Source organism: Bactrocera dorsalis, chromosome 1, assembly GCF_023373825.1.
Source record: "Bactrocera dorsalis isolate Fly_Bdor chromosome 1, ASM2337382v1, whole genome shotgun sequence".
NCBI lineage: Eukaryota > Metazoa > Arthropoda > Insecta > Diptera > Tephritidae > Bactrocera > Bactrocera dorsalis.
This window is the reverse complement of record NC_064303.1, coordinates 67,833,506-68,108,383: the sequence shown is the minus strand read 5'-3', so window position 1 is coordinate 68,108,383 and position 274,878 is coordinate 67,833,506. Positions and strand designations below refer to the sequence as shown.

At 37.6% G+C, this 274,878-nt stretch overlaps 4 protein-coding genes and 1 pseudogene across 8 annotated transcripts; 3 read left to right on the top strand and 2 right to left on the bottom strand.

The window, feature by feature from the left end:
* The first annotated feature begins 73,312 nt into the window (after positions 1–73,312).
* LOC125777855 (LIM and SH3 domain protein Lasp-like) lies at positions 73,313–80,539 on the top strand. Its single transcript, XM_049453830.1, has 2 exons — positions 73,313–74,138; positions 80,400–80,539. The coding sequence occupies exons 1-2, from the start codon at positions 73,313–73,315 to the stop codon at positions 80,537–80,539; spliced, it is 966 nt and encodes a 321-aa protein (XP_049309787.1).
* Positions 80,540–116,653: 36,114 nt separating this feature from the next.
* LOC125775561 (putative nuclease HARBI1) lies at positions 116,654–119,145 on the top strand (annotated as a pseudogene).
* On the bottom strand, positions 119,005–122,336 carry LOC125775471 (uncharacterized). The gene is made up of 3 exons (XM_049446117.1): positions 120,196–122,336; positions 119,943–120,132; positions 119,005–119,889 (listed from the first exon to the last, which is right to left on the bottom strand). The coding sequence occupies exons 1-3, from the start codon at positions 120,204–120,206 to the stop codon at positions 119,272–119,274; spliced, it is 819 nt and encodes a 272-aa protein (XP_049302074.1). The 5' UTR covers positions 120,207–122,336; the 3' UTR covers positions 119,005–119,271.
* A 6,572-nt stretch (positions 122,337–128,908) lies between these two features.
* On the top strand, positions 128,909–147,861 carry LOC125777854 (uncharacterized). Its single transcript, XM_049453819.1, has 3 exons — positions 128,909–131,020; positions 140,777–140,957; positions 147,855–147,861. The coding sequence occupies exons 1-3, from the start codon at positions 130,084–130,086 to the stop codon at positions 147,859–147,861; spliced, it is 1,125 nt and encodes a 374-aa protein (XP_049309776.1). The 5' UTR covers positions 128,909–130,083.
* A 22,788-nt stretch (positions 147,862–170,649) lies between these two features.
* On the bottom strand, positions 170,650–252,965 carry LOC105224904 (LINE-1 retrotransposable element ORF2 protein). Of its 5 annotated transcripts, none has more exons than XM_049462615.1 (5): positions 252,783–252,962; positions 235,631–235,708; positions 220,190–220,724; positions 188,219–188,457; positions 170,650–171,120 (listed from the first exon to the last, which is right to left on the bottom strand). In XM_049462615.1, the coding sequence occupies exons 1-5, from the start codon at positions 252,816–252,818 to the stop codon at positions 171,064–171,066; spliced, it is 945 nt and encodes a 314-aa protein (XP_049318572.1). In that variant the 5' UTR covers positions 252,819–252,962; the 3' UTR covers positions 170,650–171,063. The 5 variants fall into 5 exon arrangements, with proteins under 5 accessions (XP_049318572.1, XP_049318573.1, XP_049318575.1 ...); XM_049462616.1 differs by having other exon boundaries at positions 188,219–188,430; positions 252,783–252,960; XM_049462617.1 differs by lacking the exon at positions 170,650–171,120 and adding an exon at positions 175,875–188,147 and having other exon boundaries at positions 252,783–252,965.
* Between the last annotated feature and the right edge of the window lie 21,913 nt (positions 252,966–274,878).

Genomic DNA, 274,878 nt, shown 5'->3' with positions numbered 1-274,878 from the left:
GCGACTCCCTATCGTGAGACTTTTTCAATCTGCTGCTGGAGAAAATAGTTCGAGCTGCAGAACTCAACAGAGAAGGTACCATCTTCTATAAGAGTGTACAACCGCTAGCGTATGCCGATGATATTGATATCATCGGTCTCAACACCCGCGCCGTTAGGTCTGCTTTCTCCAGACTGGACAAGGAAGCAAAAGAAATGGGTGTGGCAGTGAACAAGGACAAGACGAAATATCTCCTGCCATCAAACAAACAGTCGTCGCACTCGCGACTTGGCTCTCACGTCACTGTTGACAGTCATAACTTTGAAGTTGTAGATAATTTCGTCTATCTTGGAACCAGCGTAAACACCACCAACAATGTCAGCTTAGAAATCCAACGCAGGATAACTCTTGCCAACAGGTGCTACTTCGGACTGAGTAGGCAATTGAAAAGTAAAGTCCTCTCTCGACGAACAAAAACCAAACTCTATAAGTCGCTCATAATTCCCGTCCTGCTATGTGGTGCAGAGGCTTGGACGATGACAACAACCGATGAGTCGACGTTACGAGTTTTCGAGAGAAAAGTCCTGCGAAAGATTTATGGTCCTTTGCGCGTTGGCCACGGCGAATCTCGCATTCGATGGAACGATGAGCTGTACGAGATATACGACGACATTGACATAGTTCAGCGAATTAAAAGACAGCGGCTGCGCTGGCTAGGTCATGTTGTCCGGATGGATGAAAACACTCCAGCTCTGAAAGTATTCGACGCAGTACCCGCCGCGGGAAGCAGAGGAAGAGGAAGACCTCCACTCAGGTGGAAGGACCAAGTGGAGAAGGACCTGGCCTCTCTTGGAATATCCAATTGGCGCCACGTAGCGAAGAGAAGAAACGACTGGCGCGCTGTTGTTGGCTCGGCTATAATCGCGTAAGCGGTGTCCACGCCAGTAAAGAAGAAGAAGGTTGTGGAATACTTCTGAGTCAATAATAATTGTTTCATTAAATTAGATTAAATTCAATCTATTTAAATCGTTGGTTTTAGCCACCACTTACCTCGGCACTAGGTATTTCCGCACAAATTATTTAGTAATAAAATATAGTAAAAACACAGCCTGTTCACCCGCAACTAATTAAGAGCAAAACGCAGTATGTTTGGGGTTTTTTCCTTTTATTTTCTTTTATGCACTGCCACTGCACTTTTGTAGACACTTCGATGTATAATAGAACAAAATTGATCGATGTATAATAAAAGAACAATTGACGCTGCGTGATACGTTCGTTCGGTGCGAGATCGACGAAAAGAAGGAAAGTTCGTCCTCTGGAGTGGTCGCTTGTGATGGTTGGGTAGTGTAAAGTTGTGGTGTGATGTCCGCATGTGTGGTATATTCGTGTGTAGTAGTGTGTGGTGTCTTCATGTGGAATGTCTGCATGTGTGGTGTCTTCATTTGTGGATCGCGTTAGTGTGGTGTGTTCTCGTTCAGTGTCGGGTGTATAGAGGGGAGAGCTAACTCATCTAGCCATCCCGGCCCCCCTAGGCGAATATTAGCCTAGCAGTCGCTGTAATTGCTGCAGCGTGGCAACAACGCTGCTAAGACCAGTGGAGCGACGGTTTGATGTACGATGCTGCCGGCGACGCGGAGATGCTTCATTTCGCCTCTTTCTGGACGATGGAGGAGTAACTAGCCTTCGGTGCCGACTGGGCTGCTGTGACCGGTTCGTGGCAAGCTGTCGCGCTACAGGCCGTTTTAGGGTGCGATGCAGCATGGTGTGGTGCGGCCTAATGCACAGTTGGCATAGGGTCACTGATGTGCACTCCTGTGTGGTGTGTACCGTTGCCAAGCAGTTCAGGCAATGCCCGTGAGCTTGAGCAACCTTCTGCCGTTGCATGGGCTGCATGCTGCGGAAAATGCTACAATGTTGTAGCCGGTGTGGGCGCCGACATAAGCTGCGCTGAGGTTCTGCTACGAGTGCTGAGGACGGTGGTAGTGGTCGCGTGCCACTACGAGGAGCGGTAGCAGTGGCGGTTGCTCTTTGCAAAATATGGTCGGATGAAAGCATGCCCAACGATTGGAATTTAAGTGTGCTATCCCCAATCCATATAAAAGGAGACCCCACAATCTGCGCCAACTACAACAGTGGCGGTTGCCGCTGGAGTAATATGGTTATAAATGGGTGTCATTAAAATGTTTATGGCGATTGTGCCACGTTATGTGGCATGAAAGGGTCGTCACGTAGATCGACCATTGCATTAGGTTCGAATTAGTTTAAACGAGTTTTTTACTTGCGGGTTTATTATTTCCTGAACTAGTGGATTTTGACGAATTAAACACAACTCTTACCTTTGTGATTTTTTTGTCCAGCTTTACTACTGCATGATGTGGCAAATAAAACGAGTAGTATTTACTTTGTATGACTTTTTCGCCAACGCTGACTTCCTCCATATGGTCTAAAAGGAGGTATTCTTCTACGACCATATTATATTCAGGTTTCAGCTGTCCTTTTTAAGTAGGTTTTTTTCCATACTTAAAAGCTGTTGGATAGCAGCGGTGCGGGAGTGACCTAAGGCGAGTGTGTGGGGAAATTCTGGCTTTAGTGGTAGTCGTACGACGTACCGGCCATCTTCTGATCGAGTAATTGTGGTTTTATAAAAATCCTCACAATACCGATCTTCAGGGGTTGTGATTGATACGGGGGGGAGTTCTTCTAACTCCCAAAATTTTCTCAATTGCGTATTGAGGTATTCGTTGGAGATTTCCTCAACTTGAGTTGTCATCGTGGCAACTGGTTCCGCAACTAGTCCACTTAGGACCCATCCGAAAATGGTATTTTGCGCCAGAAGTGTTTTTGTAATTTTCTCAATACCTTCGAGTATTAGATCTCATACCATCGCTGCCTAATAGAAGATCTATTTGAGCGGGGGTGTTGCAGTTGGAGTCTGCTAACTTAAGGTGTGAAACCATTGGCAAAGGCTTGCTATTTATATGATAGCTTGGAAGCATGTTTGTTAATTGCGGTTAGACAATAGCTTCTGCATGAATGCGCTTATCCGCTTGGGGGGAAATTAGGGTAATGGGACAGATTTTATTGGAGTTTTGAACTACTCTTCCGCCCATTCCCGTAATTTCAAAATTGCCTAACTTTGTAGGCGGTTGTGGCCTGTTTTGTGCCCTAGACGTAATAAGTGATCGTTGTGATCCTTGATCTATTAAAGCCCTGAGTTTAAACAGCTCTCCTCGGTGTTCGATGGAGACGACTGCTGTAGGAAGTAGTATTCTACTGTTTCGCTATGTATCGTTTGGGTTTTTAACGCCTTTGAGCGGCATGGTGCTTCTTAGCAGTTTTCTGAATTTGTTGTTGCAACTAAACCTGTTGCTATTTTTATGTTTGCGTTGTTTGGGGGTGAGCTGGAAAAATTGGTAATGTGTAACATCGAATGATGTCGTTTATGGCAATTAAATTTGCTTTCACAATCTTTAAGCATGTGTGCATGTGATAAGCAGTTTGTGCAAAGTCTTTTTGACTTTACAAAATTGTTTCCCCCCCCTGCGCATAGTTCGCATGGCGTTTGTTTGTACTGTTCAGATGTGAACGTTTGATTTTTGAAGAAGCTTCTATTTGAATTGTTGTTGGTACTGGCTTGGGATCTTTGGAAGCTTCTATTAAGGTCATGGGAAATACCTTTTGGTTTATTTATGTTTTTATCAACTCTCTCTGCGATTTCATACAGGAAATCTTTTATTTGCTGCCACGTGGGGCATTTTTTTCTTGATGAAAGAGATTGTTCCCATAGCAATAGCGATTTTTCTGATAATGCGGCGGTGCATATACTCGTATTTACCAGAATTTGGTCCCAATTGTCTGTGGGAACGTTTTGTGTGGCTAAAACCGACAAACAGTTGGAAACAGTGGATTGAAGTTTCATATATTCTTCACTTGTTCCCTTTTGAATTTTGGGCAAGTTCATCAATATCGTTATTTGCTTATCTACCAGTATTCGCTCGTTTTCGTACCTTGATCTGAAAGCTTCCCAAGCCATATGGAAATTGTCGTCATTTAATGTGAACTGTTTTACGATGACGCCTGCTTGACCTTTTGTTTTGTATCTGAGGTGATACAACTTTTGAGCATTTGATAATTTCGGATGGTTTATGTAAACAGCTGTGAACATGTCCCGGAAGGACGGTCATTGTTCATAACCACCATGGAAAATTTCAGTGTCGCATGCGGGCACTTTAAGTTGTTATTAACCGCAAAGACAAATATTTTTTTTTTGTTGTATATATTTTGTATCATATTTTCTCATACCGAGCCCGCTAGGATCGATCAAAGGAGAGATCAATAAACAATTTCAACAAATTGCTAACAACAGGTGGAAAAACAGTACAAAATGCGTCATAACTAAAGAATTATGGCTAACATACGACAGGAAAAGAACCAACGACCTATTAAATAGGCCAAGAAAAAGTATTTACAGAATAACAGCTACCACAACAGGGCACTGGCCATTTGGGGAACATGCGTCCAAAATGGGTATGCCCTACAACGACATCTGCCGAAGCTGCGGAGTAGCAGGGAACAAGGAAACAATCTTCCACTTTCTCTGCGAATGCCCAGCTCTGGCACAGATCCGACACAAAACACTCGGAATCCACCAAGCACCAAACCTTGAATGGATTTCCACCAAAAGCATATCGGACATAAGTAGTTTCATCGAAACCTCAAAATGGTTTGAGAGAGAGGGTGGAACGTAACAGCAGATACAGGAGGTTCTACGAATAGTGTATCAAAATGGCACATCAGTGCTAATTGAGCCCGATAGGGCTGCACTCCTACCTACCTACCTACCTATATATTTGTATATGTACGTATATATATGTATTTATGGTTATTTTATTTTATTATGTGCAAATGAGAGCTCGTTTTAGAGATCACTACACTTTGTACATATGTATGCATGTTTGTATGTACATATGTATTACGCTTTATTATGTTTTACACAATCCTGCTTGTTTTTGTTGATCAAAAACCAAGGGGTATTGCGGGATATATGCCAATGTGGACTTTGAAGTAATATGCGTATTTACACAAGTGACGATACAAGATTGTACAAAATTTTAAGTATATTGTTATTAAAAATTTTCAGCGCTTAAAACGTACTGATGATGTGATGAACCCCAGTAAATGGAGTATATATTTTACCAGAAAAATTTCCGCGTATATTTATGTATGTAATTGAAATGCGCCCGCATGTACTTGTACATAAGTACGCGTGTACATATGTATGTATATAAGTTCCCAGTACGGATAAACCGCGAAAAGAAAATTATCAGACAACTTATTTTCGATATATGTGCATTAGGTGGGCCAAAAATAGTTTTTATTTTTATTTTTATTTTTATTTTTCTTAGTTACCATGAAAATCTCTTCCAACATGACTAAAAACAAATTCTAGTAGACCTGAGCTCTTAATATTAATATTAAGAGGTGCCCTATCGACATTTTTGATTTCCCATATAAATAACACAGGAAATTTTGTTTATTTTGTTTGGATTTTTAATGTACACAAACAAATAATTGATAAGCGAGAATCCACACTTATTCTTATAGGAAATTTACCGATCTACAAAAAAGGTCTAGAACATTTTTTGGCTGAGTCAACTCATTCAAAATTATTCGTTGTTAAAGTCCAACAAAAAACTATAAAAAATGATTTCCACAATTTTTCATCTTATATTACAAATTGATGGCTAATAAATTTTTTTTTTTCAATCTGTTCACTCGGTATAAAAAAATATGCACTTAAGTGTCACTGTGGTCGCTTTTGATGGTTGGGTAGTGTAGAGTTGTGGTGTGATGTCCGCATGTGTGGTATATTCGTGTGTAGTAGTGTGTGGTGCCTTCATGTAGAATGTCTGCATGTGTGGTGTCTTCATTTGTGGATCGCGTTAGTGTGGTGTGTTCTCGTTCAGTGTCGGGTGTATAGAGGGGAGAGCTAACTAATCTAGCCAAAATCCTTCAATTGATTTTTCGTTTAACCCTGGTCGAGACCAACGGTCTGATACACTTAGTCGAGACCAATGGTGCTTGGCTAGGCCCCTATGTGTTTACATACATTTGTATGGAAATACGTGTTGTATTTACGCTACACATATGTACAATATAGATACATTTTTGAAATTTTATACCTCTCGATTTGATTGAAATCAAATTGACTGTCTTGTTCACGCTTGGCGTGGCAATAGCGTTCACAAAAAATGTAACATTTTGAGAAAAAAATACATTTTTTCTTAACCTTTTAAAACGCTCTAGCGGCTAAAGTATTTGACGTAGGTAGGTCAAATAAATTGCACCGGTTAGGTAATTTAAAGAGCTTTCCGTAAATGTATACGGCTTTCAGGAAAGCCCTCAACCTCCTTTCTATCCCTACCAGGGGCGTGGCAATAGCGTTCACAAAAAATGTAACATTTTGAGAAAAATTACATTTTTCTTAACCTTTAAAATGCTCTAGCGGCTAAAGTATTTGACCTAGATAAACATATAAACCAACTTGGATATGTAACGAACATGAAAACAGATAAATCAACCGTGCGAAGTGTTAGAAACATACCAAAGTTCATATATTTTCATACAAAATATATGGGGTCTAGACAAGCACCATTGGTCTCTACTAAGGTGTAATATTATAATGTCCTTTTTTCGCCCTTTCCGATACGATATCCTTGACTTTTTTTCTCAATTCTATAGACAATAAAATTCTAGGAAGCTACCTGGAAGCGCAAGTCGTTTGCTACACTCTAAACATATTTAAATAACATTTAAAAACAAAATATGCCTGGCCAGACCCGTTGGTCTCGACGAGGGTTAAAATATGTTTTCCTTGTAATACAACATTACCATGTCTCACATCTATAATAGGTGCGTTATTTTCTTGGATAACATTACAATGGGTGTTGTACAATTGTCATTAGGTTCTTTTTTACAAATATATTTACTTAAATTATTTTTACATTTAGATGTTAATATTACTTTATCTTCACAATTACTTACGATTTTATTCATATCCAAAATGCCTTGACGTTACGATAATGGAGTAACTTTGTATGTTGTACATTTCTTTTCAATGACTGAATATTTATAAATTACAATGAAAGTGTCGTCTAATATACCTACATGCGTGTCTGCATATTAGAGTTTGTCAATAACCTTTATACTAGTTTGTTCCTTTTCTAATATCCTTTCAATCTCGTCCGTATTTATTGCTGCTGAATAAAAATTTCCGTTCTTCACGAAATTAATTGTCGTAGTTAAATCAAATAACTCCTTGTATAATTCTTGCAATATAACTTTTTGTTTAATCGTCTCAATATTAAATGTTTTCATCATTATTTCAAAGTTGGAATTAATTTGTCTTTGTTTGTTATTTTGCTTAAGTTAGTCATATGGAAAGGTACTCATGTTCTTGATACAAAAATGATGGGTCAGTCTCGGCTAACACGTATGTACACTAGCGATCTTGTAAGTCGGTTATTTCCTGAGCTAAGGATGTTGCTAGGATTAATGCTAGCGTTGTCTTCATCACTGTTTCTGAGGTTGTCCTTGTGTACGATCTTCCCCTCCGTTGTTAAAATTGTGTCCTCACAATTCTCTTGTACTGTTTTCTTCAAATAGCGTGGATTTGTTTTATTTCGTCGGTTTTGTTTCACATAAACTGTTTACACTGTTTTATATTCCTTTTGTGTTCGTTTTTTATTGTAGTATGATAGCATATACTCCTGCTTATTTTCGATCAGTTCTTTTATTTCTTCAGTCTTGCTCCTTTCAAAAAATAATTCTATAGGTTTCCTTTTTGTGACGGAATGTATTGTCCTATTGTATTCCTTGATTGCGTTGAATAGTTCTTCAGTTGCGGTTGATCATTTTGTTTAATTCGAATTCTAGTAATTTCCAGAATTTTTGAATACAGCCATTCAACTTGAGCGTTCGATGTTGAATGGTTTGCTGTATATAGCCGTTGGAATAAAGCATTTGCTGCTATTAAATATATGTAGTCTCGTTATCTGTCATTAGTTTATTACAAAATGGGAATATTTGTATGAGTACTTCCTCTTATATTTTGTCGAATTCTCTTTTGTCGTTTAATCTTCTCATATATGCGTATTTTGAGTATCTATCTATGCATGAGAGATACATTGTTCCACCGGTTTCAAATATGTCCATTTGTATTTGTGTGCCTATACCTTCGGGTATGGGTGTTTTTGCAAAAACTAGTTTTGTCGGGTGGCGTTCGTATTTGTTCTCTTTACAAATGCTACAATTTCTAGTTAGTCGGATTACATCATTTTTTATATTTGGCCAATATCAAATTTCTAGTATCTCTAATGCAGTGTTGTCCAACGTGACTGTGTGCACGTTATGCTTGTGTTGGTTATTCTAGCGTCAACTGATCGCAAAATTTTGCTTTGCTTGCCTACGAAGTTGAATACAGTAGCACAATCGTGCTTTCACAGACACTTGTCGCGACATGTTGGTGTGAGGTGTCTGGCACTGTCCGAGCGCTATTGTGCGCATAGGCCGTGGACAACGCTGCTCTAATGTATTATTTTTTGCGTTTCTATGTGCTCTTTCATGCGTATGTTTAATTATATTTTCTCTATTCTCTTCACTCGTAATGTCTTTTAATAGATTTTGACAAAAGACCTTTTTCTCTATATTAAATGAAGAGTTTATAATATCATTAATTTCATACCAGGTTTCTAGTGTAGTGTGAAATGCGGTCGTGATATTAGGTTTGATAATTTTCGTTAGTGTATCTATCAAGTCTTGTGGTGTGACGTAATTAACATAAAATCTCTCGTGGTTTGCAAAAATTGTTGCTCTTTCTAATGCATTTTGTTCAGATTTTTGTATAACAATTTGTGTTTTAAATTGGTTCAGTGGAGCGCTGACATCTTTAATTCTGATTGACGAGGATGATTCCTGCGAGTGTATTGAGTCGTTCATAGTTACTTTTACTTGACAGCTGAGTGCGTCGGCTACTACATTTAAATCTCCTTTAAGGTATTTAATTTTTGCTCCGTATTCTTCTATAAAATTTTTCCATCGTTTTAATTCTGAATTTGGTTTGTCCTATGATATAGAAAAAATTAGGGATTGATGATCGGTGTAAATAGTAGTATTACTAGTGAGACCTTACAGATAATTCCTAAGTTTCTTGAGTGCCCAAACTATTGCTAACATTTCTTTCCCGTTTGTTGAGTAATTTTGTTCAGTTCGCGTTAATGTACGTGAAATGAATGCTATAGGCTTCTTGCCTTGTGACAATACAGCTCCAATCGCGTGATTGCTTGCGTCTGTAGTCAAATCAAATCCTTTTCCCAAATCTGGTTGGAATAATTCTATTTGTTCTTTTAGTTTATTTTTTAGTGTTTCAACTGCTTTAAGTGCTTCGTCATCTAATTTGACATGTATTGAGCTACTTTTATTCTTTGAAATATTACCATTCTCTCCTTGTAGGTAGAGTGTTAATGGTTTCGTTATGGATGCAAATCCTTTTATAAATTTTCTATAATATGAGGTCATTCCCAAGAAAGATCTTAAGTCTTTCAAATTTGTAGGGGTTTTGTACCTATCTATATGTAAGTAGCTTCTATTTTTCCTGGATCTACTGTAATTCTACCGTTTTTAATTATATGTCCTAAAAATTGTGTCTGTCTTTGAAAAATTTTTGACTTTTCATCCGAGATTTTCATGTTGGCTGCCTGTAAAGTGTGTATTATAGTATTATATTGGTGATATCTTTCATATGTTTTTCAGGGTTAGTTGAATATATTAGGACATCATCTATATACATACACGTATGCGCATTCTCCTATGAATGGTCTGAGGATGTCGTCAACGCATCTTTGAAAGATCGTCGGTGCGTTTTTCAGTCCGAATAGTAGTCGTAGAAATTCATATTTGGCATTATTTATTGAAAATGCTGTTTTTTACTTGTCTTCTTTTTTATTTTAATTTGATGAAATCCTGATTCCAAATCTAACGTCGTGAAGTACTGTGCTTCTCCTAAGTTTTGGAGCATCATGGTGATGTCCGGAATAGGATATCTATCAGCCATTGTTTGCGCATTTAACTTCTGGAAGTCAATAACCATGCGTCTTTTGGTTTTGCCTTGCCAGTCATTCCCTTTTTTAGAAACTGTTCATATGGGAGAATTGTATGGGCTTTTGCTTGGCTGTATTATTTCATTATCTAATAATTTTTTTATTTCAGTTTCTACAAATGCTCTATCCGCTTGGGGGTATGGATACTGTCTGACCCAAATAGGATTATTTGTTTCTGTTCTGATTTCTGCCTCTACTGTAGTTACATACGTAGGGTAATGTTTTACTCTGCTCATTTCTTTTCATTAATTCATTTATTTATTTTTTATACATTTCTTCTCCTATCATATAATTTATTCTTGTTAATTATTCTTTTTCACAATTAATACATTTCTTTCTGTATCTATCATTGCTTTCATTTGCTTTAAACCTTTAATTCCTATCAAGAAATCGAAATCTAAAAATTCCATACTGAATCCTATTATATTCACTTTCTTTTTATATTTAACTAGCTTTTACCCGCGACTTCGTCCGTATAAGTTTTTTCGTTTTCTCCCGGCTGAGGTCCCCCTGCAACAATGTCCCACTATCGTGTTCCAGTCCTCAACTTCTCATCAAAATTTCTTCAATAGCAACCTAAGCACATATTGGATAGCTCCGAATGTTACCTTAGTAAATATAAAAAGTAAATAATGTAAATCGGTTTAAAATACTACTAACTACCTACCTGTCAACCCCCGATGTTAGACAGTGTGACATCCGCAACATCGTCTACATAGGAAGTACTAACTTAATGTAAGTACAGTAGAACTCCAATTATCCGAATTAATGGGGACCGGGACCCATTCGGATAATCAAATATTCGGATAATCGGATTTTTTTTTTTAAATTGCCATTGGAGAGAATAAGAGCTACGTTTTGATATTGCACTATTTTTTTATTGAATGAAATGAAAGAAACATGTTATCACATGTTTTAAATATAAATAAAATGTACTTATGAACAAGTTTAGAAATAAAAATCATTGTTTTTTAAACATCTCCGTCAATGTAAGCTGTTTTGCGGTATTCAACCGTTTTCGGGCAGCCAGGTCACGCATTCGCTTGACGGTGAGCAGTTGTAAGTGGTCACACTCGGGCTGACGCTCCATCCACTTCAAAGCAGTCTCGAGGCCGGCAAATGCTTCACTAGCTGATGGTGCAGTGTCTACATCAACATCAGCAGAAAGTTCTTCTTCCACTTCCACTTCAACATCTTCTCTCACACTTACAACAATTTCATCGTCATTGAGAATTTGAAAACCAGGGTCAGACGTGTCACAAGCCATCCACTCTCCTACATCTTCAGCACTTACTTCTGTACAACCAGGAATTTTTACAATCATTTTTCTTATTTCCTCTAGTGACAACGCATCTTCATCATCATCATCCTCTCCATATTCTTGTTTCTCATTTTCTTCAGATTCTTTTTTTTTTGTTCTTCTCAGACGGTAGGCCTTTCAGTTTATTCCACGCACGTCTTAGCGTCACTGGCGTAACCAAACTCCAAGCTTCCGCTACCATGTAACAGCAGTCCTTTAAATTTATTTTGCTATGATTTGCCAAAACCAATTCTTCATCTTCAGCATTCAGAATAATAGCGCACTTAGACTTTTTTTGGACAATTTTTTGTGATTCGGCTAATCGGCAATTCGGATAGTCGGAGTTCGGATAATTGGGGTTCTACTGTAGTATAATAATGTAGGAAGCTAAAATTAAGAGGCCTTATTACTGTAGTACATTTTTGTAAACTATATTCTTTGTTTTTCCCTCTCTGGCCAACACATGGAGATTCTGTGAAGTTGAAACACGTGAGCAAGCCACGTATAATTGTCCGTGAGAAAAACAACTCTTTTCTAAATTAATGCCGGCTACTTTTAATGTTTGCCCCTGGGATTTATTTATCGTCATAGCGAAGGCGATTTTCGGCGGAAATTGTAATCTCTTGAACTGGAATGGCAAATCTGTCGGAATTATGGGTACACGGGGGATTAAAACATTCTCTCCTTTTGCCATTCCAGTCATAATGATTGCTTTTACAATATTGCGACCGAGATCTGTTACTTGCAACCGTGTGCCATTACACAGTCTTGGTGCATCTAAATTCCGCATCAAAAGGACAGGAACGCCTACTTTCAGCCTCAATTTGTGTGAAAGTACTCCCGACAGTTTTAAAGAATTAAGAAATTCTACTGTGTATGATGTTACTTGTTCAGTATCCATTACAGTGTCTACAGAGAAAAACTCAACACTATCACCTCCCACGCGTGACATAATTTGCTAGTTTATCTGTCACACCATTTAATTCGTCGGCACTAAAATTGTTCATATTAGTTAACAGTTCGCGATAGACGAAGTTATTTAGATCATCTGGATTATGCACGAAATTGCAGAATTCACGATCCAATGTAATCATGCCATTACCATCCTTTTCCATACGATCTTCTCCAATTAACGTTGACGCTTTTAAACACGCAATTATTTCATCTGCAGGGGTGGCTTTAGTGTCAACTGGAAAAGTTTGGGCTAAAAGGAAGTTTAAAAGAAAGGTTTTCCCCGTGCCTCTAGGAGCATCCAAAAATAACAAACCACCTTCGCCATCTTCGATTTTTTTGACAACATTGTCAAATACTAACCTTTGTTCTGGGTTCAAACGTGGAACAGACTCTGTTAATTCTTGTTGTAAGGAAGCAGTATCGCAATTTAGTTCCCGTATTAAATTGCTACTGATTTCCTCGGTTCTCTGTGGTCTGTTCATTCCATAATCTGACAAATCCTTTCAAGAAATTGTTTTAAACTGGTCTTCAATTTTTGTCAGACCCTCATTGTAAATTAAATCACTGTACGTGACATTGGGATTTTGCTCTCGTAATCTGTGGAATATATCGTCCGTTACATCATGTTTGTATTTATCCCACAACTATTGAGGATTTGAAAGACCACATATCGCTACTAATACAGCAAACAGCTCTCTCATCTGCTGATCTACATTGAGCAGCTTTTTCCAGTGTCACATCCCAATGGTTATCATTCTCCAGTAATCCTCTTGCCTCACATGCCTTTCGAAATGTAGAATAATCTTGTGTGTTGTATTTTTTTAGATCATTGAAAGAGGTAGGTGCACATGGTGTAAAAACATGCGTAGACAAAAACATTCCATGTTACTAACATGAACTGTATAAACTCGTCCTAAAGCATCTCCAGATTTGACGCCAGGCCAATCCTGAACAGAGGTACCTTGAATGCGGCGTTTCCAAGTTTTCCTACTTGCATCCCAAGTATAATACCTTGGCACCTCGACATAAAGAAGAGTTTTTGCAAACTCATCTCTGATACAAAGATCAAAAAAAGCACTGAGAGTGGTTTTTGGCGGAGTAGTTATTCGTTCGTGGAAATTGTGTTCATTAAAATAAACGCTTTCACCATTTTCTAAATGCACGCTGATATTTGTCACGGTGGGATGCCTTTCGCGCAACGGAAATCCTAACAGACACCACACGGCTTTGTTGCTGCTGACATACCGACCTGACTGATAAGTTTGCACCTCATCTACGGGATTCGCAAGATCAGTATTTCTAAAATTGAAAATAGCTTGATCAGTACTCTTGTTTATATATTTGCAGATATATTTGATGGCGCGTACTGAACAGCATACCTCAACATTTATGTGGGCGTTAAACATTTTTGATAAAATTGGTGAATAGGGGACTACCCAACTATTATCAACCATAACGTGGCTACCATTTCGGAGATTCACGGTTGCTGTTCGACCTCCGTCTGCTGGCGCTCTTCTATGATACTGCGGGTATCCGTGGTCGTTGTGAAATGTCTCTTTCACTAACTTGCGAGGAAATTTTTTTGTGCATTTTCCGTCATTCATGCAGGGGCACTGTGGATTTTCGGGTCCGCATGGACCGTGAATCATATTTTTTACAATAATGTCATGGATAGTTTTGTCAATGTTAGGATCCAGTATTGCAGTGCTGATGATGTTATGTATTTGATCGGGTCGTAACTTATCTTTTAACCACAATAATATTTGGACTTGTGGCAGTCCACGTTTCTGCCATTCGACAGAATATATAAAGCAGTGCGCTTCTCCGAACTCTCGGCCTTTATTAATCACATCCATTAGTTTTTTAACTTTTAGTCTAAAAACTCTTGCGACTACATTATGTCTATCTATTGCGCTTTGTCCCGGCATCAACTCATTGACTATTTCGGACCAGGCTGGGCTGCAAGTAAAGGTGACGAATAAGTCAGGGCGACCATGTGTACGCACATTGTTTCAATTAGTTAAGCATCCACCCCCTCTACCCGGTAAAACTGGCGCATCCTAATAGAACAGCGTAATTCACCACAGGATGCTACTGCAACGCAACACCAATAACTCACTACACCTATACCAACCCAACCAACAAAAAAATGGACAACGGGAAAGCTCAGGCATTCGTTCAAAGCAATTCGCCGCGTCGACCTACGAATCCGCCAAGTCTGAACACAATTTGATCGCAGAGTTCTCCCGCGCTACAAATACATAAACTTCGTTTTTCCAACAAGTTCCTGCCAGCATCAATAAAACAACCAACTGGGTTTAATCGGCACAACCTTCCGAATTTATTTAGATATAACGGGTGATTTTTTTGAGGTTAGGATTTTCATGCATTAGTATTTGACAGATCACGTGGGATTTCAGACATGGTGTCAAAGAGAAAGATGCTCAGTATGCTTTGACATTTCATCATGAATAGACTTACTAACGAGCAACGCTTGCAAATCATTGAATTTTATTACCAAAATCAGTGTTCGGTTCGAAATGTGTTTCGCGACAAATTTTGTTCAGCGATGAGGCTCATTTCTGGTTGAATGGCTACGTAAATAAGCAAAATTGCCGCATTTGGGGTGAAGAGCAACCAGAAGCCGTTCAAGAACTGCCCATGCATCCCGAAAAATGCACTGTTTGGTGTGGTTTGTACGCTGGTGGAATCATTGGACCGTATTTTTTCAAAGATGCTGTTGGACGCAACGTTACGGTGAATGGCGATCGCTATCGTTCGATGCTAACAAACTTTTTGTTGCCAAAAATGGAAGAACTGAACTTGGTTGACATGTGGTTTCAACAAGATGGCGCTACATGCCACACAGCTCGCGATTCTATGGCCATTTTGAGGGAAAACTTCGGACAACAATTCATCTCAAGAAATGGACCCGTAAGTTGGCCACCAAGATCATGCGATTTAACGCCTTTAGACTATTTTTTGTGGGGCTACGTCAAGTCTAAAGTCTACAGAAATAAGCCAGCAACTATTCCAGCTTTGGAAGACAACATTTCCGAAGAAATTCGGGCTATTCCGGCCGAAATGCTCGAAAAAGTTGCCCAAAATTGGACTTTCCGAATGGACCACCTAAGACGCAGCCGCGGTCAACATTTAAATGAAATTATCTTCAAAAAGTAAATGTCATGAACCAATCTAACGTTTCAAATAAAGAACCGATGAGATTTTGCAAATTTTATGCGTTTTTTTTTTTTAAAAAAGTTATCAAGCTCTTAAAAAATCACCCTTTATTTAAAAATTTTGTTGTATTTTAAATATATCAAACATTAAAACAAATTGTTTACGAAATCTTCCAGGCAGTTTCATTTTCCATTTTTGATCGTGGGTGTAAAAGAGTTGGAATACCCTAACAAATTGATGGGTTTACTCATGGTTCTTCGAGCCTCAACGACAGGCACTATAAACTTATAGCCACAAGACAAACCACAAAACAAAAGAAAAACAAACCAGTGCAGTGAATCGTGGTAATATACATACATATGTGTATACTGAAATAATAGAGTCAAATAAATGTCCCGTCGAAAGACTAAGGACAACGCTAAGATCCGTTTTTTAATAAATTAAATACAAATGTTTAAAATGTTTTATTATTTATTATTTATTAAAATTGCACGCGACGAAAGAAAGGTTTCGTGTGTGTCAATTGGATTTCAGCTTAAAACTAATTTACAAAGAGAATGAAAATCTTGGTTTTGGCTATCTGCTATTGTTTACATTAAAATGAGTGTGCAGTTGGTCGCTTGATTCATTGGATGAGAGCTTATAGATTATTTGGTTTGTATAAGCGAAGACGCTTAAGACGCGATCGCCACTGAATATCGGTCATTTGTTTACATTAAATTCTCTGCACAGCAAAAATGATGCGCAGCTCTTGTTATTTGTTTACTTGACTTTAATGGATGGGTGTGAGAATGAATGTGTCACCAAAATATTGATGCTGCAGTAATTGGATATTAGTAGATGGATGTGAGAGTGAATATGTCACTCCTCCCCCCTTAAAAAGGCAGCCTATACTTGGGCTGGCATTGATGGGTACAGTGTGGGTAATGGGTTTTCTCCAAGTTCGTTTTCTTGAAGTTGTGGCTGATTTCTTTCAGTTAGTTTTCTTAATTTTGTATACAAAAATATAAATGGATTAAAGTTTATGTACTTAAGAATAAAAATCATTGCGACCAAAGCCAGAATAGCCAGAATAATAATTGTATAAAGTGTGATATTGTTTTGTGAAATCATTTTTATAATGTCATTGTGTTTTAAGATTTTGATTTTAGTTATGTTGAGCGGTGGATACAAAGGTGTTAGGTCAATTTGTGGGTTTAAATAATTTTCGCTTAAAATAATATTTTCGATTTTTACTTTACATTGTGTTATTCTTATAATTTTATTTCCCTTTATTTGTATGTTGCTGTTTGAATTTTGACAGTTTTGTGTAAGAGTTGTTTGGGTCAGATTCCATGTTATTATTACATTTGGTTCAATATACTTAATTATTTCTTTTGTAAGGACTGGTACAAAATTACATGTTGGGTTTCTTTGTTTTATTATGTTTGCAATACATTCACTATTTACTTCTTTGTTGTCTTGATTGTAAATTTTATTATCGTTTTCAAAGTAAGAATCACTGCCTGAGTACTCCAATTGGTACCCATTTCTATCGGGATAAGGGATTATTTTTATGTTGTTTATTAGTTCATGATTAATAGGAATATGTGAGATTATTAGTATTTCATTATTCTTATAGTTAATCCAAGTGGATGTTTTTGTTAATAATATGTTTTCGCTGTTAACGTTTTGGAGCTTGTCGTAATTGAGCAGTTTTGGGTTGAACAGTCCCAGTCGTGAGAGCTGCATTCCCATTTCAAGGTCCTCAATGTACTCAATGAACTGTATTAGTTCATAAACCAAGGTGTCAATGCTATTTCTATTGTTTTCATACTGTTTGATTCTCTGCAATCCGTCATTAACGAACTGCATTACTTCGTTAAATTCGTGCATTTTTATTGAATTTTTCGCCTCCGAATTCAGTTTCTCTTCGAATTGTATTCTGTCATTGTCGTCGAGTGTGCCGAAAAGGAATTTAAAAGCTGAGCCTACGAAATTGAAAAGACCGCGTTTTTGTCTACGTTCTTTGTGTAGAGTGATCCCGTTTAGTTCTTTAATCAGTTTGTTATACAAAAATTTGATCCGGGGTGTGTCTGTACTGTTTTGTATTTTGTTTCCAAAATATGTGGTTATAGTGTTTATTTCTGTGAGGTTGACTGTTAGGCAATGATGTTCGAATGCTGATGGTCTTTGAATTGGTTTACTTGAGAAAAGAAGATATCCATGGTTTGTATCGATGCCGCCTATCTGAATTTGTTGGGCATGGCTCATGGTAAGCAACAGGGACAGTATCATCACTGTGCGCCAGATACCTGTGGAATGGGGACCTCATTAATTTTCTTTCGTCTTTTAAACTGCGTTTTATAATAGTTAGTAGCTCTGTTCCGATTAGTGATTTTGTAATGGTCCGGGTCGGTTTGTTCGACATTTTTGTTTTCTTTAAATGGGTTTTCTAATTTTCCCTTCTGAAGAGGACCCTTTCTGTATTTGGTGTCTATGTCGTATTCCTGACGATCATCATTTAATTTGTTTATTTTTTGTTCTTTAATTTTTTGTGCGTCCAGGGTTGGTTGTCCGGCGTAAAGAAATATGTGTGCGGGTGTCTGTCCAGTGGTGTCATTCCTGGTTTTGTGATTGTAAATATAAAGAATATTTTCCATTTTGCCTAGCTTGATTTCATCGTTTTTGGAGGAATTGATTATGCGAATTTTTTCATTTATTGTTTTATGTAATCTCTCAACATCCGCCACGCCCGTTTTAGCTGTGTTTAATTGTAATTCAACACCCTCACTCTCGAGCCATTGCTTAAGAGCTAGGCTGGAAAATGCACCGTCCCTGTCTGCCTTTAACAGTGTAGGTTTTCCGAGTTGGTTAAAGATACGCATCAGGGCGTTTTTGCATTGTATCCAATCTTTTGTTTTTATTTGTTCTAGAGTGGCGAACTTTGAGTAAATGTCAATGCAACTAAGGTAATGCTTACCCTCGGATGAATAGATGTCTATTACAAATTTATCGCGGCAATGCCCAGGGCTAGGTGTGACTTTAAAAGGCATTTTTGTGTTTCTGTGTTCTGTCTTGGCTAGGTTACACACACGGCACTCATTTATTATGTTTTGAATCAGTAGTTGGCTATTTGGGAAATAATGATTTTCTTTGAATAATTTAGTCGTGTTGGGGATACCTGGATGCAACAGTTTTTCATGGGCTTGAAGTATGATTTCTTTAAACTCAGCATATGAGCTCACGTTGTTCAATAGAATGAGGCTACGAGTCACTTTAGTATAAGAGGGGTTAATAATTTCCCTATAGGCTGTCTGGATGATTTCGAAATCGGCATCGCTCACGATGTACATGGCAATGCTTTTGGAAATGAAGTGGTCAAGTAAGAATTGCTTGGCGTTCTCAACAGTCATGTTGTTATAGTGAATTGTGGTTATTGAATTTCCGAAAACGGTTGTCTGCTTTACACTATTCTGATCTAATTTAATGAATATTATCTGTTTTTTGAATACATTTATTGGTTTTTCTGTTAACTGGATAAGATCATTACTATCTTCTACTGCACTATGTTGGGTGGCTTCACTTAAATGATTCTCCTCAACCTTGATTCTGGACAGTGCGTCAGCAATTGAATTCTGTTTCCCTTTTATGTACTCAATATCAAAGTCAAACTTGATTTCGGCTTGGTCTTGATTGAGTGGTGCCTGACACCACTGGGTCTGGGTGCATGCATGTATGGGTTTAAGCTGGGTTGTAATGGTTGAGGATATTGGGGGTATCTCGGTTGGTATTGGGATTGATTGATTGGGTAATTTTTAAATGCTTTCGGATTTTGGTAAAAATTTGGAGTTTTATTTTTAATTTCAATGTTTTTATTTGTTTCAAAATTGATATGTTCTTGATATGTTAATTAGACTTCTCAAGTCTGGAATGTCGTGATGGGCCAAAATTGTAAACAATTGAATTGGTAATTTTCGAATTAGTGTTTTTATGGAATCTCTGACCGCTTGCAAATAAATAATAAGGTTTGATTGATTACCTTCGAGATGTAATTTGGAGATGAGTATTTGGCGTCGTCGCTCGGCCTCCTCGCAGAATGCACGCAGATTTCCCCTGTAGGGCGTCTCGCAGAAGTTCTCCAGCAGCTTGTAGTTCGGCGCCTGTGGTTTATACTCGCTGATCATTCTGGACCTCAAGGTCGGCCGGTCTTCTATTGTTGGCAGACCCAATGTTCTAGTCACATGACCCTCTATGTTCCGCTCAATGGCTCCAAGCAGGATGCGTTGTTGTCGCACATCGTTGGTAAGGTAGAGGGACAGTATGTAGTCCACTCTGCTGATGAAGGTAAAAAGTGTTTCTGGCTCTCCCCTAAATGGAGGGACATCCTTAAGTTGTCCACGGGCCTCAGCAAAGTTGCTCTCGTTTAATGTATTCTCTGGTTGTGCTGGTTGTGCCATTTTTTTGTTTGATTATCACTTAATTCGATGTTTCTATCTTGCCTTTGGACTTACAGGTTTTTGTGTTTTTGAATTTTTGTTTTGCTTCCACTTGTTTGGGATAACCGAATTTGAATTACTTTCCCAGTTGAAGCGCGTATTTTTGCGAATTGCGGATTATAAAATTTAACTTATTTTCCACTCGCGGTTCTTTTTTTCGGATACTTGTAGTATCCTACCGACTGCGCCACTAAAATAATCGAGTCAAATAAATGTCCCGTCGAAAGACTAAGGACAACGCTAAGATCCGTTTTTTAATAAATTAAATACAAATGTTTAAAATGTTTTATTATTTATTAAAATTGCACGCGACGAAAGAAAAGTTTCGTGTGTGTCAATTGGATTTCAGCTTAAAACTAATTTACAAAGAGAATGAAAATCTTGGTTTTGGCTATTGGCTATTGTTTACATTAAAATGAGTGTGCAGTTGGTCGCTTGATTCATTGGATGAGAGCTTATAGATTATTTGGTTTGTATAAGCGAAGACGCTTAAGGCGCGATCGCCACTGAATATCGGTCATTTGTTTACATTAAATTCTCTGCACAGCAAAAATGATGCGCAGCTCTTGTTATTTGTTTACTTGACTTTTGTTTACATTAAATTCTCTGCACAGCAAAAATGATGCGCAGCTCTTGTTATTTGTTTACTTGACTTTAATGGTTGGGTGTGAGAATGAATGTGTCACCAAAATATTGATGCTGCAGTAATTGGATATTAGTAGATGGATGTGAGAGTGAATATGTCACTATATGCATAATAGTGTGGTGACCAACTAAAAAACAAAAAAAAAAAACAAAAAAACCCAAACAACAAAGTGCAGTGACCCAAACAGAACAAAAAAAAAAAAACAATTTACAAAGTGCATAAGAAAAATTAAGCTACCAAACATTTTAAGCAAACAAAAAGCATTTCAGTAAAACAAAAAGAGAAAATATTTAAAGTTGCCGAAAATAATAAAATAAAAACGTTTTACCTAGCTAAACCTCAAACCGGACGCGAAACCCTAAACATAAAATAAAAATAAAGGCAAAATAAACGGGGGCGATCATTAAAACAAAGAGTTAAACACATGAACATACGAACAAAAAAAACAGAATAAGGAGGTAGGCAGATGGATTCCGAAGAGAATAGACAATGGGACTAAATGGCACAGGCACATATAACCAAACATCTTTCTAAAAAGCCCCCCTGAGGAAAATAAAGTGAGCGTATTCATACTTTTTGGTCTTAATTTAATAAATGCATATATGTACGTTCATATAAAAAAAAATCAATATATACAATATCTGTATTTCAAATACAATTTTAGCGACAAAATAAAACTATTACCAAACTATATTTAATTTACGATAAATTCGTAAACAGTTTGGTACAATATACATATAGATCGAAAAACATATTAAACTCTCACATTTGTGAGCCACTAATTTAACAACAAATGAAATGAAATGAAATAATCTCAGCAATACCTCTTATTCTAAACAAAAAACAATAAGCAGGATTGCATAAATTAAAATACGAAAAGAGAAATAAAACCAAACCAAAAATTTCGCACTTTTCAAAACATAATTATAATATATATATATATTTATATATATATGCATGCATATACAAAATATATACATACATATTTACATAAGTGCAAAAGGAGCATACCTGCACATTGCTCATTTCACTTTCGCGTGTTCTTCTCGGTGCGAACATGCATACATATATACATGTAGTTGTACATATAATCTGCCCGCAATTATACCCTTCACTGTGACTAAATACTGCATTATTAAAATTATAAATTTTAATTAGTTTTCAAGAAAAAGTAATTTTTAAATTTACTAATCACTAAAAGGTGATAAAGTAAATACAAATTCATTGAATTAAATTTATTAAACGAAAAAAATTGGTTAAACGCAATTAATTAATTTGATGCATATTTGATCATATACACTTGCGTATTGTATATTCAAAGTCGACATTGGCAATTATACGGCAATACCTGTTGTTCTTTGACAAATAAAAACAAGCAGGTTTGTACACAAAAAGCGAATTGATCTCTTTAACGAGCTCTCAATTGCTTAAGAACAAAAGCATTATCATAAATACATATATACAAACAATTTGTACATACTATATATCTCTTCAACGAGAGTAAAAAGCGCATTGATCCCTTCAACGAGCTCTCAATTGCACAAACATAAATAATTTCATACGCACATACATACATACATAAAAGTCCAAGTATTAGGGTGTCCTATATACCAACATAAGGACCTAAACAGTATACATAAAGAAAAAGTGCGTATTCAATAATTAAATTAACAAATTAAAAGCACAACAACTTTAACATATAATACAAAAATGGTAAATGACGACACAAATCAAAACACATCTGGAGCTACACGCTCAAAACAGGTTGTAAAATTTATCTCACAAAGTGACAGTTTATTTAGATACTGCACCAGATTTGCCTCTTCACTGATTCATGAAAACTCTGAATCGTTATTAGAAATCAAAAATCAAAATCTTAAGAATTTTTGGACTCGTCTCCAAGCGGCTCATGACGCCATAGTAGATTCTAACGATTCAGATACACACAATTTCAAATCCTCGGCTTACGCAATATACGAAAACTGCTTAGACCAGTACGAAGAAACAAAAGCTATGATCTCCGATCAATTAAAGCTAATTAAATATACAAATAGACAGTCAAAAGGCAAGTTCAGGCATCCATGCCCGCATGTGACACAGAAACCTTTTACGGAGGTTATAAAGAATGGCCGTCCTTCCGGGACATGTTCACGGCCGTGCACATAAACCATCCTCAATTATCACAAGCGCAAAAACTGTATCACCTCCGATACAAGACTAGGGTCAAGCAGGCGTAATAGTCAAGCAGTTCGCACTGAATGACGATAATTTCAATTTAGCTTGGGAAGCTCTAAGATCACGATATGAAACATAAGAGAATATTGGTCGACAAGCAAGTAACGACACTATTAAACTTACCAAAAATTAAAAAAGAAACACGTGTAGAATTCATCAAGTTAGAATCCACTGTTTCTAATTGTTTGTCGGTTCTATCGACACTTAATATCCCCACAGACAGCTGGGATCCTATTCTGGTATACATTTTCACCGACGCATTACCAGAAAAGTCGTTACTTCTATGGGACAATCGCTCTCATCACGAAAAAAGTGCCCAACGTGGCAACAAATGAAAGATTTTCTCACCACTCAATATGAAATTGCGGAAAAGTTAGAAGAAAAAATAATAAAAAATAGGAACATTAAACACGACCTCAATGTAAGCTTCAATAGACTCCAAGCTAGAAGCAAAAACAATTCAAACATAATTTTTAACGAAACACAATCGTTCACATCCGAACAAAGAAAACATACGTCATGCGAACTAGGGCATAAGCTTAATACTTGCGAGAAGTTTAAAAAATTAAACATTAACGAAAGGAAGAACTTTGTCAGATCAAAAAGACTCTGTACAAACTGCTTGTCCCATACACACAATGTTAAAAATTGCAAAAGCAAATTTAACTGCTCATATTGTCACAAAAGACACAATTCAATGCTTCATTACAGCATATATCCCATCTCATCTTATAAAAGCTCTTATAAATCAAGAACCACGGGTTTAATTGCAAAAGCAAATCCCGAAAATCAAAATTCTAAAAATAGCCAAGAGACACCATGTTACTCAGAAGCACAAAAAGTTCAAACGCTGCACAGCGAATCACAAGGTGGAATAGCTACAGAACCAGTTACCTCCATACCAACTCAAGTTGAGGACAAATACCTTAATTCACTATTAAGGAAATTGCAAAGATTAAGGAAATTTCCAATAACAAACAAAACTATAAAAAATCGGTATTGTGAGCACTTCTCTAAAGCCACAACTACTCGATCAAATAATGGCCGGTACGGCGTACGACAACCACTAGAGCCACAATTTTCTAATACCCCATATAAAGGTAGAAAAAACAAGGACAGATTCTCCCTCTGACAATCTCATATAAAAAAACAAATATATGATCGTAACTTTTCGGTCCCGCAGGATGGCTTTAGCCAATAATGAAAAATCGGAAAATTCTGAACAAATCCTAGAGCGGTGGCGGGCTACTAAACGCCAAATTAGAACTAAAACATCATTTTATAACCAAATTGTCTCCAAAAGTCAAAAAATCGACACATTTTATATAATATTGCCCCATAGAGGCAAAATTTTTTAAATATAAAAAATAAAAAAGGAAATTAAGGGATCACAATACTCCCAATGCTATACATTAACGCACCTATGCTTACAAAGCTAAGGTCGCTTTTATGGCAGCTATATGCTATAGTAATTCGATCTGAACAATTTCTTCGGAAATTACATTGTTGTCTTAAAAAATAATCTGTACCAAATTTCGTGAATATATCTTGTCAAATTTGAAAGTTTTCCATACAAGAACTTGATTCCGATCGTTCAGTTTGTATGACAGTTATATGCTATAGTTAACCGATCTGAACAATTTCTTCGGAGATTATATTGTTACCTTAAGTAGTAATCCATGCCAAACTTCGTGAAGATAGCACGTCAAATGCGAAAGTTTTCCATACAAGCCCTTGACTCCGATCGCTCAGTTTGTATGGTAGCTATATGCTATAGTTAACCGATCTGAACAATTTCTTTGGAGATTACATTGTTGCTCTAGAAAATAATCTGTACCAAATTTGGTGAAGATACGTTGTCAAATGTCAAAGTTTTCCATAAAAGAACTTAATTCCGATCGTTCAGTTTATATGGCAGTAATATGTTATAGTGGTCCGATATCGGCCGTTCCGACAAATGAGCAGCTTCTTGAAGAGAAAATGACGTTTGCAAAATTTCAAAAGGATATCTTAAAAACTGAGGGACTAGTTCGTATATATACCGACAGACAGACAGACGGACAGACAGACAGACGGACAGACAGACGGACATGACTAAATCGACTCAGCTCAACATACTGATCATTTATATATATACTTTATAGGGTCTCCGACGCTTCCTTCTGGGTGTTACAAACATCGTGACAAACTTAATATACCCTGCTCAGGCTATAAAAATAGCAATGCAATTACACAGGAATATGTGTGTATATACGTTTACTTTTTTATGCATATATGTATGTTTGTATTTATATTTATTTGTTTTTTCTTTCCATGTGTTTTTTGATGTTTTTGCATATCGTACCTGCAAATTGCCTCTGCTTATTTCTTTATTGCAATCCTGCTTACTGTTTAATAAAACAGAGGAATATTGCCCAAAAATGTTTGCAAGTAGTGAGTTTTTCATTATATTTACATATGTATGTGGTTATGTATAATATATATATGTACATATGTATTTTACCGAACTGTTTTAGGGATCTTTCAAAAGTTTGGTAACTGTAATAACGTATTTTCGGTAAGGTATTTTTTTTTTTACAGATATCTATATATATAAAAATGAAATGGTGTATAGTTGTAACGCTAAAACTCGGAAACGGCTGAACCAAATGAAATACTTCCTTTGGGGGATTTGTTTGTTATTACCACGCGCAGGTACCTCCCATACAAACTAAATTTTTTAAGCAGAATATCTGTGAAGGGAAGAAGGGTTCAAGGTAGGGACTTGAAAATTGGTATAGACCTATATGGTATCAAAAGCCTTCTTACACATAAAAGAAGGGATAATCGGAAAAGGGGGCGTGGCACCTCCCATACAAACTGAAGTTTTCAAGGTGAATATCTTCAAAAGTGTTTAAGGTAGGAACATGAAAATTGGTATAGAGCTATAGGAAACAAGACCATTCTCACCCATAAAGCTTGGCGTTTTCGAAAAAGGGGACGTGGCACCTCCCTTACAATCTTTAATTTAGAGGGCAATAAAAATGCGCCTTGCTTTACTGATATATTGATATATTTTGTTTTAAAAAGTGAGTTATTTAGTGAAAGTGATTTAGCGTGTTGGCGAATTTATGTACATTGGAATTTATCATTCAATTGATCTGCTTCCTTAGATTAATTCATTCATTTTTGGAGTTTTCAAAGGTAAGTTATTGGTCCGTAAAACCTTATATGAACTTTATGCAAATGAATGATCATTTCCAATTAGATATTTGTTACGATGTCGAGAATCAGTACGTATGGTAACACTTCTCGGAGTTCCCAGGCCACAAGGAGAACACGAAATAGCAGAGCACGTCAAAGGGAAAGTGTTATTGAGAGGGTATCACCACGAAATAGACTGCTGGAGAGTAGCACGCACCAGTTAAAAGATGTCAACCAAACATACAATCAGCAAGAACTATTTAGAAGAAGGGAAGTTCACAATCAGCAACAACGATCGAGAAGAAAGGAAGTTCGTGCTCGCCAAAGTGATGAAGTAAGATCACAACATGCGATTATTCGACGACAACAGAGGCAACATCTTTCTTTTGTGAACTTTGAACGGGCAGGTTTTCGATATGATCCAAACATTCAATATAGCGCATCTGTTCAAATCGGTCAGATGTCAGTAGTTTGTCAATATTGCAATGCAGTCAAATTTAAAAATGAACCGTTGCCAGAATTGCTTCCACCACCACAGCCATTGTTCCAGCTGCTTTACGGTGAATCTCCTCACTCGAGCCATTTCTTAAAGCAAATTGTAAATGAACAAAACTACAATCCAACGTTTAAGGTATTTTTGCCAAACAATATTCGACAGAAACTACAGAGCTTTCCTCCAATTATACACGTTCATGGGCAAATGTTTCATCTCGCTGGATCGCTGTTGCCGCATCCAGATCAAGAACACAAATATCTCCAAATTTACTTTCTGGGAGATTCACATGATGAAGTAAATCGGCGTTGTGCTATCTTCAATACAACGAAAAGAGAAATAATCGAACAATTGCAGCAAATGTTACACGAACACAATGGCCTCATTAAACTGTTTACGATTTCGTTGGAACGTATGCCAACAGATGATCATAGTATAATCATACAAGCGGACAAAAGACCAACAGGGTCACATGAAAGACAATATAATGCACCTACAGTTAGCGAAATATCAATTGTTGTTGTTGGAGAAAATTTGCAGTCGCGTGATATTGTTATCAAACGTAGAAATCAAAACGCACTAAAACGGATAAGTGAAACACATCGGTCTTACGACGCAATGCAATATCCGCTCATGTTCTGCCGTAGAGAAGAAGGATATCACTTAGGATATAAGATGATAAATCCGGTGAATGGTTAGTAAAAAAAAATTTTTGTTTGCTACTTCATATAGGTAATTTAAGCTTTGGACGGTTATTTCAACAGTATGCAGTTGACATGTATGTTAAAGTTGAGACAGAACGACTTAATTACATGCAATACAATCGGTCGAAGTTGCGATCTGAAGAGTATATTCACTTAAGAGATGCAATGAATGGTGATGCGGATATTACAGATATTGGTCGACTCTATATTTTGCCATCGACATACATTGGCAGTCCTAGACACATGCGTGAGTACTCCCAGGATGCGATGACTTACGTGCGCAATTATGGACGGCCGGATTTGTTTGTTACATTAACTTGCAATCCAAAATGGCCAGACATTACGAATCTATTGCATCCCGGTCAATCACCAAGCGATCGCCACGATGTTACAGCACGCGTGTTTAAACAAAAACTCAGATGTTTGATGGACTTTATTACGAAACAACGTCTATATGGCACTGTTCGATGCTGAATGTACTCATTGGAGTGGCAGAAGAGAGGTTTGCCCCACGCACACATTCTTCTTTGGATGGTGGAGAAAATTACACCTGACCAAATTGATGACATCATTTCCGCCGAAATACCTGATGTTGAAATAGATCCAGAGTTGCACGAAGTGGTGATGGCCAATATGGTTCATGGGCCATGCGGAGAACACGACCCATCTTCGGTTTGTATGTCGGACAGTAAATGCAAAAAACGCTGTCACCGTGCTTTTATTTCGGAAACTCAAACTGGAAACGACGGATACCCTCTCTAACGGCGTCGCTCACCCGCTGACAATGGCAGAACATTCATCACTCAATTGAAAAGAAAGAATTTCGTGGTTGATAACACATGGATCGTTCCATATTCGCCAATTTTGTCTAAGGCATTCAAAACACATATAAATGTTGAGTATTGCAGTTCAATAAAATCAATTAAGTATGTTTGCAAATATGTCACCAAAGGAAGCGATATGGCGGTTATTGGCGTTGAACTAGATGAAATTAGCAAATTTCAAATGGGCAGATATGTGAACTGCAATGAAGCAATCTGGAGAATATTTTCATTTGTAATTCATGAACGCCATCCTACTGTTGTGCATCTGTCAGCTCATTTGGAGAATGGCCAGCGAGTTTATTTCAACGCAGAGAACATAGTACAGCGAACGGAAATACCACCAGCAACCACTTTAACAAGTTTCTTTGCAACTTGCGCCAGTGATCCGTTCTCGAGGACATTGCTTTACTCGGAGATGCCTCGGTATTATACATGGAATGCATCGTCTTTCCCCCGACGCAACATAACCCTGGCGGTTCATTTTTAAATTTGACTGCATTGCAATATTGACAAACTACTGACATCTGACCGATTTGAACAGATGCGATATATTGAATGTTTGGATCATATCGAAAACCTGCCCGTTCAATGTTTACAAAAGAAAGATTTGTAAAAATTTTGTTAAAGTATACACAATGAAATTAGGAAAAATCGTTCATATTCTATTAAAACCAATACCGGTGTAATTTTTGAAATGAAAAAAAAAAATCTATTTTGGGCAGAACGAAGTTTGCCGGGTCAGCTAGTTATATATACATATACCCGCAATATTTACATACATACATATATGCGGTATAAATTAAGTTTATATGAACTGAATACGCTCACTTGGATTTTGTAGGGTATAACGTAGAATGTGTGTATACGCCCTTTTTCTTGGCAATTTCTCTTTTCTTCTCCCACGGTCTTCCAGCTGCCTGGCCTCTTAGGTGTATTGTTATTTGTATGTATATTTATGTTTTTAAATTCGCGCAAGTAGGTTTGTTGTTTTTATAATATTATTATTTTGGTGGTTTCGCGCCCGGTTTGTGTGTTTTATTTTTGTTTTTTTGGAACTGTTTGGTTGCTTCACTTTTTTTGTTTCTCTCCACTCTTTTCAGATTTTTGTCACTTTATCGTGCTTTACTTTTTTTTTTTAACTGCTTGGTAGCTTAGTCTAAATGCACTTTCTGTTGATTTCTGTTTTGTTTATTATGTATATGTATGTATGTATATAAGTATATGGGTATGTTGTTTATTTAATTTTCTTGTTTGTTTGCGGGGTCACTGCACGGTTTTTTTGGTTTTTCCACTGCACACTGTTTGGTTTTTTTTTGTTCACCGCACAGATATATTTATATGTATGTATTTCGTGGTTTTTGTTTCTCCACTAGTGCCTTTCAGTGAGGCTCGAAGGACCATAATTAAATGTATAGCCACTGTTTGCACCTTTTAATGATGCCGCACTAAATACATTTTATTAACAAAAAATACACATGGATGTCGATTTTAATATGCATTTAATTTAAGTAAATTGTTTGGTTTTACAATAAAATTTATAAAAGCAAATGTACTGATGCACTGTTCCTAAATCGGTGGCATGTAAATAAACAGCAATTAAAATGAAGACGTGCAAAATCATAATCCAATCCAAGTATGGATGCTGTACCGAAGGATGCTGTAGCCGGGTGGTGACGGCGTCGAAGTTTAATCAAATCTTAAAATGCAGTGCGCGGGTTAGTTGTCGATAAAACGAATGTGAAAAGCGAATGTTGGTAGCAAATTCACCTGTCGAATTGTTTAGGATGAATAACGTCAGCCTCCCCGTTGTCCATTGCTTTTGTTAGTTGGGTTGGTGCGAGTGTGGTGGATTGTATTGGTGTTGTATTGTAGTGGCATCCTGTGGTGAATTGCACTGTTGCATTAGAATGCGCCAGTTTTACCGAGTAGATGGGGTGGATACTTAACTCATTTAAACAATCGGATATTGCATCGCATCATAAAATTTATGAGTATCAGGCACCCTGGTTAATGTGTCATATCACCGGAAGCAAACTGTTCGCCTGTAACCATAACTGCGACTTCATTTATTAACGGTGCATTATACCGCCTTTCATGTTCCCCACTTGGTGTGCGATCGGGGTGCATCACCAACCTATAATCCCCTCGCGGCATTCTTTGTAGTGCTGTTTTGAAAGTATTCATGAGGCGATTATGTTCATGCAACATTCTCTGGATTTTTAAAACAGTATCTCTTTCGATTCCTTGTATATTTTGACACCTGCGATCAGTTTCGTTTTCTTCATCGCCCATGAAATAAAGTTGCAAAAACTTTGGTTGTTCATTATTTGCGGGAAGTAAGGAGCCAATCCTGTGATACACCTGTCCTTGGATGGTAAAAGTAGGTGAAAATCCAGGCATTACTACCTCCTTATCTACACCAAATGACGTCATCGAAAGCAAGAATTATACATTCTAATCCTGCTTAAAAATCGACCCGATTCGTTACTGTCGTATAAAAGTACAGATTTAAGAGGATTTTCTAGCTCGCCAAGTAATGGAATTTTAACCTTTCCACCAGAACAGCACATACCTGGAGTTTCTTCTTTCCATTTCAGTGCTTCACAATATCTGCATTTTTTATCCATTCTCTCAATGATTCTTTCTGCCTGCCGTTCAGCATTTAAATAACGTCGTCTTTGTGAATCTTTGTCAGTCTCTGCCGCAATCAACTGCGCGTGACGTTCGGCATCTAAAGCTCGACGTGTCTAAGTCTGATAAATCAAACCTCTTTACTTAAAACCTAAATATCTAAATCAATCAATAACGTATTGAACCTAAACAACTATGTACCTGACAAATCTTTTCTTACCTAAAACAAAATAATGTAAATAACAACAGCTGATTTCTATTCAAATTATATTGATAGCAATATGCGTGCAGTTAATTGCTCCTATGATGCTTTTTATTCCAAATTTTCTAAAAAATCTAAAATATATTTCAAATAAATTTACTTAAATTAGTATTTTATTAATACTTGCCCCGATTTTATAAAATTTTCTTCCTCACTTTCACAATAAGTTTTGCTACAGCCCGAACACTTCTCGAAATGGACGACTGACTCATGGGCACGTCAACTTGCCTTGTTACCTACCCATTACTGGTATGAGCCGTGTCCAAAGAAGTTCAAAGCTGCTACAACTCTTACAGTTAAAGATAGTGACGGCAAATTTCACGAGTTAATCGAAAATTTTGCGCAAAGGTATTCTCACTCAAAGAAAATGGATTGCTATCATCTTCTTCTTCTTTACTGGCGTAGACACCGCTTACGCGATTATAGCTGAGTCAACAATAGCGCGCCAGTCGTTTCTTCTCTTAGCTACGTGGCGCCAATTGGATATTCCAAGCGAAGCCAGGTCCTTCTCCACTTGGTCTTTCCAACGGAGTGGAGGTCTTCCTCTTCCTCTGCTTCCCGCGGCGGGTACTGCGTCGAATACTTTCAGAGCTGGAGTGTTTTCGTCCATCCGGGCAACATAACCTAGCCAGCGCAGCCGCTGTCTTCTAATTCGCTGAACTATGTCAATGTCGTCGTATATCTCGTACAGCTCATCGTTCCATCGAATGCGATATTCGCCGTGGCCAACGCGCAAAGGACCACAAATCTTTCGCAGTACTTTTCTCTCGAAAACTCGCAACGTCGACTCATCGGTTGTTGTCATCGTCCAAGCCTATGCACCATATAGCAGGACGGGAATTATGAGCGACTTATAGAGTTTGGCTTTTGTTCGTCGAGAGAGGACTTTACTTTTCAATTGCCTACTCAGTCCGAAGTAGCACCTGTTGGCAAGAGTAATTCTGCGTTGGATTTCCAGGCTGACATTGTTGGTGGTGTTAATACTGGTTCCTAAATAGACGAAATTATCTACAACTTCAAAGTTATGACTGTCAACAGTGACGTGGGAGCCAAGTCGTGAGTGCGACGACTGTTTGTTTGATGACAGGAGATATTTCGTCTTGCCCTCGTTCACTGCCAGACCCATTTCTTTTGCTTCCTTGTCCAGTCTGGAGAAAGCAGAACTAACGGCGCGGGTGTTGAGACCGATGATATCAATATCATCGGCATACGCTAGCGGTTGTACACTCTTATAAAAGATAGTACCTGCTCGATTCAGTTCTGCAGCTCGAACTATTTTCTCCAGCAGCAGATTGAAAAAGTCTCACGATAGGGAGTCGCCTTGTCTGAAGCCTCGTTCGGTATCGAACGGCTCGGAGAGGTCCTTCCCGATCCTGACGGAGCTTTTCGTGTTGCTCAACGTCAGTTTACACAGCCGTATTAATTTTGCGGGGATACCAAATTCAGACATCGTGGCATAAAGGCAGCTCCTTTTCGTGCTGTCGAAAGCAGCTTTGAAATCGACGAATAGGTGGTGAGTGTCGATTCTCCTTTCACGGGTCTTTTCCAAGATTTGGCGAATGGTGAATATCTGGTCGGTTGTTGATTTACCAGGTCTGAAGCCACACTGATAAGGTCCAATCAGCTTGTTGACGGTGCACAGTGGGGTATAGGACCCCCAAAACGAGATTAATTCAGGGAAGTCGTAATTTTAAAATATTATAATTTTTTATTATTGAATAAGCACAAATACATAAAAAAAACTAGCATTTAATTTAGTTTAATAACTGTCGTCGGAGTTGCAAGCCTCTAGTTCCTCAATATGTGCATCTCCAATTTCATCATCACTATCATCAGATCGAACAGCACTTACTGAAATAGTTGGCGGAATAAGCAATTCTATTTTTGCTGCTAATGATCGGATCGGAGCTCAGTAGAAACCTGTTTAAAATGTCTTCATTTGATTTCTCACGGCTACATTTACGTGAAAAGTGCTCCCTATAGCATTTAAAGTCCTTATTTCTAGCTTCTTGGGCTTCCTCTGAAAGTTGTCCGATTGGTAGAAGTGCATGCAATACAATTTCAGGGCCATGAATAAAGTATTTGTGCAAAGTGGTAGGCATTTTATACCATGGATACATTTTAACATACTGTCTGGCAGTGTTGTGACAAAAATGTTTGAGTTTTTCAGAATGTATTTCATGACTCGAAGAAACAGTTATTAGTATCAGTGCATTTTGTTGATCAGTTCTAAATCGATTTTAGTAATATCTGTAGAAACCTTAGCGTTTTCAAAGAATCTTCTGGCTGTATTACCATCGTTAGAATTTCCGAAGCCAGGCTTTGGTTCGTCGATAATCAATCCGGTTTTGACTCTAAACTCATTTTGAATGCGGGCTTTAGTAGAATCTATAATTTGTTTATCATTATCCGCTGCAGCTTTCCCCTTTTTATAGGTAATTTGTAAGACAAGTGTATGATACACTCAAAAAATCGAATCCATCCATGTAATATAGACAAACCAAATTCTAAAGTTTCTGTCTTAACAGGATTCGCTATCATTTTTTCAAAAGAGTTAAATTTTTTAGAAGTGGAATTACAAATATAACATCTTTGGGATGATGTAGTTTCTATGATTGCATTGCAAACTTTTCCGTCGATCATTACTAAGATTAGTTTATGGCTTACTTTTACGAACCTTTCTCCTACTGGCACAACAGACTTTACCAGATCGTTTGCTTCCTTGTCAACTCGTTCTTTTTCTCTTACCAATATACTCGCTGTCTCTTTGGTGAATTCAATTTTTAATGGCCTGCAGAATCGGGTAGATGACGGCCTAGGCTTTTGCCAAATGATTTTATCATTATATACTAATCTCAGTGGAACAATGGGCGTTATGAAAACAGAAGAGTCACTAGCGTCTGGGCCATGTTTATATGAGCTATGCCCAGATCTTCCATCAAACCCCATTTAGTAATTGAAGTTAAATTTGCTATTTCTTGATTATCCAAGGTGTCAATAATATTTTTTTGAAGCAGCACAAGCCGTTCAACCGCATGGTCCAGAAGGCCCTGGACGACATGCGTTTTGGACGACATGCGTTTTTTTTACAAAATTTGTTAAAAATCGAATTGGCGCAACAACGCGCAAGATGTTTTTATTTATTATATTAGTATAATTCCTAAGCTTTAAAAATATATAAATTTCAGAACACGAAGTTGTCCGGTACTATTTTAAAACTCTACATACTTCTCAATAATAGCTAAAATTTAGACCTTTTTCCATAAATGATTAAAAAAAGTTATACAGGGTAAATGTTGACTTGCAACTGCTTTTTTTGTTCGAAATTACCTGAAGTTGAAGGATCCATAATAATATTTGGCTTTTGAAAGGCAAAAATACAAAAACTTGCACTTGAAAATACAAAAAATTCACTTTTTGCAAAAACGCGAAAAAATCTAAAAAAAATTACGAACTTTGAGATAACACAAACATTTAATTAAGCAACATTTGTATGTTATCGATTGCTTTGCCTAATGATGGAGAATTTTGTCTTCAATAATCGAGTAGAAAACATTAATCGGATATCTCAATATTAATTTTTCAATTAATCTCCATTTTGGTGGTCAAATACCCCAACGTGCGGTGGGCTTTAATATTTCACACAATACGCTCGACAGAACCTTATATGCGATGTTGTGGAGGCTAATCCCACGGTAGTTGGCGCAGATTGTGGGGTCTCCTTTTTTATGGATTGGGCATAGCACACTTAAATTCCAATCGTTGGGCATACTTTCGTCCGACCATATTTTGCAAAGAAGCTGATGCATGCACCTTATCTGCTCCTCGTCGCCGTATTTGAATAGCTCGCCCGGCAATCCATCGGCCCCTGCCGCTTTGTTGTTTTTCAGTCGGGCAATTGCTATTCGAACTTCTTCATGGTCGGGCAATGGAACGCCTGCTCCATCGTCATCGATTGGGGTATCGGGTTCGCCTTCTCCTGGTGTTGTGCGTACACTGCCATGCAGCAGGCTGGAGAAGTGTTCCCTCCATAATTTAAGTATGCTCTGGGCATTCGTTGCTAGATCACCATGGGGGGTTCTACAAGAGTATGCTCCGGTCTTGAAACCTTCTGTAAGTCGCCGCATCTTTTCGTAGAATTTTCGAGCATTACCCCTGTCGGCCAGCTTATCGAGCTGTTCATACTCACGCATTTCGGCCTCTTTCTTCTTCTGTCTGCAAATGCGTCTCGCTTCCATCTTCAACTCTCGGTATCTATCCCATCCCGCACGTGTTGTGGTCGATCGTAACGTTGCGAGGTAGGCAGCCTGTTTTCTCTCCGCTGCGACACGGCACTCCTCGTCGTACCAGCTGTTCTTTTGCACTTTCCGAAAACCAATGGTTTCGGTTGCAGCTGTACGTAAGGAGTTTGAAATGCCGTTCCACAGTTCCCTTATACCGAGTTGTTGACGAGTGCTCTCAGAGAGCAGGAGTGCAATCCGAGTAGAAAATCGTTCGGCTGTCTGTTGTGATTGCAGCTTCTCGACGTCGAACCTTCTTTGTGTTTGTTGGCGTGCGTTTTTTGCTGCACAGAGGCGGGTGCGAATTTTGGCTGCAACAATATAGTGGTCCGAGTCGATGTTAGGACCTCGGAGCGCACGCACATCTAAAACACTGGAGACGTGTCTTACGTCTATCACAACATGATCCATCTGGTTGGCGGCTTTTCGATCCGGAGACAGCCAGGTAGCTTGATGTATTTTCTTGTGCTGGAATCTAGTACCACAGATAACCATATTTCGGGTCCCGGGGAAGTCGATCAGCCTCAACCCATTTGGGGATGTTTCCTCGTGGAGGCTGAATTTACCGACCGTAGTGCCAAAGATACCTTCTTTGCCCACCCTGGCGTTGAAGTCGCCAAGCACGTTTTTGACATCGTGGCGGGGGTATCTCTCATAAGTGCGCTCCAAGCACTCATAAAAGGCATCTTTGGTCACATCGTCCTTCACTTCCGTCGGGGCGTGGGCGCAAATCAGCGATATGTTGAAGAACCTCGCTTTGATGCGGATTGTGGCTAGACGTTCATTGTCCGCAGTGAATGATAGTACTCGGCGACGGAGTTTCTCTCCCACCACGAATCCAACACCAAACTTGCGCTCCTTTATATGGCCACTGTAGTAGATGTCACAAGGACCTACTCGTCTCTGTCCTTGTCCCGTCCATCGCATTTCTTGGACGGCGGTGATGTCAGCCTTTATTTTCACGAGGACATCAACCAGCTGGGCAGCGGCACCTTCCCAATTAAGGGACTGGACATTCCAGGTGCATGCCCTTAGATCGTAGTCCTTATTTCGTTTGCCATGGTCGTCATCAAAAGGGGGGTCTCTCATCCGAGGCTGTTTGTTGTTTTCCATTGGGGGTGTTTTTTTTTACGTGGCGGGTCCCAAACCCAGCGCACAACCCTAAGTAGGGGATATTTCGCCTTCTCACTTTAGCTCGCCTTCAAACAGATGTTCTTAGGCTACCCAGAGGATACTTGGTCAAAGACCGGAAGTCGTGAGCTGCTTGAGTCATATGTAAAAGAATCGTTTCTGGCCACTCCCAAGTGAATGGCGATCAGAGAACTTTCCTCACTTGCGTGAACTTCTACACATGACTCCATCCTCCATTGCTATCATCACGTAAACCTTTTAAATGCCACGCGCGATTCCCATTCTCACAATTTTCATTTTCGTTTAACAATAATAACATATCTTCCATTTTCACAACAAGATGCACAAACAGATAATTATTAATTATTAATTAATAACGAGCACTGTCAAGAGCATATGACTTCTTAACAACTTATAAAGAAAAGAGCTTTTTATTTCAGACACAGAATACGAAATGCTTGATAATTTTCAAATTTTGACAAATTATAAATATGTTGAATTTGTCAAGTACACAAAATCCGTTCAGCTGTTTGGGCATGATAGAGCAAAACTCCCAGCAAAAACCATAAAAAAATCACTAACTCAATTCAGTTTTCTGCCTACTTCCTACCCCTTAAGTACGATGACGTGATTATTTTGATCTTTTATCCGTTTTTAGGAAACCATCTATTACCTTACTAAATTTCATCAAAATCCGTTCAGCCGTTTAGACGTGAAAGAGCAAAAGTCCCAACAAAAACGACTAAAAATCACTAACTCAATTTAGTTATCTGCCTACTACCTACCCCCTAACAACGATGGCGTGATTATTTATAGCCTACGACCATTTCTAGGTTATCATCTATCACCATACCAAACTTCATCAAAATCCGTTCAGCCGTTTAGGCGTGAAAGAGTAACAGACAGACAGAGTTATTTTCGCATTTGTAATACTCGTATTATATTAATATGGATATGGATTAATGATTTACCGTGTAAAGTAGCGGCTTGTTTTTTACTTTCTATCTCTATCCTTTTGGTGTGAGGGAATTTTGGATTTACATAATTTTCTTCTGCACCCCTATCAATTAAAATATACACTGAGTTACCTTCTTCTGTGGTCCTTACAAGCGTTGGTAGCCCATGCCTTAAAATAAAAAATATTCTTCCTGTTCATATTCGGTATTTGATTGTTGAGCGTGTGTAATTTGGTTGATCCGTTGATTCTTCGGTTGTGTATTAGCATGACTCCTGCTCCTGCTACTTTCTTAAATGGATTTTGATAATTCTGTCGAGGCTGCGGATTCGAGGTGGTTGTTGCTGATTCTTGTTGTAACCTTGTCTCGTTGGTCTACGGAATATAGTGGATGAATCGATATCCATTGGTTCAACTGGGGGTTGTTGTTGACAAGAATAATTATTCTGATGTTGATTGCAGAAATTATGATTCTGATGATGGTTGTATCGTGGAATGTACTCGAGGTTCTGATGGCGTGTATCATGTTGCATTTTGCGGGCGATACTGTAAGCATCTGCTAATGTAGTGCAGGCTCGTGCGTAGATTGCATTCTTGATAGCTACACTTCTCAGTCCAGTGACGAATGTTCTGATTGCTTTAGCTTGGATTTCTTGTGTCAATACTTGGACTATTCGTTCTTCCTTGTGTGTCATCTTAATCTTGGATAGCACTACATTCAATGCTTGGTTCAGATTGTCATAACATACATGCAGTGGTAGTTCATTTTGTTGTATTTTCGTCATCTCTTCCTCCAGAACGTATATTGGTCGTTTGTCGGCATAGGAATCGTCTAGCCTATCTGATGTCTTGGAAGTTTCTCTTTACGTTGTGGTTGAAAATTATTTTGAAAATATTATATTTATGTGCAATTTTGAAGCTATTTTTTCTAAAAATCCTGCATATGTGAAACACATTATTTTTTTGTTTTATAGTGAGGTTTACTAAGGTTCCTATTGAAAAACTTAAGGGCGAAAAATATACGAATCGTAATATATAATGCCAGATAAGCATTACTATCGCTTTTACTACAACATTTATAAGGGCTGAAATGCTTCATTTTATCGAATAATAACTGCCCTATGCCTATCCCGTGACAAATGCAATCAAATTTCCTAACAAAAATTATTTCTATTTCTTTTAAATAATCTAAAAATTCCTGAAGCGGGTTAATTAAATTGCATCTGTCAATTTGCCTTTCTTGCGTAAAGAGGTATTCGACTGTAAACTCATCTCCTAAACAAGGTAAGGGTTGAGAGCAAGTGTATGCCCTAAATATTTTTAAATAAAAATAGCCACTAACATATGCAAATGCATTGTCTCTAAAAAAATCTACCTCAACATCATCTACCTTGAAGTTGCTGTCTAATCCTATCCTATTGAACGAATGTTCAGGTCGTGGAAGTCCCTGGAACTCTTGCCACGATAAGTCCTGCATTAAACGGTCATTACACACACTTTCTATTATTTCATTCGAAATGGTAGGAGAAAAGCTTTCGTTGGGAGTTGTCGGTTCGCAGTTTCCGTTCGTTACCAAGTTGGCGTAACGCAACCCCCATGATTTTTTAAACAAATTGCAGAACATATAAGGTGTTATCTTTACACATCTGCCACCGCCCCTTCTGATTTGTACAAAATAATTTTCTAGGTTGTCCTGACATAATCGTCTCGTCTGTACATGTTGAAAACCTGAGCGTGACAAGAATCGCCACAATCGTTTAAAACTATTTATATTAAGGATCCAACCCTTAAGGTAGTTGAAAGATGAAGTGATGTCAGCCCCGTTGTCATTGTTAACCCTAATCGTCTTTAAAAGTTTAAGAGCCTCGTCTAAAAATTGCAACTGCTCGGGTGTTGCCGAAAAAACTTTTTTGTTGGGCAAAATAGTTTCAAAATTACTGCTATTAAATATATCAAATAATTTATTAATAAATAAAATATATTCCGCCGTATTACAATAACTATTTGAGGGACAAGTCAAATGACCGGAACTATAAATCGATACCATTCCGGAAGCGACTGTGTCACTGAACACTTGACTAGCAAGTTTGACACTCATTTTTTGAAAATTATTTGGCGCAATATGAGCATCAGACAGTTTCGGTGCACAGCGAATGTGATTTTGCGAATCTTTCTTATAAAAGTGCTCTATATCGGACCAACTTATCGGACGCGATTTAAAACATACTTTATTTTTACAGTTTTCGAGACAATTTCTGGTATTTTTTAAAAGGTGGGGACAATCATTAAAAAATAACACCTCTTTGCCATTTACATTGCAGTATGGGCGCTCTTCGATAACCCCTAAGACCCTAGCTAAATTTAGAAAGTTGGAACCCTGATCACAAACACAATGGCATGGATTAAGACCTATGTTTTGTAGCTGGGTAATGGCCTCAAAAATATATTTTTTGGCTACATCACCTTTCCAGGAACCATGGACAATAAAATAAGATAGGGATGAGACCAAGGTGTTCCACCAATCCCTTGGACCATCAGAGTCATCGCACTATTACCTATTCTATAAGTGCGATTTTCATCGCCGTAATCCTCAACTCCTACGATTTTATCAAATTTAGGTAAATATTGCATATGACTCTTAAGTGCCATTTCGTCACACAAAATAGACACGAATTTTTGTTCCTGACTAAATCCCCGACTTCTCAACTCTAAACATCTAATACTACTGCTATTACGTCCTGGATCGCGGGGCCATTCCGAAACAAACTCGTCCAGAGTTCTCTCATCTGGAAACCTAAGGATTGGCTTAAGGTGTCTGTAAGCTAAAGGTGATAAGAAGTATACGCCTAAAGCCAGTGTTTTAAAATAGCTGTAGTATCTACGACCATTGGGATTTCGGTTGAAGTTCTTTATACTATTGCGCACTATGGCGCTTATCTGTGGAGGAAAATTACTATTAAAGTGACCTATTAAATCAAAACCTTCCTCTTTCTCCTTTAATTCCTTCTTTACTCTTCTATATTTCTTTGCTATATCTTCTAACTGATATTTTAAGTAATTAATTTCCCTTTCCTTTTCTTCTAATTTATTTTTCAAACATAAATTTCCCTCCACCAATTTTTGTTCCCTAAGAGCTCCTGATACTAAACTTAAATTTGTTTGACTGCCTATTTCCCTGGAATTAGCTATCCCTAAAAACCCTACTTCCTCCTGGGCTTCTTTTGACACGGATGCTAATAGCATCAAATTATTACCGTTATCAAGCAATCCTGATTCGGTATCATTGTTTAGAAAAGAAAAATCTTCCGTTCCCATTTCAATTATCGAATTGGGACTAAAAAAATTTTTATAATTAAAACTAGGTTCCGGTGCATTTGGCAAATGCGGGTCCGGAACAGCATTAAGCCTTAGCTTTTTATTTCAACTTCATTGTTAAAGAAAAGTGCCGATCACAGGCAAACAGATGTTTAATTTTGGTGTCTCCTACACCCAACCGATTCAGCCAAATTAAATATCTAGTAAAAATACAGGGTAGGCCATTTAAAGTTGACCCATCTGGCAACGCTGTAACTTTTAACAGCGCTGACAAATCGGCTAATGTCATACCGCGTTAGAAGCGTCATTCGAAGACAATTTATACCATCGAACAGTACACTCCAAAAGAACGCGCTGAAATTGTTCAGCTTTATATTCAAAATAACTTTTCAATTGTGTTAACTCAACGTGCGTTTCGCAAAAAAAATAAAGTGAAAAGTGCTCCAGTTAAGAACACAATTAAGTCTTTATACGCAAAATTTGTGAACACCGGTAATCTCAGTAATGCCAGTCATGCATCCAGACAACGCACAAGACGTTCTGATGAAAATATCGAAGCTGTACGAGCCAGTATTGAGGAGACTCCATCGACATCGAGTTATCGCCGCTCTCAGGAATTAGACATCTCTCGCACCACTCTCCGACGCATAATTCATAAAGATTTGAAGATGTTTCCATATAAAATTCAAATGGCACAAAAACTAAACCCAGCTGATTATCCGCGACGCCTTAATTTTGGCAAATGGGCCATCGAAATGGCTGATGGTGATGTTGACTGGCCACCGAGATCACCAGATTTGACGCCACCAGACTTTTATTTGTGGGGTTATTTGAAATCCAAGGTATACGCTAATAAGCCAAAGACCTTAGCTCAACTGAAAGCCAACATTCGACGTGAAACAGCCGCCATATCATCCGAAACATCGGCCAAAGTCATGGAAAATGTCGAAAAAAGAGTGCATTTAGCTGTCAAAGCTAAAGGTGCCCATTTACGCGATCTAATTTTTAAATATTAGCTGAAACAAATCCCCTTGGACCAAACTAAATTATTTTTGAAATGAACAAAAAACATTGTTTTCTTTTGTTCTTTTTTTTTTAGAAACAAATGGGTCAACTTTAAATGGCCTACCCTGTACAAACAAAGAAGCCCTACACCTTACAATCAAAATCTTATTTATATTTATTTTAATAGCAAATACTATTACAATACTAGATTAGTAAATTACATATTTTTAAGAACTACTATAGGGTGATTTTTTAAGAGCTTGATAACTTTTTAAAAAAAAAAACGCATAAAATTTGCAAAATCTCATCGGTTCTTTATTTGAAACGTTAGATTGGTTCATGACATTTACTTTTTGAAAATAATTTCATTTAAATGTTGACCGCGGCTGCGTCTTAGGTGGTCCATTCGGAAAGTCCAATTTTGGGCAACTTTTTCGAGCATTTCGGCCGGAATAGCCCGAATTTCTTCGGAAATGTTGTCTTCCAAAGCTGGAATAGTTGCTGGCTTATTTCTGTAGACTTTAGACTTGACGTAGCCCCACAAAAAATAGTCTAAAGGCGTTAAATCGCATGATCTTGGTGGCCAACTTACGGGTCCATTTCTTGAGATGAATTGTTGTCCGAAGTTTTCCCTCAAAATGGCCATAGAATCGCGAGCTGTGTGGCATGTAGCGCCATCTTGTTGAAACCACATGTCAACCAAGTTCAGTTCTTCCATTTTTGGCAACAAAAAGTTTGTTAGCATCGAACGATAGCGATCGCCATTCACCGTAACGTTGCGTCCAACAGCATCTTTGAAAAAATACGGTCCAATGATTCCACCAGCGTACAAACCACACCAAACAGTGCATTTTCGGGATGCATGGGCAGTTCTTGAACGGCTTCTGGTTGCTCTTCACCCCAAATGCGGCAATTTTGCTTATTTACGTAGCCATTCAACCAGAAATGAGCCTCATCGCTGAACAAAATTTGTCGATAAACACATTTCGAACCGAACACTGATTTTGGTAATAAAATTCAATGATTTGCAAGCGTTGCTCGTTAGTAAGTCTATTCATGATGAAATGTCAAAGCATACTGAGCATCTTTCTCTTTGACACCATGTCTGAAATCACACGTGATCTGTCAAATACTAATGCATGAAAATCCTAACCTCAAAAAAATCACCCGTTATATTAACTCTATAAAATATCAGGCACAAAGATAAATTTAAAAAATACTACATACAAATACTCGTAGTTTTTAACTTTTGGACTAACCTGTCTTTATCCTTTTCCTTAGAAGGAAAGGAACATGCTCACCGCATCCAACCACACACTTCTTCACTTTTGGCATTTTCACTAAATTATACGAAAATACTTAAGTAATAACTTTGAAAATGCATATATGTATAAATATTAAAATGCAAAATCAATCATACACATAACACTTACAAATTTTCTTTTCCAAATATGCACCCACTTCTATGAAATTTCGTTTCACACTGATTTTGTCAGTTAATACCGGTTTATTTCTGGCATCCCGCCTTTTCTGTCAACTGTCAAAAATTCCCTGATCTCCATCGCTGTCAAATAATTAGGGAACGCGTTTGACAGAAAAAGAGAGCCAATGCTAAAGTCTCGTATCATATTATACATGGCAATACTGACATTGTACACAAATGAAAGAGCCGAAGTTTACTTCATATCGGAATTGTACAGTTGTGTGAACAAAAAGAGGTAAACATGATTTGCAGGGTTTAGAGTTTCGCATTAAAATTTGTTTTTATTTACCTTTGCTTGGTGGGAAATTCTAGTCACTGTTAGGAAAAAATATATAACTTATACTTGTATCTAAAAAAAATTTTATTTAATAAGAAAACAGCACATTTTAAAACTTCACAACACCTACAGTTGTTCCTGTTTTGTTCACACCACTGTACATGTGATAGATCAGTTAATGGTGGTGATGCCAGTTGTAAAAATTCATTTTAGTTACAATTGGGCAAACTTTTCTCAAGTTGTGGGCTTTTATACGTACATATGCATATCTGCATATATAAAAAAGAAAAGATACTTGTGACCATTAATTTACATATTGTGTTTAAACATATTGTAGTTCCATTTAATGAAAAGGCTTATATAAATACATATATGATTTGTGATATTTTCAGTTTGGTTGTTTTATCAAAATCTTCAATGAATTGAGGTTTTTTTCTATAATTGTTTTGTTAAATTTTAGAAATCTAAGTTGCCTCTGGAAATGTATTAAAATAATAATATGCGCCAGGCCCGTAGCCAGCTTTTCATTTCGGGGGGGGCTGAAATAAAAACATATATCAACTTTAAATTTTCTGTTTATTAAAAAAAACAATATAAATTCATATACATATTACTTAAATGATTTGGTAGTTGTAACTTAAATAAGTAATATTTTTCTTTTCTTCTTGCTTGCCATATCATTAATTACTTCATCTGGATCTATTTTAATATCCCAGGGCACTGCAATAACAGCAAGTGCACTCAGCCGCTCATTGCCCATCACACTGCGTGGTAAAGTTTTTATTCTTTTTAAGGTTGAAGAAGTTCTTTCGAAGGAAGCGGTCGTCACTGGAAGAGTTGGTAAAATTGTAAGCAGGTAGTGAATATTTTTAAAATACGTTGCATCGCAATGTTGCAGTAATTTCAACACTTCTATGGTTGGATCTATTGTTGATAAGCTGGCACACCACAATCGATACTCTGATTTTAATGCTGTCATTGATATTTGCTCCTCGAAGTAAATAGTTAAATTTTTTAATTCTTCGGCATTATCAATTGCAGCAAAACCTGGTAGTAGAATTTGAAATGACGAGAGTATATCCTCATTCACTAATAAATGTTCTGTCATGTTTTGAATCAGAGCATCAACGCATAGAATATATATTGTAACTCTGAAGTGGCTTTCAGGGGTTGTGCAAGGTGGATTAGCACGAGTAGTTTGACGCGAAGTGTCAAAAAGATCTTTAGACATTTGTGATGCTGTTTGGAAAATATCGTTGAAAAAACCATCCGCTGTTTCTCTTATCTGGTGCAGAGTTCTTATTAATTCTTTGGCTCGGTTCATTGCTGATACAAAATCCATAGATTTTTCGTGGAGTTGCACAGACAGTGGCAGCGTTAAGCTGAACAATTGCTCACAGACGAATAGACTAAGCAAAAAATCGCTTTTCTCTACCGCTGCTAAGAAGGCTGGTGCTTTAGACGAAATGGACCATGTCTTACTCGAAATTATTTCCAAACTTAGTACAATGAATTTGAAAAGCTCCATAAAGCTTATAAAGCTTTCATGCCTTTCTATAAACCTTGTTTCACAAAGGCGAACAAGTCGTCTTTTTTTGCTTTCTGGTGCGTGCTTCTGTATAACGTCCTGGAAAGTTGTGTTTGCATTTGAATGGTTTCTAAATAAATTTTCTATTTCATTGACAATACCAATGCAGTTCCGTATTGAAGGTAATGACATAGTATTAGAAAGCGCAAGATTCAATCGGTGACTAGCGCAATGAACATATCGTGCTTTTGGATACAGTTGTCTTATCCTGGTTTGCACTCCACTTAAATGCCCTGACATGTTTGCTGCTCCGTCATATCCCTGTCCAACCAACTTCGCCATATCAAGATGGAAATCTGTACAACGCTTAAGTATGACTTTTGATAAGTTTTCAGTCACCGTCTAGTGTAGTTGCGTACGACTGTTATAGGTTTGAGCTGAGTTGTGTATAAGAGTTTCAAAAGATTCAGTCAGTGATAAATTTTTATACTCTCGCAACAAAGTTGCTAAAGAGAGTATTATAGTTTTGTTCACATAACGGTTGTTTGTAAGTCCTAAAACTAAAAGAGTCAGATATAGGGTTATACATACCAAATTGATCAGAGTGACGAGTAGAGTTGAAATCCGGATGTCTGTCTGTCCGTCCGTCCGTCCGTCCGCCCGTGCAAGCTGTAACTTGAGTAAAAATTGAGATATCATGATGAAACTTGGAACACGTATTTCTTGGCTCCATAAGAAGGTTAAGTTCGAAGATGGGCAAAATCGGCCCACTGCCACGCCCACAAAATGGCGGAAACCGAAAACCTATAAAGTGTCATAACTAAACCATAAATAAAGATATTAAAATGAAATTTGGCACAAAGGATCACATTAGGAAGGGGCATATTTGGACGTAATTTTTTTGGAAAAGTGGGCGTGGCCCCGCCCCCTAAAAAGTTTTTTGTACATATCTCGGAAACTACTATAGCTAAGTCAACCAAACTCTACAGAATCGTTTCCTTTAGGCATCTCCATATACAGTTCAAAAATGGAAGAAATCGGATAATAACCACGCCCACCTCCCATACAAAGGTTATGTTGAAAATCACTAAAAGTGCGTTAACCGACTAACAAAAAACGTCAGAAACACAAAATTTTACGGAAGAAATGGCAGAAGGAAGCTGCCCCAGACTTTTTTTAAAAATTGAAAATGGGCGTGGCCAAATCGACCGATTTCAATGAAAGTCGGTATATAATATTTCCTTAACACCCTGATGATATGTACGAAATATGGGTGAAATCGGTTCACAAACACGCCTTCTTCCAATATAACGCTATTTTGAATTCCATCTGATGCCTTCTCTTTATAATATACATATTAGGGACAAATGATGATAGCGGAATAAAACTTTACACATACATATATATAACTTTTCAAGGTCCCTTATATCGAACACGAAGAACTCAGTGCCTAACCTAAGCTAACCTAACCTAATTTTTCACCGAAAATATCGGTAAATCTCTCAGAATTTAATTCTAATTAATTTTACAGCAAAATAAAAAAAATATGTAAATGACGGATAATGAAATCTCGATTATCACTTTATCATGCGAGAGTATAAAATGTTCGGTGACACCCGAACTTAGCCCTTCCTTACTTGTTTTTATTTGCGATTTATTTAAAAAATTTCCTTATTTCGGGGGGGGGCTTCAGCCCTCTAGCCCCCCCCCTGGCTACGTGCCTGATATGCGCTATAGAAAGGGAACACATATTTTCAAAAATATAAGAAATCATGATATAAAAATATATTTGCGCGGTATGGCATTATTGATTGAGAGTGGCTAAGCACACTAATGGCAGAAACATATTCTCACTTCGCCACAAACGGCAAGCGTTTTGTTCTCGTTTTCATTCGAACAATGTTGCCATTACTCAATACGAATATGTAGTTTTGTATACATCTATGTTTTCAATTAATTTCATAATATAAAGTATCAAAACTGAAATCAAACTATTAAAACTAGTTTATATATTTGTAAATAATAGCATTCGATTCTGAATTTGAGTTATTTTAAGAAAATTTCAAATACATGGAACACAATTTTTATAATTACTACAGTATATCGAGCCTGGCAACCCTGCGGTGTGAGAGAGCAATCAGCTGAGTCGTTGGAAATTCTACGATTGGCGGGTGGTAGGAGAGTTGTTGGGTAATTATTTACATTGCGCTCTCATAAGATTAATTTGGTCATATGTGTTTGAAGAAACAGTGGTTCATAAACTGAAGTTATTATTGAAATTACTTTTTACAAGGAAGTTTAAATAAATAACCTGGTTTGAAACTTTTTGCTTCGAAAATTATATATAAAATAAGAATTAGGTTATCTGATTTAAATTTTGGTACTTGGTATAATAATGCGTGGAGCTATAGCAAATGAGACACAAACATATAATTTATTATTTCAAATAAACAAAATTAAATGCTTATATAAAGACATATTAAAAAAATGATTACTAAAATCAAATATTTATTATACTTTTTGTAATTTGTCTTACATTTTATAAATTTATAGTAGTTACAAAGAAACTTAAAATTGTTAGGCAATTTTACAGTTATTACCCACAGCCAACTTCCCATTTATGCGTGCGCTCTCATTTGTAAACATGGTGTGGGAAAATACGTTGCTCTCATTTGTAAATATGGAGTGGTAAAATACGTTGCTCTCACTTCCCTCTTCATGCTTGCCCGCGATGATCCCCTCACCTAGCCCTCAAATTGTGCACTCGTGCCCGCACGGGCAAAATGCCACTGAGGGCTAATATGCCCATCACTGACGTTGTGTGAGATGATGCACTGGTAAACTTCTTGGATGGTTTAAATTAATCCTTTTTTTTGTTTCCAGGGGCTAGGTTCTTCCCTTTCAGGCAGACTGACTAAGGATATTATTGATGATCCTTTTTTGTTGCTGCGCCAGTTAATTTATTTACTTTATTTAAAATAAATATATAATTTTAAGTCAGCCAATGAGATTGGTTCTGACTGGTCCTTTATTTATATAATATTTCACCGTATTCACATGTACTTCAATATAGAATATATTACATTTAAAATGTACAAGTGTTGCAAGTGGTAACTTGTTACTCGGCAGTCGATAATGATAAAGTGACCTCGAGGCTATTGTTCCATTTGCTTATATAGGCTATGCTTATCGCTGCTCATACTATTGAGATGCTGGTTGTTTAGTAGTAAATAACTATTTAGGCTGTTATTGTTTGTTGTACTGCTAGTGAGTTTCTATTGTTCTAAGATAAAATTGTTTTGAAGATTTTTCTTTAATGTTTACTGAAACATAAGGTTATGGTTAAAGGTTAAAGTATTAACTCGCGCAAGGCAGCGGAGCCAGCAACCGTCGCGCGGTCAGTGCAACCTTGACCGCAATGCGAGGCGACGTATGCTCAAACCGCGAAGCGGACGAGCATCCCAGCTCCAAAAGGATGAGTGGCAGCAACATAAAGGCAGCCGGAGGCCAACCATCCGTACCGGTTCCCCACCGGGTGGAGGAGAGGCGGCGCAGATATGCGGATGCTGTTAAAAGCATCCGCATGGCTGTACTGCCTCAAAACTACCGTGCCCTACCGTGCTCCAGGACCTCCTCATGGAAGAGGTATTCAGAGGGAATAAATACGCGGCGTCCTTCCTGGGGGTGGAATTTAAAGGAGGTATGCTTCAGGTGGACTGCAAGAGCGAAAAGTGCGGAAGGTCTGGCGAAGAACCAGAACTTGGGCGCCAGCATCTCGGCCTGGCGCGTTGTCAGCAGGAAGGTGGAGGAAATAGCAGGCAAGAAAGGTAGGAGACTGTACATTGTACATAGACGACGAGTCGTACAAGTACGTCCGGGCAGCGAGCTTCCGCCTATATAACAGGTTCAGCACGGTGGTCATGCGGCCTTATAAGCCCGCAGCCACTGGGAGCAGATAGGGCTGCGACTCAGCAAAGCAGAAGTACCGGCAGACAGTGACTGTAGCGGCTCTGGAGGTGGAAGCTATGCAGGTGGACGAGGTGGCAAATCAACACGGAAGCCGCCCAGGTGAACCTGCATCACGTGACGACAGCGAAACTGGGCATATTGCTGATCCAAGAGCCTTGGGTCTATAGAGGAGAGGTTAAAGGCCTCAAAACGGAGTCAAACAAGGTAATCTGGTGGCGGTGCAAGCCAGGGACTTCGAAGGCAATGAAGGCTTCGGCCTACTTCCCAGGGGCGGCATCCACGGCTCCCCTAGAGGTGGTGGAAAGGCTGGTGGAATATTGCAGAAGGCACATGCTTCCCCTAATAAGTGGCTGCGACGCAACCGCCCACCACTTGAAATGGGGCTGTACCAACTGCTACGTAAGAGGGGAGTCTCTTTTAGACTACATAGTAGGAAGTAACTTAGCGATAAAGAATGTAGGGTGTGAACCCACATTCATAACTATAAGCAGGAGGGAGGTGTTGGACATCACTTTGAGCTATGAGCCTGCAAACAGATTGGTCTCGCAATGGAGAGTCTCGACGGAGCCCTCCTTGTGAGACCACAGGATTGTAAGGTTCACGCTAAAGGTAGAGGTCAGACAACTCCCCCCCAGACGCAACCCGCGGAAGGCGAACTGGGTTGCCTTCAGGGATTTACTACTGACCCAGGTTTGGAGATTAGGCTATCTGAGCTGAACGGGTCTGTTATTAACGCTTATTATGGCAGTTGCCACCTAAAAGTGCCTACACCAGAAGTGGCTCGGCTGCATAAAGCTATTAATTAAAAGAGCTGATGGGACATTTACGACCAGCGCAGAGGACAAAGCCATGGGGCTTCTGCGGGCGCACTTCCCGGAGACAGTTCAGGAAGACCAATGTCTACCCGTGATCGAACGCAGCTGTCAACGGGACTCGATCAGGTGGGCAATGGCCTCGTTTGAGAGATTCAAGTCTCCAGGAGTGATAGAGAGTTTACTGGAGCATGGGGAGGTGATGCTTTGCGCGTTCTTGGATATCGAAGGTGCCTTTGATAACACGTCTCACAAGACTGTAGCCAGGGCACTGGAGAAAAGGAATGTGGCAACACCGGTGCGTAGATGGATAGAAGCCGTACTGCGCACCAGAGTTTCTGAGACCACAGTAGGTGATAAGACAAGAATTCGTCTCGGCACAACAAGAGGCTGCCCACAGGGGGGTGTGTTATCACCCCTGCTATGGAGTCTCGTCATAGACGACCTGTTAGCACTGCTAACGGATAATGGGATCCGCTGCCAAGGGTATGCGAACGACATTGTAATTATAGCTAAAGGCAAATATGAGGACACTCTCTGCGACCTGATACAAAAAGGTCTAAACCTGGCGAAAAGGTGGTGTAGGAGGTTGAACTAAATATAAACCCCTCCAAGACGACCGTAGTACCGTTTACGAGACGCAGGTTTCAACCCGGTCTCATGAATCTCACAATTAGTGGCAGAGAGATAGAGATGACCAACAACGTCAAATACCTCGGTCTCATCCTAGATTCCACTTTGCGGTGGAAGCAGCATGTAGACCTGACCCTGGTCAAAGCAAGAAAAGCTTTAATGGTGTGCAATCGGCTGGCGGGCAAGTCCTGGGGCTGTAAGCCAAGGATCGTTGGGTGGTTGTAGCGTCACGGAATTCGGTAAAGACCAAACTATCGAAGCTACAGAGGCTAGCCTGTGTCTGCATGACGGGCGCAATGCGCACTTGTACCACGGCGGCACTGGAGGTTCTGCTAGAACTTGCTCCGCTTTATTTGGTTATAGGTCAGGTAGCCAAGCACACTCTTCTGCAAATAACGGCAGAGGGGTGTGGCAGAGCCAAGGTAGTCTCGTCCCAGAGGATGGAAAAGATAAGTGGCAATATACCGATAGCCCTCCTTCCAAAGGACAGCACTACCAAAATAGTTAACTTCGAGAAAAAGTTTAAGGTCACCCTCGGCAGCAAGGACGAGTGGAACGACTCCAATCTCGAGCTGATGTTGGGGAATAGCACGTTGAGGTGGTACACCGATGGCTCGAAAATGTCGGAAGGAATCGGTGCAGGGATCTTGGGCCCACGCACTAAGCTCTACATACCCATGGGAGAGTTACCGAGCATCTTCCAGGCAGAAGTTTTTACCATAAGTCGGTGTATAGAAATAAGCCTCCATCGCAACTATCGCAATGAGCGAATAGCCAGTCTCAGCCATAGTCAAACGACACTAAAAGCGATCTCCTCCTACGAGATCAAATCGCTACTAGTGCAGGAGTGCAGGGAAAGGCTGAACAGCCTTGCGGAACGAAACTAGGTAACCTAATCTGGGTGCCTGGTCACAAAGGTATAGCCGGAAAGATGGTAGGACCCGAACCTTACTGGGGTAGGTCCCCGTACCATAAAGGAGCTACAGCGCAAGAAAGAAGGAGTGGGCAGGAAAGAGCATTGGCAACAAACACACGGTATGAGACATGCCAAGTTGCTAATTGGAGGATACAACTTAAGCAGGTTCAAAGTTGTAATTAACCTTCCCAGGAACAAACTTAGTTTACTGGTCGCATGGTAAACTGGCCATTACAAGCTGAATAGGCATTTATATAACTTAGACCCATCCTTTTGCGCTAACTGCCGGTTCTGCGACAGGGAGCCTGAAACTCCGGAGAACCCGCTGATCGACTGCACAGCAGTCTGTAGACGCAGGACTAAAGCCCTTGGATCCATGTTTCCGGATAGGGATCGCATCGCCTCACTAGCACCCTGTAGTCTATTGGACTTTATCAATGCGCTGGGGCTAAGTGAGTCTATGTGATTTATTGTGAGAGGGCACAATAGACCTTAGGTCGCGGTGAATTCCTCATCCATTACCACAGGCAATCGCAGCAGACTACCTAGGCCTTATAAAAGACAAAAGGAAAATTAAATACGCTATAAATAGTTTCTTACCATTTAAAGCGGTAGGTCCAGATGGAATTATGCCCATAATGCTGCAATAGCTGGAACTTTGACTGTATTGGGTAGGTTTTGACGTTTTGCAATTGGAATGACTGGAACGGCCAGATTGAAATTATACCAAAAATATATGTGAACGGAGGAATTTGTTGGCGCCGTTCAAAATCGCTATTAAAAAATGTAAAGCAATGAAAAGTAAATGCTAAATTTAAATATATTTCATAAAAAGTTTTGCAATTTAATGCATAGGAATGATTAAAAACATTTATTAATTGAGAACTAATTAATTAATTCACCTTATCAAGTATTGAAAGATCAAAAGTCAGTTGTTTTAATATACCACAAAATCATAAAAAAGGATTTAAGTAGTTTCGCCATATATTAAAACTCCAATATATAATAATTTGCAATCGTAATAAATATCGAGTGTTTTAATTTAAATACCCAAAAAATCTTATTTTGCTCGATGGCCACAATTGAAAATGTTATAAAAAACGCTTTTTGGAGGGCTCTTATACTGGAATAAGTTGGGCATCCCATTATCTCTGGGATAAAATTGCACCTACAACCACATTAGACGCATCAACAATTGAAATAAAGTTTTTCTCAAAATCGGGTTAAATTAGTTCGATTTGTTCCTGAAATGCTGGCCTTAAAGTTTCACAAGCAGCTATTCCTTCTTGATCAAGAATAATACTTGCATTCTTTTCACATGAGCTATGAGCGTTCTGCAGCATCCCACATCACATCACCACACATCACATCACGTCACGTCACAACACCTCATCACACAACAGCTCACAGCATACCCCAATACACACACACGCATCAAACACCGATCATTACTACAAAACTGCAACAAAACAACCATACGATCATCAACGAGACGACTCGTAATGTCAGCCAATATTCACCACCCAAACCATCAAAAGGGATTGACCCGACCGGGATTGCCTTCTTATCGTTTCATCCGTAAAGAAAGACAGTCGTCCGCGAAATTCAGTTTTTTCATCATTTTGTTATTTTTGTACTTGCGCTACCTACCGCAACAATCACCGCAATTGGGTTTTTAATAAACCGCCAAGTGACGTGACGCACCGAGTTCGCCAACAGTGTACCACCGTGGGTTTCACAGAAAACCCAAACAAAATATACTACATATAATTATATATATTTATATTGTGCAGCTTCAACTAATAAACCCTTTATAAAGTGTGTGGAAATCAGTGCGTTTTGTTTCCCACCTCATAAGTATACTACAACAAGTAAGTATACTAGTGGCATACGTCAACAAATGGTCCTTCGAGCCTTTCAGAAAGGCACCTAAGCAAAAAATAAAACAAAATTTTTATAACTTCCTGGTGAAAGTGCGCAAGTGCAGTGTGGGAAGCACAAAATTCATAAAATAAAATAGAACGAAACATTTAAGTGAACATAATATAACAAAGTTAAAGTGAACAAACACATATGTTACAGTGAAAAAAAAGTGAAACATCTCAGAATCACGGAAACCAGAAAGTAACGTGAAAATAGAAGTACATAAAAGAAATTTAAACATAAGAAAAATAGGAAGTGGCGTGCAAAAGAAATTGAAACATAAAGTGAAAAAAACCTACTAACATCAAAACGGGCGCGGCAATAATACAACAAAGTTTGTCAAACATAAAACCTTAAATCGGAAACGGGCGCGAAATAAACTAAAAACCCAAGCAACAAAACCAAACCCTACTAACATCAAAAACGGGCGCGGTAAAATTACATAGTTCAACAAACATACAAACATTAAAACAAAAGCAGCAAACAGGCGATAGCATATATACAAATCACAATTAGCATAAATAGAAATTGTCACGGAAACTACACCAACAAACAACAAAGTCAAAGAGAGCAAATCATCAGGGACAGCGCTGGACGTACATAAGAGGAGAAGAAAAAAATAACTGAATAGACACCAGAAAGAAACAAAGTAAAGGTTCAATGACCCAAAACCCTTGGCGGAAATAAAAGTGAGTCCGTTCCATATTTACTTTGTTATATATAAAAATATATAAATTCAATTTTTATGCACATATATATGTATGTATGTATGTTAAGGTACAGTTTTGACGGTATTTCGGGACACCGTTAACTGTTCTTAACAGTTCGATATACAGCCATGGACACACAAATAGCACACATTTGAATCCCATATTAATTTTAATTTTTTCAATCCTAAAGTAGCTGAACAATAAAAATTTGGTATGTATCTACTTGTCACTGTTATGAGGCTCATTTCCCTGCATAAAAATACTGTTTGTTTGCTATTAAATTTTGTACGCGACAATTTTATTGCGCATAGTGTTGATTTGAGGTGGACACATAAATAGCACATTTTTAAGTTCGTAGTTTTTTTTAATTTTGTATGAGGTTCTCCCATATTTTTAATTTAATTCTGCGAATATATAATTATTTCATCGACGTCCACAAGGTCAATCCCTTAAACCTAGGTATACCAAAAAAACCATTAAGTATGGCTGTCCGGGGCGTGTTTTCATGGCATGGCATCGTGCCAATTGTTCGAATAAATGGTAAAATGGACCAGTTTTAGTATTTGGATATACTAAAAAATAAAATGTATTTCAATGTATGCCCATAAACTGGACATTTATGCAAGACAATGATCCGAAACACACCGCAAAGGTAGTAAAGTATGGTCTCGGCAATAAAAAATTTAAAATTTATGAGTGGCCTGCGCAAAACCCAAACCTGAAACCAATAGAAAATTTATGAATTGATATAAAGTTCAAAATAACAAGCAAAAAATTCAAAAATTTTGATAATTTATGGGCTGGAATTGAGGAGCCTTGGTATTCAATCCCAAAGGAACGATATCAAGAACTGGTGGACAGGAAGCAGAAAAGATGTGAGCGGATGCTTAAAAATGATGGATATAGTACAAAATACTAACGAAATGAACAATCTTTTGCAATTTTTTAATAATTTTTATAAATTTTTGTACCTTTTTTTAAACCCCTTTTCAGATTGTGCTATTTATGTGTCCAAGCTGTCATATAGGATATTGATGTTTCCGTCTTTTTTTGGCGATAATAGAATATTTATTGTTTCAGTGTTATAGTTATATTAAAGTGAATAATTTTTAAAATAAAACGCATTCCTCTTTAAATCCGTAAGTGATAAACCTAAGGAATAAATACAAGTTTTCTTATTTGATGACCAAGTGTGCTATTTATGTGTCCATGGCTGTATGTATATCTACAAAAAATAATAACTGCAAAAAAGTACAGTACCCGCTTTTTGCTTAGCTTGTGTCGTTAGGCACCCGATTATAATTTCAAAAAAAAAAAATTTTCTTAAGTCAAGTATATCTTGCAATAATTCTTGCGAGACCCCTTGGGCTATAAATAAAAGCAATAAGCAGGATCGCTCAAACCCTAAGCAAAGGCGGAAGATACTAAAAGAAAACGAAATACATATATACATACATATATAAAAAAGAAAACATACATACATATATATGAGCATATTCCCCTAAAATTGAAAGTCTTCCGTTTAATATACAGATGTACATATTTACATACATATATGCATACACAATCATATGGTACATACATACATAACATAATTTAGCATAAAGCTAGAACACATAATAATACCAAATAATACCAAACTACAGTCTCCGACTATCACTCATCGTGAACAGTTGCGTTTCTAACACAGTGCGTTTGTTTTCAATTCTGTTTATCACCGCTATTCGTATTAAAACACGTGCATTAGTTGTTTACTTATCTAAGCCGCGCTTAAAAAGTCAGTGACACAAATCAACAATTTGCCAATATGCCCCCCGGGGCTTCTAACCTCGGAGATAACAGGTTCGCCCTGCTTTCTCCGAGCTCCAGACCTAAACGGAAGAAAGCAGAATCGACTCCACTGGATGTATTCCCAGAACTACCAATTACAAAAAAGACGATCCTAAATTCATCATAACAAAAGCATTGGAAGGTAACAAACCACTAACGAGCTTATCGTGTTTTGCCGTACATAAAGGTATACTAGCCATTAGCAAAGATGTCAACACTATATCCGAGCTTCGCGACGGCAGTTTACTTGTGCTTCTCAAAAATAAGAAAATTGCAGAAAAGTTTTTGTCAGCTAAATCTCTTCCGGGAGTGTGTGATATCACCGCAAAACTTCACGATAACTTGAACAGCGTAAAAGGAACCATTTTTGCTCCATTCCTGACTCATTTGCCTGAAAGCGACATTATAGAGGGTCTTAAGACGCACGGCGTAACTTCTATATATATGTTTAATAGAATAATTGATGGTGTATCTAAGCCTACTGGCTCAATTCTCTTATCATTTGATAAATATCATCTTCCCGAAAAAATTGAAGTCGCATGGAGAATCCTTTCTGTCCGTCCATACATTCCAAATGCCATGAGATGCAAGTCGTGTCAAAAACTGCAAAAATTTCCCAATGTGTAACAATTGCTACCTCCCTCCCCACTCCCCTACCGAATGTATAAGAACAATGTGCGCTAACTGCTCTGGAGAGCACCCGTCCTCCTCAAACGCTTGCCCAAAATTTCTACAAACTAAAGAAATACAACGTATTAAAACTTTAGAAAAATGCAGCATGCACGAAGCAATAAAAAAATACAAAAATACAATCCCGGCTCCCCTTAACCCCTCATCATTTGCCAATGTGTTAAAGACTCCCGAATTCAACAAAAACGAAAAACCACAAACAACTGCAGACTCAAACGAAAATAATTCCACTACCAACCCCGCAAACTCCTCACAAACCACCAATAACAACTCATTACGTACATACTCAGCCAAACCATCATCTTCCACAAAGAACATCTTGTCTCCACTTAACTCTCACACTGCTGACCTTTATCCGCAATCATTTAACAAAAACCCAACAGCAACCAACGCAACCGTTGATAAGCCACTCTCTCAAAATAATTGCAATATGTATCTATCTGACTCTCCCAACTTAACAGACATACTCTCGCGCTATTGCACGGCACTTTCCTCTCCCCTTCCTATCCCTCTTTCCTCTCAATCTCCAACTAATAAACACGATGACTCAATTACGCTTCCCCCACCTTCGCAACCAGCAGAAACTAATAATATGGACATATCTAACTCATAATATTTTTAGCTATATACCTAACAAAAACAAATACCAGTTTTCTTTTCTCTTTTGTGCGTATGTTTGTAGCTTTACAGTGGAACATAAACGGATATTACAATAATTTCATCGATCTTAAAATATTAATTAAATCACACAATCCCTCTGTAATTCTTTTAAATGAAACCCACCTCCCCTACATGGTCAACGCTCGTACCCCTTTGGCCTATGTTGGTTACTTTCATAATTTGCCACATATTTTATCTAGTAAGCAAGGAATTGGTATCTTAGTGAAGAAAAATGTTCCGCACAAATGTTATCCTCTCCAGTCCCGCATCTCTTCCTTGGTATTAGAAATTCAATCGCCCAATAAAATATCCATTGTCTGCGCCTACTCCCCTCCTGATCAAGCATTTTCAACCACTGACTTTAATAGTATTTTTCCGTCAACTGATAGTCCTTTTTTTTTGGCAGGCGATTTTAATGCCTGGAGCCCTATGTGGGGTTCCACTTCGCTTAATGCTAAGGGCCGTGTAATTGAAGATTCAATCCTTGCCTCCAACTCCTTTGTCCTTAATAACGGCTCCCCGACTCACTTCTCTACTCACAAATCCTTCACCCACCTTGACCTCACCATATGTTCGATTTCCCTTTCTACCAAATGCACTTGGCTAGTAATTGATGACCTCCATGGCAGTGATCATTTCCCCATTATTACCCGACTCCCTTCAAACCGTTTTCCTTCAACATTTCGCCCGAGGCTGAAATACCAGACTGACACTGCTGATTGGTTAAAGTTCCAAGATGCCTGTCTACATGGTTGCAGCTCCTATCCCATTTCCCTCAACATCAACGAAGAAGCGTCCCGCGTCCAAAAAATCATTAGAAGTGCGGCTAATCTATCTATCCCACAATCAGGTAACAAAACTCGTAGGCCGGCTCCATTGTGGTGGAGCGCTGAACTTTCAACTTTAAGGCAAGCCAAACAAAGTACATGGCATGAATATAAGCGTGAAAGATCTTCCTCCAATCTGCTCCAGTACAAAAAAGCTAATGCTAATTTTCGCCGCAAAGCCAAACTTGCGAAAGCTGCCTGCTTTGAAAAATTTACCAGCAACATTAACTCGTCATCCAACCCAAGAAGGATCTGGGCCGACATCAAAAGACTATCTGGGATGGCTTCTTTTTCTACAATATCTGCCTTAAGTTCCGCTCTCGGCACTCTTCTATATCCTCTAGATATAGCTCAAGAGTTCGCCAACTACTTTTCTACGGCCTCCTCCGATTCCAACTTCCCCCCTGAATTTATTTCAAATAAGTGCCAAACAACCTCATCCCGGTTTTCACCCAGCAATCTTTCGATCTCTGCCAAGTACTTAGAAAAAGACTTAACGCATTTTGAGCTGGTCTCTGCCCTTTCTTCAGTAAAAGGCAAAACACCTGGCCACGATAGAATTTCTTACCCCATTATCAAGAACCTTCCCCTTCCTATCCTTTCCCGCCTTCTTAACCTCTACAATAATATTTTTTCTTCAGGCATTTACCCCCAAGCTTGGAAAACCAGCTTGATAGTTCCCATCCTCAAACCTGGTAAATCTCCCCTTGATGTCTGCAGTTACCGCCCAATCTCCCTTCTCCCGTGTTTAGGCAAACTGCTAGAAAAAATGATTGCTACCAGACTCTCCTGGTATGCCCGCAGAAATGATTTCATTCATCATAACCAAGTTGCATTCAAAAGAGGGCAGGGTACTATCGACTCACTTGTTCATCTCGACCACTACATTTCTAATGCTTTGTCAAACAAAAATCACATCTCCCTGATGTCTCTCGATTTTCTAAAAGCCTTCGATCGAATAGGTATTCATATCGTACTAAGGCAACTAACCAAATGGAAAGTGGGTCCGCGAATCTTAAATTTTATAAAATCTTTTTTATCCCTTCGTAAAATAAGCGTCCTTATCTCAAACACCCGCTCCTCTATCCTTCCCCTAGATAATGGCACTCCTCAAGGATCACCCTTATCGGTGATTCTCTTCATTATAGCGTTTGATGAACTTAGCGAATTACTTTCTAAATTTACCACTATTGAGCACCAGCTGTACGCTGACGATGTTCTGGTGTATTCCAAAAACAATGATCAAGCAGCAGTTCTAAGAACCTTCTCCGATATCCTCTCCAAAATCTCCTCCTGGTTGCAAACTTCTGGCGCTTCAATTTCCCCTAGCAAATCTAAATTGTTGCACATTTGTAGAAAAAGAAACTGTAGCACCCATACCATAACTTTTTCCGATGTAACTATAAATTGTACAAATAGCCTTAAGTTTTTAGGTATAATACTAGACTCTAAGTACTCTTTCGCTCAACATTGTCAATATGTAAGAGATAGACTAATGTCCAAACTATTAATAGTTAAGTACCTCTCCGCAAAGCGCTCATTTTTCGGTCCGGCATTGTCTCAACTATACAATACGGTTTGGAAGTTTATGGACATCACGCAAAAAATAAGTTGAAAATGCTGACTGCCCCTTACCACGCTGCAATTCGAAGATCGCTGCGCGCGTTTCCAACGACTCCCTTAAATAATTTATTTGCAGAATCTGGGCTAAATACAATATTCGATGACGCCGAAGATTCAGTTCGCAAACTCTACGCTAAGCTGATGTTTTCACCGAACGCTCTTCTTAGAAAGGACCTACAATTAGCGATTTCGCGCAAACGGCCACCCAAAGTGCAATCATCCGTTTACTTATGTATCAAATTCGCAAAGGATAACGGCCTTCCACTCCAAAGGCCTCATATCCGCAAAAGCGTTCATCCGCCGTGGCTGTTTAAAAACGAATCTTTTATCAATGAACTTGTCCATCTGCGGAAGGCGAATACTGCCAACGATGTATACAAGGCAAATTTCCTCGAAGTGGCAGCTAAATACAAATCCACTGGATGGGATCTGATTTTTACCGACGGTTCAAAATCATCACAGACTTCATTTGCTGTCGTGAAAGAACATAGAGAAGTAATTACTTATGGTATTTTATTTAATTTCTGCTCGATTTTCACAGCAGAAGCCGTGGCAATATTCAACGCGATGCTTTATTCCGTACGAAATAAAGGAAAATTTATAATTTGCTCTGACAGTATGTCATGTTTTCAAGCTATTAAGGGATGTAACCAAACCAACCCCGTTATTGAAAAAATTCGAGACATCCTTATTTCACACCCCCAGAATATCAAAATCATGTAGGTCCCCGGTCACGCAGATATAAAGGGCAACACGATTGCCGATAAGATCGCTAAAGATATGGTTCTTACACCTACCATAACTTCCAACGTTCTTTTTAAAAGGGATATCTACTGGATTATAAATAATGAGAGACAAAAAAAATTGCTATCCGAGTGGAGCCGATATAGTCATCACTACTCCTCAATCAATCCCAGTCGTACAAAGCCCTGCTTCTCTCTGACCATGCCGAAAAATTACATTACTCCATATACCCGTCTCCGACTTGGCCACACGATCATTACATCCTCTCATTTGCTTCAAGGCGCTGCTCCTAGTTGCTGCCCGTTCTGCAACTTTTCACTTAGCATTAACCACCTCTTGGATTGCTGCCCGAAACTTGACGCCCAAAGACTACACTACTTCAATGATATTAATCCTACACAGCTGTTAAAAACCCCGACTGACAATAATATTAGCAAGATATATAACTTCCTCAGAGAGACCGACTTACTCCGACGCATTTGAAACCGCCCTAGTCAACATGCCAGCCGAAAGCCTCCGATGCTAGCGCTGCGTTATCTTTAGTTTATTTAATAATTTATTGTTATGTAAACTTTTATAAATAAAATAAATAAATACCAAACTACCTGCTTGGATGTAAACATCGCTTAGAGCATTCAAGCAAAGGTAGGTAATAAAAAAAAAAGGATAAAGAAATAATAGAGAAAAAAAGGCATTACATTTATGTACATATGTACCTATGTGCCGGTAAACATATGCAACTCCCGTGCGACATACATCAACTCATATACATAAATATAAATATATAAACATACATATATTATTTATTTCAATTTTCTTTTTCTATTTTCTAATAATAGTTCACATTCGAACTACTATTCAACACATATACATAGATCATTACATAAATATATGTATAAACATATACATATTATATATTTCTATTTTTTCCGCGCGTTTATACATTTATGTGCGATTAGCGAAATGTTATATGTTACATTTTTATAACATATATACATACATATTTAGCGAATTGATAACTACAAGGAATACGAGCAAAACTAAACAAAAGCAAACATATAAAGCATATGCATATGCAAATTAATTCCCGTAACGACGGAATTAAAAAAAAAATATATATATTTTACATCCGCGAACGCGCGGATTAAATAAAAACGCTTGTGGTTACTCTGGATTGTAAGATACAAATCAATTCTTTATTTCTAAAATACTAGTATTTATACAATTTAGTTTTGTTTACTTAAGGTTAGAGCTGAAGTGTAAGCATCAGCTTGATTGAGTCCAGAACAAAGTGTTGAATTACATTTTTAGCTGTGTCATCAAATTCCAACGGAATGTTAAGTGGTTTATTTATGATTGTTATTGTTATGCCTTCGTGTGAGGGCGAGCGATATGGATTTTTGGATACAGAACGGAAAAAGCGTATCGAATTCTTAAATAATCAGAAAAGTGAATTATGTTTCTAGTTTATGAGGCAGTGTAATTGTAGAGTGCAAAGATTCAATTTTGTTTACAGTTATGCTAAGGAGGCTATCGTTAACTCCCCCCTTTCTAAAATGAATCGTCCCCGATTCACTATTATTTTGAGTTAATTTAGATATTTGATTTAAAAGAGCATTGTAAGTGATTTCTTGAAATTGCGCATTTTCGATTGGTTTGGGAATTTCGCGAGATTTTTTTAATTTTAGTATTAAGTAAGTTATGAAAATTATTCCCAAGATTAAAATTATATACCAAAAATATGAATTTACTATTATGTTCTTGTTCCGTTCTGCTAAAATATTTATATTGTCTAATTTTAACATTTTATTGGTTGTTTCAAAATATTCTAATATTTCAAAATTATTAATGTGGTTATTTTTAAAATAATTCCAGATTTTTACGTCAATGTTTTCATAAGACTGATTATTTATTATAGTATAATTTTCAAATGTTATTAAATATGTTCCATTTAATGTTTGGTTATCTACAATGTTTTTTCCTGAAACTAATATCGCTCCTGATTTAATTTCTTCAATTTGTAAATTTTTTTCTTTTATTTTGTTACATTTTCCTTGTTTTTTATTTAAAATTTCTGACAAACATGTGTTTTTCTTATTTAATTTACAATAGGTTTTTGAAATTTCTGTCTTACAATTTTGAATATTAAAAAACTTATTTTTACAATATATTATGTTCTGGTCAATAATAAGCTTACCATCTAATTGAGCTATGGCTCTTACATCGTAGTACTTACATGTTAGTTGTATTTATTTTAGGATATTTAATATAAATTATAATCATGTCTCCTTTTTGGGCTATTTTAAATTTAGAAATTTCCATTAAATCTGTTATAGTCATAATACCGTGTTGGTAATATGTTATGTTTTTTAATTCATCATAATGTAAAATTGTTGGATTTAAAATTCCAATTTTACCAAAAGTTATTGTATTTATTAGATTTTGCAGTTCATGAATTACATATTGATTTCGTTTTCTTTTTATTTTCCTGTTGGCGGTATCGCCCTTAATATTATTTACTGTTTCAGTTAATTCTGTTATTATTTTAAAAATTTCTGAATTTGCTGTAAATTGCTTATTGTTATTTATTACCAGTTCGTCCAATTTATTATTAATTTTTACAATGTCATCATGGTCTGGTGTACCAGCTATCCATTTCCAAAGCGTTCCTAATTCATTTATACCTCTTTTTTGCCGAAAATTTGTTTGTTTTAATTGTTCTATTAAAGTTTTAATTATCAAAATTTCAGATTCAGTTTCCTGTGTAATAATTCCTAGGCTGTCGTGATTTTGTTCGTTAATACTGTAAAAATTTCTATTTTCGTCTGCTATTATATTTCCAAAATAAGATAAATTAGTAATGTGGAATAGGTCCCCGTATTCTTCATAAATGGAAACATCTCCATTTTCGATAAGTACGTAGTCTTGTCGAGTATAGTCTATAACATCAGCGGCTGCTGAGCTGATTAATGCAGTCAAGATTAAAATGATCATATTGGAAACCTATAAAATTATGATTTTATATTATCTTTATGAATAATTCTATGTCTATTATTAATTATTATTTTATTCTCTAAATTTTCCTTAACTTGCTGTTTTTTATATCTAGGTTCTAATTTATTTCTCTCTCCTATTATTTTCTCGTAAATGATTTGGCCGGGATGATATTGCTTATCTGATCTAAGCAGGGACCGTAACTCTTATGACTTTTATCGAAAAAATCAAAAAATAAGAGTTATTTTTGATTTTTATATATTTAGATCAAAAATAAAAATTATTTTTGATTTTTATTTTTTTAGATCAAAAATAAAAGTTATTTTTGATTTTTATTTTTTTAGATCAAAAAATAAGAATTATTTTTGATTTTTATATTTTTAAATCAATAATAAAAATCAATTCAAAATTTTTATTTATTTATTTTTTGCTGTTATTATAACCGTACACCTTAGTTTTACTTTAAAGCTTAACAGAAATTAAGAAACATATTATGCCACAAATTTTGAATTTATTTTTATTATTGATTTAAAAATATAAAAATCAAAAATAATTCTCATTTTTTGATCTAAAAAAATAAAAATCAAAAATAACTTTATTTTTGATCTAAAAAAATAAAAATCAAAAATAACTTTTATTTTTGATCTAAAAAAATAGAAATCAAAAATAACTTTTATTTTTGATCTAAATATATAAAAATCTAAATTTAAAAATCATACAATATTTCGCATATAGTTCACCTAAAAATCATGATGGTGTAAACAAAACTTTTCTACGATGTTCCTTTACGTATGATTTTTTTTATTAAAAATTGTAAAATAACTCTTATTTCCGGTCCCTGGATCTAAGTATGTCTATTATGAAACGTTGGCATTTTCTCCTGTGCTTGTTTTAAAGTTGTTGGCAAATTTTCATGGTTTATTTTATTATAAAGTACTTCATTCGGTTTAAAATTTGTTACTGAATGTATTGTTGAATTGTATTTTTGTGCTGCTCTAAGTATTGTTTCTAAATTACTGACAATATTGTATTCTTCTTTTATACATCTGGCTATTTCAATTATTGTTGAATGGACTCTTTCAACTTGTCCGTTAGTTATGCTGTGACGTGGATCACAAAAATAAATTTCAATATTTAACCTTTGCATTAAGGATTTAAATGTTGGTGTGGTAAAGCTTGGTTCGTTGTCTAAAGTAATTTGTTTTACATCTGTGAAGCTTTGAAGCAATTCTAAAACCTTTTCTTCAATATTTGATTTATCTTCTATATGTTTTAATACTAAAAATTTTGAATAAGCATCTATACATGTGATAAATTTGAGTTTTTGTGCGTAGAAAATGTCTAAATGAAGTTGTTCCCCTTCTTTTTCTGGGATTGGGGCTTTGCCTATTCGTATTTTCTTGGGATGACGATCATATTTATTTTTATTACATATCATACAATTTCGAACGTATTCTTTCATTATTTTCTTCATTTCTGGCCAGTAATATAATTTTTCAATTTGTTTGATATTTTCATTATAGCTTCGATGAGCTCTATTATGGGTTTGTTCGATTAATCCGGACTGATCTTCTCTATTAATAATATCCATTGGAAAAAATTTTGTGAATACAAATTTGTTCTGAAAAGTTTGTTTGAGAGTTTCCTGGACTTCATGCAAATCTTCAACGGTGCAGTGAATCCCTGTCACTAACTTTGGCTGAATATATTCTTTCAAAATATTTACTAAATTTTCTACTGTATCAAATTCTATTAAATGCCTTTTATTTCCAAAGGTTTCAATTAACTCATGGACAGTAAATCTGTTCTTACATAATATTATTTGTTGTTTAAATTGATTTATGGGTTTTTGTGTTCCTTGTATTTAAACGCTTTCACTACTCTGTGCTGAATGTTGAGATTCCTGACTGTGGGAATCATCGGAAATGTTATATAATTCAAGACGCGACAATGCGTCAGCTACAATATTGGATTTACCGGGTTGATATACAAATTTTGGAGAAAATTCTTTTATTAATGCGTGCCATCTTTTCATTTTTGGATTAGGATTACGGGGTGATAAAGCAAATGTTAATGGTTGATGATCAGTGTGTATTTCCAAATTGGTTACACCATAGAGGTAATTTCGTAGATTTTTTAATGCCCAAACAATGGCATAAAGCTCTTTTTCATTAGTTGCATAATTTCTTTCTGTTTTATTAAGAGTTTTTGAAATGAAGGTTATTGGTTTACCCCCTTGTGATAGTACCGCACCTATTGCAACGTTAGATGCATCGGTAGTTAATACAAATGTTTTTGAGTAGTCAGGCTGTATCAATTCCATTTCTGAAGCTAATGGTTTTTTTAGTTTATTAAATGCATTTATTCCTTCTTCATCTAGAGTTATTTCAAATTTTTTTTATTTATTTTTAGAAATCCTACCGTTTTCTCCTGATAGGTATTTTGTCAAAGGTTTGGCTATCGAAGCATAGTCTTTAACAAATTTACTATAATATCCTGCAAGTCCCAAGAATCCTCTTAATGCTCGCAAACTTTTGGTATTGGATAGTTTAAGAGTAGTTTTATTTTATTTGGGTCTGTTTTGATGACATTTTGAGCTACTATATAACCCAAAAACTCTATTTCTTCAGCGAAAAATTTTGATTTTTCTAATCTTTTAAGTGTTGAGTTACGTTTTTCGAAAAAATAATTATGTCATCCACATAAACGGGACAGATTTTCCTATATGTTCTCGCAATATATCATCCATTGCTCTCTGAAAAATTCTAGGGCCATTTTTTAACCCAAAAGGCATCCTTAAAAATTCATATTTCCCATTATTAACGGAAAAAGCTGTTTTCTCAATATCATTTTCTGTCATTAAATATTTTGCTTTGCCTAGATTAGACAGTATTACGTTTGTATCCGGGATCGGATAACGATCAGAAATTGTATGCTCATTTATTTTTTTGTAGTCAATTACCATTCTAAGTTTTGGTGTTCCATTGTCATTTGTACCCTTTTTTGGTACCACCCAAATTGGTAAGTTATATGGACTTTTACTAGGTCTTATTATATTATCGTTAATCATTTTATTTATTTCCTCATTTACAATCGAGTTTACAGATAGGGGATATGGATATTGTCTGCTCCATATCGGATCCTCATATTTCATTCTTATTTCCGCTTTTACATTTGTCATGAAGGGAAAGCTTGTATTAATATTTGAATGCCTTTGAGCAATTTTTTCGTTTATTTTGGCTTTAAGCTGAGTTAATCTTTCATCTTGATTTTCAATATCTAACTTTTCGGAATTCTTTTCCGAATAGTAATCATTATCATCATTAATTTCTGAGCCATTTTCACCCAGTATCGAATAATTGTCGTTTATGTTGCCGGCAAATTCATCGGCTGGCGTTATAGAACTTTTTCTTTCCACAATATTTTCTTTATATAATTTGCCGGTATTATCATCGGCTGGCTTTGTAGAACTTTTTCGTTCCACAATGTTTTTTTTATGATTATTTTTTCCATTTTGCTGGCATAAATCTTCAGCTGGCGTTTTAGGACCTTTTTATCCCAAAATAAATTTTTTTAATATAATATTGCCGGTAACATCTTCGGCTGGCGGTGTAGAACTTGCTTGTTCCACAATTTTATTTTTTTCATTTTTAATATCACCGATACTTTTCTCGGCTAGTTTTTTTGAAGCTTTTTGTTCCTTAGTTTTGTTTTCAAAATAAATATTCATGCTACTTTTTTTATTTTCTGAGTTATTTTTTACCCTATAATTAATTTTCCCATTGGACACATCGATGAGTGCCTCAATATTTTTAAGGAAATTGTATTCTAAAAGGAGATCCGATTCTAATCCTTCTATTTCATAGAAGATTTCTTCGACTCCAAATAGGGTAATTAAGTGGTAAAATTTTATTATGGAATAGCCATTCACGGTTTTTATGCGCTTATAAATGGCTAATTCGTTTTTATTATTATAAACCCCAGGCTTAATGTAGCATGAGGTTCCTCCCGTATCAATTAGAGCTTTTAAAGTTTTATTTAATTTTGAGTCATGTAATTTGAGATAGGGGAGTTCGTCCCCTCTTCGCCTAAAAAATGGCTCTCGTTCATATTGTTAATTCGCTGACTTTTTTCTTGCGGGCGAAAGCTATTATTGCTTTCTCTATGCCGCTTTACCCCATGGGCTTCCTGATTTTGTCCCCTATTGGCCTGAAAGTTTGCATTGGTTTGGAAAGGTTTTAAATTTTGATTATTATTGGTATTTCTTTGTTGTTGGTAAAAATTATTATTACTATTACTTTGTTGTCCCCTCATATTAAAATCTCGATTATAAACTCTGGATACAGATGGATCTATATCCATAGGAGTTGGTTTCGGATAATTATAATGTGTATTGGTATTGGGAGGGTTGTTCCGTTGAGGGAATCTTAGGTTATTGTTTGTGTAAGTTGGCTTCATTCTATTTCTGTCAAACATAAAGTTTTGAGCAAATCGAGCTCTTTGATTATTCGATTCAAGTTCCTGTGCTTTTGCTAAGGCGTCAGGTAAATCTTGTGCGTTTAAAGAGAAAATTATGTCTCGTAATGGTGTGTTTAGTTCTGTTATGAAGATCCTTAGGGCATGTTCCCTGTTTTTTTTTGTTTAACTCTTTGGTCAAGTCAGCGTTGTTTCCGTGCGTCATAATTGTTTTGTTAATTAATAGCGTCAACTTTTTGTTGACGAGATTGTAGTATTCTACAACCGACATTGCACCTTGCCTTAAGATGCTTAATTCTTGTTCAATTATGTGTATTGGACGTTTGTCCGCATATGCAAAGTCTAGACGAGATAGAATCGCATCGAGATTTAGTACTGTTCCGTGATTTGTTAATGCATCATTTGCATCATGCGTTATTTTATTTCTTAGTATTGTGAGTGCGGCAAACTACTTTATACTGCCCCTCACGTATAGGCTCATAGCGTTAGCCTCTCTCCAACTAACATATGAATTAATCCTACCAGTAAATTCAGGTACGGATTTAACTACATCTAATAATTCTAGGCAAGCTATATTGTCGTCTATCGTCTGTGTTAAAATATGAGTTGCACTAGTGGTATTGACTGTTACTTGTGAGCGTAATTGCTCTACTTCCTCACGTAATGCTATGTTGCTGTCAGCAATAAGGCGAGTTATTAGGTCTACGGTCAAAGCGTCTCCGTTAGCCATTTTGTCTAATTTTTAAATTTCTGGTTTTTCTTTTTAATTTTTTTTATTTTATCCCTTCTAGGAAGAGATGCTTTTTTATTCTGGAGGGTCTGGAGTTCAGAATCGCAGAATTAAGCTTTGTTATAAACCGGAGGGTCCCCCTTGCGGTGGTGAATCGCGGTTTCAATATATTTTTATTATATGGCTGATCGAGCCTTTAATTATTTAATTATTATTTAAAAAAATTTTGGTTGAATTAATTTTTTTATAATTCTCTGGAGGGTCCCTTGGGTGGTGAATGGCAGAGAATTTTAATTTGTTATAAGCTGGAGGGACCCCTTGCGGTGGTGAATCGCAGCTTTTAATTATTTAATTTATTGGTTGTACAAATCATTAGTTATAGTTTTAGTTTCTTTATTTTCTTAGTTTAGGACATTTCTTAATTTCGTGATCGCCCTTACAAAAATCGCAATATGACAATTTTTTATATTTGATACTTGGGCTATTTCCCATTTCTAATATACAAGAATATTTTAATTTTAACTTACAAATATATTTTGCTGTCTCTTTTAAAATTTCTGCTGATGATGCTGTTGGTGTTACTGCTGTTTCCTTTATGCCTGCTGCTACTACTGTTGACACGTCCGCTGATGTTGTTACCCCTGTTGCTTGGCTGTTATTCTGTTGCACTTTTAAGTCACTCTTTGACAGTTATTTTTTGAGTGGAAGTTTTTCACTTACACTTTTTTTTTGGTCACTGTTATTTTTCTAATAGATTATTTAAAAAAATTTCTTGTTGTTTTTTTTTTTTATCTTGCGATTGTCATTCCGTTAAATATTCTTACTCAAGCAGTTATTTTTTATTGAAAGTTTTTCTCTTACACTTTTTGGTCACTTATTTTTCTAATAGATTATTTAAAAAAAATGTCTTGTTTTTATTATCTTGCGATTGTCACTTCGTTAAATGTTCTTACTTAAAAAGTTTATCACTTTCTTATTTTAGTGGTCACTTTTTACTAGATTTTTAATACTTTCAATTTCACAATTTTTAATAACGTGATTTTTTATACTTTTAATCTCACAGTTTTTAAGAACTTGATTTTTTATACTTTTAATTTTACAATTTTTAATAATGCAATTTTTTTTAATTTCACAATTTTTAATAACGCGATTTTTTATACTTTTAATTTCACAGTTTTTGAGAACTTGATTTTTTATACTTTTAATTTTACAATTTTTAATAACACAATTTTTTTAATTTCACAATTTTTAATAACGCGATTTTTTATACTTTTAATTTTACAATTTTTCACAATTTTTAATAACTCGATTTGTTGACGCCGCCCCCGCCCAATTTCTTTTGCCACGTCTGTATCGGCAGAGCACTCTTTCTTTTCTTCTTTTTCGAAGTTTTTATTCGCGCGCAACTAAACAATTACTAAAAAGTTGCGCGCTCTCTCCTTTTGCGACAACCTAGCGATACAGACGTGGTAAGTGTGTTTCCAATTGTTTATATTTAAATATAAGTATTATATGAAACTTTTTGGTTTTTTATTTAATACTCCTGTGGAATCATTTGCGCCGACCGTTTCTCCACGGCCAACCACATCTTGGAACGAGCGAGCACCGTGCTCCACCACCCGAATTATCATTGGTCCTTCGAGCCGGATAACAGGTAACAAGTGAATTTTATTTAAAGTGAAAGTGCATAATTTGCCCGCTTTAGCAACTGGCAAGTTACAGCCAAACATATTTTGGATTTGTGCTCTGCAAGCTATAAGGCAATAGATTTGGTTAATTTGTGCCTCATTTATGTACAAAACCCATTGTGCTGTGTGAAGTGGAGACCAAAACTTATTTTTGGCACTCTACCCACAAAATCAAAGCACAAGATTGCAGGTAGTATTGTACTTCATTTAAGTACAACAACAAATACACCTGGCAAATGCACTTATTTCACTTTACAAAAAAACCACACTCTCTGTTATTCGAGAAAGAATTATAAATTTCTTGGACGCACAAAATCGTCTGAAGCGTCAAAAATCTCTCTCGGTTTTTTGGCTTTTCTTATAGTGAATTTGAGTCTAGTCGCTCAACTCTGCCTTCCCATATATTGCTAGAATAGCAATAAAGGCAAGCAGCAATAACGCAGCTGCAGTTTCGCGAGTGCAAACAAAAAAAAAAAATACAAATTACAAGTGCAGTGAGTGACACAAAAACTTAGCAGAAAAGTGAGCGACGGCAAGAAAGCCAAACAAAGAAGTGAGAGCAGCAAAGGAAGAGCAGCAAAGCCCAAGCAACACAGGCAAGCAGCAAAGCAGCACAGAGAAGCAGCACAGGCCAAGCAGCCAAGGCCAAGCAGCAGAAGGAGAGCAGCATAGGCAAGCAGCATAGGAAAAGCAGCAAAGGCAAGGCAGCGCAGCAGCCATCCCAAAAAGACAGTAACCCCGTGAACAAAGTGAAAGGGTTCAGCTGATCAATCATATAAGTGCTTGTGAATTCTTATTTTGTATTTATTTATTTAAGTACACATCAATTTTGTTTGTGTAGATAGTCAAAGACTAGGCGTGCAAGTGCATTGGGACGATAACCCAGCAAGCACATTCAAGTTAAATTTGGGAAAATTACTTTGCGGAAATACTTCACTTAATTTGCAAGTGCAAGTACAAGTGCATTGGGCCGATTACCCAGCAAGCACACACTAATTAAATTCGAAAAATACTTTCAGAAATAGCTCGCACTGCCTATTGTCAACTAATTTGTAGTCTGTCCGTGATTGGGTCTATAACTTTTGAACTTTTGCAACATATTTGCAAATATTTTTTAAATTTTAATTTCAAGTTTTAGATCCAATTTTGTGCAACATTTTTGCAGTTCCGGTTCAATTTTTGAAAAAAATGGAATCAATTAGAGCCTTTACCACAGCTGCAGACGCTCTACTGGAGTTTGAGGAGTCTTTTACTCCAACAGCAAACAATCAAAGTGCCTACACTCTTGAAGTTCAACAAGCTGAACTGAAATCTCTGTGGGCAGAGGTAAAGTCAGAATACAAGTTGTGTTTGACAAAAGTGGATCCTTGTGACACAAGCTCAATTGACGACCTCAAACTTAAATATACAAGCTGTTACCACGCTTATGTGTGTTGCGCGGCCTTGATGGGCGAACACATGCACAACCTCACGGCGTTCAACCAAAGCCCTACTTCCAACTCGACAGTTATTCAACCTGAACGGTTACAACAAACTGCAGAACCCGTGAGGTATTCTATCAATTTACCGCCATGTGATACCGAAATATTTCATGGCGATGTTTTACAATGGCCCTCATTTAGGGATTTATTTGCCGCCATTTATGGGAATAACCCGAGGCTCTCTCCGGTAGAAAAGTTATTCCATTTGAATCAAAAAACGCGAGGTGAGGCAAAAGATATCGTTTCGAAAGCGCCACTGACGAATGACGGATTCGCATTGGCTTGGAACAATTTGTTGTGTAGGTACGAAAACAAGCGAGTGCTTGTCAACACCCAATTGAATTTATTGTTCAAGCTCCCGCACATCTCAACAGAATCTGAGACCGAACTCAGAAATTTACAGCGGGAAATAAATAGCTGCATTTCAGCTTTACAAATACATGGCATCAATACAGATAGCTGGGATGCCATATTCACGTATTTGTGTTCGATCCGACTGCCGGACTATACACTGTCGCTTTGGGAACAATCTCTGGATTCGGATTCAGAGATCCCAAAATGGGTTGAGTTAGACAAGTTTCTAACCAATCGGGTTAAAACGCTTGAGAGAGTATCAAACCTCAAAGGCTTGTTGAGTACTCAACCCAATATTAAGTCGGCTGATGGTGAAGGTCGGATACCAACCTTGCAATCAAGGATTGGATCCAGGTCCTTCAATTCCCATCACGACAGAGCAAACAATACCAGATGTAAACTATGCTCATCTCAATCGCACATTTTGAAAACTTGTCAAAGATTCATTGAGATGCAGCCTAACGCACGGTTAAATGCTGTCAGAAAACTCCACGTCTGCCTTAACTGTTTATCGGACTCACATGAGGTCAAAAATTATAAAAGTCTGTTTAATTGTAATAAATGTAAACAGAGACATCACTCTATGATTCATCGGGATCAGAGTGAAGGAATAGCTCAGATATCTGACAGCACAGACACTACTGAGATTTCTACTAAATCTCATGTGGCCTCTATTAAGGCCAATATTTCAAATGTGCCTACCAGTCGAAGAATGCTCTTAGGTACAGCCATGGTGACCATATGTCACAACGAGAGCACTTTCACTGTCAGAGCCCTGATTGATTCGGGATCTGAAGCAACCTTTGTAAGCAATAGTCTACAAAAACGCTTACATCTGGCAACCAGTAAGGTCAGCGCGCGAGTTGCAGGATTGAATAATACCGTATCAGGACGAGTTCAATCGGTATGCTCGATCACAATTGGCTCGCCCCGTAACAAAGGTTTGAAACTAGAAGCGGAAGCTTTGGTACTGCCAAAATTGACTGGACTGCTTCCATCCAGATCAATTAACCCTTCAATTGTCAAAAGGTTGCCCAATATCCCCTTCGCGGATAATAATTTCTATACTAGTCAAAAAGTTGACTTGTTGATTGGAGCGGATCTTTACCCTAAAATCATACTAAACGGAGTAAAATCGAAAATCTTCGGATCACTCGTAGCACAACGTACAGTGTTCGGTTGGATTTTTACAGGTTCCGTTCCCTCTGAAGAAACGAAGATAAATGGCAAAGGCGACGGACAAAATTCAACAATGACTCAACAACAAACACAAAACCATTTTGGTAGTAAAATTAATACTAATTTTATATTTACACAACAGAAACAACATCAGCAGAAGCACCAGCTACAACGGGATCAAACTAACGATGATGGCGAAACAAATGATGCGCCCGGCTCATCGAATCACACCGATACGCATGGTAGCGTCGGTGTGCCGACACTGCCTGCAGCAGCGCTATCTCTGTCCGCAACATCCGTAGGCAGCACACCGCCGAGCAGCGCTGAAGCGACAAATATCAACAATTTCGCTTATTACACGGGCGCCGCTGAAACGGTGGCAGCAACGGCTGTCACAGCTGCAACGCACCGACATGCTGACGCAGCAACGCCACCACTACCACCCCCATCACAATCGTTGCCGCCATCATCAGCTGTGGCGGCCTCATCAGCAACAGAGTACTATCCACCATCACACCAGCAGATGCAGCTACAGCTACAACAACAATACGAGCAGCGTTATCAACTGCAAACAGCCTATTATCACCAGCAACAGCAGACGCCGCCATCGCAATCGCAGCAAGAAGACCAATCAGCAACGTACGTGACGTCACAACAGCCGTCTACACAATACCAACATGCGGCGGCCACAACAACAACAGTAAATCAACATGCTGCGCGCAGCAACAGACAAGCAACGCAGTCGACAGCCACACACCACACAACGAACACATCACAAGTAGCAACAACAACACAGCAGCAGCAACCTGCAGCAATGGCGCACGCGTTGACACAAACCACACAGCAACAACAACAACCGTGTCAACGGACGTCAGCAGTCACTCAAAGCACTGACCAACGTCTCTCCCGCATACCACATGCCCAAGATCGAGCCAGACTCGAGTCGTCTCGCCGACTTCGGCATGCTGGTAACTTCCTTTCGGATTGGCGGCATGGCAACGATCGACTGAGACTCGATTCGTCTCAGCGACATTGCCCGGACCGAACCAGACTCGATTCGTCTCGTCGGCCACCCCATCCAAAGCGAAGGCGTGGACGAGACGCTCGACGTCAAGCAGATGCACGCCGTATCATCAAGGATAGGCAAGCAGCACTACGGACGTTTACTCCCGGCTCATGTTGCCCGGGTTACAACCAGCGGCAATGGGCCAACTCATCGCCCAAAATACGTCGCTGGGATATATCATATGCGGCGTCGTATAACATCGGCACAATAAAGTGCACTGGCTGTCAACGCCTCTCACATTCACCACCTACCCAGGATCGAGTTAGACTCGAGTCGTCTCGCCGACCTCGGAAGGTGGTGACTTCTATGCAAATTGGCGGCATGGCAATGACCGACTGGGATTCGATTCATCTCAGCGGCATTTCCCGGACCGAACTAGACTCGATTCGTCTCGTCGGCCACCCCATCTCCAAAGAAGACGTGAAAGAGGAAGTGCAGGAGCCATTTAGTTAAGTTAGTTTTAAGTAATTGATTGTAAACTGCATTTGCAGTAATACTGCAAGGCGGGGAGAATGTTGACGCCGCCCTCGCCCAATTTCTTTTGCCACGTCTGTATCGGCAGAGCACTCTTTCTTTTCTTCTTTTTCGAAGTTTTAATTCGCGCGCAACTAAACAATTACTAAAAAGTTGCGCGCTCTCTCCTTTTGCGACAACCTAGCGATACAGACGTAGTAAGTGTGTTTCCAATTGTTTATATTTAAATATAAGTATTATATGAAACTTTTTGGTTTTTTATTTAATACTCCTGTGGAATCATTTGCGCCGACCGTTTCTCCACGGCCAACCACATCTTGGAACGAGCGAGCACCGTGCTCCACCACCCGAATTATCATGATTTTTTATATTTTTAATAAATTTAAACTTTATTAGGCACTTTTTGATTCGTGCCCCACGTTGGACGCCAATTAATTCCCGTAACGAGGGAATTTAAAAAAAATATATATTTTATATCCGCGAACGCGCGGATTAAATAAAAACGCTTGTGGTTACTCTGGATTGTAAGATACAAATCAATTCTTTATTTCTAAAATACTAGTATTTATACAATTTAGTTTTGTTTACTTAAGGTTAGAGCTGAAGTGTAAGCATCAGCTTGATTGAGTCCAAAACAAAGTGTTGAATAACATTTTTAGCTGTGACATCAAATTCCAACGGAATGTTAAGTGGTTTATTTATGATTGTTATTGTTATGCCTTCGTGTGAGGGCGAGCGATATGGATTTTTGGATACAGAACGGAAAAAGCGTATCGAATTCTTAAATAATCAGAAAAGTGAATTATGTTTCTAGTTTATGAGGCAGTGTAATTGCAGAGTGCAAAGATTCAATTTTGTTTACAGTTATGCTAAGGTTTCTATGCGGAGGCTATCGTTAACTTGCATATGCAAACATATGATAATAAATGGACATAACTACAAACAATTTTGCGTATTGTATTTTTTCTTTCGCGTTCTTAATTCGTACATTTTGCAGATCCAAATATACAAATAAGCAAGAGTGAACTGAAGATACTTTGATACACTTCAAAAAATTTTCAGTCACATTAAAAAAAAAAAAAATCGAACTTTTTCAAAAAAAAAGAAGAGAATTAATCTTTGCGGTAGCGAAACGAAAGCTTGATAACATAATATATTTTACAAAAATATATATTTTTTTTTCAAAAATAAATCTTCTAACAAATTTTTAATTTATACTTTTTCTATTTGACTACATTGCTGTATCAATATTAATTTTGAAACAATTATTTATTTGACAAAACTTTAAGCTAAAAGCTTCAAACTCTATTCAAATTAATGCAATCTGACAAATCAAGAGAGGTTAAGCCAAAAACACCTCTATCATTAGAAATTCCTAAAATGGCTGATGAAGATAAGCCACAAGGCACACCTGCAGAAGCTACACACTCAAAGCAGAGTATAAAACAAAAAAGATCAAAAGATCAGACAATATCTAGGTTCATCACTGAAAGTGACAGTTTTCTAAGATATTGTACAAGATTTCAAGCTTCCCCTATTACTGACATCACAGAATCAGTTTTAAATATAAAACTAGAAAGTGTGAACAATCTCTGGGCTCGCCTTCTGGCAGCGGACGATACAGTACTAGATACTGACGACGCAGAACTCCCAGAAAACGCAAAAGCTTCGGCGACAGCCAAGTGTGATAACTGCCGCGATCAGTATGAATTAACTAAGGGAATAATTACTGACCAAATAAGTTTAGTAAGGCCAAGTAGAGCCGCTACTCCCCCTCCCAGAGTAGTTACAACACCAAAAGAAGACATGCATGTATCTAAAAGTACCAGCTTGTGATACTGAAGTTTTTAATGGATGTTATGATCAATGGCCGTCCTTCCGGGACATGTTCACTGCCGTTTATATAAACCATCCTAAACTCTCACAAGCACAAAAGTTATATCATCTAAGGTACAAAACAAAAGGGGAAGCAGGCAGTATCGTCAAGCGATTCGCTTTAAATGACGAAAATTTTAAGCTGGCTTGGGAAGCACTAGTCGAAAGATACGAAAATGGAAGGGTTATGATAGAAAACCCAATAAAAACATGATTACATCTACCAAAAATTCAAAAAGAAACCAGCCAGGAATTTCAAAATTTATACTCGACAGTGACTAATTGCATATCAGTGTTAAAAACACAAAATATCTCCACAGCGTTACTACGATGGGAACAATCACTTGTGGAAAGAAAAAAATGCCCACATGGGAGCAAATGAAAGCATTCCTCACTGCTCAATACGAGATAGCTGAGCGAATTGACAACAAAAACATAAATCTAAAAAGTCATCAAAATGACTCAAGTAAAAACTTGTTCAAACCTCAAGCCAGCAACAATATGCAATACAATAGACACGTTAATAAAAGTCACACTTTCGTGTCAAAACAAACTAATAAATGGCAACCAGTATGTGAAATTTGTAAAGGAGGTCATAACATAAGATCTTGCGAGAAATTTAAAAAATTATCCGTATCTGACAGAAACAATCTTGTCAGACAACATAAACTTTGCATCAACTTTCTGTCGAATGCTCATACGACAAAAGACTGTGAAAGCAAATTTAATTGTGTGTACTGTCAACGAAGACATCACTCACTGCTTCATATTACGAACTTTCAAAATATGAAGCAAAATCAATTTCATAAAACCACCGGGTTAGTCACTACAACCAAAAGTGATAATCCCGAAATCTCAAATCCGGAAAAAAGGGAAGAACAACCATGTTGCTCTAAAGCAGCAAAAATTCGAACGCTTCATTCAGAAAATGAAAGCAAAATTCTTTTACCCACTGCGGTCATCACCATAGCTCATAAGGGTGATTTATTCAAACTAAGAGCACTAAAAGATCGAGGATCTCAAAGATCGTTTATATCATCAAAAGCTCAAAATCGGCTCAAATTGCCGATAAAACATTAAAATTTCCAAATCTCGGGAATGGGCGGAAGAATTATCCAAAATTCGAACAAAATATGCCCAATTACCATAGTATCTCCAAATGTGGATATTAGAATAGATGCACAAGCCATCGTTCTACCGCAACTTACAAATTTGCTTCCAAGCTATGAAGTAAATAAAATACACTGGGAAAAATGCTCACATCTCAAATTAACAGATCTCAATTGTCATACCCCATCACAAATCGACATATTATTAGGCAGTGACTTAATACTTCAAATAATTCTTGAAGGTATTGAGAAAATCTGCAATAAATTGCTAGCCCAAAATACAATCTTTCGGTGGATTATAAGTGACCAAGTCCATGAAAAAATCAATTCTTTCACCACACAAGTGGAAAATATCTCAAACGAGTTTTTAAACAATCAACTTAAAAAATTCTGGGAAATAGAAAAATTACCCCAAATCACCCAGTTTTCAGAAGAAGATCAGGCATGCGAATCCTATTACAAATCCACAACAACAAGAAACGAACATGGTCGTTATGTTGTGCGATTACCATTCAAACCAACTTTCCCTGAAACCATAGCTCTAGGCCACTCTAGCATATCAGCAGTAGAGCAATTTCTAAGCCTGGAAAAAAGCCTGATAAAGAAAAGTGAGCTCAAATCGGCATACGATAATGTGATGGACGAATATCTTGACCTCAATCATATGGAAGAAGCTGTACCATATGAAAAGGTATCTAAAGGTAGATATTTATCTTTTTACCTGCCACATCATGGGGTAATAAGACCTGATAAAATTACAACAAATGTACGAGTGGTTTTCAATGCCTCAAAGTGTACGAGCTCAGGCAAATCACTCAATGATGTACTATACACAGGGCCATTTTTACAACCTGATCTCATATTGTTAATTCTAAATTGGCGCATGTGGAAATGCGTTTTCAATGGGGATGTAGAAAAAATGTACAGACAAATTCTAGTACATGAAGATGACCAAGATTTCCAGCGTATAGTCTTCCGCAAATCGAGTAATAGCCCAATCAGCGACTACAAACTTAAAACCGTAACCTTTGGCATCAATTGCGTACCCTATTTGGCGATCAGGACACTGCATGAAGTGGCAAAAACAAATGCAACAAATTTGCCTTTGGCATCTTCTGTGTTGCAAACACAAACATACACATCATGTAGCCACAGTATCGCATTAGCATGCGAATCACTATCGCAAGTGATCAAAGCATTAAATTCAGCAGGTTTCCCTCTAAAGAAAATTACTTCAAATCACCCTGATATAATAAAAGACATTAAACAAGAAGACTTATTAGATACAGACTTCCATCTTACACTGCATGGTGACCATCGCTTAATGCAACAAATGGTCCGTCAAGAATTTTATATACCGCGACTAAAGCCACAAATCAAAAGGACGATTTTCATGTGTAAACCATGTACCATGTACAAACACAAAATACGTACGCAGATCATGGCAGCTTTACCACCTGAACGCTGCAACTATGCTCTACCCTTTACCATCACTGGGGTTGACTTTGCTAGACCTTTCCAGATAAAGGCCTCCCTGTTAAGGTCTTCTTCATTTAGAAAAGGGTATGTGGCTGTCTTTGTATGTTTTACGACAAAGGCAGTACACCTCGAGCTTTGTTCAGATCTGACTACTGCGGCTTTTCTTGCAGCATTTGCACGCTTTGTCGGACGACGCGGATTTCCTTCAAAAATAATGAGCGATAATGGGAAAAACTTTGTCGGAGCCCAAAGAGCAACCGAGAAGGAGTTTATAAACTTCATGAAAAAAGTCTCCCCTGAAATAGTTAACAAATATGCACCTCAAGGGATCGATTGGCAGTTTATACCGCCATGTTCTCCACACATATGCGGACTTTGGGAATCAGCAGTAAAAAGCTTTAAGTCCCATTTAAAGAAAACGGCTGGTAATTATAAATTCAATTATGAGGAGTTTACTACACTACTCACTCGTATCGTAGCCGTGTTAAATTCAAGACCCATATCACCCCTCTCGCAAGATCCCTTCGATTTGACAGCTCTTACACCAGGTCATTTCTTCAGAGGAGCTCCTCTTCTCGCCATACCTGAGACAGAAGAAGACTCACTCACTTTAATCAATCGATGGGAAAGAATCAAGATTCTCCATCACGAATTCAGCCACAGATGGAAGGAAGACTATCTCAAAGATCTCCATAAGAGATATCGATGGAAAACGGCCCAGAAGGAAGCAAATGCAGGAGAATGCGTCATCATACAGGACGAATGCCTTCCTCCAACAGAATGGCGGCTAGGCCGCATTGAAAAGGTTCATCGAGGGTCAGATGGTCACATAAGAGTAGTCGATGTTCGAACACAAACCGGCATATTAACTCGACCAGTCACCAAACTGTGTTTTCTTCCAAACAACGAAGAACACCTTCAAACTAAACCGCAAAATAACTCGCAAAATTAATCGAAAAATAATAAATCAATTCCACTAATTCGAAATTAACACGCGTTATAATCCGAACACAAAAAATAAATTCAAACAAGCGCGTTGAAGATCAACTTATTATACATATACATATACATATACATATAGATAGATATGTAGCTACAACAACTACATTCTAATATTATAAACAAAATCAATTTAATACAATTTTATATTCCCATAGAAATGGACGTAGAGGAGACCCAAACCACCTCCAACACCATAAGGTCCGAAATCGCTATACCCAAAGCGTCGGCTGCACCCGTTGCCGCTCCAAGGACCAGGGTTATGCGACCACCGCCATCCGCCGAAGCAGTCAGGTAGATGAGAGAAGAGAGAAGAGCAGCTATTGGAGCCACAGGGGCCTCCATGTTGCAGCCTGTGCCATCGCCCACATGCCCTGAAACGATGCTCCATTTTTAAGAGCATGAAGCCCGCTCAACGAAAACAGGTTGCAAGAGCCCATGGCCATTGCATGACCTGCCTGGCAGATGACCACGCCACCATAGAGTGCTTGGCCGACGGCGCCTGTCAATATTGCCAGAGGCCCCATCACACTCTATTTCATCGTTTTCCCCGCCGAGCCAATCCGTCGGAAAGTAGCACCAACACCCGTACCAGACCTCGCAGCGATGTTATCCGGCGACGACGAAGCAGCCAATCAACCACAACACGTAGGCGGCCATCTCCGCCACGCCACACAGTGGTGCCGCTTCATACAAGCCGCGGCAAAAAATAGAAGGAATCGAAGTAGGGCTTTGAAATTTGGCACACATCTCTCATATTGCCAAATCAGATCAAAAAAAAATTTTTGTTAAAATCCGCCCACAACCACGCCCACCTCCCATATAATACAAAAATCAAAAATCATCCTACAGTAACAAAATTTTCTACAGCGCAATATTTTGTAAATATAAGCTTGTCCAGAAAAAATAAAGCAAATCCGCCTACAATTACGCCCATCTCCCATATAATATAATCACGAAAGTTGCAATATTTTCGCTGTTATCACAGCTAGACTGTAAAAAATTTTCAAACAGATTTGAATCAATAAAAATTATTATTTCTCTAAAAATGAAACAAGTCCGCCCACAACTACGCCCACCTCCCATATAACATAACCAATAAATATTCAAAAATGATCATATACATATTATTAATTATTTATTCAACAAGTAATTTTTTAACATCATCGTCCAATTCTAAAGTTTTATTTTTGGGATTTGTTCTGAAACCATACACATACGAACGCCCAAACCCTTTGAGGGTTTTACTATACTGACCTAGTACCCTGACTTGGAATTTCTCACCCCCCCGATTAGCTGTTGTACTATGTAATTAGTTCAAATAATATAAGGCATCTAAACTAGTATTTTGTTGTTGTTGTATAACGAGAGACAACTCAAAAAAATAACAACAAAGCAACAAACCGAACAGTCAAAAAAAATATACAAAACAACGAAGCTGGCAAAAAAACAAAGCAGCGAATCAAGCAAACAAACAACGCAGTTGCAGTTGCAGTAGATTAAAATGCTAATTACTCATGAATTGGCAGCTAATGGCAGCTGATTTTTTTTTTCTATCGATTAAGGAGATTTTAAAGTGTAAGTGGCTAACCTGCGCGCTCCTGCGCACAATAGTTATATTCTGTTGAAGTTGTGAAATATATGATTTTTTTGGACCATAAAAAAACATCATATTAAAAAAATCTCGAAAAAGAAAGTATACATTTGATGATGTAAATCACATCTATAACATTGGTTTTAATAAATAAAAACTTTACAATTGATATTTTATGGTTAACTTTTGAGTTTTAACCTTTGCAATATTCATCACATTTTTTTGAGTAACTTTGCGTTGATACTTTGTTGGACTTTGAAGCTCTCCCAACAAAAAACCATTGAATATACCAAGCCCAAGTATTCGGATAATGTTATTTGATTAGTTCTTAGCTTAAATTGAAAAGAATTTGGAATGATAAAAAAAATCCTTTTTTCCGCTCTGGCACCATTGTGCGCCACGCTCATCGTCAGCATCAACGACGCTCAACAGGGTTGAGCGCTGTACTAAACACACTGCAACAGCTGCAGAGTCTCCTAGCCGATTAACTCGCCTAGGGGGGCCGGGATGTTCACATGAGCTATGAGCGTTCTGCAGCATCCCACATCACATCACGTCACGTCACAACACCTCATCACACAACAGCTCACAGCATACCCCAATACACACACACGCATCAAACACCGATCATTACTACAACAGTGCAACACAACAACCATACGATCATCAACGAGACGACTCGTAATGTCAGCCAATATTCACCACCCAAACCATCAAAAGGGATTGACCCGACCGGGATTGCCTTCTTATCGTTTCATCCGTAAAGAAAGACAGTCGTCCGCGAAATTCAGTTTTTTCATAATTTTGTTATTTTTGTACTTGCGCTACCTACCGCAACAATCACCGCAATTGGGTTTTTAATAAACCGCCAAGTGACGTGACGCACCGAGTTCGCCAACAGTGTACCACCGTGGGTTTCGCAGAAAACCCAAACAAAATATACTACATCTAATTATATATATTTATATTGTGCAACTTCAACTAATAAACCCTTTGTAAAGTGTGTGGAAATCAAGTATACTAGTGGCATACGTCAACATATTCTTTAGCATATACGACAAATTAGCATTTTCTCTCTTCAAATGTTTCACATAAGCAGCCAGGACATCCCTAAGGAATTTAACATTCATCATCAAACGGTTTTGAACCATTTAAAAAAGGCTGACTACAAAAAGAAGCTTGATGTTTGGGTACCACATGAATTATCTTTGAAAAATTTAATGAACCGAATTAACATCTGTGATTCTTACGACAATAATGTGCAAAAAAGATCATGGTCCAAGCGTGGTGAAGCTCAACAATTGGTAGCAAAGCCAGGATTGACGTCTCGAAAGGTTATACTGAGTGTTTGATTTGATTGGAAAGGAAAAATCACTTTAAGCTGCTCCAGCCTGGACGAACGATTGATTCTATATTTTACTGTCAACAACAGATGAGATGGAAGCAAGCAATAGAAAAAAAAACGGCCAGAACTGATCAACAGATGAGCTTCGTCTTCCATCAGAACAACCCTAGACCACACACATCTTTGAAGACTCGGCAAAAACTGGGAGAGCTTGGCTGGGAAGTTTTATTTTGCCATGACCTTGCACCATCGGAGTTGAAGTTGGCTTCAAGAGAAGCCTGTGAAAATTATTTGTCGCAGTTTTTTGCCGAGTAACTAGAAAATTTTTACATTGATAGAATAATATCACGGGCGGAATAATTGCAAAAAATGGTCAACCAAAATGGTACATATTTGGTTCATTAAAGTTCATTATAAATTAAAAACAAAACAAGTAAGGAAGGGCTAAGTTCGGGTGTCACCGAACATTTTATACTCTCGCACGATAAAGTGATAATCGAGATTTCATTATCCGTCATTTACATATTTTTTTATTTCGCTGTAAAATTAATTAGAATTAAATTCTGAGAGATTTACCGATATTTTCGTGAAAAATTAGGTTAGGTTAGGTTGGGCACTGAGTTCTTCGTGTTCGATATCAGGGACCTTGAAAAGTTATAGTCCGATCACAACAATTTTTCCACAAGGGATACCTCAGCTCACATACCGTATTTGAGTAAAGTTTTATTCCGCTATGATCATTGGTTTCTAATGTATATATTATACAGAGAAGACATCAGATGGAATTCAAAATAGCGTTATATTGGAAGAAGGCGTGGTTGAGAACCGATTTCGCCCATATTTAGTATATGTCATCAGAGTGTTAAAAAAATATTATATACCGAATTTCATTGAAATCGGTCGAGTAGTTCCTGAGTTATGGTTTTTGGTCCATAAGTGGGCGACGCCACGCCCATTTTTAATTTTTAAAAAAAGCCTGGTTGCAGCTTCTTTCTGCCATTTTTTCCGTAAAATTTTGTGCTTCTGACGTTTTTTGTTAGTCGGTTAACGCACTTTTAGTGATTTTCAACATAACCTTTGTATGGGAGGTGGGCGTGGTTATTATCCGATTTCTTCTATTTTTGAACTGTATATGGAAATGTCTGAAGGAAACGGCTCTATAGAGTTTGGTTGACATAGCTATAGTAGTTTCCGAGATATGTACAAAAAACTTAGTAGGGGGCGGGGCCACGCCCACTTTTCCAAAAAAATTACTTCCAAATATGCTCCTCCCTAATGTGATCCTTTGTGCCAAATTTCACTTTAATATCTTCATTTATGGCTTAGTTATGACACTTTATAGGTTTTCGGTTTCCGCCATTTTGTGGGCGTGGCAGTGGACCGATTTTGCCCATCTTCGAACTTGACCTTCTTATGGAGCCAAGAAATACGTGTACCAAGTTTCATCATGATATCTCAATTTTTACTCAAGTTACAGCTTGCACAGACGGACGGACAGACGGACGGACAGACAGACATCCGGATTTCCCATCTACTCGTCACCCTGATCACTTTGGTATATATAACCCTATATCTGACTCTTTTAGTTTTAGGACTTACAAACAACCGTTATGTGAACAAAACTATAATACTCTCTTTAGCAACTTTGTTGCGAGAGTATAATAAGTTGAAGTTTGATCAGAAATACGAAAAGATTTTTTAGAATACCCAATATTTATGATAAGTATTAACTTTTGACATAATAAGATAAGAGCTACATCTTCACTAATTTTCAGTCAAATCGGTTCAGCCGTTCTTGTAACTATGGGTTTCTTTTATATCTTCTTCTTAATTGGCGTAGACACCGCTTACGCGATTATAGCCGAGTTAACAACAGCGCGCCAATCGTTTCTTCTTTTCGCCACGTGCCGCCAATTGGATATTCCAAGCGCAGCCAGGTCCTTCTCCACTTGGTCCTTCTACCAGAGTGGAGGTCTTTCTCTTCCTCTGCTTCCCCCGGCGGGTGCAGCGTCAAATACTTTCAGAGCTGGAGAGTTTTGGCCATTCGGACAACATGACCTAGCCAGCGTAGCCGCTGTTTTTTAATTCGCTGAACTATGTCAATGTCGTGGTATATCTCGTACAGCTCATCGTTCCATCGAATGCGATATTCGCCGTGGCCAACGAGCAAAGGACCATACATTTTTCGCAGAACTTTTCCCTCGAAAACTCGCAACGTCGACTCGTCAGATGTTGCCATCGTCCAAGCCTCTGCACCATATAGCAGGACGGGTATTATGACTGACTTATAGAGTTTGGTTTTTGTTCGCCGAGAGAGGACTGTGCTGCTCAATTGCCTACTCACTGAGTCCGAAGTAGCACCTGTTGGCAAGAGTTATCCTGCGTTGGATTTCTAGGCTGACGTTGCACCTTTGAAGACACTCAGTCTGCCACGGCTTGAACTGAATGGTGCCCTTCTGTTAGCAAAATTAATTTCAATAGTTCAAACCCATCTGAAATTAACCGATCATAAAACGTATCTTTGGTCAGACTCAGAAATAGTTTTGGCATGGTAAGAAAAAACCACCCTATTGCTGGAAGACCTATGTATCTAACCGAATATCTCAAATCTTGGACCTAGTTGGCCAAGCAAAATGGCAACATGTTGCAAGTGCCGATAACCCAGCGGATCTTGGGACAAGAGGTTGCAAGCCACTGCACCTCACCAGCACTACACTCTGGTGGAATGGTCCAACATGGCTAACAGAATCACAAGAATTCTGGCCAAAGTCTCCCGCTCGTAATATAATACCGCCGGAAAGTCGGAAAAATGAAAATTTTCATATCACTCTTGAAGAGGATGATATTCTCCACCGATTTTCTTCATTTCCTAGAGCACTAAGAGTAGTCGCTTACATGCACAAATTCACCCAAAGACTTAAACAAAAAATGAAAGGGATACCAAATGATCCTTGCGTACACCTAACGCATACCGATTTGCAACATGCCAAAGTTAGTCTCATTATCTACACCCAAACTCGCTATTTCAGTCGAGAGAAAGCAAAGTTGGTCGAAAGACGACCACTCGAAAAGGGAAGCTCTCTTCTCGTTTTAAATCCATTCCTGGACGCTAAGGGATTAATAAGGGCAAATGGAAGATTAGCGAACTCCAGCCTTAGTTATAACGAACGACATCCCATTATTATACCTGAGAAATCCCATTTTACTTACCTATTTCTAGCATATCTGCACAATCTTACACTGCATGGTGAGCATCGCTTAATGCAACAAATGGTCCGACAAGAATTTTATATACCGCGACTAAAGCCACAACTTAAAAAGACGGTTTTTATGTGTAAACAATGTACCTTGTACAAACATAAAATGCGTACGCAGATCATGGCAGCTTTACCACCTGAACGCTGCAATTATGCTCTACCTTTTACTATTACTGGGGTTGATTTTGCTGGACCTTTCCAGATAAAGGCCTCAATGTTAAGATCATCTACTTTTAGAAAAGGGTATGTGGCTGTTTTTGTTTGTTTTACGACAAAGGCAGTACACCTCGAGCTTTGTTCAGATCTGACAACTGCGGCTTTCCTCGCAGCATTCGCACGCTTTGTCGGACGACGCGGATTTCCCTCAAAGATTATGAGCGACAATGGGAAAAATTTTATCGGAGCTCAAAGAGCCACCGTGAAAGAGTTCATAAACTTTATGAAAGAAGTTTCCCCTGAAATAGTTAAAAAATATGCACCTCAAGGGATCAATTGGCAGTTTATACCTCCATGTTCTCCACAGATGGGCGGACTTTGGGAATCAGCAGTCAAAAGCTTTAAGTCCCATTTAAAGAAAACGGCTGGTAATCATAAATTTAATTATGAGGAGTTTACTACACTACTCACTCGTATCGAAGCCGTATTAAATTCAAGACATATATCACCACTCTCGCAAGATCCCTCCGATTTCACAGCTCTTACACCTGGACATTTCCTCAGAGGAGCTCCTCTTCTCGCCATACCTGAGACAGAAGGAGACTCACTCACTTTAATAAATCGATGGGAAAAAATCAAGATTCTCCATCATGAATTCAGCCACAGATGGAAGGAGGACTATCTTAAAGATCTCCATAAGAGATATTGATGGAAAACGATCCAGAAGGAACCCAGTACAGGCGAATGCGTCATCATACAGGACGAATGCCTTCCCCCAACCGAATGGCGACTAGGTCGCATTGAAAAGGTACATCGGGGACGAGATGGCCATATAAGAGTAGTAGATGTGCGAACACAAACTGGCCTACTAACTCGACCACTAGTGAAATTGTGTTTTCTTCCAAATACCGAAGAACCGATCACCGAAAATAAGCGAACGCAAACGCATACGTAAAATCAAACAATAATTAATTAAAAATATACCGTTTTACAATCCGTACGTATAAATCAAAAGCATAATGAACGCGATTAATAATAAACATTAAAATCCATAAGTAATATAAGTAATATATAATACATAAATACATACATCTATATATATAGTACACACATATACATATATATAATGAGTAGCATACTTCATACTACTTGCAAAACATGTTTAATATACCTATTCCTATTCCACTAGAAATGGACGTAGAAGAAACCCGCATTAACCCCCAGTCGGTGAGGTCTTCAAGTAACGCAAATGCAGCATCCGCTGCACCCATCGCCGCACCAAGAAGGCAACAAGGCACACGCCCGCCCAGCCAATCATCCGGTCAACCAGTGAGGGAAGCGGTCGAGGAGCAGTTCGAGGAGTATGTACCGCCGCGATGCAGCCTGTGCCATCGACCCCATGTCCTGAAACGGTGTACAATTTTCAAGACGATGACGCCCGCTCAGCGCCAACAGATTGCTAGAGCCCACGGCCACTGCATGACATGCTTGGCAGACACGCACGCTACGTTGGAGTGCAACAACGTCTCGTGTTTTATGTGGGATCCTACCTGCGAAGGTTTAAATCCACGGTGCTCAGAAGCACAACGGATCAATACAATGCGTTGATCAGCGCCCTGAAAACTGGGACAGGTTTCCAGTACCAATCGGCGTGTGGCATGGACACACTAACCACCTTGGTAGGGCTCGAGGTCCATCTAAAACCTCTGCCGTACTTTGGGTCCGGCACCCGGTTGCAATGCAACTCCACATTTGAACTGACAAAGTCAGATCTTCCCGCGATTTGGGTTTTAACCACAGCCACCACGAATCTCCACAAAGGGCCAAACCCAATGAGCAGATTGGAGTTTTACCTCCAAGGGCATTACTGCTCCCCGTGGTACCAGGTTTAAGTCTCTGGTAAGACCTCATAACAGAAGTTACTGCCAGTTGAGTCTCCACACAACTCTGGACTGGCGGCCAGGATCTTAGTCGCCGTCGTGTCAGTACTGCCACCGACCGCATCATACACTATTCCACCGCTTCCCTCGACGCTCGGTTCAATCAACGCCCGCCAGTCACCGGCATGGTCAACAGCGGCACCATCAGCATGGGAGTCATGTTCAACGCCGACGAGCCCATCGCTCTACGCAACCCCGAGGTGCACGTTCGCAGACGCCACCACATCATCATCATCGTAACCAGCGAAAGGCGACGGGTTTCAGCGCTGTAGTGAGCACCCTACAGAAACTGCAGCGACTGCGGCAATTAATTCGCCTAGGGAGGCCGGGATGTTTATGCGACTTTATGGCATCTCGCCCCTCCACCCCACATTCATCACCTCACTCACATTCATCACACAACACAACACTCATCACACAACACAACACTTAGCACACAGCACAACATTCAGCATACAACACAACATTCAGCGCACAACCTGCATCTTCATACCACGCAACAAACCAACCACACTACACACACACATAATCATTTTTTCACCACTCAGCCGATCAAAAAGGATTGGTTAGATCGGGGTGGCACACAATTCGTTTTACGCCGGTATACAAACCACGTCGCCTTTTTTTTCGATCGCCAACTCGTTCACGTTGATCCGCCACCTTATAATCGCTTAGCAGTTCTGGTCCAAATTTGGATTCCTCATCCGGTCGTGTGTGTGTGTGCGCAGGAAGCTGGAACATCAGGAGCATCAATAGTGCAAAGTGAACAGTGTGTTGTAAATATCAAGAATTGTACCTATCTGGAATATCTTGAAATTAATTTTATAAAAAATATTGAAGTTTCGCCCGCAAAGGGAAATACATACATATCTATACCACTAAAATTGTGACATCTTTCTTTTACCGTAATACACAAAGGGATATCTAACTGAAGGTAAAGTAAGTATACCCCGCAAAATACATAGAGAAACTAACTCCAACGAACAGTGGTGTTAATACTGGTTCCTAAATAGACGAAATTATCTACAACTTCAAAGTTATGACTGTCAACAGTGACGTGAGAGCCACGTCGCGAGTGCGACGACTGTTTGTTTGATGACAGGAGATATTTCGTCTTGCCTTCGTTCACTGCCAGACCCATTTGCGTTGCTTCCTTATTCAGTCTGGAGAAAGCAGAACTAACGGCGCGGGTGTTGAGGCCGATGATATCAATATCATCAGTTGTTGATTTACCAGGTCTAAAGCCACACCGATAAGGCCCAATCAGTTTGTTGACGGTGGGCTTTAATCTTTCACACAATACGCTCGATGGAACCTTATATGCGATGTTGAGGAGGCTTATCCCACGGTAGTTGGCGCAAATTGTGGGGTCTCCTTTTTTGTGGATTGGGCAAAGCACACTTAAATTCCAATCGTTGGGCATACTTTCGTCCGACCATATTTTACAAAGAAGCTGATGCATGCTCCTTATCAGCTCTTCACCTTGGGGGGTTCTACAGGAGTATGCTCCGGCCTTGAAACCTTCTGTAAGCCGCCGCATTTTTTCGTAAAATTTTCGAGCATTACCCCTGTCGGCCAGCTAATCAAGCTCTTCGTACTAACGCATTTCGGTCTCTTTCTTTTTCTGTCCGCAAATGCGTCTCGCTTTTCTTTTCAATTCTCGGTATCTATCCCATCCGTTTCTTTTACTATATAGCACTCTTTTAATCGTACAAAAATTCAGGCAACCGGACCCTCTAATGACCGGACTCGGTCACTTTTTTATTTACATTACTTCTCGTAAGCGGACGCGGACTTCTCAATAATAGACAAGAAACTTGATTTGCTGAACGAAAGTGTAAAGAAAACATTAAAAAGCTCTGATAATCGGACATGAAACTCTTATTTGCGGAAAACGGAGAGCAATAATTGAAATAAATGTAGAGTAACTACACCGAACAGCCAAAATCTATATATAAGTTCTGCGTGTACATATTCCGACACCCACCATATGTAAAACTGTGAGGACAAGTACTAACATGTAAAATGTAACGGGATCTATATGTAACAATTTGTAGCTATTAACATGAAAAATTCAAAAATTTTGATTCAATTTGTCACAAAACAAAACAAAAAAAAATACTTTCCATTAAAAGTAAAATTTAATTTTAAATGTGTTGGAGAAAGAAATTTTATCTATTCGTGCACTCGGAAAAATGTTAGGGCTCTATAAAAGTAGAAATTTCTTTACTTTTATTTGTTTGCTTTTAAAGATTCGATATTGGAAAAACCCACGCTGCCACTATTGTGAAAAAAAGAAAGACATTAATAGTTACATAAGTGGTTATAACATATAAACAGTAAAAGTGCTTAAATAATGATGGCTCCAAAATAGACAAATTAGGGAATTTTCTTGCTCTTGCAAAATCCTTGCACGGTGCAAGAATTGCATATATTTCCTCTTGGTGCACCGGCACAACAACAAATACACGCAGAAAATTATTTACAATGGCTGTAAAATATGTCAGACCAAAACCCATGTATACATATTTGCGTGGAATGTCATGCAAAAATATAATTTCAACCCTGTTTTAGGTGTAATTTTACATAAAGAGAGAGATTAATCCCAAGGATGTGCATCAATTTGAACAAAAGCTGCCAGACATGTTATTGTCCTACAGATCGGAATGTAAATTTAACGCAGATTTCCATGATTTGCCAAATAAGACTCTTGTCTTGAAGAACAAAAAATGTGTTGGAGATATATTAACGAAAGAAAGATTAACAGTGCTATTATGTGTCAATATGGCTGGAAATAAAGAAAATTCGGAAAAGCAGCGCGCATTTAAAAAATATGTGCCAGTTGAATGGAAGTCTAATCCGAAAGCTTGGATGGCTAGTGAAATTATATGTGAGTGGCTACTAACGTATGATAAAAAATTTGGCTCTCGGAAGAGAAAAGTTAATATTTTTGGACGACGCTATAACTCACCCTCGAAATATTAAACTTAACACTAATCTCTCAAATCATACCAAGATTTAATATATACCTATTTCTACCAAAGCGGGTCAAATGACCCGACTGTATGTTTCATGCTTGAATGTATGAAATATGGATGTTAGGAAGGAAATAAAAATATAAATGAAATTTATTATTATTAAACAAAATAGTATGTTGAGCATTTCTATTACAAAAGCAAAAAATAAAAAAATTTAATTCATAGTTCATCGCATTTTTTACATATAAGTGTTTCCATTGTACATTTTCCGCAAGCATATTTTTTACATTTAGTGCAAATTTTGTTGGTTTTATTTTCTTTACAGTATCCGTACGTACGTCATACGTTTATAAGCATCTGTAGTAGACTTAGGCAACGATCCTTTCGTATTTTTTTCTTGTTTTGGTTGTTCACGGGCTTCTCGAAAATCGGCGCCAAGTTCTTCTACTAGCTTGAGTAAAAAATCTTGTCTCGAGATATTTTCTCCTGTCGTTTGCTTGTACAAAATCCAGGCATTTATGCCAGCTAAATCAAGGATATTGAGAAAAACTTGGACAGGCTATCTGCAAGACTTAGATTTTGTAGTAATCAATAAGTGAAGTGAACGAACCTTTGTTAGAGGCTAATGACCTTAATATGGTAAATGCGGTGCTTAATTCTTTGGTTTCGGAAGTTAGTTCACTGAGAAGTGAACAATCGAAGGCTCTCACATTACTACAACAACTCTGTGATGAGCGAAATTCGTTAATCGTTAAGCTTAACGAACTTAAATCAGAGTTCTGCATTGTGCAAAAGAAATTGTCCGATATCAGCAAGTTCTCTGCACCAGTTTCGAATGCTCCCTCTGCTGCGACTGCTGTTGTTATAAATGCTTCTTCAATTGCTTCTCCGCCTAACGTCGCTGTTTCTGATGATAATGAGAGCGTGAATTATCTCGCTCCCACTACACCGAAAACACTCTCTACAGCTTCAACTATTGCTAACTCCACTCGCACTTCTACGTCTACGGTGGGTACAAAAGCTCCGTCATCTAACGTTATTGTTTCTGCTCCTACTGATAATGTGAGTATGGATTATCTCGCTCCCGCTACATCGCAGTCGCAGTCTGCCGCTCCGTCTGCTGCTTGCTCCACTCTCTCTACGACTGCTGATAATGGTACAAATACAGCTGCTCCCAATGCTATTAATTATGCCAATACATATGCTGACGCTGTTGCTATGAATAGCAACACTCATTCGAAAGCCAAAAACAATCGAACAGTTGCTGCTAAACCAATTCGTCCCTCTATCACTGTCAATGCTGCCCAATCAGTTGCCGTCGATGGAAATGTGAAGTTAAAAGTCAGTCAGTTAAAAATCACCAGCTGCTTCAACTGTTGTTGGTGTTAATGCCAATTGTGATCTCGATGTCGTCATACCGAAGAAACGGATTCATTTGTCGACCTTTAAAAACTCAGTCACCGAAGAAGATATTATATCTTTTGTCGTTAAACATGCTAATGTTGATAGAGAGCATCTCTTATGTTATAAGTTAATTAAGAAAGATACTGATATTAATAATCTTAAGAGAATTAACTTAATGTTAGGTGTGTCCCATCTAGTTTTGACGCCGTTTTCTCATCTTCATTGTGGCCTTCTGGCATTAAGTTGCGTCTCTTTAAGTTTTTTCCAAAGGGAGGGGATAACAGCGCTGCAGATTAGAGGATGTGCCTGTTAGTCACGACTTTTTTCATGCGTTTTCTGCACCTTCTTCAACTGGCTCCTGTCTAAGGTGTACTACCAAAATCTATTGGGTATTAGGTGTAAATCAAATATTATTCGCAACTTCTCTTCACATTCGGATTTCGATATTATCGTTATTGTTGAGACTTGGCTGAATTCTAGTTACTTTGATAGTGAATACTTTGATTCAAATCTCTATTACGTCTTCCGTAAGGACAGAGATCATGAAAAAACTGGTTATCTAAGAGGGGGGGTGTTCTCCTAGCAGTTCATCGCAAATATCGTCCTCGTCTTATTATGCTTGATAATGATGATTCCATTCTTGACCAACTATGTATTTGTATCAATGACGCTCTGTTCATTGCAGTCTCATACATCCCTCCTAATAGTCCTCTAGAGTTGTATAAGTTGCACGCAAATAATATTTCCGCGCTGGTATTAAATAAGGTTAAAGAGAATAATATTTGTGTACTGGGCGACTTCAATTTAAGCAATATCGCCTGGTCTGGTTGTTCCTATAGTCCTGCTCTTATTCCTTCCAATTTTTCGTCTCCTCAGGAGTTATTTCTTATCGATAGCTTGCTAGTCTTAATCTGATTCAAGTCAACTCATATTCAAATAACCTCGATCGTTTTCTTGATTTAGTCTTTCTCAGTGATAACTTAAAATTCAGGTTTCTTGATGGATTATCTTCAATTGCTCCGGCCACCATTTATCACTCTCCGCTAGCGTTTGAGGTGGATACTTATCTTTTCGCTCCTGTTAAACCTATTGATGGGCTTGGTTTTAAATTTGCATTTTGTGATTTTGAACGACTCAACAATCTGATCTCCGAGATTAATTGGGATGATTTACTTTCGGGACTAGATACAGCTAATAGTTTCTCGAGTTTTAAGAAATCAATTCAGGAATTTTGTCAGAATAATATTCCGCTCAAACATACGCAACCATATAAGTTGCCTTGTTACACTAAGGACCTCAGGCGGTTAAAAAACCTTAGAACTAAATACTACAGAAAATTCTCCTCAACTAAATCTCATGTTTTCTATATTCAATATCAGCACTGCACAAAACTGTTTAATGAACTGGATAAGTCTCTCTATAAAAGGTTTATTTTTAGTACAGAGTCTGCAATTAAGTCGAACCCTAAGTTCTCTTGGAATTTTGTAAAATCTAGAAGAACGTGTTCGGCCATTCCCTCTGCTCTACGCTGGGGTGATAAGTCAGCATGCACTCCTGGCGAAATCTCCAACTTGTTTGCTGAATTTTTCAAATCGAATTATGTTCACGATGATCCCTTCAATCTTCTTCTTCTTATCTTCAAGTTACAATATTTCTAATTACGTCCTAAAATGTGTTACTGAAATCAAAGATCTTGGGGTAATCTTTGACAACAGATTTTCTTTCAGTAATCACATCAACTACATCACTTCTAAATAATTCTCTGTGCTCGGCTTTGTCCGTCGAAATGCTTTAAATATTTCCGACCCCTACACGTTAAAATTACTGTATACAAGTTTTGTTTGGTCCATTTTGGAGTACGCAGTGTTCATTTGGAGACCATATGGCATTTCGTCAATTAATAGGATCGAGCGTGTTCAAAAGATTTTTCTTAAATTTGCTCTCCGCTCCTTAAAGTTCGTTGACCCAATACCATCATATACATCTCGCTTATTGCTTCTTCATCTTAAATTGCTGGACAACCGACGGTCCATTCTCTGCCTTTCATTTGTTTACAATTTAATTAATGGAGATATTGATTGTCCCTAATTACTAGGGAAAATTAACTTCAATACTCCTCAGCGGTGTCTTAGATCTATTTCCCCATTTTACTATAAAAAGGAAAGTACTAATTTCGCTGGATACGCTCCTCTCAAGCGCGCTATGCGGGAGTTTAATACGATTTCACAGAGGGCTCTTCCAGATTTTTCTCACTCTAGGGTATCCTTTACTAATACCCTCAATTTGGTTTTTTAGTCTAAGTTATCTATCTTTTTCTACCTATTTAACTGTCATTTAATTCTCCATTAGTCTGTAAGAATCAATGTTCATAGACTTAAATAAATAAATAAATAAATTTCCTCGCCATTTGATCGGTCATGTCTACACCAAATTTGGTTTTTATTGTAATATGAAACAGTTTCAGGTAAACGTTTATCATTGTTTTCTACTTTAATGAATTTATGTTTAGAACTAAGTAAAAGTACTTTTTTGTTGGCTTACTTTTATAGATTATAAGAGTACAATTATCTGTTGTAAAAATTTTCGATGAAAATCGTTCCATATCATCTTTATTTTGCTTCGCAATTAGTGTTAATTTTCTTTTATTTGACCGAATAGTTCCAATTAACGTAGTTTTTTTGGCTAGGAGTTGTGTTGCTAGGGGTTTGCTTGTGAAGAAGTTGTCTGTGGTCACAGTTCTGCCGCAACCCGTAAATGGCTCAATGAGTTTGAATACAACATATTTAGAGAGTGGTACTGAAGAGGGCCTATATCCATCTTTTCCAAGATATGGAAGTGCATTTATGACGTATTTACTATCGACGTCCGATGCTAACCGAAATTTGATTCCAAATTTATTCGGCTTGTTAGGCATGTATTGCGTAAATCTATATCGTACTTTAGTCGGAAATAGCTGTTCGTCTATGGTAATATTTTCACCCGGTTTGTAACAGTTTTGGCTGTTCTCAATTAAAATATCCCAAATTGCAGATACCATAGCGAATTTATCTCTGTTCAAACGTTGGATCCGCTGACTTTTTTTTATCAAAAGGAATAAATCTAAGATTTTCGGTAAAATTATTTCTGCTCATAGTTTCAGAAAAAAATTTAGGCTCCATATGTTATTCCACAAAAAGGAAATATTCAAATTATTTGCTCCATATGCAGCTCGAGCATATAAAATTCCAATAAATGCAGTACTAACTTTACTTTTCATCATATGGCGTTTTGAATATCCTTTTGGGCCTACTTCTTGCCTGAAAATGATATGTGGTGGTCTTCCAGGTGTGCCACCTATTTGTATTTCTTCCCACACAGATCCATCAATTGCAACATTTTGTTCATTTATTTCTACTTCGCTTTCTTCCGAACTTGAGAGTAATCTTATTCTTTTTCGGCCACTACATACATTCACAATATTTTCCTCTTCTTCGTCAGTATCTGTAGAATCAAACTCATTTTTATTTGCAACCAATATACATATCTTCATTTTCAGAAAATTAATTTTCACTAATTTCTGAAAACTCTTCGCCAATATTATTTATATCTTCTAAAGTAGCCCGTAGACGATCAATATATTGATCAATATGATTGAAGGTGCATCAATACGCTTCAATATTGCTTCAATACGAGCTCTGTCAATACGATGTTTTAGTGTGAGACTGTTCGTTGCATGGGTAGGTTGCCTTTTTTCGCGCAAGTTTATAAATTTTACAAGAGTTTGAAAATATTTTGTGATTGTTTCTCCAAATCAAAACAATGGTGTCCAATAAAAATTTAGCTTTTCTCACCATTACTTTGGCTGTGTGTGAAATGAAATTTCTGAAAAAGAAACGACGAAAGCGTTGGTCAAAGGGGTGATACATGCTGAGAAATCGTTTTACACATGAGCATTTACTGCGCCCTCTTCGTGACACAGAACCTGAAGATTTTAAAAATTTACTGCGAATGGATGATTCAGTTTTTAATCACTTATTGGAGCTGATAAGACCTAAAATTCAAAAACAAGATAATGTAATGCGCAAGGCCATTCCGCCATATCAAAGGCTTTCAATTACATTAAGATATTTAGCGTCTGGAATGATTTAGAAGATTTAAAGTTTACATGTGCTATTGCACCTTGTACGTTGTCGAACATTATCCTGGAAACATGCGAATCTATCATTGAAGCTTTAATAAATATACAAGTAAGAAGTTTAAAAGATACAAAAATGCTTTTAACAATTCAAATCAACCATTTCTTTTCATAAATATAACAATTCAATACAATAAATGCAATAATTCAGTAAAATCAACTCAATAATTCAGTACTTAAAAAATAATTTAAAAAAAAATTGCTTAAAATGATGAAAAGTGTTGCAAATATTCGCCTACTGTAGCTGCATCTGTTTGAAGTTCAGTATCGGGGACGTCTTCTTCTGGTGGGATGATGCGCTCAATTTGGTAAGGCACTGCCGACATGTTTACTTGTGTTTCATGGCCATGTTTTGGACTCGGTGATGTGCTGTTTGAAGATAACGGCGTTGGTTGCAACACAGCATACGAATAATGCGCCTGACGATTTTCTTGAACAAATGAATTATTGGAAGTAAGAAAATGCACTCCATGTTTAGTCAAACTTCCATTCTCAGCTTCAAACAGAGTGTCATTAATAATTTTTTCTGCAAATCTCTTCTGATCTGCTGCTAATCTGTTTAATTTCAAAGCCCATCCTTTGGCAATTATGTCTGCTTCAGTTTCGGGCTTTTTAAAATATTCTGAAGCCAAGCCCACCAGCTCTTCAGTTCTATTCTCAAAACTTTTTTTTTACCTTTTACGTTGCGGCGTTGAAGAGCAAGTCGGGAATTCTTCCGATTTCGATACTCTACATTATTCACTTTCAGTCTGAAAAAAAAACAGTTTAAATAGAAAAATGTGTTTAATTTGCAGGTACCCAAAACTGCAGACGGTTGGAAAGAAATTGCTAATGATTTTGAAGAACAGTGGAATTACCCCAACTGCATTGGCAATGTAGATGGAAAGCATATACTGATAGAAAAGCCAGCCAACTCTGGATCATACTATTACAATTACAAAGGCACTTTCAGTATTGTACTCATGGCCATTGTCAATGCAAATTATCAATTCATGATGGTTGACGTTGGTGCCAATGGACGAGTATCAGATGGTGGAGTTATGAAGAACACTGTAATCTGGAGAAAGCTTTCAAAAAATCAACTAAACTTTCCACATCCGACAAGATTAGCTTCCACCGAAAAAAAGTACCCATATGTGTTGATTGGAGATGCAGCTTTTCAGCTACATCCAAATTTCATGAAGCCATATAATCGTGCTCAACTAACCAACAAGAAACGCATTTTTAACTATAGATTATCTCGAGCTCGACGAATTGTCGAAAATGCCTTTGGAATTTTGACAAAAAGATTTAAAATATTCCAAAAACCAATTAAATTTCATCTTGAGAAGTGTCGTAAAATAGTAATGTGTTGTTGTCATTTACACAATTACTTGTCAAACAGGAATCAGGCGTTTTATATACGAAGAGGTGATGTGGACTATGAGAATACAAACAATGGCACTTTCGAAGATGGTTCTTGGCGAAATGAGCAAAAAAATAACTTTGCAACTTCAAAGATCAATCAGAGGTAACTCTACTGTTGATGCGAAGAATATCAGAGATGATTTCACAAAATATTTCAACTCGCCCGCTGGTTCAGTTTCATGGCAAAATAATTACAGTCTACAGTAGTAATTTAAAATACCACTCATATATGTATGTAAAATTCAAAATCAAATAAAAAAATTAAAAAAAAAAATTATCAGTACTGTACTTACCTTTGTACTATCAGTTGCCGCTATGGCCATTTGGTCTTTGATGAACATCATCTCTTCAAAGTACCATGCTTTTGAAGTTCTAATAGCATCCGTTGATGCCCCTGATGGCTTCGCACTTTCAATTGCTTTGTAGTCTTTATTAAAATTTGTGCGCAAGACGTTTATTTTCTTCTTAATTTTTTCTAGTGAAGTCAGGTTTGTAAAGAACAAGAGCTGCATGGCTTTTTTTAAATGCTAATTGTTTTTTTGTTAGATTGAAATAATTTTTAGATTTCAATTTCCACAACTCGGGCAAATCACGATAAAGATTTATTAGCATAGAAATTCACGTTCACTTTCACTTGTTTCTGCCAATGCGCAGTTGTTGAGACTACTTAACGGGACAAAATTATACACATAAATGAGCTCATATTGATCAATAAACGTTGTAGACGTAAATATGCGCATCAATATAGTCGCCGTCAATATGCTTCATTATAAAATCCCATCAATATGCTTCAATACGCCAGCAATATGTTTGAAGCCCTCGTACACGTTCAATATGCCCTTCAATACGTATTGATCAATACGTATTAAACAATACGTATTAATCAATACGTATTGATCAATAATATTGATCGTCTATGCGCTACTTAAGGACTTGTACTGTCTTGTTTGCTTCGACATTTTTCTGGGTAAAAAATGATCTGTATTACTATAGCTACCAAAATAAAATATAAGCTCAGTCACTGACTAAACCTCGTACTGAGCAGTTGAGTTAGCGTCTTTCTCTGTGTTTACAGCTATTCATATAGCTCTCTTTTGGTGTTTTTTTTTTGCACACCGGTCTGCATACTTAAGTAACGCGATTAATACTTATTTTAAGTGAGAAATATAATCCAATACTTATATAAGTGCATTATAATTTTTCCACTATGCCCCCGGTGGGCTTCCAGTTCGGGGACAACAGGTTTGCTGCGCTGGCCCAAGGTCCCCAACCAAAACGTAAAAAATCGTATCAAAAACTGCAAGATGCTTTTCCTGACTTACCGCCAATAAAAAGTGATGACCCAAAGTATATAGTGATTAAATCCGATGAGAATACTACACCGCTTTCGAAGGTTTCTTGTTTTCGTGTTTACAATCGTGAGCAAAGATATAAACAAAATTAGTGAATTATGCGACGGCAGCCTATTACTGCTAGCGAAAAATAAGCAAGTAGCAGAAAAGTTTATAAAAACGAAATGTCTTTTCAACATTGGCGCTGTTAGCGCTAGCTATCATCAACATCTTAATTGTAACAAAGGCACCATTTATGCACCGTTCTTAAACGATGTGCCTGAAAACGAAATAATAGAAGGACTGAGTTCTTACGAAGTTTCCGCGGTTTATAAGTTCACTCGCAAAGTTGAAGGTGTTATAAAGCCTACTGGTGTTATGCTAATATCATTCAACAGTTATTCCCTTCCAAACAAAATAAACATCGCATGAAGGATGACCTCTGTGCGACCGTACGTGTCTAATCCAATGCGCTGCAGGTCATGTCAGAAATTGGGTCATACGCAAAAACATTGTAAAGGCTCCCCAACATGCGAAATTTGCAATTTTCCCTCACCACACGATAATGACTGCATCCGAGTTATGTGTGCGAATTATTCTGGCGAGCATCGCTCTTCTGACTATACGTGTCCAAAGTATATGCAAACCAAAGAAATTTAAAAAATAAAGACACTAGAAAAGTGCAGTATGCACGAAGCCCTCAAAAAGTATAGAGAAAATACTTCCCTCCCTTCCCTCACTGCTAGCTCTGCACATGTGCTTCAACCTGCAAAAGAGGTATCCACCAACAAAAATTTCAGCCATCAACAATTCCACAAAATCTAAAAATACTCATAGAACCGCCGAAAATGACTTGCCTACTACATCAAAACAAAACGCAAATCTTTAACTAACAAAAATCACTCATCAAACGCCAACAATAAGCATATTTCCATCAACAAGCCTACATCGATCAGTTCTGACTACAACAACGTCTCACATTCAGCTAAAAATATCAGCGACAACTGTACCCAACAAGACTCTTTCTTAAATCCCAAACTTTTCAGTCCAACAACAGCCTTTTTCATTTCTAACTTAAACAACTCCTTAAACTCGCTTAATAAATATACTGACTTCAAAAATACTACTACCAACACTACTGTGCAATCTAATCCACCTAATCACGAAAATCTCTTTCCAACAACAAGCACTTCCAACGATAATCAATACTCTACTGAACATACGGAACAAATAGAAATTGACTCTGAATAAATACGCTTAGCTTTTACTCTCTTTTGAACTAGTACTCAATTGGTGACACTCAGCTTCAACTGACTGCTCAAACGAGTTGAAATTCTAGCTCTCTTCTGTTTCCCTTTTTCTTTTCTTCCTACATAGATCTTATGATTCCAATATTACAATGGAATTTAAACGGCTACACTAATAATTACAATGAGCTTCAATTATTAATACAAGATCATACCCCAGCTATTATAGTCTTAAATGAAACTCACATCTCTTTCAACTTGTCGGCTTTTACTCCTAAGCAGTACATTGGCATGTTTCACAATCTTCCACATATTAGCACAAGTAAAAGAGGCATTGCGATTCTCATTAGAAGAGATATTCCACACAAAATTAATGCCATTCAATCCAACTTGCTGGCTATGTCGATCGAAATTATCTTAGTTAAAAAAATCACCATTATCTGCACCTATATTGCACCAGACGAACAATTTACCAGTACAGACATCCTGCAATTAATAAACCAAGCTTCTACTCCTTTAATTTTCGCTGGTGATTTTAATGCATGGAGTCCACTATGGGGATCTCCAATAGCCAACAAGAGGGGCAAATGCATTGAAGATGCTTTACTTTCCTCTAACTTAATATGTTTGAATAACGGATCCGCGACGCACTTTTCCACTCACTCCACTTTTTCCCATGTAGATCTTACAATGTGCACCGACACACTTGTCACAGAGTGCGAATGGAGTATACTCGATCACTTTCCCATTGTACTAAAATTGCACCTAGGTTCAACAACTAAAAACCACAAAATAAATAAGGTATTCAAAACTGATTACGCCGATTGGGAGAAGTTCCAGTCACATTGCGAGATAAATAGCAATAATACCCCAATATCTGACAACCCTAACCAAGAAAGTGCGAGTTTAACAAAAATTATTCGTTCAGCAGCGAATGTTAGCATTCCTCATACAAAGCCAACAGCAAGTTCAAGGAGTGTTCCTTGGTGGAATAAAGAAATCGCTGAATTGCGGGCAAAAAAACAGACATCTTGGTATGAGTACAAACGGGTTCGAACACTAGTCAACTTAATATCTTTCAGGAAAGCCAATGCTCTTTTCCGTCGTTCCGCGAAACAGGCCAAGCGTAAATGTTTTCAGGATTTCACAAGCAAAATAAATCCTTCGTCTAGTCCTAAGTTAATATGGAACGCTTTAAAAAAAACTTTCTGGAGTGCCTAGAAATCTAACCATTCAATGCGTAAAGGGGACAACAGGTTTGGTAACCAATCCATTCGAAATTTCCGAGTTATTTGCAAACCACTATTCTGAAACAAGCTCAGATATTTCATTCAGCACACAGTTTCAAACCTCTAAAACCACCACACTGTCCGACACTTCCTACTCTGTCTCCCCTCTTTCTTTTTCTGCTAGACAAATAGAAACCAGCATTTCACTGTCTGAATTCGAGTTCGTTGCATCTACCGTTAAGGGTAAGTCGCCGGGGCAAGATAAAATTTCTTATCCAATTATCAGACATATGCCGAAAAGTCTCAAGCTCCGATTGGTAAAGCTTTATAACAAAATTTTCAATACTGGTGTCTACCCCCAATTTTGGAAAACGTCCTGTGTTATACCAATACTTAAACCACACAAATCCTCCGATGAACTTGTTAACTATAGGCCGATTTCCCTCCTTCCATGTATGGGCAAAATTTTGGAAAAGATCGTGGCAAACCGCTTGATGTGGTATGCTCAGCGAAACAAGTTCATATCACCGAATCAAGTCGCCTACAAAAAAGGTCAAGGCACGTTAGACGCTTTAATCCAACTTGACTACTTCATTACTAACGCTTTGTCCAGCAAAAACCACGTGTCCGTACTATCTCTGGACTTCCACAGAGCTTTCGACAAAATTGGAGCTAATATTATTATTCGACAACTTAGAAAATGGAAAAAAGGCCAGAATATGATACGTTTTATTACCAACTTTCTCACAAACAGTCAAAGTCAACGTAAATGGTTTTCTTTCTTCAACACTCCCGCTTTCTAATGGTACGCCGCAAGGCCCACCTCTTTCAGCCTTCCTTTTTATCATTGCTTTCGATGATATTAGTAGGATGATAAAAAATTACAAAGGAGTTGAGCACCAGATCTATGCTAACGATGTCCTAATCTACACAAAAGTCTCTGACGTTAATTTAGCTCAATCCTTATTTACTAATATACTCGCCAGAATTGAGACTTGGTCACTGGAGTCTGGTGCTTCACTTTCTTTAGACAAAACACATATCCTTCATGTATGTAGGAAGCAAAATTGTAACCGTATTTCACTTACCCACAACCAAACCTACATCGAATGTAAAACACAGCTGAAATTACTAGGATTAATTTTTGACTCTAAGTATAATTTTAATGCTCACTGTAAATATGTCAGAAACTCGTTAATGACACGATTAAATATTGTTAAATATCTCTCGTCTAAGCATTCATTTATTCATCCGAACACACTAGTCAATGTTGTCAGAGCGTTGCTAACTTCAAAAATAGATTATGGGCTCCCCATCTATGGCAATTGCTCCAAAAGCAGTGTCAACCTTTTAAATGCACCATACCATTGCGCAATACGGCGAAGTCTCCGGGCGTTTCCAACCTCGCCAATAAAAACGATAATGGCTGAATCTGGTTTACCAACTATTCAAGATAGAATTATAGATTCTTCGCTCCAAATTCTTGCGAAAACTGCTGAGAACACCAACCCATTACTAAATACAACTATCACCCATGCCACGAAAAATTCCAAGAATACAATCGGCTATTTCGAGATGCTTAAGTTTCGCTGAAGAAAATAATATTTTACGTAACGCAACATGCAAATTCACCACACGACATCCTCCCTGGCTGATCAATGATAAAATCCTACAGAATAAGCGTATGTTTTTGTCCAAGCAAAACACACCAAACGTAGTCTTTCAACAAACCTTTGCTGAACTGGAATCTAATTATACAAAAAATGGCTGGAAGCTATTGTTTACGGATGGCTCCAAGTCCATCGATTTCACTTCGTTAGCAGTTGTCACTGCCACGGGAGAAATTATTTGCAACTGGCTTCTCCCCTCAACGAGCTCTGTATTATAGTATAATAGAAGTTATCAGGGACGCGGTCATTGGTGCCCCTCAGAAAATCCAAGTAATGTGGATCCCCGGCCATGCTGGTATTTCAGGCAACCACTTTGCAGACCTCGCTGCGAAAAATGCAGCCAGGACTCCAGCCTTAACATACTATGCCTCATCCAAGCAAGACATTTCTAACCTTATTAAGCACAACCTTCAGAAAAAAACGTTATGATTGTTTATAGATTCTTAAAAACCAACGATTTGTTAAAACATATTTAAGCAACTTACACCTTTACTAACCCTTAGCAAATAGAACTTTTTACCTAGTTATAATTACAAGGCGGTTGAAGGCCTCGTAGCCAGTGCTGCGTTTATGTATTTATATAATAAAACTTCTTTTGTTATATGAATTATTATAAATAAATAAATAAATAAATAAAATATAAGCTAGGTACCTATCAAGACTTTCAATTTTTGCCACTTTTTCTTACACTAAAAAGCTATTTTCAATCTAAAATTTGATATTTTCTTGAAATTATTCTAAGCTATTTTCATTGAACTACTTTACGCAACAGTCTTTGGAAGAATGTGCAATTTACTGACTACAAATAATAATCTCATAAAACAGAAAAATTCTCTCCGGGTCAAATGACCCGTAAAGTTGATCTTTTTACATGCTTATAATACAACATCCGTTTGTCAGCCCCTTGAATGAAACAAAAAAAAGCTGTTTTTAAAAAGCTGGTTTTCAAAAAAGTTTGAGCGAAATTTCTGACTTCAGTGCAGAGGACGATATTCTCATATCGACGTTATTCGGTTTGATCAAGCTTTTAAATGAAAATTGGAAAGGACAGCATTCCGACGACTTTTTGTTAATCGATGAAATCGTGACTACAAAAGACAATAAAATTGACATTGTCATTGACGGAAACGTTACTGAGGAAACCGAAGTACGCCAAAAATTTTGAAAGTCATCTTAAAAACTGTTAAAACAGAAACAAGAGAAGTTGCGACAAACTATGGTAAAAGAATTTTTGAAAACTCAAACAAATAAATATGTACAATTTACTAGGACTATGAAACATCTCACAATAAAAATAAAATATCTAAATAATGTGACCAAGGAAATCTAATTTATTTCAGAAGAAGTGTGTGTAACAATTTTAGTAAAGTTTTGATTCGTTCACTCCAGTTATGGGAGGTTTCACTGTATATACATACATAAATATATAAATATAATACATCTTCTTCTTCTTAATTGGCGTAGACACCGCTTATGCGATTATAGCCGAGTCAACAACAGCGCGCCAGTCGTTTCTTCTTTTCGCTACGTGGCGCCAATTGGATATTCCAAGCGAGGCCAGGTCCTTCTCCACTTGGTCCTTCCACCGGAGTGGAGGTCTTCCTCTTCCTCTGCTTCCCGCGGCGGGTACGGCGTCGAATACTTTCAGAGCTGGAGTGTTTTCGTCCATCCGGACAACATGACCTAGCCAGCGTAGCCGCTGTCTTTTAATTCGCTGAACTATGTCGATGTCGTCGTATATCTCGTACAGCTCATCGTTCCATCGAATGCGATATTCGCCGTGGCCAACGCGCAAAGGACCATAAATCTTTCGCAGAACTTTTCTCTCGAAAACTCGCAACGTCGACTCATCTGTTGTTGACATCGTCCAGGCCTCTGCACCATATAGCAGGACGGGAATTATGAGTGACTTATAGAGTTTGGTTTTTGTTTGTCGAGAGAGGACTTTGCTTCTCAATTGCCTACTTAGTCCGAAGTAGCACCTGTTGGCAAGAGTTATCCTGCGTTGGATTTCTAGGCTGACGTTGTTGGTGGTGTTTACGCTGGTTCCAAGATAGACGAAATTATCTACAACTTCAAAGTTATGACTGTCAACAGTGACGTGAGTGCCAAGTCGCGAGTGCGACGACTGTTTGTTTGATGACAGGAGATATTTCGTCTTGCCCTCGTTCACTGCCAGACCCATTTCTTTTGCTTCCTTGTCCAGTCTGGAGAAAGCAGAACTAACGGCGCGGGTGTTGAGGCCTATGATATCAATATCATCGGCATACGCCAGCAGTTGTACACTCTTATAGAAGATGGTACCTTCTCTGTTGAGTTCTGCAGCTCGAACTATTTTCTCCAGAAGCAGGTTGAAAAAGTCGCACGATAGGGAATCACCTTGTCTGAAACCTCGTTTGGTATCGAACGGCTCGGAGAGGTCCTTCCCGATCCTGACGGAGCTTTTCGTGTTGCTCAACGTCAGTTTACACAGCCGTATTAGTTTTGCGGGGATACCAAATTCAGACATCGCGGCATAAAGGCAGCTCCTTTTCGTGCTGTCGAAAGCAGCTTTGAAATCGACGAATAGGTGGTGAGTGTCGATTCTCCTTTCACGGGTCTTTTCCAAGATTTGGCGCATGGTGAATATCTGGTCGGTTGTTGATTTACCAGGTCTGAAGCCACACTGATAAGGTCCAATCAGTTTGTTGACGGTGGGCTTTAATCTTTCACACAATACGCTCGACAGAACCTTATATGCGATGTTGAGGAGGCTTATCCCACGGTAGTTGGCGCAGATTGTGGGGTCTCCTTTTTTATGGATTGGGTAGAGCACACTTAGATTCCAATCGTTGGGCATGCTTTCGTCCGACCATATTGTACAAAGAAGTTGATGCATGCTCCTTATCAGTTCTTCGCCGCCGTGTTTGAATAGCTCGGCCGGCAATCCATCGGCCCCTGCCGCTTTGTTGTTTTTCAGGCGGGCAATTGCTATTCGAACTTCTTCATGATCGGGCAATGGAACGTCTGCTCCATCGTCATCGATTGGGGAATCGGGTTCGCCTTCTCCCGGTGTTGTGCTATCACTGCCATTCAGCAGGTTGGAGAAGTGTTCCCTCCATAATTTAAGTATGCTCTGGGCATCGGTAACTAGATCACCTTGGGGGGTTCTACAGGAGTATGCTCCGGTCTTGAAACCTTCTGTAAGTCGCCGCATCTTTTCGTAGAATTTTCGAGCATTACCCCTGTCGGCCAGCTTATCGAGCTGTTCGTACTCACGCATTTCGGTCTCTTTCTTCTTCTGTCTGCAAATGCGTCTCGCTTCCCTCTTCAACTCTCGGTATCTATCCCATCCCGCACGTGTTGTGGTCGATCGTAACGTTGCGAGGTAGGCAGCCTGTTTTCTCTCCGCTGCGACACGGCACTCCTCGTCGTACCAGCTGTTCTTTTGCACTTTCCGAAAACCAATGGTTTCGGTTGCAGCTGTACGTAAAGAGTTTGAAATGCCGTCCCACAGTTCCCTTATACCGAGTTGTTGACGAGTGCTCTCAGAGAGCAGGAGTGCAAGCCGAGTAGCGAATCGTTCGGCTGTATGTTGTGATTGCAGCTTCTCGACGTCGAACCTTCCTTGTGTTTGTTGGCGTGCGTTTTTTGCTGCACAGAGGCGGGTGCGAATCTTAGCTGCAACAAGATAGTGGTCCGAGTCGATGTTAGGACCTCGGAGCGCACGCACATCTAAAACACTGGAGACGTGTCTTCCGTCTATCACAACATGATCGATCTGGTTGGTAGTTTTTCGATCCGGAGACAGCCAGGTAGCTTGATGGATTTTCTTATGCTGGAATCTAGTACTACAGATAACCATATTTCGGGCCCCGGCGAAGTCGATCAGCCTCAACCCATTTGGGGAAGTTTCGTCGTGGAGGCTGAATTTACCGACCGTAGTACCAAAGATACCTTCTTTGCCCACTCTGGCGTTGAAGTCGCCAAGCACGATTTTTACATCGTGACGGGGGCATTTCACATAAGTGCGCTCCAAGCACTCATAAAAGGCATCTTTGGTCACATCGTCCTTCTCTTCCGTCGGGGCGTGGGCGCAAATCAGCGATATGTTGAAGAACCTCGCTTTGATGCGGATTGTGGCTAGACGTTCATTCACCGGAGTGAATGATAGTACTCGGCGACGGAGTCTCTCTCCCACCACGAATCCCACACCAAACCTGCGCTCCTTTATATGGCCACTGTAGTAAATGTCACAAGGACCTACTCGTCTCTGTCCTTGTCCCGTCCATCGCATTTCTTGGACGGCGGTGATGTCAGCCTTTGTTTTCACGAGGACATCAACCAGCTGGGCAGTGGCACCTTCCCAATTAAGGGACCGGACATTCCAGGTGCATGCCCTCAATTCGTAGTCCTTATTTCGTTTGCCATGGTCGTCATCAAAAGGGGGGTCTCTCATCCGAGGCTGGTTATGACTATTCACTGGGGGTGTTTTTTTACGTGGCGGGTCCCAAACCCAGCGCACAACCCTATGCAGGGGATGCTTCGCCTTCTCACGTTAGCTCGCCTTCAAACGGATGTTCTTAGGCTACCCAGAGGATACTTGGTCAAAGACCGGAAGTCGTGAGCTGCTTGAGTCACATGTAAAAGAATCGTTTCTGGCCACTCCCAAGTGAATGGCAATCAGAGAACTTTCCTCACTTGCGTGAACTTCTACACATGACTCCATCCTAACATAATACATACATCGGTCAAAAAAAGTATTCGACATGAAACGACTTCTGCGAATAATGATGCATAAAAACAATATTATCAACAAAAACAAATAACTTTAGAATGATTTGGTACAAATATGATTTCAGCTTCTATTGTGGAAATTATTGTAACTTAACAGTATTAATATTCAAAAGCAGTTAAGTAAGTAAAATAAGTATTCGACATATGAAAAAATAGAATGAAAACGTAATAATAATGAAAAATTAATGTTTTGTTGTTTTTCCTCTGCGACGAATAACTTCCCTCAAACGTCTTGGCTCGATTTCACCAAACTTTTGGTTACCGATGTATCGATTTTAAGCCACTCCTCTTTCAGAACCTTCTCCATTCGATTTTTGTTGGTAAAGTGACGCTCTCTCAATCCTTTCTCCAAAATGCTCCACAAGTGCTCAATCGAGTTGAGATCCGGACTTTGAGCAGGCGTTTTAATAACTTTAGGACAATTGTACAGCAACCAAAGCCTTATATTGTGAGATGAATGTTTCGCATCATTATCCTGGTAATACTGATAATCTTCTTCAATTCCCAATTTCACAGCACTAGGACGTAAATTTTCTTTTAAAATATTTATGTAGTATATAAAGAGTCCATAGTTCCATTAATTGTCACAATATTTCCCACTCCTGAAGCCGCCATACACCCCGAAACCATTATACTGCCCCCGCCATGTTTTACAGTAGAAACCATATTTCGTTCTTCCAGCTTCGTATTTCGCTTTCTGTATACTATTCCTCTACCGTCATATCCAAAGAGATTAAATTTGCTCTCATCTGAAAAAATTACATTGAACCAAAACTCTTCAGGCATATTTAAATATTTTCTGGCAAATTCTAACCTATGCAGCCGATTCTTTCCGGATATATAAGGCTTATTCCGTGCTGTTCTAGCATTAAATCCGTTATGTTTTAAATAATTTCTAATGGTTTGAAGTGTAACATCGCCTACGTAACTCCTAGTATTTTTGCTAGTTTTGATGCATTAATTTTGGGGTTTTTCTTAACTTCGGGAACCAACCATCGCTCCATTGTTTCCGTAATTTTCTTTGGTCGACCCGATCTTGGGTTATTATCAATCGATTTGCTTTCTTTAAATTTTTTTATTATACAATGACCTATTTATTATAGACGATATGTGATTTTCAAAAAATCCGTTTTCAAAGTAAGCAATAATTAAATTTTTAATTTTGACTGACAACTCTGCTCGTTTACGCCCCATTTTGCCAAAATTTTAAGTAAAACTGTCAATATATTTTAATTCCGAAAATTTGTTGTTCCACATAATGGTACTTTCGAGGTTTCTTTTTATAAATTTAGCGAAGCCATTTGTGTCGAATACTTATTTTACTTGTTTAATTGCTTTTGAATATTAATACCCTTAACTTTCTGATTTAGTTTTTTTTGTAGTTACAATAATATCCACAATAGAAGCTGAAATCATATTTGTACCAACTCATTCAAAAGTTATTTGTTTTTGTTGATAATATTGTTTTTATGCATCATTATTCGCAGTAGTCGTTACATGTAGAAGACTTTTGACCGCTGTATAACATAGATGATATACATATAAATCAAGGTCAGTTATGTTTTAAAATTTAAAAATAAGTATACATACATACTATGTATGTTATGAAAAAAGAACTCAATTTCAATATTGCATTATGTGCTCGGCGCCATCCTCCCTTTTAACTGTTGCAACATGTTGCTACCGAGTTTAATAGCACTGTGGAACATTTTTGGGATTATTGTCTGGGGGGTGAGAAATTCCAAGACAGGGTGATGGTACTAGGTTAGTATTAGTATAGTAAAACCCTCAAAGGGTTTGGCGTTCGTATGTGTCAGTTTTTTTTATGACCTTTTAAATTTTTTCCTTATCCTGATGTTTTTTCCCGAACCACTTGTCCGATTTTGATGAAACAAATTTAGAAATATTAAGAATTACATTTTCTATTTGTTTTTATTCAAAAAAGTGTCATTTATCGTAATAGAGACGTAATGCAGAGGAATACCAACCTCCCCAACTTCACTCAACAGGCAAAAAAGGAGACAAAAAAATACTTTTCCCGCGATTTTCTTAAGCAAAAGTATATGATCCCGCCAACAAGAAACCGAAAGACAATTTTACACAAGTGAACTCGAGAGCAAAACGTTTTTAAACAAAGGGAACAATTACTATACAAACACTAGTGCACACAGCAGTGAGATATTTTTATTCAAGTGAACAAACACCGGAAAAAAACCTCAACTCATCACTCAAACCATCAAGTAGGCAGATACTAAATTGAGTTAGTGACTTTTAGTCGTTTTTGTTGGGACTTTTGCTCTTTCACGTCTAATCGGCTGAACGGATTTTGATGGAATTTAGTAAGGTAATAGATGGTTTCCTAAAAACGGATATAAGATCAAAATGATCACGTCATCGTACTTAGGGGGTAGGAAGTAGGCAGAAAACTGAATTGAGTTAGTGATTTTTTTATGGTTTTTGCTGGGAGTTTTGCTCTATCATGCCCAAACAGCTGAACGGATTTTGATGAAATTTAGTTAGGAGATAGAAAGTACTTAGTTACATTTTTATTATTAGGTAGTTAAGGTAGCGGATGGAGTCATGTGTAGAAGTTCACGCAAGTGAGGAAAGTTCTCTGATTGCCATTCACTTGGGAGTGGCCAGAAACGATTCTTTTACATGTGACTCAAGCAGCTCACGACTTCCGGTCTTTGACCAAGTATCCTCTGGGTAGCCTAAGAACATCCGTTTGAAGGCGAGCTAACGTGAGAAGGCGAAACATCCCCTGCATAGGGTTGTGCGCTGGGTTTGGGACCCGCCACGTAAAAAAACACCCCCAATGAAAATCAATTATAAGCCTCGATGACGACCATGGCAAACGAAATAAGGACTACGATTTGAGGGCATGCACCTGGAATGTCCAGTCCCTTAATTGGGAAGGTGCCGCTGCCCAGCTGGTAGATGTCCTCGTAAAGATAAAGGCTGGCATCACCGCCGTCCAAGAAATGCGATGGACGGGACAAGGACAGAGACGAGTAGGTCCTTGTGACATCTACTACAGTGGCCATATAAAGGAGCGCAAGTTTGGTGTTGGATTCGTGGTTGGAGAGAGACTCCGTCGCCGAGTACTATCATTCACTCCGGAGAATGAACGTCTAGCCACAATCCGCATCAAAGCGAGGTTCTTCAACATATCGCTGATTTGCGCCCACGCCCCGACGGAAGAGAAGGACGATGTGACCAAAAATGCCTTTTATGAGTGGTTGGAGCGCACTTATGAGAGATGCCCCCGCCACGATGTCAAAATCGTGCTTGGCGACTTCAACGCCAGGGTGGGCAAAGAAGGTATCTTTGGCACTACGGTCGGTAAACTCAGCCTCCACGAGGAAACATCCCCAAATGGGTTGAGGCTGATCGACTTCGCCGGGGCCCGAAATATGGTTATCTGTAGTACTAGATTCCAGCATAAGAAGATACATCAAGCTACCTGGCTGTCTCCGGATCGAAAAACTACCAACCAGATCGATCATGTTGTGATAGACGGAAGACACGTTTCCAGTGTTTTAGATGTGCGTGCGCTCCGAGGTCCTAACATCGACTCGGACCACTATATTGTTGCAGCCAAAATTCGCACCCGCCTCTGTGCAGCAAAAAACGCACGCCAACAAACACAAGGAATGTTCGACGTCGAGAAGCTGCAATCACAACAGACAGACGAACGATTTTCTACTCGGGTTGCACTCCTGCTCTCTGAGAGCACTCGTCAACAACTCGGTATAAGGGAACGGTGGGACGGCATTTCAAACTCCTTACGTACAGCTGCAACCGAAACCATTGGTTTTCGGAAAGTGCAAAAGAACAGCTGGTACGACGAGGAGTGCCGTGTCGCAGCGGAGAGAAAACAGGCTGCCTACCTCGCAACGTTACGATCGACCACAACACGTGCGGGATGGGATAGATACCGAGAGTTGAAGAGGGAAGCGAGACGCATTTGCAGACAGAAGAAGAAAGAGACCGAAATGCGTGAGTACGAACAGCTCGATAAGCTGGCCGACAGGGGTAATGCTCGAAAATTCTACGAAAAAATGCGGCGGCTTACAGAAGGTTTCAAGACCGGAGCATACTCCTGTAGAACCCCCAAAGGTGATCTAGTTACCGATGCCCAGAGCATACTTAAATTATGGAGGGAACACTTCTCCAACCTGCTGTATGGCAGTGATAGCACAACACCGGGAGAAGGCGAACCCGATACCCCAATCGATGACGATGGAGCAGGCGTTCCATTGCCCGACCATGAAGAAGTTCGAATAGCAATTGCCCGACTGAAAAACAACAAAGCGGCAGGGGCCGATGGATTGCCGGCCGAGCTATTCAAATACGACGGCGAAGAGCTGATAAGGTGTATGCATCAGCTTCTTTGCAAAATATGGTCGGACGAAAGTATGCCCAACGATTGGAATTTAAGTGTGCTATGCCCAATCCATAAAAAAGGAGACCCCACAATCTGCGCCAACTACCGTGGGATTAGCCTCCTCAACATCGCATATAAGGTTCTGTCGAGCGTATTGTGTGAAAGATTAAAGCCCACCGTCAACAAACTGATTGGACCTTATCAGTGTGGCTTCAGACCTGGTAAATCAACAACCGACCAGATATTCACCATGCGCCAAATCTTGGAAAAGACCCGTGAAAGGAGAATCGACACTCACCACCTATTCGTCGATTTCAAAGCTGCTTTCGACAGCACGAAAAGGAGCTGCCTTTATGCCGCGATGTCTGAATTTGGTATCCCCGCAAAATTAATACGGCTGTGTAAACTGACGTTGAGCAACACGAAAAGCTCCGTCAGGATCGGGAAGGACCTCTCCGAGCCGTTCGATACCAAACGAGATTTCAGATAAGGCGACTCCCTATCGTGCGACTTCTTCAATCTGCTGCTGGTGAAAATTATTCGAGCTGCAGAACTTAATCGAGCAGGTACAATCTTTTATAAGAGTGTACAGCTGCTGGCGTATGCCGATGATATTGATATCATCGGTCTCAACACCCGCGCCGTTAGTTCTGCTTTCTCCAGACTGAACAAGGAAGCAACGCAAATGGGTCTGGCAGTGAACGAGGGCAAGACGAAATATCTCCTGTCATCAAACAAACAGTCGTCGCACTCGCGACTTGGCACTCACGTCACTGTTGACAGTCATAACTTTGAAGTTGTAGATAATTTCGTCTATTTAGGAACCAGTATTAACACCACCAACAGTGTCAGCCTGGAAATCCAACACAGGATTACTCTTGCCAACAGGTGCTACTTCGGACTGAGTAGGCAATTGAAAAGTAAAGTCCTCTCTCGACGAACAAAAGCCAAACTCTATAAGTCGCTCATAATTGCCGTCCTGCTATATGGTGCAGAGGCTTGGACGTTGACAACAACCGATGAGTCGACGTTGCGAGTTTTCGAGAGAAAAGTTCTGCGAAAGATTTATGGTCCTTTGCGCGTTGGCCACGGCGAATATCGCATTCGATGTAACGATGAGCTGTACGAGATATACGACGACATTGACATAGTTCAGCGAATTAAGAGACAGCGGCTACGCTGGCTAGGTCATGTTGTCCGGATGGATGAAAACACTCCAGCTCTGAAAGTATTCGACGCAGTACCCGCCGCGGGAAGCAGAGGAAGAGGAAGACCTCCACTCCGTTGGAAAGACCAAGTGGAAAAGGACCTGGCTTCGCTTGGAATATCCAATTGGCGCCACGTAGCGAAGAGAAGAAACGACTGGCGCGCTATTGTTGACTCGGCTATCATCGCGTAAGCGGTGTCTACGCCAGTAAAGAAGAAGAAGAGTTAAGGTAGCTGTTAGATGTAGGTATTTTCTTAACCAATCATCTCTAGGTCTACTCAGATACGTATTATTCTTTATTTTTGCAGTCGCTTTCATTTGTTAATTCTCAATTTATGTGTAGGTTAAGTGTTATTTAGGTCACATCCGGATGTGGTTTTAGGTATAAAAGGTTTGTCAGGTACATAGTTGTTTAGGTTCAATACGTTATTGATTGATTTAGATATTTAGGTTTTAAGTAAAAAGGTTTGCTTTATCGAAGTTTTTATAAAAAATTGTCTTACGTTGTAGTTTTTAAAACTACCGATTTAAAAAATCTTCAATTATTGTTTTCGATATGCCACGCAAACGTAAATCCAATCTAAGTCGTAGTTCTAGCAGAGCTCGAACTGCAAAAGTTGCTAGAAGCCAAGAATCTGAAGAGCAGACTCAGGTGCGTCAGATGTTAGATTCTCAGCGTCATGCGACTCAAAGACCTTAGAGCAGAGTCAGGCCCGTCGGGCCTTGGATGCTGAACGCCACGCATCTCAAAGGGCTTTCAAGAGTTTTACACAGACTCAGGCCCGTCAGACCCTGGATGATGAACGCCACGCATCTCAAAGGGCCTCTAAGACCTATACGCAGACTCAAGCCCGTAGGACCTTAGATGCTGAGCGCCACGCATCTCAAAGGGCCTCTGAGACGTTTACGCAGACTCAGGCCCGTCAGACCCTGGATGCTGAACGCCACGCATCTCAAAGAGCTTCTGAGACAGTGGAACAGACTCAGACACGTCGAGCTTTAGATGCCGAACGTCACGCGCAATTGATTGCGGCAGAGACTGACAAAGATTCACAAAGACGACGTCTTTTAAATGCTGAACGGCAGGCAGAAAGAATCATTGAGAGAATGGATAAAAAATGCAGATATTGTGAAGCACTGAAATGGAAAGAAGAAACTCCAGGTATGTGCTGTTCTGGTGGAAAGGTTAAAATTCCATTACTTGGCGAGCTAGAAGATCCTCTTCTCCTCTAGATAAGGAGGTCGAAATGCCTGGATTTTCACCTACTTTTACCATCCAAGGACAGATGTATCACAGGATTGGTTCCTTACTTCCCGGAAATAATGAACAACCAAAGTTTCTGCAACTTTATTTCATGGGCGATGAAGAAAACGAAGCTGATCGCAGGTGTCAAAATATACAAGGAATCGAAAGAGATACTGTTACAAATCTAGAGAATGTTGCATGAACATAATCGCCTTATCAATACTTTCAAAACAGCACTATAAAGAATACCGGGAGAGGATTATAGGTTGGTGATGCACCCCGATCGCACACTAAGTGGAGAACATGAAAGGCGGTATAATGCACCATTAATAAATGAAGTCGCAGTCAAGGTTACAGGCGAACATCTTGCTTCCCCTGATATAGTTTTACAGGCCCGAGATGACACATTAACCAGGGTGCCTGACACTTATAAATTTTATGATGCGCTGCAATATCCGATCCTATTTAGTAAGGGACAAGAGGGGTACCACTTTCAAGTTCCTCAAATTAATTCTGTAACAGGTCTTCACTTGCATAACAAAAAAGTTTCATTCATGAATTTTTACGCCTATAACATGATGATACGAGAAAACAACTTTAACATTGTACAAAGATGCAAGCAACTGGCCAATCAGTTTTACGTTGACATGCACGTTAAAGTTGAAAGCGAGAGGTTACGGTACATATCATTAAATCAAACTAAACTAAGAGCAGAGAATTACATCCATCTTAAGACGCTGTGACAAATGACGCTAATTTAAATCCAAATAACTTAGGTCGCATGGTCATTTCACCGTCTTCATTTGTAAGTGGCTCGCGGTACTTACACGAATATACTCAGGACGCGTTTGTTTATGTGCGTACACATGGTCGCCCTGACTTATTCGTCACCTTTACTTGCAGCCCAGCCTGGTCCGAAATAGTCAATGAGTTGATGCTGGGGCAAAGCGCAATAGATAGACATGATGTAGTCGCAAGAGTTTTTAGACTAAAAGTTCAAAAACTATTGGATGTGATTAATAAAGGCCGAGAGTTCGAAGAAGCGCGCTGCTTTATGTACTCTGTCGAATGGCAGAAACGTGGACTGCCACAAGTCCATATATTATTGTGGTTAAAAGATAAGTTTCGACTCGATCAAATAGATAACATAATCAGCACTGCAATACCGGATCCTAACATTGACAAGACTATCCATGACATTATTGTAAAAAATATGATTCACGGAAAATCCACAGTGCCCCTGCATGAAAGACGGAAAATGCACAAAAGAATTTCCTCGCAAATTAGTGAAAGAGACCGTCCACAACGACCACGGATACCCGCAGTATCGTAGAAGAGCGCCAGCAGACGGAGGTCAAACAACAACCGTGAAGCACCGAAATGGTAGCTACGTTACGGTTGATAATAGTTGGGTAGTCCCCTATTCACCAATTTTATCAAAAATGTTTAACGCCCACATAAATGTTGAGGCATGCAGTTCAGTACGCGCCATCAAATATATCTGCAAATATATAAAGAAGGGTAGTGATCAATCTATTTTCAATTTCAGAAATACTGATCTTGCAAATCCCGTAAATGGGGTACAAACTTGTCAGGTCGGTATGTCAGCAGCAACGAAGCCGTGTGGTGTCTGTTAGGATTTCCGTTGCGCGAAAGGCATCCCTCCGTGACACATTGTTATAAAGAATACTATTTCCAAAGAATTTTAACACGAATATTTATTAATTGAGTTTTCCAAAGAATTTTAATAATTTGTATTTATTGTTAATTCAAGTGCATTTCCGCTAACGAAAATGCAACAGTTAACAAAATATATAATAACTTTATTATTATTAATTGTATTACTTTGCAAAATGCACAAGACACATTTCCTAAGCTCCGAAATTATTTTTAAGTTGTTGCAAGAAAGCAAAATATTAGTATTTAAGAAAGCACGAAATAAAACAGAACGCTGATTATCGATTAAACCTTCAACCCAGTTGTTTTATTTTTTTCGTTGTTCATCACTTCGGTGAAAAAAGTGGCGCAGTCGGTAGGATACCCGTGTATCCTTGTGTGTAAAAATTTAAAATCAAATTACATAAGAAAGAATATTGGGCCTAATCATTGAATCCGCAACGAATTCGATTTCGATACGATACAGAGTTTCGATCGAAAATTTTCATGCAATCATTCATTCCGTCGATAAACTGCTTTATCAAAAAACACAAATGTCAAACTACATTATCGACGGTAAATTTGACAAGTTTGAAAAATTAAATTGGCTGGGCTTTTGCTTCGTTTATATAAATATTTTAAATGGATACAATCATGTTACATTTAAGTGATAGCGATAATGAGGATGAAAATTATATACAAATTCGTCGCGAGCGCAGAAATTTGAGGAATAATTCAAAAGACATATTGGAAATGGATGATTATAAGTGAGTATTTAAGCTAAAAACGACATAGATAACTTTGTTTACATGCATATACATTTACAGTTTCTTCAAAAATTTTCGCATCAACAAAGGAGCATTTATATACATTTTAGAGGAATACGAAAATGTAAGATACAAGGTTCTCTTTCTCCGAAAATAAAACTTGCTGCATGTCTGCGCTTCTTTGCCACAGGCAACTATCAGCATTGTGTTGGAAAGGACTTCAATATAAATGTGGCCCAATCGACATTCTGTGGAATATTAGAGGAAGTTCTAAACATTCTTGAGTACAGACTATGTTCACGGTGGATTTCTATTTACATGAATGAAAACGAAGAATTGGAATCAAAAACATTTTTTTTTTGCCAAGTCAAAAATTCCGGGTGTGACAATGGCAGTTGATGGAACTCACATAAAGATAATGGCTCCAACGAGAGATAAACATCTTTATTATAAACGCAAAGGATTCTCATGTCTGAACGTTATGATAGTGAGACTTTTATATTTATCTTTAAACTGAATATTTATATATATTCGCTTTTCTGAAATTTATAGGTGTGCGACCACAAAATGCGAATACGCTACGTTAGTGCAAAATATCCTGGCAGTAGTCACGATTCTCATATATGGGATTTGAGTGGCATAAAAACTATCAGTGCAACCAATTATCGGAGAGGAAATGCAAATTTAATATTAGGTGAGAAACCATTGATAAAAGTACGATCACCTAATAAAAATGTACGCATTAAAGGAGACAAAGGGTATCCTCTTCAACCATGGCTCATAACTCCATTTAGAGAACCAATCACATGCCTCAGAAAAAGAAGATTTAATACCTATCATGCTAAAGGCCGAATAGTTGTTGCGAAACAATAGGTTTATTAAAATCAGTATTTCGTTGCCTTTGCAGTGAACGAGGACTACATTACGCACCATATAAAGCAGCGCGTATTGTTAATTTCTGCTGTGCATTGCATAATATTCGTTTGCATTTTAATTCTAACGAAAATTTTAATGAGCTACACCTGGATATATCTGAAAATGAATATTCAAACAATGATGACAATGATTTAAATGATATGCCTACCGACGAAGCAAATAGAATAAGAGAAACTTTTTTAGATATGTTTTAGTATAAGTTCATATATAACTAAATATGTTGAGTTCATTTTTATTAAAACTAAGTTAAAAAACGTAAAAATTCATTAAAATGTAAATATTTTAAATTAATAATAAAAACTTATGGATTATTTAAATGTTCAAGTTCCAGTTCTAGAATTTTTTTTTTTGGTTTCCAATTTATCAAAGGCTATTTTTTCCATGACAGCATTATGTCGCTTCATTTCTTTCAATTTATCCTTCTCATTTTCACTTAGTTTCCTAAGCCACCTGTTCGTGTCGGACTGTTCTTGGATATAGTCTTTTTGATGTTTAATGAGCGTGGCTAACAATTTAGATACATTTTCCTCCATCTTTTTTTGAATATTTATTTGTTCTGTAAGAAGACCCATTTTGTTTATTCTACTCTTTTTATGTGGGGTACAGAACACATCAGCATCTGCATTAGATTCTATGGTCTGGCCAGGAGTCATATATGACGTCAAGTCAATGTCAGGCTGGGAATAAATTGACTCAACCGGTCTTTTGCGGGGAGTACTTGTTGTTGGTATTTCTTCCGGAATATTTTCTTTTGAGCATCCAAAACTTGTAACGCCCTTTAATCCCTCCACTGATGCATTGAGTGATAGAATAACACTCACTTCCTCTTCCAGTGCACGTAAAGAAATTTGGCTGAAGGGCCCACCTCCTGTTCCTGAAATTTGCTTTGCATTTTTGACCATTTTTTTCTTCGTCGCAAACTTGAAATCTGTCCAAACCTATAACTTAGGTAGCTTAATTCCGATAATATACAAATGGTGATTTTTCATACCTTCTTCCATCCAGTTTTGTCCTTGATTGGGGGACCTACTGCGTTTAATTTGTTTGAAATTTCTTCCCAAAAATGATTCAATTCGCCTGGTGCTCTTTGCGAAAATCCTTTCGCTATGTCGGGGTGCAGCTTCATTTCACTTACTAACACTTCAAATTGTTTTTTGTTGGTGTGTTTTTGTCTCTTATCTCTAAAATATCAATTTAAAATATAAATGATTGCGTCATTAGCAATTGTTTTTAAAAATACTTACAAATTATCCATTTTTGTAAGAATTCCGCAACGCAGTCACCAACGGATTGATTTCGGCACAAATTTTCGATATTGCGGTATCAATGATTTCGAAATTAGCGACATCTATGTGCCGCGGAAAGCATTTTATCAAGTCGGTAAGTAAGTTCACTTCGATCGAAAATTTTATTTTCGATACGGTTTCAATGATTTCAACGCAAATTTTTTCGATCATATCGAACCATATTTCGATCGAAACGGATTCAATGATTAGGTCCATTGAATATTTCTATATTCGTAACGGGTAGAAAAAAAAAAATAAGAACAACGAATTCTTTAAAACATACAAAATAATTTTTGCAAAAAAGTTTAGTGAAAGTGACATTTGAACTTCATAAGATTGAAGAACGAATCCTTTAAAACATGCAAAATATTTTTGCGAAAACGTTTAGTGAAAGTGACATTTGAACTTCATAAGATTTAAGAACGAATCCTTTAAAACATACAAAATATTTTTGCGAAAACGTTTAGTGAAAGTGACATTTGAACTTCATAAGATTGAAGAACGAATCCTTTAAAACATACAAAATATTTTTGCGAAAACGTTTAGTGAAAGTGACATTTGAACTTCATAAGATTTAAGAACGAATCCTTTAAAACATACAAAATATTTTTGCGAAAACGTTTAGTGAAAGTGACATTTGAACTTCATAAGATTTAAGAACGAATCCTTTAAAACATACAAAATATTTTTGCGAAAAAGTTTAGTGAAAGTGACATTTGAACTTCATAAGAATGAAGAACGAATCTTCTAAGCATACAATATAATTTTTGCGAAAAAGTTTAGTGAGAGTGACATTTGAACTTCATAAGATTAAAGAACGAATCCTTTAAAACATACAAATTTTTCTAAAATAATACAAAAAAGGGGGTGAAGAAAAGGGTAAAAAAGATTTACTCTTATCGATGATAATTTCAGACAACAACCGAAATATAAAGATATACCCATATTAACAACTCATCAGCCAAATGTTCATCCTAATCAACTTTAAACTCAACATAGTGACTAATTTTTTTCCATCCTTGGAAACACATCCAGATCAACTTCAAACCCAACACAGAGCCAGACAGACAGCAATATAATATTCAACAACAACATCAGAAAGTGAGAATCCGATTAACTATATTATATATAATAATTATTATTAAATATATGTAACTTAAAAAATTAGCATAGAGTAAGAAATTGAAAGAAAATTACTATATACGTCTGGAAAACAAGAAAAAAAAAGAAATAAAATGGCAGTACCAGTTCAAAACATTCTTACTATAAACCCTTTAAAATATCTTAATAACTTACCTGAATTCTGTGGCGACTCAAGAGACCTACAGACATTCACCACACTTATTAACCGAATACACCCACACCTACAAACATATGACGAACTGTCCCAACTAGTTTTTTCGGACATAATAAAATCAAAGCTAAAAGGAAGAGCAAGACAGGCAATAGAAATAAACTGCCCCGCGACCTCATGGGCAGAGATTAAAAACATACTACAGAATAATTTCGGGGATAGACGTTCTTGCGAAGAACTCTTTGACGAATTACGAAGCGTGACCTTTAGAACAAACACTTTTGATTTTTACAACGACATGAAAACCAGGTTACACAGGTTAAATAACAAATTAGTAACCATTTTAGGAGAAACCGAAGCAACTAGAGAGAGTGCGATGAACAACAAGCGGTCTGCCCCCAATATCTTTAAAAACAAACTTCCTGAACCAATGAAATCAATCCTTTTCTGTAGGAACCCAGAAGACTTGGAACATGCTATAGACATACTGTTCCAAGCCGGGTACGCACATACAGGGAACAATAACGTGAACAACAGCACAGAATTTAAAACTCATTCAAGTAATAGGATAATTAGGATTCTCCCTACTCAGGCCCAATTTGGATCGTGCCAAAGAAGGCCGATGCCAGCGGGAAACCAAAGTGGAGACTTGTAATCGACTATCGGAAACTGAACGAAGTAACGATCGATGACAAGTTTCCCATCCCGAACATAGACGAGATTCTTAAAAAACTGGGAAGAAGCCAGTACTTCACTACACTCGATCTGGCGAAGGGTTTCCACCAAATCGAGATAGAGGAAGAAGACATCCACAAAACTGCATTTAGTGTTGAAGGAGGGCACTATGAATTTCTGCGAATGCCTTTCGGACTAAAAACAGCCCCTGCAACGTTTCAGAGATTGATGAATAATCTACTTCAAGATTATATCAACAAAATCTGCCTAGTATACCTGGACGATATAATCATATTTTCAACATCCTTACAGGAACATATGAACTCACTTAGACTTATATTCGCAAGATTACAGGAGGCAAATTTAAAAGTCCAGCTAGATAAACTAGAATTCCTAGAAAAGGAAACAGAGTTCCTTGGGCACATAATTACAACGGAAGGAGTCAAGCCCAATCCTAAAAAGATAAAATGCGTTGTTAACTTCCCAATACCCAAAACAGCAAAACAGATCAAGCAATCCTTAGGGCTCACAGGCTACTATAGGAAGTTCATAAAGGACTACTCGGCTATAGCTAAACCAATGACTAGGTGCTTAAAGAAAGATTCACAGATAAATATAAATGACTCGGACTACGAAAAAAGTTTTAACACCCTCAAGACCCTACTAACACATGATCCAATATTAACATACCCAGACTTTTCTAAAACATTTACATTGACAACGGACGCGAGTAATTACGCTTTGGGAGCGGTACTTTCGCAAGATAATCATCCAATATGCTACGCCAATCGCACAATAGAGAAGGAATTATTGGCAATCGTATGGGCTACAAAATATTTTAGGCCATACCTTTTTGGTCGTAAGTTTATAATAGAGACACATCACAAGCCACTGACATGGCTCTTTTCTACAAAGGAACCAAATTCAAACTTCAACTTGTTAGGTGGAGATTAAGACTATCTGAATACGATTATGATATTAGGTACAAGAAAGGAACAAAGAATAGTAATGCCGACGCTTTGTCAAGGATTGAAATTGCACCCAGCATTAATACACTCGAGTGCGACAGGGGAACGATAAAAAGTACTACTTCACCAATTAATATGTTTAAAAATCAAGTAGTTATAATGAAAACTACCTCTGGATCATTAAGAATAAAAAATAAATCTGTTTTTAAAAATAAAAGAAGAATAATTTCTGTGAAGGAAATGGACAGGGAAACAGCAATTACAATACTAAAGAATCATTTTAATCCAACACAACTGAATGCTATTTTTATCAAAGACGAATTTTATACTATGTTTAAAACTGTTTACGAAGATCTATTTTCAAATAACCCAAATTTTAAAGTACTTAGATCTACACTCATAACGGAAGACATAGAAGACGAAAATCGATTAACGGAAATTATTAAAAACGAACATTTTGACAAAAACCATAGAGGAATTCAGGCAGTATATAAAGAGTTACGCGAATTTACAATCCTAAATTAAAACAAAGGATAACTCAGTTCATAAATAACTGTGAAATTTGTAACTTAGAAAAATACGATAGGAAACCCCGAAGATCCCTTACAAAATTACAGAAACTCCACCCAAACCTCTGGAAACATTACATATAGACGTATTTTATACGATAATTGATAAATTTTCGAAGTTCGCGTTAGCATTTCAAATAAACGGTAGGAGTTGGACAGAATTTAAAACAAAACTTTTGCTGATAATCAATACTTATGGGAAAATAAATAAAATTGTTGTGGATAATGAACTAGGCTTTAAAGCTATACCGATACAAGAATTTTTGAAAAAGGAGAACATAGATATTCACTATACTTCCAATAGTAACCATACGTCTAACGCCGACATTGAGAGACTACACAACACAATCAATGAGAACATACGCTTGTTAAGGCACGATAAAGAAAACAAAGACGAAAGTATAGAAGATAAAATGATAAGAATAATACATAGGTTTTTATAATAATACAATGCATAGCACGACCGGCATCAAACCGATTGATTTTGTAAGCATGAAGATAGATACATAGAAATTCATGATCTTATAAATTCAAAGAAAGAAAAGTACATTCAGAAGTTAAATGAAAACCGGAAGGATATAGAATTAGAAGGCGGACCAAATTACATTAGAGAGATAAGAGGGGGTAAAAATCACAGAAAATACAGGAAAATTAATGCTGACAAAATAGATGATGACCACTTACAGATAACAGAAACTGGACATAAATATTATAAAGCTCACGTTAGACCTAAAAAGAAATACCAAGCTACAATTAAATAAATGTAATTTTTTAGATGATTAAATGGATCATAATGATGGCAACACTTACCTCGACATTCAAGACTCAAACTATCGACTTACAGGACGTATCGAACAATAATGGATACATACCGATAAAAACAGGAGAGACTAAAACTGTAGAACACTACATAAAAGTACTACACATAATAAACACCACAGAATACGAACGAACTATGGAAATAATCAAAACCAACATTGACATTCTAAAGATATCCAGCAGCGAATCAAAAAAATTAATAAATACAATAAATAAGAACTTTATGCTATTAAGAGCAAAAATAGAAAACCTTAACCCACATTTCCGAAGGAAACGGGCTCTCTTAAACATTTTAGGAAAAGGTCTAAAAATTATTGCAGATACAATGGACAGTGACAATGAAGAACAAATAACTAAAACTCTTAAATTACTACATACAAACGAAGAAAACTTAACTAACGAAATGAACAAACTAACTTATATAAACAATGTCATGAACTCCCAAATCCAGAATTTAACTAACCACATAAACTATCAGCAAAACATTATCGGGGACTACTTAATCAAAGTCAAGAATATTATAGGGAATAAAATTTCAACCATAGAGGACGAGATAACATTTATAGAGCACATATACCAGATTAACAACGACATCTCACTTCTACGGCATCACGTAGACGACATAGGACAGATTATTTTCTCCGGGAAACTGGGAATCATCCCCACAAATATTCTCAGCCAAACCGAACTCGAATTAATCACAGACTTCGACAGTTATACTAATATTAAAGTAGCCATAGCACTTCACGAAGGTAACATTATAATAATTCTCTCTATACCACAATATTCGCAAGATTCACTATCCATGGTGACATTCGTACCCATTCCTGACAAAAATAATAAATCCATAAAGGTTAACCACTCTGATGTTCTCATAGATTTAGAAACCAATATTTATAGCACATATTTTACCTAATATCATTACAAAAATTAAAGACAATAGTAATACAACACTGGCAGACACAAAAATTGAATCTTTATATCTGAAGCAAATAGAATACGAAGAAACACTGAAAAATATACTATATACAGATAAGAACTCAAAAATACTTAGTTTTAGTATAGATATCTCAATTATTACATCAATATGTATCTTAATTATTTTTATATACCTCTTTAAGAATACAAAAACATATATTCCAAATGTACAATTAAAAAATGAAACTACTATAAACAATCCGGCAAAGATAATATAATTTCGTCGGAGCCTCAAACTAACGGTGGGGGTGTTATAAAGAATACTATTTCCAAAGAATTTTAATACGAATATTTATTAATTGAGTTTTCCAAAGAATTGTTTGTCCAAGTGCATTTTCGCTAACGAAAATGCAACAGTTAACAAAATGTACCATTAATTCCGAAGAATTTTAATAATTTGTATTTATTCATTCAAGTGCATTTCCGCTAACAAAAATGCAACAGTTAACAAAATGTATAATAACTTTATTATTATTAATTGTATTAATTTGCAAAATGCACAAGACACATTTCCTAAGAATTGTTATGCAAACATTTATTTTTAAGTTGTTGCAAGAAAGCAAAATATTAGTATTTAAGAAAACACGAAATGAAACGGAACGCTGATTATCGATTAAACCGTCAACCCAGTTGTTTTATTTTTTTCGTTGTTGATCACTTCGGTGAAAAAAGTACACATTTCAGCGTGCAAAAGTAGCCGGCATTAATTTAGAAAAGAGTTATTTTTCTCACCGACAATTATACGTGGCTTGCTCACGTGTTTCAAGTTCACAGAATCTCCATGTGTTGGCCAGAGAGGGAAAAACAAAGAATATAGTTTACAAAAATGTACTACAGTAATAAGGCCTCTTATTTTTAGCTTCCTACATTATTATACTACAGTAGAACCCCAATTATCCGAACTCCGACTATCCGAATTGCCGATTAGCCGAATCACAAAAAATTGTCCAAAAAAAGTCTAAGTGCGCTATTATTCTGAATGCTGAAGATGAAGAATTGGTTTTGGCAAATCATAGCAAAATAAATTTAAAGGACTGCTGTTACATGGTAGCGGAAGCTTGGAGTTTGGTTACGCCAGTGACGCTAAGACGTGCGTGGAATAAACTGAAAGGCCTACCGTCTGAGAAGAACAAAAAAAAAGAATCTGAAGAAAATGAGAAACAAGAATATGGAGAGGATGATGATGATGAAGATGCGTTGTCACTAGAGGAAATAAGAAAAATGATTGTAAAAATTCCTGGTTGTACAGAAGTAAGTGCTGAAGATGTAGGAGAGTGGATGGCTTGTGACACGTCTGACCCTGGTTTTCAAATTCTCAATGACGATGAAATTGTTGTAAGTGTGAGAGAAGATGTTGAAGTGGAAGTGGAAGAAGAACTTTCTGCTGATGTTGAAGTAGACACTGCACCATCAGCTAGTGAAGCATTTGCCGGCCTCGAGACTGCTTTGAAGTGGATGGAGCGTCAGCCCGAGTGTGACCACTTACAACTGCTCACCGTCAAGCGAATGCGTGACCTGGCTGCCCGAAAACGGTTGAAGACCGCAAAACAGCTTACATTGACGGAGATGTTTAAAAAACAATGATTTTTATTTCTAAACTTGTTCATAAGTACATTTTATTTATATTTAAAACATGTGATAACATGTTTCTTTCATTTCATTCAATAAAAAAATAGTGCAATATCAAAACGTAGCTCTTATTCTCTCCAATGGCAATTTAAAAAAAAAAAATCCAATTATCCGAATATTTGATTATCCGAATGGGTCCCGGTCCCCATTAATTCGGATAATTGGAGTTCTACTGTACTTACATTAAGTTAGTACTTCCTACGTAGACGATGTTGCAGATGTCACACTGTCTAACATCGGGGGTTGACAGGTAGGTAGTTAGTAGTATTTTAAACCGATTTACATTATTTACTTTTTATATGTACTAAGGTAACATTCGGAGCTATCCATTATGTGCTTAGGTTGCTATTGAAGAAATTTTGATGTGAAGTTGAGGACTGGAACACGATAGTGGGACATTGTCGCAGGGAGACTTACAGCCGGGAGAAAACGAAAAACTTATGCTGACGAAGTCGCGGGTAAAAGCTAGTTTTCTATAATTTACAGAATTTTTTACTATTTTGTGTTTTTCAACAATTGTGTTGGTTTGTTTATAACCTGAACTTCCTCTTTCTTCTCATATGCTTCAGTATCATATTCTAAAATGTGGTCGATTGCTTCAACTTCATCCTTATCTTCAAACGATGTAACCTGGACTTCACTTTCCCACATTTCTCCAAATTGTGAGCCTGCCGGAAAAGGTAAATGCCAAGGTACCAATTCAGTTGGTTTTTCCTCATGAAATTCTTCAAAGGATTCTTCTCCAACTTTTTTCCATTTTATTATTTTTTGGCTAATGTTTGAATCATCTCAATTGTTTTTTTTTTATTATATTTGGAGAAGATAGAGGGAGTAATCGAACAGTTAGCATTAGTTAGTTTTAGTTTCGTCGCAGCTGTAGGTAATGTGTTCCCCTGCGTTGTAAACATAATTCGCTGTTTATCATACTTTTGCTTAAGTAGACTCCACGCAGTTTCATAATTTTTCGACAAAATTTGTAGTTGCTGTAGTAATCGTGCAGCTTCGCCTTTTAAGCATTGACGAAGACGCAGCATTTTTTCTGTGTTCGGCATCTGCTCGATATCATGTACCATGACTTGGAACACGTTATAAAAATTGGCCAATTCTTTAATATCGCCATTAAATGTTGGAATTTTTAATTTTTTTAATTTAAAATTGGGGCGATAAGAAATTAAAGGCTCTTATATTTGTAATCTTTTTTTTTTAATTTTAAAGCTCTTTGTAATATTCGTCATTAATTTTGTCGACCAAGTCTTCAATATCTTCATTGAAATCTAATTTGCTTTTTAGATTTTGGATATCAATGTATAAAAAGTCTAAACACTTTAAATGAACGTTGTAGATCATTAATTCCATAGTTAGATCATCAAATTTTCTATTGAGGTTTTTAATATTCCTAATGAACGTGGAAGTTTTTCGTTCTAAATCTTGGAACTTAGCTTGGACTTGAACTTTTTCAATTTTTGTTTTTCCTAATGGCTTTGATGAAATAGCGTTGGACGTGTACAACATCTGCCTGGGCATAAAGAATTTTCTTTCTGTTTATACCCAGTTTTTTCTGCACCACTTTTCGTTTTTATTAATCAACTGCTTGTTATTCTCCAAATAAATCGTTGAAGGTATGTTGTATGTTGATTTGATCGCATAGTTGACCTGGCTGTGCCTCGACTCACAGCCGCTGAATATTTCTTTTTTAGTTTCTGCTAAAACGACGTATGTGATCGGTTTTATATGCGGAAATATCCACCCGTCTTACAATTATTATTTGTATGTCTTTAATATGCGGGAATATACACCCGTTTCACAATTATTTTTATTTTAATTTGCCTGTATTTTGCACAGAATTTTTTTATATATTGCCTGTTTTATTAATATAGGACTTTTTAATTCGGCCGAGCTCTTTATCCGGCTCAAAGGACCAACTCTCATAAACTCAAATAACCTTGCGATTCTGTACTGTGGTACAGTGTCAAGTCTCTAAATTTGAGATTTTGAGTTAAAGACAGTTTTTGAGACTTGAGACGATTTTGTTATTCTGTAAGTGACAGTCACAAAATGTTTTACATTTCATTATTCAGAGATGTTTTTACAATTGAATGAAAATAAATATGACGATAACAAATATTAAATTTTCTTTAGCATCGTCAAAAAATATTACCATCAATAAAAATAAATACATATGTTGACTTTTGCTCATAACATTTACGAAATTTATGTAAAATTTATTTATTTTTAATCTTTTCGTATTTGAGATTCTTACAAAATATAAAAAAACGACAATCGATTAATATCTATGTTGATCTCTATTCAGTATGTTCAAAATGGCGGACATGAGTTCTTTTTAGTTTTGTGACCCGCTAACTATTAGGTCTCAAATTTGAGGCCATATTTTGAGACTAACGCTAGAGACTGTTTAGTGAATAGTAACTAGTCTCAGATTGAGACTTTACCTCAAAATATTTCAAATAGAGAAAAGAGACTCTTTGGAGAATCCCGCTATAAGTATCATTAACTTCTTACTGCTGGTGAGGGAAAAATAAAGACTTATTATATTATTATAGTAAAATATATTTTTCAATATAAACTTATAAATGTAAAAAACCGAAAAATATTTTACGTAAATGTTTTTATTTCCGAATTAATTATTAAAATACGCGTTTATCGGACTATGATTTGAGGGCATGCACCTGGAATGTCCGGTCCCTTAATTGGGAAGGTGCCGCTGCACAGCTGGTAGATGTCCTCGTGAAAATAAAGGCTGACATCACCGCTGTCTAAGAAATGCGATGGACGGGACAAGGACAGAGACGAGTAGGTCCTTGTGACATTTACTACAGTGGTTGGATTCGTGGTGGGAGAGAGACTCCGTCGCCGAGTACTATCATTCACTACGGAGAATGAACGTCTAGCCACAATGCGCATCAAAGCGAAGTTTTTCAACGTATCGCTGATTTGCGCCCACGCCCCGATGGATGAGAAGGACGATGTGACCAAAGCTTTTTATGAGTGCTTGGAGCGCACTTATGAGAGATGCCCCCGCCACGATGTCAAAATCGTGCTTGGTGACTTCAACGTCAGGGTGGGCAACGAAGGTATCTTTTTCACTACGGTCGGTAAATTCAGCCTCCACGAGGAAACATCCCCAAATGGGTTGAGGCTGATCGACTTCGCCGGGTCCCGAAATATGGTTATCTGTAGTACAGGATTCCAGCATAAGAAGATACGTCAAGCTACCTGGCTGTCTCCGGATCGGAAAACCACCAACCAGATCGATCATGTTGTGATAGACGGAAGACACGTCTCCAATGTTTTAGATGTGCGTGCGCTCCGAGGTCCTAACATCGACTCGGACCACTATATTGTTGCAGAAAAAATTCGCACTCGCCTCTGTGCAGCAAAAAACGCACGCCAACAAACACAAGGAAGGTTCGACGTCGAGAAGCTGCAATCACAACAGACAGCCAAGCGATTTTCTACTCGGCTTGCACTCCTGCTCTCTGAGAGCACTCGTCAACAACTCGGTATAAGGGAACTGTGGGACGGCATTTCAAACTCCTTACATACAGCTGCAACCGAAACCATTGGTTTTCGGAAAGTGCAAAAGAACAGCTGGTACGACGAGGAGTGCCTTGTCGCAGCGGAGAGAAAACAGGCTGCCTACCTCGCAACGTTACAATCGACCACAACACGTGCGGGATGGGATAGATACCGAGAGTTGAAGAGGGAAGCGAGACGCATTTGCAGACAGAAGAAGAAAGAGGCCGAAATGCGTGAGTACGAACAGCTCGATAAGCTGGCCGACAGGGGTAATGCTCGAAAATTCTACGAAAAAATGCGGCGGCTTACAGAAGGTTTCAAGACCGGAGCATACTCCTGTAGAACCCCCAAAGGTGATCTAGCCACCGATGCCCAGAGCATACTTAGACTATGGAGGGAGCACTTCTCCAGCCTGCTGAATGGCAGTGAACACATAACACCAGGAGAAGACGAACCCGATACCCCAATCGATGACGATGGAGCAGGCGTTCCATTGCCCGACCATGAAGAAGTTCGAATAGCAATTGCCCGACTGAAAAACAACAAAGCGGCAGGGGCCGATGGATTGCCTGCCGAGCTATTCAAATACGGCGGCGAAGAGCTGATAAGGTGTATGCATCAGCTTCTTTGCAAAATATGGTCGGACGAAAGTATGCCCAACGATTGGAATTTAAGTGTGCTATGCCCAATCCATAAAAAAGGAGACCGCACAATCTGCGCCAACTACCGTGGGATTAGCCTCCTCAACATCGCATATAAGGTTCTGTCGAGCGTATTGTGTGAAAGATTAAAGCCCACCGTCAACAAACTGATTGGACATTATCAGTGTGGCTTCAGACCTGGTAAATCAACAACCGACCAGATATTCACCATGCGCCAAATCTTGGAAAAGACCCGTGAAAGGAGAATCGACACTCACCACCTATTCGTCGATTTCAAAGCTGCTTTCGACAGCACGAAAAGGAGCTGCCTTTATGCCGCGATGTCTGAATTTGGTATCCCCGCAAAATTAATACGGCTGTGTAAACTGACGTTGAGCAACACGAAAAGCTCCGTCAGGATCGGGAAGGACCTCTCCGAGCCGTTCGATACCAAACGAGGTTTCAGACAAGGCGACTCCCTATCGTGCGACTTCTTCAATCTGCTGCTGGAGAAAATTATTCGAGCTGCAGAACTTAATCGAGCAGGTACAATCTTTTATAAGAGTGTACAGCTGCTGGCGTATGCCGATGATATTGATATCATCGGTCTCAACACCCGCGCCGTTAGTTCTGCTTTCTCCAGACTGAACAAGGAAGCAACGCAAATGGGTCTGGCAGTGAACGAGGGCAAGACGAAATATCTCCTGTCATCAAACAAACAGTCGTCGCACTCGCGACTTGGCACTCACGTCACTGTTGACAGTCATAACTTTGAAGTTGTAGATAATTTCGTCTATTTAGGAACCAGTATTAACACCACCAACAGTGTCAGCCTGGAAATCCAACACAGGATTACTCTTGCCAACAGGTGCTACTTCGGACTGAGTAGGCAAACTCTATAAGTCGCTCATAATTGCCGTCCTGCTATATGGTGCAGAGGCTTGGACGATGACAACAACCGATGAGTCGACGTTGCGAGTTTTCGAGAGAAAAGTTCTGCGAAAGATTTATGGTCCTTTGCGCGTTGGCCACGGCGAATATCGCATTCGATGGAACGATGAGCTGTACGAGATATACCACGACATTGACATAGTTCAGCGAATTAAGAGACAGCGGCTACGCTGGCTAGGTCATGTTGTCCGGATGGATGATAACACTCCAGCTCTGAAAGTATTCGACGAAGTACCCGCCGCGGGAAGCAGAGGAAGAGGAAGACCTCCACTCCGGTGGAAGCACCAAGTGGAGAAGGACCTGGCCTCGCTTGGAATATCCAATTGGCTCCACGTAGCGAAGAGAAGAAACGACTGGCGCGCTGTTGTAGACTCGGCTATAATCGCGTAAGCGGTGTCTACGCCAGTAAAGAAGAAGAATAAACACCACCAACAATGTAAGCCTGAAAATCCAACGCAGGATTACTCTTGCCAGCAAGTGCTACTTCGAAATGAGTAGGCAATTGAGAAGTAAAGTCCTCTCTCCACGAACAAAAGCCAATCTCTATAAGTCACTCATTTTTCCCTTCCTGCTATAGGCTTGGACGATGTCAACAACTGATGAGTCGACGTTGCAAGTTTTCGAGAGAAAGGTTCTGAGAAAGATTTATGGTCCTTTACGCATTTGCCACGGCGAATATCGCATTCGATGGAACGATGAGCTGGATGAGATATACGACGACATTGATATAGTTCATCGAATTAAAAGACAGCGGCTACGCAGGCTAGGTCATGTTGTCCGAAAGGACGAAAACAGTCCAGCTCTGAAAGTATTCGACGCAGTATCTGCCGTGGGTAGCAGAGGAAGAGAAAGACCTTCTCTCAGTTGGAAGGACCATGCTATATGTATATAATGTAAACCTGCTTGTTTTTGGTTCGTATTGTTTTCGCGTTCTTTTGCAGGCGCGATACGAATCGAGAAGAGAGTTCACATTGTGCAAGTATTAACTTCTTTATATATGCAAATACGTTATTTCGTATGTAAGTTTGTATAATACTATACGGTGTTGTTATTAGTTGGTAAGTATTCAGCTATGCACAGAGATTTGGCGCACTTCCTTATTATGAAATACAATACTTATTAAAGTCACAGTTAAAGAAAGTAAAATCATTACATTGCGCAAACTATTACTTCACTAAAAGTAATTCAAAATACTTAGTTTCTTATAATAAATATACAATGTTTGGTTCAGTTTACATTCTTAATTCAAAATTGACTTTGACAAGTATTTAACGTACTCTAAAAGATCTATAAAGCAAAATTAATATTATGAACAAGTAGCGTGAAACTCTTTGATATTATATCTTTCCTGGTTAATACTTTGTGGAATAACCAATATTCTTAAGCACCGCTTCACAGCTGCGTAGAAAAATCTCTATTGGCCTTTAGCATCTGTCTAAGAGACCTCCTACTCCTGCACAAAGATCAGTGTAATTTGTAAATTTTCTTTGCCCATTTTTTCGGGTTTAGATCTGGTTCTTGCGCTAGCCAATCAACAAGTGGAACTTTTTCTTGCGTAATACAGTTTTTCCAATATGCTAGGGATCGTTATCGTATAATGATAATATCATGGGTATAGGGCTCCATTGTATTCCTTAGTATATTAAGATATGCAATTTATCCACGTTCTCTTCTATCTTTAGTAGTGGTTCAAGTCCAAGCGACGAAAACGACCCCAAACTTTTAAATTTCCTCTACCGTGCTTTACGGTCTTTTTGGTATATCTTGAATTGACTTCTTGTATATATATCTTGAATTGACCACGATCAATGTGGTTGATTTCGGTTTCATCCGTAAAAAGTATCATTTTCCAAGAATGTAAGTCTATTGATATGTGACTATGAGCGAATGTTAAACGTACTTCAATATTCCTTTTCGGCAGAAGTGGTTTTTCTATGATCACACCCCCAAACAAATTATTTTCATTTAAACGTGTCCGCACTAGTCTACTTGACATGTTTAAGCCCAATTCTGCTTTGATTGCGTGTGAGGATTTGAAGGAATAAGCTTTATATTTTCTATTAATTACTTTCTATCCGCCGTGGGTTGTTTCGCTAGATGGCGCCTTACGAATTATGTTTTGAGATAACAGATTGGTTTCTTTCTTAACATTTTGATAACATTGTACACAATTTTTCTGGAACATTTAATTATACAAGGTATTTTCCAAAGTAAACAGGACTTTTTGAAACTAGCGCTGCCAGGTGGCGCCATCTATCAGAGTGCACGAGTGGTTACAACGTTTTCAAAGTGGTCGTGAGAACATAAATGACGATCAACATGTGGGCCAATCAAAATCCGCCAAAATGATTACAGGAAATTCCATCAAAACTGTGCGTGAATTCATTAAAAATCAGCCGAAATCATCATTGAAATTCATATAAATGGAATTGAACATCTCCAAAACATCGATTTATCTCATTTTGACCAAACATTTGGGCATACGAAAGGTGTGTGCACGGTTTGTTGCTCAGAATTTAACATTCGAAGGACGATTTTTGGAACAAAAATCACATTTTAACCATTAACTACTCTTCGCATTCACCTGATATGGCAGCATGCAACTTCTTCCTTTTCGGAAAAATGCATTTGCTCGTGAAAGGAAGCGTTATGCAGACGTAGAGGCCATTCAAAAACCTTGCACCGGCATACTGGCGGCCCTACCGGCCAACGAGCTAAAACACTCGCTCGACATGCTTTTGGACCGTGCAAAAAGCTGTATTGAAGCAGAAGGAGACTATTTTGAATAAAATAAATTGATTTTTGTTTTGTTTAAGTCCTGTTTAATTGGGACCCTCCTTGTATTAGCAATTTTTTCTTGGTTTGTACCGTTTTTGTAAAGGTCTCAAATAATTCTTCTTTTTTTTAAGTTAGCAGCATTTTTCTTTTGCCTTTCAAATAAACTTTGTAACAATTAACTATTAATTACAACTTCACAACTGAGAACGGTTATTTGTAAAATCAAATACAACTAATGACCGAAAACTACAAGTGCGCTAAATCATTGTCCAATGAATTTATGACGAAATTTAACAAAAACATATTAGCAACACCTCAATGAATATGATAACGGTTGTTTTCCTACGCTTTCAAAGAGGCGTGAGAAGCAGCATTGATCTCTTAAAACAAATTTATGGAAATAGAGGTATCTCTTACAAGTATCAGCAATATTCCTAATTTTGAATGCAAGCGCGTTAAATCTCTGTACGTATGTTTTAATTTATTATTTCTTTCATTTCTCTTCTAATCTTTTTATTGTGCCTCTAGCTTGTTTATTTTCAGCATACTGCTTACTGATTTGAAACAACGAAGGAAAACTTTCAAGTGGAGACTTGAAATTAATTTGTTGTTTTATTTGTTTTTAACACAGGGGTAACACAAATAGGCATATTATTTATTTTTTTCTCGTTTTTGTACCGTTCAAACGGGTTATATAAATTACACTGTGGAACATTTTTGAGATTATTGTCTGGGGGGTGAGAAATTTTGCCATACATATGTATTTATAATAAATAGAAATGAAAACGATACTCTTGTTTTATATCGCCTCAAGGGGGTTTTGGGAAAAACTAAGTATTTGGTTTGTGAAGCTGTTTTAGGGGGTATTCTCATGTAATCACTTCGAAAAATCGATTGAAAACATGCTGTGAAAAATTCAGACCGAAATTCATAGTATTTGATAAGTTACAGCTCATAGTCGCCGACGTGTCGTAAGCGATTGTCTACCAGGCGCCATGACAAGTCTGCAGCTCCTACGTTTCTAAGCGCATTTTCTCGAATCATCATTTTCTGAAACTGTCATGGTCCCAAAAAAAGTATTCAACCGATTGCTTTAAAATTTACATATGTTCTTCTACTCATTTATAGTTATCGTCCCTACTAGAATAGTTTATTTTCATATTTTTTAAACGATTTTTAACGAAAAAAAAACTAGATTTTCGTGATTTTTTTGAAGTTCGACATTTTTTTAAATGAAATTAATTATATTTGGTAGGTACGATGGCCGCAGAACTACTGATAATACGTAGGCTGCTATATATATTTCTGGCCTAGGCAACACTAAGTGTTGCCAGGTGCAATCTGACATTTCCATTGGAAAGTTTGATATTTTTTAGCATAACATCACTCATAACGTTTTGTCATTTAATAGTGAATTGTTTTATTTACAGGGAATTAAAAAATTCATCTCGGCCAAAAAATGGAATTAACTCGTGAACATTTTCGTGCGATCATTTTTCACAACTTTCGACGTGGATTATCACGACAAGAGTGCATCGATGAACTAAAATCTTTGTATGGCTATGAAGCACCATCCTATAGCACTGTGAAAAACTAGTACAACGAATTCAAAAGTGTCCGACGCTCGCTCAAAGACGAATTCCGTGAAGGTCGTCCAACACACCGTTGTGCCAGAAAACATCGATGCCGTACGTGAACTGATAATGCAAGACCGTCATGTAACATACCTTCAGACAGAGGCATGCCTATGCATTTCTCCCACCAGCATACATTCGATATTGCATGAACACCTGGCCGTAAAAAATTTGACAATCGCTCAAAAAAAGGCTGGTGTGGATTCGTGTAAAGAAATGCTGAAAAAATACGATCGCTGAGCTTCAAAAGACGTTTATAAGATCGTCACAGGTGACGACTCATGGATCTATGCGTATGAGCCCGAAACAAAACAGCAATCGACCGTGTGGGTCTTCCAAGACGAGCCAAATCCAACGAAAGTTGTTCGTGGAAGAAGCACTTCGAACCAAATGGTAGCCTGTTTCTTCGGCAAAACTGGACATGTGGCGACTGTTCCGCTTGAGCAACGTCGGACGGTCAATTCTGAGTGGTACACCACCATTTGTTTGCCTGAAGTCTTCGGAGAAATTCGAAAAACGAACAAAAGAAGACGAATCATTATGCACCATGACAATGCTCTCACACATCGGCTCAAACCAGCGCCGTTTTGACCGGCCAAAACGTCGAATTGATGGGTCATCCGCCGTACAGCCCTGACTTGGCACCCAATGACTTCTTTTTATTCCCACACATCAAGAAAATAATGCGTGGTCAACGATTTTCGTCGCCAGAAGATGCTGTTGAAGCATTCAAAACCCATGTTTTGGAGGTGTCTCAATCGGAGTGGAAAAAGTGCTTCGAAAATTAGTTTGAGCGCATGGAAAAGTGTATAAATCTTGATGGAGAATATTTTGAAAAACAATAAAACCATTTTCGTTGATAAATATTCCTATTTTCATTATTAGGCCAGAAATATATATAGCAGCTATCCATTCGATTTTTTTATTTCAGAGAACATGAACATCCGCTATCACCATGACCAGTGAACTACTTTTTTTGTTGGGGACTACTTTGATTAAAAAAAAAAAAAGTTATATTAAAAATGTAAAAATCGATTTTTTTTTTTACATTTCAAAATACAAATAAAAATATATTAAAAAATTAAAATGATTGAATTTTGTTGTCGCATAAAAAAAGTGAGTGTGCTTATGACCGCACGACTGAAGTGAAACTTCTTTCGCTCTATCTATATGTATATATACATATGTATGAATGTCATTATTGGGTACATCAGTAATTACTGTGGTTGATTGTAAAACAGAGACAATAGGCTTATGATACGAGAAATACGATACATATATTTTAGAATTAAAATTAGACAGAAATCTAGAAAAAACTGCATCGATTGTTGTTCCATGTCCTGTAGTTGGCTCATTACGGTCATTATTCATTTGTAATTCTAATTTATCTCGTAGAAAGTTTATCAAGAGTTGTCCATCTTCGGATGCGAAATTGATATTGAAATCTTCTGCTAAGATTAGTGGCAACGTATGATAGTTTTCTCCTAGTTCTTCAGAACCTACGCGACCATAAATCATAAATCTTCTGTATATAAACTTTATGATATTATTAACTGTGTTATTGGGCGAAATGTAAACAACTACCATTATGATGTTTGTTCCATCGTCCAAAACACAGTGAGCAGCACATATATCACCAATTGATGACTGACCAATATCAACTTCACGAATATGTCGTAATAGAATGTCCATGTTCGAAGTTACTATATTCGAGGTATCATTCGATTTCTGATAAATTGCCACTCCTGCTGATCTAACATTTTTACGCTTGAATTTCGCAATACAATCAAAATTCGGGATGTCAATATTTTCATCGTCATTTGACCAGGTTTCTGATAAAAACAGGATATTGCTTGAATCAATTGCGGGATCGCTCAAGTCCGATACGTGTTTTCTGAGACTTTGGCAATTAAAAGTAACCATGGACAACTTTTTTCTGTCATTCATAAAATCGAGAATCGTTCTACCTATTGTTGACAATGTGTTCAACGATAATCGGCGAAATTCATCTTGTAAAGATATGATCGATGTATCATTTTTTCGCCCATGATAAAATCTATTATCATTGTCTTTTGGTACTATGTAGAGTCCGTCAATACTGGTAACTCGTGATAGAGCAACATTTTCACTTTCGCTCAGTGATTGGACTTAAGTAGAAACTTTTGCTATACTGAATATGCTGTTACCACATATAACATAACTATTACAGGCGGAGTTCTTCCACCATATTCGTGCGTATTTACGGTCGAAGCAATTGGAATATAAGTATACGGCGTTAAAATACGCTATCCTACAAAAAAGCAAATTCCTTATTTGCTCAAACAGCTTCCCCTGCTTGAACGCCATACGAAACATACGAAATAATTCCATAGTAATATCTAAAATTAGAGATATTTGCATTAAACATAAAAGAAAAATAGGTTTTCTCTGGGTGCCTGATACATACCAGGAACTGCCAAACTCACTTTTTCCTTGAATCAGCTCATACGCAAAAGTTTCTATTCAATTACAATTCAACGTAAGGGCAGGAGGATGGAGTCATATGTAGAAGTTCACGCAAGTGAGGAAAGTTCTCTGATCGCCATTCACTTGGGAGTGGCCAGAAACGATTCTTTTACATATGACTCAAGCAGCTCACGACTTCCGGTCTTTGACCAAGTATCCTCTGGGGTAGCCTAAGAACATCCGTTTGAAGGCGAGCTAACGTGTGAAGGCGAAGATATCCCCCACATAGGGTTGTGCGCTGGGTTTGGGACCCGCCACGTAAAAAAACAACCCCAGCGAATAGCAACAACCAGCCTCGGATGAGAGACCCCCCTTTTGATGACGACCATGGCAAACGAAATAAGGACTACGAATTGAGGGCATGCACCTGGAATGTCCGGTCCCTTAATTGGGAAGGTGCCGCTGCCCAGCTGGTTGATGTCCTCGTGAAAACAAAGGCTGACATCACCGCCGTCCAAGAAATGCGATGGACGGGACAAGGACAGAGACGAGTAGGTCCTTGTGACATTTACTACAGTGGCCATATAAAGGAGCGCAGGTTTGGTGTGGGATTCGTGGTGGGAGAGAGACTCCGTCGCCGAGTACTATCATTCACTGCGGTGAATGAACGTCTAGCCACAATCCGCATCAAAGCGAGGTTCTTCAACATATCGCTGATTTGCGCCCACGCCCCGACGGAAGAGAAGGACGATGTGACCAAAGATGCCTTTTATGAGTGCTTGGAGCGCACTTATGTGAGATGCCCCCGTCACGATGTAAAAATCGTGCTTGGCGACTTCAACGCCAGGGTGGGCAAAGAAGGTATCTTTGGTACTACGGTCGTAAATTCAGCCTCCACGACGAAACTTCCCCAAATGGGTTGAGGCCGATCGACTTCGCCGGGGCCCGAAATATGGTTATCTGTAGTACTAGATTCCAGCATAAGAAGATCCATCAAGCTACCTGGCTGTCTCCGGATCGAAAAACTACCAACCAGATCGATCATGTTGTGATAGACGGAAGACACGTCTCCAGTGTTTTAGATGTGCGTGCGCTCCGAGGTCCTAACATCGACTCGGACCACTATCTTGTTGCAGCTAAGATTCGCACCCGCCTCTGTGCAGCAAAAAACGCACGCCAACAAAACACAAGGAAGGTTCGACGTCGAGAAGCTGCAATCACAACATACAGCCGAACGATTCCTCTACTCGGCTTGCACTCCTGCTCTCTGAGAGCACTCGTCAACAACTCGGTATAAGGGAACTGTGGGACGGCATTTCAAACTCTTTACGTACAGCTGCAACCGAAACCATTTGGTTTTCGGAAAGTGCAAAGAACAGCTGGTACGACGAGGAGTGCCGTGTCGCAGCGGAGAGAAAACAGGCTGCCTACCTCGCAACGTTACGATCGACCACAACACGTGCGGGATGGGATAGATACCGAGAGTTGAAGAGGGAAGCGAGACGCATTTGCAGACAGAAGAAGAAAGAGGCCGAAATGCGTGAGTACGAGCAGCTCGATAAGCTGGCCGACAGGGGTAATGCTCGAAAATTCTACGAAAAGATGCGGCGACTTACAGAAGGTTTCAAGACCGGAGCATACTCCTGTAGAACCCCCCAAGGTGATCTAGTTACCGATGCCCAGAGCATACTTAAATTATGGAGGGAACACTTCTCCAACCTGCTGAATGGCAGTGATAGCACAACACCGGGAGAAGGCGAACCCGATTCCCCAATCGATGACGATGGAGCAGACGTTCCATTGCCCGACCATGAGAAGTTCGAATAGCAATTGCCCGCCTGAAAAACACAAGCGGCAGGGGCCGATGGATTGCCGGCCGAGCTATTTAAACACGGCGGCGAAGAACTGATAAGGAGCATGCATCAACTTCTTTGTAAAATATGGTCGGACGAAAGCATGCCCAACGATTGGAATCTAAGTGTGCTCTGCCCAATCCATAAAAAAGGAGACCCCACAATCTGCGCCAACTACCGTGGGATAAGCCTCCTCAACATCGCATATAAGGTTCTGTCGAGCGTATTGTGTGAAAGATTAAAGCCCACCGTCAACAAACTGATTGGACCTTATCAGTGTGGCTTCAGACCTGGTAAATCAACAACCGACCAGATATTCACCATGCGCCAAATCTTGGAAAAGACCCGTGAAAGGAGAATCGACACTCACCACCTATTCGTCGATTTCAAAGCTGCTTTCGACAGCACGAAAAGGAGCTGCCTTTATGCCGCAATGTCTGAATTTGGTATCCCCGCAAAACTAATACGGCTGTGTAAACTGACATTGAGCGGGACCAAAAGCTCCGTCAGGATCGGGAAGGACCTCTCCGAGCCGTTCGATACCAACGAGGTTTCAGACAAGGTGATTCCCTATCGTGCGACTTTTTCAACCTGCTTCTGGAGAAAATAGTTCGAGCTGCAGAACTCAACAGAGAAGGTACCATCTTCTATAAGAGTGTACAACTGCTGGCGTATGCCGATGATATTGATATCATAGGCCTCAAACACCCGCGCCGTTAGTTCTGCTTTCTCCAGACTGGACAAGGAAGCAAGACAAATGGGTATGGCGGTGAACGAGGGCAAGACGAAATATCTCCTGTCATCAAACAAACAGTCGTCGCACTGGCGACTTGGCACTCACGTCACTGTGGACAGTCATAACTTTTGAAGTTGTAGATAATTTCGTCTATCTTGGAACCAGCGTAAACCACCACCAACAACGTCAGCCTAGAAATCCAACGCAGGATAAACTCTTGCCAACAGGTGCTACTTCGGACTAAGTAGGCAATTGAGAAGCAAAGTCTCTCTCGACGAACAAAAACCAAACCTCTATAGTCACTCATAATTCCCGTCCTGCTATATGGTGCAGAGGCCTGGACGATGTCAACACAGATGAGTCGGACGTTGCGAGTTTTTCGAGAGAAAAGTTCTGCGAAAGATTTATGGTCCTTTGCGCGTTGGCCACGGCGAATATCGCATTCGATGGAACGATGAGCTGTACGAGATATACGACGACATTGACATAGTTCAGCGAATTAAAAGACAGCGGCTACGCTGGCTAGGTCATGTTGTCCGATGGACGAAAATACTCCAGCTTTGAAAGTATTCGACGCAGTAGCCGTCGCGGAAGCAGAGGAAGAGGAAGACCTCCACTCCGGTGGAAGGACCAAGTGGAGAAGGACCTGGCCTCGCTTGGAATATCCAAATTGGCGCCACGTAGCGAAAAGAAGAAAACGACTGGCGCGCTGTTGTTGACTCGGCTATAATCGCATAAGCGGTGTCTACGCCAATTAAGAAGAAGAAGAAGTAAGGGCAGATTCGTAGAACCTTGCCGCGTTGTCATTATCCTTCCCAGGAATGCCAACGTGACCATCGCATCCGTCGTCCATCCGTTCGTCCGTCCGTTTTAAGGGGCCAAGAAATACGTGTACCAAGTTTCATCATGATATTTCAATTTTTACTCAAGTTACAGCTTGCATGGACGGACGAACGGATGGACGACGGATGCGATAGTATTATAATAAATATTTATACATACTCATACATTTACATGCAATGCACATCAAATAATAATAAAAATGCATGGGTAAAGATAAGTCATAAATTTACAGATCAAATAACATTAAACACACACACATACATGTATTAAATTGTACACTTGAAAACAACTCCATGTCAAGCAGCAATAAACAATATGCTGGAATACATAGAAACATACCCATATATTTATTTAATTAAGATAGTTTTAAAAATAGTAAATAAAATTAGAATGAAATGTATTCTCACTCAAGAAAGATCGAGAGAGGACTTTACTTCTCCATTGCCTACTTAGTCCGAAGTAGCACCTGTTGGCAAGAGATATTCTACCTTGGATTTCGAGTCTGACGTTGTTGTTGGTGTTGATGCTGGTTCCAAGATAGACGACATTATCTACGCGAGGGCGACGACTGTTTGTTTGATGACAGAAGATATTTCGTTTTGCCCTCGTTCACCACCCATTTGCTTCGCTGCCTTATCCATTCTGCGGTTTTCAACCCGACTTGGTCGAATTGAAGTTAAGGCAACTCAACTTCAGATCAACCAAACTCTTTTTCGGTATTGCGAACTTCAACTAAGTTCAGTCGAAGTATGATTGGCGTTGCCAACCTAAGAAAGGGAAATTTGACAGATAGTGAAACAGCTGAAACGACATATTTGAACAATTGAATTCAGTTGTCGCTCGCGAAAAAGTGAATAAACATTAAAATAAATAAAAAATGGATATAAGTTTTGATTTATATTACAATGACGAAAATATTGGGGGCAAAATTGATGTGCTACGTATACGAAAAAGCCTTCGTGATCACTCAAATCCATTGGAGCTTCCAAATGCAAAGTAAGCCATAGTTTTTTCACAATTGAGTGGTTTTTTAATAATATTTGTTGCAGATTCATAAGTTATTTTCGATTAAATAAAGAAGCATTTTGTTTGAAGGAACATTTCCTCAAACGTGTGCGAGGAAGGGCCATACCTCCGATATTAAAATTATGCGCAACTCTGCGTTTTCTTGCTGACGGTGGTTATCAAAAATGCAGTGGAAATGATTTTAACATTGGGTTGGCGCAACCTACGATATCTTTAGTAATTAAAGAGGTTCTAAATATAATTGAACAACGTATTTGTGCCCAATGGATTAAAATTCAAATGACTGAGGAGGTTTAAACGTGATGATTGTATGTATAAAATCTGAATTATATTAGAAACAAAATGGTATAATTGCTTAAAATTTTTAGCTTTGTGATTATAAAATGTCTATTCGGTATGTGGATGCTAGGCATGTAGGCGCAAATCATGACTCTTTTGTTTTCAATGTTAGCGATTTGAAAGTGCATTTACAGAACAACATACAGAATAACACTCGGATCTTGGGTAAGACTTTATCGTATTTATTGCTAAATAATTGGAGTAATGTAATTTATTAGGCGACGCTGGCTACCCTTTGCACAAATTTTTAATGACGTCTTATCTCTTGACGGAAGCTTCTTCACCCCAAGCACGCTACAATACAGTACACTCAAAGGCCCGGAATATTGTAGAGCGGACAATTGGTGTACTCAAGAGTAGATTTCGATGTCTCTTATCTGTACGAGGTTTACATTACACTCCTGAAAAGGCTTCGCAAATGGTGAATGCTTGTTGCGCATTGCACAATATTTGCCAACACTTTCAAGTGGAATCTCCGGAAGAAATACCATCTACCTCAAATACTACAATGACAAATGATGTTTTGAACATAGAAAGAGAGGAAGAGGATACGGCTCGAATAATTCGCAATAATATTATGACTTCCTTCTAAATAATTAAAATATTAAATTTCATTTATTCTTTCTAATGTGCTATTTATTCAGGCATATATTTAAATTCTATTTAAATAAATTCATTAAATAACAATGTCACTTCATTTTTTAATGTAAACTTAAACTATGGTACAAAAATATAAAATATCACTTCATTCCAGAATAATTAAAAATAAAATAAAAAAATATTACTTGTGTTAAATAACCAAAAAAAATTAAAATCTTTGCGAAGAATTTAATTTAGCAATTTTGAGGCGCTGCACCTCAATTTTAAGTGCATGGAGTTCATGCGCCTCGTTTGCTTTCCTTTCGTATATCTCCATTTTCCTTTTTTTAAAATCCAAAGCTTCTTTTTGGAGAGTATACGATTTATGCACAGTCAACTGTCCAATTTTTTTTTTAAATTTGCTGTTGCGTTTCAGCCTGTGTTGAGAGGAGTTGCAGCCTTTCCGACTCCATGCAATTGTTCGCCCTCCTTAACTGAACTCTCCTGGAAGGAGTCGGGCGTTCCTGCACAACTGGAGTGGACAATGGCGAGCGTTCAAGGGGCACATCGGCGACAGTAGGAGGTATATTCTCCACACCAAATGCTGGCTCACTTGGTGCAACTGCTTCCCTTAATTGAATAAGCTGGGCCACGCTCTCCTCCATTGGGCTCAGCGACTGCTCTTGCGACGGTCCACCACCAGTCGCAAGGTAGTTATTCCTGTTGTTGGCAAGTTTTTTCTTCAGACTTGCCTTATAGTGAATCCAGTAATAAAAAAATTTTAAATTTAGTTAATATTTTTAATGTCATAACCATAACTTACTCGTCCCCATTCGTAGGCAGTTCTGCTTGGTGGCCCTAAACAATTTAACTGCAGTGCCACACTCTCTCACAATTCTTTAATTTTGAATTTACTGTTTCCAAATTGTGGCTTTCCTCTTCCTACTTCTGGAAACTTCTCCATTAACTCCACCAATTTTTCAAATTTCTTTTTTGTTGTAACTTTATTTTTTCTAAAAGTGTATAAAATATATTAATTAAAATTAATCTAACATTAATTAAAATAGTTATTTTACCCGTTCTCCATTTTTCTTTAATATTTTTTTATTTTTCACTGCTCGAATATTCGAATATTTATTTAATAAGAAAACAGCACATTTTAAAACTTCACAACACCTATATTTGTTCCTATTTTGTTCACACCACTGTACATGTGATAGATCAGTTAATGGTGGTGATGCCAGTTGTAAAAATTCATTTTAGATACAATTGGGCAAACTTTTCTCAAGTTGTGGGCTTTTATACGTACATATGCATATCTGCATATATAAAAAAGAAAAGATACTTGTATATTTATATATTGTGTTTAAACATATTGCAGTTCCATTTAATGAAAATGCTTACATAAATATATGATTTGTGATATTTTCAGTTTGGTTGTTTTATATTCAAAGAATTGAGGTTTTTTCTACAATTGTTTTGTTAAATTTTAAAAATAGAAAGGGAGCACATATTTTCAAAAATATAAGAAATCATCAAATAAAAATATATTTGCGCGGTATGGCATTATTGATTGAGTTAGCTACTCTCACACACAAATAGAATACAAACGCTAATAGCAGAAACATCTTCTCACTTCGCCACGAGCGGCAAGCGTTTTGTTCTCGTTTTCATTCGAACAATGTTGTCATTACTCAATACGCATATGTAGTTTTGTACACATCTAAGTTTTCAATTATAATTTTTCATAATAAAATATATCACAACTGAAATCAAACTATTAAAACTAGTTTTTATTTTTACGGATTTACTCTTGCTAGTTTACTTTGTTAGTTTCGTATCTCTGGATTGACAAATAAAATCAACACTGTTTAATTTAATTCAACAACTCTTTATTTCACAACTCGCCTACACTATAGCAGTTTACTCTTAGCACTGATTTATTACGTTGGCGCTGCCACGGCTTATATAGCCACGCACTTCTCGCTGATGCCGACGTGTCCTTCTAGAATATTGCGTCTGGAAATTACCAGAACATAATGCTATACGGCGTCTAATGCAGACAAGCAGACAGCCGCGGCGCCAGAATCTGCAATTGTTCAAGCAGACGGCTGCGGCGCCAGATGACTATTGTTTCGACAAGCAGACAGTGCGGCGCCAGATGTCTATTGTTTTTACAAGCAGACAGCCGCGGCGCCAGATGTCTACAACACGATAAATGCTTTCCATATACCTACAACTATTGTTCATAATAAGGGATGCATATAGCAATACAAATACAACTTAATACTACTTTTGTAACAATATATTTGTAAATAATAGCATTCGATTCTGAATTTGAGTTATTTTAAGAAAATTTCAAATATATTGAAGACAATTTTTATAATTACTACAGTATATCGAGCCTGGCAACCCTGCGGTGTGAGAGAGCAATCAGCTGAGTCGTTGGAAATTCTAGGATTGGTGGTTGTAGAAGGGTTGTTGGGTAATTATTTACATTGCGCTCTCATAAGATTCATTTGGTCATATGTGTTAGAAGAAACAGTGGTTCATAAACTGAAGTTATTATTAAAATTACTTTTTATAAGGAAGTTTAAAGAAATAACCTGGTTTGAAACTTTTTGCTTCGAAAATTATATATAAAATAAGAAGTAGGTTATCTGATTTAAATTTTGGTACTTGGTACAATAATGCGTGGAGCTATAGCAAATGAGATTAAACCAAATTTATATATTTTAAATGCTGATTGACATATTAAAAGAAATTATTATACTTTTTGTTATTTGTCTTACATTTTATAAATTTATAGTAGTGTGGGAAAATACGTTGCTCTCACTTCCCTCTTCATGTTTGCCCGCGATGATCCCCTCACCCAGCCCTCAAAATGTGCACTTGTGCCCGCACGGGCAAAATGCCACTGAGGGCTAATATGCCCATCCCTGGTGTATGCCCTACCACTAAATGCTTATGCTTAATTATAATGTGGTTTTCTACACAAAATGATATTATGGCATTGGTAAAAGCAACTATCAGAATACATATCGTCACCTGAAATGCAAAATAACCTATCATCAAAAAATTCAAAATTGAGTTTTTTACTGATTACGACTCACCATATCATATTACATATGTATGTGTCACAAATTTTAAACTTCTGAGATCAAAAATACCCTAGCTATATTAAAAATTCAAAAAACGTATCATCAAGTGCTTGATTTCGTTAAACAAAATAACGTATCATCACTCATGTATGTAAATATAATAGAGTGTTTGTTTTTTTATATCGAAGTTAGCCTTCATTTATTGTTTATGTTTATTTTTAGTGATTAAGTTCAATGTGCTTTGGTTAGTTTAGGCTACATGGTTGATCGGACGTTGACTACTATATACATATACATATGTAGCCCTTCGTGACGCCATAGAAAAGAAGAACCCCTGTGTTCGAACTTATAAATTAACAAAACGCTTCCCGCCAGTTTGGTGGGATATCTGAAGGTATGCGCCCCCAAGTGATTAAGTCTTGACCTCCCTAACGCAAGACAGCAAGTGTTGAGTTGTTTCCACCTAATCTTCTTCCATACAGCTTCTGCAGATGGCGTCTGGTAGGATTCCCAGCCTTACTGCGTAGAAGCCAATAGGGCAATGACGATAGCGTGTGTAAAAATTGTGGCCCAGCGCTGACCAAGCTTTCGCGACGCCCAGCTATTCAATAATAGAATAAGATACGGGAGCACAGATCCGCTCCCATTCTACCGATAGCGGTTCTAGGGTGCCTCTTCTTGCTAGCTCATATTTCTCTCTCATTGTTAATGAGTTCAAGGCTGGAATCGCCGCCCTGCTAACTGAGTCCATGTTCACTTCTATGAAGGAGACTGGACTCCGGGGTAGTAAATTTACTGGAGTTGATAGAGAGCTCCTGACAGCAGACCCCTCCACCTTTGACCCATCCGTGAAGAAGCTCACTGTCCCCTTTCTCCAACGGCTTCTTCCCACCCACAACTCCCTCGGTATATGGGTAGAGAAGGAGCCGCCAGAGTTCGGTTTAGCGACTCCATGATCCAAGTTATCAGACCCGTGTTTTTTTAGGAATTCAGCAGTCTATGCTTTTACAAAGTTTAACAATAACCAAGAAGAAATGGCAACGTCTGCAGGACCTAGAAGCTTCAATTCCAGCAGACTGTTATTACTTTTATGATAACATACCTTTTGAATAATTAGTTATTTAATAAATAATAATTAAGCATTATCATCATATTTTAGCTTGAAATATTTAAATTTTTTCTAGTACTTTTATTAATAATAAAAATAACATGAAATATGAAAAACTTGAAACTGTTTTTATTAAAAAAAAGGATTAATATTCTAATTTCTAATTTTAATACAAATTTAGATTGATCATACGTTATTTTGTTTCAGAAATGAAAATTCAAAATAACGTAAGACATCTACTACAAAAATTGCTTAATTTTTTCTTTGTTTTTGTTCTAAAATATACTTATAGTTTCATGTCAATTCAGATTTAAAAATTTTGTTTCAAAATCTCAAGTGGTTTTCTTTTTATACGGTTTTTTGCTTCTCCTGTAAACCTACGAAAAGTGATGTTGCGTTATTTTGCATTTCAAGTGACGATATATATTCTAAAATGTGTTAATTTTTATGTTGTTTTTTTTGTATTACTTATTGAATCAAATGTACGTTTTTACTCAGTTTTTAAAATAAAGTCAATAAAATGAAAAATAATATCTTCATTATAAATTGTACACTCGCGTAACTTATACAAAAAGTACTGAACCGCAGTTGTCAAGCTTAGACAGGTTTTACTTTAATTCAGACTTCCATTAAAAAAGAATAGAAAGAGAGCGAATACCTTCATTCACATCTTATAATCAACCCAAACGTTAATTTCGGGTTGTTCTATTAATTATTAGGTGGAACACTTTGAAAATCAATTCGAGTTCGCTGTTCATTTCATTCTGATTGATCATATTGTTGTGGAATTCTATTTTCAAACGGTAAGTAGCCAAGAAAGATGTTTATTTTGTGAGGTTATGACATTTGAGCACATGTTTTGTGTGTTCATTTCTCAGTGTAATTCAGAATGCCACGAGCCAAAAGATCTAATCTTTCGCATCGAACGCGAAATGCAAATAGAGTTCGAAATATTGCCTATCAATTGACGACGGATGAACAAGAAATCGCACGAGAACAGCGCCGTGTTAGTATGGAACGACTTCGTGCATCACAAACACAAAAAGAAAGACAGAACAATGAGAAATCGTCAGGCAAATGAAACAACTCAACAACGTAATCTAATTCAACGCATTTTTTTTTTTTTTTTTTTTTTTTTTTAAGTAGGGGGAAGCATCGAAAGCCGAAGTGCGGAACTTTAATCCGCTAAACCTAACCTACTCCCAACTCAGGACGCTCCCACGGAACCACCGGCTAGGTATTACTTCGTGGGAGGGACTAGACATTTAAGTCTCCTCTATTGCGCGGACTAACGGACGCCTCGTCTGTTGAAAAGATCTCAGTTTGGTCATTATGAACGCTGACGCTTCGCTGACAGCTTTCCATTTATCAGTCGACTGACACATGAGTGTCGTTAAATTATCAACCGTAAAACTACCACCGAGTGTGGTTTTTAGATTTTCCCTTGTATTCGAAAATCGAGGGCAATAAAATAGAACATGTTCAGAGTCTTCTATATACTCTGTACACGTCGGACAGTTCGGACTAATGTCATTGTGGAATCTGAAAAGGTAGCTTCTAAAGCAACCATGTCCACTAAGTATTTGGGTCAGATAGAAATCTAAATCCCCATGTCGTCTGTCTATCCACGAGTGGATGTCCGGTATAAGTCGATGGGTCCAGCGCCCTTTGGATGAGGAATTCCACCGCTCCTGCCACTTTCTAGTGCTCTTGTTTCTCTCCTCTGTCCTCGCCGAGACAGTTTTAGGCGTTGATAATTGATACAAACGCTCGAGTTCATCTCCCTGGATGTCAATGGGCGGCATGCTGGCTAACACTTCAGCAGCATCGGTTGATATAGTCCGGAAAGCACTTATTACCCGGATTGCAGAGAGTCTATGCACTGCAATTAGTTGTTTAGCATACGCTTTTATATCCATTGCCTGTATCCATACTGGTGCCGCATACAGTATTACGGAACTCATTGCCTTCGCTATTAAGAATCGCCGGCTGGAACGCACACAGCCTCTATTGGTCATCATTCTCGATAGGGCATTATAAATTTTGTTTGCCTTGGCGGAAGAATAATCCAAGTGCTCTTTAAATTTTAATTTGGAATCTAATATTACTCCCAGATACTTCAATTGCGGCTGCGAAGTAATCTTGCATTCCCCAATGGTGAGCTCTATTCGCTCTTCTATCTTCCTAGTGCTTATCAGTAAAACTTCTGTTTTTTCCTCCGCCAGTTTCAGACTCATAGAAGAGAACCATTGACGTAGATTATTTATGCACTCATTGCATTTATCTCTCAGGTCGGCTAATTGTTTGGCGACTGCTACCACCATGAGGTCGTCCGCATAAGCTACTAGTTTCACGTCTGTTGGTTGCTGTCTTCTTAGCACCCCGTCATACATAAGGTTCCATAATAGTGGGCCTAACACTGAGCCTTGGGGTACTCCACTCGTGATAGAGTAGCTCTTGGTGCCTTCATCCGTATCAAAAAACAGCTTTCTGTTTTTAAAGTAACTCGTTATAATATTTATGAGGTAATCAGGGGCCCGTATTGCATCCAGGGCATTGATTATGTCTGCCCAATTCGCCGAGTTGAAGGCATTCTTGACATCCAGGGTAATCAGCGCGCAGTACTTTTTTGTGCCACCTTTCCATCTTTTGCCACTTACTGCACATTTCGCAATATCGACGACTTCTCGTAGTGCGTCTATAGTGGATCTCTTTTTTATGAAGCCGTATTGTCTCTCTGATAATCCGCCGGCTTTTTGGATTGCTAATTCCAAGCGGTTTCTTACAATGCTTTCGTACACTTTCCCAATCGTGTCGAGCATGCAAAGAGGTCGATAAGATGAAGGTTCTTCTGGTGGCTTTTTTGGTTTGGTTTTTTCAACGCATAAGAAGTGCTTCAAGTGTTGATTTGGATCGACTACAGCTCGCATCCTTCCGTTAAAATTCAACCAATGGAGGTTGTGTGCAACCATTGCGGTGCATTGAAGTTCGCTGGAGAAACACCTGGACTGTGCTGTCTCAAAGGCAAGGTTAAATTACCACCATTGCCCTTGCCAACAGAGCCATTGCGTTCTTTGCTTACTGGTGAAACACCAGAATCACGTCATTTTCTATCGAAATACGACTTCATTTGGAGCAGATATTATTCATGAACGCGGATTCAATCCGACATTCAAGGTAATAAATTAACCGATAATTTTCTTTTGATGCACAAAAAATATTGAATCTAATTTCGTAATTGACTCTACAGATCCAAGGGCAAATTCACCATCGAATTGGATCATTACTACCACTTGAAGACGCACAACATAAATTCCTTCAAATTTACTTCATGGGCAATGGAACATCAACTTGATCAGCGCCAAACAATCAATACGGAAATGAGAAGAGGAATTCTTCGCGATTTGCAGCAGCTGCTTCATGAATATCAAGCATTGGTTCGGTTAATCAAAACTGCGTTGGATTGCATGCCAAATGAGGACTATAAAGTCGTGATCAGAGCGGATAAACGACCTGCTGGAACGCACGAACGCCAATTTAACGCTCCAACAATAGATGAGGTTGCAGTTGTGATTGTTGGCGCATCGAACGCGAAATGGGAATCACGCGATATTGTGCTCACACGTCGGGACTCTGGGAAATTGCAAAGAATATCCGAAACTCATCGTTCATACGATGCATTGCAATACCCACTGATGTTTTGGCAAGGAGACGATGGATATTATATCAACATCAATATTATAAATCCATCGACCGGTAAGAATAGATATAATAATTTTCATTTCAATATGACACTAATGTCACTGATATCATTTTAGGTGAGGAAACAACCAGGAAGGTCAGCGGAATGAATTTTTACGCGTATCGTTTGATGATTCGTCAAAATGTTGACAACTATTTGCTTCGATTTCGCTGATTGTTTCGGCAATTTTGCGTCGATAAGTATGCCAAAATAGAAGCGGAGCGTCTCTTTTTTATCACTTTAAATCAAACCAAACTACGTACGGAGCAGTACATTCATTTAAACGATGCAATTAGCACCGAAGGAAATGCGTCTGATTTTGGCCGGTTGACTATTTTACCGGCGACGTTCGTTGGCAGTCCACGTCTTATGCATGAATATATGCAAGATGCAATGACATATGTACGTCATTATGACCGTCCAGACCTGTTCATCACCTTCACGTGCAATCCTAAGTGTATAGAAATTGTTCAACTGCTGCTTCCTGGCCAAACATCAAGTGATCGGCACGATATCACCGCACGTGTATTCAGGCAAAAAATCCGGTCGCTCATGCACTATATTGTTAGGCATCGTATCTTTGGGGATACTCGATGTTGGATGTATTCCATTGAATGGCAAAAAAAAGGCTTACCGCATGCGCACATTCTCATTTGGTTAGTCGAAAGAATACAGCCAGACCAAATTGATGACATCATATTTGCCGAGATTCCTGATTCCGAAACCGATCCAGACCTGCATGATATCGTAATTACAAACATGACTCATGGACCGTGTGGCGCTATTAACCCACAATCACCGTGCATGGTCGACGGCAAGTGTTCCAAGCGTTATCCACGAAATTTGACTGCTGATACCATCATTGGCAGAGATGATTACAGTTAAAGTGAAAGGAAATGATTTCGTGGTGGACAACTCTTGGGTTATTCCGTATTCGCCACTTCTTTCCAAAACATTCAGGGCGCATTGTAACGTGGAGTATTGCAATTCAGTGAAGTCCATCAAGAACATCTGCAAATATGTCACGAAGGGCAGTGACATGGCGGCTTTTGGTCTTCAAGCTCCTGACCCCAATGATGAAATCACGCGCTATCAAGTTGGTCGATACGTATGCTGCAATGAGGCGATTTGGCGTATATTCTCATTTCCCATTCATGAACGCTATCCGAGTGTTACACATTTGGCAGTGCATCTGGAGAACGGTCAACGAGTTTATTTCACCCCAGCAAATGCCGCTCAACGTGCTCAAAACCCACCAGCGACAACATTGACCAGTTTCTTCTCGATTTGCCAAAGTGATCTGTTTGCACGTGCGTTACTTTACTCAGAGATGCCGCGTTCTACACTTGGAATACTTCATCGAAGAAATTTCAACGAAAGCAAGGTAATGTAGTTCCTGGTCATCCGGATGTGCGTTCTACTGAAGCTCTTGGCCGTATTTATACAGTTCATCCGAAAAATGATGAATGCTTTTACTTACGACTATTGCTGGTGAATGTTCGTGGCCCGACATCATTTGAATCACTTCGAACTGTCAATGGTGTAGTGCTGCCAACATTTCGTGTTGCATGTCAGGCGCTCAATTTGCTGGAAAACGATACGCATTGGGACACGACAATCGCTGAAGCAACTGTTTCCGCATCTTCAAATCAGATACGCACATTATTTGCGATCATTATTTCCACATGTTTTCCATCGAATCCACGTGAATTGTGGGAGAAGTACAAGGATGACATTTTGCATCGAGTTCGTGTCCATTCAGAGAATCCCCATCTTGATATGAATGAAGAGATGCACAACCAGGCTTTGGTTTTGATAGAAGACATGTGTTACCTCATGTGCGGCAGTTTGTTAGCCAGGTTAGGAATGACGTCGCCTGATCGTGGAGTAAACGACGCTTTCGAACGAGAATTGCAGCGTGAACGTGAATACGACACAAATGCATTAAGCCAATTGGTTCGAACGAATGTACCATTGTTGAAACCTCAACAAAAAGAAGTGTACGATACGGTGATGAAGGAAATTTATGATGGAAATGTCAGCACGATTTTCTTTGATGCGCCTGGCGGAACTGGGAAGACATTCCTCATATCATTGATTTTGGCTGCAGTTCGTGCAAGATCAGAAATTGTTGTAGCAGTTGCTTCTTCTGGAACAGCGACAACGATGTTGGAAGGTTGCCGAACCGCTCATTCTGCATTAAAATTGCTATTAAACCTGCAAGCGGTTGAAGAAATAGCGAAACATTCAGCAATGGCCAAAGTTTTGGTAGCAAGCAAAATCATTATCTGGGACGAATGCACAATGTCGCATAAACACGCGTTAGAAGCTCTGAATCGCACTATGAAAGATCTGCGTAATGACGCAAGACATTTGGGGGTGCATTGATTTTACTCTCAGGCGATTTCCGGCAAACACTACCAGTAATACCACGATCGACCGCTGCCGATGAGATCAATGCTTGCCTCAAATCATCACCATTGTGGCGTTATGTGTGGAAACTTCAGCTGACGACAAAACTTGCGAGTTGCATTGCTAAACGATCCATCTGCCGAACTGTTCTCCAATCAGCTGCTAACTATCGGTAATGGTCGTGTTCCTGTCGACGCATCGAATGGATTCATTTCGTTCCCGCCAAATATTTGCAATTTCTTCTCAACGAAAGAGGAGCTCATCAACAAAGTGTTTCCGAACATCATTGCTAACCACAAAAACTACGATTGGTTGAGTGAAAGAGTAATTTTAGCAAAGAACAAGGATGTGGATCACTTAAACTTCAAAATTCAAAATCAAATCGTTGGGACACTGCATTCCTTCAAATCTATCGACTGTTTAACAAACGAAGACGAAGCAACCAACTACCCAACCGAGTTCTTGAATTCATTGGATGTGCCTGGCTTGCCACCGCACAATTTACAATTGAAGGTTGGTTCAGTCGTCATCATGTTTCGCAATCTCAACCAACCAAAATTATGCAACGGAACGCGTTTAACGGTCACAAAACTCATGGCCAATGTGATTCACGCGAGACTACAAAAAAGGAAAATTCAAAGGTGAGGAAGTTCTCATTCCGAGAATTCCAATGATCCCAACCGATATGCCATTCGAGTTTAAGCGAATCCAATTTCCAATTCGTCTCGCATTCGCCATGACAATTAATAAATCACATAGCCAATCATTGAGTGTTTGTGGCCTGAATTTGGAAAATGCATGTTTTTTACACGGACAACTGTATGTCGCATGTTCCCGTGTCGGAAAACCATCTGCTTTGATCGTTTTCGCACCTGACAACAAAACGAAAAATATCGTTTATCACAGAGTGCTTCAATGAAATTACCTAAAAATATTTTATATGGCAAAACTTTCTTTTCATTTCAAACTACATAATTTCACGCAGGACAACGGCTGCAGGGTCAGCTAGTTTTAAATAAAAACAGTCACAAGTTTTTCAATTTCATGTTATTTTTACTATTACGGCTGCAAAGAATTAGGCTGCTGAATATCAAATTTTCTGACAGTCCTTTGTGGGAGAAACTGATACTCGTTCTTAAAACAGGCTTTGTAATATATGAAATGCCAGAGCACGAATCATATTTACTGTATTTAGGATGGCACGTCTTTACGCTTTTATTTCTCAACTTCGTAGGCAAGCAAAGCAGAATTTAGCGCTCAGTTGACGCTAGAATAACCAACACAAGCATAATGTGCACACAGTCACGTTGGACAACACTGGTTTACATGAATACAAATGAACTTCTTAAGAGAATCAACAATAACTGAAAACGAATCTTAAGTTAACGGGATATATCTACATTAACCCTTCAACGGTTTACTCTTTTATGTATATTTAAATTAACCCGTCAATGGTTTACTTCTTTATATATAACATAAGTATAATTAGAATAACTTAAAGTTAGGATGTATTATCATACACATAGTACTTATTACTACAATTCGGCCGTCCTGACTATGAGATCTCCTGATCTCAAGCGCATTTATGTCTTAGTGTATAAGCCAAACCAAGGTCGTATGTTTCCAACAGCCCAAACTCCCTTATAAGGAATTCTAGACTGCTGAAAACCTTCAACATCCTCCAATACATATCTGTCGTTACATAAAATTTTTGAAATTTTATACGGCCCCTTAAATTTTGGCAATAACTTTCTAGACACTCCCGCCGTTGAGTCAAAATTTTTTATCATAACGTAATCACCTGGATTGTACTTGTGCGCTGTCCGTCGTTTTTTATTTACATAATCCTCGTTATAGGACTGTAATTGCTTTTCGTTTTATATAATATTTGCTTAAAATTTCATTAAATTTTTCGATATCGTTATAGTTTATATTCGAGCCAATTTTGACATTTAATTCTTCATTAACAACGTTAGCCATCAATAAAAGTTGTTTCTCAAAATTTTCTTCTTTGCAATTTTTAGTCACTTGACTTAAATCTTTAATTATCATTTTACAGTTTTCTTTCACATTGTCTTTGTCGTTTACATATATATTCTTTAAATATATATCTTCGTTACCGTGACTATCTTTTTTACATTTATACTTTAGTTCGGTTTTAACGTCGTGCCGACTTTTTGTCATATCTACATCACAACAATTTTTCTTTTCAGCTCTGAATAACTTAAAATTACAAATTCTTAAAAAATCTCTTCCCAACACAGCCTCATAATACATAGTGCAATCATCTTCCACCTGCGCAGCAGCAACGTCGTCCGTACCTGGTACAGTCTGTTGATCTTCAAATTTTGGGAGCAAAATTTCTTCAACTTCTGCACCACTTGGACACTCGCCACGTTCACTTGCAGGAACCTCTTGCAACCGCAACACTAAAGAACTTTTATTACCACTCGATGGTAATTCAAGACGTCGGAGCCAAGCACGCAATTGTGCAACTGTATGGCCTGCCACATTATCCATCTTAAAACTGTTAACTTTTTTGTTTAAATCTTTAAATTGTACACGCACTTTACATAAATTGTCTCATAAAATTGTTCGCTTTTTTTTGTTTAAATCTTTAAATTGTACACGCACTTTACATAAATTGTCTCATAAAATTGTTCGCTTCTTTTTGTTTTTTTTTTCACAATTTTTGTTTAAATCTTTAAATTGTACACTGTAGTGGTCCTACCTAAATGCCACTTACCAAGCACTCATAAATTATAATAAGCAAATTCATGAATTAGTCACATTTGTAAAGACCACACAAGAATACATAAGCAAAGCGACATACACAAAAGAGTTTCGCATTACAAACGAGACGAAATTCAATAATAATATTTTCTATGTTGCAATCAATATGTGCAAACAACACGGTCAATGCACTCTAAAAATAACAAGTGTTGCAACCTAATGAGTAAACAGTATAGTCGCATTGTAATGCATTCTGCAAGGTCAGCAATCACTTTGATTGGCTGCCTTTATACTTTTCCGGGTTTTGACTGGAAATACACGGGGCGGAGTCATGGAAGAGTCAGTTAAACCAAAATGTATAAATACCCTTATATTTTCAATAAAGGACAGATTCAGAGCATACATGAACCAAACCTGTTGTGTTTTGTATCTCAACTAAATCATTCCGGCTGACTAAGCTTAATGATTAGCCCTCACAAAGGGGCTGTTTAAAAATGTAATTTGTCGCGTTCACATCAGTAGGCTGAGCGATGTGATCGTGTGTTAGGTGTTTCACATTAATTCTTTCTCTGTTTCCTTACGACACGGCAGACCTGCCGCTTGATGAATGTAAAGGACCAATCCTCTACATGGCGATCCTGCGGACCAAAACTTTTGATCCTGTCTGCTGATCCTATTTTCATTAAATTTTATTACTGCAGTCACGAACCAAATTTACTGGTACACACATCAAACTGTCCAATTGAACGAAGGACATAATTTCAAATCCTGCAGCAACAACATTTCATCAGCCCACTACTGCAAATTACTTCAATCATCTACATGGCACCAGAGGACCAACACACCGAATTCGTACCAAAAGCAGCATTTGACGCCCTCAAACTGAAGTACGAAAGGCTATTGAGAGCACAACAATACACACCAGCAGCCACCACGACGGACGATAGCACCCAACAACCAGCATACGTGCCGACCCCAAAAGACGCGGGCCCCAAACCTATAACAATCGAAGAGTATAAGCGTCGACAGCAGGCGATAAAACGCCCTCTTACACCACCACCAAGGGAAAAAAGGAAACGCGCCGGCAGAAGATTCCAACAACGCAGAGCCAAGGCGATCTTATACCATCAGCTCAACCTGTCAACCAGCACAGACACAAAGAGGGAGGTACAGAAGCAGCTTATTAATTTGAAAAAAACTTTAAAAATATATTAATTAATACTTTATCAAATACATATTACGTTTTTAAAATGGGAGTTTGGAGTAAAATACTTACCTCAATCACACTCGTATTCACAGGATACGAAGTGAACAATGCAATTGATAAAAAAAATAAAGAAACTTCCAACTTCAATAATAATAATAATAATAACAATATTTTAAAAGACAACATTACAAGCACAAGCTATTTAGAAATTTTTCTAACAATAATTGTCACAATTATCATATTATCATTTATCATAAAGCAAATTTTCAACAAACTAAAGCGTAGCCTTGTTAGACAACAGGCACAAATATAAATATGAATAAAAATATATAATGGCCACATGGCAAAAAATTTATCAGCATATTTTTATTGAGAAAGAAAATTTCAATAGAGCATATAAATGCTTAAATAAAACTATAAAAATAAAAGAAGACACAGTGCAAAAGCATCTGCAAACACTATTCGTAACACTCGAATCAATACGAAGTATACTAAATGTATACAAAGAGAAATTATCAAAAGAACACAGAGATATATGTTTAGAAATTTTCTGGCATTTGCGAGACAAATTAATAAAAATTCTAGCGCATTACAACATTGATATGTCAATACCACACTCAATATCCACACCAATCACTTCGAATTCTGAAAATTCAAACACTGAATCCCATACCACAACAAGAACCATGTCTGAATTCAATTTAGAAATGGCTACAAAAGCTATTCCCAACTTTTCGGGAAATCATAAAGAGTTAGAATCATTTCTAAAAATTGTAGAAATAGTCTACAATGGATTAACACCTACAGGCAAAATAGCACTGATTGACTTTATTATTTATGTAAAACTATCACAAATAGTACGAACGAACATAACTGCAATACAACCGCCCACAACACTGGAAGACCTAAAAAACTTATTGACAAATAAATATAAAAGCACGACAACTATACCAAAACTACAAAATCAACTAGCCAGCTTAACACAAAGAAACCTAAATATAACTAATTACAAAAATAAAATTCTCTATTTAATATCTGAACTAAATAAACTTCAAATATCACAAATTGGCCCTAATGCCACTACTGAACAAAAAGCACTCGTCACCCAACTAAATGAGCAATACAGCTTAACTGTATTTAAAAATGGTTTAAACGACCAATTCAAACAAACTGTTTTCTCCGCACTTCCAAAATCGCTAGACACAGCGGTGGACCTAGCCCTAGAACTTGAACAGGTTATTGAAAACAACAATTCAAGAGTTATGATTATCTCAAATAATAAACGATACAATAATCGCACCAATGACCAAAGGAGATACCCCAATAACAACAATTTTAGAAACAACAACAATTCAAGCAACAACAATTTCAACAGATATACTAACAATAATTTCAGAAATGACAATTATCCTAGGAATAATAGCAACAATAACACTTTTCATAATAATAATAGTGTACAAAGACAAAACAATTATAACAACAACAACCGCAACAATTTTAGACCGACCAATAGTAATAACTACAACAACAGGCCCAATAATAATAGACAAGGTGCTCAATTCAACAGAAACGGTCGCCACGTAAATTTCCTGCAATTCCAGGGAAACGTAGGCGACCCGGAGGACGACAATTAACCTCCTCCGGGTATTCGCAAGATACAAATATAAATAAAATATATGTCATCACTCAGAATTTAACAAATTTCATTACAATTTTTAATACACAATTCAACAAACCCATGACATTTCTAATCGACACAGGAGCTGACATATCCATATGCAAAAACCCTTTCAACAATGAATTCGATTACGATAGTAACAATAAAAGCAATTTAACGGGAATCACAAAAGACAAAATCACTTCATTAGGCACAGCTAAGCTAACTTTTCAAGTAGGAAAAGATAGTACTAGCATTGATTTTCATTTAGTCACAGACGAATTCCCCACCACAACCGATGGAATTTTAGGCAGAGATTTTTTAGTCACACATTTATGCAAAATTGACTACGAAACATTCACTCTAACTGCAACAATTAACAGCTATGAACACACGTTAATAATAGATACACAAATACAGTCAAATAGAATCTTAGAAGTACCGCCCAGAACAGAGGTTATAGTACCAATAGATCTAAATATAAACGAAGATAGCATAATTTTAAATCAGGAAATAGAACAGGGAGTATTCCTAGCCAATTCAATAGCACCTGCAAAAGGCAATTGCCACATAAAAATCATAAATGTCAATAATCATACAGCTAAAATTAAACAAATAAAATGTATAACAGAGAATTTATCAGATTACAATATTATGACAGCATATCAAAAACCGAATATTTACAACAGCAACCGCTTCAATAAATTAATAAAAGAATTAAAATTAGGTAACGTAGACAAACAAACAGAAAACGAGCTACACGAAATACTCCAAAAGTATCAATCAATATTCCATCTCGAAGGCGAAAGTCTTTCCACAAACTCTTTTTATACACAAAAGCTAAATCTCATAGACAATTCACCAGTTTACATAAAAAATTATAGACTACCGTATTCGCAGCAGGAAGAAATTCAAAAACAAATAGAAAATTTAATTGAAGACGATATTATCGAACCATCAGTTAGCCCCTATAATTCCTCATTACTCCTAGTACCAAAAAAGAATGACGAAAATGGCAACCAAAAATGGCGACTAGTAGTAGACTATAGAAAACTAAACGACAAAATCGTCAACGACAAATTCCCATTAACAAGACTAGAAGACATCTTGGACACGCTTGGAAGAGCAAAATATTTCACAACTTTAGATATGACCAGTTCTTTTCACCAAATCCCACTAGACACCGACTCTAGACCACCAACAGCATTCTCCACACAAGATGGCCACTATCAGTTCAAACGACTACCTTTTGGATTAAAGATTTCATCAAATAGCTTCCAACGCATGTTGACACTAGCGCTATCAGGATTAAAATCAGAAGCTTTTCTCTATGTAGACGACATTATCGTATTTGGATGTTCAATCAAACACCATAACAAAAATTTAATAGAAGTATTGGGAAGATTAAAGAAATATAACCTAAAACTAAATGCCAGTAAATGTCAATTTTTGAAACCAGAAGTCCTCTACCTCGGACATTTAATCACTGATAAAGGTGTCAAAACTGACCCTGCCAAATGCGATACTGTACGCAAGTACCCCACACCAACGAATGCAGATGAAACACGAAGATTCATTGCATTTTGCAATTACTATAGACGATTCATACCCGACTTTGCACTAACAGCAAAATGTTTAAACACACTGTTAAAAAAGGGACAACCATTCATTTGGTCAGAAGAATGCGAAAAAGCATTTAACACATTAAAAGACAAATTAATAAACCCACCTATTCTTCAATACCCAGATTTCGACAAACCATTTATATTAACAACTGACGCATCTGACTTTGCCCTAGGAGCGATACTATCGCAAGGCGAAATAGGTCATGATTTGCCAATCGCGTATGCAAGCAAAGCCTTACAAAAACACGACATCAACAAGCCCATAATTGAAAAAGAGTTATTAGCAATTCATTGGGGCATCACCCAATTCAGGACATACCTTTACGGCAGAAAATTTATAGTCGTAACCGACCACAGGCCGTTAGTTTCACTATTTACACATAGAAATCCGTCATCAAAAATGACAAGAATCAGAATAGATTTATCTGAATATGACTTCGAAATTATTTACAAACAAGGCAAAATAAACACGAACGCAGATGCACTGTCACGCATCAAAATAGATAGCGACACACTTAAAGCAATGATACCCACTACAGAAAATGACGTGGAAGAAATAAAAATTAACATATTAACAAGGAGCAAGGCCGCAAAAATTAATAAAAATGAAGAAATTAAGCATGCATGCAATAATGAAAATATAAAAGCGCAAAGAAATATAGAATATAAAGCGCATGAACATATACCCGGGAAACGCATTAAAGATACATCTCCTAAGAAGTCTGATCAACTTCACATATGGGAATGTACATCTTTTAATGACGTAAAGAATTTGAAAAAATTGAAATTTAAAATTGATAAAGAAAGTAACGTTACGATTGAAATAATTAATAAAGAAGTGCAAGTTACATGTAGCGATGACCCTTTGAAACTAGATTCAATGTTGGAGAAACTACATAGTGCTATGCACAATTCACATATAAAGGAGCTAGCCCTTTGTGAACAGGAATATATATTAAAGAATATAGATATGAATGCATTCAAAGAAAAATTTAATAAAATCGAAAACAAGAAAAGCGCGCCACTAAACATAATATTATATAGAGCTCCAGAAGAAATAAAAAGTACAATATTAAAATACAAATTAATAGATGAATTCCATACTTCCAACATATCAGGTCATTTAGGCGTTAGGAAGACAATTTTAAAATTGAAACAAAGATACACATGGAAAAACATGCGGCAAATGGTAAAAGAATTTATAAACAATTGCACGAAATGTGCACAGAATAAAACAACAAAACACATTAAAGAACCGCTCGTAGTGACAGACACGCCGACATCAACCTTCAGTACAGTCTCAATCGACACAATAGGCCCACTTCGTATCTCAAACGGCTACAGATACATATTAACGATGCAATGCGATTTATCGAAATTCGTCATAGCTCATCCCATTGAAACAAAAGACGCAAAAACAATTGCAACAACACTAGTCGAACAACTTATTCTGAAGCATGGCTTCATACAAACATTGAAATCAGACAGAGGCACAGAATTTGTTAATGAATTAATGCACAACGTGTGCACATTATTGAATACGAAGCAAATATTCTCAGCTCCGTATCACCATCAAACAATTGGGTCACTAGAACGAAACCACAGAAAATTAAACGAATATTTACTCACCTTTGCTGACGATTACGAATGGCATAAGTGGATACCATATTATACATTTGCATTTAACACAACACCACACACAGACACTGGTTATTCACCCTATGAATTGGTGTATGGAAAATTGCCGTCACTACCAAGCGACAAAATAAATAAAGAAAATAAATGTTATGACATTGACAATTATGCGAACGAATTGCATAGTCGTCTAAAAAACTCAATTACAAATGCCAGAAAACTAATAAACGCGGTAAAAATTAAAAGAAAACAAGAATATGACAAAAACACAAACAAATCAAATTTTGAAATCGGAGACATGGTGTACATAAAAAATGAAAATAAACTAAAACACCAGAGTCCATACCACGGGCCATACAACATTGTAAATACAAATGGAACAAATTCAATTGTTAAAATAAAAAATAAATGTAAAGAGTTCCACAATAACCAATAAAAAAAATACTTAGGCACATATGTAGAACAAAAACAAAATTGAATATAAATTAGGCATATGCAAACATTAGCTATTAATAAATACAAATATTTTACTCACACTTTCTAATCATATGTTACAAATAAGATACGCTAAGAAGATAACCAAAATAAACACACTTATATTTATGTACATACACTCACGTTACCATAAGTAAAAAAAAAAAAAAAAAAAAAAAAAAAAAAAAAATTTTTTAAAAACAAACCCACATTATAAAAATAACAACACTCAAAAATTAAGTGTCATATTCTGTAAACACACAACACATAAAATGCAAACAAAAGCAAAAAAAAAAAAAAAAAATACATAACAATGTAAAGCGACTCCATGACTTCACCAAAAAAAAAAATCATTCCGTTCATTCTTTTCACGTAATAAATTTTTCTCAAGGGCAAGGGTGTAGTGGTCCTACCTAAATGCCACTTACCAAGCACTCATAAATTATAATAAGCAAATTCATGAATTAGTCACATTTGTAAAGACCACACAAGAAACGTAAGCAAAGCGACATACACAAAAGAGTTTCGCATTACAAACGAGACGAAATTCAATAATAATATTTTCTATGTTGCAATCAATATGTGCAAACAACACGGTCAATGCACTCTAAAAATAACAAGTGTTGCAACCTAATGAGTAAACAGTATAGTCGCATTGTAATGCATTCTGCAAGGTCAGCAATCACTTTGATTGGCTGCCTTTATACTTTTCCGGGTTTTGACTGGAAATACACGGGGCGGAGTCATGGAAGAGTCAGTTAAACCAAAATGTATAAATACCCTTATATTTTCAATAAAGGACAGATTCAGAGCATACATGAACCAAACCTGTTGTGTTTTGTATCTCAACTAAATCATTCCGGCTGACTAAGCTTAATGATTAGCCCTCACAAAGGGGCTGTTTAAAAATGTAATTTGTCGCGTTCACATCAGTAGGCTGAGCGATGTGATCGTGTGGGTGTTTCACATTAATTCTTTCTCTGTTTCCTTACGACACGGCAGACCTGCCGCTTGATGAATGTAAAGGACCAATCCTCCACAACACGCACTTTACATAAATTGTTTCATAAAATTGTTCGCTTCTTTTTGTTTAAATCTTTAAATTGTACACACACTTTACATAAATTGTCTCATAAAATTGTTCGCTCCTTTTTGTTTAAATCTTTAAATTGTACACACACTTTACATAAATTGTCTTATAAAATTGTTCGCTCCATTTTGTTTTTTCAGAATTTTTGTTTAAATCTTTAAATTGTACACGCACTTTACATAAATTGTCTCATAAAATTGTTCGCATCTTTTTGTTTTTTCACACTAGTACATAAATTGTTTAAAAAAAATTTTAGTTGGGCAAATCCCACTTCTGAGATTTTAGGATGGCACGTCTTTACGCTTTTATTTCTCAAACTGTACTGTGCTTCGCTTTGTCACCGAAGAACGGTTACACATACTTATTCTAACATACATAAAATTTTATCTGCTTAGTCTATTATTACACGAGGCGACAAAAGTTGCTAATTCTCGGGCGATTCTCTTTTGCTGTCGCCCATTACCTTCACACGAGCAACTTGTGTTGCGCAACTCTGTTCGAGTTTTTTTCTCATTCTCTTTCCCTTTACTTTAACCCATTGTCTACTCTTTACTTTAACCCATTGTCGTTTCTCTTTCCTTATGGGTATTTGGGCCACTCTATCACATATATTAATCAGTTCTGACAATTAAGAAATACATTTTATTTATAATTCAAAATGAAAACAAAGATTATATGACAGAATTTCACATACATATGTCACCCTATCATATTTTCACTATCGTCTGAATCAATTTGTATGGCTTTCTCCATACATTTCACAATATCTTTAATTAATTCGATTTTTTCGTCATACTCCATGTTCTAAAATATTTAAATTATATTATGTATATTTGTATACATATTTGCAAATTACTTGCCAAAAGATGAAATTAAATTTTTTAAATATATTCAAAATATTAATTTCAAAAAATATACTCAAATGCAACTATGTACTACGAAAGAAAGAACACGAATGCCGAAAAACGTCGCAGCGAACTGCTACGAATGAGAACACAAAGCGAGTTGCTGAACACTGGAAACTCGGCGCGATTCTCCCCTCCTCGTCGCCCCCTCGCCTATAAACCGAGAGTTGCCGAGACAAAAGTTGCTGCGTGTAATAAGCGAGTTACACGCTATGTATTTACTTATATGTATATCTTTTAAAATGGACACATGAACTTGTGCAACATGAATATATGTATGTCAACACAATGACAACCAAGCATGTGTTTACATCAGCGTTGTCCACGGCCTATGCGCACAACAGCGCACGGACAGTGCCAGACACCTCGCACCAACATGTCGCGACAAGTGTCTGTGAAAACACTATCGCGCAACTGTATTCAACTTCGTAGGCAAGCAAAGCAGAATTTAGCGCTCAGTTGACGCTAGAATAACCAACACAAGCATAATGTGCACACAGTCACGTTGGACAACACTGGTTTACATGAATACAAATGAACTTCTTAAGAGAATCAACAATAACTGAAAACGAATCTTAAGTTAACAGGATATATCTACATTAACCCTTCAACGGTTTACTCTTTTATGTATATTTAAATTAACCCGTCAATGGTTTACTTCTTTATATATAACATAAGTATAATTAGAATAACTTAAAGTTAGGATGTATTATCATACACATAGTACTTATTACTACATGTAGGATCTCCAACTCTATTACCTGAGAGAAAAAATATATAATAAAATGACATAATTTAAATTATTTAAATATCTAAAAATATTTTGAATAAGTAAATAAAAATAGCATAGGAAACTGGGAGCAAAACATGTCAAAGTTATGTGCATGTATGCAAGTATGTAAATAGAAATATAATTACATTGTTTACCTGGTCGAATAGATAAATACCGCTTTGGAAGATTTTCATAATGCAGAAAATAACTTTGCTGTATTTGATGAACAACTAGTGGATATGAATTTTTCCGTGTGTTTTGCACTAGCTCAACTGGTTGGGAGAGCAAATTAATTTTTTTTTTATTATTCATTTTTCGTTGTATTAATGAGTGATTATAGTCACATTCCCTTTGTGTATGCCCTACGACTAAATACTTTTTTTTTTTAAGTAGGAGGAAGCATCGAAGGCGAAGTGCGGGACTTTAATCCGCTAAACCTAACCTACTCCCACCTCATGTCTCTCCCACGGGACCATTGGACAAAGTATTACTTCATGGGAGAGAAGACGTTTAAGTCTCCTCTATTGCACGGACTGACTGACGCCTAATCTATTCTAAATGTCTCAATTTTGTCATAATTAGATTTGCCGCACTGCTGACAGCTTTCCACTTTACAGAGGACTCACACATATGTGCAGTCAAATTTTCCACCGTGATACTACCTCCCAGGGTGGTTTTCAACATTTCCCTTATACTTGAAAACCGTGGGCAATAAAAGAACACGTGTTCAGAGTCTTCTATACACTGTGTACACGTCGGACGGTATTGACTAAAGTGATGACGATATTTGAATAGATAGCTTCTGAAGCAACCATCCCCACTGAGTATTTGGGTAAGGTGGAAATCCAGGTCTCCATGTTTCCTACCTATCCACGAGTGTATGTCCGAAATCAGTCGGTAGGTCCACCATCCTTTGCATGAAGTTTGCCACCGCTGCTGCCACATTGCAATGCTCGTATTGGGATAGCATATGATTTTGTTTCTAGCGCCTGTATCCATATTGGAGCTGCATATAGGATCACTGAACTTATTGCCTTAGCTATTAAACATCGTCGGCTAAATGCCAATGCTTAATTATAATGTGGTTTTCTACACAAAATGATATTAAGGCATTGGATAATAATGCATTCCGATTTTGGTAAAAGCAACTATCAGAATATATGTATAAAAAATTTATAAATGTTTGACGTATTAATTTCTTTTTGTGCTGTATTATAATTTTTTGATACGAACGACATGGAGTTGTCACACATATCATTTCTTGGTTTAAAAATCGAGACATTATTATACCCTGAACAGGGTATATTAAGTTTGTCACGAAGTTTGTAACAGCCAGAAGGAAGCGTCGGAGACCCTTTAAGGTATCCGTCTGTCTATATATATACGAACTAGTCCCTCAGTTTTTAAAATGTCGTTTTGAAATTTTGTAGACGTCATTTTCTCTTCAAGAAACTGCTCTTTTGTTGGAACTGTCGATATCGGACCACTATAACATATAGCTGTTATACAAACTGAACGACCGGAATAATGTTCTTGTATGGAAAACTTTCACGTTTGACAATGTATCTTCACAAGTTGACATATGTAGGTTATTTTCTAAAACAATAATGTAATATACGAAGAAATTTTTTGGTTTGATTTTGAGGTTGTAAAGTGCCTTTCATTACTTTGACGAAATCTAGACCTAAGCGGAGTATGTCCGACTTATCTAAATAAGGGTATAATTGTAGAGGTTCTTTTGTGGCTAGTCTGGCTCTGGCATCTGCTTCTTCGTTGCCAGGTAATCCGACGTGGCCTGGTATTCACATTATTTTAATTTGGTGCTCCTTTTTGATTAACAGATCTAATTGCTTAAGGTAATAATACAATCTCCGAAAAAATTGTTCAGATCGGATAACTATAGCATATAGCTTTCATACAAACTGAACACAGTTACTAAAAGAAATGCATCTGTGAAGGGTATATTAGCTTCGGTGCAGCTGAAGTTAACGTTATTTCTTGTTTTAATTTAAAAATTTAATAAAATTTGAGAAGATATAGCATATATATATTCCATTATGCGATTTATAGTATCGGGAATAAACTTCATAAACATTTGCATACGATTTAAATTCCGATTGAAAATACAATTTATTTGTATACTGACGTCGGTAATGGGATTCTAATTTCGGGATATCTTCCAACCATTTAATTAAATAGTTCAATCTATCTTGATTGTTTTTTTTTTCGGTTTTGTATTTCTTCAATTTTCAACTTGCAAAACACATGATTTTGAATATGAACGTCGGAAATTTCGCGCATATAATACATCCGCTTTTAGCATTAACTTTAATACTGCTAGTTACATAAACTTTTTTTTGGTCCTATGACATTTGCCAAAAATGTTGAAATATATACATATATACATACATATGTATAAAGAGAACAATGCCGAATTGAACTGTTTGCACAATACTTACATATGCATGTAGCTTTCATTTCTCGTGGTTTCCTTTCATATCTTTTGTAAATTTTTTACAACCCTGCAAATTTTCATTCTAATTTTCAAAATTTTTAATTATGGAACACATTTTATTATTTCACAACACTTTTATTTTTTTTTACTTGTGTTACAACTTTCAGTATAAAAACCAAATCAAATATACCACCAAAACACATTCAACATATACCAATAAAAATAAACAATAAATCAAGGCTAATTCCGTTAAAAAATGCGTCATGCACTTAATGATATATTTTTTTGTAATTTTTAATAAAACTTGGGTATTTCCGATGGCAAGCTTAAAATCTTGACACTTATTTATGTAATATGACGTGGTGAACCGTAATCAATAAAAAAACTCAATTTCGAATTTTTTGATGATATGTTGTTTTGCATTTTAGGTGACAATATACTGAACTTGAGCAAGAATCTAAAGTATAACACTTGCAAAAAAATAATGCAAAAAATAAGTACATATTGAATTATTTTGTATAATTTTAAGTAAAATTTCCGGTTTCTTTGGCGCCCCCATCTGAAGAAACCGTTGGAGAGAGGAAGTCCTCCTTATTAAGAAATATTAGTTGGCGCTGAAAGCGCGTAGTTCTAGTTTTATTCGTCATGCTATACCTTTTTGGAAAGCTCATTTCACGCGCTAACACGTGTTTGATTGATTGTCGTTTCTTTTAAGTCGTTCGTGAGTTATAGCGTTGCAAACATGGAGCAAACTAAAGAGAAAATACGGCATATTTTACAGTACTACTACGATAAAGGCAAAAATGCATCTCAAGCAGCCAATAAAATTTGTGCAGTTTATGGACCCGATACAGTTTCCATTTCCACCGCACAACGATGGTTTCAAAGTTTTCGTTCTGGTGTGGAGGTGGTCAAAGATGCGCCACGCTCCGGAAGGCCTGTCGTCGAAAATTGCGATAAAATCGCTGAATTGGTCGAAAGAGACCGGCATAGTAGCAACCGTAGCATCGGTCAAGAGCTGGGCATGAGTCATCAAAAATTCATTTCAATTTCAATAAAAAAAAAACATTCAATAAAAATACCGCAAGACTTTTTTGACAACCGATATATACCAAAGGTACCTCAAATGCTTAGTTTACGAGATATTCGAATTTAAAGTTGAAAAATTCCAAAAATTGCAGCATTTCAAATAGATATTTCACTACATTTTTCACTTTAAATTTATTAAATTAAACTATAAACATCTAAACAAATTCACATTTAAAATTTTTTAATATTATATAATAACGCAGAAATACACAAAAATGGCAAATGATGATTATCTATTCGCTACTGGCTAACTTACCCCAGTCGTCGCAAATTTTGACGTTATTTAAAATATCAGCTCAGTAAGAACTGGGAGGAGTCTTAGCGAACCACTTGGTAAATTAATCAGATGCAAACGATTTTTTGAACTTTATTGTTTGCACTGGAAGTATCATATAAAATATATCGATGAGATTATGTACTTATTTGCTAAATTTATTGCAATATAAAACATTGAGGTATATTTTAATATATTTAAGTTATTAAAATTGTTTTAATGACGAATTTAAATTTTATAATCCATTTCATCTTTAATTCGTATGAGTCTCCAATTTCCGAAGAATTGCGCATGAATGTCGATAGATTTCCTAAAAATATAAAACAAACGGTTTATAGAAGTATTGAAGGATTAAATATTATTCTAAAATTGTATGTTGACCTGGGAAATAGTTTCGCAGATGAAGCGTATTCATAAGTCTTTTATACCCTGAACGTGTTATAACAGAGTATATGTGAGCAGCATGGCGCACAGTGGGTCAGAAATGGCATTTTTCGGCAAAAATGTTGTACTTATTTTAAAACTGCTTGCTTATATTATATAAATTTTATTGATAAGTGTGACTTCTTAGATCTAAGAAGTTAGTGAAAAGATATAGCGAGCCTATAGCCTACTGTAGCAGAGGTTGGCTCGCCCAAGATGAGCGAGACGAGTTGAAAAAGTAAAATGAAAAATTAAGTAACCAGTTAATTCTTTTAACTTTTTAATAATTTAATTATACAGAGTATTCAATTTTTTTGGGACATTATATAACTTGTTTTAACAGGAATATCTTACACAGAGTACACCTATACAGGGTGATCATTTATATTTTTACCTCCACCTAGAGGCGTAATTGCCGATAGTTAGTAAAAGTTACAAAAGTTGTAGAGGCTTTTATCTGTTATATCAATCAATCTATATTGATTTACCTTCTACCTGCAATTAAGCCACTAGATAGGGTCAAGACATAAATGATCACTCTGTGCATACGTATGTCCACGAATAAAGTTGACAAGAGAGATTAAAACCTATTACCTATCAAAAATACAAAAGGTTTTAAAAAAAGGCCTGCTTGTTCTGAGTTAATAATAACTGTTATTTATTAATATTTATCAGAGAATATTTACGATATATTAAATATTTACTTAACACTATCTAATCACTTTCATTTTATGTTGATTATAATGAATAGTAATGAATTCTTAAATCTAACAAAAAATTAAAGGCATAGTTGAACAAAATGATAACATGTAATAAACAAATTTAAGATTATAAAAATAATACGTTCTCATTTACTAATTTTGAGATTTAATTTAAAAGTAGTCCTTTTGCATCTTCTGATAGATCTATGTGTTTTATTACAGTTGTTACTCTTACACTTGGTAAAAGTGGATCAGAAGTAACTAAGAGTCTCTTCAAAATATCTTCGTTAGTTGAAGTTCGGCTGCATTTCCTTGCGTAACGAAGGCGATAGTTTCTATAATCCTTGTTACGAGCCTCCTGCGCCTCTTCAGAAAGATTACCGATAGGGAGAAAAGAACTTCTAATTATACTTTCGCCATGTACCAGCATTTTATGTATTGTCATTGGCATATAATACCAGTTATACGTCCCAACAATTAGTCTAGCCGTATCTAAAGCATACTTTCCATATTTTACTGAGTCTATGCTGTCACCACAAGTAATTACTTCAAGTATTGTAGCCAGTCGTTTGATTAATTCCAGGTCAACCCCAGTTACCTCTGAAACTACCTCGGGATTTTGAAAAAATTTTCTAGACGTATTTCCAGTATTTGTTGTACCTAATCCCTGTTGAACATGGTCAACCTTAATACCCAATCTTTGGCGTAATTCTGTCTGAATCCTTTTCTTGTTTTCTTCTTTAAGTGGCTTGGTTTCCGCATTAGTAGACCACCTTTTAAAAGTTAAATTATACCCAAAATGTAAAATGAATTCCATTGTTTTAATTCTAGCATGTAAGGGAGAAATTCCCAATTTCCTGATTGCATGATTTTTTGACGACGGATTCTATGTTGTTCATTTCTGTAGGGCTTGCATTACATATGTAACAGACAGATGATGCTTTACAACCAGTTGCTGCTTGAGCTATTTTTGTGTCCATCATGGTAAATAAAAGATTGTGACGTATTTCAATAACCCTGTCCTTTATAGTCACAAATGTTGGAAATATGTTGCTTATGGTTTCCTGTATCCTTTCTACAATTTCTTTAGTATGGTTGCAGTTTCCTTGGCATATTCAAATTGAAGCGGCCGACAAAACTTTTTGGAAGAAGGCCTAAAGTTCTTCCATAACGTGTCTGTTTGGTCTATAGTTTTAAGCACTAAAGTCACCATAGATACCATAAATAAATTTGCATCAGATATACCATCAAATTCGTTAGGTATGAACTGGTGGTATTGACTTTGATTTGACGAACCGTCACAACCCCATTTCGATGTTAGAGTCATTATTTCTGGAACATGAGCTAGATTTGTGAAGTTCTCGGCGGCCACAATAATTCTTTTAGCTGTGTGATCAAGTAAACTTTGAAAATCAACGTGTGCAGATATTGGTGTAATAGTAATATTTTCAGGGTAACAATGCCTTTTTTCCTCCCGAACTCTATAATACGGTGGCAACACATCACATCCGAAGTCTTTAAACACATTTCGAACACCTTCATTCGGATGCTTTGATAACTGTGCATCAATTAACATCGCCAACGTTTTGTGAGAATCTAAGTATGTCTTCTTAATAGCTGATGATCCAGCTGCGGCCTTTAATTCTTGTTCAGAGTACTTATTCGAAGTTGTTGGACCTTGAAACGTTTAGCCCGTTGACTACATTCTTAAAATTTTTTTACCGGCCGTCCAGCAATTAAACTACGTTTATTTGAAGTCCCGGGTAATAATTTATCAACCATCTCTACAGCAAATATTATTTGCAAAATATGTTTATTCAAATCACACTTGTTACTGATAGGTTTTTATTAAACAACGAATTTCGAAATTAGACAAACGCTACTTTAAATTATCAATATGTGAAGACGCGCAATAAGTTAAACAATTGCGCACTTTGTCACAACAACCGTTCATAGCTATCTTTGATCCTTATCCACACGTATCCCCAGTTCATTTTTTCGTTATCATATTCCTTAAAGTGTACATAAAATATTAGGACTATCTAGATTATGTAGATACATGTACATAGCTAATAGTCAAAACTATAATTTTTATGTAAAAGTGTTTAAAAAATGGTTTTATTTTAAAACTTTGTCAAAATTGACATAAATTAGGCCTATGAAATGAAAAAAATATATATTAGGATAGACTTTAAAGTCACTTCTTATTGCATAAAACGTCGAAACTCCATACGTCTGTTCTCATATTTTTATACTCTCGCAACAAAGTTGCTAAAGAGAGTATTATAGTTTTGTTCACATAACGGTTGTTTGTAAGTCCTAAAACTAAAAGAGTCAGATATAGGGTTATATATACCAAAGTGATCAGGGTGACGAGTAGAGTTGAAATCCGGATGTCTGTCTGTCCGTCCGTCCGTGCAAGCTGTAACTTGAGTAAAAATTGAGATATCATAATGAAACTTGGTACACGCAGTTCTTGGCTCCATAAGAAGGTTAAGTTCGAAGATGAGCAAAATCGGTCCACTGCCACGCCCACAAAATGGCGGAAACCAAAAACCTATAAAGTGTCATAACTAAGCCATAAATAAAGATATTAAAGTGAAATTTGGCACAAAGGATCACATTAGGGAGGAGCATATTTGGAAGTAATTTTTTTGGAAAAGTGGGCGTGGCCTCGCCCCCTATTAAGTTTTTTGTACATATCTCGGAAACTACTATAGCTATGTCAACCAAACTCTATAGAGTCGTTTCCTTCAGGCATTTCCATATACAGTTCAAAAATGGAAGAAATCGGATAATAACCACGCCCACCTCCCATACAAAGGTTATGTTGAAAATCACTAAAAGTGCGTCAACCGACTAACAAAAAACGTCAGAAACACAAAATTTTACGGAAGAAATGACAGAAGGAAGCTGCACCCAGACTTTTTTTAAAAATTGAAAATGGGCGTGGCGTCGCCCACTTATGGACCAAAAAGCATATCTCAGGAACTACTCGACCGATTTCAATGAAATTCGGTATATAATATTTCCTTAACACCCTGATGACATGTACGAAATATGGGTGAAATCGGTTCACAACCACGCCTTCTTCCAATATAATAAAACTTTACACAAATACGGTATTTGAGCTGAGGTATCCCTTGTGGAAAAATTGTCGTGATCGGACTATAACTTTTCAAGGTCCCTGATATCGAACACGAAGAACTCAGTGCCTAACCTAACCTAACCTAATTTTTCACCGAAAATATCGGTAAATCTCCCAGAATTTATTTGTAATTAATTTTACAGCAAAATAAAAAAATATGTAAATGACGGATAATGAAATCTCGATTATCACTTTATCATGCGAGAGTATAAAATGTTCGGTGACACCCGAACTTAGCCCTTCCTTACTTGTTCTCAATATTTTCACAATTTTCAATAGTTCTATTTTTATTTGACTTTAAAAATACGTTGTTATGTCAGTGAAATGTCAATTCGCAAATACGAGATAAATTAAACAATATTCATTGTCTAGAAACACTACTGGAATGAAATTTTTTTTAAATTAGATAGTTAAAAATTACATATTTTCTCCGCCTTTTACCCACTGTGTGGCGTGCTAAGTCGATTTAGCCCTGTTCATCTGTCTGTACATACGTGAACTAGTCCCCCAGTTTTTGAGACAGTTTGCACTCGTATTTTTCCCCTCAAGAAACTGCTCATTTGTCAAAACCGGCGATATCGGGCCACTATAGCATACAAGTACGGCTGCCATACAATACAAAATGAATCAATCAGAATCAAGTGCTTGTATGGACAGCTATTTAATTTTGACAGATATCTTCAAAAATGTTGCATATGGTCTCTTCAAAATTAATCAATCAGAATCAAGTGCTTGTATGGACAGCTTTTTAATTTTCACAGATATCTTCAAAAATGTTGCATATGATCTCTTAAAAAAAAAAAACAAAAAAGTTCACAAAAATGTGTATGTTGCAAGTAAGTATAGTCTCTTAATTAAGGGGTCAGTACGGTAATCTTTTTTTCAAAACAAAAATTTTTTTTTTGTATTTTCTGTTCCTTTATACTCTTAGAATTAATATAGAAACCCACTTTACCATTGGAAGGTTTCGGAAAAGATCCACAAAATAATAATACCGCTCGACGTTCGGAGCGCTCGGAGTGCACTCCTCAAACTTTAAACGCGATTTTCTCAAAACACACTTTTATAAACTAGCGGACATGCCTCCGGTCGAACTACTAAGCCGATTTGCTTAATTTTTTTTTAATGTTCACAAAAAAACAATTTTCAATTGTTCATAAAATTGGTTACAATAATGCGATTAAAGTCAAATATGCGCCGTTTTGTTCGATGACGCGTTCCCAACGAGATGCCAACTTCATAATGCCCCTCTCTTAGAAGCTCGCTTCCCTATTGGCAAAAAACTCGGAGAGCCAATTTTCACAGGACTCTCTTGTGGCCAACTTCAGACTACCAAGCGCGTTCGCCATGGACAAAAACAGGTGGTAATCACCTCCCATCCGAGCTCACGGAGCTTCTGGCGCGTCACTAAAGATGTGTGTGGCCTGGCGTTGTCCTAATGAAAGACAATTCGGCCTCTGTTGATCAAAGATGGCCTCTTCTGCATGAGTGCTGCCTTCAAGCGGTCCAGTTGTTGGCAGTACAGGTCCGAATTGAGCGTTTGGCCATAGGGGAGCAGCTCATAGTGGATTATTCCCTGCCAATCCCACCAAACACACAGAAGAACCTTCCTGGCCGTCAATCCAGGCTTGGCCACCGTCTGGGCCGCTTCACCGCTTTTCGACCACGACCGTTTGCGCCTTACGTTATCGTAAGTGACCCACTTTTCATCGCCAGTCACCATACGCTTCAAAAACGGGTCGATTTTGTTGCGATTCAGAAGCGATTCGCATGCGTCGATACGGTCAAAGATGTTTTTTTGCGTCAATTCGTGTGGCACCCATACATCGAGCTTCTTAGTGACTCCAAGCTTCTTCAACTGGTTTATAACGGCTCTTAACCGATGCTACGCACAGTGTGAGATTTAGTCAATCTAGCATCTCAAAATTAATTTTTATATGAAGTTGTAGAGATATGAACTTGAAATTTGGCACGATCGTTAAGAAGATTATAAGCTTCAATATGGTGGAAGACAACTAGTTCCAACTAGTGTCAAAGGGGACTAGTTCCGAAATATCCTCCAAAAAACACTAGTTGAGGACAATTTTTTTACACATTCATATTCAAAATTTCTTATTTTTTTCTCTTCTAACTAAAACTTGTCGATATATTGATATAATCACCCACATACAACCATTTCTATAAAATTCTTTAAGTTTCGAACTTTAGTTTTCGATGATTCTTTGCAAATGAGAAAAATAAAAAGTTAATGTTGTTTCAATGTTAAATTAATTGATATCTAAAACATAATAAAAAGGAAAAACTAAAACATTCAACGAAAGTTCTTAAAAGAATGGAAAATATTCAAAATAAGATATTAATCAAAAACCAAAATAAAGAAATTATACGAGTATACAAATTATACAAAAGTAAAAAGCGAAAAGTAGAAATAAAAAAAATAAGGAATTTATACAAAAATAAAAATTCCAGAGAGCTGCAAGCAAAGTTTTTTATACTAAATCATCAAATTCATCATTTAGTTGGGTGTCAGGCAGAAGTGCAATGACCTCAGAAGGTAAAGTAGAAGGCTTGGTTTTTGGGTGCAAACGTAAACTTGCAATCAAAGGGTCTGACGTGATAAGCAACCTTTGCAATAAATCTATGTTGGTGTCAACTCGGGACGTTTTTCTTATGAATAGTTCGCGATACTGTCTCGACTCTTTATTGCGTGCTTCTTGCGCTCAGAAAAGTTTCCTATGGGAAGAATGCATGAAGAAATCATAGCTCCTCCATGAAACAATATTTTGTGGAGAGTTACTGGCATATAATACCAAGGATGTAAACTCAAATAAAGCTCTCTTGTTTCTGACGCAAAATTTTGGAACGCATACACATATATTGATAAAATAGCCGCTGCTTATGCAAAGAAACCGCTTGATCAGATCGACATTTATGCCTGTAATATTCGATGTCTTTTTTGTTTCTTTGAAAAATCTTCTGGCCGTATTGCCATCATTTGTGTTTCCTGTTTTCTGTTTTGACATATCCACAAGAAGACCCATTTCGTTCCTAAACTTGTATTTTTTTCTTCCTTCTTGCAACGCTCTCCTTATTTTCATCGCCTGATACGTACCATTTTTCTATTTCCAATCGGTAAGAAATGTGCAACAAGCACTCCATAAACCTTATGTAGGCATGTAGAGGTAAAAGACCAACAGCAAGCATATTTTCATCGATTTCGCGCAGTGATAAGGCATTCATGTCGTTCATAGTTTTTGGAGTTGCACCACATAAATAGCACGCCTGCGATAACGTGTAATTTGAAAGAGCGGTGCAGACTTTGCCGTCAATCATACATAGAATTAAATTGACCGTGAAACTATAACCGTGAAGCTCAAAGCTAGTTGGTTTCAAAACAGAAATTTGCTGCCGAATATGCTCCACTTCCGCTTTAATGACCTCACGCGTCTCTTTCGTGAAATTTGATCGGTCTACAATATCTTGTCGAAGACGCAGCTGGATTTTGTCAAAAAATATGTTTCCTTCCTTCAGCTCCAGAGTTAAGTTGAAGAGGCGCCATCGAAAGAGAAAACATGCTTTTGTCTGACATGTTGTCATCCGAAAATTTTTGCTTGTAACGGTTCTGTTCAGCTCCATCGCATCCCCATTTTATTAGTATGCTTAATTGATCCTGAATGGCAGGGAACGACTTAAAAACCTCATATTGTGCATCTATTACTCTTTTCACCGTGTGGTCTATTAAGGATTGCAAATTGATTTTGGTATATGTTTCAGTAACAGTAACAAGGCTTGGGTAGCACAATAATTTTGATTGCTTAACGAGGTTATAGCATGGATACAATTTCGGACTGTATGGTATCGTATGCAATCGAATTCCACGGTATTGCTGAGTTGATAAATTTTCGTCTACGATCATGGCCAGTGCTTGATCTGGTGTAAGACTTTTCTTTTCAGTAAGTCTTACCCTTCCTCTTTTTATAGCTGTACTTCTCGAAGGGGATGAAGCCGACAACTCTTTGACAATGTTTGCTGAGTTTTCTACAGGATCTCAGATACATTGCGGTAGCCATAGTTAATTGTTCCGAAGCTACATTTGATATTAACTCTTTGCATTTCCGTTTTTGTGTACTCGAAGTACTTTCAGCAAACTCTTTTTCTAGCCTTTCGCGTTGAGGTATTTGTTTTGAAGCTGATGGTGCGTGATCAAGAGCAAAATCAACAGCCGAAATTTTTGAACTTAGCCAAATAGCATTGTCATGCATAAATCTTGCTTTATCACTGTGAGATTTGCTCCATCGCGATTGAAATTGGAAGCAAAGCTTTTTTATACGACCTTTAATTTTGGTATCGTCAACATCTGGTCTAAAAATTGATATAACGTGCTTTTCAACCGCTTCTGTTTTTTCGCTTTTCCCCTTGCTCAACCAAATCCAAAATAGCTCCTCTCGGGATATTTCACTCATACTAAAAAAAGGCAAAAAATGGGCAGGATTTTTTTTTTTAGTTTGTTTTGGGCACATTAACAAAGATTCTGCTGGCATTCCCATCACGGAACTCCGTGGGACTGGAAGTTGTAGTCTATCAAATATTTGAAAACTTTAATATTTGTCTTACCTACTTCCTATCAGTTTCTTCTTCTTGGCTTTTGGATTCAGTACTGCATCTTCCGCTGTCATACCTCCATCGTCAGCGTCTTTATTTGTCATGCCTTCATTTGGCTCTTCATCAGGCGGGTCAAGATCCATTGTTGCATCTGTAACAAGACTCCCTCCTTCCTCCGAAGTGAGGACTCTCCCGGGAAATAAAACGCCTCCTAAAGTCTTCTCTTCCCGTATGTAATAAAACTCCTTGTTTAAAGTCATTATCTAAATTTCTATCTTTCCAAGATTCCTTTTGTTCTTCTGATTTCTTCTTTTCTGCCAGGATTCACGCGTTTTGATCCCAATTACAAAAAAAAAATTTAAATTCCGTCGGATTCTTTCAAAGAATGTTTTACAGTATATAAAGCACCATTTACTACAACGGGAAGATTGTTATATGCCTGATTGCTATCCGATTTTGCCAATTTGGCGCTAATGTAACGTAAAAATGTTAAAAGAGCCCTAGTATCAAAGTTAGTTGCAATTGGTCGAGTAGGTACGGAGATATGTGATTTTATCCAAATGAGAGCGGTGCCATCCCTATCGCAACCTTTAAAAGTTCGATGAAGATCCGACGTTTTCGAGCCAAATTTTGTTCAACGACTAGACCCATTCCTGGCTCAATGGGTGTGTAAACAACAAAAATTGTTGGATTTGGGACCAAGAGCAACCTGAAGAAATTCAAGAGTTGCCATTTCATTCAGAAAAAACAATGGTTTGGTGTGGTTTGTGGAATCATCGATCCATATTTATTAAAAAATTATGCCTGTGAGAACGTAACCGAAAATTGAAGCCACTGATATCGGCCACATTTGGTTTAAACAAGACGGCGCTGCCTCTCACTCATCGCATCAATCAATGGATTTATTGATAGAACACTTCGGTAAGCAGATAATATCTCTTTTGGGACGGTCGATTGGCCACCAACTTCGTTTGACATAAACCCTTAGATTTTTTCCTTTGGGGATATGTAAAGTCTAAAGTCTATGCGGACAATCTCGCTTCTTTTCAGGCCTTGGTGCAAAATATCAGACATGCCATCGACAGTTACCTGTCGAAATGCTCGAACGAAAGATGAAACATATGAGAGGTGGCCACGACCAATATTTGAAAGAGATAATCTTCAAGAAATAAATGTCAAAGAATGTTTTCTCGAATGATAATAAGCATTCCCTATTAAATTTGAAGTTTCAATGCTTTTTCTTTAAAAAAGTAGACAATCTTGAAATAGGGTGGTCCATCATGATTGTTATAATTATTATTATATTAGAGATCAAATACCCAATTAGTTTAATTTTTTTTATTAAATTTTGGTTCGTTTAATATTTAATTTGCTTATATCAAATTTTATATTATGCACCAATATTGTATATTGTAAAGCCAACCGAAAGCTTGACCTTTTTATATGGGCCCAGAATTAAGATTGGTCCAATTTGATTCATTTTGGCATCACGACATATTATTACCAGAAAAAGAAGCTCAATTAAGACTTACAAATTTACTGATACTATAGTATAAAGTATTCCAGAAATTATAATCTATTATTATGTAAATGGGAGCTAGAAATATTGACCGGGTTTTAAGAGAACTATTGATCTGATGTTAACCAACTGGTTCTTGGCACTGAGGTTCACATATATCGTCGATGACATATTAGAAGATATACGTTTCGAAAAGCAATGCGTTGATGACATACGCAAGCTGCGCATAGAAGAAATTACATTTCAGAAGCTACGTGTAGAAGATATACTCTTCGAGAAGTGTTGCGTTGATGACATATCGAAAGAAGATAAGCTGCGCGTAGAAGACATCGCCTTTGGAAAGCTGCGCGTGGAAGATATAACCTTCGAGAAACCTCGATGACATATCAAAAGATGGAAAGCTGCGCGTAGAGGAAATTACTTTTGAGGAGAAATGCACATTTAATGATGTGAACAAGAAAATGTCTCCTTTGGAAATTGAGGAGAATGCAAAAAATGAGATAATAGATCTTGCAGAAAGAGATGTTGAAGTAATAGCTGCGCGTAGAGAAAATTACTTTTGAGGAGCAATGCACATTTAATGATGTAAACAATAAAATGTCTCCTTTGGAAATTGAGGAGAATGCAAAAAATGATATAATAGATCTTGCAGAAAGGGATGTTGAAGTTGATGACACAACGGAAGAGTCGACAACTAAATGGGGTAAAAAACCATGAATCCTGGCAGAAAAAAAGAAATCAGAAGAACAAAAAGAATCTTGGAGAGCTAAAAATTTAGATAATGACTTTAAACAATGAATTTTATCACATACGAGAAGAGAAGACTTTAAGAGGCGTTTTATTTCCCGGGGGAGTCCTCACTTCGGAGGAAGGAGGGAGTCTTGTTACAGATGCAACAATGGATCTTGACCCGCCTGATGAAGAGCCAAAGGAAGACATGACAATTAAAGACGCTGACGATGGAGGTATGACAGCGGAAGATGCAGTACTGAATCCAAAAGCCAAGAAGAGGAAATGGGTGAGATGTCTACGAACCAAACACATACAACAATCACCGAAAGACGAATGCACTGAAAAGGAGAAGACTAAAGTGCGAACAAAGAAGGGTCACATCAAAGGTACACCGTCGTCCGATGTAAAAGAAGAAAAGTCGGCAAGATACCTTTATAGCGAATTTGAAGAAATAGTTATGAGCAAACTATCATTAATTCAGCATAGAAAGGCGCATAGCCTTCGTGAACGTCACTTAGTTGACCAACATGACACGATCACAAACTGTAGTTACTTTTGTCGCCCGGGAAAACATGTTCGTTGCTACCAAAGGACGGACAACAACATTATATTTAAAACTTTTATATATTTCACAAATGTTAAATAAGATAAGAAAAATCTTACTATTGTAATAATAATAATACAGTCCACATATATTAGATAAGGCAGAGCCAATACAAAACATACAAGTTAATACAACAAGTATTTATTTCAACAATATTCATTGCGACATTGTAGTTGTTAAAGTTCAATAACTTAAAAGTTGACACAACAAATATTTATTTCAACATAACAACAACCATTGCAACAATGTTGTTGTTAAAGTTGAATAACATAAACAAACATCCGCTGCAACTCCCAAATTTGATCGACATTATTGCTGATCAATAAATAATAATATCAACAACAATAATCAACTTCAATTCTGCTGACCATTCAACATCCGTTAAACTCTGCCGACGCCGCTGCCGTTGAACCACAGCTAGCTTAGGGTATTTTTAAGATTCTATGTTTCCGTTTCTTTTAAAAACTCAATAAAGAAGAACTTAACTTACATAAATAAATACATAACAAGTAAGGAAGGGCTAAATTCGGGTGTCACCGAACATTTTATACTCTCGCTTGATAAAGTGATAATCGAGATTTAAGTATCCGTCATTTACATATTTTTTTATTTTGCTGTAAAATTAATTAGAATTAAATTCTGAGAGATTTGCCGATATTTTCGGTGAAAAATTAGGTTAGGTTAGGTTAGGCACTGAGTTCTTCGTGTTCGATATCAGGGACCTTGAAAAGTTATAGTCCGATCACGACAATTTTTCCACAAGGGATACCTCAGCTCAAATACCGTATTTGTGTAAAGTTTTATTCGGCTATCATCATTGCTTCCTATGTATATATTATACAGAGAAGGCATCAGATGGAATTCAAAATAGCGTTATATGGGAAGAAGGCGTGGTTGTGAACCGATTTCACCCATATTTCGTACATGTTATCAGAGTGTTAAGAAAATATTATATACCGAAATTCATTGAAATCGGTCGATTAGTTCCTGAGATATGGTTTTTGGTCCATAAGTGGGCGAAGCCACGCCCATTTTCAATTTTTAAAAAAAAGCCTGAATGCGGCTTCCTTCTGCCATTTCTTCCGTAAAATTTCGTGTTTCTGACGTTTTTTGTTAGTCGGTTAACGCACTTTTAGTGATTTTCAACATAACCTTTGTATGGGAGGTGGGCGTGGTTATTATCCGATTTCTTCCATTTTTGAACTGTATATGGAAATGCCTGAAGGAAACGACTCTATAGAGTTTGGTTGACATAGCTATAGTAGTTTCCGAGATATGTACAAAAAACTTAGTAGGGGGCGGGGCCACGCCCACTTTTCCAAAAAAATTACTTCCAAATATGCTCCTCCCTAATGTGATCCTTTGTGCCAAATTTCATTTTAATATCTTTATTTATGGCTTAGTTATGACACTTTATAGGTTTTTGGTTTCCGCCATTTTGTGGGCGTGGCAGTGGGCCGATTTTGCCCATCTTCGAACTTAACCTTCTTATGGAGCCAAGAAATACGTGTACCAAGTTTCATCATGATATCTCAATTTTTACTCAAGTTACAGCTTGCACGGACGGACGGACAGACGGACGGACGGACAGACAGACATCCGGATTTCAACTCTACTCGTCACCCTGATCACTTTGGTATATATAACCCTATATCTGACTCTTTTAGTTTTAGAACTTACAAACAACCGTTATGTGAACAAAACTATAATACTCTCTTTAGCAACTTTGTTGCGAGAGTATAAAAATATATGCATTTATATGCAACATACATACATGTATGAGGCACGTATGCATTAATATGTAATATGCATGCACTCAAAAAATATAATCAGGGGTGTTGTGGAATCTGATAGTTGTCGGAATCAGAATTGAAACTGATCAAAAAAAGCAATAGGTGTCATGAATTCAGACATTATTGGTTTGATATTCGAAACAGAATTTGTATCGGTTTTGGGTGTCACGGAAACCAATTTTATTGGTTTTGCTGTCAGAAACAAAACAAGAAGATAGTCGCATACAGATTTGAAATGGATGTTAAGAAATCAAGTTATTTTATTGTTACGAATTGATTTATCTTTATTTCTATAGGATAAAACATGAGAATAAAATGAAACGAAATGTCTTAATTATTGAGTTTTGGAAAAAAATGCAGATATTTAAGGAGGGAGCCTACTTTAGAGGCTTCAAAGATGTTTTTTTGGGAGGGAAAGAAATAATTCAATAAAGCGAAATTTCTAGGGTTTATAGTTATCACCAAAACAAATGTTACTTTATGTTGTTTAAACATATGTTCAAACTTAACTTTTCTTAGTTTGTTTAAGTTTAAATAGAAGATAATTTAATGCCAAAGATAATAAACTTTGCCACAATTCCATACGTTTCGTTTTTTTCAATCCTGCCCGCCAATTAAAAAAAATCGTAAAAATGAAAAACCGAGTGAAAGTTTTAACTCTCTGCCCAAGCGCTCATACATATGTAAGTATCTGCCAGACGCTCGGTCACTATTTCTCTTCTAGCTTCGAGAATATTCTGAATTCCCATCTATAACTTTAGTGACATATTCTAAGATAATTTTTAAAGAGATTAATTGTTTTTTGCTTAATAATTCAATTTTTTGAAGCTTCTAAAGCAAGCTCCCCCTTTAAAGAAGATTTACAAAACGTAATAAACGTAACTTAACACCCTAATGCCTCTTTATTCATTTGATAAATATCATCTCTTAAAATCTTTCTTTAATTCGGAACTCATTAAAAACTTTAATAGGATTGCTTCCAAATGTATGCATTTGCAAGCTTTGTCACATTAGTAAACAGCTGGTTCGAATATTGGTTTTGCGTATGTTCGAAAAGACGAAAATCCAATCAGATTCTGTGACACCATTGATAAACAGAATTGATTTGCAATTCTCACAGCTAAGCAATTCTGTCTTGGATTCCACAACACCCCTGAATAAACATATTTACTTAGGTTTGGGCAATTGATTACAAATGCACATATGCACTTGAAAACAACCCAAACCATGCAACATAAATACGAGTATATATGACAACACACACACACACATATGTATGGTTGAAAACAACCCCATGTGGTGTGCTGTACATACATATATATGTATATATTAAATTAGATAACTAAGAGCTCAAAAATAGTATATAAGGTTTACAAATTTAAAAATAAAATTAGAATGAAATATCTATCAGCTTGAATAAGGTTTTTGTTTTCCCCCCACCAGTGATGAGGATCTAAAGAATCTTATTTATGTTTTAATGTTTGATCTTACAAATCAAACAGTTTGATTCTATAACTCAAACAATGTATGTTTTGTACTGCCTCTGCCTTATCTAATATATGTGGACTGTATCAATAGTAAGATTTTTCTTATCTTATTTAACATTTGTGAAATATACATACATATAAAAGGTTTAAATATAATGTTGTTGTCCTCCTTTGGTAGCAACGAACATTTCAATTTTGAACAACTGTGACCCACCAAAACAAGACTCCGGTCTGTTCAGTTGGCGCAAACGAGAGTCAATCATACAAGGCATCTCATTAAGTACCATAGAAATTTCTTCTATACACAGAACCTGAACGCTTGCTATAGGTGGCGCATCCCTCTCAAATCATTTCCTTCAAACGATTCTCTCGATGTAGAAGGCCTCTTTCCCATTATTCAGTTTCCATGCCACTTCTTACGGGTAATATTTGATCAATACTGTGAGAAGGCGATCACAACTTTAAGGGGTATTATACTGTATAATTTAAAAAAAAATCGATTTTTTTCATATATCCAAAGGACTTTTACAAATTAAAATTATTTTAAGAGCTACAGTTACTTTAGTGATGCAGTACCTAGCCCGGTAGGTAGGTAGACTCACTTTTTTAAACGCGTTTTTCTCAAAACTAATTTTTTCGACACGGTACCGGCATTATCTCAAGTCCTATACAACCGATTTACTTGAAATTTTGTGTGAACCTTCTTTATATAATCCTTTATCCTTTATCTTTATATAATCCTTAATCCATTTTTTTTTATATTTTAAAAAATTCATGAAATGATTTATATTTTCAGGCAGTCGCCATTTTTCAAAAAATTGTTTTTCGTGTTCCCTGAGGTAGGAACTATAACAGCATCCTTATTGATTAAGAATTTCTTTTGACTTTTTTTTCAGACCACCAGTAGAGTCAGGATCAATGTCATCAGGATGCGCCATTTTTTACACCTGTCTCTCCCCCCTCTAATTATTTTAATTTTTAATATTTTTTGTAAATTTTTTTCATGTATTCTTAATATATCAATAAAAACACCATACAAAATGGATAGTAAAAATATTTTTTTTTTTTTTTTAATAAAATTCAAAAAACTGCCCAAAATTTGATTTCTAGGGTAGAATACCTCCTTAAGCAACTGGTTTGGTGACCTACTTAAACTTGTGTGAGCGCGACACTGTAGCTCAAATATTATAAGTTTTATATCGGTATTCTGCGTGAGACGATTGTCCCATGTCTCTAATTGTCACAATAGTGATTTGAAGTGTGCTCGCCCAATCTACGCAATCTGCGTCAACTACCGTGGGATAAGCCTCCTTAACATCGCGTATAAGTCTCGAGGGTATTTGTGGGTATTGGCCCTTATCAGTGTGGCTTTAGATCTGCAAATCAACAACTGACCAAATATTCACCATGCGTCTTGGAAAAGACCAGTGAAAAGAGAATCGACACTCACCATCTCTTCGTCGATTTCAAAACTGCCTTTGACAGCACGAAAAGGAGCTGCCTTTGTGCCGCTGTGTAAACTGACGTTGAGCAACACCGAAAGCTCCGTTAGGATCGGGAAGAACCTCTCCGACCCGCTCGATACCAAATGAGGTTTCAGACAGAGCGACTCTCTTTCGTGTGACTTCTTCTACCTATTTCTGGAGAAAATAAGTCAAGCTATGCGGTATAAAGTCAACCGGAAATTTGAAAATCTTTATATTAGGTATATATGGTGGCTAAAGAAAATATTGACCCGATTACACCCATTTTTAGCACACAGACTTAGCATAATCCGGAAAGGATTTTCTCTGAATTTCAATTTTATATCTCACACATTGAACGATATTTTCGGTAAAAAGCCAATTATAGACACTGGGATTCACATATTCGGTACCTAGGCTATTCGTGCAAAGTTTTAACCCGTTATAATAATTCATTTTTGATTTGTACACAGAAAAGTAAGTACCTAATGGAATTTAAAATTGTGTGAAATGTCACGTACCAATTTTGGTTAAAATTTGCCGGGCGGGTCTTGGGATATGTGATTTCACTTAAAAGTAGGCGGTGTCACGCCCATCGTATAAATTTGTCCCTGGCTCTTTTAAAGCTCTCTCAACTTTAAAGTGAACTAAACTATTACACTCTATAGCAACATGTTTCAAGAGTATGCAAATTGTATTAATTCAACGTATAAATAAATCACATACTAATTTTTTTAAATAAATAATAATTCCTTCATTAAAAAAGTTATGGAAATCGAAATTTTAGTATTTACAGGTATTCAATAGTACTTCAACCGCATATTTTTTCTAACGAATCGAGTTAATATCCTTCTACGATTTTCAACTAAAATACATTTGAGTTAGAAACTAATAAATGTTAAATATTTTTCCAAAAACAATCTTTTCGACACTCACCTCATATTCTTCTACACTATTAATATTTTCAACAACACTAGTAGCCAGTTTTTTCAATTTTTCTCCTTGACTTTCTTCAATCATCCACTTATTACTTTTTGAAAGTTCAGAAAGTGCATAAAGCAAAGTTTCCAGTCTGCTATTATATCCATCAAAACTCACAGGTAAACATTTTATTAATCTCTTAATCGCTGATTTTTCTACCAATTCATCTGAAAAATAAACAAACAATATCACAACTATATATCTCATTATTGGCGTACATAAACTTGAAGAAAATATAAACAAATTATAGTGTTGGAAACTATCTTTATGCAGTCACAACAACAAAAATCGAAGACAAAGCGTCTTAAGATTTAACTTACACATTTTGCAATTCGGTTAACTTAAAATTATTTATCCTATATTAGAAAAGATATTTCAATCAGGGACTTTAACAGTTACGGGAAACGGGTAAAAATCAAGATTAATAATTATTTTATATTTTTTATACGCAATTAGAGTTGAAATGTAAGCTTTTTCTATTGTTTTGACAAATTACACTCTCAAGCTATTACTTTCAAATCGCAAGGGCAAAACAAACAGCTTACTTTTTAACGCTTATTGCGTAAGAGCTATATAAAACTCACCGCATAATTATTATTATGTGAGCAATAAATAAAAGTTATCAACAGAGCGGTTATTTGCTTCGAATTGGATATTGAAAACGCATTTTTTTAATACCTAAAGCATGTTCAAAAAATTTTGCATCTTAAGGCATATTCTTACATTTTATTCGAAAACAAAAGAGAATTCCTTATTTTGTTTACACAAGCCAAAACCCCTATTTCAATATGGAGCTACATAAGCACCGATAGGAACAGCAAACTGCGCCATATTTTTTCCCGCTCATTTGAAATTTCTCTTCAGTAATGTTTGGAATTTTATCATGGAAAAATATACGATGTAACGAGTTGAAATTATTAAAATTTATTATCGAAATTTGGAGTCAAAGGCCTCAACTTTAAGATTTATGGTCGTCATAATTGTCCTGTCAGATCAACAATTGACCGTCTAGTTGGAAAAATTTGAATCCACAGGCACAGTACAAAATATTCCCGTGCCAGTCAGACAAAGAAATGCCCGTAGTGTCAAGAATATTGCTTCCACTAGCGCATCAATTGAGGAAGACCCAGATCTGTCTCTCACACGTCGTTATTAAGTGTCGGGCATCTCTGTGACGTCGTTGTCATAAATTTTGCGCAAACATCTTGGTCTATATCCTTACAAGATAAAATGGATGCAAGAACTGAAGCCCCTTGACCACCAAAATCGTCGTTTGTTCGTGAGTTATGCTGAGCAACTTGAAAATGATACGAATTTTCATCGAAAAATCATCTTCAGCTTTGTCAATAAGCAAAATATATGTTATTGATCAAGCTTGGAAAATATGGATTCTAACAGGACGGCGCCATAACATAACGCCACAGAGCGACTGTCACAATCGATTTATTGAAAGTTTGGTGAACGTGATTTTGACGATGTTAGACTATTTCCTGTGAAGCTACGTCTATGGTCTAAACAACAAGGCAGCTAATATCGAACGTGAAATTGCAGCAGTATCAGCCAATTTATGCTTGAAAACCGTCGAAACTTGGGTTCATTGTCTGGACTTCTGCAAGCGTGCACGTGGTGGTCATGCAAATTAGATCGAGTTCCATACATAATGACATCGAAAGTACTTTCGCAGGAATTAAAACTTTTGTAGCGCTTCTATTTAAAATTCATAATTCAGTTGATACATAAATTTTCCTGGCAGCAATGTAAAGAGTCAATTTTTGCAAATACATATGCAACGTGCTTACTTGATTACAGTGCCGTCTTAGCCTCGAGGCAAATAAGGCAAGTGCCTATGGGCCCATCGGTACTTAGGGGCCCACTAAAAAAATTAGAACAACAAATTTGTACTTGTTGAAAGACAATGCAAAAAAAAATTATATGTATGATCGCGACGCAGCGTAAATAAAAATAACAAAAAAAAAATTACTCAAAATTATTTATTTGCTTATGCCAGCCACTTGAAAAGCCGCTTAAACAACAACAATTGCTCAGAAAAGCAACCGGCGTCAAAGCAAAATTTTTTTTTTCAGCAATTAAAATATTTTTCAAGGGTAGGCTTCAGCAGAAGCACATCATGTCGGCGCCACAGATTAACCGTTATGTCATTCAGACAAAATTATATACGGGCAGACAAAAAATATAAGAATATTTGCTTCTGCTGAAGACAATTTACAACAGTGGTCAGCAAAATTTCTTTTCCAAGCCCATGGGCTTGCAGCAGTCGACGCTCTGCTGACACACATGTTCCATAAACTACTTCGCGCAAGGCACGATGATGTGTGTTCGGCTATTGCGTCGCTGCTAGTACTGCAAACAATGTACTACAAACATGAACACAAATACAAGCACAAAAGCAGCAAAAACGCATACATGCTACAAGGCCCTCAGTAGCGTTTGCGTGCCTCTGATTTACAATAACAATTATGTTACGATCAATAATGAACATTTGTGCAAACAAGAAACTGTTAAATTCTTTTTTTCTGTTATTTTTATGGCATTGCAGCAGCGCATTTTGCGAGAAGCATTTGAGAAGCATTTTTTCTATTTAAAATTTAAATTCACTTGTGCAAATGCTCTTAAGCTGTGAAGTGCTTTAAATAATTAATAATATTAGTAATATAAAGAATTCATTCATAACCGGAATTTTCTCAATATAGTGTTTTCCGTAACAAAAAGGTATGTACCTATTCAAATTATTATTTTTATTCATTATTTATTTTTTTTTATTTAAGGAAAATAATATGTCTGACAAAAAACATGAAAGTGGAGCACAAAAACGTAAAAAACGAGAAGAAAACGCTGCTAAGCACAATAAGCAATTGAAAAAAACACCAAAACTATTCCAACATGGTTTTACTCGCAAATCTGAGAATCAATCTCAGCATCCCACCACAACAATATCTACTATAGAGCCAGAACCGAGAACTGTACAGTGTATAGAACAGATTGGCGAAAAACAAGATGAAAGAAATTTTAAAGGTGCAGAAGAGAAAAATGAGGATGCGGTCTTAGATTGCATAACCGAATGTAATTTAGCAATGGAAAAAGAAATGGAATACCGGAGTTATATTGGTTTATGGAAAAATATCACAAACGAAGTACAAGAATTTTGGTGTACTAGGGATTCAAAAGAATGTCAACATTTTGAAAGTAACTTTTCTGCTTCATTACGACATTGTGGCAACGGTGAAAATCGAAATCTTACCAGTTCTATTTTTTTTCATAACCATATAAGTGGGTGCAAAATTAAAAGAGAGTGGCTAATGTATTCTCCATCTAATGGGAATGTTTACTGTTTAGCATGTGTTCTCTTTGGTGTTTCTCAAAAACAATCACAATTTTAAAATGGATTTTCCGATTGGAAGAATGCTGCGCAACGAATTCAAATGCACGAGAAAAGTGAAGCATCGAACATGTGTGCAGACATTGATACGCAGGCGCAGTACTCTTGGACGGATTGATTCCTCTTTGGAGATTCAATTCAACAAAGAAAGAGAATATTGGGTAAATGTATGTCATCGGATTGTGTCAGTCATAAAATTTATTTCATCTCGTGGATTAGCATTTCGTGGGCAGAATGAAATACTTGGTTCATAACATAATGGTAACTATTTGGGTATTGGCTAAATGGGTATCAGCCTTCCCACTTCTGCCCGTCAACATCATCCCACACATACGTATGCAACACTGATTCGCCACATTCCCCACACTCATCATCACTTTCTTCACATCATCCACCACGCTCTAACACACACACACAATGACATCACACACCAACATCTACTTTCGCCGAAGAAATGTACAAAAAGGACGGACACCTTGTTTAAGATTATTCTGGCGCTACGATATCGGCCTAATCGACGCGATTCCTCTTTTTTCCTCCTTCCGCTTTTTTCTAAAATTCAAATTTTTATACTTTATATCCTGTGAAACAATAAATTACTAAATAACCACTTGAAGTGAAGTGAACGAATTCTTTTTAATATTCTTTTTGTATGAAATTATATGGTAAGTGCGAATTCATGCCACTGTAAATTTCCGAAAATGTTGTTACGTTATTTTGCATTTCAGGTGACGATATGTATGTATGTATGCTAGTAACTACGGTTGCATATAAAGCCGTTTAAGCATTAAGCAACGTTTTATTAAAACGGATATAAAATACTACGGTAAAAATTAAAAAAAAAAAAACGATATTAAAAAAAAAAATGTTATTATATCGCATACGCATGCTTACTTTTGTTTATGCAAACTCTCACCAAAAAGAGAATATTATCTCAGTATTCAAGTATTTACTTGTAAATTTCCCGGCAATACTCCCTCTGCTTCTTAAAGCAGAAAGCGAGATTGCTCAAATTAAGCAATAGGCGCAATAAAAAATTCTTAAGAAAGCATCAAAGAGAGAGAGTATAAACATACATATATATGTACATACGAGGGCTGTCCGATAAATAACCGACCTATCCATGATGCACGCGACTTTTTCAAAATTTTTTTTTTTATTTTTCTACATAGTCTCCTTGTAACTCCACACACTTCTCCCAGCGATGCTCAAATCTCTGCAACCCTTCCAAATAGTACTTGGCGTCTTTGTCTGCAAAATACGAGTTCACGAAAGAGATTGCCTCCTCATTTGAGGAAAATCTCTGGCCGCCGAGCGCAGTTTTAAGTTGAGGAAACAAAAAAAAATCGCTTGGTGCTAGATCCGGTGAATAAGGTGGATGGTCAAGCAGTTCGAACCGCAATTCGTGGATTTTCGCCATGGCGATTGTTGAGGTGTGAGATGGTGCGTTGTCTTGGTGGAACAAGACTTTCTTTTTTTGCAAGATAGTCGATAAAAATAATTCCATGGCTGTCCCAAAAAAAAACACTCGCCATCACTTTCCCAGCCGAATACACAGCTTTAGGTTTTTTTGGAGCTGGTTCCCCCTTTTCAATCCACTGTTTAGATTGGTTTTTTGTTTCAGGCGTATAATGATGAATCCAAGTTTCGTCTACAGTTATCAATCGGCGCCAAAACTCGGTCTTATTGCCTCTAAACTGAGCCAACAGAGCGCTGGAAATGTTCATGCGCGCACGTTTGTGGTCTAGCGTAAGCAAACACGGCACCCAACGCGCGGACAGCTTTCTCATGCCCAAATCTTGGTTTAATATGTGACAAACAGTTTCTTTTGACATCTTCATAATCTCAGCTATTTCCCTAACTTTAATCCGGCGGTCGTCTAGTACCAATTGATGAACTTTAGCGATGTTATCGTTAGTGGTTACAGTTTTTGGACGCCCAGGACGTTCATCATCTTCCAAGCTCCTGCGACCACGTTTAAATTCAGCTGCCCAAAATTTTACGGTGGTAAACGATGGTGCAGAGTCACCATACACAGAGTCCAACTCATCTTTGATTTGTAAAGGCGTATTGCCTCTCAAAAATAAAAATTTAATTACAGCTCGATATTCAATTTTTTCCATTTTAGGGAAATCACCGAAATAGACTCACAAAAACGACTGTCAACAGATAATTGCGCAAGATAAATTTCTGAAATTTTGGCGAGTAGCTACTATAATATGCACAATTTGAAGTAGAAACTTTTTTTACAGATGTGCCGCTAGCTTCACGTTGAGGTCGGTTATTTATCGGACAGCCCTCGTACATTTATAAATATCACTGTTAATATACATTAACACACATACGATAAATTATTTATATACATACAAACAAGTATATACTTACATTTAAATGCAGAGGTTAAATACCTGCATATTACAATTTCTATGTTCTTTGGTTTATTCGTACCGCCAAAATTAAATTTCTAGACGTACATTCTGTACATACATATGGCATATATGCGGTCATAGTTATACAAGAATATACAAACTACAAAACATATATCCCACATATAGGATACAATTAGTACATTAAAAAGTTATAATAAAAACTTTACATTTAAATTCTTCTTTTAAATTTATTTCACAAAATAAACTGTGTGCAATTTAAAACAAATTATATGATAACAATTTTCTTCTAAAGAAATACAGGTTTATATAAATAAACCATATATGTATATTACAGGTATATGAAACATACAACATACATACATATATTCACAGTCCTAATAGGCAAACAAATTTAATGACATACCGCTCTCTTGGTAAAAAAGAAAAATAGAAGTGCAAATAACACGGAAGCATAAGTACAAGCACAAAAAACCGCACATACATACTTATATACAAAAGGTATTGACCCATTCCGTCACATACGTACGAGGGCATACCTATAAATCCGGAAAAAAAAAATACTCGCAATACAAAAATAAAAAGAAATATTATTATAATAATATTATAATAATATTATTATATATTATTAATATTATTATAATAATTATATTATTGTAATAAATTATACTATATAATTTATAATATACATAAACGCAAGTAAATACAACGGCGAGTAATAAAAGCTATAAACGCGAATTTTATTAATTTTTATCGGAAATAAAAAACTCTCATTTACACAAAAGAGTTTTCTCGGTTGATAAAGTTCTCAGTATACACTGAAAGAAAATATATAAATATTTTACAAATTTACATCTTCTAAATGAATATAGATTCAAAAGAATCTAAAACATCTCAATTCTTAAAAATTCCAAAAATGCTTTCTGACGATAAGAGTCCATGTACACCTGCAGAAGCTACACGCTCTAAGCAAGGTGCTACAAAACAAAAGAGGGGGAAAGACATATCATGCTCCAAATTCATTTCTGAGAGTGACTGTCTAATAAAATACTGCACTCGATTTGCTTCTTCGCCGATTCAAGACAATTCTGAATCGGCGCTAGAAATAAAAAGCCAATCGATTGAAAATTTTTGGACACGTCTCCAAGCTGCATATGACGCAATTGTAGATACTGACGATTCAGATCTACCAGAAAACTTTAAATCTTCTGCATATGCCAAATTTGAAAACTGCTTAGACCAGTATGAGGGCACAAAAATTATGATCGCAGATCAACTAAAACTTATAAAGTCAATTGCACCTACTCCCCACAGTAGAGTAGAGTTCCCACAATTGCAAGCCCAAGAGGCAACAGGCATTCATCTCAAAGTGCCAGCGTGCGATACAGTAATATTCCATGGAGGTTATGAACAATGGCCGTCCTTCCGGGACATGTTTACTGCCGTGTACATAAACCATCCAAAACTATCGCAAGTGCAAAAATTGTATCATCTCCGATACAAAACAAAAGGTCAAGCAGGCGTAATAGTAAAACAGTTCGCATTAGTGATGACAATTTCAATTTGGCTTGGGAAGCTCTGAAAGCCAGATATGAAAATAAAAGAATATTGGTCGACAAGCAAGTAACCATACTCATGAACTTGCCGAAAATTCAAAAAGAAACAAGTGAAGAATTCATAAAATTAGAATCCACTGTTTCAAATTGTTTGTCTGTTCTAACGACACAAAATGTTCCCACAGACAGCTGGGACCCTATTCTGGTAAACATATGCACCGCAGCATTACCAGAAAAATCATTACTTCTATGGGAGCAATCGCTCTCATCAAGAAGAGACTGCCCAAAGTGGCAGCAAATGAAAGATTTCTTAACTGCCCAATATGAAATTGCAGAAAGGGTAGATAAAAAAAACAGTCAGAACTAAAAACGTTCAACCCGACCTAAACAGAAGCTTCAATAAACCCCAAGTCAATAACAATAACAATTTAAATAGAAGCTTTTTCAAAGCTCAATTGTTCACATCTGAACAGAACAAATATACATCATGCGAACTATGTACAGGAGGGCATAAGCTAAAAGCTTGCGAAAAATTTAAAAAATTGAATGTAAATGAAAGGAACAACTTTGTCAGGTCAAAAAGACTCTGCACAAACTGCTTGTCTCACTTACACAATCTCAATACTTGCGAAAGCAAATCTAACTGCGTATATTGCCACAAAAGGCATCATTCTATGTTGCACATAAACAACTTTCCCAACACATCTCAAAGTAGCGCTTTTTCAAAAAAAGCCACGGGTTTAGTTGCAACAGCAACTCCCGAAACAAAAACTCAAGAAAATTGCCAAGAGACACCATGCTGCTCAAGGGCATTAACAACTCAAACGCTACACAGCGATAATCATAGTAGAGTACTACTACCCACAGCAGTTGTCTCCATCGAACATCGAGGAGAACTGTTCAAACTAAGAGCCTTAATAGACCAAGGGTCTCAACGATCCTTTATAGCGTCTAGGGCACAAAATAGGCTAAAACTGCCAACAAAACATGTCAACTATGAAATTACGGGAATGGGCGGAAGAGTAGTACAAAACTCTAACAAAATATGCCCCATTACCCTAATTTCTCCCCAAGCGGATAAGCGCATTCAAGCAAATGCTATTGTCTTACCGCAACTAACAAACATGCTTCCAAGCTATCAAATAAGTAGCAAGCATTGGGATAAGATTTCACATCTGACTCTAGCAGATCCCAACTGCAACCACCCCGCTCAAATAGACCTTCTATTAGGCAGCGATCTTATATCGCAAATAATACTGGAAGGTGTTGAAAAAATTTCGAAAACACTACTGGCGCAAAATACCATTTTCGGATGGGTCCTAAGTGGACTAGTTGCGGAACCAGTCACAGCAATGACAACTCAAGTTGAGGAAATCTCAAACGAGTACCTCAATTCACAATTGAGAAAATTTTGGGAGTTAGAGGAACTCCCCCCCCATTTCAATTACAACACCAGAAGATCAGTATTGTGAAGACTTTTACAAAGCCACAACTACTCGATCAGATAATGGTCGGTATGTCGTACGACTACCACTAAAACAACAATTTCCAGATACACTCGCCTTAGGTCACTCTCGCACCTCTGCAATACAGCAGTTTTTAAGCATGGAAAAAAACCTACTTAGAAAAGGTGAGCTCAAACAAGATTATGATGGGGTCTTAGAAGAATACCTCCATTTAGACATGGAGGAAGTAAGCCCATGTGAAAAAATCATAAGAGGCAAATATTACTTTTTCTACTTGCCACATCATGCAGTAGTAAAGCCTGACAAAAAAACAACAAAAGTCAGAGTTGTCTTCAATGCCTCAAGAGCCACTAGCTCGGGGAATTCCCTAAATGACATTCTATTTACGGGACCCACACTCCAACCAGATCTAATGCTCCTCATATTGAACTGGCGTATATACAAATACGTATTCAATGGGGATGTCGAAAAAATGTATCGACAAATAATTGTTCATAAAGATGATCAAGATTTTCAACGGATTATTTTCCGAAAATCTGCCAATAGTCCACTACGCGACTTTAAATTAAAAACAGTAACCTTTGGCGTAAACTGTGCTCCATACTTAGCAATTCGTACACTCTACGAACTGGCAGAAAACACAAAGTCAGAATTTCCTCTGGCAACACAAGTGTTAAAAACACAGACGTATGTAGACGATATCTTGTCTGGGAGCCACAGCCTCTCACAAGCATACGAGTCCTTATCACAAGTGATAAAGGCCCTCAACACCGCAGGGTTTCCCCTAAAAAAGATCACAGCTAATCACCCAAATATCTTGAAAAATATACCAAACGACAATTTGTTGGATACTAATTTCCTTATATTCGAAAAGGAAAGTACAACAAAAACACTGGGCATCCAATGGAATGCGATATCGGACCGGTTTTCATACACGACTGAGTCCATATCCGCATTATCCGCCATTACAAAACGCCAAATTCTCTCCTCTGTGGCAAAACTTTTCGACCCCGCAGGATGGCTTTCGCCAATTATGATACAAGCGAAAATCCTGATCCAAGAATTATGGCTAGACGGAACTGACTGGGACGAACAAGTGAAACCTCTTCGCTTAGAAAGATGGTCCCAGTTTGCTAATAACCTAAAAGACATTTCACAGATACAAATTCCACGGTGGGTAAACTATTCCCCCGAATACAAAGTGGAACTGCACGATTTCTGCGACGCCTCTGAAAAGGCATATTGTGCCACTATTTATGTGCGCACACAAAGCGAAATTGCAACCACAAGCCACCTACTGGCGGCAAAAGCAAAAGTCGCACCGCTAAAAACGATAAGTCTACCACGACTTGAACTCTGTGGCGCTCTGCTACTAGCAAAGCTAGTTTCCATGGTGCGGACCCACTTGAACTTGGCAAAATTTTGCCGGGCCTTTTCAGATAACGGCGTCCATGCTAAGATCTCCCACCCTAATGAAGGGCTACGTGGCTGTCTTTGTCTGTTTCACGACAAAAGCAGTACACCTTGAGCTGTGTACTAATCTGACGACGGAGGCTTTTCTCGCGGCATTTGCTCGCTTCGTCGGACGACGTGGCTTTCCATCAAAAATAATGAGCGATAATGGCAAAACATTTATCGGAGCACAACGAGCTACAGAAAAACAGTTTGTAGATTTCATGAAACAAGTCTCACCTGACATTATCCAAAAATACGCTCCGCAAAGTATCAATTGGCAGTTCATCCCCCCAAGCGCTCCTCATATGGGCGGTTTATGGGAATCAGCTGTAAAAAGCTTCAAAACTCACTTCAAGAAGCTAGCTGGCAACTATAAGTTCAATTATGAAGAATTCACGACCTTGTTAACCAGAATTGAAGCCGTTCTCAACTCACGGCCTCTCGCAGCTCTCTCACAAGATCCCTCCGACTTCACTGCCCTAACTCCCGGCCACTTTCTTAAAGGAGCGCCCATTCTGGCCACACCTGAGCCAGGCGTGGAGACGCTCTCCTTATTAAACAGATGGGAACGAATTAAAATTCTACATCATGAATTCAGTCGCCGATGGAAAGAAGATTATTTAAAGGACCTCCACAGAAGGTACCAGTGGAAAACACCAGAAAAAGCGCCTCAGCTTGGAGATTGTGTCTTGATCAATGACGATTGTCTCCCCCCTACAGAATGGCGGCTTGGCCGCATAGAGAAGCTTTACTGCAGCTCCGACGGTCATATTCGCGTAGTCGATCTCCGCACGCAAACTGGAACACTAACCAGGCCGGTCGTTAAACTATGCTTTTTGCCAACAGCCGAAAAAACCGATATATAAACCGTAAACAATAAACCGAAAAAAGCCGCCACATATACCACAAACAATAATTTATTAAAACCAAAAATAACATATAAGGGTCGATCCACATGACGACCCACTCATGTCAAACCACATTTTATTAAAACCAAAAATAACATAAAAGGATGCAAACCTCTGCATCTCACTCATGCCACACCACGTGGCAACATAGTTCACCACTATATTTAACCAATATCTAATGATGATAACTCTTCTCTAGATACATATGGATATCGGTGCGGCAACAGCACCAATGCCAACCATCCGTTCGGCTGTCCACGTTTCACGCCCGGGGGCTGTCCCAACACCAGCGCCGCGAACCATCACGGCAACAACGCAGTCCACCGCTGCACGCAGTGCAACTCGAGCAACTCCGACGTCGCAACAGAATGAGCTGCCTCGCATCCGATGCCCTCTCTGTTGTCGTTCGCACAGGTTGCCACACTGCGGCATATTTAAAGGGATGCCACCTCAGCAACGCCAGCAGGTTGCCCGGGCCCATGGCCATTGCCTGAGTTGCCTGTCGCCTACGCATACCACACAAGAGTGTACGTCCGGCTATATGTGCCACACCACACTATGCTGCACCGCATCACCACCCCCGAGACCGTGCGGCACTCTGCCCCACGCAACCGCGGGGGTAAACGACGTTCCAAACGGCAGCAACAGCGAAGGCCAATAAGCACAACGGACGACTCGCGTCCGCGACAACACCACAACGCAACACGGCCGCAGCGTACTAGGCCATAAACCCGCCGTCCAACCGGTCTCAGCAACGTAGTCGCTACGCTGCAACAACTCCAAAGATTACTAGGCTAAAAATTTGCCTAGGGGGGCCAGGATGGGTAAATGGGTATCAGCCTTCCCACTTCTGCCCGTCAACATCATCCCACACATACGTATGCAACACTGATTCGCCACATTCCCCACACTCATCATCACTTTCTTCACATCATCCACCACGCTCTAACACACACACACAATGACATCACACACCAACATCTACTTTCGCCGAAGAAATGTACAAAAAGGACGGACACCTTGTTTAAGATCATTATTCTGGCGCTACGACATCGGCCTAATCGACGCGATTCCTCCTTTTGGCGAACGTTTTTACCCTTTTTTCCGCGAACACATTGCAAAACTTGAACTTTTATATACATATGTACGTTCAGAAATAAATTTTAACGCTCCTTCCACTTTTTTCTAAAATTCAAATTTTTATACTTTATATCCTGTGAAACAATAAATTACTAAATAACCACTTGAAGTGAAGTGAACAAATTCTTTTTATTATTTTCTTTTTGTATGAAATTATATGGTGAGTGCGGAAAAGGTGGTCCCTAAAATATTACATTTATTTTACAACTATTGGCGCAATATGATCCCTTCCTCAGTTCACACTTATCTAAATATGAAAATCAAGGAAAGGGGAAAAATTCATATTTATCTGCAACCATTTGTGAAGAAATTATTGAAATAATGGGCGACAGAGTTGTGAATGATATAGTGAAGGATGTTATTGACGCCAAGTATTTCTCCTTAAGTGTTGATTCAACGCTAGACATAACACAGACTTTAGTTTTAAGGTATGTTTCGAATTTAAGCGGAGAAGTAATGGAACGTTTTTTAACATTCATTCCAATTGAAAGCCACACGGGGGAAGACATGGCTAACATAATTTTAAATAAATTAAAAAAAATTAATATCGACATAAAACATTTGAGGGGACAATCAATGCATCAAATATGTCCGGTTGTTATAATGGGCTTCAAGCGCATATTAAAAAAAATAATCCGCTCGCACATTACGCTTCGTGTGCTGCACACTCATTAAACCTAGTTGGAGTACATGCTGTAGAAAGCTGCGTTGGAGCAATCTCATTTTTCGGATTCATGCAAACACTTTACAACTTCTTCTCGCGGTCAACTTATCGTTGGGGGACTTTGCTTAAATGTCTATCAGAAGATGCTAAAACTAAATCTGGTTCATCATTTGTTCTGAAAAAGCCTTCTGACACAAGGTGGTGTGCTAGAGCTGATGCCACTAAAGCTTTATCAAATGGATATGAGGGCATACAGCAAGCTTTACATGACCTAATAAACAACGTTAGTCAGAAACCAGAAGTTATTCACTAAGCTAAGTGCCTATTAAAGGATTTAAATAAAAAAGAAAACGTTGTAATGTCTGTAGTTTGGAGTGTCATTCTAGCGCGGACTAATGCTGTTAGTATATCTTTACAAAACAAACAAATTGAATTAATTTCTGCAGTCAATCTTTTAAAATCGCTGTTAGACTTTTTGATCGCAGAAAGAGAAAATTTTGATTACTACCTTACTAAAGCCAATGAGATTATTGATACTGAATGGACTGATGAAAACCAACGCAATAGGAAACGACAAAAAAAAAAAAAATACTATGAAGGAAATGCAGAAGATGTTGCGTTTAGAGGACAAGATAAATTTAAAATAGAAACATATTTGCCAATATTTGATAGGCTTTGTGCAGAGTTGAAAAACGCCGTGAGGCATACGCAGAAATACAAAACTGGGTTAGTTCGTAAACGCAGTAATTTTGTGCAACCCTGCTGCATTCTTGCCGGCTGAGGTTGCTACTGCACAATCATTGCGATTCTACTGCCTTGCCATTGCGATTGTGCTGCGAAGAATTTTTTCGCATTTACAACCGCCAGAGAAATGGAATTTTTAATATTTTATTGAATTACAATAAAAAAAGGATTAAACAAGTAAAGAGAAGAAACCTTTTACTAAAAAGTGATTTAAAAAATTCGTGGGATCTAAATGTAAATAAGGCCTATTATTAATATATAATCATATTAATAATTAAAGACATATGTAGAATTAGAAATCATTTTACTCACTCTTCCATTTCGCCTTTGGTTCTACGCAGTTTCAAAAAAATTACTGCAATGGCTGCGACAATTTGCCAAAGTGCTGCAAACTGCATGCATTAAAAAACTTTTGACGAAGAGCAGTATTGCCGCAGGTTTTTTTTGACGAACGCGTTGCCCCTGCAAATATGCAGTGCAACCAAGTTACTGCGTTTACGAACTAACCCACTTATTTGGATTCCTAACAACGTTTTAATAAAATCTGATGAAGAATTGAGGAATGATTGTGAAAAGTTTAGAAAGTGTTATTTCGAAGACATTGAATGTGACTTCGCTGAAGTCTTGCCTTAGGGCCTTCACATGGCTTAAGACGGCCCAGCTTGATTACCAAATAAGTATTGTGTGCTGTAGTGAAATAACACTTGGCAACGGCAAAACATACAGAGGGCTGGATAGGAGTGAAAACCCTCACGAGCACAAACTTTTCTGGCGGAATTTATTTGCTACCGCCAAAAAAGATCAGCAATTGAAGTGTTAATTTTTATTTCGAAATACACAAACTATCAAATTCGTTGTGAATCAAAGTTACGGCAGACATGCATCTTCTGCACAACAAAAGCTGTCAATAATTATATTTGTATACCTGTAGACGAGACAACAGACTCAGGGCAACAACTAATGTAACGTAATTTTGACAAATAAAGAGTTTATATTCAATTCAGGACGTGCAATTGCCAATTCGTATTTATCTAAATTTCAGCGTAACTCAAAATAAAGTAAGCTATTCCATGTAGTATAAATATATTATTTTAAAAACGAAAATATTTTGCAGATATATGGCTGAGAGCATTCGAATTTTCGTGCGGCTTCGGTTTTACTCGTGCAATCCTTATTGTTGAACCATGTCTTCAGCTTCCAAATGTTTTGGAGCGTCATAATTGTCGGTTTTTTCCAGAACTCGGTTGCCTTTCAGCCTTTAGAGTCCTTAATATTGAGTATATTGTTCTTCTGGAGACGACTTCCACCATAAAATGCACATACGTAAACTTTTATCCGGCGGTTTCATGTTTTTTATAAATATTTACAATGCAGTCGCAGAGGTGTTGCTGTTTAGAAGCCATTTTAAGCACTAATTGAATTTGTAAGCTGTTACAAATTGTACGCCAAAAAGATAATGCACTCAGTTCACTAAATTATTAGCATTTGAAAAATAATAATTACAAAAAATCAGGCCATTAAAATTAGTGCAGATTTTTAGTTATAACCCGTTGAGTGACACTTGCGCAGCCTCTTTCTGGATTCTGTAGCAAGTTAAACACCTTACCATCCTAACGGGACTAGGTAACTGTTACAACACCAACTAACTGTAGGAAAGATAGAAACTAGATCTCAGCATTTCAATGGCTTTAAAATTCCCACATTAAAAAGATTTTTGGGTCCTGTGTACTCTGTACTCCTTTACTTCTCATACAACTGCGATATTTATGAAAGTACAAAGCCGCAACAAGATTCTCAATTAGACAGTACCTAATACTCGAGACAGACATGTAGTAACAATACCATATGTGGTACAAATACCATATGTTTGTCACCAAATACTAGCAAAATACCATATGAGCAATGTACTATTTTGCTGGTAACAATACTATGATGTTACATTGTGGTATTTGTATAAACAGAGCTAAAAAACAGGTAACAAACTTTGCTAAAAGCTTTTACACAAAAGCTCTTCGAAATATTTTGTCAAAATGACTTAAAAAATTAATTAATGAATTGGAAAACAAAACGCTTTTCACAATTTTTCTTTCGGAAAAGCAGGAAATGCCTCTGTTTGATTTGTGTTGTCAAACATTGGCCTCAAAAAAGAACTTCTCATTCCTTACCACTGGTGGGGGGAAATGAAACGTCTTATCTCGAGGGAGAATATACAGTGATGAACTAAAGTATTGGCACAGCAAGATACCTTGACTTTAGCACTGTTTTTTACCACTTATAAAATAAGTTTTGAACATAAAAAAAAAGTCCTTGGTTAAGACGAGTAATTATCAATTATATTTGCTTTAATTCATTTAATTATCTCTTATATTTAATTAATAGTAATTATTAAAGAAAAAAAGAGCTAATTAAAGCGAAACAAAAGTATTGGCACACTCCATAAAAATACAAAAAACAATAACAAAGTAGTAAACTATATATAAAATTAATATTTTGTGGCCAAGCCCTTTTGCTTGATGACTGCTTCCAGCCGGTTTGGCATTGATGAAACCAATTTTTGTGTCGTTTCTGCGCCAATATTCTGCCATTCCTCCATTAGTGCCACCTTCAACTCAGCTTTTGTTGATATCGCTCTCTTTTTAACGCGCTTATCCAGTTAAAATGTTCTATTGGGTTAAGATCGGGCGATTGAGGGGGATGCGGTAATGTATGTTTTATGTGATGTGCCAGCCACGTGCGTACATCATAAGCCGTATGCTTCGGGTCATTATCGTGTTGAAATGTGAATGACTCTGGCAATTTCAATTTTTGGACACTTTTTTTTACATTTCTCTTCAGAATTTCCATATAATATTTCTTGTCCATAATGCCGTCTATGAATTCCAGCTCGACACCTGCAGCGGACATACAACCCCACACAATTACCCCTCCACCGCCATGTTTTACAGTAGCAGCAAGGTTCTTTTTTTGCAGTTCGGTATTAGGCTTTCTCCACACAGTTTGCCGACCATCAGATTGAAATATATTGAACTTACTCTCATCTGAGAAGAGTACACTGTCCCAAAAGTCCCTTGACTTGCTTATGTACTCCTTCGCATAAGCTAAACGCTTTGTTTGGTTCGCTTTCGAAATGAGAGGTTTACGTCTAGCTACGCGAGAACTGTAATTAGCTTCATGCAGTGCCCTCCGGACCGTTATTGGATTAATATCTTTTCCCATCTCTTCTTTAACTTCCGCAGCGATTTGTGTGGATGATATTCTGAGGTTCTTTTATACCTTCCTGACTATTTGACTCTGTTCGCGATCACTTAAAGCCTTAGGTCTGCCTGTTCGTTTTTCGCTTTGTAAAGATGCAGTATCTCTAAAACGTTGAATAAAACTCCATATGGTATATCGGCTTCTGTCCATCATTTCGCCAATCTCGGCGTACGATTTACCCTGATTATGCAAATATAATATTATTTTCCGCTGAGATTCGTTGGTTTCACATTTTTTACTCCCCATTTTATTAAAATTTAAGAAAATTTAACTATTAAATAAAGGCACACTGAGTTTTGAAGTTTGATTCCTTACAATACTTTTGTTTCGCTATAATTAGCCCTTTTTTGCTTTTATAATTACTATTAAATAAATATAAGAAATAAATAAATGAATTAAAGCAAATATAATTGATAATTACTAGTCCTAACTAAGCACTTTTTTTGGTTTTCAAAACTTATTTTATAAGTGGTAAAAAACAGTGCTAAAGTCAAGGTATCTTGCTGTGCCAATACTTTAGTTCATCACTGTAGTCATTCTGATTTTTATTTTGTATATTTCTTGCTTATATACAATTTTTAAAACTATCTTAAATAACTAAATATATTTGTAGTGTGTATGTTTTTATGTATTGCAGCATATTTTTTATTGCTGCTTGACATGGGGTTGATTTCAAGTGTACAATTTATTGCATGTGTGTGTGTGTGTTTAATGTTATCTCTGCTGTATATTTAAGATTTGTGTCCCATGCATTTTTATTATTATTACTCGTAGATGTGCATTGCATGTAAAGGGTGATTTTTTAAGAGCTTGATAACTTTTTTAAAAAAAAAAACGCATAAAATTTGCAAAATCTCATCGGTTCTTTATTTGAAACGTTAGATTGGTTCATGACATTTACTTTTTGAAGATAATTTCATTTAAATGTTGACCGCGGCTGCGTCTTAGGTGGTCCATTCGGAAAGTCCAATTTTGGGCAACTTTTTCGAGCATTTCGGCCGGAATAGCCCGAATTTCTTCGGAAATGTTGTCTTCCAAAGCTGGAATAGTTGCTGGCTTATTTCTGTAGACTTTAGACTTGACGTAGCCCCACAAAAAATAGTCTAAAGGCGTTAAATCGCATGATCTTGGTGGCCAACTTACGGGTCCATTTCTTGAGATGAATTGTTGTCCGAAGTTTTCCCTCAAAATGGCCATAGAATCGCGAGCTGTGTGGCATGTAGCGCCATCTTGTTGAAACCACATGTCAACCAAGTTCAGTTCTTCCATTTTTGGCAACAAAAAGTTTGTTAGCATCGAACGATAGCGATCGCCATTCACCGTAACGTTGCGTCCAACAGCATCTTTGAAAAAATACGGTCCAATGATTCCACCAGCGTACAAACCACACCAAACAGTGCATTTTTCGGGATGCATGGGCAGTTCTTGAACGGCTTCTGGTTGCTCTTCACCCCAAATGCGGCAATTTTGCTTATTTACGTAGCCATTCAACCAGAAATGAGCCTCATCGCTGAACAAAATTTGTCGATAAACACATTTCGAACCGAACACTGATTTTGGTAATAAAATTCAATGATTTGCAAGCGTTGCTCGTTAGTAAGTCTATTCATGATGAAATGTCAAAGCATACTGAGCATCTTTCTCTTTGACACCATGTCTGAAATCCCACGTGATCTGTCAAATACTAATGCATGAAAATCCTAACCTCAAAAAAATCACCCGTTAAATGCATTATGTATATACATATGTATGTATGCATGTATATTAATATATAAATAGATATTTCTATTTAGTAGATTTTCGACTTTGCTGATAAGTAAGCATGTTCAATGATATTTGAACATATTGCCGAGGGAAAGAAATGATTATTTAAAACTAGTGGACTGTACGTATGTGTTTTTAAAATAGTAAGATTTACACAGTTTCATATCTTATATAATATGTTGAACATTCTTAAGTATAATAAAACCAAATATATTGATGTGTACTGAATGTCCTTTGGTATCAACGTAAATGTTCATTTTTGAACATTCTCCCGATCGACAAAAATGACTTCTAACTGCAGATTGTAATCGACGCTTTGGTTTTTAGTTCGTCCGTTTGCTTTAACGCAAGCTGCCATGGTATTAGTAACTCCCAAATGGTTGTTACTACATCCGCTTTTCCAACTGGATCTATTTCGGCTCTTTCTTGCAATGTTCCGTCAGCGCATGCGCAACTGCCAACCAGTTTGCATGTAGTATCACCGATGCAGGGCTGAAGTGTACAATTCGTCTCCTCCTCGTTGCTGGGAAAAAGTACAATATCGTCATCATCACCATCATCACTAACTGTGTTGTTGAAAGCTGGATTACCAGTGATGGCATTTTCGTCACTGCCAGTAGCCATCAACTCAGCTTCGGTCGTGACCTCGTTTATATTCAGCGCAATTACATTATTTATGGCGCCCTCACCGCTGTCGCCGCGCTCAGTACTGTTAGCCATTTCTTTTATGTGGTTTAGGGCCGTTTTCTTATGTAAGCAATAAAGTTCCCTTTACTAACTGGGAGGATAAATTGTTCCTCACTTAAAAGCGCGATTTAAGTTATTTCGTTTTCTCATCTTGCCTGTAAAAATATATTTGTTATTTCGAAATTATGGCAAGGCCTAAATTAAAATCCAACCATTGCCTATAAAATTGGCATGTTGGCAATGTCATGCAAGCAAAACGTAAACAAAATCAGCTGTTAATTAAAAAGTTATTATGGAAAGTCCACTGCTAAAAAGAAAAAGAGGAAAGAACTTCACTCCCCAAGAAGAGGATGCATTAGTGGAGTTGGTGGATGAACAACGACATATTCTGGAGAATAAAAGATCCGATGCTGTCACATGGAAACAGAAGGAGAGACCTGGAAAAAGTTGGCGGAGTGTTTCACAGCTAGGATTGGGACTAATCGAGAGTGGAGGACTCTACGGGATAAGTTCGAAAGCCTGAAACGAAAGTCCAAGGCAGAAATGGCAACCGAGAAATCAGAGCGTTATCGGACAGGTGGCGGTTCGGCTGCTGTAGAAAGTAGCAGCAGGGTAACGCAAAAAGTTGCTGCTATTTTGGGGGAGTCGGCTACTGGATTGGAAAATACCTTTGATGGTGATGCAAGTAAGTAATTTCGTTGTTTCATATTTTCTAAATTGAGTGTCTTTTGGCACGTAGCTAGTGCCAACAGTTTTGTCAGTGCCACTTTATCGCCAGTGTAAACAGTTTAGAAAGTGTCGCTGCATTACGAGTTTCAGTTTCGCTAGTGCCCATGTACCACCAGTGCCAGTTCTGAAAGTATCAACAGTTTGGGAGTTTCCACAGTTGTTCCTGTCTAACAAGGGTCCTTTCCCCATATTCGGAGTTGGATCGTGTCCAGTAATTGTTTTGAAGCGCTGCCGAAGGTCTTCGACTGCACTGATGATACATGGGCACTAGTGGAACACACCTGTGATACAGCGGCACTTGCAAAACTTATTATACTGGCGATACAGTGGCACTAGCAAAACTGTTGGCACTAGCTACGTGCCAAAATACACTGCATTCTCTTAAATATTAATGTTTTCAAAATAAATGTTTTTCATTATAGTTGATACTAGTACTCCGGAAAGGGAAAAATTCATTGTCCACACTGAGGATATAACTGATGCCGACGAGCTCAACCAGGCAAGTATATATGTATTTTAATGTTTATGAATATACAATTATACATACGTATGAACATATACAGCTCAGGTCACCTAATTTACACTATTTGTATTTTTGAGGTATTCATATAGTGTAAATTATGTGACCCCAGCTGTATATACAAATTTAATTTTTAATTTCATAGGAAAATGTGAAGAACGTTGATCACGAAGAAGAACAGTGGTCTTCTTGGACACCTAACGCACTGAGAAGTAAAAAATCGTCCAAACTTTTGATTGACCGTCCTGGCACCCGCAAGAGAAATCTGGAGGAAGAAAAAATAAAGTTGACAGTTTTACAACAACAGTTTTATGCAGATGAAAATACCCGGGCTCAGGAAAAACATGAGCAAGAATTAATTGCTCTTAAATTGAAAAATGAGCTAATGCAATTAGAAATCTTAAAAAAAAACACAAATTAGATTCAAATAAGAATGCACCTTAAGCAGTTGCGGTACTCTTGTTTTTAATAAATACGTGCATTTAATAATACTTTAAATTGAATGACTTTTTATTTAAAAATAGAAATTGGTAATATACTTCTATGCACATATATGGTTAGGACTCCATTTAGCTGGTATATCTTTCCTTTTGTATGATTCTTTTATAATCTGAAACGCAAACATAAACACATGTACATCCAAAAACGTATTATATTAGAGGAATGCGTGACTATTTCAAAATATTCACTCACCGAGCAAAATAGTCTTGTATTAGTCGGTTTCTTGCAACAGAGTTAGAATTTATCTCGATGGAATTATTTTCGTCAGCATCTTCTGGAATTTCCGGTATAATCAGTTCATCCATCGGAGGAAGTGGGTCTTTTGATAGTATTGCGATATTGTGCAGGACACCACATGCCACTATAATAGCCATTATGGTGTTCATTGATGTTCGCAGTCCCATCGACAATACAGGAAATCGTCTTTTCCATACGCCAAAGCATCTCTCAATTGCATTGCGCGTGCGAATTTGCGACTCATTATAAAGTCTTTCCGGTGCATTTGATGGACTTATTAATGGAGTCATCATGTAATTAGTTTGCTTGTAGCCACTGTCACCAAGGATGAAATAATTACTGAAATGGCCTTCCTCCATACAAAACTTCAGACGGCTATTGCGAAAAATATTGTAATCGTGTGCAGAACCAGGCCACCTTACGACCAAATCCAACAACATCAAATTTGCGTTGCACATTGCTTGAACGTTTAGCGAGAAGTATCCTTTTCTATTTCGAAAAATCTCTGCATTGCCACCGCCGGGTGATTGTATTCGGATGTGAGTACAATCAATAGCTCCAATTTAGCGATTTGGAAAAACCCTGCCACCGTCTGAGTGGGATCAGTGGGAAGTTTAATGAAGTCCTTGTATAAAGCGGCCAGAGCCAAAGACACTTCTTTTACTGCTCGACTTGACGTAGATACGCTTACCCCACAAAAATCTCCTACTGTTATTAGGAAACTTCCGCTAGCATAGAATCTGAGTGCTATCATTAGTTTCGTTTTTGGTGATATATAATAGTACCTTGAACAAATAATCCCAATAGTTTAGAATCTTTTTTAAGTTGATATTGTTGTGTACTAACTCACTTTTTTGTAAAATGCTCCAAAGCGTTACAAATTTTATTTAAAGCGAAGCGAAAAGTTGGTTTGGATAATCGAAACCTCTTGATGAACTCATTGTCATCATAGCTATCTAAATAATCCGGCCGACAGCGATACTTCCTACGAGATGCAGCTGGTTGCTCCGAGCAACCGAGATAGAGAGAGTAGTCGAACTCTTATAAGTTTTTCTTCAGTTTTTGAAGGTTTGCATAGTTCTTCAATTGATTCTTCTTCAACTTCATTTTCCTTTGTATTTTCCTCTATTACTTCTGCTGTTTTTTCCTCAACAGAAGAAAGAGGGAGTAGTGGAATTTTTATAAGTTTTTAGTCTTCAATCATTTGTACTGCATTAGTTAGTTTCGTCGCAGCTGTAGATAATTTTGGTATGATGAACAGAATTGGCTGATTGTCATACTTTTTCTTAAGTAGACTCCATGCTGCTTCATAATTTTTTGACGAAATTTAGAAATGCTGTATTACTCGTGCAGCTTCGCCTTTTAAGCATTGACGAAGACGCAGTATTTTCTCTATGTTCTTCATCTGCTCGTTGTCATGTACCATAACTTTGAACACGTTGTAAAATTTGGCCCATTCCTTAGTATCGCCATAAAATGTTGGAATTTTTATTATTTTTCTTTCTTTAAAGTTAGGGCGATAAGAAATTTTAGGCTCTTCTTTCTTCTTTTTGTAACTTTTTCTTTAAATGTTTAAGCTCTTCGTAGTATTCGTCATATATTTTTTCGAATATGTCTTCGATTTCAACATTAAAAACTAATTTGCTTTTTAGATTTTGAATGTCAGTAAATAAACAGTCTAAGCCTTTTATTTGATCGTTGTCGATCATTAATTCCATGCTTAGATCTTCCATTTTTCTTTTAAGGTTTTCCACTTTCCTCATGAATAAGGAAGTTTTTCGATCTAAATCTTGGTGTTTAGCTTCAACTTCTTCAATTTTTGTTTTACTTGATGATTTTGTTGGAAAAGTGTTGGACGTGTACAACACCTTTTCGGAAAAATCCGCTTGGGCTTCAGGCTTCCCATTTTGAGAGTTTTTCCGCAACACTTTTCCTATTTATTAATTAACTGCTTGTTGTTCTCCAAAGAAATCGTTGGAGATATATTGATTTGATCGCCTTGTTGACCTTGCTGTGCCTCGAAGTTATGATATCCACTTCACCATCACACAAAATATTAATATAAACATACATGTATGTCTGTTTACAAGCATACATACATGTACACTTAAACATACTTACGTCATTAACACATAAGTTATGATATCCACTTCACCATCACACAAAATATTAATATAAACATACATGTATGTCTGTTTACATACATACATACATGTACACTTAATAAAGTAAGAGTTACATACTCTTAGAAATAAATATAAATAATAGAAATAAATGTTTTAATTGGCGACGAGGATGGGATACGCGGAAAAGTTTCTTTGAAGAATCAAGGACTTTTCTTTATTTTAATAATTAACGCGTACCAAATAAATTTTTACTAAAATCCTTAAAGAATTAAGGTAGTGAAATATACTATCCTTAAAAAATTAAGGTAGTGAACAAACCAACAATTAAAAAAAATAAAAACATCGAAGAATCCTGTATAAAAAGACAACATTTACGAAGAATCCTATATAAAGTGAGTTCCTACAAGAAGAAGACAACATTTACGAAGAATCCTATATAAAGTGAGTTCCTACAAGAAGAAGACAACATTTACGAAGAATCCTATATAAAGTGAGTTCCTACAAGAAGAAGACAACATTTACGAAGAATCCTGTGTAAAGTAAGTTATTTGCATATATATTATAAGTATACGTTTTACAAAGTTATTGTTACAAAAAAAAAAATCATTTGAATAACAAAAAAAAAAAAGAGAGAGAACCATTAAGATTACTAAGCAAAATTGCAAACTGAAATTCAAAGTGTTACATATATAAATTCATTTTATTTTTTAATCATGACCCAAGCACCTTCTATTACCCTTGACCCTATCAAATACCTCAAAACATTACCTGAATTTAACGGACAACGACATGACCTTTACAACTTTACTACTCTGATAGATAGAATACACCCCTTACTAACGCGATATGACCAAATGTCCCAACTTCTCTTCTCTGATATAATAAAAAGTAGGTTACAAGGTAGAGCTAGGGAAATAATAGAAATAAATTTTCATGTACAGTCGTGGGCGGACATTAAGAATGTCCTTATAAATAATTTTGGAGAAAAATTGAGCGTAGAAGAACTTTATGATAATATGAGAGCAGTAGTATTCAGAACAAACACGACAGAATTTTATAACGAAATAAAAGATAAGCTACGGAGATTAAATAATAAAACCAATCTAATAATGGGAGAAAATACTGGCACATCCGAAATAGCCAGAAATAATATGAAATCAGCACTTAACATTTTTAAAGGAAAAATTCCCGAACCAATGAAAACTATTTTGACTTGTAGAAATCCAGACACGCTGGAGGAAGCAATGGAAATTCTTTTCCAAGCAGGCTACGCATATAATGGCAACAAGACCAAACAAATCGAAGAAGAGCCACGAAATAGAAATTTTAATAAACAAAACTACAAAAATGATAACAGAATTAATTCTAATTCACAAAGACCAAATTCAAATTTTCAAAACAGACATAATTTTAATTCTAATAATTATAATAGACAAAATACCCAATATAAACCTAATTATAATTCGCAAGAAAATTATTCTAGACAAAATTTTCAATATAGGCCTAACAATAACTCAAACCAACAAAGAAACTCTTATAGTTCTTATAATACACCCAATGTAAGTCACCAGCAAAATAATCAACCAGAACCTATGGACGTAAATATTTTCCAAAAACAACCAACATACGAAAATTTTCAATTTCCAGCCTCACGGGAAAATTACCACATATAACAATAAAATCTAAATTAGGCTACTTAAAATTTTTAATTGATACAGGAGCTTCACATTCAATTATTAATCCAGGCATATGCCACCCAAAATGGAATATACCAACGAATGAAATAACTATTAAAACTCTACAACATATAATCAAAATAAATAAAAAGGTTCGTATCCCTCTTTTTGAAGAACTAGGTAGTAAGGACGTATCAATTGAATTTTTTATTTGTAACTTCCATGATTTTTACGATGGATTGATAGGAAATAATATTTTAAAGCCATTAGGAGCAATAATAAATTTAAACGACGACGTAATCATTATAGGTGAAAATAAAATACCTTTAATATATGGAGATCAACAAGTGGAACATCATTTAGGAAAACCAGGAATATATCAAGTTGAATTACCAGTAGAGTGCAAAGAAGGATTAGTGTATAAAAACCAAGAATTTTCAAACGATAAAAGTCTAGAAATATTAGAAGGCATATATGAAGCAGATAACTTTAAAATTAACGCTACAATAAATTTTAGTGGAGACACTCCACAAATAATAAAATTTTCACCTCTTAAAATTGAAAACGCTAATACAAAAAATTTTTGCAAATATAATGTAGGAGAGGAAACCCAACAACTTCCAATTTCGGAACAAATAAGAGTTGAACACCTCAATTCCGAAGAAAAAGAAAAGATATTACAGTTAATAAACAAATTTAAAAAAATATTTTATTCAGAAAATAGCGATTTAACTTTTACCAATGCAATAAAGCATGAAATAAGGACTGTGAATAACATTCCAATTAATACAAAAACTTATCGATACCCATACATTCATAAGGAAGAAGTGGGTAGACAAATTAAAGAAATGTTGAATGCCGGGATAATCAGACCCAGCCATTCACCATATTCAGCTCCAGTATGGATTGTACCGAAAAAACTGGATGCAAGCAAAAAGAAAAAGTGGAGACTGGTGGTTGACTATCGTAAGCTAAACGAAATCACCATTGATGATAAATATCCCATTCCCAACATCGACGAAATTTTGGAGAAATTGGGAAGGTGTCAATATTTTACGACCCTTGATCTTGCTAAAGGCTTCCATCAGATTGAAATAAATGAAAAAGATATTCCAAAAACCGCATTTAGCGTAGAAGGCGGCCACTACGAGTTCCTTCGTATGCCGTTCGGACTAAAAACAGCACCAGCCACTTTTCAAAGGCTGATGAATAATGTCCTAGGTGATTTTATTAATAAAATTTGTCTCGTATACCTCGATGACATAATAATATTTTCAACCTCACTTCAAGAACATTTGGAATCTATAACAAAAGTATTTAATCGTTTGAAAGAAGTAAATTTAAAAATCCAGTTAGATAAAAGCGAATTTTTGAAAAGAGAAACTAGTTTTTTAGGACATATAGTAACTGAATCAGGAATAAAACCAAACCCAGATAAAATTTTATGCGTACAAAAATTTTCATTACCAACAACCCAAAAACAAATTAAACAATTCTTAGGTCTCGCAGGATATTATCGCAAATTTATTAAAGACTACTCGAAAATTGCACGACCAATCACAAAGTATTTAAAGAAAGACGCTAAAATCGATGTTAAGGATCCTGATTATAAAGAAAGTTTTGATACTCTAAAAAATTATTAACTAATTCTCCTGTCTTGGCGTATCCAGACTTCAATAAAAAGTTTGTTTTGCAAACGGATGCAAGCAACTTCGCAGTGGGAGCAGTGTTGTCCCAAGATGGACATCCTATTTGTTTTGCTAGTAGAACACTTAATGATCATGAGCAAAACTATAGTACTATAGAAAAAGAATTACTAGCAATTGTATGGGCTACTCAACAATTGAGACCATATTTGTTCGGCAGGCGATTTCTGATAGAAACGGATCATAGACCCTTAACGTGGCTATTTTCTATTATAGAACCGAATTCTAAACTGGTCCGATGGAGACATCGTCTACAAGAATATGATTATGAAATAAAATATAAAAAAGGAGTTTTAAATGGTAATGCAGATGCATTATCAAGAGTTGAAATAAATATTAATGAAGAAACCCAAAATACTGAAATGGATGAAACAGTCGAGATGACTCAGAATGAAAACACCATTTTAGAAACTAATTACCCAATAAATTTCTATCGACGGCAAATAATTCTTAATAAAACTGTATCGGGATCACTAAAAATAAAAAACGAAAATATTTTTAAAAATAAAAGAAAAACAATAACTGCAAAAATATTCGACGAACAAACACTTATCACCATAATAAAAAACCATTTTAATCCTAATAAGACTAATGCCATATTAATTACAGATGAATCTTTATTTAATATTTTCAATGAAACAGTCAAGAAATATTTTAACGAAAATAGGCAATTCAAAATCATTAGATGTAAAAAGCTACTAGAAGATATCGCAGATGAAAATCAGTTAACAGAAAAAATTGAAAAAGAACACAAACGAAATAATCACAGAGGAATAAATGAAAACTTTGCAGAATTGAAAACAATAATCTATCACCCCCAACTAAGAATACGAATAACCCAATATATAAATAACTGCGATATTTGTAACAAGGAAAAATATGACAGGCGTCCAATCAAACAAGAATATAAAATAACTGAAACTCCTGAGAAACCTGGAGAAATTATTCACGTAGATGTTTTTTATAGTTTACAGAAAACACTATTTTTAACGTTTATCGACAAATTCTCGAAATTTGCACAGGCAATTAAAATAAAAAATAGATCTTGGATAGAATTTAAATTAGCCCTAACGCAGTATTTGTAAACAGTAGGAAATATAAAGAAATTGGTTGTAGATAATGAACTAGGTTTTAAAGCTCTACCTCTATTGGAATTTCTTAGAGAACAAGAAATTGAGATACATTACACGTCAAATAATAATCATACATCTAACTCAGATGTAGAGAGGTTACACAACACTATAAATGAACATATTAGAATTCTAAAACATGATCCTAATAAAGATACAGAAAATACAGAAGAAAAAATATATAAAATAATTATGTTTTATAACAATACAATCCATTCAAGTACAGGAAAGAAACCAATTAATTTTAGAAATGGAAATATAGACCCAAGCGAATATCAAATAATTAGAGAACTAATACTAAAGAATAAAGAAAAGGCTATTAATAAACTCAATAAAACACGCGAAAATGTAGAAATTCAGACAGGCCCTGTTTATTTAAAGGATGAAAGAGGAGGTAAAAACCATTCTAAATTTCGAAAAATAACCGTCACTGGATTAGATAATGAACACGTTATAACAGATCGAGGACATAAATATTACAAATCACACATTAAAAGAAATAAAAAATTTCAAAATTTAAATAACGTAATACCTCAAAACTCCTAATATACCACCTTTTCAGATGATTTTTCTTATATTACTTTACGCATCAGTGCTACTCGACACAGGAGCACAATACTTAGAAGTTGAAGACTTGACAGACAACCACGGTTATATACCAATTAAACTGAAGGATACGGAAATTATTGAAAACTACCTAAGAGTAATACATATTATTAACACTACTCAATACTTTGAAACAGTAAATATTTTACAAGACAATATACATAGACTTTCGGACACATATACAAATGTTACTCCTCTATTAGGAAGCGTTAACAAAAGCATGGACATATGTAGGACAAAAATTAAAAACTTAATTCCTAATTTTAGACAGAAACGAGGACTAATAAACGCAATAGGGAAAGGACTTAAATTTGTAGTAGGGACAATGGATAGTGATGACGAAAAAGAAATTATGGACAAAATTCAAACTCTAGAAAAAAGTAAGACTGAAACAATGACCGCCCTAAACGAAATGAATTATCTGGGGAGTTCCATAGAGAACAAAATATTAAATATCACAAACCATATTAACAAACAACAGAAAACTATTCAAAAATATATAAATAAGTTTAAAACCGAAATCCAAAACAAAATTCTCAATTTAGAAGACGAAACAAATTTTCTCGAAAACATTTTTCAGATTAATAATGAAATCAACTTGTTGATAGACCACGTAAATGAAATAGGACACGTCATTTTTAATTCAAAACTAGGAATAATTCCATCAGACTTATTGACAACTGAAGAATTCAATTTTATTAACAAAACAGAATCTTACCTACACACATAAGTATCCGTTACATATAAAGAAAAGTTAGTAGTTTTGACATTGAGCATCCCAAAATTTTTAAATGAAACATTCGCTGAAGTTGTATTTGAACCACTACCAAACATCCAAAATAAAACTGTAGTTTTAAACGAAAATACTGTTTTAATATATAAAAATAATATATGAACCGAACGCTTTAGAATATAAGAAATTAACAAAAATAAATGATAACTGCTTAACAAACATTGTAAAAAATTTAGAACCTAATTGTAATATGACTACAATGAAAAACCAAGAAGAAAAAGAAATTTATCCAGGCTTACTTATATTTAAAAATTACCATGATAAAATTATTACCAATTGTAAAAAACCACGAATATTTGAAAATTTAAAAACATTTTTGATAAAATATGAAAATTGCTTTGTAGAAACTAATTTAAAAATCTATGAAAACTATAAAATAAATGTAAAAGAAATGTTTATCCTAAACAAACTAGCATTAAGAGTTAAAGAAAATAATATATCACTCCCGAATTTAAATCTTAACGAAATACATTTTAACGAAACAATAAAGGCTGTAAAACATAATCTTTCTAGAAATACTATAATAAACACTGGGAGTAATATAGGAATTCTAATTACTTTTATCTGTACTATTATTATAATCTGTATAAAAAACAATAACAGAACTTATGTAATCTCTTCGTCGGAGCCTCAGGCTAACGGTGGGGGAGTTATGATATCCACTTCACCATCACACAAAATATTAATATAAACATACATGTATGTCTGTTTACATACATACATACATGTACACTTAAACATACTTACGTCATTAACACATAAGTTATGATATCCACTTCACCATCACACAAAATATTAATATAAACATACATGTATGTCTGTTTACATACATACATACATGTACACTTAAACATACTTACGTCATTAGTACATAAATTAAAATAAGCTAAGTTCTTTTATTGTTTTCCACTTAATTGTGCATAAGAGGCATCGAACTCTTTAATTTTATTCATTTGTTTATAAAATAGTCAAAATTGCATTGATAATTATTTGTAACCAAAATTCTAAAGAATTTTAAGTGCATTTCCGCTTTGCTTCAAGTATGTCTTTACGATCGACATTCTTAAGAGGCGTTGCACTTATTGATTTTGCTGATAAGAATTCTTTGGAATTTTAATTGTATTTCGCTTTCTGTCTTTACTAGCAATTTTGTATTTAAGATTAAGAATTTTTGTAAACTAAGTTAGTCATATTCATTGATTCAACAAAGCGAGTCATATTCATCGGCTCAATAAAGTAAGAGTTACATACTCTTAGAAATAAATATAAATAATAGAAATAAATGTTTTAATTCCTCGACTCACAGCCGCTGAATATCTCTTGGATAGCAGTTAGATCACTGCGTTTAGTCTCTGCTAAAACGGCTTATGCGATCAGTTTTAAGCGGGAATATACACCCGTGTTACAAATATTTTTATTTAAGCAATATGCGGGAATATACACCCGTCTTACTATTATTATTTTTATTTAGTCAATATGCGAGAATATACACCCGTCTTACAATTTTTATTTTTATTTTAATTTGCCTGTATTTTGAACAGGGCTTTTTTGTATATTGCCTGTTTTGCAAATTCAGGACTTTTAATTTTGGCCGAGCACTAAATCCGGCTCGAAGAACCAAAAATGTTTGATTTGTGTTGTCAAACATCGGCCTTAAAAAAGAACTTCTCATTCCTTACCACTGGTGGGCGGAAATGAAACGTCTTAGCTCGAGGGAGAATATAGTCATTCTGATTTTTATTTTGTATTTTTCTTGCTTTTATACAATTTTTAAAACTATCTTAAATAACTAAATATATTTGTAGTGTGTATGTTTTTATGTATTGCAGCATATTTTTTATTGCTGCTTGACATGGGGTTGATTTCAAGTGTACAATTTATTGCATGTGTGTGTGTGTGTTTAATGTTATCTCTGCTGTATATTTAAGATTTGTGTCCCATGCATTTTTATTATTATTACTCGTAGATGTGCATTGCATGTAAATGCATTATGTATATACATATGTATGTATGTATGTATATTAATATATAAATAGATATTTCTATTTAGTAGAATTTCGGCTTTGCTGATAAGTAAGCATGTTCAATGATATTTGAACAGCCTCATTTTATGTGGGGATTTTAGAGAAACTTTAACCAAAACGCTTTTTTGCGATGAAAATTGATTAACTTTAGAGTATTTTAAGTATATTTGAACTTATTTTCTCCATAACACACAACAAGATATTTATTTTTTACAATTTTTTGAAATATTTAATGCCTATAAAACCAAGTTAGTTTTTGAGTTTACTACATTGCCATGTGTGTCGCCAACGTAGTAAACAGAATATCATGATACTTTTACTATGGTATTGTTACTACATGTCTGTCTCGGGTATTAGGCTATAAAAAAGAAACTTTGTTTCTAATCTAAAGTATACGTAAATCTAACCAATACACAGAAAATCAATCTAAAACATTTTCACACAAAAAAACTTACCTCGCAAATCTTGTCGTTCTGCTAATTTTCCGATTAAGAAACAAACTCTTACAAACATTTTTGCATTGTTTACATTCAAACAGGTTAATAAAATTTGTATCCCATCTACGTTCACAAACTCCACTAGGCCAGGTTCGAAATTTTGTAATAAAGATGATATTGCATGTAAACTACTGGTTGCAGCTTCATCCGATTGATTTAAATATCTTATAAGTGCTGGAATTGTTTTTGCATCAACAAAATGCTTTTGACATACTGGGTTATTTTGTGACATTTCTGCAATTATGTAGGCAGCTAAACTTATTATTTCACAATCTGTGTGATTTAGGTTTTGAATTAAATATGCAGAGCCGCCAGCTTTCACGAAACTATTTGCAAAGTCTATGTCGTCAATACTCTCCCTGATTATATTCAAAGCATTAACTTTGTCAGTAACTGTTGATTCTTGGTCGTCTAAAATGGATATTGCATTCTGAAACTCTTTCATGACATCTGTAGTCATAGTATTTAAAGCTGATTCGAGGAACTGTCTTTTCTGAAAAACATGAAAATAGACAACTGAAAATGTTGCATATAGAATAAATTTTGAGTTGACAGCCCAGACTTTACCCGCGTTATGGAAAATAATGTTAATGAATGATGGTGGATAGAAATAATATAAAATAGTACTTATCATTGGTCTCAACATCCGCCCTGTTAGTTCTGCTTTCTCCAGACTGGATAAAGAAGCGAAGCAAATGAGTCTGGTAGTGAATGAGGGCAAGATGAAATATCTCCTGTCATCAAACATACAGTCGTTGCACTCGCGACTTGGCCCCCACGTTACTTTTGACAGTTATATCTTTGAAGTCGTAGATAATTTCGTCTATTTTGGAACCAGTATTAACACCAACCTCAAAGTCAACAGAGAAAGGTTTCGCGGAAGATTAAGGGTTGATAACGGCAAGTACCGCATTCGATAGAACAATCAGCTGTACGAGATGTACGACGACATTGACATAAATAGTTCAGCGAATTAAAAGACAACGGATACGCCATACGAATAGATGAAAACACTGCAGCTCTGATAGTATTCAACGCAGTACCTGCCGGGGGAAACAGAGAAAGACCACCACTCCGCTGGAAGGACCAGGTGGGGAAGGAACTGGCTACACTTGGAATCTCCAATTGGCGCCAAACAGCGAAAAGGAAGAAAGCTGTTGTAAACTCGGCTATAACCACGTAAGCGGTGTCTATGCAAATATAGAAGAAGAAGAAGTACCTAGCTATAAATTTTCTACGGCACAAGAGATAGCTCGTAGCAGTGGACCATACCCACTACTTTCTAATCGATGAAGGTAATTGAATGAATTTTAATTGATATCGCCAATTTCGTTGATATGGATTTTGTGCAAAAACAACCATAAATTTATATGAATGTTTATATATGTATGAGCTACTACTATGAGCAAATAATAGTAAGACTTTGCTTATAATTTTAAAATTCCTAATTTATTCTTCTAAATCTATGTCGTTCCCTCTAAAACAATCCAACTTGGTCCTAATAAACTTGTGCCAACGTTTTTTCCAATTCTCGAAACAGTTGTTCAAAGGTTATTTCCTTCAGACACATGGTTCTAATTCAGGCGAATACGGTTGCAGCATGGTATTGGTTAGAAATTCACGAAGAGTCAACGCAGTATGCGACTGGTGAAAAAAACCAAGAGTTGTCGACCAATAACTAAGAACATCTTCGCGCAAACGAAGCATAATACTCAAATTGCATACCTTGCTCAGCCATTCGGAAGGAATTCGTTGTGCACCACACCTCGATAGTCGAAGAAAACTGTCAACCTAACATTGATCTTTAGCGTTGTTTTTTCGGCATCGATCCATCTTTGTCACAATAATCGGCCGACTGAACGTCTGTTTCCGAATCGTAAGCATAGATCAAAGATTCATCACCAGTAATAATACGTTTCTTGACATCTTAAGCATTGTTTCACAAACGTTAAAGCGACCTGTTTTCGAAAAAAATTTACCGATTTTGGAAATAACCTTGTTTTCACTTTTCTTAGGCCCAAATGATCTTTCAAGATGGTTTTCACTCATCATTCCAATATTCCAACGATGCCAGTAAGATCTCTTATTGTTAATCGTAAATTTTCAAGCACCTTTCTTTATTAACTTATTGACCATCAGTTGAACTTGATGGCCGTCCTGGACGTGCTTCGTCGTTAACGCGTTCCCGACCATAGCTAAATAATTTGTACCAATCAAAAACATTTGCTCGCGACAAACAATTATCACCGAAGGCCTTTTTCAACATTCTGAACACTTCGACACCAGACATTTGATTCCGCACTTCAGCACTTTGTTAAATAATTCCGTAAAAATCGTTGAATGCATTTTATATACTTCAAAGACATAAGTGTATACTAAACTCTAATGATTATTTTGATACGACATTTGACACAGAAATCTTTGACAGTAAAACCAACCCCTATAGTGAGGACATTTCGTGTCCGAAGAAGCCTAACGTTACGATTCATTTGCGTTTTTGTTAATTCCCACAACAGTCGGTTCTACAATACCGGAGTTGACCCGGATGGATTCATTGGCGAACTTTGATTCCGAAAGGTGATCGCTCATGCATTTGCTCGCTTCACCCCAATGGTAAAATTTAAGAACTATGATAAAATTTTGCAGCTGAGGTAGTAGTCTTAGCAAATAAGCGCGATCCCTTACTCCAGGTAGATCAATATAAGCGAACGAAATGGGTGAAGCACCTCAAGCTTTAAACTACTGTCAAATACTTATCCAACCCGAAGAGATACTACAATAACCGTCTCGAAATCTTTAGTCTTTTTATAACTGACCAACCTTCACACAACTGGAAAGATGGTCCCACTGTTGAAAACTGGAAAGCCTGCTGCTAGGAGAGCCTTATGGTAATAAAGGGTGATTTTTTAAGAGCTTGATAACTTTTTTTAAAAAAAAAACGCATAAAATTTGCAAAATCTCATCGGTTCTTTATTTGAAACGTTAGATTGGTTCATGACATTTACTTTTTGAAGATAATTTCATTTAAATGTTGACCGCGGCTGCGTCTTAGGTGGTCCATTCGGAAAGTCCAATTTTGGGCAACTTTTTCGAGCATTTCGGCCGGAATAGCCCGAATTTCTTCGGAAATGTTGTCTTCCAAAGCTGGAATAGTTGCTGTCTTATTTCTGTAGACTTTAGACTCTTCCATTTTTGGCAACAAAAAGTTTGTTAGCATCGAACGATAGCGATCGCCATTCACCGTAACGTTGCGTCCAACAGCATCTTTGAAAAAATACGGTCCAATGATTCCACCAGCGTACAAACCACACCAAACAGTGCATTTTTCGGGATGCATGGGCAGTTCTTGAACGGCTTCTGGTTGCTCTTCACCCCAAATGCGGCAATTTTGCTTATTTACGTAGCCATTCAACCAGAAATGAGCCTCATCGCTGAACAAAACACGCGCGAAACACATTTCGAACCGAACACTGATTTTGGTAATAAAATTCAATGATTTGCAAGCGTTGCTCGTTAGTAAGTCTATTCATGATGAAATGTCAAAGCATACTGAGCATCTTTCTCTTTGACACCATGTCTGAAATCCCACGTGATCTGTCAAATACTAATGCATGAAAATCCTAACCTCAAAAAAATCACCCGTTACAACTATAAACCTTCTTTCAGCAGTAGTTGAAGCCTTGCTACACCCGACATTTATTCACCGTCAGAGCCGAGCCGAACTCCAGCACGGCTTCCCCTGGGCCGTCTTAAGCCATGTGAAGGCCCTAAGGCAAAAGTTATCTTGGACCCCCTGTGATTTTTTTTAATTTTTTTTTTTTTAATAAACAGTTAATAAAGAAAGACATTCAAAAAAAGTTTTTACATTTTTGCATTAAACTTAGTATTTTATTAATTCATAAAAATAATTTTTTCTTGACATTCGAGTTACATACATAGTAGAATAGCTTACTTTATAAATTCACTTTTCGAAGTTTCATGGTAGTGAAAATTTTTAAAACATCTTCAAAGTCTATTTTTTCTAATACATCATTTTCTATTGCCATGACAGCTAGACTATTTAAGCGATTCTAAGTCATTGATGAACGTAGACAGTTCTTAACTAATTTTAATTTTGAAAAGCTACGTTCACCCGTAGCATTTGTTATCATCAGACATCTATATATTTTCAAGGCTGTCATGACATTAGGAAATGAAGATTGTGACATATTATCAACAATTATTTTTTTAAGACTCTAAGATTAGATTCTAAATAGTTTAATGTCAGTATAAAATATTTAAAATGTATCATTTCTTCAGCGAAGTCACATTCAATGTCTTCGAAATAACACTTTCTAAACTTTTCACAATCATTCCTCAATTCTTCATCAGATTTTATTAAAAACGTTGTTAGGAATCCAAATAAGTTTTGTATTTCTGAGTATGCTTCAAGGCGTTTTTCAACTCTGCACAAAGCCTATCAAATATTGGCAAATACTTCTCTATTTTAAATTTATCTTGTCTTCTAAACACAACATCTTCTGCATTTCCTTCATAGCATTTTTTTTTTCGTTTCCTATTGCGTTGGTTTTCATCAGTCCATTCAGTATCAATAATCTCATTGGCTTTAGTAAGGTAGTAATCAAAATTTTCTCTTTCTGCGATCAAAAAGTCTAACAGCGATTTTAAAAGATTGACTGCAGAAATTAATTCAATTTGTTTGTTTTGTAAAGATATACTAACAGCATTAGTCCGCGCTAGAATGACACTCCAAACTACAGACATTACAACGTTTTCTTTTTTATTTAAATCCTTTAATAGGCACTTAGCTTAGTGAATAACTTCTGGTTTCTGACTAACGTTGTTTATTAGGTCATGTAAAGCTTGCTGTATGCCCTCATATCCATTTGATAAAGCTTTAGTGGCATCAGCTCTAGCACACCACCTTGTGTCAGAAGGCTTTTTCAGAACAAATGATGAACCAGATTTAGTTTTAGCATCTTCTGATAGACATTTAAGCAAAGTCCCCCAACGATAAGTTGACCGCGAGAAGAAGTTGTAAAGTGTTTGCATGAATCCGAAAAATGAGATTGCTCCAACGCAGCTTTCTACAGCATGTACTCCAACTAGGTTTAATGAGTGTGCAGCACACGAAGCGTAATGTGCGAGCGGATTATTTTTTTTAATATGCGCTTGAAGCCCATTATAACAACCCGACATATTTGATGCATTGATTGTCCCCTCAAATGTTTTATGTCGATATTAATTTTTTTTAATTTATTTAAAATTATGTTAGCCATGTCTTCCCCCGTGTGGCTTTCAATTGGAATGAATGTTAAAAAACGTTCCATTACTTCTCCGCTTAAATTCGAAACATACCTTAAAACTAAAGTCTGTGTTATGTCTAGCGTTGAATCAACACTTAAGGAGAAATACTTGGCGTCAATAACATCCTTCACTATATCATTCACAACTCTGTCGCCCATTATTTCAATAATTTCTTCACAAATGGTTGCAGATAAATATGAATTTTTCCCCTTTCCTTGATTTTCATATTTAGATAAGTGTGAACTGAGGAAGGGATCATATTGCGCCAATAGTTCTAAAATACCCAAATAGTTACCATTATGTTGTGAACCAAATATTTCATTCTGCCCACGAAATGCTAATCCACGAGATGAAATAAATTTTATGACTGACACAATCCGATGACATACATTTACCCAATATTCTCTTTCTTTGTTGAATTGAATCTCCAAAGAGGAATCAATCCGTCCAAGAGTACTGCGCCTGCGTATCAATGTCTGCACACATGTTCGATGCTTCACTTTTCTCGTGCATTTGAATTCGTTGCGCAGCATTCTTCCAATCGGAAAATCCATTTTAAAATTGTGATTGTTTTTGAGAAACGCCAAAGAGAACACATGCTAAACAGTAAACATTCCCATTAGATGGAGAATACATTAGCCACTCTCTTTTAATTTTGCACCAACTTATATGGTTAAGAAAAAAAATAGAACTGGTAAGATTTCGATTTTCACCGTTGCCATAATGTCGTAATGAAGCAGAAAAGCTACTTTCAAAATGTTGACATTCTTTTGAATCCCTAGTACACCAAAATTCTTGTACTTCGTTGGTGATATTTTTCCATAAACCAATATCGCTCTGGTATTCCATTTCTTTTTCCATTGCTAAATTACATTCGGTTATGCAATCTAAGACCGCATCCTCATTTTTCTCTTCTGCACCTTTAAAATTTCTTTCATCTTGTTTTTCGCCAATCTGTTCTATACACTGTACAGTTCTCGGTTCTGACTCTAAAGTAGATATTGTTGTGGTGGGATGCTGAGATTGATTCTCAGATTTGCGAGTAAAACCATGTTGGAATAGTTTTGGTGTTTTTTTCAATTGCTCATTGAGCATAGCAGCGTTTTCTTCTCGTTTTTTACGTTTTTGTGCTCAACTTTCATGTTTTTTGTCAGACATATTATTTGCCTTAAATAAAAAAAAATAAATAATGAATAAAAATAATAATTTGAATAGGTACATACCTTTTTGTTACGCAAAACAATATATTGAGAAAATTCCGGTTATGAATGAATTCTTTATAACGGGTGATTTTTTTGAGGTTAGGATTTTCATGCATTAGTATTTGACAGATCACGTGGGATTTCAGACATGGTGTCAAAGAGAAAGATGCTCAGTATGCTTTGACATTTCATCATGAATAGACTTACTAACGAGCAACGCTTGCAAATCATTGAATTTTATTACCAAAATCAGTGTTCGGTTTTTTTTTTTTTTTCGGACAAATTTTGTTCAGCGATGAGGCTCATTTCTGGTTGAATGGCTACGTAAATAAGCAAAATTGCCGCATTTGGGGTGAAGAGCAACCAGAAGCCGTTCAAGAACTGCCCATGCATCCCGAAAAATGCACTGTTTGGTGTGGTTTGTACGCTGGTGGAATCATTGGACCGTATTTTTTCAAAGATGCTGTTGGACGCAACGTTACGGTGAATGGCGATCGCTATCGTTCGATGCTAACAAACTTTTTGTTGCCAAAAATGGAAGAACTGAACTTGGTTGACATGTGGTTTCAACAAGATGGCGCTACATGCCACACAGCTCGCGATTCTATGGCCATTTTGAGGGAAAACTTCGGACAACAATTCATCTCAAGAAATGGACCCGTAAGTTGGCCACCAAGATCATGCGATTTAACGCCTTTAGACTATTTTTTGTGGGGCTACGTCAAGTCTAAAGTCTACAGAAATAAGCCAGCAACTATTCCAGCTTTGGAAGACAACATTTCCGAAGAAATTCGGGCTATTCCGGCCGAAATGCTCGAAAAAGTTGCCCAAAATTGGACTTTCCGAATGGACCACCTAAGACGCAGCCGCGGTCAACATTTAAATGAAATTATCTTCAAAAAGTAAATGTCATGAACCAATCTAACGTTTCAAATAAAGAACCGATGAGATTTTGCAAATTTTATGCGTTTTTTTTTAAAAAAAAGTTATCAAGCTCTTAAAAAATCACCCTTTATTACTAATATTATTAATTATTTAAAGCACTTCACAGCTTAAGAGCATTTGCACAAGTGAATTTAAATTTTAAATAGAAAAAATGCTTCTCAAATGCTTCTCGCAAAACGCGTTGCTGCAATGCTATAAAAATAACAGAAAGAAAGAATTTAACAGTTTTTTGTTTGCACAAATGTTCATTATTGATCGTAACATATATGTTACTGTTAATCAGAGGCACGCAAACGCTACTGAGGGCTTTGTAGCATGTATGCGTTTTTGCTGCTTTTGTGCTTGTATTTGTGTTCATGTTTGTAGTACATTGTTTGCAGTACTAGCAATAGCCGAACACACATCATCGTGCGTTGCGCGAAGTTGTTTATGGAACATGTGTGTCAGCAGAGCGTCGACTGCTGCAAACCCATGGGCTTGGAAATGAAATTTTGCCGACCACTGTTGTAAATTGTCTTCAGCAGAAGCAAATATTCTTATATTTTTTGTCTGCTCGTATATAATTTTGTCTGATTGACATAACGGTTAATCAGTGGCGCCGACATGATGTGCTTCTGCTGAAGCCTACCCTTGAAAAATATTTTAATTGCTGAAAAAAAAAATTTTGCTTTGACGCCGGTTGCTTTTCTTAGAAATTGTTGTTGTTTAAGCGTGCTTTTCAAGTGGCTCGCATAAGCAAATAAATAATTTTGAGTAATTTTTTTTGTTCTTTTTATTTACGCTGCGTCGCGATCATACATATAATTTTTTTTTACATTGTCTTTCAACAAGTACAAATTTGTTGTTCTAATTTTTTTAGTGGGCCCCTAAGTACCGATGGGCCCATAGGCACTTGCCTTATTTGCCTCGAGGCTAAGACGGCACTGGGCTTCCCCAAAACGCACCGCACCACAACAGCAATTAGCGTCATAAACGCCCATATAGTAGCGTTGGACTTATCAAAAGCCTTTGACGCTTGGTAGTTAAACGCGCATCACAACCTTTGGTTCGGGTATGGAGCTGGCTATATATGTAGACGATTCGACTTTCTGCACAATGAATGACGAAGCCCCCACCAGAATTATGGGCACCTGCTCGCACTATATTACCATTGCTAGCGGTGGTCCGATAAATAGCATAACTTTGAGGCCTATGTTAACTCTCTGATCATACTATCTGCCCATAATTATCTCGATCGAAACACCTCCCGACTTTTTTTCTGTCTGGGTCAGCTTTACAGAACTTCCCGAGAGCACCTTCAATGCATTATCCATTCCTACGGACGCGCGTTTCATCCCAGTTGGAAGAATCGCGAAACTCCGCCCTGATTTCAAGCCGAAGCAACTGTTTTAACTAATAAGGGCGACACCTTACATTATGCCGATCTCCTAAAAATAAATCTCAATTTAGAGGTTCAGCAACTGGTAAATGAACACAAGCGGACAAAATGGAATGAAGACCTGAAGTCTTGCAACCTCTACACCGGCGTAATTAAGCTTTGGACTACTGTCAAAGCTTTGTCTAATTCGAAGAGACTTGATGACCAAGTTGAAATTCAATTCAATGGCCATGCTTCTTCCGAGCCGAAGTAGTGCGCGAGCTATTAGCCGGCAATTTATACTGCACCCCTCGGTAGACAAAGTAAAACGATGTGTTAGCCTTTCTAATCCATTGGGGCTGATGGGATTAACATGCTGATGCTAAAGCATCTAAGCTAAGCAACCTGTCGTTGACCACCTTTTAAATACCCGTTGTGTGTAAAATCGGAAGAGTGGTCCCACTACATAAACTTGGAAAACCTGGTAAACCCGCCAACAAAGGGGAGTCTTATCGTTCGACAACTCAGTAGTGAAGAAACTTGAGGCTTTGCTAAATCCGACTTTCACTCACCATCTGAGTCTTGCAAACGACCAGCATGACTTCCGCAAAGCACAAAGCACCACCACAGCATTTTTCGTCAAAAATGTTGAGATAGTTAATGATCTAAACTGAAAACCACCCCGCGAGAGAACAATTCCCGTAGCATTGGACTTGTCAAAAGCCTTTGACACAGTCAATCACACAACTTGAGGACATCGAAAAGTCTACGCTCCTTTCAGATCTGGAAAGGTGGACTATGAACTACATGGGCGGTTGACAATAATCCGCATTGTTTCGAGGTTAAAACTCTAAATGGGAAGAATTAAACAGGAAACTCCCTCAACCACCAGAGGGAATTTCTATCACCTCGTACACTGATGATTGCACGATCATGACGTCCGGCAATGGAATCGACTCTTCTCACTCTCCCCCATTAAATCCAAAGCGGCCATATTCACTAACTGGAGTTAGGAGTACATACTTGTTCTAAATATTGTAATCAATGGCGACAAAATTCGACTGTCTATAACCCTAAAATTTTAGGTGTGATATTTCACAGTCTGTGCGCCTTCAGTTCTTATAAGACCGCCAAAGTACAGGGCCGCAGCAAGATTCTCAAAACGATAGCCAGCAGCATTTGGGGCAAGGATAAAGAGACGTTGTTGCCTACATTCAAAGCAATCGGTCATTAACTCTTCTTCTTTACTGGCGTAGACACCGCTTACGCGATTATAGCCGCGTCAACAACAGCGCGCCAGTCGTTTCTTCTCTTCGCTACGTGGCGCCAATTGGATATTCCAAGCGAAGCCAGGTCCTTCTTCACTTGGTCCCTCCAACGGAGTGGAGGTCTTCCTCTTCCTCTGCTTCCCGTGGCGGGTACTGCGTCGAATACTTACAGAGCTGGAGTGCTTTCATCCATCCGGACAACATGACCTAGCCAGCGTAGCCACTGTCTCTTAATTCGCTGAACTATGTCAATGTCGTCGTATATCTCGTTCAGCTCATCGTTCCATCGAATGCGATATTCACCGTGGCCAACGCGCAGAGGACCATAAATCTTTCGCAAAAGTTTTCTCTCGAAAACTCGCAACGTCGACTCATCGGTTGTTGTCATCGTCCAAGCCTCTGCACCATATAACAGGACGGGAATTATGAGCGACTTATAGAGTTCGCCTTTTGTTCGTCGAGAGAGGACTTTACTTTTCAATTGCCTACTCAGTCCAAACTAGCACCTGTTTGGCGCATGGTGAATATTTGATTTACCAGGTCTAAAGCCACACTGATAAGGTCCAATCAGTTTGTTGACGGTGGGCTTTAATCTTTCACACAATACGCTGGACAGAACCTTATATGCGATGTTGAGGAGGCTAATCCCACGGTAGTTGGCGCAGATTGTGGGGTCTCCTTTTTTATGGATTGCGCATAGCACACTTAAATTCCAAACGTTGGGCATGCTTTCATCCTACCATATTTTGCAAAGAAGCTGATGCATGCACCTTATCAGTTCTTCGCCGCCGTGTTTGAATAGCTCGGCCGGCAATCCATTGGCCCCGGCCGCTTTGTTGTTTTTCAGGCGGGCAATTGCTATTCGAACTTCTTCATGGTCGGGCAATGGAACGTCTGCTCCATCGTCATCGATTGGGGAATCGGGTTCGCCTTCTCCCGGTGTTGTGCTTTCACTGCCATTGAGCAGGCTGGAGAAGTGTTCCCTCCATAATTTAAGTATGCTGTGGGCATCGGTGGCTAGATCACCTTGAGGAGTTCTATAAGACTATGCTCCGGTCTTGAAACCTTCTGTAAGTTGCCGCATCTTTTCGTAGAATTTTCGAGCATTACCCCTGTCGGCCAGCTTATCAAGCTCTTCATACTCACGCATTTCGGCCTCTTTCTTTTTCTGTCTACAAATGCGTCTCGCTTCTCTCTTCAACTCTCGGTATCTATCCCATCCCGCACGTGTTGTGGTCGATCGTAACGTTGCGAGGTAGGCAGCCTGTTTTCTCTCCGCTGCGACACGGTACTCCTCGTCGTACCAGCTGTTCTTTTGCACTTTTCGAAAACCAATGGTTTCGGTTGCAGCTGTACGTAAGGAGTTTGAAATGCCGTCCTACAGTTCCCTTATACCGAGTTGTTCACGAGTGCTCTCAGAGAGCAGGAGTGCAAGCCGAGTAGAAAATCGCTTGGCTGTCTGTTGTGATTGCAGCTTCTCGACGTCGAATCTTCTTTTTGTTTGTTGGCATGCGTTTTTTGCTGCACAGAGGCGGGTGCGAATTTTGGCTGCAACAATATAGTGATCCGAGTCGATGTTAGGACCTCGGAGCGCACGCACATCTAAAACACTGGAGACGTCTATCACAACATGATCGATCTGGTTGGTGGTTTTTCGATCCGGAGACAGCTAGGTAGCTTGATGTATCTTCTTATGCTGGAATCTAGTACTACAGATAACCATATTTCGGGCCCCGGCGAAGTCGATCAGCCTCAACCCATTTGGGGATGTTTCCTCGTGGAGGCTGAATTTACCGACCGTAGTGCCAAAGATACCTTCTTTGCCCACCCTGGCGTTAAAGTCGCCAAGCACGATTTTAACATCGTGGCGGGGGCATCTCTCATAAGTGCGCTCCAAGCACTCATAAAAGGCATCTTTGGTCACATCGTCCTTCTCTTTCGTCGGGTCGTGGGCGCAAATCAGCGATATGTTGAAGAACCTCGCTTTAATGCGGATTGTGGCTAGACGTTCATTCTCCGGAGTGAATGATAGTACTCGGCGACGGAGTCTCTCTCCCACCCCGAATCCAACACCAAACTTGCGCTCTTTTATATGGCCACTGTAGTAAATGTCACAAGGAACTACTCGTCTCTGTCCTTGTCCCGTCCATCGCATTTCTTGGACGGCGGTGATGTCAGCCTTTATTTTCTCGAGGACATCAACCAGCTGGGCAGCGTGTTTTTTTACGTGGCGGGTCCCAATCCCAGCGCACAACCCTATGCAGGGGATGTTTCGCTTTCTCACTTCAGCTCACCTTCTCACGGATATTCTTAGGCTACCCAGAGAATACTTGGTCAAAGACCGGAAGTCGTGAGCTGCTTTAGTCATATGTAAAAGAATCGTTTCTGACCACTCCCAAGTGAATGGCGATCAGAGAACTTTCCTCTCTTGCGTGAACTTCTACACATGACTCCATCCTCGGTCATTAACTACGCAGCCTCAATATGGTTGCATGGTATGGTATGCAGCTGGACGTAGATGAAAAATACACAAACCAGTCCGAACACCGCTCTTCGGACTTTAACAAGACGTCTCCTGATATCTCTCATGGAACATCTTTATAGTGAGGCCAGCACGCTCCCTGCAAAGGAGCATATTACTCATCAAGCCGTTTATGCTCGGGTGTTTCCGCAGAAACTATTCCGGCAGTCACCTGCTTGAAACAAAGCCGCCTCATAGGAAAATCAGGAGAACATGTCTACAAACTTTAGCAACATACCGACAAAATTTCAAACGCGACCTTGTCGACAGATACTGAACGCCGTACACAGTGGAGCTATTAACACCTTTTCATTGACCCCTTCCAGTGAACGGCGAGGAGCTCTGGTTGCCACGTGAAACTGAGGTGACCCAAATGCAGCTTCGATCTGAGTTAAACTTCTACTTATCCAGAATCTACACTGACATACAAAATATATGCCCTGCAAAGTTCAAATAATAATAATACATACATATGTTAGTGCCAAATTGTCACATCAAAATAATAATTAGTGTTTAGTATACGCCTCCCATTCTGAAGTATATAAAGTGCATTCGGCGATTTTTACGAAATTATTCAACAAAGAAGTTGTGTGCGAAATCAAATTTCTGGAGCCGAAAAGTTCACAATGTTGTATACGGCCGTCGGCTACGTTCACGACGGCCATCCACATCAACATCGTTGGAATATCCGAAGGATCAGTGAAAACCATTTTGAAACTTCGATCGGACCTATTGAAATTGAAAGCACAATTATTTCTAAAATCAGTATATTTTTTCGGAAAACAGGTCGTTAAAGAGTCAAACAATGCTTGCCGACTACCAGGATACCAAGAAATGTATTATTACTAGATATATGCTTATGACCCGGAAACCGACAATCAATCGGCCGAATAAGGGGGCAAAGATGGACCGAAGCCGAAAAAACCACGTCGAAGCAGTCAAAACTGAAGATTAAGTTGACAGTTTTCTGCGTTTATAGAGGTGTGGAGCACGCCGAATTCCTACCGACCGGACAAACTGTCAACATGGAATACTATTTGAGTATTAAGCTATGCTTAATTATGGGTCGACAACTCTTGGTTTTTGCACCACGATAATACACCGTACATACTTTACTGATTCTGTTTTGCCAAATTTTCAATCAATATCGTACCGTAACCACCTTACTCACCTCATTTGGCACCATGTGGCTTCTGACTATTCGGCAAAGTAAAACGATTGCTCGCGGGAAACCGGTTAGAGTAAATTTGAAGACATTAAACGTGAATCGCTACGCGCATTGAAAATTATACTGGAGATTTACTTTAATAACTGCATTAGAAAAAATGTAGGCACAAGTGTATTGGGCCCAAGGGGAATTACTTTAAGGGGAACGACATAGACATAGGAAAATTAATTGAAATTAATTAAGAATTTTTAAATTATGACAAACTCTTACTATTTTTTGCCCACAGTAGTACATATGTATGTCGATAACAAATATCAAAATTTTCTGTAACGCAGACAAAAACGATTATTAGAAATAAAAAAAAATAATGACATTGAATCACAACAATTACGAAATGTATTTGAAATATTTTTTTTTACTTTTACGTGTTTGAGTTGCTTGCAAAGTATAGAAACCGATAATTTATTAATGTCGGTCAGTATATTCAAAATTTAAAACAAGAATTCTTATTCGTTTTGTGACCTGCTTACTATGAGGTGACAAATATGAGATACTGTTTTGTGACTAAAGATTGTATTGTGAATAGTAACTCATCACAAATTACTTTTAGGCTGCTTACTGAATTGCGCTTTTAATCTCTTACTGTTCTTCCCGATAATAAAACAATGTTTCATCAAAACACGAAACTAAAATTATTCCATTGTGAACAAATATGAAATTTCATAGAATTTTGATGCTTTTCTAGTTAAGATTAGTCCTCTTTCTTCTTCTTTACTAGCGTAGACACCGCTTACGCGGTCATAACCGAGTTAACAACAGCACGCCAGTCATTTCTTCTTTTCGCAATTTGGGGCCAATTCGAAATACCAAGTGTAGCTAGCTCCTTCTTCACCTGATCTCTCAAACAGAGTCGAGTGCTTTCCCTGGCGGGTACGGCGTCAAATACTTTCAGAGCTGGAAGGTTTTCATCTATGCGGACGACATGACCTACCCAGCAAGGCCGCGTTTTCATCGAATACGAAATTCGTCGTTGCAAGTGCTCAAAGGACCTTAAATCTGCCACAGAACATTTATTTCGAAAGCTCATAACGTCGACTCATCAGATATTAGTATCGTCTATGCCTCTGCCCCATGCAGCAGGAGGGGAAGAATTAGTGACTAATAGAGTTTAGCCTTTGTTCGTCGAGAGATTAGGTCTCCAGGGCAAGGAAATATTTGGTTTGTGGCGATTTAGAGTTCAACCCATGTAGAAATGTTCGATAAAAAATTGTCTGCTAGCCATTAAAAATTATGTGTACGGATTCTAGTTGCCGTATTGCTTGTGTTGGATACTGAAAAACGATTATTTTTTAGAGAAGGCTGCATGAATAGGTCTAGTTGAAAAAGTAAAAACCAACCCTATTCAAGTAGAAACCTTCGTAAACAAATAAAAAATAAGGATGTTTAATGTATTCATACTTTTGAATTCGCAAAGCTGCCTACTCGAGCATAGGTCCTGACTAAACCTTTGTGCGATGAATTAATATTTTTTGAAGTATATTGTTTATTATTATGTTTAAAGTTATCACTCTATAACCTCACTTGACCTAATGCAATATGTATAAATATAGAAAATGTACCATGCATCATACCTCTATATCCATTTCTTGGCATGTCGTCCCTTTAGCATCTTCATTTTTAGTATGGTCCAATAAAAACTTTAAAACACCCTGTAAATACAAAGAGAAATAGGATATGATTTTAAAATATAATATTTATGATAATTATAATTCAAATAAAATTAAAATATAATATTTATAAAAATTGTATGTATTGTATTTTTATAGAAGTATGGAACTGTACTTCAAATAAAACACAGAAAAATAAATAAAACGGCTTTATTAGCTTACACAGTGTCACTCAAATATATGAAATGTTTTTAACCTGTAGCAACTTGGTACACGTGTACCTTGGCACTCTTTAATGGTGCCAAACCCAGATCATTGCCACGACCCCAATTTGAAAATTATTAAATTATAAAGTGTTGTACTTAAGCTACAAAACTAAAACTGGGTAGATACCTCATTATGGTTTTCTACTTCATTAAGTTGAATTGAAGTTGAAGCAATTTAAATTCAGATCAACCCAACCCTCGGATCCATGTTTCCGGATAGGGATCACATCGCCTCGATAGCACCCAGCAGGAGATTGGACTTTATCAATATGCTGGGGCTAAGCGAGTCTTTGTGAGTTAGGTGAGGGCACAATAGACCCATGGTCGCAGTGCCTCAATTATTAATCTACATCTACCTTGATTGATCGCCCGTTTCCTGGTCGTAATCACAGATCCAAGACTCATCGCTAGTAATAAAATGTTTCTATGCATCCTGGTAGTCGGAAAGCATTGTTTGACAGACGTTAAAGCGACATGTTTTCTAAAAAAATTCAGTGAATTTGGAACCAATCATGCTTGCACTTCTTCAAGCCCAATACGCTACGTTTATGACCGAGCGGATTCGCGTCGAGCGATGCGATGAAAATCGCTACCAGCGATTCATACGGAGGTGTTTATCGTGCAGCGATTCAGCAAAAAGCGGTTTCAGCGAAAATGGAGCAACTGCTAGCGACGAAAATCAGCGATCAAAATTTTTGATTCAGTTGAGCGAATCCCGTTAAACACGATGGACAAATTTATTGAAAAAGTGCGAAATAAAGAATGTTTGTGAAATCTGCGTCATCCAGATTATCATAATAGAAACAAAATCAGAAAAGCTTGGGAAGAAGTTGAAAAATAATGCGGTTTGGAAGGTAAGTAATAGTATTATTTTATTTTTATGTAATAAACAACCTATACTTAAGTGAATATAACATTTTTTTAACAAAATATTCCTTAAAATTGTTTCGTATAGTCGTAGCAGCTTCAGAGCTTCTGTTATACTGCCTCTGCCTATTCATATTTATGGGAATAGTTTGCTGAACTTGCATTAAGGTTTGCATACAAACGCCCTCTTTATCAATTATAATATTGTGTAGCAAACAAATAGTTTTAACAAATAGTTCTGCACCATAAATATCAGTTTCGATTGATTTGGTTAGTAAACGCCATTTGTTTGTAATAATACCAAAAGCACATTCAATGGATTTTCTGGATTTAGATAGCATTGTGTTGAATAGTTCAGAGTCATTGTTCAAATTTGTTTTAGAATATGGGCGCAATAAATATTTTCTGAGTGGATATGCTTCATCCCCAAGCATTACGAATGGAGCTGCAATTTCTGTGCCTGGTAGATTCCGCTCTTCTGGAATTTCATATTCTCCAGTTTCTATAAGCTTATGTAATGTTGAAGCTTCAAAAATGCCACCATCACTCTGTTTGCCATATGCTCCAACTTCAATGGCAGTAAACTTGTAGTCAGCAGAGGCAACGCCTTATAAAACGATGGAAAGTGTTTGTAGTTGAAAAACATGCTGCCAGAATGCGGTGGCCTTTTGCAACGAATATGTTTGCCATCGATACATCCAATGCAATTCGGAAATCCCCATTTGAAATAAAATTCGTCTGCTATTTTTATCAATTCTTCATTTGTTTTGCGATTCAAATGTTTGGAAACCAGAGACGTCCATAGAGCGGCACATACTTCTCTAGTAATTTTGGCCACTGTAGAAATTCCTATGCGATAAGAAAAAGCCAAAGATCGGAATGAATTTCCCGTTGCTAAAAACCTGAAAATAAATTTAAACGAAATTATTCTTTTTACATGTGTTTCAGCTGGCTCTGGTGCAATGGAAAAACTTGAAAGACAGCTATCGTAGAGAACTTCGTAAGGAAACTGTGGTGGCTTCAGGCAGCGCTGCAATGCCGCATTCAAAATGGACACATTTTAAGGATATGTGTTTTTTACAAGATATTATGGAATCGCGCTCCATGTCAGGTAACTTGATCAATGAAACAAGTTGTGATGAATTGGTGGAACTTGATGATGAAGATAAATCGGAAACTCCTGAATCCATAAAATTGATGCAGCCTACACCTAAAAAATTAAAGAAAAAACTTACAGAAAGCTCAGCGTTTTTGGAGTTGGAGGAAAAGAAGCTTAAGCTTCTAGAAAAAAGCAACGATGAGGAGGATGATGATTAACATTTTCTCATGAGTTTCAAAAAGTACATGAAAAATATGGGTGAAGAAAAAAAAAATAAAATTTCGCATAAAAATGCAGGAGGTTCTGTACAACATTATGTACGGCAGGGATAATCAGGAATCGGCTACGCCAGTTTCTTTTATTAGTTATGTGAGTAGCAGCCCAAATATTGAAACGCAGGATTCAAACAGCTTCATTTTTCCAAATGCGCAAAATTTTAATTAAGCTACTTAATATTAATGTGTGTAATATTATATTAAATAGATACTTACATATGTAAGTGAACAAGTATAAATATTGAAATTGAATAAAAATTTATGGAATGGATACATAATATTGTATATTACTTACGTTATGGTCAGTGCGAGCCTTTCTACAGCATCAATTGGTGTTTTCTGATTTCTAGTATTTTTTTCTATATGTTTGGATATATTATTCAAGATATAATTAAACGTGTCAATTCTCATTCGGTAATACTCCATAAATTTCTCAGGATATTGTAGAAGGCGGGTGTGTAAATGATGGAACTCTCCATGGCTTTTGCGTTCTTTGCAAATTGGATGCACTTGGAATCTTTTCTGTTTACAAAATCTTAAAATCTGCTGACGCACTAAAAGACTACTTTCTGTAAGCAAAATTTTACGAACACGTGCACACATGTCTTTTTTTTAATGAAAAGTAAAAGAAACTACGAACGGATTTGACGTTATAAATTTTCAATCGCTTCTGATTTCGCTGTACTGTAAATACTCAATCGCTAGCGACTACGATGCCGAAACCGCTGGCAGCAATAGAGCGATTTTCATCGCATCGCGCGACGCGAATCCGCTCGGTCATAAACGTAGCCTTATACATTCAAATAAAGTGATCACAATGTACGGGCATCACTTAGTATTCTTTGAAATAAGCTAATTAAAAGAATTCGACATAATCTTAGGTGAACAAGGTCTCAGATTAACACATTGACGGACAGTAGGAACAAGTAAAGTTCGAAAATTGACACTATGTGTTTTTGTAATTTTTAGAATATTTAAAGTATAGTTTTACTATTTCTGCTTAAATAAACTTAATTTTGAATAATTCAGCCTAAAAAATTGTTTCCAAAACACGACAATAGGCTTCTACTTGTACGCCGGTAAATGCACATTTGTGCTGCGATCGCCGCAGTGTCTGTAAACGACCGTTTCGTTTTAGACGGCTGTCGCCGTCATGCCACATAGTGAACTTCGCTTTGACGGCTATAGACGCAAGTGTCCGTCAACGTGTTAATTAAGGGAGAGATTAATCTCTTTGATTATAGTTTAAAGTACCAGAAGAAAGTAGCCGGGAAAAAGGAACCTTTCATTAATTATACTGTAGATAATGCCAAGTATGAGGAGGACATTAAGGAAATAAAGAAAGCAAATGAAAATATTAGTGACACCCCACCCTTCGCAACTACTATCCAAGTGTAGTGGATGCAAACAGAAGATCCTTTTTGGACAAAACAATACCCTTACCCCGTGGCAGACCATGTCTTCGACAATAAAGAAATAGATAGGCTTTTAGAAAATGGAATGGAATAATTCAGCCGAGTAAAAGTCCGTACAATTCCCCTATTTGGACTGTTCCAAAGAAAGGATTAGACGGAAATGATAGACCTAAACGGAGTATGGTGGTCGACTACCAAAAACTTAACGCACATACTATAAACAACCGCTACCCTATACCTGATATTAATATGACAGTTTAAAATTTAGGTAAAGCTAAAGTTTTCTCGACCATAGATTTAGAATCAGGATTCCATCAAATTTTAATAAAGGAATCCGATCGCGAAAAAACCGCATTTGCAGTGAATGGCGCAAAGTATGAGTTTGTTAGGATGCCGTTTGGACTTAAGAATGCACCCTCAATCTTTCCACGATGCATAGATGACATTTTGCGACAATATATCGGTAAATTTGCTTACGTTTATATAGACGACGTTTTAATATTTTCTTCTACGCCTGAAGAACACATACTTAGAACATATTCGAACTATAGTCAATGCACTGCATGAAGCTAATATGACAATTTCGTACAAAAAGTCGCATTTTTGAGTACCTAGGCCACATAATTAAACATAACAGAGTAACGGTTGATCCAAGAAAGATTCAAGCTATAAAATAGTATTCAATGCTAAAAACCTTAAAAGAACTCAGATCATTTTTAGGTTTGGCTAGCTACTATAGGAAATTTGTAAAAAACTTCGCACAAATCACTAAACCACTAACTATACACCTACGAAGTGACTCAGGAATGATTTCAAAAAATCAAAGTGCGCGAGTAGAAGTAAAGCTCGATGAAGCGGCAATTACTGCCATAGAAAAAATAAAAGATGCTCTGCAAGAACAGGTAGAACTTTATCAGCCTGACTTTACCAAACCATTTGAACTAACTACCGATGCCAGTAACCAAGCAATTGGAGCAGTTTTCTCCCAGTTTCGCCAACCTATTGCTTTTGTTTCTCGAACTGACCAAATAAAGAGGGTGAAATAATACCTATTCTAGATCCCACAAAAGATACAATTGACTCCAAAACCACTTTTCCAGGTAGGACGCGTCACACATTTTATTTCAAAAATAAGCAAGATTTTTTAACAAAACTACAACAAGTAGCTAATCCCAATGTAACTAACGCACTAAGAATAAATGAAGAGTTAATATTCCACTTCAAGGATGATATTCTTTCCCACTTTCCCAATTGTACCTTTGTGATAGCACCAAACTTGCTAATTGACATTACTAACCAAAACGAACAATTAGAATAAGCAGAAAAAATACAAAAACGTGCACACCGAAATTATAAAAACAATGTGCAATCAGAGAAATGTGCAAGAAAGAAGCGATAGACTGTCAAATTTGTTTGACAAACAAATACGAACGACAACCAAACAGGCAACCTATTGGAAAAACACCAATACCAACAAAAACTGGAGAATATATGTAGATGGACATATTTCACATGAATAGTTGTATGTATATAAGCTCTACCGACAAATATTCGAAGCATTGCTATCTCCGAAAAATTCATACTAAAGCAAACTGTCACGAACATATTGAAGAAATACTTACAAAAGTGTATCCAAATGCAAAACATCTAATGACTGATAACGAAAATGTATGCCGAGTCAACAACAGCGCGCCAGTCGTTTCTTCTCTTCGCTACGTGGCGCCAATTGGATATTCCAAGCGAAGCCAGGTTCTTCTCCACTTGGTCCCTCCAACGGAGTGGAGGTCTTCCTCTTCCTCTGCTTCCCGCGGCGGGTACTGCGTCGAATACTTTCAGAGCTGGAGTGCTTTCATCCATCCGGACAACATGACCTAGCCAGACAGTGGCTACGTCTTTTAATTCGCTGAACTATATCAATGTCGTCGTATATCTCGTACAGCTCATCGTTCCATCGAATGCGATATTCGCCGTGGCCAACGCGCAAAGGACCATAAATCTTTCGCAGAACTTTTCTCTCGAAAACTCGCAACGTCGACTCATCGGTTGTTGTCATCGTCCAAGCCTCTGCACCATATAACAGGACGGGTATTATGAGCGACTTATAGAGTTTGCCTTTTGTTCGTCGAGAGAGGACTTTACTTTTCAATTGCCTACTCAGTCCGAAGTAGCACCTGTTTGCAAGACTAATCCTCCTAAATAGACTATCTACTTCAAAGTTATGACTGTCAACAGTGACGTGAAAGCCAAGTCGCGAGTGCGACGACTGTTTGTTTGATGACAGGAGATATTTCGTCTTGCCCTCGTTCACTGCCAGACCCATTTGCGTTGCTTCCTTGTTCAGTCTGGAGAAAGCAGAACTAACGGCGCGGGTGTTGAGGCCGATGATATCAATATCATCGGCATACGCCAGCAGCTGTACACTCTTATAAAAGATTGTACTTGCTCGATTAAGTTCTGTAGCTCGAATAATTTTCTCCAACAGCAGATTGAAGAAGTCGCACGATAGGGAGTCGCCTTGTCTGAAACCTCGTTTGGTATCGAACGGCTCGGAGAGGTCCTTCCCGATCCTGACGGAGCTTTTAGTGCTGCTCAACGTCAGTTTACACAGCCGTATTAGTTTTGCGGGGATACCAAATTCAGACATCGCGGCATAAAGGCAGCTTCTTTTCGTACTGTCGAAAGCAGCTTTGAAATCGACGAAGAGGTAGTGCGTGTCGATTCTCTTTTCACGGGTCTTTTCCAAAATTTGGCGCATGGTGAATATCCGGTCGGTTGTTGATTTACCAGGTCTAAAGCCACACTGATAAGGTCCAATCAGTTTGTTGACGGTGGGCTTTAATCTTTCACACAATACGCTCGACAGAACCTTATATGCGATGTTGAGGAGGCTAATCCCACGGTAGTTGGCGCAGATTGTGAGGTCTCCTTTTTTATGGATTGGGCATAGCACACTTAAATTCCAATCGTTGGGCATACTTACGTCCGACCATATTTTGCAAAGAAGTTGATGCATGCACCTTATCAGCTCTTCGCCGCCGTGTTTGAATAGCTCGGCCGGCAATCCATTGGCCCCTTCCGCTTTGTTGTTTTTCAGGCGGGCAATTGCTATTCGAACTTCTTCATGATCCGGCAATGGAACGTCTGCTCCATCGTCATCGATTGGGGTGTCGGGTTCGTCTTCTCCTGGTGTTATGTGTTTACTGCCATTCAGCAGGCTGGTGAAGTGTTCCCTGCATAATTTAACTATGCTCTGGGCATCGGTGGCTAGATCACCTTGGGGGGTTCTACAAGAGTATGCTCCGGTCTTAAAACTTTCTGTAAACCGCCGCATCTTTTCGTAGAATTTTCGAGCATTACCCCTGTCCGGCAGCTTATCAAGCTCTTCGTACTCACGCATTTCGGCCTCTTTCTTTTTCTGTCTACAAATGCGTCTCGCTTCTCTCTTCAACTCTCGGTATCCCATCCCGCACGTGTTGTGGTAGATCGTAACGTTGCGAGGTAGGCAGCCTGTTTTCTCTCCGCTGCGACACGGCACTCCTCGTCGTACCAGCTGTTCTTTTGCACTTTCCGAAAACCAATGGTTTCGGTTGCAGCTGTACGTAAGGAGCTTGAAATGCCGTCCCACAGTTCCCTTATATAATAAGCACCAAAGGCATTTTCTAACATTCCCAACGTTTCGCTACCCGAAATTTGATTTCGCACACAAAATTTAATGTAACTTCTTGGTTGAATAATTTCACTCATCATAAAAAAACACAGAAAAAACAAGCGTATACTAAACACTAATGATTATTTTGATGTGACATTTGGCACAGAAGTCACTGACAGTAAAACCAAGCCAGAGAAATATTTCGACGAATGTGTTCTCGTGCGAAATTAAAATTAAAAAATCTTACTATTTTTTTGCTACCACAACTGAAACTTCGGAACCCTGCCAACCTAGGGGAGTTTATAGCCCGATAATCCTCCTTTCCAGTGTAATGAGAACATGTGAGGCCAAACACTAGCACGTATTCCCTGAAATACACAGCACCACCAATTAACGTTATAATTCCCAGTTAGTTAGTGGCCTCTACCAGAAACCGCTTTATAAGAGAACTGTTCTCATAGCATTGGACTTGTCGAAGACCTTCGACATAATAAACCATACAACGCTACTTGAGGACATCCAAAACACCACGCTCCCTACAGAGGTTGACCATGAACCGTTCCCATGACAGTCGGGTCTACGTAACCGGAACGGACCCTAAATTTTTTATCCGGTCAACGACTGTCAACTCGACAGAATTCTGCTGCTCCAACAACAACTGCGGGACCATGATCTATCTGAGCGGTCGACAATCATCGTTAGTATTTCGAGGTAAACAATCAAAATTAAGGAGAATTACACCGGGGGTTCCGAAGGGTGGTGTCTTCCCCCCGCTACTGTTTAATCACTATATATTTCGAAAGAGCCTCATACGCAGATATACAATAGAGAGGTCGACCAATGTAATTGATGGGATGTGTTAAAAGGTGAACGCCAATTTCTCAGAACTTTCTCCCTTTCCTCAATGCTAAGAGCCTAAAACTTTTGCCGGCTAAGTCCCCTGCCACCATATTCACGAACTGTACCAAGGTGAACAGACTGGAACTCAACATTAAGATATTTTAGGAGTAACATGCGACTGTATGCATGCTTTCACTCAGCACAAAACCGCGATCGTCACTACAGTACAGAGCCGCAACAAGATCCTCAAGTCGCTAGTCGGCAGAACGGGTAAATTTTATAACAGCATCCCCCGATTTCGGGGTTTATATGGGTATGTATGTCCAGATTAAGACGCTCCTTATGGTTTAAGATATTTGCATTTGTAGTTCAAAAATTCAACTATTATAAGCGCATGTTTCTTTAATTTATAATGAGTTTTACACATATATTTATTACTTTTATATCCACTAACATTTCAGTAATATGGTTCCACATATTTGTTTTGTATTAAATACTTGTGCAACTTTAATTATATGCATATTTAACTATCGTTGAAATCCATTTATTCATTTATGGTACAACCAATAAGTGTTATCATATTTTGAATATTTTATTATACAAGCAATAAGTGTTATCATATTTTGCAAACGAATAAAAATATATAAAAAAAAAAGAAAAATTATACCGTCAGAAAAGAAACATAACCGTGTATTGAAATCTTTCAGAATTTCCTTTATCTTAATAAATCCCGGTGGTGGCCCGACCACGGTTATTTTTCAGAAGCGCGGCCGATATATTTGCAAATATGTAGATAAGGTAACACTATTTGTTGGAATGCATCCCTTTGTGAAAAAAAGAATTGAAAAAAAAAGTAAAATATTGCATATTAACTATTAAATATAAAAGAAATGAGTAGAAACGAATTAGTGAAGTGAAATATAATTGTAAAATTTATTAAAACTCTGAGAAACACGCAATTCAAAATTAAATTTTTTAACTTGCAAATATCTCAAAATCCATAAGTCAACTATATACTTATATGTTACATACATATATAGTGCATGTATTCTTAATCTGGAGGACCTACTCTATCCGCACGTACCCATTTTATCCAAGAAATCGGGGATGCTATTCTAATGGAGTGTGTCGTATGTTGCCACGTGCGGTGTCTGCGGGTTTTGCAGCTGCAACAACGAAACTAAACAGCCGCTCAGATCTTCAGAGTTGTGCAGGTTTCAACGTTGTACGTAAAGGTCGGGAACGAGATAACGGTGGAGCCCTAGCCCTCATCCTGCACAATACCGTGCAATATTGTCTTATCGATGACAACATCGACTGCAGGGATACTTACCTCAAATGTGAGGGTATAGCTATCCAGTCAAGCGATATCGATCCCCCCAGGTACATGTTGCCCTACAGCATACAACCAGAATAAAGGTGCGCTACTTCGTTGTGAAAGCCGTTCGGTACTATGCGACTTTAACACGAACCACGATCTTTGGCATTTATGACTGTCACATGATTGTAGGGGTATGAAGCTGGAGTAAAGACACTTGCCACCAATATGGATTCTGAAAAGTGCACAGCAGCACCACAGCACTTAGCGTCATAAACGCCTCGATAGTTCGTAGTCTTAACCAGAAACTACCCTGTGAGAGAACGATCCTCGTAGCGTTGGACTTTTCAAAACCTTTTGACACAGTCAACCACACATTGGTACTGAAGGATATCGAAAAAACTGCACTATCTCCAGGACTGAAGACTGAATTATCCGTACTATCTCGAGGTGAAACATCTAACTGAGAAGAATTAAACAGGGGGTTCTGAAGGGTGGTGTACTCTATCTGCTACTGTTTCACTTCTACATCTCGAAACTCCCACAGCCACCAGGGGGGGGTTTCCATAACCTCGTTCACAGATGATTGCACGATATTGACGTCGGGCAATGGAATCGCCGGCATGTGTTCAAAGGTAAACAACTACCTCTCCGACCAATCTCGTTTCATCACTGCGCGGAACCTCACACTTTCCCCTACCAATTCCACAGTGACCATTTTTACGAACTGTACGAAGGAGTATAGACTTGAGCTTAATATTGCAGTCGATGGCGTCAAAATTCCGACTTTCAATAATCCTAAAATCAATGTCTGTGCTCCTTCACTCCTCATACGACCGCTATTATTGCCAAAGTTCACAGCCACAACAAAATCCTCAAAGAATCGCTGTTGGCAACTTACAAGGCAATCGGCTGGCCGATCTTTAACTACGCCACAGCAATACAACATATGTATATATCGCTCATTTGCTGCAAGACCGGCATAAGTCAAAAAAATCGATTTTCTAGGAAACGCGTTTAAAGTTTTCAACTGACTACAACCTTACACGGTGATTCCAACCTTACACCTTTTCTCAAGCGGAGCATATAAGAGATATTCATATGAATTTTTCACTCAACATGAAGTATGATATAACGAACAATTCTGCAGCATTAACTCAAAAATCACGTTTTTTGATTTATGCCGGTCTTGCAGCAAATGAGCGATATGTGAAACATAGAGGAGGATGCCTCTGGATATTTCTTATGGAACACGTACATATTGAGGCCCGTACGCTCCCAGTTAACAAGCACAATGGAGCCCTCTCCAGGGAATTCGTGCTGGGATGCTTTCCCAGAAAGTATCAAACTCAACAAACCATCAACACTGGCCACTTCTTAGCAATCCCCAAAAACCCTACTCATCTGACACCCTTCTCCCTTTGGTCCGATCCCGTGGAAACAGCATCCTTCCTGGGACTTCCGTTTGATGACGTCGACGACAACTTAACTAATCCTTACCAATATAACTACGTAACACCAATAATATGTTATATATTTCCGCCATTGGAGCATTATTCTGCCAAAATAAATGGAATACTGCCATATTTTCTTGATCTGGAGGACCTCCTTTATCCGTACGTAACCATTTTCGATTTACAATTAATTTTACACATATATTTTTCATTTTTATATTCACTAACAGTTCCCCCAAGGTGATCTAGTCACCGATGCCCAGAGCATACTTAAATTATGGAGGGAACACTTCTCCAGCCTGCTGAATGGCAGTGAACACACAACGCCAGGAGAAGACGAACCCGATTCCCCAATCGATGACGATGGAAAAGACGTTCCATTGCCCGACCAAGAAGAAGTTCGAATAGCAATTACCCGCCTGAAGAACAACAAAGCGGCGGGGGCGGATGGATTGCCAGCCGAGCTATTCAAACACGGCGGCGAAGAACTGATAAGGAGCATGCATCAGCTTCTTTGTAAAATATGGTCGGACGAAAGCATGCCCAACGATTGGAATTTAAGTGTGCTATGCCCAATCCATAAAAAAGGAGACCCCACAATCTGCGCCAACTACCGTGGGATTAGCCTCCTTAATATCGCGTATAAGGTTCTATCGAGCGTATTGTGTGAAAGATTAAAGCCCACCGTCAACAAACTGATTGGACCTTATCAGTGTGGCTTCAGACCTGGTAAATCAACAACCGACCAGATATTCACCATGCGCCAAATCTTGGAAAAGACTCGTGAAAGGAGAATCGACACACATCACCTCTTCGTCGATTTTAAAGCTGCTTTCGACAGTACGAAAAGGAGCTGCCTTTATGCCGCAATGTCTGAATTTGGTATCCCCGCAAAACTAATACGGCTGTGTAAACTGACATTGAGCGGGACCAAAAGCTCCGTCAGGATCGGGAAGGACCTCTCCGAGCCGTTCGATACCAAACGAGGTTTCAGACAAGGCGACTCCCTATCGTGCGATTTCTTCAATCTCCTGCTGGAGAAAATAGTTCGAGCTGCAGAACTTAATCGAGCAGGTACAATCTTTTATAAGAGTGTACAGCTGCTGGCGTATGCCGATGATATTGATATCATCGGTCTCAACACCCGCGCCGTTAGTTCTGCTTTCTCCAGACTGAACAAGGAAGCAACGCAAATGGGTCTGGCAGTGAACGAGGGCAAGACGAAATATCTCCTGTCATCAAACAAACAGTCGTCGCACTCGCGACTTGGCACTCACGTCACTGTTGACAGTCATAACTTTGAAGTTGTAGATAATTTCGTCTATCTTGGAACCAGCGTAAACACCACCAACAATGTCAGCTTTGAAATCCAACGCAGGATAACTCTTGCCAACAGGTGCTACTTCGGACTGAGTAGGCAATTGAGAAGCAAAGTCCTCTCTCGACAGACAAAAACCAAACTCTATAAGTCACTCATAATTCCCGTCCTGCTATATGGTGCAGAGGCCTGGACGATGTCAACAACAGATGAGTCGACGTTGCGAGTTTTCGAGAGAAAAGTTCTGCGAAAGATTTATGGTCCTTTGCGCGTTGGCCACGGCGAATATCGCATTCGATGGAACGATGAGCTGTACGAGATATACGGCGACATTGACATAGTTCAGCGAATTAAAAGACAGCGGCTACGCTGGCTAGGTCATGTTGTCCGGATGGATGGAAACACTCCAGCTCTGAAAGTGTTCGACGCAGTACCCGCCGCGGGAAGCAGAGGAAGAGGAAGACCTCCACTCCGTTGGAAGGACCAAGTGGAGAAGGACCTGGCCTCGCTTGGAATATCCAATTGGCGCCACGTAGCGAAGAGAAGAAACGACTGGCGCGCTGTTGTTGACTCGGCTATAATCGCGTAAGCGGTGTCTGCGCCAGTAAAGAAGAAGAACAGTTCCTTAAATCGTTTGTAAACATTTTTTTTTTTACATTATATAGTGCAAAAATAATTGTATATGAATATTAAACTTATTGTACAAATATATTTATTAGACAACAAGTGTTACCTTATCGACATCTTTTGTAAATGAACTAAAAGAAATAAAGAAAATAGTTTATACCAAAAAAAGATTTTTGCAGTTTTCTATCGCCGAAAAACTGTTTATTACCCGCCAATGTGGTGGGCCAAGTTTTTTTTCGCGTGGAACTCCTTTTTGTGTTGTCGGACGCGCTTCAAAAAATAACCCTGGTCGGTCCAACGCCGGAGTTTTCAAGTTTGCGTTAAATTTCTTTTTATTAATCTTCCTTTCTATTGTAATTTGTTATTATAGTTTGTTCAAATGTATGGGTCGGCTTTAGTATACGATCCCACGATTTCAGGGTTAAAAGTGGTATGGTTGGATAGAGCTGATGCTCCAGATTAAGAAAATATATAATTGTTGCCGCCGCAAACTTATAGTTTTCGAGATATTTGCATTTAAAGTTGAAAATTTTGCAAATTTTATCTTGCAATTTCTCGATTGCTAGTAATTATTTAATTCATATTATGCACTTTTTATGCACTTATACTTCATTACATTGTTTCTACATATTTTTTTCCAGTAATTATTTAGTTATTTGCTTAAAATAAGCATTTTATATTTTACACAATTTTCATTTCATGCACAATAACAAAAGTATTCCGTGTTGACAGATAATAAGTGTTGCCATAATTACACATTTATCAAATGAATAAGGCCACTATTATGAGTTGCATTCGATCTTCGCTATTCGCTGGCTATCGAAAATCGAAAAGCGAATGTCAAATTCGTATTATGAGCTATGCAACCCTGTCGAAATTTTCGTTGAGCATCGAAATGGCTGTCGAACAGAATTTACCTATCGACAGCGTAGCGTAGTGAATGGAAATTTGTGAAAATGTAGGTTTTTTGCGTTTATTTATTGCTTTATGGTAACAAATAATTAATTTATACTATTTTTGTTAATTTTACGCAGGCCGAAAGTCCCCAGGAAATCTGGTATTACTATAAAAATGTGATTTTGCTTGTTGCATTTCAGCCTCGGTATAATTGAATTTTATCCATCTTTGGCAAATGAAATTATCCAGGGCATCGAGTACCTCAGATAGTACCACAGACACCATTGGCTGTGCAAGTCCAAGCATGTTTTCATTCCCTATACTCAGTTGATACGATCCCTGAGCACAAAATCGTAAAGCTGTTGCCAATTTTAGTATATTGGGAATAGATTTCGCTAGTGTGCATCGCTGCAGCATCTCCTCTGTAGCGGACAGCAAATCAACAAACGCCTCTTTCGACAAACGAAAGTTTTTTATAAATCTACAAATAAAATTTCCTAAATGTTTAACATGTAGAAACCTCTAACAAATAGCATTGTACTTACGTAGCGGAATTCAATTTCAAAGGGTTGGAAGCGTCCCTTAGCTTCTTTCTATTTCTAGCCAATTCCAGTAAGCTTTCATCCTCCTCTGAAGAATCGCCAAACCACAACTCAATCCTAGTCATATTATATTTATATTTTCTTTATTTATAAAATATTTGTTAGTTTTATCTGACAGATGTATACTATCGTGAACATTCAAAATGATTGCAATTCACAATAACGCCAAGCTTCATCGAATGAACGTCGTAATACCAAATGCAAATTCATTCGACCAGCATTTTCGATCGTTGTCGAAGATCGAATGCAACTCATAATAGGGGCCTAAGAATGGCGCCAGACGCAAGCAGACAGTGCGGCGCCAGATGTCTATTGTTTCGACAAGCAGACAGCCGCGGCGCCAGATGTCTACAATAAGACAAATGCTATTCCATATACCTACAGCTATTGTTCATAATAAGGGATGCATATAGCAATACAAATACAACTTAATACTACTTTTTTAACAGTATAGTAACACTGGTGGTGGTAATTTTCAACTTTTAATGCAAATATCTCAAAAACTTTAAGTTTACGGCGGCTCCAATTAAATATTCTTAATCTGGAGCATCTGCTCTATCCAGTCACACCACTTTTAACTCTGAAATCTAGGGATGATGGATGGGTATCTACGTATGTAGAGGAGGTCCTCCAGATCAAGAATATATAAACATGTTGCCGTTGACTTAAGGTTTTTGATATATTTGCATTTAAAGTTCAAAAAATCAACTATTTAAAATGCGTGTTTCTCCGATTTATAATGCATTTCACACTTATATTTCAAACTTTTATATCCACTAACACTACACTAATTCGTTTCTAATAATTTATTTTATACTAAATAGTGCAAAAATAACTTTCCAGGATTTCGGGAATAAAATGGGTATTGTCGTATAGATGAGATTCTCCAGGTCAAGAATATATATGTATAGTTATAGCCGCAGGAAGCTTATATATTTCGAGATATTCGCGTTTAAAGTTTAAAATTTCCACTATTTTAATTACGTATATCGATATAAAATTAATTTTGCAATTACATACATATATTTTTCACTTTTATATCCACTACCACTTCACTAATTGGTTTGTACACATTTATTAATACATTATATAGTAGAAAAACAGTTTTAATTCAATATTTAACTTATTTTTTAATTTATTTACTTAAAAATAACGAAAGAGCTACAAACTGTCAAATAATCAGTGTTACCTTGTCGACATCATTTGTAAAATAACTAAAAGAAATAAACAGATTGTACCCCAAATACGAGAATCAACAACTTATAAAAATAAAATATAAAGAAATTATTTGAATTTAATAACACAAACGTGTATTAAGGCTTGTATATACATGTTATTGCCTCTATTAACTTTGGCTTTAACTTCCTCGCAAAAAATCTTTTGATGACACGTCACTGGGAACGTGCCCACGGAACGAGATATCACCGAACACGTTCGACTAGATCCCTTGCGGCACCTAAACGTATCGACGGTGCTACTTCCCAAGACAGAGGGCACCATCGGCAGTCTATGCATCCTTCGCAAAAAGCTATGCAGCTCTCCCTCGATTGGAATGTGTGGAATATTTTGGCAATATTCCACATCCCCTTCACCTCCGACACGTTCAATTTGCTCGTTCTACGAACACGACTAGTCGATTGTTCTTGCAGATCTACATATAATTGTAAAGAATTATTAAAAACATAATTTAAATATAATATTCAATATTTAACATACCTGATAAATTATTTGCCATTTTCTCCAAAATAATTGATTTAATTTAATATGTAAAAATTCTCTTGAGTACACACAGTCTCTTGAGTAACCCTGGTCGGTCCAACACCGGTGTGTATCAAATTTTTTTCGCGTTGAACTTCTTTTTGCGTGGGCGGCCTTCGGCAGCGCTTCAAAAAAAATTACCTTGGTCGATCCAACACCGGGTGTATATATTTTTTTTCTCCCGTAGAACTCATTTTTACATAGGCCTTCAGGCCAATTAAATATTTTTATATATTCTTTATTGTTTATCAACGATTATGTTTTCTGTATTTGGGGTATAATCTTTCTTCCTATTTTTTTTTGTTAGTTTGTAAAATACTTTAGTTTGGTAAAACTGATTATTTGACAATTTGTAATTTATTTGTTATTCCTAAATAATCATAATTCAACAATAAGTTAAATGTATAATAAAAGCTATTTTTGCACTATTGTATAAAATAAATGTGTTCAAATGAATTAGTGATGTGTTAGTGGATATAAAAGTGAAAAATATAAGTGAAAAATTTATTTTCTGTTGAGAAAATACGTAATTAAAATAGTGAAATTTTTCAACTTTAAACGCGAATATCTCGAAAACCATAAGCTTCCTGATCCGGAGAATCTCCTCTATCCGACCATACCCATTTAATTCCCAAAATCTTGGGTATACTAAAGCCGACCCTCATTGCGCCAAAAGAGTCGTTAAATTACCAATATTAAATACAAAATTTTTAAAATGTGTATATGTTTACCTTTAAATCTGACCGATATCCTTTCTCAGCTGACATTTCTTTAGAATTTCCAGAACACTTTTAATTTACTTCGCTCACGCATATGTCATAAAACTATCGGTATAATTTAAAGTGACAATAGGCACCTATTATCGGCACCAACAGTCAATTTAGAATGACAAAAATACGTATTGCTAGATGTATTGCCTACAGCTTTACAGTTTAGCAATTAATATCTAAATATATTGGATATCAACCATTGCAAGCGATGAACTGTAATTTTGGTAGTTTGACAAAATTTTTTTCATTTCGACACTAGTTTTAGGAGGTAACATTTGGATGTATGGTTTTGGTCGCATAGTGCCAGCTAAGATGAAGAGTCAACGCCTATTTTGTTGTTTTTTTGTTTTGTGCAAACTGCAATTGAAAAAATACTACTAAAAACATAAAATTTAGTAAAGCATAGAATATAGTAGTAAAATGCATACATATACTTATAAGTATATAAAGGTATGGATAATATTTTAATGTTATTTTCTTATGAAAATTTAAATATCATTGTTCATTCAGACGTGTATGTTAAGAACGCTCCTTTAAAAAAAAGTAAAACTTAGTGAAAAAATTATTAAATTATAAGTGAAAATCAATAAGTCAACTCTATAATTATGATACTTATTACTTCTGCCCTTGTTGCACAACAATAGTGATCTACTCACGTCTGTTTAACATTTATAAGTGCGAATACATTAAAGGTTGGTACGCAGCTCTCAAGTATTTGCTCAAGAAAAAAAATTCATTATTTCTCAAGTAATTTTGACAGCTGGTTACGCATTGTGAATGATGCACCTTAGAAGAGCAAGAGAGAATAAACAAACTTTGTGCGTATTATGTATGTATGTATGTATGTATGTGTATGGTAACATAAATATTTTCATTGAGATTTAAGGAATGTTGTTGATGATTGGTAGGTTTAAAGGTTGGTACGCAGCTCTCAAGTAATTGCTCAAGAACAAAAATACATTATTTCTCAAGTAATTTTGACAGCTGGTTACGCATTGTGAATGATCCACATAGAAGAGCAAGAGAGAATAAACAAAGTAAACAAACTTTGTGCGTATGTATGAATGTATGTATGTTTATGGTAACACAAATATTTTCATTGAGATTTAAGGAATGTTGTTGATGATTGGCTGGTTTTATACAACATTTCAAAATGGAATATACTTTATAATAATGATTTCAACTAATTTAGGATGAATTTGACGATTACTTCGAATTTCGTTCAAGAAACAATTGTTGATTTGATGTTTCTTCGCAAAACCAGGTTTGCCATATTCACATTTTATTGAAAAAAAATATTAAAAATTAGTACTAGATTTCTTGAGAGCTGCGTACTAGCACAAGTAAGTTTATCGCAGGAACGTTTCTGGACCGTTTCTTAAGCGTTTTTTTATATGAAGTTTTTACGTTTCTTGAGAGCTGCGTACTAAGCTTTATACAGTATTTCAAAATGGAATATACTTCATAATAATGATTTCAACTAATTTAGGAGGAATTTGACGATTACTTCGAATTTTCTTCAAGAAACAATTGAAGAAAAAGAAACCTCAAGACCCTTCAGATTTATTACCAAAACACCAGAGGACTTCGGACAAAGCTGTCTAAGTTTATGACAGTATCAGCGGCTAGTGGTCATGATCTACTCTGTATCACTGAGACGTGGTTAAACTCGTCAATTAACGATGGCGAGGTGACTGATAGCACTTATACTATTTTTAGAAGAGATAGAGATCGAATATGCACTGGCCTAGATCGTGGTGGTGGCGTCTTCATCGCCGTCAAACGTCATATCCATGCTGATTTAATTACCACAGATGAAAGAGATTTGGAATTGGTATTCGTAAAAATTAAAGGTACTGCACTTGATATATACTTGCCGCCTCTTACAACACTAGAAACTTATCGTAAACCACTTAAAACTCTAAACTATATCAATGTGAAATACAATAACGCAAAGATAATAATCGTAGGAGATTTCAAGCAGCACCCCCAGAGCCGATTGCGAAAAATTTGTATACGATGGACATGCTTTACTAGAAAAAAACTATCCTCAATGTCCTGGATGGACCAAATAGCTGACACCGGCCCCGGTATTAGCAATCTTTTTGCCTCCTATTTCAAGACTACATTTTCCACACATACTAACGCAATCAGCTCGTTGATGCTAACTCAAATGGATCGTCAACCAACGTTCACAGCTTACAGGTCCAATACAATGATGTTCTCCAGCAGCTACTCAAATTAATGCAAATAAAGGTGCCGGACCCGATGGGATACCAAACGTTTTCTTAAAAAACTTCGCGATCGAGCTTTGTGAGCCTCTCACTCATATTTTTAACTACTCTCTTCAATCAGGTCTTATGTGAGTCCCATAGGATATCATCACTACAAAACAACATGGATATGTGGGTGGCAGATCAACCGTGTCGGAGGATGGAGTCATGTCTAGAAGTTCACGCAAATGAGGAAAGTTTTCTGATTGCCATTCACTTGGGAGTGGCCAAAAACGATTCTTTTACATATGACTCAAGCAACTCACGACTTCCGGTCTTTGACCAAGTATCCTCTGGGTAGCCTAAGAACATCCGTTTGAAGGCGAGCTAACGTGAGAAGGCGAAACATCCCCTGCATAGGGTTGTGCGCTGGGTTTGGGACCCGCCACGTAAAAAAACACCCCCAATGAAAAACCACCAAAAGCCTCGGATGAGAGACCCCCCTTTTGATGACGACCATGGCAAACGAAATAAGGACTACGAATTGAGGGCATGCAACTGGAATGTCCGGTCCCTTAACTGGGAAGGTGCCACTGCCCAGCTGGTTGATGTCCTCGTGAAAACAAAGGCTGACATCACCGCCGTCCAAGAAATGCGATGGACGGGACAAGGACAGAGACGAGTAGGTCCTTATGACATTTACTACAGTGGCCATATAAAGGAGCGCAGGTTAGGTGTTGGATTCGTGGTGGGAGAGAGACTCCGTCGCCGAGTACTATCATTCACTCCGGAGAATGAACGTCTAGCCACAATCCGCATCAAAGCAACGTTCTTAAACATATCGCTGATTTGCGCCCACGCCCCGACGGAAGAGAAGGACGATATGACCAAAGATGCCTTTTATGAGTGCTTGGAGCGCACTTATGAGAGATGCCCCCGCCACGATTTTAAAATCGTGCTTAGCGACTTTAACGCCAGGGTGGGCAAAGAAGGTATCTCTGGCACTGCGGTCGGTAAATTCAGCCTCCACGAGGAAACATCCCCAAATGGGTTGAGGCTGATCGACTTCGCCGGGGCCCGAAATATGGTTGTCTGTAGTACTAGATTCCAGCATAAGAAGATACATCAAGCTACCTGGCTGTCTCCGGATCGAAAAACCACCAACCAGATCGATCATGTTGTGATAGACGTCTCCAGTGTTTTAGATGTGCGTGCGCTCCGAGGTCCTAACATCGACTCGGACCACTATATTGTTGCAGCCAAAATTCGCACCCGCCTCTGTGCAGCAAAAAACGCATGCCAATAAACAAAAAAAAGATTCGATGTCGAGAAGCTGCAATCACAACAGACAGCCAAGCGATTTTCTACTCGGCTTGCACCCCTGCTCTCTGAGAGCACTCGTCAACAACTCGGTATAAGGGAACTGTGGGACAGCATTTCAAACTCCTTACGTACAGCTGCAACCGAAACCATTGGTTTTCGGAAAGTGCAAAAGAACAGAAAGAAGAGTACCGTGTCGCAGCGGAGAGAAAACAGGCTGCCTACCTAGCAACGTTACGATCGACCACAACACGTGCGGGATGGGATAGATACCGAGAGTTGAAGAGAGAAGCGAGACGCATTTGTAGACAGAAAAAGAAAGAGGCCGAAATGCGTGAGTACGAAGATCTTGATAAGTTGGCCGACAGGGGTAATGCTCGAAAATTCTACGAAAAGATGCGGCGGCTTACAGAAGGTTTCAAGACAGGAGCATACTCCTGTAGAACCCCCCAAGGTGATCTAGCCACGGATGCCCACAGCATACTTAAATTATGGAGGGAACACTTCTCCAGCCTGCTGAATGGCAGTGGACGCACAACACCAGGAGAAGACGAACCCGAAACCCCAATCGAGGACGATGGAGCAGACGTTCCATTGCCCGATCATGAAGAAGTTCGAATAGCAATTGCCCGCCTGAAGAACAACAAAGCGGCAGGGGCCGGTGGATTGCCGGCCGAGCTATTCAAACACGGCGGCGAAGAACTGATAAGAAGCATGCATCAACTTCTTTGTAAAATATGGTCGAACGAAAACATGCTCAACGATTGGAATCTAAGTGTGCTCTGCCCAATCCCTAAAAAAGGAGACCCCACAATCTGCGCCAACTACCGTGGGTTAAGCCTCCTCAACATCGCATATAAGGTTCTGTCGAGCGTATTGTGTGAAAGATTAAAGCCCACCGTCAACAAACTGATTGGACCTTATCAGTGTGGCTTCAGACCTGGTAAATCAACAACCGACCAGATATTCACCATGCGCCAAATCTTGGAAAAGAACCGTGAAAGGAGAATCGACACTCACCACCTATTCATCGATTTCAAAGCTGCTTTCGACAGCTCGAAAAGGAGCTGCCTTTATGCCGCGATGTCTGAATTTGGTATCCCCGTAAAATTAGTACGGCTGTGTAAACTGACGTTGAGCAACACGAAAAGCTCCGTCAGGATCGGGAAGGACCTCTCCGAGCCGTTCGATACCAAACGAGTTTTCAGACAAGGTGATTCCCTATCGTGCGACTTTTTCAACCTGCTTCTGGAGAAAATAGTTCGAGCTGCAGAACTCAACAGAGATGGTACCATCTTCTATAAGAGTGTACAACAGCTGGCGTATGCCGATGATATTGATATCATCGGTCTCAAAACCCGCGCCGTTAGTTCTGCTTTCTCCAGACTGGACAAGGAAGCAAAAGAAATGGGTCTGGCAGTGAACGGGGCAAGACGAAATATCTCCTGTCATCAAACAAACAGTCGTCGCACTCGCAACTTGGCACTCACGTCACTGTTGACAGTCATAACTTTGAAGTTGTAGATAATTTCGTCTATCTTGGAACCAGCGTAAACACCACCAACAATGGCAGCCTAGAAATCCAATGCAGGATAACTCTTGCCAACAGATGCTACTTCGGACTAAGTAGGCAATTGAGAAGCAAAGTCCTCTCTCGACAAACAAAAACCAAACTCTATAAGTCACTCACAATTCCCGTCCTGCTATATGGTGCAGAGGCCTGGACGATGTCAACAACCGATGAGTCGACGTTGCGAGTTTTCGAGAGAAAAGTTCTGCGAAAGATTTATGGTCCTTTGCGCGTTGGCCACGGCGAATATCGCATTCGATGGAACGATGAGGTGTACGAGATATACGACGACATTGACATAGTTCAGCGAATTAAAAGACAGCGGCTACGCTGGCTTGGTCATGTTGTCCGGATGGATGAAAACACTCCAGCTCTGAAAGAATTCGACGCTGTACCCGCCGCGGGATGCAGAGGAAGAGGAAGACCTCCACTCCGTTGGAAGGACCAAGTGGAGAAGGACCTGGCCTCGCTTGGAATATCCAATTGGCGCCCCGTAGCGAAAAGAAGAAACGACTGGCGTGCGGTTGTTAACACGGCTATAATGGCATAAGCGGTGTCTACGCCAATTAAGAAGAAGAAGATCAACCGTGTCAAATGTCTACCTGTATGTCAACAGTGCGAGCTTTCAATCTGAACGGACGTGTATTGATGCGCTCCGTAAAAACTTTCTAAATAAACAAAACTAAAAAATAAACAAATAACAAAAAAGTGCATTAAGTGCAAGTGTTAGGCAATAACGCCGAAAGAGTTAATAAAAACATAAAAAACACAAAAGTTATACCTTTTGTAAACAATAAAAAAAAAACAAATACATAAGTGCGAAATAAACAATAAAAGAAACAAATAACATGAGCGCAGCGCAGCCCCACCAACAAGGCCGTAGGCATTCTCTGAATGCCTACTTCAGCTTTGTCGAGCCTGCGAATTCAGCTCCTAACAACAAACAAGGCAACGGTGCGAAGGATGAGTCATCGAAGCGAACAACTGAGCAGCCCCATAAGCAGAGCGCAGAGCTAATTACAAAAGCAGCAGAGAACAGCAACCAACAACGGCCAGCAACAAACGTGTCAACACCAACAACTAAGCAGGTACCAGCAAGCACGCAGGCAGCGAAAAATAACATAACGCAAGGTGAGAATGTACCATTAAAAAAAGGCCAGTCCGTGCAAACTGGCATTGACCGCTACGTTAATATAAAAAGGAAATTAAGTCCTTCAAAGTCAGCGGTCAATTCTAAAAAATTTCAAGTCGGCACACCAAATATAAATACAACGGAAGTTTTAAATGGCAACAGATTTGCCTTACTAAGCAAGAGTTCAGACGACGATGCGAAGGGTACCACCACAGTCGTTAATGCAAAACCCCCTCCAATTTATTTGCGTGAGCGTAGCTCAAATGCACTTGTCTCCAAATTAAGCAATTTAATAGGCACAAACAATTTTCATATTGTGCCCTTGAAAAAAGGAAATATTGATGAAACAAAAATTCAAACGTACACTGAAAAAAGTTTCATGGATATTGTAAAGTACTTGTCAAATAATAACAAAAATTACTACTCATACCAACTGAAGAGCTCAAAAGGACTAGTTGTTGTCATAAAAGGAATTGAGTCTTCGGTAGACTCTATCGATGTGAAAGACGCACTGGAAGAAGGTGGTTTTAGCATCAAATCAGTAGTAAATATTTTTAACAGGAACAAAGTCCCACAACCAATGTTCAAAATAGAACTGATGCCAAATTGTAACCAACTAAAGAAAAATGAAATACACCCGATTTACAATTTAAAATATCTGCTCCATCGCAGAATTACCGTTGAGGAACCACACAGGAGAAATGGTCCAGTACAATGTACAAACTGCCAAGAGTATGGACACACGAAAGCATATTGCACTCTACGCAGTGTCTGTGTGGTGTGTGGTGATCTTCACCCTACTTCTAAATGTACTCTTAAAAAAGAGGATTTAAATAAAAAATGCAGCAATTGTGGGGGAAATCACACTGCTAACTACAGAGGTTGCCCCGTATATAAAGATTTGAAATCGAAGTTGTCACAGGGCATTCAAGCTCGTCGTAACCAAATGTTACAGACACCCAGTAATGAAATAATAGCAACCTCGGAAAAAAGTTCAAATCATTTTACTTCTAACAATAATAATATGCAAGGAAGCTATGCAAATGTGGTGAAAGGCAACACTGCGCAAATGCAACTGCCGCAAAATCCTCCAAATGGAGGTATTGAAACTATGATTATAAATCTTACACAGTGTATGACTCAATTTATGTCTACCATGCAAAACATGATCCAAGATTTAATAAAATCACAAAATCAAATGCTGCAAAATTTATTAAGTAAAAAATGAGCTTACTAAATATCTGTATATGGAATGCTAACGGTGTTAACCAACATAAATTAGAGATTATCAGATTTCTGTCTGAATATAGATGTAATGCTTATTTCAGAAACTCATCTAACAAATAAAAATAATTTCAATATACCGGGATTTAGACTATACGTTACAAATCATCCGGATGGAAAAGCGCATGGTGGCACGGCAGTGTTGATTAGAAATCGTTTAAACCACTATGCTCTAGAATCTCATGCTACACCACAGTTACAAGCTACAACAATATCACTAAAAAATCGGGGTTGTGACTTAAACCTTACGGCTATATACTGTCCACCTCGTTTTAAAATTACAGAAATCGAATTAAAAGACTTTTTTGGAACACTAGGTCAAAGATTTCTAGCAGGTGGAGATTATAACGCAAAACACACATACTGGGGCTCACGTCTTATTAATCCGAAAGGACGACAGTTGTACTACACTATTATGAATAAGCATAATAAACTGGATATAATATCTCCTGGTAAGCCGACATACTGGCCCAGTGATAGAAGAAAAATACCAGACTTAATAGATTTTGCTGTAGTCAAAAATATAGATAGATCGCTTATGACAGCTGACACATGTACAGACTTATCATCTGATCATTCTCCTGTACTAATAAAGTTATACGAACAGCCCATGTTATTTGAGCCGAAAGTTTCTCTAACATCACATAAAACTAACTGGTTGAAATATAGAAAGTATATCAGCACCCACATCAATATTGATTGCAAAATAAATACAGGAAGAGACATTGATGAAAATATAAAAGAAATTAATGACGTAATAACTAATGCAGCTGTATTGGCAACACCAAAAAGAAACAACAAACCAGTTGGTTTTAGAAAGATCACCAATAATGAAATAGAGAAACTTGTAAATGAGAAAAGGCGAGCTAGGCGGGAATGGCAGTTAAATCGATCTCCTTCAACTCTGCTTCAACTGAAATCTGCTGTACGAAAGTTAAAAAAAGCGCTTAAACGCGAAGAGGAACACAACACTGAAAATTATATAAAGAAACTGTGTCCGAATTCTCGCAAGCAAAACTCTCTTTGGAAAGCACAAAAGTCTTTCAAGCCACCAGTAGATTCCAACATGCCTCTAAGACAGTTGAATGGTAATTGGGCACGTAGTGATGAGGATAAGGCAATTGCTTTGCAAATCACCTAGAAAAGGTATTTCAACCCAATTGCCCAAAGAACAACTTTGAGTTGCCAACCTTGCCCAATACCGCAAAAGAGTCGCATGTGTCTATTAGGACTTCTACTTCTGAAGTTACTAGAATAATAAAAGAGCTTAACCCCAAAAAATCACCTGGACATGATAATATTACCCCAAAAATGCTAATTGAGTTACCAAATATTGCCGTAAAGGTGCTCTCTTTGCTCTTCAATGCAATTCTTAATCTCGGACACTATCCAAATTCGTGGAAAAAGTCGCAGATCATCTTGATAGACAAACCTGGGAAAGACTTAACACAGCCGTCTTCATACAGACCAATCAGTCTTCTACCCTGTGTTTCTAAGATATTTGAAAAATTGTCAAAGATGACTCCTTTCCTCCACGAAAATAATATAGTACCAATGCACCAATTTGGGTTTCGTGAAAAACATAGCACGATTGAGCAAGTAAATAGAATTACTAACGAAATAAGAAAAGCATTTGAGCACAGAGAGTACTGTTCAGCTATATTTCTAGACGTGGCTCAGGCGTTTGATAAGGTATGGCATGAGGGCCTTTTATACAAGATTAAAAATATTCTACCTTCAAAGTTATATAAAACATTGGAATCGTATTTAAAAAATAGAAAATTTATGGTAAAAGTGGGAGATTTCATATCTGATGAAAGACAGATAAGGGCTGGTGTACCCGAGGGCAGTGTTCTAGGCCCAACACTATACATCATATATACAGCAGATCTTCCAACAGCTAACAATGTATTAACTTCTACTCTTGCGGACGACACAGCTATAGTGAGCCGTAACAAATGCCACATAATAGCATCAAGAATATTAGCCGAGCACTTAAAGTTTGTCGAAGAATGGCTAGCTAACTGGCGTATAAAGGTAAATGAACAAAAGTGTAAGCATGTTACATTTTCGCTTAGACCAAAAATGTGTCCGGCAATAAAAATTAACAATATTTTAGTACCCCAAGTGAATGAAGTAACCTATCTTGGTATTCACCTAGATAGAAGACTTACGTGGAAAAAACATATATCTAGTAAAATAACTTGCATGAAGATAAGAGCTGCAAATTTAAATTGGCTATTAAATAAAAACTCCAAACTTAGCCTAGACAACAAAGTGCTTTTATATAATGCGGTCATAAAGCCGATTTGGATGTATGGCATTCAACTGTGGGGTACAACCTGTACAACTAATATAGACATAATACAAAGGTTCCAATCAAAAATGCTTAGATCAATCACGTGTTCACCATGGTACATGCGTAATGAGAATATCCATAAAGACCTTGGTATTTCTACGGTAAGGAAAGAAGTAGAAGACAGCAGAATTAAATATATATGTAAACTCCGTGATCACCCAAACCCTTTGGCTAATGCTTTGGTACATTCCTGCAATCAAACACGCCTTAAAAGAAGAGATATGCCCGCGTACTGAGGAGCAATGTATCACCAAAACACCTCAATCATTTGCTTGAGCGTGTCTAGTTTTTAAATAGGTTTAAGATTTTATTACTTATTGTTAGGCTTTCAAAACAAAAAGCAGATTCAATAAATAAAAAAGATATTGAAACAAAAAAAAAAAAAAAACTATATACTCAACGTACTGAATGAAGGAAAAAGGTACATTTAATCTACATCGATTTTAGCAAAGCTTTAGACCGTGTTGACCATATGATACTCGTCTCAAAACTCAATAAATATGGCGTCAATGGCACCGCACTAAGTTGGCTTAACTCATATTTAACTGACAGGTTCCTACAAGTCAGGGTTGATGGACATATGCCTAGAGAATATGAGGTCACATCTGGAGTTCCTCAAGGATCGCATTTAGGACCACTACTCTTTAATATTTTTATCAATGACATTGTAAACAATATACAGTCTGAATGTCTGCTATATGCCGATGATTTGAAAATCTTCAGAATTATTTCTAATGATTCCGATGTCACACAACTGCAATAAGATATCGACTACATCAACAGAGTTGAGAGAGTACAAAACAAATTCGGCAAGACGTTGTTGTTCCATCAATCGTTAAGGATGCAGGGACTCTCCTCTGACGACATCCGCTCCCGTTTCAGACTCAACAGCTTAACCTCGCGTCGGAAGATTTCTGATGCGGCATTTTTCTACAAAATTGTCAACGGTCTGATTGACTCCTCAGAAGCACTCAGTAGTTTTGAGTTTGCTCCTACTAGCCTCTCGCTCAGGCATAACAGACTGTTAAAAACAATGAAGACTCAACGAAACTACGTATACCACGGACCAAATAATAGGATTGCTAATCTCGTAAACTCATTACACGCAGACATTGATTTTTATGGAGTGACATATCAAGCTTTCATCTCGCAAACCAAAAATTTACTGTTTAACTACCACTAACTCTTTACTTACATTCAACCGATTGTGTATATATAACACTTTCCACTTTCTTATCTCTATATCATTTTGTATATTTTTACTAACTATTCGATGTATAAAGCCGATTGGCGTATGGTTTATTAAATAAATAAATATTTAATCGTAATAAATAAATATATGAATAAATTGAATAATGTAATTGATAAAAAAACATTATGCAACATTACATTATTTTATAATATAATATCTTGTTTCTTATACATTTGTAGAGTTAAAAACATTTCTGCTTCTTTCATTTCCCATAAAAACTCTTTCATACTCATAAAAATTTTAAACAGCTCAAGAATTCAAACATATAATATACTTGTATATGCACGAACCTAGCTAGTCGATGCCGCCGTTAGAACGATTCAGGCCTAATATGATAAAAGTTTACAACAGATCTGTGAGTGCTTGCTCAAACCTCACAAGAAAAAATTACAAAACACTCACCTCATAAGACAAAAAGCACTTTGTTGTGAACCAGCTGTTTTACAAAAACAAACAAAACAAAAAATAGAAATGAACAACCAGGAAAAGTAAGTAATTTTGCAAAACTTTTAAATTTGGTATGTATTGAGCCAGTTTAAAAGATTTACAAAATAACTCACTTTTACTGGTTGTCCATTTCTATAATTAATAATTTAATTTATTTATAAGATTTTAAAATGTAAAAGAACAGCTCAGGAGAAGCAGCAGCATTAAAGCATATTGTTTAAAAACAAATGCGTATCTATTTTTTTATTCGTACTTGGAAGTATGTTAAATGTACAAAAACCGTAAGTTGTAATAGACACATACCTATATCTATAGTAGACAACGCCTTTGGAAGAATAATTCCTCCATTCTGTTTTAGTAACGTGTAACACTAGTATACTTACTCGATATATAGCGGGATTCTGTAACCAGTCTCTAGTCTCTATTTGAGACATTTTGAGGCAAAGTCTCAATTTGAGACTAGTTACTATTCACTAAACAGTCTCTAGCGTTAGTCTCAAAATATTGAGACCTGGTAGTTAGACGGTCACAAAACTAAAAAGAGCTCTTGTCTGCCATTTTGAATATACTGAACAGAGATCATCATAGATATTAATCGATTGTCGTATTTTTATATTTTGTAAGCAACTCAAACACGAAAAAGTTAAAAATAAATAAATTTTACATAAATTTCGTAAATATTATGAAACAAAGTTAACATATATTTTCATTTTTATTGATAATTATGTTTTTTGACGATGTTATAGAAAATGTAATATTTGTTATCGACATATTTATTTCCATTCAAGTGTAAAAACATCTCTGAATGATGAAATGTAATAGATTTTGTGACTGGCACTTACAGAATAGCAAAATCGTCTCAAGTCTCAAAAATTGTCTCTAACTCAAAATCTCAAATTTAGAGACTTGAGACTGTCTCACGAAAACCCACGGATAGTATACTTATGCCAAATAAAAAGCACTTTCTATCGCACACTCTGTATTCAAAATTTATTAAGTTTATTTCACTAACTGAATATACTTGTATGTATTTTTTTATTAATATAACAATTTTATTATTTTTTTAGTATGGTTTTCACACACTGACACTGCGGCGAAATCTGGGACTCACGTCACTATGTCACTTTGGCGGGAAGTCACTAATCGAAAATGCGGAGATTGCGGAATTTAGGAAAAAAATTAATAATTGCGGTTCGACCGTCTTTCTTCACGGATGAAACGAATAAGAGGATGATCCCGTTTGGATCTATCCCTTTTGATAGTTTGGGTGGTGAATATTAGATTAATCCGAGTCGCCTCGTTGATGATCGTGTGGTTGTTGTGTTGTAATAGTGAGCGGTGTTAGGTACTGTGTTTGATACGTGTGGGTGTAGTGGTGTGTTCTGTGAACTGTTGTGTTTTGAGGTGTTGTGTCGTGACATGATGCGATGTGACGTGAGGTGATGCGATGTGGGATGGTGCAGAATGCTCATAGCTAATGTGAACATCCCGGCCCCCCTAGGCGAATTAATCGGCTAGGAGCCTTTGCAGCTGTTGTAGAGTACTGAGTACAACGCTCAACCCTGTTGAGCGTCGTTGTTGCTGGCGATGAACGTGGCGTGGCGGAGATTGCCGAGTACGTGTTGTGGTTGGTTGGGTGCGTCGTCGTCGCCGGATAGGATCGCTGCGTGGTCTGGTACGAAAGTTGGTGCGATTGGTTCCGTGTGGGAAATCGATGGAACAGAGTGTGGTGCGGCCTGTGGCAATATTGACAGACAACGTCAGCCCAGCACTCTATGGTGGCGTGGTCATCCGCCAGGCAGGTCTTGCAATGTCCGTGGGCCCTTGCAACCTGTTGTCGTTGCGCGGTCTTCATACTTTGGAAGATGGTGCATCGTTTCAGGGCGTGTGGGCGATGGCACAGGCTGCAACATGGAGGCCCCTGTGGCTCCACTAGCTGCTCTTCTCTTATTTCTCTGACGTCTGCGGCGAATGGCAGGGGGCGTATAACATTCGTCCTTGGACCGGCAACGGGTGCAGCCGACGCTTTGGGTGCAGCGATTTCGGACCTTACGGTGTTGGAGGTGGTTTGGGTCTCCTCTACGTCCATTTCTATGGGAATATAAGATTGCATAAAATTGATTTTATTTATAATGTTATGATGTAGTTGTTGTAGCTACATATCTATACATGTGTATATGTATAATAAGTTGATCTTCAACGCGCTTGTTTGAATTTATTTTTATGTACGGATTATAAAGCGGGTTAATTTCGAATTAGCGGAATTGATTTATTATTTTTCGATTAATTTTGCGAGTTATTTTGCCGTTTTGGTTGAAGTTTTTCTTCGCTGTTTTGAAGAAAACTCAGTTTGGTGACTGGTCGAGTTAATATGCCGGTTTGTGTTCGAACATCGACTACTCTTATATGACCATCTGACCCTCGATGAACCTTTTCAATGCGGCCTAGCTGCCATTCTGTTGGAGGAAGGCATTCGTCCTGTATGATGACGCATTCTCCTGCATTGCCTTCCTTCTGGGCCGTTTTCCATCGATATCTCTTATTGAGATCTTTGAGATAGTCTTCCTTCCATCTGTGGATGAATTCCTGATGGAGAATCTTGATTCTTTCCCATCGATTTATTAAAGTGTGTGAGTCTCCTTCTGTCTCAGGTATGGCGAGAAGAGGAGTTCCTCTGAGGAAATGACCTGGTGTAAGAGCTGTGAAATCGGAGGGATCTTTGTAAATTGTTAGCAAATTGAACCCATTTCGCTAAACTTAAAGGTTTTACCTGTTTGTCCCATTCAGTGCCATCTTGCCACAATTCTTGAATGAGGATTTTTGCTTGAATCATTATTGGCGAAAGCCATACTGCGGGGTCGAAAAGTTTTACCACCGAAGACAGTATTTGGCGTTTTGTAATGGCGGACATCGCAGATATTGACTCAATTGTATATGAGAATTGATCTGTTATCGCATTCCATTGAATCCATAGAACTTTGGTTGTACTAGCCTTTTCAAATTTAAGGAAACCTGTATCTAATAAGTCTTCCTTTTTATTGTCTTTTATTATTTCAGGGTGATTTGAAGTAATTTTCTTTAGAGGGAAACCTGCTGAATTTAATGCTTTGATCACTTGCGATAGTGATTCACATGCTAATGCGATACTGTGGCTACATGATGTGTATGTTTGTGTTTGCAACACAGAAGATGCCAAAGGCAAATTTGTTGCATTTGTTTTTGCCACTTCATGTAGTGTCCTGATCGCCAAATAGGGTGTGCAATTGATGCCAAAGGTGACGGTTTTAAGTTTTTAGTCGTTGATTGGACTATTACTTGATTTCCGAAAGACTATACTTTGGAAATCTTGGTCATCTTCATATACTAGAATTTGTAAAAATAAATTTGTAAATTTGTCAAATAATCAGTGTTACCATACTAACCTAACCTAACAAACATACCCTCTATGACATTGCTACTTCTTCGCGTAGAACTCCTGTTTGCGTGGGCGGCCTTCGGCTGCGCTTCAAAAAAAAATAACTCTGGTCGGTCTAACACCGGGGTGTAACAAATTTTTTTCGCGAAGAACTCCTTTTTGCGTGGGCGGCCTTCGGCACCGCTTCAAAAAAATTACCCTTGTCGATCCAACACCGGGTGTATATATTTTTTGTTCTCCCGTAGAACTTATTTTTACATTGCCGGCCTTCAGGTCGCCTAAATTTTTTATATATTTTTTGTTTTTTATCAACGATTATGTTTCCTGTATTTAGGGTATAATATTACCTTATTTGTTTTTTGTTTTAGTTTGTAAAATATTTTAGTATGGTAACACTGATTTTTTGACAATTTGTAATTTATTTGTTTTTTTTTAAATAATAATAATTCAACAATAATTTAAATGTGTATTAAAAGCTATTTTTGCACTATATTATATAAAATAAAAGTGTTCAAATGAATAAGTGATGTGTTAGTGTATATAAAATTGAAAAATAAAAGTGCAAAATTAATTTTATATATCGAAAATGTGTAAATAAAATATTGCAAATTTTCAACTTTAAACGCGAATAACTCAGAAACTATAAGCTTCCTGCGGCTATAATTCGTGATCTGGACAATCTCTTCTATCCGACCATACCCATTTTATTCCCGAAATCCTGGGACGGTATACTAAAGCCGACCCCTTTCAACCAATGCTTCCCAAGCCAGCTTAAAATTTTCGTCATTTGAAGCGAATCGCTTGACGATACTGCCTGCTTCCCCTTTTGTTTTGTACCTTAGATGGTATCACTTTTGTGCTTGTGAGAGTTTAGGATGGTTTATATAAACGGCAGTGAACATGTCCCGAAAGGACGGCCATTGATCATAACATCAATTAAAAACTTCAGTATCACAAGCTGGTACTTTGAGATACATGCCTTTTTCTAGGTCTTCTTTTGGTGTTGTAACTACTCTGGGAGGGGGAGTAGTGGCTCTACTTGGCCTTACTAAACTTATTTGTTCAGTTATCATTCCCTTTGTTAACTCATACTGAGGGTTATATATATATGTATATATATTTATGTCAGTATGTATATGGTTTGAATTACATATGTATGTACATAAATGCGTATGTACTAAATAATTCGTTCAAATATATGTGAACAAAGAATAAATGAAATATAATATGCAAAAAAAAAAAAAAATTGTAACGCGGTAGCTGCACACATTGGTACATACATAAATGTAATGCCTTTTTTTCTCTCTTTTTATTTCTTTATTTCTTTATTAGTTTTTTTTATTATTACCTACCTTTGCTTGAATGTTATAAGCGATCCAAACTTTTTTCTCTCTTTTTATTTCTTTATTCGTTTTTTTTATTATGACCTACCTTTGCTTGAATGTTATAAGCGATCCAGCTTGTTGCTTTAAAGCCCAAGGGGTATTGTTGGAAATTTGCAAGCAACGAGTACTTGTCTTTTGTAAATTGTTTTTTGGTAGTGTGTTTCGATACACGAATTGAACATCCAAGCAGGTAGTTAATATTATTATACGTTATAGCTTCATGTAGATGAAGTTAGTTCACGTATGTACATTCATATGTACCATACGATTATGTATGCATATAAATATGTATGTACATATATTAAAATGGAAGAATTTGCAATATTAGAAGAATAATGTGCTTATATATAAGTATGTATGTTTTAATTATGTATGTATATATATTAGGGTGTGTCATTCTGAGGCAACCTTTTTTTTTCAACTGAAAAACAAGCTCAAAACGTTCGAAAATGTGTAAAAAAAAGTCACTCAAAAGATGAGCTCTTAATATTAATATTAAGAGGTGCCTATTTCAAATTTTCTGTTTTCCATATAAATTACATGGAAAAAAAATCATTTTTTTTTTGTGGTGGTTATTGTGCGGAGGTTTTATAAGTGCCCCGATAGCTGCCAGTAGGGATGGTAAACTCGATTCCGATTCTACTCGAAAATCGAGTTTTCTCGTAAAATAATCGATTTTTCGGAATCGATCTCCAGTAGTCGAAGCCGCTTAAGAATCGGTTCTTGACATTCCATGTAATTTTTTTCCATGTAATTTATATGGAAAACAGAAAATTTTTTCACACACTGGCACTGCAGCGAAATCCGGGACTCACGTCACTACGTCACTTTGGCGGGAAGTCACAATTCGAAAATGCGGAGGTTGCGGAATTAAGGAAAAAAATTAATAATTGCGGGTCGACCGTCTTTCTTCACGGATGAAACAAATAAGAGGATGATCCCGTTCGGATCTATCCCTTTTGATAGTTTGGGTGGTGAATATTAGATTAATCCGAGTCGCCTCGTTGATGATCGTGTGGTTGTTGTGTTGTAATAGTGAGCGGTGTTAGGTACTGTGTTTGATGCGTGTGGGTGTAGTGGTGTGTGCTGTGAACTGTTGTGTGATGAGGTGTTGTGTCGTGACATGATGCGATGTGACGTGAGGTGATGCGATGTGGGATGGTGCAGAATGCTCATAGCTCATGTGAACATATTTCAATAAAATATATGTAAATGTTTTAAAAATTATTGAAATTAACAAAACAATTACAATTATTGAAAGCGCCTCAAAATAAGCGTTTTTATATCATTCCATTGTAGCCAGATCGTGCACTATAATGATTTTTGGGCATTTAAATTAAAACAAGCAACATTTATTACAATTAATAGTTATTTTATATCAAAAAATTATTAAAAAATATTAAAACAACTGACTTTTGAAATTTCAAAACTTAATAGAGTGAATTAAGTCTGCTAGTTTTCAATTAATAACTGCTTTTAATCATTGGTAATTCAAAATTAATATTACTATTCATCTTAGAGCAAAATGCTGCATGAAATATATTTAAATTTCGCATTTTTCAGTATTCATAGTTTAACATTTTTTATTAGCGATCTTTAACGACGGCAACCAATCCCTCCGCTCACATTTATTTTTGGTATAATTTCAATCTGGCCATTCTAGTCATTCCAATTGTAAAACGTCAAACCTACCAGATCCAGTCAACTGTCAAAGTTTGGTATGTGGGCGTTCTCACATTTCCAGTGACAGGAGAGTTGGACATCTCTTTACCTCTGCTTCAGACATCACAACCTATTTGCAATGTACTTGGCAAAAACTTAGCATTGTACATTGTCTGTGGAGATGAGGAATGATGTAAAAGCATATTCACAAAAAATGAATATTCCGATAAAAAAAGGATTTACCGGCCGCTTCCAAGTTCCGGTTATGATTTATTTACGATTAATATTATGACATAGAAGTGGGTTAAAATAAATTAAACAAACTAACTACGATTTCGTTACATACGTACTTATAAATCTAAAACCAGCACTGCGCATCGACAAGAAGTTTTATGTCTTTCAAAACATGATGCAATATACTCGTAACAAATATTTTGGATGCAGTACATAACATTATACTTTTTTCGTATGCATTGCAATTGACGGATTCGTCATCAGTTTTTGAGAAACGAAAATTAATTAATGAAATTTTAGTTTGAATGAAAAAACCAAAATTCCTATATTTGAAAAGCCAACTTTCTGAATAGATATGTAGATAAATAATTGAGGAATGTACCGCGACCTTAGGTCTATTGTGCCTTCTCCTAACTCGCAGGGACTCCCTTAGCCCCAGCATATTGATAAAATCCAATATCCTGCTGGGTGCTAGTAAGCCGATGTGATCCCCATCCGGAAACATGGATCCAAGGGCCTACAACCTGCGTCTACCGACTGCTATGCAGTCAATGGGCAGGTGTTCCGGGGTTTCAGGCTCCCTGTCGCAAAATCGGCAGTTGGCGCAAGAGGATAGGCCCATGTCAAATAAATTCCTATTCAACTTGCAGTGGCCGGTGTAAAGTGCGTCCGGTAGCCTGAATTTATCACTTGGGAGGTTAATTATCGACCTATTCTGGTTGTACCCTTCAATTAGCAACTTGGCATATCGCATACCATGCGCTCGTTGCCAATGCCTTTCCCTGCCCACTCTTTCTTCCTTACGGAGCAGCTCCTTTAAGGTATGGGGACCCACCCCGGTGAATTGTTCGGGCCCTACCATATTGGTGGAGGCTTCGGAGCGGGCGAGCTCATCAGCCAGTTCATTGCCGGCTATACCTCTATGACCAGGCACCCAGATTAGGTGCACCTGGTTCTGTTCATCTAGGCTGTTCAACCGTTCTCTACACTCCTTCACTAGTAGTGATTTGATCTCGTAAGAGGACATCACTTTTGGTGCCGCTTGGCTAAGTATAATTATTCGCTCACTGCGATAGTTGCGATGGAGGTTTATCTCTATACATCGGCTTATGGCAAAGACCTCTGCCTGAAAAATGCTCGGAAAGCTACCCATCGGTATGGAGAGCTTGGTGCGTGAACTCACGATCCCTGCCCCAATTCCCTCCGATTTTTTCGAGCCGTCGGTGTACCACTTCAACGTGCCTTCCTTCAGCATTAGCACAAGAGTGGAGTCGTTCCACTCATTCTTGTTGCTGAGGGTAACCTTAAACTTCTTCGTGAAGTTAATTGTTTTGGTAATGCTGTCCTTCGGGAGGAGGGCTATTGGAATGTTGCCACTTATCACCTCCATCCTCTGGGACGAGATTACCTAGCTTTTGCCACACTCTTCTGCTGTTATTTGCAGAAGTGAGTGCTTGGCTACTTGACCGATCACCAAATGAAGCTATGTGAGTTCTATCAGGAACTCTGGAGCTGCCGTTGGGCAAGTTCGCATTGCGCCCGTCATGGAGACATCGAAGCTTGCGATGCTATTGAGGCCCAGGACATCGCCTTGTACATGATTATCGGACGCACAATCATGGTGTACAACCACCTAACGATCCTAGGCTTACAGCCCCAGGATTTTCCCGCCAGCCGATTGTACACCATTAATGCTTTTGTTGCTTTGACCAAGGTCTGGTTCACATGCTGCTTCCACCACAAAGTTGAATCCAGCGTGAGACCAAGATATTTGACCTTACTAGTCATCTCAACCTCTCCACCCACAAGTGTGAGATTCCTGAAACCAGGTAGGGACCTGCGTCTCGTAAACGGGACTACGGTCGTCTTTGAGGTGTTGATATTCAATTAAACTCCTCTAGACCACCCCTTTGCCAGGTTTAGACCCCGTTGTACCACGTTGCAGAGAGTGTCCTCAAATTTACCTTTGTCTATATTTACAATGTCGTCCGCATACCCTGGGCAGCGGAAACCACTGTCAGTTAGCAGTGCTAACAGATTGTCCACGACAAGGCTCCATTGCAGTGGTGATAGCACACCTCCCTGTGGGCAGCCTCTTGTTGTGACAAAAAGGAATCCTTGTACCTCCTACTGTAGTCTCAGAAATTGTGGTGCGCTCACCGGTGCTGCCACTCCCCTTCTCTCCAGCGCCCTGGCTTCACTCCTATGAGATGTGCTGTCAAAGGCACCTTCTATGTCCAAAGAGGCGAATAGCATCACTTCCCCACTCTCCAGTGAACTCTCTATTTCAGAGGTTAACTGATACAGAGCCGTATTGGTAGATCTTCCCGCTCTATAAGCATGCTGAGCAGCATGCAGGGGTGCAATCTTCAGCACTTCTTCTTACTTTGGGTATGAAGATCACCTCAGCCGTTCTCCATAACTCAGGGATGTACGCCATTGCAAGGCTCTCCCTCAGAAGCCGAACCAGGAGTGGCAGCAAAATCTGCTCACCTTGTTGTAAAAGCTCTGGGAAGATGCCGTCCACTCTCGGAGGCTTGAATTTCTCAAACGAGGCCATTGCCCACTTGATCGAGTCCGCGGTGAATAATTGTTTCACGATTACCCAGTCAGAGCGGGATGGCTTGTGTTCAATTACAGGTAAACATTGGTCTTCCGGAATAGTCTACGGGAAGTGAGCACGCAGAAGCTCTGTAGCTTAATCTTCTGCGCTGGTCGTAAGGATCCCGTCTCTTCTTTTAATTGCTAGCACTGTGTCAGTCTTACCTCTAGCCAGCGCCTTGTGCAACCGAGTCTTTTCTGGTGTGGAGGTGACATTTTCACAGAATCTCCTAAAGCTAGCCTGTTTTGCAGACCTAATCTCTTTATTAAATAGGGTGAGGTTGCTCCTATACTCTTCCCAGACCCCAGTACGTTTAGCTCTATTAAATAGACTTCGTACTTTTTTCCAGAGGTCTGCAAGCTTCCTTGACCACAAGGGACAAATACGCCTGTCTGGGCACTTTTGCAGTCTGCCCCTCCCTACTCAATTCCTCACTTAGCCTCTCCCTGAAGGTGCTCCAATTTGCCCCCAAAGAGTTACGTCTAGAGAGGAGTTGTCTGACCTCTACCTTCAGCGCGAACCTTACTATCCTGTGGTCTGACAGGGAGGGCCCCGTTGAGACCCTCCTTCGTGAGACCCTCTATCGTGAGACCCAACCGCTTGCAGGCTCGTTGCTGAAGGTGATGTGAAGCACTTCCCTCCTGCTTATCGTTGTGAAGGTGGGTTCGCGCCCCTCATTCTCTATTGCTAAGGTATTAGCTCGTACATATTCTAATAAAAACTCACCCCCCGAGTTGCAGGCCGTACTGCCCCATTCCATGTGGTGGGCGTTCGCGTCGCAGCCGATAATAAGGGGTAGCCTGTACCTCTTGCAGTATTCCACCAGCCTTTCCACCACTTCTGGGGGTGCTATGGATGCCTCCCCCGGGAAGTACATATATTATGTATATTGCTGTGATAAATTTAATTTCTATTAGTAAGAAAAATATTTATTTGTATAGTATACGATGTTAAAAGCAAAAAACTTAAAATGTATTCTGTCGAGATTCGAACCTGTGTTAGCATCTTGACTTTCCAATTGGACGACGAAGGTAGGTGTACGGAGCGTTGTGGATGTAACTTGCAAACCGCACCGCTGCACGGTGGTTCCTCCCATACGACAAAAATAAAAAAGTCTGTGTTTATATATTGGGCTTGTAGCTAAATAAATAGTTGCATATGCCATCAAATTTATGTATTTTG

What these genes read in the sequence shown, in the direction of transcription:
- LOC125777855 (XM_049453830.1), top strand. Translation starts at nt 73,313, where the DNA reads ATGACTCAACAACAAACACAAAACCATTTTGGTAGTAAAATTAATACT. An exon ending in CACTCAAAGCACTGACCAAC is followed by an intron (nt 74,139 to 80,399) that starts GTCTCTCCCGCA and finishes ATATTCCCATAG; the next exon opens with AAATGGACGTAGAGGAGACC.
- LOC125775471 (XM_049446117.1), bottom strand. An exon ending in ACAAAACTGGATGGAAGAAG is followed by an intron (nt 119,890 to 119,942) that starts GTATGAAAAATC and finishes CCTAAGTTATAG; the next exon opens with GTTTGGACAGATTTCAAGTT.
- LOC125777854 (XM_049453819.1), top strand. Translation starts at nt 130,084, where the DNA reads ATGCGCATCAAAGCGAAGTTTTTCAACGTATCGCTGATTTGCGCCCAC. An exon ending in AATGCGGCGGCTTACAGAAG is followed by an intron (nt 131,021 to 140,776) that starts GTTTCAAGACCG and finishes GACTTACAGAAG; the next exon opens with GTTTCAAGACCGGAGCATAC.
- LOC105224904 (XM_049462614.1), bottom strand. Translation starts at nt 243,051, where the DNA reads ATGGGATACCGAGAGTTGAAGAGAGAAGCGAGACGCATTTGTAGACAG.